Genomic DNA, 243,793 nt, shown 5'->3' with positions numbered 1-243,793 from the left:
ATGCCCTTTTTGTGAATCCTAGTTTAGCTATTTAATATTAGATTCAATTTACCGATTTTAAGGGGGGTAATGGAACCCTGACATAAAGCAAGGTAAGAAGATTATACTTTTTACTTTTCAGTGTCAAGAGAAAATGTCAAGTGTTATAGCGAATGGCTTGGCTCCACGGAATCTCGTTGTTCAAACCTTTCTTGTATGTGTCCAGAGAGAATATCCAATACACCTCTCTCCTCTTGCGGATCTCCATTCCTTGAGGTCCGCAAATATTGACGTTCTCTAAGATCAACCATCGGATATCCTCAATGGTATGATTGAAATCAATAAAGTGTTGCACTAGGGGCGCTTGTACTTTTCTTGTTTTGATTGCAGATCTGTGTTCTGTTAGGCGAGTTGCCATGGACCTGGACGTCTCGCCCACATAAGTTTTGTTGCAGGGACATAGCACTGCGTAAACTATATTGGTGGTTTTGCAGTTCGTCAAACTTTGCAGTTCTATCTTGACTCCATTTATGGAGTATTGTTTTACCTCTAATGCAGAATTACAAGCAAGGCACGACATACATCTAAAGTTCCCTTTGATGGCAGATAACCCTCCAATGGTGGTTTGAACGGAGGTGGGCCTACTCTTTTGCATTCGTGACCTTGTTATTAGATCTTTTAAGTTCTTATTTTTTCGATATGCAAACATAGGCTTTGATAAGGAATTTAATTCATTTCTTGTAGCATTGAGAATGTGCCTGTTTGAGTTAATGATCTGGCGTACCGACTCATTCATAGTTGAATGCCGCATGATCATAACCAGTCGATTTTGCTCCTTGGGTGCTTTTTTGTTCAGTAGACATTGGCGATCGTAATATCGCGCTCTTTTGAAGGAATCTCGCACTAATCTCTTAAGGTAGCCTCTTGCTATAAATTTAGCTTTCATGATTTCTGACTGCCTATCATAATCTATTAGGTTAGTGCAATTCCTTCGGAGGCGAAGGAACTGACCAAATGGGATGGTTGTTTTTTGTGTTCTGGGATGATAGCTAGAGAAGTGCAATAAAGTATTCCGTGCCGTGGGTTTAGTGAATAAATCCACCAAAAGTTGTTGCCCATTTGATTTAATACCCTTGTTGAATTGCAGTATATACATAGTTTGGTCCACACAGGTAGGAAAAATACTGGTCGCAATCTGAGACGTGATGTAATGCGATGTAATAGCACACCTGACCCTTAGTTAACTCAATGACTTTGTTCCTTTATCTTTTGATGAGAAGTTTGAGACAGGCTCACTACAAAATTTGAGTAGCAAGGGCAAGCACAGTTTTAAAATGAGGCATGTTTAGAATGTTATTTTTTATGGGTAAAAGGGAACTAATGGCAGGTAATGACTATCTGGTACACCATAGTCCCTGGATAATGAATCACCATGGGTATGAAAGTTCCCTTTCTGCATGGTTGCCCCCTAACTTTTTGCCAGCTACCTGATGCAATTTGACTGAGTGTGCCCTGGGTTCCTGCCAGTCAGGTTCCCAGGGCCTGTTTTATTTCCCTAACCTGTATCATTGTTTCCTCAATTGGCACAACTCTGGCCTTCCGGCAAATCCCTTGTAAGAGGTGGCTATGGTAGCCAAGGAAAGGCCACTAATGGCTGCAACATGTATTATGCCACCCCCGGAGACCTCTCACCACAAACAGGCACCAGTGCCATTGTAGCATGCAAGATGTGGTGCAGCTAAAAGTGAAGAGTCAACATGGCACACAACCTTGTGTGCCATGTCTGCCCAGCACTGCATGAGGCCTACATAAGTCACTCTTAACGCAGGGTACCCGATACCTCATGTGAGAACATATCTGCATGAGCAGACAGGTCCCTATAATATCTAGGGCCATTCTTAGATATTATAAGTGCCCAGTAAAGCCATCTTGAGTATATGTTCTAGAAACTGGTCATTATGAGTCCTGTTCCTAGCACCATAATGGCTTTTGTGAATCCTGGGATGTTAGGTATCAAACATCTCAGAATAATAAACCAGCACTGATTCCAGTATCAGATTTATTATTCCACGCTCTCAGAAGTCCCTTTGAGAGGGGACCCCTGAACCAAACCTATCGCTGGTGGGTTCCCGACTGGTGAACAACAGCCTGCCACCATAAGAAAGTTTCTGCACCCCTGGGGATGGAGCCTTCATTCCCTGAGCCCAGAAACAAAGTATTTCCTGGGCAGAGGTGTTCACACCTCCCTCAGTCAGGTAGAGCCATCTGTGGCAGGGGGGCTTCAAAGACCATGCCACCTTTGCAAGTTGACCCCCAGCCTCTCCCGCTATCAGGAGCAGGCCCCCTTTCTGTCTCACTCTCTTTTCAGTAGGAAGACAGGCGGGAAAAATCAGAACAGCCCAGAAGGTATGCCCACTTCTGTCAGCCCCACCCCAAAGGTGGGGGGGTGAGGTGAAACCCACACTTCGGTGCCCGCCATCTTGCAGGTGGCAGTCACCCTCCAATCAGGGTCAGGGATTGTGCCCATTCCCCCACGTGGGGTGGGCACACTAAGGGTGTAGTCACCCTAAGGATAGTAGCCCATTGGCTATTACCTTGAGACCCCTATAAATGATAGAAATGTGTCATGCAATTGCTCTTAAACAGGCAGAAAAATGTCAACAGCAGCATAAAAGAAGTGAATATGTTTACATCAGGGGCGTAACACAGGCCCCCGCATCCCCTGCAGTGCGTGGGGCCCCCAAGCTCCAGGAGGCCCCCTCAGCACTGCACTTCGGCCGGGGAGCTCCTGATAGGGTCCGGAGGGGGCCCCTCCACATACCTTGCAGGGGTGCCCCCTCAGTTATCGTTACGCCACTGGTTTACATTGGAAGGAAAATAGTTGAGTTCCTTATCCCAACTGGCCCCCACCTTGAGTATTGATGACACTCATAGTCAGTGTGAGTGAAATCTAATTAGGAGCCAGGTACACCCATCAGCCAGTCCAGTAGGTAAAAGAGCAAAAATACGAAATATTGACCACCACTTGGAAAAGAGCAAATCCAATGGTGAAAACAGCAACTATTTCTGTCAGCTGGAAAGAGGGTGATTTTAGCTATCAAACATTTTGCCAGTGGCCTTTTTTAAATAAAATACACACTCGTTCTTGCACAGCACTTTTCCCTCCATTTTCCGTTTTAAAAAATTGCAACGTTTTGTGTATCTGGGGCATACCACAAACACTGGGTTTCCTTAGATTTATTATTATTGTACCAAATGTAGAAATCACTGCTTAATGTCACACAGATGTCATGTTAAAATCACTTTACAGTTTTTAAAAAAAAACTGTTTGGTTAATACCGCAAGCCCTATTTAGGCCCTAGTCGTATGGCCGTGGTAATGCTGATTCGGTGGTACTGCACCCGCAATTACCACAGCCACAAGCTCTGTTCTACAGAGGGCAGTATTTGGTGTCATTCTCTTTTCTGGAATTCAGCGTGCGGAAGAATCCAGCACAATGCATCTTTTTGTCCTTTATGAGGTGTAGAACTAAGAAAAGTTGTTGCTTTTCCCCAAAATTTCCGCCACAAGTTACCTGATAAAAGCAAAAGGAACAAATGATAAACGGAATGTTGAACATTGCAAACATTCACACCCAGTCACAAAGATCTGGGTTTAATCCATCATTCTTTTGCTCACCATGCCAACCCACTTTGGACCCAGCCATATTCAAATCAGTCTTGACCCTGCTCTTCAGCCCGAACTGCCAATCCTGGTCCTCCCTGAACCGGGACAAAGCATCCTGGGACCGGTTTCGGTGCATCACCCCTCATCAGCCAGGCTAGCTTGAATCCAGTGGTGTAGTGAGCAGGGGACCCACGTCTGGGCATACCCTTCCCACTAAGGGTAACAAAAGCAACAGGAACAAATGATGAACGGTATGCTGAACAATGCAAAGATTCACCCTCAGTAACAAAGATCTGGGTTTAATCCATCCTTCTTTTGCTCACCATGACACACACCCCAGTTATTTTGGGAAAAAATACCAGGTGTAATAATTTTCACACAGTTTGTGATGTGCTGAAAGGCTGAATTGTACATGTCTAATTCACGTTCCCGCATTCACCACATCGCCAGTAACTGCATCTCTATGCACGAAAGCTGCACCTCGGTGGTCATCCTGCAGGGCCTGAAAATACTTTCTACATAGGGTCAACAACCTACTTCCAACCACACCGTACACGTGTAGCCGACTATCATGATGGGCATGCGGCGCTTCAGAAGCAATCTTGAAAGGTACGCGCTTCAGCATCCTCACGGCGTAGTAAACCCTTCACACGAATTCTGCAAAACACATGCAGGCTACACAATGATCTTTGCAAGCAAGAGCATTAACCCACTGAGCTATCACATCGCCTCAAGTACTCTTAAAGCAAAAGTGACGTGCATAGTTGTATTTTCAACCCGTCACGAGATAACACAGATAAGGCGGCTGTAAAACGAGTTCACTGGCTGCCAAGCTGAAGAGGGCAACGGCGCTTTCTCTCTCAATACTTTGATTTCACATAACTTTGCCAACTGTGCAAAACTGTGAATTCACCGAAGAAATCTGCAAACTTCTTTATTGGTGAAAAGTTTAAGATAACAGTTGTTATTATTTAAAGATATCCTACGCTAAATAGCTATACATAGACTAGAGGTAGCTATAAATCAATATTCACCTGCTCTGTTGCCCGGTCCATTCCAGTGCAGATATTCATTCATAGGTTCAGTGCCCCCACACCTCCCCTTCCCTCTCTGGCAGCCATATACAGTGCGAATGACGCGCTTCCATGGCTGGGGGCGAATGTAGGCGCGCTAGCGTGTTACTGGGACAGGCGTACTTCTCCCCTGGGGGCTGGGTGAGTGAGAGTGAATGAGTTTGCTTGCAGCGTCTTCTCTCCTCACTCCGCCTCCCACACGCCACGCTCACACGCCCCCCACCTCCCACCCAATCTCCCCGGCTGGAGGACGGGTCGGCCTCGGTCTGAGTATAAGTTAACTGAACTCCGAGAAGAAGGCACCAGTCCGAGACCCAAGCAGGCACTGACTACAGAGGAGGTATTGGACCGTGCGAGAAAGTGCCAGACTGCAGGCGTGGGCTGCTTCGCGAGGGGACAGTCATGTCGGGCACCGAGCTACCCTTACCCGAAGGCTGCGTCGCCCCCCAGTGCTACAGCATCTCCGTGGACGAAGAGAACGTGCTCCCGGGGGCTCTGCAGCTTATCCGCGAGCTGAGGCCGGAGTGGGACCTGCAGCGGATACAGACCAAGGTATGGGAACCACCTGCATAAATCAACCTCCCCCCCACCCCTATACACATTCCCCATTCGTCCTTCACCGTGTGGGCTCTACAACCCCTACCTCTAACTCCCCTCTAGACACATCTACGGAAAGGTTACTGCCTGCTGGTGACAATGGCGTATGCCCCGCAGGTCATAGATTCTAACAACGGGTCGACTCCACCCTTCCTCTTTCCGCGGTCGATACAATGAATACTAGTACAGGTGCAAATGCTATACAAAACCACACTCACTGTTTACATTTGGTGGCATTTACATTGCAGTCTGTGGTTATCTTTAATTTCAAATAGTTTTTATTGAAATTTTGGAAAACTGACACAAAAAGCGAAAACAATGTACATAAGTAACGCAAAGTACATAAGTAACACAACAGCCAAACAAAAAAGTGATTAAAGTAGTTTGTAAGAGAGGCAGACGGGTATTGGCGAAGTCCTTAGTCGTTCTGTAGTAATAGGATATCGAAATGTGTGTTAAGCATTCCTGATACAATAAAGACAATGATAAAGACAGTGATGTATTGAATAGCATGAATTTCAACACAATGGTTCAGACCCCTCTGAGGTTATCTTTGATTTACAAATTACACTGGGTGATGAGCAGACAATGGAGAAGCGTCTCCCTTCCAATACCACAAAACGAGGCGCTGTCATGGTGTCCAACGTCGAAAGTAGTCACTTCGTGAGACTGTCAGGGACTGAAAACCAGTGCTCGGTGACTACTCACCTCACAACTGGCCAGCAAAGCCGTACTGGCTATTCAGCCACTTTGCACTTTCCCTATGAAAGTAGGGTTAGGACTGCTTTCACGGCAGGAGTAGGGGGGCTGGGGGTGGGCGCCAGTAACCTGCTTTGGTATTCTTAAAAAGTTGCGAACATTCTTGGACCTACTCCCACTTGACGCCAAAAGAGCCATTGTACAGGCCCTTGTTACATCCCGCCTAGACTACTGTAACATCCTTTACCTAAGGGCTACTAAAGGAAATCTGAACATCTTGCAGAAGGTTCAGAATGCCGCAGCGCGGCTAACTCTCAATATCCCTGGACAGGCCTCGGTGGGGGCAGCCTTGACGGGATTACACTTGCTCCCTATGCAGGCCAGAATCACCTTCAAGGCCTTGTGTTTTGGCCATAGGATCCTTAACAAGAAAGGGCCAAGATTTTGCGCCCCCCCCTCTCACCGTTTATAGACCTGCTCGGAACCTGAGGTAACTGGGCACGGCGAAAATGATTGTGCCGAAGGTGCAGAAGGTACGGGCAGGAGGCAGCTCCTTTGGCTTCCTTGTGGCTAAGGCCTGGAATGACCTACCTGTGGACTTAAGGACTTGCCCATCAGAGACTTTGTTGTGGGAAAAACATAAAACCTGGCTTTCCCAGCACCCACTGGGGTGCTGAAAGTAGGCCTCTTACTGCTTAGGGCCTAAGGCTGGGGGATGCGGGGGTGGATCTGGGCCAGTTGGCTGTGGTCTTAATTGTGCGCTAGCGTGGGGACACTCCGTTGGAGTAACCAGGCACTTTACAAGCTTAATAATAATAATATTACATATTTACACGTTACAGAAACAAACGCAAAACAAGAAAAGGTAAAATCAAACAATAGACGGCAGTCACACAAAAAACACAATAGGATGAGGATTGAGCAGGCATAGATGACTCATTTATAATAATGAAAGAATATCCTTGAAGGACATGAAGTTCTGGAAGTGTGTTTGGAAGAGAAGAGATTTGAGAAGAGATTTGAGGTCACTTTTGAAGGCCTGGGTAGAGGTGGTGGTACGGAGTAGTGGAGGAAGCGAGTTCCAGATTCTCACCGCTTTGCCTGAGAAGGATTGAGCCATCGATCTTTCCCTTTTGAAGGGAAAGGGCACAAGCAGTACATTTTCTGCATTACGAGACGGTCTGGAGCCTCCAGAAATGTTCAGTTTATTCGCCAGGTATCGAGGGTAGGAATTGCGCAAGGCTTTGTGGGTGATACAGGCAGTCTTGTAGATTGATCTTGCCTCGGTGGGAAGCCATCGAAGAGAAGACAAAATGGGTGTGATGTGGTCACTTCTTTTGGCCCCAAATATAAAACGAGCCACTGAATGGAGAACGGATTTAAGAGGGGCAAGGTGGGATTTGTTGTGGGGGCGTTGCGGTGTGCTGACATGAGGGCAGGGGGTTGATAAAGTGCTAACACTTATGCTAAGGTACATTAAGGGCTGATTGCAAAGTCTTTAACGGGACACCATTGAGAGCAAGTGGGATCGACGAGCTGCTGTTTGCGTCACATTAAGTCGGGCAGCTCCCTTTATGGGTGCAAACTAGGAGACGGGCGTGTGTGCCGGGGCTGCGTGTCCGATGCAGTGACCCACTCTGGGCGCAGTGGAGATCTGTTCACCGGTGCTGGTGGCGGGGAGCTTTGTTTGTGACATATGTTTAGACCTTTAGACTCTAGAACGGTCTCCAGCTGGGATCCATTGAGCGAGGCCCCTCCCAAAGCCCAAGTTCACAGTTATTTCTGCGCCTACAGACCTGTAAGCTGTCAGAGCAGGGCTGTAAACGGAGGCTGCCCCGTGAAGGTCTCAGGCCTCCACGGGTATCGAGTAGCGCTAGCCAGGTGTACCTCCCTTTTTGATACCCCTGGCATCTTAATGCTTGCAGAGCAAGCATTAAGAAGGCATGGCGCCTTCGCTATGACTCGGAAGCTAGATTGGCCTATAGGTCAATGATTAAATCCTATCATCAGGATATTCTCCGGGAGAAAAAGGAGTATCTGGCCAGGAGGATTGAGACTGCCTCCAACTCCTGTAAAGAGATCTTTACTGTGGTGAGGGAGTTTATGGCGCCCAGAACCAACGTTGCCCACAGTGTTCCATCGGAGCGCTGGGTCTGTGATCTGGCCAAATTTTTTACGGATAAGATAAAATCTATCCAGGACTCTTTCCCAGGGAGGTCTGTGGAGGTGTCTTCCAGTCCGATGGCCGGATTGTCCCCCCCCGTCCGCGCAGGGCGCGGTTCTTGCTGAGTTTCCTCCTGTCTCGGCCGATGTTTCTTTTGCTCTTCTGGTCAACCTTAAATCGGGCTCACCATTGGATTCTTGTCCTGCCAAATTCTTGGCCAAGATGGCGGCCGTGGTTAACCCACTAATCAACCCTTTGGTGAATCTATCCCTGAGGGAGGGGAGGGTTCCGGTGCCCTGGAAAAGAGCTATGGTGATCCCCCTCCTCAAAAAGCCTGGGTTGGACTCTGAGGTCTTGGCCAATTATAGGCCGATTTCCCTTCTGCCGGCCTTGGCTAAGATTACAGAGAAAAGTGATTCTATCCTATCAAAAAGTGTAAAAACGTGATACTAAATAGTTAATTGATTACTTGATTTTATATATTTTTTGATTTTTACAATAATTAGTACAGTGAAATTGAAGTGATCCGTGGAGTGCCACGGGAAGCACTAAGTGTTTTTAAAATACCCCTCACACACTATGAGTCCCATAGTGTCATGCTTCATCATGGGGGTCTTCCCGTCCCTCTACGGGGCGGGGCGTGCTACTACCAACGGCTACGCGGGAGCACTGTTGTTGTGATAGTAAGGCTTATGTGTAGTGCAAGGGATGTGAGTGATTAGGGATACGTGAAAATAAAATTAAAAAGACCCTGGCTAGTAGAAAAAACAATTTTATTCTGTTCTCTAGCTGGGACCATTAAAAATGGGGAAAAGGAGTAGGAAATCTCAATTTAGTGGTTACCTACTGGGTCGACATGTTTCGTGAGCAGTCCCCACTGCTATACTCATCAGGACCAAAAAATAATAATCCCTTAAACACTAGAGAGAATTTCTAGATTCATATGCCTATTCGTCTCTATTGGCAGACTTGAATGAAAGCTGCGCCCTAGGGTACACTGACCCCAATCGGAAAATAGGACCAAATTGGTATCTGAAAAAAAGAAAGAGGATGAAGAGAACACCAGAAATACATGGCTTTTTCATCATTGTCGGGTATGAACACATCACCGTATTTATAGTATATCTTGCTGCAAATACAGTTGATATTGATCTGTGATATATTTTTCTAGATATATATATTTTTCATTCTATATCTAAACGGGTATGGTAAATTGCACTCAGCACCCGATTTTTAGAAAGGCTATAGGAGAAAAAGGGGGGAAGTTGGACATAGAAAACAGACTATACGAAACATTACCACAAAAAGGCACACAATGGTATATATATACTGAATACATAAAATAGACATGATGGTACACAGTCATACACTACATGCAAGAAGACGTAATGTACATACTTTGATTAGTTGTACTGTTCAGGCTTCATGAGCACGCACTGGAGGGGAGGACGCCTGGTAATAGTCACTACAGAATAGTAAGTATCGTAATAGTTAGTGAACCGGTAGCTGCTGGTGGTAGGCGAGTTTACCAAACTCCTGACCTGTTTTTAAGGACCTGGCCCGGTCACAACTTACAGTTTTCAGGATCATGCCTCGCTTCCGTATGCCTCCGTGCCGCTCCGTCGATGTAAACACTGAAGTGTACAGCAGTGTTTTTATTGGCCGGGAGCACGTAGGAAGCAAGCGCGCTACTAGAGCGTGAAAGGCTTAAAATGGCCGCCCAACATGGACTTTTGTGAAATACCAATCCCTCACTTCCTGGTTGTTGTAATGTAGTAACAACTTTATGCAGGACGTAGGAAGCAAGCGCGCTACTAGTGCGTGAAAAGCTTAAGATGGCCGCCCAACATGGACTTTTGTGAAACACCAATCCCTCACTTCCTGGTTGCGGCAGTAGAGTGGCGACTTTCTGCAGGACACCAAATGAAGTCACCAGCCGATCGCGTAGTTCATTGGTCGTTACTTAATGAAACATCCATTCATTGTCTGTGTTCATCAGATGTCTCTCCGTCATTATTGTGAAATAAAAACGAAAGACACAAAAAGCACACTGTTCATGGGCACGAGCTCATAGAAAGAAAACAGAATGGTCGTTTCATTCATTATTAATCATAGGTGGCGCTGCGTGCTGTAAAGATGAAATAACAGGACCATCTACTACATTATATTTAACCCAATGGGGGAATAGAAAGCGCTCCTCAAGATATGTCGATAGTTTCACAGTGTGCCAGAAGGTGGATCAGATAGATTGAACGCAGCAGGTGTTTGAGGAGTAAAGTTATGTTCATAAAGAAATAATCCTTGGTGGAATTATAACTGACTCCAAGGAATATCATCATTAAGACCTTTGATGTTGGTCTTAATGCGATGTACCCATCTTTGTTCTTTCTCAAACAGGTGTTTGTCATTAGGTACATGTTCTATGACTGTCCATGATATTTCTTCTGGTGAGTGTGCGAAGTCAATGAAATGTGCTGCCATTTTCGTTGCTCCTTTTTTGCACCTGATGTTGCTTTTGTGCTCGCCGATTCTCACTTTTACGCATCTCGTGGTCATCCCTATATATTCCAATTGGCAGGGGCATCTGATCAAGTACACAACGTTGTGGCTGTTGCAGGTGGTGAATCTTCTCTGTTCCCATTCAGTGCCATCAGAAAAGGTGATACTTGTAGTTTTTTTGGTAAGACTGCAGACTTTGCATCTTCCACATGGATGGTGTCCTTGGATTTTGGCCATGGCGGTTGATAAACCTGTGGGATCCTTGTTGCTGGGTCTAGTATGGACCAACATATCACGTATGCTTTTGCCTCTTCTGTGTGCGAAGATGGGTTTAGGGAGGTTGAGTCCACCACTGTTCAGAATGCGCCAATGTTTATTTACGATTTTCGTAATTTTGTTGGAGTTGGTGTTATAAGTGGTAATGCAAAAAGGACGTTCTTCCTTTGCTTTTGGTGTGGTTGGTTCAAGAAGGCTTTCTCTGCAATTGTTGCGTGCTCTTTTGTATGCTTTCTCAATAATTCGTTTGGGGTATTGTCTTTTTGCTAATTTCACTTTTAGTTCTTCTGATTGGTTTTTGAAATCATCAACCTCAGTACAATTGCGTCGTAGGCGCAAAAATTGTCCATAGGGAAGGTTATCACGTAAGTGTTTCGGGTGGAAACTCTGATACAATAAAAGGCAATTTTTCGCTGTGGTTTTGAAGTGAGTGGTAGTCACAAGTCTTCCATCTTTAGGTGATATGTTTAAGTCAAGAAAGGTCAGCTCCTTATTGGATATTGTGCTGGTGAACTTCAGAAACTCATCTTGATAGTTTAGCCAGGTCATGAAGTGATTGGCAGTGGTTTCATCGCCATTCCATATGATCAAAATGTCATCAATGTATCTTTTCCAGATACCAATATGGCCCTGGAAAGGATTATTGGGATGTAATATCCTCGTAGTCTCTAGATGGTGCACGTAGAGACCAGCTACACTAGGAGCGAAGGTGCTCCCCATGCTGGTCCCGTGCTTCTGAAGGTAGATGGTATCTTCGTATCTAAAGAAATTTTCCCTCAATGCTAAGCTACAGCATTCCATGATGACGTTTCTGGGGGTTTGGTACACCCAGTCAATGTTGAATAGAACCTCCTCAATTATGTTGAGAGTCTCTGTATGTGGTAAGCTGGTATAAAGGCTCTCAACATCACAGCTAATGAGCAGTTGATGTCTAGGGTCGAAAGGAAGGTCTTCTAGTAGTACGAGGACATCTTTGGTGTCTCGCAAGTACGTAGATGTTTTTTGAACCATGGGTTTTAAAAAGGCGTCTGCAAATTTTGAGATAGGTTCTAAAATGGAGCCTATACCAGACACAATCGGGCGACCTGGAGGATCTTTTAGTTTTTTATGTATTTTCGGGAGTGTGTATAGATACGGTGTTCTCGGTGAGTCTTGGATAAGAAAGTCTCCTTCTTTCTTTGTTATCCATCCATGTGTGAGTGCCTCTTCCACCATGCTCATAATCTTGATCATTACCTTTTCAGTTGGGTCATTCTCCAGAATTTCGTAGTTTCTAGGGTCTTGGAGTAGGCGCTTACATTCCTTGTCATACTGTTCTTTCGATTGTATGACGATGGCCCCTCCTTTATCGGCTGGTTTAATTACCAAGTTTTGATTGCTATTCAGTTCTTGTATTGCTTGTTTTTCGCTTCTCGTTAGATTTTGAAAGACATGGTTAGTAGTAGGATGGAGATTCTCCAGATCCTTCATCACAGCCTTCTCAAAGGTAAGTAGCTCTATGGGAAGGGTGATATCAGATGGAATAAAAGTGGATTTGGGTTTCAAACCGGAGTCTCCCTCTTGTGTTTCTCTAGGTTCTTTGTCTCTAAAAAAGACTTGTAGCTTCAGTCTCCTCATGAAGTCTTGAATTTCTTTGCATAACAAGAAACTGTCCATGTTTGCTGTAGGTACGAAACCTAGTCCTTTCTCCAGGACTGAAACCTGTGCAGTGGACAGTGGTTCATCAGTTAGGTTGACTACTAGACTCATTTCTTGCTGGTCGACGCCTTCGTCATGCTCCTGGTCGATATTCTCGCCTGTTCTTCTTCTCTCGGTGTCCAATGGACATTGGTGCCCCTTCGATTTCTTCCTCTGTTTCTTCCTTGGCGCGTCCCTAAAAAAGGAGTTTGGTCAAAATACGAGTATTCTTGAGGTGGGTACTGCCATGGTGGATATGCTCCTTGAGGGAGTGGGAATGGAGGTGGTCCGTAGAATTGTGGAGGATACATAGGGGGTCCCTGGAAATTGCCCCATCCTCTCGGTCTTTGTTGATTTGGGCGTCTGTAGTTGTTCCTCATGTTGGGATGTCTGGGACTTTTCCCATAGTTGGATCCCGAGCTGTTAGAACCAGTATCGGATGAATCATCGTCTGTTGTCGCTTCTTGTTGTGGTTTGTAATCCTCTCTGATATAAGGATACACCCTCTCATGGCTGAATTTGCTGGTGTCCTTTTTAAGTTTATTGTATTTACTCTGTTTAAGAGTGGCTTCAAAGTCATTCAGTGTCTTATTAAGTTCTTCTAGATGTTTCTTCAAACTACTGGTCGACTCATAACTTTTCAGTCGTATTTCAATAGTCTGGATTTCAGTTTTTAATTCAGATGCCAATCTACTTGCTGTTTTTATGATTAGAACAATCCAATCTCTCGTGCAATGCCACGATATCTGTGACCAATCTTTTTTGAACCTCATATCATGTAAGAAGATATATGGTTCGTTGCGAACGATCAAACCCTGTGGTGCAGCGTTTGCTTTCAGGTATTCTGACATGAGTAACCCATGAAGGGCCGTTCTTATTTGGGTGCGTCTTAGTTCCTCTAACTCATCCCAGTCATTATTTCCAATTGAGGGTTCTGTAGTGTTTAGTCCTTCAAAAGTGCCCAGTGACGACAGGATGTTCTCTATTTCTTCGTCAGTGAAAGTTAGGCCTGTATTTTCTGCCATTGTGTGTATATGGATAACCGAATGATGTTGAAAACGTATCGTCAAAAAACTACTCCAACTACCACGTAGAACTCAGAGAGGTGACTGAGAAAATTGGTAACCAAATAATGGTCAGATATAGGGAAAATAAACTCCCACAGCTGCACGCTGTCTAAATACAAAGAGATAATCAAAGAGAGGGAGTACAGAGGTATAAGGATAGAACCTACCTCCTATCTGATATTTAATAAACAAAAGTGATTCTATCCTATCAAAAAGTGTAAAAACGTGATACTAAATAGTTAATTGATTACTTGATTTTATATATTTTTTGATTTTTACAATAATTAGTACAGTGAAATTGAAGTGATCCGTGGAGTGCCACGGGAAGCACTAAGTGTTTTTAAAATACCCCTCACACACTATGAGTCCCATAGTGTCATGCTTCATCATGGGGGTCTTCCCGTCCCTCTACGGGGCGGGGCGTGCTACTACCAACGGCTACGCGGGAGCACTGTTGTTGTGATAGTAAGGCTTATGTGTAGTGCAAGGGATGTGAGTGATTAGGGATACGTGAAAATAAAATTAAAAAGACCCTGGCTAGTAGAAAAAACAATTTTATTCTGTTCTCTAGCTGGGACCATTAAAAATGGGGAAAAGGAGTAGGAAATCTCAATTTAGTGGTTACCTACTGGGTCGACATGTTTCGTGAGCAGTCCCCACTGCTATACTCATCAGGACCAAAAAATAATACCCGACAATGATGAAAAAGCCATGTATTTCTGGTGTTCTCTTCATCCTCTTTCTTGTTTTTCAGATACCAATTTGGTCCTATTTTCCGATTGGGGTCAGTGTACCCTAGGGCGCAGCTTTCATTCAAGTCTGCCAATAGAGACGAATAGGCATATGAATCTAGAAATTCTCTCTAGTGTTTAAGGGATTATTATTTTTTGGTCCTGATGAGTATAGCAGTGGGGACTGCTCACGAAACATGTCGACCCAGTAGGTAACCACTAAATTGAGATTTCCTACTCCTTTTCCCCATTTTTAATGGTCCCAGCTAGAGAACAGAATAAAATTGTTTTTTCTACTAGCCAGGGTCTTTTTAATTTTATTTTCACGTATCCCTAATCACTCACATCCCTTGCACTACACATAAGCCTTACTATCACAACAACAGTGCTCCCGCGTAGCCGTTGGTAGTAGCACGCCCCGCCCCGTAGCGGGACGGGAAGACCCCCATGATGAAGCATGACACTATGGGACTCATAGTGTGTTAGGGGTATTTTAAAAACACTTAGTGCTTCCCGTGGCACTCCACGGATCACTTCAATTTCACTGTACTAATTATTGTAAAAATCAAAAAATATATAAAATCAAGTAATCAATTAACTATTTAGTATCACGTTTTTACACTTTTTGATAGGATAGAATCACTTTTGTTTATTAAATATCAGATAGGAGGTAGGTTCTATCCTTATACCTCTGTACTCCCTCTCTTTGATTATCTCTTTGTATTTAGACAGCGTGCAGCTGTGGGAGTTTATTTTCCCTATATCTGACCATTATTTGGTTACCAATTTTCTCAGTCACCTCTCTGAGTTCTACGTGGTAGTTGGAGTAGTTTTTTGACGATACGTTTTCAACATCATTCGGTTATCCATATACACACAATGGCAGAAAATACAGGCCTAACTTTCACTGACGAAGAAATAGAGAACATCCTGTCGTCACTGGGCACTTTTGAAGGACTAAACACTACAGAACCCTCAATTGGAAATAATGACTGGGATGAGTTAGAGGAACTAAGACGCACCCAAATAAGAACGGCCCTTCATGGGTTACTCATGTCAGAATACCTGAAAGCAAACGCTGCACCACAGGGTTTGATCGTTCGCAACGAACCATATATCTTCTTACATGATATGAGGTTCAAAAAAGATTGGTCACAGATATCGTGGCATTGCACGAGAGATTGGATTGTTCTAATCATAAAAACAGCAAGTAGATTGGCATCTGAATTAAAAACTGAAATCCAGACTATTGAAATACGACTGAAAAGTTATGAGTCGACCAGTAGTTTGAAGAAACATCTAGAAGAACTTAATAAGACACTGAATGACTTTGAAGCCACTCTTAAACAGAGTAAATACAATAAACTTAAAAAGGACACCAGCAAATTCAGCCATGAGAGGGTGTATCCTTATATCAGAGAGGATTACAAACCACAACAAGAAGCGACAACAGACGATGATTCATCCGATACTGGTTCTAACAGCTCGGGATCCAACTATGGGAAAAGTCCCAGACATCCCAACATGAGGAACAACTACAGACGCCCAAATCAACAAAGACCGAGAGGATGGGGCAATTTCCAGGGACCCCCTATGTATCCTCCACAATTCTACGGACCACCTCCATTCCCACTCCCTCAAGGAGCATATCCACCATGGCAGTACCCACCTCAAGAATACTCGTATTTTGACCAAACTCCTTTTTTAGGGACGCGCCAAGGAAGAAACAGAGGAAGAAATCGAAGGGGCACCAATGTCCATTGGACACCGAGAGAAGAAGAACAGGCGAGAATATCGACCAGGAGCATGACGAAGGCGTCGACCAGCAAGAAATGAGTCTAGTAGTCAACCTAACTGATGAACCACTGTCCACTGCACAGGTTTCAGTCCTGGAGAAAGGACTAGGTTTCGTACCTACAGCAAACATGGACAGTTTCTTGTTATGCAAAGAAATTCAAGACTTCATGAGGAGACTGAAGCTACAAGTCTTTTTTAGAGACAAAGAACCTAGAGAAACACAAGAGGGAGACTCCGGTTTGAAACCCAAATCCACTTTTATTCCATCTGATATCACCCTTCCCATAGAGCTACTTACCTTTGAGAAGGCTGTGATGAAGGATCTGGAGAATCTCCATCCTACTACTAACCATGTCTTTCAAAATCTAACGAGAAGCGAAAAACAAGCAATACAAGAACTGAATAGCAATCAAAACTTGGTAATTAAACCAGCCGATAAAGGAGGGGCCATCGTCATACAATCGAAAGAACAGTATGACAAGGAATGTAAGCGCCTACTCCAAGACCCTAGAAACTACGAAATTCTGGAGAATGACCCAACTGAAAAGGTAATGATCAAGATTATGAGCATGGTGGAAGAGGCACTCACACATGGATGGATAACAAAGAAAGAAGGAGACTTTCTTATCCAAGACTCACCGAGAACACCGTATCTATACACACTCCCGAAAATACATAAAAAACTAAAAGATCCTCCAGGTCGCCCGATTGTGTCTGGTATAGGCTCCATTTTAGAACCTATCTCAAAATTTGCAGACGCCTTTTTAAAACCCATGGTTCAAAAAACATCTACGTACTTGCGAGACACCAAAGATGTCCTCGTACTACTAGAAGACCTTCCTTTCGACCCTAGACATCAACTGCTCATTAGCTGTGATGTTGAGAGCCTTTATACCAGCTTACCACATACAGAGACTCTCAACATAATTGAGGAGGTTCTATTCAACATTGACTGGGTGTACCAAACCCCCAGAAACGTCATCATGGAATGCTGTAGCTTAGCATTGAGGGAAAATTTCTTTAGATACGAAGATACCATCTACCTTCAGAAGCACGGGACCAGCATGGGGAGCACCTTCGCTCCTAGTGTAGCTGGTCTCTACGTGCACCATCTAGAGACTACGAGGATATTACATCCCAATAATCCTTTCCAGGGCCATATTGGTATCTGGAAAAGATACATTGATGACATTTTGATCATATGGAATGGCGATGAAACCACTGCCAATCACTTCATGACCTGGCTAAACTATCAAGATGAGTTTCTGAAGTTCACCAGCACAATATCCAATAAGGAGCTGACCTTTCTTGACTTAAACATATCACCTAAAGATGGAAGACTTGTGACTACCACTCACTTCAAAACCACAGCGAAAAATTGCCTTTTATTGTATCAGAGTTTCCACCCGAAACACTTACGTGATAACCTTCCCTATGGACAATTTTTGCGCCTACGACGCAATTGTACTGAGGTTGATGATTTCAAAAACCAATCAGAAGAACTAAAAGTGAAATTAGCAAAAAGACAATACCCCAAACGAATTATTGAGAAAGCATACAAAAGAGCACGCAACAATTGCAGAGAAAGCCTTCTTGAACCAACCACACCAAAAGCAAAGGAAGAACGTCCTTTTTGCATTACCACTTATAACACCAACTCCAACAAAATTATGAAAATCGTAAATAAACATTGGCGCATTCTGAACAGTGGTGGACTCAACCTCCCTAAACCCATCTTCGCACACAGAAGAGGCAAAAGCATACGTGATATGTTGGTCCATACTAGACCCAGCAACAAGGATCCCACAGGTTTATCAACCGCCATGGCCAAAATCCAAGGACACCATCCATGTGGAAGATGCAAAGTCTGCAGTCTTACCAAAAAAACTACAAGTATCACCTTTTCTGATGGCACTGAATGGGAACAGAGAAGATTCACCACCTGCAACAGCCACAACGTTGTGTACTTGATCAGATGCCCCTGCCAATTGGAATATATAGGGATGACCACGAGATGCGTAAAAGTGAGAATCGGCGAGCACAAAAGCAACATCAGGTGCAAAAAAAGGAGCAACGAAAATGGCAGCACATTTCATTGACTTCGCACACTCACCAGAAGAAATATCATGGACAGTCATAGAACATGTACCTAATGACAAACACCTGTTTGAGAAAGAACAAAGATGGGTACATCGCATTAAGACCAACATCAAAGGTCTTAATGATGATATTCCTTGGAGTCAGTTATAATTCCACCAAGGATTATTTCTTTATGAACATAACTTTACTCCTCAAACACCTGCTGCGTTCAATCTATCTGATCCACCTTCTGGCACACTGTGAAACTATCGACATATCTTGAGGAGCGCTTTCTATTCCCCCATTGGGTTAAATATAATGTAGTAGATGGTCCTGTTATTTCATCTTTACAGCACGCAGCGCCACCTATGATTAATAATGAATGAAACGACCATTCTGTTTTCTTTCTATGAGCTCGTGCCCATGAACAGTGTGCTTTTTGTGTCTTTCGTTTTTATTTCACAATAATGACGGAGAGACATCTGATGAACACAGACAATGAATGGATGTTTCATTAAGTAACGACCAATGAACTACGCGATCGGCTGGTGACTTCATTTGGTGTCCTGCAGAAAGTCGCCACTCTACTGCCGCAACCAGGAAGTGAGGGATTGGTGTTTCACAAAAGTCCATGTTGGGCGGCCATCTTAAGCTTTTCACGCACTAGTAGCGCGCTTGCTTCCTACGTCCTGCATAAAGTTGTTACTACATTACAACAACCAGGAAGTGAGGGATTGGTATTTCACAAAAGTCCATGTTGGGCGGCCATTTTAAGCCTTTCACGCTCTAGTAGCGCTCTTGCTTCCTACGTGCTCCCGGCCAATAAAAACACTGCTGTACACTTCAGTGTTTACATCGACGGAGCGGCACGGAGGCATACGGAAGCGAGGCATGATCCTGAAAACTGTAAGTTGTGACCGGGCCAGGTCCTTAAAAACAGGTCAGGAGTTTGGTAAACTCGCCTACCACCAGCAGCTACCGGTTCACTAACTATTACGATACTTACTATTCTGTAGTGACTATTACCAGGCGTCCTCCCCTCCAGTGCGTGCTCATGAAGCCTGAACAGTACAACTAATCAAAGTATGTACATTACGTCTTCTTGCATGTAGTGTATGACTGTGTACCATCATGTCTATTTTATGTATTCAGTATATATATACCATTGTGTGCCTTTTTGTGGTAATGTTTCGTATAGTCTGTTTTCTATGTCCAACTTCCCCCCTTTTTCTCCTATAGCCTTTCTAAAAATCGGGTGCTGAGTGCAATTTACCATACCCGTTTAGATATAGAATGAAAAATATATATATCTAGAAAAATATATCACAGATCAATATCAACTGTATTTGCAGCAAGATATACTATAAATACGGTGATGTGTTCATACCCGACAATGATGAAAAAGCCATGTATTTCTGGTGTTCTCTTCATCCTCTTTCTTTTTTTCAGATACCAATTTGGTCCTATTTTCCGATTGGGGTCAGTGTACCCTAGGGCGCAGCTTTCATTCAAGTCTGCCAATAGAGACGAATAGGCATATGAATCTAGAAATTCTCTCTAGTGTTTAAGGGATTATTATTTTTTGGTCCTGATGAGTATAGCAGTGGGGACTGCTCACGAAACATGTCGACCCAGTAGGTAACCACTAAATTGAGATTTCCTACTCCTTTTCCCCATTTTTAATGGTCCCAGCTAGAGAACAGAATAAAATTGTTTTTTCTACTAGCCAGGGTCTTTTTAATTTTATTTTCACGTATCCCTAATCACTCACATCCCTTGCACTACACATAAGCCTTACTATCACAACAACAGTGCTCCCGCGTAGCCGTTGGTAGTAGCACGCCCCGCCCCGTAGAGGGACGGGAAGACCCCCATGATGAAGCATGACACTATGGGACTCATAGTGTGTGAGGGGTATTTTAAAAACACTTAGTGCTTCCCGTGGCACTCCACGGATCACTTCAATTTCACTGTACTAATTATTGTAAAAATCAAAAAATATATAAAATCAAGTAATCAATTAACTATTTAGTATCACGTTTTTACACTTTTTGATAGGATAGAATCACTTTTGTTTATTAAATATCAGATAGGAGGTAGGTTCTATCCTTATACCTCTGTACTCCCTCTCTTTGATTATCTCTTTTTTTTAAGATTACAGAGAAGCATGTACATGGTGTTCTCTCTAGCTTTCTTGAGTCCAATGATTTGTTCCATCCATCGCAGTCCGGTTTCCGTCCTAATCTAAGCACGGAGACGGCACTTCTGGAAGTGTCGGAGATCATCAGGGAGACACTGGATTCTGGAGGAAGGGCCATGCTCGTCATGCTGGATTTGTCGGCGGCCTTTGACACCGTCCCCCATGAGGTCCTCCTCTCCAGACTTTATGACATCGGTCTGAGGGGGACGGTGTTCAATTGGTTTACATCTTTTCTCGAGGGCCGCCGACAAACGGTCTGGGCCTCTCCGAGCTCCGTCGAGATGCCGCCATTGGGAGTCGGTGTTCCACAGGGTTCTGTGTTGAGCCCGACTCTGTTTAACATCTTTATGACACCTTTGGCGGCACTGGTGGAGTCCTCTGGGGCCCGGATCGTATCCTACGCTGATGACACTCAACTGCTCTTCACGTGTGGGAAAGATCAGGCTTTTGATGGAGAGAACATCCGGGGTTGCTTGGAGATGGTCTTTGGCTGGTTCCAGCGGAACAGCCTTAAGGCAAACTCCAGTAAATCGGAGGTGTTGTTTTTCGGCTGCTCTCTGGACCCTGACTGGCAGGCTTTGTGGCCATTAGGTATGGATTCCCCTGTTCAGGCATCGCTCGTGGCTAAGAATCTGGGAGTGAAGGTTGACAATAATTTGTCACTGAGCTCACATATTTCTGGCCTGGTGGGTACCTGTTTTGGCATTCTTAAGATACTCCGGAAGTTCCTGCCTTTACTCACAGAAGAGCACAGAAAGATCACTGTGCAAGCCTTGATAGGCTCTAGACTGGACTATGCGAACGTCCTCTATGTAGGTCTTCAGGAATATCTGGTTCAGCGGCTGCAGGTTGTGCAGAACTCCGCGGCCCGGGCCATCTTTGGCCTTCATAGGCGAGCGAGAGCTTCGGGTCTGTTGCGATCGCTTCATTGGTTACCTATCCGGAAGCGGATTATGTTTAAAGCACTGACCCTGGCGCATAAAGCGCTTTTTGGCGCCGGAGCAAAGTATCTACAGCAGAGATTGTTTTTCTACCGCCCAGTTAGATCTCTGCGGTCGGAATCTTTGTTTCTCGCGGTGGTTCCTCGGGTGAGGAAGGCCCGCACTGGGGGTCGCTCTTTTAGTCTGAGGGCCCCTCAGTTGTGGAACTCTCTGCCTTTGGACCTACGGTCCTCCTCTTCTCTCCTTCTGTTTAGGAAGAGCCTCAAGACGTGGCTTTTTAATCTTTAGGGTGCCTCTGTCTGTTTCTTTTGTTTTGTTTTATGTTTTCTGTTTTACTGAGCTGCCTCGATAAAGCGCCGGGACACTCCACGGAGTAGCCGTGCGCTATAGAAATAACAGTTTAACATAACATAACATAACAGAGAGCTGCTGCCAGAGAAAGCGAACAAGGCTGGTTACCTGTGTTAACTTTCTGTTGTTCCCGTTGCTTGCCCTTTCTTTAGCCCATCAGTAGCCCTGGGCCCGAAGGGACTGCAGTCAGGTCGAAGGGCGGCACAAGGGTCAACCCACTGATGTCAGTGTGTGCGTGATGGCAGTTCCGCTACTCTGACAGTTTGGTTAATCAATGTTCATCCAGGCTTCAAACTTGGACACAGCCCAATCCATGCACGACAGAGATGCAGAGGCTCTAAGAAGGGGGGGGTGGGGGAGGAAGGGGGCGACAACAAAGCGTCCTTATCATGTAAATGGTCTTTTAAAGACCTGTGAAATACTCGGGTGCAGCTATCGATAAGACGGACGGCGGACCAGCCAGCCCACAGCTGCTCAAAAACTGTCTGTGTGTGCGCCTGGGAAGCTGTTTCAGCCCGGGCTGACCCACAACAGGAGGGGGGGAGAGGGGGGGGGGGGGGCGACAACAAAGCGTCCTTATCATGTAAATGGTCTTTTAAAGACCTGTGAAATACTCGGGTGCAGCTATCGATAAGACGGACGGCGGACCAGCCAGCCCACAGATGCTCAAAAACTGTCTGTGTGTGCGCCTGGGAAGCTGTTTCAGCCCGGGCTGACACACAACAGGAGGGGGGGGGAGGGTGCTGAAGCCCTTTGATCGTTGCATGCCTGGCTGCTGCGACACAGCTCGGCTTTTGATCAAAGACAGAGTGCAGCGATTGCACGTGGCTGGCACCGGCGCTCATCTTTTGGGACCGACATGTCATCAGAGTTTGGCACAGGGTAAGAGAGAGGAAAGCGGTAACCGGAGAAAGGAAGGGAAGATAGGAAAACAGTGACAATAGGAGAAAGCAAGGGAGAGCAAAGTACCTGCAAGAGTGAGATAAAGAGGAATGGAGAGTAGACTGGTGAAGGTGCCCCCAGGAATAGGCAGCCTGAGTGATCATCATCCTCTACGGCTTTCATTGGGCTGAGACAGAGACCAAATACAGCTAGACAGACTGCTCATCAGTGAGTGAGCTCTAACCCATTCACTTCCAGGCCTGTGTCTCATTTGAGAGAGCACCTGCAGTGAGGAAGACGTCTAAAAAAATGCACAATTGTTAACTATATGCCAAGGATTTTCCGTGCTAACATTTTATGCTGTTTATTGATTGATACATAAAGCTTGGTGCAAAACATCACATTTCCAAATAGATGCTCGAGTTATTATTGGGCAGCTTGAAGTTGTATGTCTCTCACAAGAGACCATCATTTGGATGGTTTAAGCAGCACACATCTAGGAGCCCACTGTGAATAAGATGGCGATGGGGGGGGGGGGGGGTTGTTTGAATTGTCTCATCTGTGAAAATGCTTTCTAGCCTGGTGAGGCCAAGAAGCTCTCTGATTGCATCGGTCCTGGGCACCTTTCTTTTCAGAGTGCATGGATGGAAGTTGGGTGAAGAAGGGTCTATGTGGGGGGGGGCGCTAGAGGGCGCCAGTCCGTAATGGCCGCACCTTTGTGAGGCTCTCGCCAGCCGGGCGCTTTGAAGCTCCATAAGTCCATCCTCCATCGAGGGATCGCCATTCTGCCCAGCTCGATCTGTGGGGCTCAGGCCAGTGAACGCCCCCACCGACTTGTGGCCCAATTTGTTCGGCGGTTCGGCTGCGGCAGCGGCCGGAACTTCCCGCGGCCGGAGTTGCTGTGCGGCTGGAGCGCAGGGGCCGGCTACATCGAGTACGCCACGGTGGGCATCCGGCGTGTGGGCCGGGCCGCGCGGCGAGGCCGCTGCGGGGTGAAGAGATCGGCACCGGGCGACCAAGCGGAACCCACACAGAACCGGTGAACGAAGGCAGACCGGAGTTATACAGGGAGCTGCTGGACAAGAGGCGGCCGCCTAATACCTGCCTTCAACTGAGGGGGCCATCGTGGAGAGATCCTTCGCGGCTCGGTCCGACTCCGTGGGCGGTGAGTGACGCGGGCTCCTGCTGCCCCCCCCGAGTTTGCTGACGGGACTTACCTGTCGTTTGGCTCCGATCTGGTCCCCGGGGCGGGGGTGGCTGAGCGGGATGTCCTAGCGGGGGTGCAGTGGTCGCTTGCTACCCGTGGCGCCTCGCGAAGGAGCATCGCAGCGGGGCCTGCGCTTGGCTCTCCCCCTGGCCTGGTGCCCCTGACGGAGGGTACAATGCAATGCTGAACGAGAGGCTGAATCATCGCCTGCCCTGACGGGAGCAGTTGGCTGGATAGCTTTATGGACGCTGCGTAGCTGGGGCGGCCCCCGGAAAGCGTGGTCTTGAGGCTGTAAGGTGCCCCTGCTTTCGAGGCATTGAATTGGTGGGCTCTCCCTGGCTCCATAAACCGCTGGACACATCGCTTTTCGGCCCTTGACTGCGCACCCTGGCGGGAGGAGTTTAAAGGACTGTTCTGGTTCCACAGGGTTCGATACGCCTAGGGGGTGCCTGTCAAAAGGAGACTGATCGGACTCGGGCTGAGCCCTTGGCGGCCATCATGGGGAAGGCGGACGCCAAGCAATCCCGGCTCCCGTTCGAATCCCACAAAAAAAAAGAAAAAACACCTCGGGCCCCGCCGCCGGGAGATGGCGATTCTGATGGCGGTGACAGCGAAGAGGTGGATTGGAAGGCACTCCTTCTGAACATGCAGACCAGCCTCACCTCAATTGATTCCAAGATCGATGGCATGTCCCGTCGCCTCGATTCCGTAGTACACAGACTTGATCAGCAGGAAGAGCGGTCTAAGAAGGCTGAACAGCGGATCTCGGAGCTAGAAGATGGGGCGTCGACCACCCAGTCCAAGGTCTCGCAAATGGAAAGGCTACTAAAAGTCATCGCCGACAAGAACGAGGATTTGGAGGCGAGATCACGCCGCAATAACGTACGCCTTCTTGGTCTGGCGGAGACTACCTCAGTGGGGCGAATGGAACTTTTCATTGAAAAACTCCTGTCTGACCTCTTTGGCGCAGATGCCTTCTCTACGCAGCTGGTGGTGGAGCGGGCTCATCGCACCTTGGGCCCCGGTCCGGTGCCCGGAGCACCCCCGCGGCCTGTGATCATCCGCTTCTTAAACTACAGAGATCGGGACACCCTACTCCGCCTCGCCAGGGAAAAGCAACCTGTCCTCTTTGAAAATACCACGCTCTCCTTTTTCCCAGATTTTACACAGGCAGTGCAGGATGCACGTCGCAAATTTGGACCGGTCAAGAAACGACTGCTTCAAACCGGACTTCAATACTCCATGCTATACCCGGCCCGGCTTCGGGTGGTCCATCATGGTAAGCCCCATATATTTCAGGATCCGGCTCAGGCTGAACTATTTTTGAAGGACTGCAAAAAGTCTCCTGAATCCACCCGATCCCACTCGGAGAGGGCGGGGTCCCGATCACCCACTTCTGCCCCTGACTGATATGGGATGTCTAGCTGTTACCGTGTTCCAATATTGCTATTGTTGTGGGTTGGCTTGCTACGCCTATGTCCTTCGTTCAAATTGCACTGCTGGTTACATAACTATCTATGAACATTGCTCCTGTATGGTTGAGCTACTACCTGTTAGGTCCTGATGGCTTCGATGGTCTCTCGATGTGTTTAAATTTGCTTGTGCCCTGGCTTTGACCCCCCCCCCTCCCGCACCGTCCGCTGGGCCCTCAATCCAGGGGATAGCGGGTGAGATATCGGGGGAGTGGGATGGCCGGACTGGACCCCTAGTGTCCCCCTCTTGGGTGTTCCCCAATAAGTACATGACAGGACATTGTAGGGTTGTATGGGGTGGGGGAGATGCCCGACATGATTGGGATGTCGGAGTGGGTGGGTGGGTGGGATTTCAAGGGAATGTTTTGAAGTTGTTATTGTTTTTCAGCATGAGCACTGCGCATATACTTGTCAAAGTAGCACAGCATGCCTCCTTCACTAGACAACTACATCCATGGCCTTGCTGCCAGATAGGCCTCTTAACCCATACTCTATCTATTAGCGAATATGACCCGCACCGCGAGCACTGAGCTGGGAGGGGGAGGGCAGCTCACTGCTATCACCTGGAATGTGAGGGGGCTGGGGAATCCGAGGAAGCGCCGGCAGATCTTGGGTGCATTAGACAGATTGAATGCTCAGGTGGTATTTCTTCAAGAGACCCACATGGATCCCCTCCGCACGGCTACCTTTGCTGCCAGATGGGCGGCCCACTCGCTTCATGCACCTTACTCGTCTTATGCGAGAGCCACTACCATCCTAATCAAAAGAGGTATTCCCTATGTTCCTCTGGGCACCACAGCAGATCGCGAGGGTCGATATTGTATAGCGTGGGGAAGGATAGGTATCGAGACTATCACCCTAGCCTGCTCTTATGGCCCCAACTGCGATAACCCGAGCAGTTTCATGGCTCTCTGGAACAAGATCAGAGACGTGGGCTCCACACACCTCATTTGGGGGGGAGACTTCAACGCTGTATTGGACCCCGCTTTGGATAGGTCAAACCCATCTATACACCATTACACTAATACACATAGATACCTGAGGGACATTTGCGACACTCAAGATGTCGTCGATGCCTGGCGTCACTTACACCCGACTTCCCTGGAAGGCACACACTGGAATACTGCACATGCAACATGGGCCAGACTAGACTACATTATGGTGAATAGGGCCTTAGCCCCCTCCCTGGTAGAGGTGCATCATGTAGGCCGTACATACTCCGACCACTCTCCGGTGCTAGCCAAGTTTCGCCTACCGGATATAATGGGTAGACCCCCGACGTGGCAACTCCAACCCAACATCTTACTGGATGAACTGTTTCGAGCCGAATTGTGTCAAGAACTAGAAGATTTCATATCCCGTTACAAGGGATCGGTGGAACGGGCGGCCACTTTCTGGGAAGCACTGAAGGTCACAATACGGGGGTTCTGCATCTCTAAGAGCTCCGGGGTGCTGAGGACCCTGCGAGATGCATTACGTAGACTGGAGTCCACACTCCACACCCTGGAAACCAGCCCTGACTACGCCGACAACACAGATGCACAGGCAAAGTACCGCGAAACACTATCAGACTACACTTCCACCGCTGAAAGAGAGGTAATTTTCCGGGGCAAGTACTTTAAGGCTCGTGTGTACGGAGAGGGGGAACGACCCGGTAAATCGCTGGCAGGAGCGATCCGCCCGCCGCGGGGCTCCAATTTTGTGCTGGAGCTGGAGGGAGAGGATGGGACCCCTATCCGTGATACACACTCGCTTTTGGCGGCCTTCACTACACACTACTCTACGCTATACTCTACTACTAGGGTCGGCGCACTGGACATGGGCGACTACCTTAAGGAGCTCACGCTGGGCTGGCTCTCTGACCGTCAACGGGAGTTTCTGGCGGAGCCGATAGGCCTGGACGAGGTTAGGGATGCGATCAATCAGATGGCACCGGGGAAGGCTCCGGGGCTGGACGGGCTGCCCATGGATTTCTACAAGGCGTTTATTGATATCCTAGCTCCGGTACTCCGAGAGGTATTCATGGAGGCACATGAGTCCGGCACGCTTCCTTCGTCTATGCAGGAGGCTCTGATTACCTCCTTATTAAAGCCTGGAAACCACCCCAATACTGCGACTCTTATCGTCCTCTCTCGTTAATTAACTGTGACGCCAAAATCCTGACTAAAATACTAGCTAATCGTTTGCAGTTATTACTGGGGGGCCTGGTGTTGTCTGATCAAGCGGGATTTGTCCCTGGTAGGGCCACCTCCAATAATCTCCGGACGCTATTTTCCATTATGCATAATGTAGACCCGGATTTGCCATTGGTGGCGGTTTTTTTAGACGCCACCAAGGCCTTTGACTCTCTGGAATGGGACTATCTTCACTGTATTTTACGCAATATGGGAATGCCTTTGGGTTTTACGCGCTGGATTGATATCCTATATGACCGGCCGTTCGCTAGGGTGGGGTTGAATGGGCGGATATCGGACCCCTTTGTGGTGTCGCGGGGTACTCGCCAGGGATGCCCCCTATCTCCGCTTCTGTTTGCGGTGGCGATGGAACCCCTGGCGGCCCGGCTCCGTCAGCATCACCGAGACAAGGCTCTGCGCTGTCTTCAGCGTGAGGTCCTCATATCCTTATACGCGGATGACATCACGCTATACATCCGTGATCCCGCTACCAACCTCAACCCTGTCCTCCGGGAGTTTATTCGCTTTGCGGGTATGTCTGGTATCCATATCAACTGGGGAAAATCCACTATATTTCAGCTGACTGCAGCCGCTCAACCGTTTCCTTTGGACTACCCCCTACGGTGGGACATGGATGAGGTTCGCTACCTAGGCATACTTCTCTCCCATGACCGCGAAGAGCTAATGCGGATGAACTATGGCCGTACGTTTGACCATATCCAGGCCTGCGTGTCCAGATGGATCACGCTGCCCCTCTCTTTTGCAGGCCGCGCATCCCTGATCAAGATGGTGGTTCTTCCGAAACTCCTGTACCTCTTCATGAATATTCCCTATTATCCAGGCAAGTCCTTCTTTCAACTTCTGAGGTCTGAGCTTATTCGTCTGGTGTGGGGTGGAAGGAGGCCGCGTCTACGTTGGGAGGTGTTGACTCGTCCGTTCGCGCAGGGAGGGTTCGACCTGCCGAACTTTGAGATGTACTTTCATAGTGCACAGGCCCACTACATTCATCACTGGATTCGCCCCACTCCTTTCATGCCACAGACGGCTGTGGAACACTGGCTGGTTGCGCCTATCCCACTGGAGGGAGCGATACTCAGTACACCAGAGACGCGTGCGGCGTACCGCACCACTATTTCGAGCTCCATTCTGGCGTGGCGATATATTGCGAGGATAACCCTCACACCGCTGCTTTATTCTCCTTTGCTTCCCCTGGCATACCATCCCCGTTTGCCCCTTTTACAGGAACAACTGTTCAAAAACTTTATGGCCAAATTCCACATTACAACATGGGGGGACCTCTATCATGACGGCCAATTCCGTTCCCAATCGCACATGTTCGCTGGCCTTGCACCCACTCTCATGGACACATTCCTCTATATTAGGCTTCGCAGTGGTATTCGTGCACTGACGGGGGAGTTTCCCAGTGAACCACCCACATTGGAACCCTTGCACCGGATACTTAAAGCTCCCACTCCGGCACACGCGGTCTCCACCCTATACCACTCTATACGCTCTACACCAGACCCCTTGCCTTGCAAGGCGCGTGCCAAATGGGAGGAAGAACTGGGACTGCCCATAGCTGACGAACTCTGGAGCTATTGCTGCTTACAAACAGAACAAATCTCCTCCAGCAGCAGGTTCAGGGTGATTCATTATAGGTTCCTACATAGGCTTTATTGTACTCCAAGGTACATGTGTAGGGTGGGCCTTCGGGAGGACGATCTTTGCTGGCGGTGCCGCGCTCCGGCGGCGGACTTTCTCCACATGGCGTGGGAATGCCGGGAAATAGCCAACTACTGGCAACAAGTATACTCCGGCATTTCAGAAATGATAGATGTCCCGTTGGCACCCTCTCCGGCGCAGGCGCTTCTGGGCTACACCAAAACTATAAAAAAAACGACACGCAGATTTGCCACTATTGCCCTCCTTATAGCAAAACGACTGATAGCCTGTAGATGGGGACGGGGCAGAGCTCCCAAATTTAAGGAATGGGTCAGAGACATGGTACACTGTCAAGATACTTTACTTCGATATGCAGAATTACTACCTTCCGCATCTAGGCCAACTGATGTCTGGGATCCCCTACGAACGTATCTGCTGTCGCACCCACAGACGTGACGGGCTTTCCTGCCCGCTTAGCCCCTACCCTTCCACGCCACTATTTTTACGATAAGGGACCCAACTGAATGGACGGAGACGGGGACTGCTTGTCATGGGCCGGGATGTGTGTCATCCCATACTTTAGCTGAGGCTGCGCGGTGGGTGGCTCTCCCTCTGTCCCTCGACCAGACAACACACTGGGATGTGGGGTGGAGCGGGCGGTGCGCGCAACTGTGGGGTTCCTCGCTACAACTGGTGCATACTACTGTGGAAGACTCATTTAATGCAAAATGTTCAGTGATTGATGGGTTGTGTTCGTACATGATGACATTCTGATCATCCTTCTCCCTTACGCCGCAGCCGGCCCCTGGTGGGTTGTAGGCAGGCAGCTGTGTTCAACATTCACTCACATTTTCCTATTAAGCCGCCGGCCACAAGATGGTTGTAGGCATGGGGCTGTGTATTCTGTGATCATGCTGAATAAAGGTTTTTGAAAAAAAAAAAAAAAAAAAAAAGGGTCTATGTGGGAGATGTTGGTTGAGGTGTGTGAGGTTCAGAGGCAAACTCCAAACATGGCTGATCGTTGCTTCATCAGTAGGGTTTAAGAGAAACCATGGCCATCGAAAAGTGGAGCGCGGTTTTGGTTGCTGGCAGGTTGTCTAGTGAGTGAGCTGGAATTCCTGACACCATCGTCACCGAGGGTAACTCGCCCAGCGAGGCCGGGACTGGACAGGTACAGGAGTGACACTATGTGCAGTGGGGAGTAGTGGTTGTCCAGGATCACCCACCCTGGGGTTGGATGTCTCACATTAGTAATCAGAGCTGCACAGGATGCCTGTACGGCTGGGCAGCACCTGCAGGAAAGAGCTGGAAGCAAAACTCGCAATACACTATGCCATAAACAGGGCTTATCACACTATACACTCTGCACCACCGAAACTCTATGAACTCTGGTGCAGATGATGACATCTTGGGAGGATGAACAAAGGTTGTGGTGCAAGAGGCACCTGCATTGAGAAGCAGAAAGAAAGGTGGTGACGATAAGCAGGATATAATCAAGCCCGGGTAAAGGACGGCCACCTGGAGAGCAGAGGGTCCATAGGTGGAATGGATGGGCAGACTGAAAATCACAAGTTGAATAAGTAAGGCTGGAGAGAGGATTCTTTCTGCAAGCAGGTATCTAACGTCCTGGAGTGACGTGGATAAGCATTCTCTGTGCTCGCCCTGGTGAAGTAGAAGTCAATCAGAAAGTTCTTCCAGTCTTTGTATGATCCGCTCTCGCTGCCGGCCGCATTTGCAGGTAGGCATATACAGCAGTACACGCTAAGAGCCAGAAAGGCCGGATTCTCAGTTTCCCAGCAGAAGAGGGCGGAGTGAATGTTGGGCCGTACCCTTGCATAGGAAAAACACTCTTTACTCTTTTGAGGAAATCTAGATTATGAGGGGGCTCCTTGTGTGAGGATCAAACAGACTAGAGGGTGGATAGATACAGAGGCATCATTTCTATTCTTCCTCATTAAACTATTCCCACTTGCACCAAGACTTGGGCCTGATTCAGATCTTCGCCTAATCGGTCCACTGCCGCTCTTTCGTCAGTCTCCTGCCCGCCGTCTTGGCAGTCGGCCCGCCCAAATTAGATGTTGTCGATTCCATACACGAGAGACGGCTGCAGTCCCCCTGACTCTGTCAGGATATCTGGACTATGCCAACAGCGGCAGAGGCTGGAACAGCTGGCGGCGGGACTCCAGGCAAGATTGCAGCCGAGCTGATTACGATGGGCCTTCCCGCTGCCCCAACGGGGGCAGAAAGACCTCCTGCTCTCAGGTGGTGGAATGGTAGGAAAGGAGGCAATAACTTATCTAGTTCCTGCTTCTCGCGTCTGTTTCCTGCTACTACGCATTCGTCCAGGCCCCCCCTTTGCTACACAGACACCACCATGACACCAAATGACTCCGGTGTCGCTGGGATCGAAGGTAAACCACTCATATATCACTCCTATGTATCGTAGGGGGGGTCATTCAGTGGTGTGTAAATGTTGTGCAAGCAGCATTATAAATGTGACACAAAGGGACATACCACTTTGCCTACATATGCATTGCATGCTAACATGACATATGTATTTACACCCATAAATAAGTTGTACTTACCAGTCTTAACTGCACCAGGACCTCCCTCCACTGAGAAACCGCCACCCGCAGACTGCAAGCCTAGCAGGACATATAAATAAGGTTGGCACAATACCACTGGCGTGACGATGACAGAGTACTGTGAGTCAGCAGGGAAGACCACCGCCGCAGCGCTATTCTGTCTCTCGCCACAACATCTAAATACGGCGGGCGGACCACTGTTAGCTCGACAGGTTACTGGGACCGCTGCAGGACAGCGGTAAGACTTAATAAGAAATAGTTCAACACCATCCTGCAAAATCATTTGTGGGGGAGATCTTGATACCACTTCTTATACATATTTAAAAAATAGGTTTATTTTGATGGCTTTGGAGTGCTTATCTTGATTTTCTTGTAGTATCATAGCCCGGTGTCAAGGACTACCCTGGCTGTTAAAGTCCCACTATCTAAGTAACAGGCTCAGCTGGCAGACGGGGACTATGAAAAGGGACAGGGCCTTTTTTGGGCTACTAAAGTCTGAGGCTTAAGGGCTATAAGGCTATTGGGACATTCCACCTACTGACAGTAGACTATTGTAAATGAAGCAGAGGAATACACAATGATCAGCATTAGAACAAAGGAGCAGATTGGGCCTCTGGCCATCCATTGCCTTTACCAGAGCTCACAACATTCCAATGTTCAAAAAATTCACATTGGTTATGCAAAATTTGTCTTTTTCCAGATAGCTAAAATATCCTGGTCACAGATCACATCTTTTCAAATGACAGACGATTTGTTTTCTCTTATGATTGATTTCTGCACAGATGAGGAAGATCCTGATTCCATATCGTCCCGAGTAGTCTAACTTTGAACATAAAATACTAGCATAATGAGATTACACCCCAGAGATTGAGAAATGATAAATGTAATGATATGCTGTTCACTAAATAGGTTAAATGGTCACCTAGGTCAACAGAAACGAGAACCTATGTTAGTGTTGTTCTTTTTAATGTCATTAAACTTGGCGAAAGCTTTCACCTTACACCTTACACCCCTCAGCAGACTCATTAAAAGATTGTAGTGAGTTGAGTGGTGACTCACGCCTCATCATTCTATATCACACCCTACAAAAGCGCACAATCCAGAACCACACAAGTCCGTACCACTGCACCACACCACACTTACCAGCATTATACAACACTTCTACTCACTACATTATAACACATTGCAACACACCATACAATATCTCCATTAACCACACCACATAACATAAAATCTCATCATGTCATGTTGTAGAACACCACATACCACATTACACATTTGAAAACAACTGCTCACCACTTCACATTATACCATGCCGTACATCATATCATCAAACACCATAAATATGATACACATATCCCCACGTCACACCACATTGCCTATAAAGGAGCTCATCCCATTACTCAAGATTCCACAAACAAACTGGCAAATCATTACACAACCAATGCAGACATTTCCAAACAACCCTCTAAAAGTAGGCTAACCCAGCCATTGCACTCCTTCCAACAAATATCACACAGCAAATGTATGGACCTGGTCAAAGCAAGCAGGCCTGACAGCAGCACTGCTGACCCAAGTCCACCACAAACCTAGAACATTTTTCCAACTACTGCCACACCAGTAAGAAGAATCATCAACAATTCCTTAACTACAGGAATATTTCTAGAAGACCTAAAAAATCCTACATACGCCCATTACTAAAGAAAACAAACATAGACCCATTTAACCCTGACAACTACAGACCAATTACAAACGCACCTTTCTGGGGAAAACAATAGAAAGAGCAGCATTCACTCAGATGTCACAATTCATTGAAAATAATTCTATACTTTCAGACTTCCAAACAGGATTCCCTCCAGGAAGAGGCACAGAATCATCCCTCATTGCCATCTGGGATGACCGTAAGAACATAGGTTACTAGAACAGGATTGCTGCACAACTTCTCTTGGACCTCTCAGCCACCATTGACACGGTTGACCATGACACTCTAATACAGCTGCGGCCCGTCCCGGTAAGAGCGGTGGGGCCGGGTTGGGGAGAGGGGAGATTCGAAAGACGACCATGACGGAAAATTAAATAAATAATTAATGTTCCCTCGAAAGTAATTTAGCAAAGTCGGGGATGTCCTGGCAAATGGGACAAAGTCTATGGGAATTGGGTGAAGTACAGAGGGCTGTAGACCTAAGGTATAAGACAAAGCTGCCGGGGAGATGAGAAAGACAGGGCTCGACTGCTCTCAAAGGACGTTGGGATTACTATCGGGACAAGAAATGAGACATGTACAACCCATGGAAGGAACAGAGGCTGAATAATTAGATAAGAGTGGGGGGGGGGAGAACATACTGATCTGTATTTGTGATGTTATGGTATGCATTAATATACATAATAAAATAAAACGATTAAAAAAACCAGAATAGGGCAAGCAGAGAGGTCTGTACCACTCTAGGGGCCCGATTCACAAAGGCAATCTGAGGCAAAAGTCTAACTTTACTACATTTTTTGGTATTCCCAAAGGTCATTTACGAGCCGTATCTTCACGTCTGCAGTTGGGCCGTACTCTCCAGCTCAGGCCAGATGAAGTGTAATCAATAGGCTGGAATGCAATTTTGACAAAACTGAACTTTAGGAACTTACTGCAGTCTTCTCAGTAGGAAATGCTTTCAGTTTTTTACTTTGATTCCATCAAGAAGGTATTCAGATATGTCACACATTTGCCATAAATTCTGCTGCTGGTATTAAAAGTGCATGTTTCAGTGTGCATATCAGAATTTTTTAATGAAATAGAAGAGGATTTGAGAAGTCACTCAAAATGTGCCCTAATTTTTCTTTCTGCAGCACTAATCATAATTTCTATGGCAAAATGAACCCCCTCATTTTGTTCCTTTGTAAATTAAATGTTTTAAGTGTTACCACTTTATTCCAATCAAGATGGCTTCAGGTGTGCCATACTTTTGTCATAAGTAAGACTGTTAGCGCTCTAGTTGTTCGTTAGAACACTCTGGGACATTCTGTCATTGGGCTATACTTGGGCTACATCTGGGTGATATTTGGGCTACATTTGGGCTCTTTTGTCTCTGGTGGCCATCTTGGGAGATTTATTTGTTATGAAGTTTCCTAATTTCCTCATTTACTGCAGTCTCCTCAGTAGGAAATGCTTTCAGTTTTTTACTTTGGTTCCATCAAGAAGACATTCAGATGTGTCACACATTTGCCATAAATTCTGAATGTTAGCACTCTAGTTGCTTATTAGATCACTGTAGTAAAAAGATACTGCTCAGCAGGGAAGTCTGCTGCTGGTATTCAAAGTGCATGTTTCAGACTGTATGTCAGAATTTTTTTATGAAATAGAAGAGGATTTGAGAAGTCAAAATGTGCCCTAATTTTTCTTTCTGTAGCCCTAATCATAATTTCTATGGCAAAATGAACCCCCTCATTTTGTTCCTTTGTAAATTAAATGTTTTAAGTGTTACCACTTTATTCCAATCAAGATGGCTTCAGGTGTTGTAGTGTCGCGGTCTAGTTGACGCGCACTACGTCAGGGTAGGAATGCGCGTAGCGGCCATATTGGACGCTACTGCGCATGCACGTTAGTAGCGCGGCGCGAGAGAAGCGAACGGAGCTTGTAGCCTGGCGCTCACTCGGTGAAGTGATTATAAGTTGTGAATAAGAGCAATTTACACAGTTATAACCTGTCTCCTGCACATCCTTGGGAAGTACCTGCACCATACAGAAAGCAGCAACTTTACAGTGGCGACGAGGCTCGGACAGAGCGGACCCGGTGATCCACAGTGAGGGAGGTGCCCCCAACCTGCACATAGGAGGAAGACCTACGCAGGGGGACGTCACAACACGCGGAGAGCAGATCCAGGAGGTCGAGGACAGACACCAACGCACCGAGAGAGCGCGGCAGTGGCAGACGGACGCCAGAGGGAGGCACGAGAGCAGTAAGTGTGCCGTACACGAGGTAGAAGAAAGTCAGGGGCGAACCGTAGTGCGGCAGCAGAGACCCTGGCGGAATCGGGTGGAGACGGCGCAGGCAGCTCCGACGAGATCCCAGTAACCCGAAGAAGGGGGGAGAGGACAGAAGCGCCAGGTAGCCCGAGGAAACAGGCGGACGTCAAGATGAGTGCGCAGGCATCAGCATTAACGACGCCGGTTCCGTTCCTCCCACGGCCAGGAGAACCCCAAATGAAATGGGAAGACTGGAGGGAGTACTTCAAAAATTACCTAGAAGCGCTGGAAGATGAGAACGAGGCGGCGTTCTCCAGCGCCAGGAGGAAGAGGATACTCTTGCACAACCTGGGACCAGAAGGCATACGGGTATTCCAAAACCTAACACCGGTCGCCAGACAGGCAGCGGACACCGACGTGTTCAAACACGCCCTTGAAGATTTGGACAACCACTATCGTCCCGCAGTATGCACCTCCATCGACCGCTACAACTTCCAGCAGAGGAAGCAAGAAGCGGGGGAAACGATAGACGATTACGTGGCGGCACTGAGGAAACTTGCGATAACATGCAAATATGGGGTATTACAAGACGAATTCATCAAAGACCAAATCGTAATGCATACGACAAGCAAATCAGTGCAAGATAAATTGTGGGCGAGTGGAGATGCGACGCTGAAAGACGTGATCGCCATAGTGAAGAGGGCAGAGCTGACCAAGCGCTGCGCAGAAGCAGCAAAGAGAGATCAAGCCCCGAGACTCACGATAAACAAGGTAGACGACGCGGACCAGTATGGAAGAGGAAAACCGGCGCCTGGAGAATACAGAGGATCATACAAGGCGAAAGGAAAACCGGGACAGCCGTGGAAGCAAGACAAGGGAGAAACGGCGAGGTGCTACAGATGTGGAAGCCCGAGCCACGCGGCACATGACAAACGGTGCCCCACCTTCAGAGCCAAATGTGCATTTTGCGGCCTGGTCGGCCACTATGAGAAGGTGTGCAGAAGGAAAGGGAAACAACGCGCGGTGAAATTCGTGGCGCAGGACATGGGTGAAGAAGAAGACGGCCAGGAGGAAGACGACGAAGTCCTGTGCGTGGACGACCAGGTACTGGGCGTCGAGGGGAGAAGAGCGCGCAAGCCCCAGTGCGACATGCTCATCGGAGGAGTAGGAATCACCATAGTGGCGGATTCGGGGTCCCCTTACACGATCGTCCAAAGATCGGTATGGAACGAGAGGTTCGAACCCACACTGGGCTCACGCCTAGAACCACCCGACATACGACCGGTCACCTACACAGGGGAACCCATTCCGATGGTAGGATTCAGGAGACTGCTGTTCCAGTTCAAAGAACGCAGCGCCCACTGTAAACTATATGTCGCGGAGAAGGGACCATCAGTCCTTGGGTGGATGGACCAAGGAGAGTTGGGCGTACAGCTGAATCCAGGAGGGGACATCCAAGTGCTGGTGACTTTGGACGGAGAAGAGTTGACAGCAGCGAAATGGCGGGGCGGACACCCGAAAGTGTTCGGCGGCAAGATCGGTAAACTTGAGAAGTTTACCCACAAGATCGTCCTCAAGGAGAACGTCAGCCCTGTGGCGCACAGAGTAAGGAACATACCGATCACAGTGAGAGAGGCAGTGCAACAGGAACTACACCGACTGGAGGACGGGGGAATCATCGAACCGATCGACAGCGCGGAGTGGTTGGCGCCACTGGTAGTGGCCATGAAACCGTCAGGCAAGGTGCGCTTATGTGTGGATCTCCGAGAATTAAACAAGTGCATCGTGGTAGAGAAATTCCCCTTACTGCGCATAGAGGAAATGTTGGCCCGCACGAAAGGCGTGAAAGGGTTCTCCACCATCGACCTGCAATCGGCATACCACCAGGTGGTGCTGCATCCCACGAGCAAGAAACTGACGTCATTTATAATGCCGTTTGGATGCTATCAGTTCTGTCGCATGCCCTTCGGACTAGCATCCGCAGCAGCAGTGTTCCAAAAGCTGATGGCCCGCCTATTCAAGGGTATAGAGGGAGTGCAATACTTCCAGGACGATATCCTAGTAATGGGGAAGGAGCTAGAAGACCACGACGAGAAGTTGGAAGCGGTGTTAAAGATCTTGGAGGAAAACGGTCTGACGGCGGAGTGGGAGAAGTGTCATTTCGGAATGACATCAGTCACATACCTGGGGCACGAGATAGGAGAACACGGGATAACACCGAAGAAAGGGAACGTGAAGGCCATCTGTGACGCGCCCCCGCCCACATCCAAGGAAGAAGTAAGGTCCTTTCTAGGGATGGCGGAATACTACAGCAAGTTTGTCCACCATTTCGCCACGAAAACACACAACAGGAGACAACTCACGAGGGACAAGACGGTGTTTGCATGGACGGAAGAGGCGCAAGAAGAGTTTGACACGGTGAAACGTGAAATCAGCCAGGCGATCCCGCTGCATGGGTACGACCCCCGGGGGAGATCCATATTGATGACGGACACAAGCGAAAAAGGGTTAGGAGCGGTGCTCATGCAAGAAAGACCAGAAGGCGGGACGGAGACGATCAGCTTCGCGTCCAGAACATTGACGTCTCCTGAACAAAAGTTCAGCGTAATCGAAAAAGAGATGCTAGCCGTGGTCTGGGCCATGGGAAAGTACCGCCAGTTCCTGTGGGGCACACGTTTTCAAGTGAAGACGGACCACAAACCCCTAGTGAAGGTTTTGACGTCCTGCGGCCATGCTAGCGCCACACCCCGGATTGCAAAAATGACGCTGAAACTCCTGGAGTACAGGTACGACGTGGAGTACATACCGGGCTCGAGAAACAAGATAGCGGATTACCTCAGCAGGGCGTCAGCAATGGAAAGCGCCACCAGCGGCACAGAGGAAGAAGACGAGATGGTGGCCCTGACGGACGATCCGGAAAAGACCATCAGTAGACAGGAGTGGAAAGACGCGTACGCTGCTGATGGAGATCTGGGCGACATCAAGGAGTACATCATACAAGGGTGGCCGGAGAGGAGACGACAGAGGCCCAAGGTCCGGCAGTTCTATGAGGTTCGAGAGGAGCTGTCGGTGGGGAACGACGGAGTGTTCGTATACAGAGGAAACAGAGTAGTACCACCGGAGAACATAATACCGGACCTGCTATCCATATTACACGAAGGACACCTGGGAATCGTGAAGACGAAGGCCAGGACCAAACAAACGTATTGGTGGCCGGGGATGGATATGCAAGTAGAAAGGCACGTGAGAGACTGCGCGCAGTGCCAAAGAGCGGACAAAATACTAAAGCCAATGAGGCCGGCACTAGGGAAATTCACGAACCCCAGCAACCCATGGGAAGAGGTGGCAGTGGACATCTTAGGACCTATACTGGACGATCAGGGGATACCCAAATACCTATGCGTATTAGTGGACAAGTACTCAAAGTGGCCAGAGGTACACATCAAAGAGGTCATGGACACAGACGCAATATTGCGCTTCCTCAAGGAGGTATTCCTCAGGGAAGGCATCCCCAGAACTATAATCAGTGACAATGGTCCCCAATTCACCTCGGACAAATGGTCCAAATTCGCAGAAAGGAATGGCATTCTACTCAGACACACGTCGATATATCATCCGGCCAGTAACGGACAAGTAGAAAGGTTTAATAGGGTGCTCATGGGCTCCATTCAGGCCGCCATCACGAGGGGCAAAGACTGGGAAAAGGAAGTACAAAGCACCATCTGGGCATACCGCATCACCCCCACCGGTACGGGGTACAGCCCCTTCCAAATCCTACGAGGAAGGCAACCATTCACCAGAGACAATGTTGCTTGGCAAGAGAAGACAATCACCAGCAAGTGGTCTCCAGCGGTGGTACAACACAACCTGGAGAAGGCACAACGCATTTACACGGAACACTACAACCGCAACAGAAAGGTGAAGGAGACAGTGTTGGAAAAAGGGGAGTGGGTCAGAGTGAAGCTGGCAATTCTAAAGCGAAAGGGAGAAAGCAAGTACTCCCCACCCCTAAGAGTGGAAGAAGTGTACGACCGAGCAGCGTTGCTCAGTGATGGAAACGTGTGGTCCCATGACCGCATGGCCAAGTGCAACAAAATCTTACAATGGCCCCGGGAGGACGCGGAAGGGGCGACACCACCAGAAGGGGCGACAAGGGAAGCAGGAGCTCCTAAGAGAGAATGCGGAGAGAACAGGAGTGAAGAACAAGACGGTGAGAGAGACATACTGGATGGATGGGCCCCAGAGGAAAGAGCCCGGGAAGACGATGAGGACGGAGTGAGAGAGAGCCAGGGCACTCCGGAAGGTAGAAGAGGGAGCCCGGTCGCAGAAGGAGGTCAAGAAGGACATACCACCCCGGTAAGACACACCCGGGTTGGGCGAGCAGTGGTGAGACCAGCCAAGTTCAGAGACTATGAAATGGACTGACCACCTGGTTAGGTACATTGTGTTGTATGGTATAAAAGGGGGAGATATGTAGTGTCGCGGTCTAGTTGACGCGCACTACGTCAGGGTAGGAATGCGCGTAGCGGCCATATTGGACGCTACTGCGCATGCGCGTTAGTAGCGCGGCGCGAGAGAAGCGAACGGAGCTTGTAGCCCGGCGCTCTCTCGGTGAAGTGATTATAAGTTGTGAATAAGGGCAATTTACACAGTTATAACCTGTCTCCTGCACATCCTTGGGAAGTACCTGCACCATACAGAAAGCAGCAACTTTACAGGTGTGCCATACTTTTGTCATAGGTAGCAAAACAAGCTTGGGTTTTGACTCAATGGCAGCAAGGCCAAGTCATGTAAACTAAACAAAACAGAGAGAGTGCCAGTGCTGCACTATACTCACAAAAGAGTTTTAACCATGAACTGAATTAAACAAGTTCACTTTTGACCATTTTTTGGTTGATTTTAATCAAAATTATTTTAATGCAATAAATTCTCTTATTATTTTGCACGGTTTCATTGAAGTGATTAAAGCATTTCACAAATAATCAAACAATACATCGTTGATATTTACATTACATTAACACATATGAATGACACCACCACTAGCGTACCTCAATCACTCGGACAACAACACTCAAAATTCACAAACATACTAACTATACACCATAAAACAAACGATTTACACTTGTATGTACAAAATACATCAGGCCATCAGCAAATAACACTTGCAGTACTTCTAATAGCTTATTTTTAGTTGTTTAGCAGATGATTGGCCAAAGGCGAAGATAGGTCTACGCGTTTCGAATCCCTTCACCGGGGATTCTCATCAGGACCAACACTCTCTACAACTTGAAAGTACGCAACCCAGGCTTTAAATATGGAACATGAGTCCTACAGGATCCTTGTCAGGAAAAAAGATGTCTCACAAGCACATTTAAATCCTCACTCCTCCTGGTAGGAGTTGATTGTGCTTCCGATTATCTTAAAGCGGCGTGCTGTTTGTATCAATCCCTCTACGGCTGTGTCCTAAGAGCGGATAACAAACGAAGGCATGAGACCTCGGGTGTTTGAACTATTTCAACAATCTCGGTTACTCTCAAACACCGGGGAGATGAGAAAGACAGGGCTCGACTGCTCTCAAAGGACGTTGGGATTACTATCGGGACAAGAAATGAGACATGTACAACCCATGGAAGGAACAGAGGCTGAATAATTAGATAAGAGTGGGGGGGGGGGGGGGAGAACATACTGATCTGTATTTGTGATGTTATGGTATGCATTAATATACATAATAAAATAAAACGATTAAAAAAAACAGAATAGGGCAAGCAGAGAGGTCTGTACCACTCTAGGGGCCCGATTCACAAAGGCAATCTGAGACAAAAGTCTAACTTTACTACATTTTTTGGTATTCCCAAAGGTCATTTACGAGCCGTATCTTCACGTCTGCAGTTGGGCCGTACTCTCCAGCTCAGGCCAGATGAAGTGTAATCAATAGGCTGGAATGCAATTTTGACAAAACTGAACTTTAGGAACTTACTGCAGTCTTCTCAGTAGGAAATGCTTTCAGTTTTTTACTTTGATTCCATCAAGAAGGTATTCAGATATGTCACACATTTGCCATAAATTCTGCTGCTGGTATTAAAAGTGCATGTTTCAGTGTGCATATCAGAATTTTTTAATGAAATAGAAGAGGATTTGAGAAGTCACTCAAAATGTGCCCTAATTTTTCTTTCTGCAGCACTAATCATAATTTCTATGGCAAAATGAACCCCCTCATTTTGTTCCTTTGTAAATTAAATGTTTTAAGTGTTACCACTTTATTCCAATCAAGATGGCTTCAGGTGTGCCATACTTTTGTCATAAGTAAGACTGTTAGCGCTCTAGTTGTTTGTTAGAACACTCTGGGACATTCTGTCATTGAGCTATACTTGGGCTACATCTGGGTGATATTTGGGCTACATTTGGGCTCTTTTGTCTCTGGTGGCCATTTTGGGAGACTTATTTGTTATGAAGTTTCCTAATTTCCTCATTTACTACAGTCTCCTCAATAGGAAATACTTTCAGTTTTTTACTTTGATTCCATCAAGGAGGCATTCAGATGTGTCACACATTTGCCATAAAGTCAGAATGTTAGCCCTCTAGTTGCTTATTAGATCACTGTAGTAAAGATACTGCTCACCAGGGAAGTTTGCTGCTGGTATTGAAAGTGCATGTTTCAGTCTGCATGTCAGAATTTTTTAATGAAATAGAAGAGGATTTGAGAAGTCACTCAAAATGTGCCCTAATTTTTCTTTCTGCAGCACTAATCATACTTTCTATGGCAAAATGAACCCCCTCATTTTGTTCCTTTTTAAATTAAATGTTTTAAGAGTTACCACTTTATTCCAATCAAGATGGCTTCAGGTGTGCCATACGTTTGTCATAAGTAGGACTGTTAGCGCTCTAGTTGTTCTTTAGAACACTCTGGGAAGCTAAGCTGCAGTAGAACACAAAGGAATCAACTGACAGTCTCTGCCCTTGTTGGATGTACATGTTTTACTGAGAATGTCAGAATTCATTCTCACATGACTGAGAAAGATAATATGAATTTACAGAAAATATGGTCTTAGTTTAGCTTATAGATCACCTTCCAAACCTCTGTGGGAAAACAGAGAAAATAGTTTTCTCTCAAACATGATTCATGATATCCCAGCAGAAGGCTTTTTCACATGGTAAAATCACCTTAGAACACACCACAATTCCTAAAATGAGTATGGTACCATCAACAAATGATTTATAATGTAACTAAAGTCTTAAAACCTTCTATTAACTGTAATGCTTTTAATGAGGTGCTATCATGTATATTGGTCCCAAGATGGCTGCCAACACTTCTTGGATGAAGTACTGACAGCCAATCAGATTTCACGATGAGATGTGTGGTTAGGCTCCGCCCAGATATCACTAACTATTTTACCCTAATTTTCTCAGGAACTACTGAACGGATTTACACCATTTAAGCAAAAGGCACGAGTCTGAACTGAGGACTTTCTCTTTGCCAAATCTGGTGTAATTCCGTTCAGCAGTTCGGGCTGTAGCTGCGTCAACAGGTCCTATGGGAAAATGCATGGGGAAAATGCGTTTTGGGACCCCCCTTTTTTCTCGGCCCCCGCTTGACGAATCACCAGGAAATTTTCAGGATAGGAGCGAAGCGGAGCTGGCCAAAAGTTTGGAAAATTTCACGAAGATTCGTCAACCGACGCCAAAGATATTCCCAATAGAATGTTGCGGATTTCCTATGGAAAATAGGTCCCAACTATAACTATCTACTGGCGACCGCCAGTAGATAATATATATATATATATATATATATATATATATATATATATATATATATATATATATATATATATATATATACTTGATTCTCGTCCGAGTGCTCTTCACATCAAAATGACGATCACAGACCCAATTTTGGTGCAGTTTCTTGATTTATTGAGTTAAGACGCCCTGCACCACCGCCATGACGCGTTTCGGGCAACTCCGTGTATATAATTAGAAAAGAAACTCAGTAGCCTCCCCCACCAAGATATCCACGGCAACAAGGAAGTCCAACAGCACAGCAAGGTCAGTCAATAACGTTTTATTTCATCTTCACCAGGTGCACAACAACAGGGACGGTCGACGCGTTTCGGCGAATGCCTTCAACTGGACCATAGAGTCCCAACATCTAGACAGTCTTTTTAAAGTGACAGAGTGCAAAAAACAAATAATTAACCTAGTGTTTATCTGTAGACTAGAATGTTAACCCACACTCAACGATGACATACATTAGGCGCCATTTTACATTTCCATTCTTATTTTTTTATATATTTTTATTTATTTATTATTTTATGTATGTCTGTTTATTTATTTATTCATTTTATTTTTTTATATATTATTCGTTATTTTTTATTTATTTTCTTATTTATTTATTTATGTGTCTTGTTGTATATATAGGAAACACCTCCTGTTTTGGGTCCTTAAACTGGTGAACAACCAGACAGTGTTGGCGGATTTATTGAGTGAAGTACTCACCGATTATGGAAAACTTATTTATGAGGGCCTTAGAATACCATGTATGCTATGATTATCAAGATCATGCATATGTTCACATTCCAAAGAGGAAAGGAGAGAGATCCTAAAAAGGTTCTAAAAAAGTCTTAAAAACAGCCTAAGGAATATGCAGGAAAAAAGACTGGATTTTGAGTTTTGACTAATTTTAGGAGGGGACCTCAGAATCCAAGGTAATTATCAATAATTCTTAAGATTTTCCCAAAATTATTAAAAATTATCAAAAATTATTTAAAAGCCATCAACTTAGGTTAATCATCTCCCGAGTTTAAAAGGAAGTTCTTAAAGTTTTTTAAGGGGGATGATAGAAAAGTGATTTGTGCAATGTGTGCAATGTGCAAATTGTATCAATGGAGTCAATAACCTGCTAAGGTGTTTAATAAAGTGCAAGTGTATCGTGCAATTTTGCAATTATTTTGGGCTTATGAGATCCAAGCTGCCATAACTGTAATACAGTGCATTATAGTAAAGTGCAAGTGTATCGTGCAAATTATGCAATTATTTAGGCTCATGAGATCCAACCTGCCATAGGTGTTATACAGTGCATTTCAGTAAAGTACAAATATGCAAGTATATTGTGCAAAATTGCAATTTTTTAGACGCATAAATACAAGGTGCCATAGCCAGCATCTGATACAAAAATATTGTGCAAACAAGCAGTTTCAGTCCTATAAGATATATCATTTGATGCTACTAGTAGCATGAGTTTATATGTAGTTCTGATGCATTGTGCAAGTTTGCATTTTCCAATCTACCATCAATGTTATTGTCTTGTTTAAAAACTCTTTTATTTTTTCAGGTAGCACATAGTTCATTTCTAGGTATTCCAGTTGTTTTCAGTCTCACTTCAATAGTTATGATTATGTAAAAACTCATCCTTTTGTTCTCCTGAATTTCTCCACTAAAAGCCACAGGTCAGGGTTAGGTCTTCCATGGTTTTTATAGATGAACATGTAATTCTGCATCCAAGTTATGGCCAAAGGGCTTTTCTGTTCCTAGCGCTAAAATGAATCTGGACTCAGCCCTTCTTAATTCCAGGGTTATGTCCCCACCTCTCTCGCTAGGTTGCATCATTTTGGCTCCGAAATAGCGTAGCCCTAATGGGTTCCCTTGATGTTTTTTTGAGAAATGTTTATCCATAGGGTACGCCAGGTCTCGATTTTTTATTGCTCGCAAATTTAATTTGATGGTGCTTCCAACATAAAGTTGTTTACACGGGCACTCTAGAACATATACCACGTATTTGGTTTCACACGTGATATGAGCAGTAATCCATTCCTTTTTGCCATTGGCCAATGTGTATGACAGTGTGTTTGTTTCCATGTTCACATGCTTTACATTTGGAGCATTTCCAAAAACCAGGTGTGGTTAACCATGTTAATCTATCCTTCTTAGGTGTTTTTAGATGGCTTTGTGTTAAAATGTCCCCTAATGATGAGGTCTTCCTATAGGTAATTTTAGGAGTAGGTGGTAAATTTTTCTTTAGTGAGTCATCCAGCAATAAGATATTCCAATTCTTTCTGATGATTTTCCTTAGGCACTTATTTTCAACATTAAAATCCATAATGATCCAAATTGTTTCGTCATTGTCAGTATCATCTCGTTCTCTCAGTAGTTCTGTTCTTGGTTTTTCCATGGTTTTGAGCTTTGAGTCATTTATAACCTTCAGGGGGTATTCTCTTGCCAGGAATCTAGCACTTGCATCTTCCAGATTTCTCTCTATGTCACAGGTCTCTGAGCAATTCCTCTTGATGCGGAGCATCTCGCCATACGGGATGCTCCATTTCAGATGTTGTGGGTGTCCACTGTTGGCATGGAGGATGCTGTTTGTCGATGTGGGTTTCCGATGGATTCTGGTGCAGATCTTTTGATTATGAATGAAAACTTCTACATCCAGGTAGGGTACTTGATTTTTGCTCCAGTTGGATGTGAAGGACAAATTATAATTGTTCTCATTCAGGCTTTGGACGAAGTCTTCCAGTGTCGATTCGTCTCCTTCCCACACTATAAACAAATCGTCTATGTACCTCATCCACGTTTTAATATTAGGCCTGTATCTGCTTCTCAGAATGCCATCTTCCCACACTGCCATAAATAAATTGGCATATGTCGGGGCAAAGGAAGTCCCCATTGCTGTGCCTTGTCTCTGAAGGAATATTTCCCCATTGAAAAGAAAAACATTATGTGTGTATATATATATATATATATATATATTGCAAGATTCGTCTCCAGCTTCCACGTCACCTCGGAAAGACGAACACAGACCCATATATCAGTGCAGAAGTTTCTGTTTTATTTCATTTCACCCAGCACTGCCGCCATTACGCGTTTCGGCCTGCAAAGAGGCCTTGATCACATGACATGTGAGGACGACATTCACATATTTAAAGTGCTAGTGCATGATCACGTGGTACACAATGATTAGGTCACCATAGACATAGAAACGGTCAAAATCGTTTTGGAACAGTTGTTCATGTTTAACGTAGTGTCGAAAAAGGCACAAAGCATCGAATCATTATTATTGGTCATCATAATGATTAATATCGTAAGAAACTTGTTTTGGTACTGTGTAGATAAATAGTAAAGTGAATACAATTCACCTACTACGAAGAAAACTGAAACAATGTTCAATTTTAAACACATCATATAAACATATATATAGATATACATAGATCAATAAATATAAATATTTAGATATATGATTAAATAAATAAATATATAAATAAATATATATGCGCGTTCTTATTTGTATAATAAATAAGATAAAAGAATAAAACCCCAGTGGGTATATTCTAAAATTTTCTAATCATAGGTTAAAATCCATGAATGATGATGGTTCAACAATATACACAAGTCCTTCACATAGTTTCAAAAACAGAATAACATAAAGTGCTGGTGCTTTAACCTGAGAATGATGTTAACATTTTTGAATCAAAGCCGTTTCTTTAAAACAAAGGTGCCTATGCTGAATAAAAAGGTGCTACCCAGTGTCTAAAATATACGTAAAAATTACAATGTATTGCTGTGTTTGTTAAAATAATAGAGGAAGGGATTATCAAAGGATACTACGATGTCTCGTCTATCATTTATCATGAGGGATATAGTAGGCTTAGGGACAGTACTAGTGCCTAATGTTGTTGTCATAGGCACGTATAGAAATCCTCATTGGCGTTAAGCCCGTTGGGTGACTTGGTGTCTAGTTCTAGAATGTATCGGGTTTCTAGTTTGCGTAACATGGCTTCACGGTTGCCACCTCGTCTGAGTGGCAATACACAATCTATTGCAAAATATTTCAAATGCTCAATGATATTGTTGTGACTTTCTTTGAAATGTCTCGCGACTGGATAAGCAGGGTCACTGTTAGTTATAGCTCTGATGTGCTGGAGTATCCTCTTGTGGACCTGCAACTTGGTACTGCCAACATATTGCAGGCCACAGGGACACCCCAGCACATAAACAGCGAACTCTGTTTTGCAAGTTAGAAATTTGCTTATCCTTCTTTCTTCCATATGGAATGGGGTTCTGTATGTAGTTGTGCTGACACCATGTTTACAAGCTTTGCAATTTGTGCAACGATAGAATCCCTTTCTAGAATTCAGCCAATTCTTGTTTGGAATAACCTCTGGACTGCTTTTAACCAAGTCACTCGACATGGAACGTGCTTTTCTGAAAGAAATGTTGGGGATTGGTGCAGTCTGTTTTCCTATCACTGGGTCATTACAAATGAGATTCCAATTATGTCGGATTATTTTGCGGATAGTATGATGTTGTCGATTGTACGTCAATATCAGTCTAGTTGGCTCTGTGGTCAAATTATCAACAGAAATGGGGGCCATCTGTTTGTTTTTCAGGGCATCAGTACTGGATGTAAGATTGGCTCTCCTGATTGCCTGATCAATTACCTTTGCCGAGTAACCCCTGGCTAGAAATCTCTGTCTACTTTCATTTTGTGCCATTAGACATTCCTCATGCTGACTACAGATTCGTCTGATGCGCAACATTTCCCCATAGGGAATGCTGCGAATCAGGTGGCCTGGGTGATTCCACAGGCAAAACCTCCAATTTGCAGAGGTAAAACGAGCCCACCAGCCGGTTGAGTAGCAAATCTTCTTTATTGATAGAAAGTTCTTAAGCATAACGCGTTTCAACTCTAACTGAGCCTTAATCATATGCGACACCTGATGTGAGCAGTTGCTTACTTTTTAAAGTTCAAATCTTTAAACATAGATGATGGACTACGGACATTTTCGCAATGTTTAAAGGGAATATTTACCCTTAAAGTAGTGATTAGCTTGGTTATCGTGATCATTAGTTGATTATATCAGTGCCAAATAACTTTCAGTACTCGCCATTAGTTGGCATCTCAAAAATAATATTCTTTTTTCTGCATCATTTCGTTCCGGACCACAATAACCACAATGCATTGCTCTTATCTTTTCGCATCCATAAACAGTCCGTTCAACATATCATTTCAATATTGATTTCAAATTATTGCTCCTTCTGTCTTCTCCACACATTCTCCCACTTAGTTAGCCTACAAGACATCAATTTCATTTCGGACCAGAATAGTGGTTAAATCCATCGGAAAACAGAAGGAGCTGCTACTGTCACATCAACTGTCAATGTTCGAAACTTTCATCCATATTCCAAACAATTTTCTACCAAAATAGTCTAAAACTTAGAGCTCCCGGCATGTGCAGAGGTACATTCCCCCGCAGATCCTGACTGCCATCAATAGTTTCCAGTGCAATTCAGCGTCGACCTTCATGTGTCTTTAATATATATATATATATATATATATATATATATATATATATATGTACATGGCCTAAGGATAGAGAACATTAGCATAACATAAACCGTTATTTAAGTGTTTGCTATCACGGCTATACAAAGGCAAAGGTAGATCCAGTATCCGGCTCCTGTCACGGTCCTACAGTTATGAGAGTTGGTTCGGTTTAGGAATGTATATTATTATGTGTGTAATGATCTATAACCACACCCTAATTTTTCCCCAACGTCTAACAGTGACTCACCATGTGCTGTGGAAAAATACTGAAGCCTAGGAACCTTGCCTGGAGAGGCAATTGCGAGCAATAATTAATATCGCTATTTTTTTAATTAATATGGCAAAAGCTTCTATGTTTTAAACTATGGACAAGGCCCCTGTCCACGAGGCTAGTGTTTCCGCTGCTGCATTTGAGTAATTGGAGCACCCAGAAGAGCAGACGGGGCCTAAGCCAGCTTTTCTTTTTTTAAAGAAATGCAAAATGTGGATTTTGGCCTTGAATGGAAACTGAACTGCCTGTGCAGGAATGTAGGAATGCATGCCTATATTCATGGCAACTTGGAAAGTTCTACACTTTAAAACAGATGTGCACTTGTTTAGTAATCTCTGTACCTCAGTAAATTAAGGTACATTAGGCGAATACCTGTCCTGTTCAGTAGGCCGCAGGTTCGAAACTTGGTAGGGCCGCCTCATCTCTTGAGTGCACTAAAAATGAGCCGTCTTATTTAAGAACTGGGCAACGTGTGCTTTATATTTATATTATTATATTCGCTGCAGCATTGCCAGCTGACAGGGGTTTCCGTACTCATTTACAGTGAAAACAAGCATTTGCAATGCAATAGGTCTCGCATTTGCGAGTTTAAGCTATTGGCATTGTAAATGACAATGCCTTTTAATTATCTGTTTTGATAATTAACATGTAAATAAAATACATTGTCATTTACAATGCCAATAGCTCAAACTCTTGGAAATGTGATATCTATTTCACTTTAAGTGAAAGCGAGCATGGTGCGCTGAATGTTGCAGGAAAGCATGTCGTGCCTGCAGTAGGAGAAACTCACTGAATAAAATAGTGCTTTCAGACTAAATAAGACATACTGTGCAATAACCGAAGTAAAAGGGCCAGACCTCATGGGAGGTTACAAATGAAGACAAGGTGGTACTAAGGAGGGACTAACAGGACTATTAACAAATCAGAAGCCAGCATTTACAAAGGACAATAACACAAGCCAATGAAAAATATATGAGGAGAGTGGGTGGCGCTTCAAGTCCATACTTAAATACACTATGCCTGGCAGAGCAGGGCATGCGTTACCCAGGCTCGACCTAAAAGGGAAACTATTGGAAAAGATATGACGTGGCTCGAGTGCCTATCGCGAACAAGGAGGCCCCTAGGAGCAGGTGGGTTGGAACTATCACGATTAGGATGTGCACTTGTTTCCCCAGTTCCCTATAGGCCAATAAGCTACATCAATGTATGCTCTCTCTGTGTGCCTCTGTTTTGTTGCTTAGCTTTGTTCTAAAAAAGAATAAATGGATGTTTAAAAAAGGGGGAAAATAGATCAAATACAATGTTCAACAACGAAATCCCTTGACTTAAGATGCCGACAGTTATGGTAACATTTGAAAGATGTAGTGGTCTGTAAGGGGCAGTACGCACCAGTAGCGGTTTGCATTATTATATTATGATCGCTCTCCCTTAGATGTTCACCGAGGGCATCAGCAACAAGCTACTGGCCTGCTACGTGGACCCGGGAATGGAGGACGTGGTCCTGGTGCGCGTGTACGGCAACATGACGGAGCTGTTCGTGGACCGGCACAACGAGGTGAAGAGTTTCCAGCTCCTTCGACAGCACGGCTGCGCCCCGGACCTGTACTGCACCTTCCAGAATGGTCTATGCTATGAGTTCATGCAAGGCCGGGCCTTGGGCCCCGAGGAGGTCCGAGAGCCCCGTATTTTCAGGTACGCAAGGGTCAGAGCTCACAGAATCACCAAGGTCAAGGCGCCAGCAGTGTGGGCGTGGTGCCTTGCAGTTTGGGGGACTCCAACTCAGTTACGGGGGTTATCACTGGGTCAAATAGACTGGGTTAGACAGTCAGAGAGGGTAAGTAGTAGGTGCCCCTTCACTACAGACCGCAGGAGCGATGGGCAGGGAGTTTCAAGAGCCAAGACTGGAGGTAATCTCCAGATCAAGAAGCCCAACGTTTCTGCTCTCAGAAACTCCCCACATTCAGAGGTCTGAAATTCCTAGGTCCAGAGTAATCCTCAGGTCATGGGGTCGACTGATCTATGCGGAGTGGACTGGTATAGCAAGAAAACTGTGAGAAGACCCATGTCTAAAGAACTGGGACGTGAGAGATAGGGGGTGGGAAATCAGTCCTTCATTGGGTTTCTTCTTCTCGATGTCTGGGCATCATCTCCATCTCGCTCTCTCAATTTCGACAGGCTCATAGCAGAAGAAATGGCAAAGTACCACAGCATCCCCATCCCCAATGGCAGTCACCTCAAATCCAACCTCTGCCACAAACTGCGTCTACTCTATGCCACCGTGAAAATGGATATACTGGGAGATGACAACGCAGCGAACTCAAGGTATGGACAAGCACAGACGGTCACTGGGAAGCCTGGTGCACACGTAAGCATGCATAAAACTCAGTCTGACACATAACCCCCTCCAGGCGGCGAGTCGTCCCGCCCTGCTCCCCTCCATTGTTACCAACCAACACTGCACGCTTTTACCTTAAAACACCACTGACAACATTCTCTGGTGCCTGAAAAGGTCGCAGTTTATTCATCACATAAAATGTTTACAATTTTTTTTATACATTTCCAATGCTCATGGTCATACCGTATTCAATGTCCATGCTCTACCTTTACATCTATTGCTCATTGCAATTCTTTTTCTTGCATTATGGACCCAGCCTCCTCAATTTCCTGCGAGGGGAGGGGCCCCCTTTTCGGGCCTCCGTATCACGGGTCTAGGCTTCAGCTTGCTACCGATTTTGGAGGGTGTCCGTCTAGACCTTTCCGGACTGCCAGTGCCGTCCTGCTCGCCCTGTACCCTTTCGTGGGCTCTCCCTTCTCCCAGGGGTCTCTGTTGTATGGCATCCCAAGGACCTTACGTGAGCATCTACTCTACCTTTCCTGAGGCTGAGTCCTTCCCATCTTCTCCCTCGGTACCCCTGCCATGAGGCATCCCAAGGGTCCTGCGGGAACATCACATCTATTTTCTTATGGCCGCACGCCGCCCCTTGGCTCCCTCAGTACCCCTGCCGTGAGGCATCCCAAGGACACTGTGAGAGCCTCTTTCTACTAGCTTCCTTGTGTTTGTTCCACCACGCTTCCTACTGTTTCTCGATCGTAGGGAGCTCCACCCTACTCCGGCCTCTCCCTTTTCTCCTAGTTGAAACCCCTTTGCTCCAGAATCCCCACAATGTTCAGCAAGAACATGTCCATTCCCACCCCGGTGAGCTGTACCCAGTCTTCCAGGTGGTACCATGGGGACCTAAAGTTTATAAAGCCGTGCCTCACGAAACCCCATCCATTGGCCTTACACACTTTGGCCATGGTGATAATCAGTTTCCTTCTGGATTTCTCCACTGACCCAGGTCAACCGCCCCCCCGCCTGGCCCTCCGCACTATGATCTAAGAGAAGATTACCTCTGCGGGACGGATCAGGCGTGCCAAAGCTGTTTGGCTTTTCTGCATGTCCTCTAGTAGCGCTCACCTTCCTAATTTTGCTAAGTCATTCCCCCCAGGTGGGCCACTACCGTGTCTGGCCTGCCACCTTGTCTCAATGCTTCCCGCTTCTGTGCCCGCGTCACGTAGGAGTGTCCCATGATCCACCCCCTCTTTTGCGGACCTCCGGGACCGAGATGAGGCGGGAGAAATTGGACTCAGTACGCTGTTGGGCGTATGTAGTGCTTGAATGTGCTGGATGTCCAGCGCCCTATTCCCTTCATCAGGCCATCCTCCAACCCTAGCCCCGCTGCCGTCGTGGCCGCCCCTATTCTGAAAGAGTGGGAGCCATATGCGCGCGCGGGGGAGACCCATTGTCTCCAGGGTTTTTCCCATTACTGCTATGAATTGGAAACGGCTGAGGAATGCCCCTTCCCTATGCCTGAACAGTGGCCCCTGGCTCGGTGCCCTGTGCCCTAGGTGCCTCTTTAGTAGGAACACCGGGCAGCAAGCCGCATCCTTGATGCAGTGTATCCTGGTCAACTTCCCCTTGCCTGCCTGGTCTGTCTTGGACCGCCAGAGCCGCACGGCCATGTGGCCTTCGCCTATTTCGACATCTTTTCTGTGGATGCAAGCTGCCCCAGGGTCCTTAACTGATGGGGCTACAAGCTCGCTTACCCAGTAAGCCCCAAAAAATGCCATCGCGAAAGCTGTGCGAAAAAGCGTTATCTCCTGCTTAGAGGAGGACACTTCTGCCAGTGCCCCAAGCATCCCTTGCAGCATGCTAAAGTGTATGGGTCACCTTGCGTCTTTCTTCGGCTGTTGCAACCTGCCCCATCCCTTCATTGCCATTCTGCATTTGAACGCCCTGGTTGGGTCTGCCTGATCCCCCAATTTTGAGTAATATGCTACTGCATTTAAGTGTGCCTGGGCCCAGGTTTTTGTCTTCCCTCATACAAATGCCCACTCAATGAAATCCATGATCTCCTCCTGAGAGGCCCACTGGTTCCCTTCTAGTCCTGTCCTGGCCCTGAATGTATCCCAGCACTTTCTGTATCGGGTGCTTGTTTTTGGGGCCAGTGCATTGTACAGCTGTGTCTTCAAACCCGGTCCACCCATGCCCACGCTTCCTCCAGCATGGGGGTCATCTTTTTGTCTGCTGTTGGGGAGAGCGTTCTGAATTCCTCCCACTGAAAACGAGAAATGGCATCCGTGACTGAGTTGTCTATTCCTGGGATGTGTCTCGCCCTAAGCGCGATGTTGCCTTTCAATTGATAGCCGACTAGTTTGCGGAACAGGGTTGCCACTGCTGGGCATTTTGCCACCCCTGTGTTGATAGCTTGTACCACAGCGTGGTTGTCTGACCACAGCGTAATCTGCCTATTTGCCAACCGCTGGGCCCAGATGTGGAAAGCCACCACTATGGGGACTTCTTCTCTACTCTTTGCGATGGGGGGGGGAGGAATGTGCACGTTCCTGGCTGTTGGCCCCTCATATCCCCCCACTCGCTATCCTGGTCGCCCCCCTGATTGGGTGGGGGGTCCCTTTGTTCCAGGGGCCAATCCTGAACCCCGCCGGCCTAGCAGGAATGTTAATAGGGGCGGGGGAGGAACCCTGCCTCCGGAGGGCGTTCTACCTGGGCCCCCATTTGATCCGGCTTTGCCTCCCCGGCCCGGGCCTCAAAAGGACTGTTGCACACACAGGGACAAACCAACTCAGCCTGACACTTAATGGACTGCTGCACACACAGGGACAAACCAACTCAGCCTGACACTAAAAGGACTGCTGCACACACAGGGACAAACCAACTCAGTCTGACACCGAGATGACTGCCGCACACATAGGTACAGACCAACTCAGGCTGACACTGAGAGGGAGAGCTGCACACACAGGGACAAACCAACTCTGCCTGACACCGAGAGAGAGGGCTTCTGCACACATAGGTACAAACCAACCCAGCCTGACACTGAAAGGACTGCTGCACACACAGGGACAAACCAACTCAGCCTGACACTGAAAGAGAGGGCTGCTTCACACATAGCGACAAACCAACTAAGCCTGGGCACTGAAGAGGGCTGCAGCACACACAGGGACAAACCAACTCAGCCTGACACTGAGAGGGCTGCTGCACACACAGGTACAAACCGACTCAGCCTGACACTGAGAGGGCTGCTGCACACACAGGTACAAACCGACTCAGCTTGACACTGAAAGGGCTGCTTCACTCACAGAGACAAACCAACTCAGCCTGACACTGAAAGGACTGCTGCACACACAGGGACAAACCGACTCAGCCTGAAACTGAGAGGGCTGCTGCACACACAGGTACAAACCAACTATGTTGACACAGAGAGAGGGCTGCTGTACACGTAGGTACAAACCAACTGAGCCTGACACTGAGAGGGCTGCTGCACACACAGTGACAAACCAACTCAGCCGGACAATGAAAGGACTGCTGCACACACAGATACAAACCAACTCAGCCTGACATTGAGATAGAGGGCTGCTGCACACACAGGTACAAACCAACTATGTTGACACAGAGAGAGGGCTGCTGCACACACAGGTACAAACCAACTCAGCCTGACACTGAGAGGGAGGGCTGCTGCGCACACTGGGACAAACCAACTTAGCCTGACACTGAAAGGACTGCTGCACACACAGGTACAAACCAACTAGCCTGAAACTGAAAGGACCATGGCACACACAGGGACAAACCAACTCAGACTGACATTGAAAGGGCTGCTGTACTCACAGGGACAAACCAACTCAGCGTGAGACTGAAAGGACTGCTGCACAAACAGGGACAAACCAACTCAGCCTGACACTGGAAGGGCTGCTGCACACACAGGTACAAACCAACTCAGTCTCACACTGAAAGGACTGGTGCACACACAGGTACAAAGCAACTCAGCCTGACATTGAGATAGAGGGCTGCTGCACACATAGGTACAAACCAACTCAGCCTGACACTGAAAGGACCGTGGCACACATAGGGACAAACGAACTCAGCCTGACACTGAGAGGGAGGGCTGTTGCACACATAGGGACAAACCAACTCAGCCTGACATTGTGAGAGAGGGCTGCTGCACACACTGGGACAAACCAACTGCCAACTCAGCCTGACACTGAGAGGGCTGCTGCACATGTAGGTACAAACCAACTACGCCTGACACTGAAAGTACTATTCCACATACAGGGATAAACCAACTCAGCCTGACACTGAAAGGGCTGCTGCACACACAGGGACAAACCAACTCAGCCTGACATTGAAAGGGCTGCTGAACACCCAGGTACAAACTAACTAGCCTGACACAGAGAGAGGGCTGCTTTACACACAGGTACAAACCAACTCAGCCTGACACTGAAGAGGGCTGCTGCACACACAGGGACAAACAGACTCAGCCTGACACTGAAAGGGCTGCTGCACACACAGGGACAAACAGACTCAGCCTGACACTGAAAGGGCTGCTGCACTCACAGAGACAAACCAACTCTGCCTGACACTGAAAGGACTGCTGCACACACAGGGACAAACCAACTAGGCTGACACTGAAAGAGAGAGCTGCTGCACATGTAGGTACAAACCAATTCAGTCTGACACTGAGAGGGCTGCTGCACACACAGGGACAAACCGACTCAGCCCGACATTGAAAGGACTGCTACACACACAGGTACAAACTAACTAGCTTGAAACAGAGAGAGGGCTGCTTCATACACAAGTATAAACCAACTCAGCCTGACACTGAGAGGGCTGCTGCACACACAGGGACATACCAACTCAGCCTGACATTGAGAGAGAGGGCTGCTGCACACACAGGTACAAACCGACTCAGCCTGACACTGATAGGGCTGCTGCACACACAGGTACAAACCGACTCAGTCTGACACTGAAAGGGCTGCTGCACTCACAGGTACAAACCAACTCAGCCTGACATTGAGATAGAGGGCTCCTGCACACAGAGGGACAAACCAACTCAGCCTGACACTGAAAGGACTGCTGCACACACAGAGACAAACCAACTCTGCCTGACACTGAGAGAGAGGGTTTCTGCACACATAGGTACAAACCAACTCAGCCTGACACTGAGAGGGAGGGCTGCTGCACACGTAGGTACAAACCAACTCAGCCTGACACTGAGAGAGATGCTGCACACACAGGGACAAACCAACTCAGCCTGACACTGTAAGGACTGCGGCACACACAGGTACAAACCAACTCAGCCTGACACTGAGAGAGATGCTGCACTCACAGGTACAAACCAACTCAGCCTGACATTGAGATAGAGGACTCCTGCACACAGAGGGACAAACCAACTCAGCCTGACACTGAAAGGACTGCTGCACACTTAGGTACAAATCAACTCAGCCTGACACTGAGAGGGAGGGCTGCTGCACACGTAGGAACAAACCAACTCAGCCTGACACTGGAAGGGCTGCTGCACTCACAGGGACAAACTAACTCAGCCTGGAACTGAAAGGATTGCTGCACACACAGGGACAAACCAACTTAGCCTGACACTGAAGAGGGCTGCTGCACACACAGGTACAAACCAACTCAGCTTGACACTGAGAGGGCTGCTGCACACACAGGTACAAACCAACTCAGCCCAACATTTAGATAGAGGGCTGCTGGACACACAGGGACAAACCAACTCAGCCTGACACTGAGAGGGCTGCTGCACACAGAGGTAGAAACCGAGATGTCCCAGGTGCTTGCTCCCCAAAGCCAATGATATACATACCTTTTATGAATGTTTTAAATTAGAAACATATTGGGAAGGGGTGTGCAGATATCTATGTAAGACCTTCGGAATCGATATTTTTTTTAATAGATCTTTGATTATTTTTGCCAATGATCAGGTGTCTACTGTTCATATGGAACAATCCCACAGAGGTCTGTTGTTATGTATGATTTTGCTGGCCCGAAGGGAAATATGTCTTAAATGGAAAGATCCCCTCCCCCCTAAAGTTGAAGACTGGCTAAAGTCTGCACTGGCAATGGCTCGGCTAGAAATCATAAGATCCAGTCCCAGCCCCCCCACACTCTGGGCACCTTTTATACGTCTGGGTCAGGAACTGAGACTTTGTTGATTCTATTTTGTTGATTTTAAGGGTCGATAAATATCATGGTCCTATGATTAACACCTAATTCCCGGATGATAAAAGGGGATTGGTTGGATAACCTAAACAAGTGCAGGCGGTCGGAGGGCGCCTCGTTATCAACGCAGACCGGATATGTCCTGCTAGCAGTTTATAGGTGAGATGAGGACAAAAATATATTTTTTTTTTTAAAAACCAAAAAAAACAAAACTCAGCCTGACACTGAGAGGACTGCTGCACACACAGGTGAAAACCAACTCAGCCTGGAACTGAAAGGACTGCTGCACACACAGGTACAAACCAACTCAGCCTGACATTGAGAGAGAGGGCTGCTGCACACACAGGGACAAACCAACTTAGCCTGACACTGAGAGGACTGCTGCACTCACAGAGACAAACCAACTCAGCCTGACACAGAGAGAGGGCTGCTGCACACACAGGTACAAACCAACTCAGCCTGACATTGTGAGAGAGGGCTGCTGGACACATAGGTACAAACCAACTCAGCCTCACACTGAGAGTGCTGCTGCACATACAGGTACAAACCAACTCAGCCTGACATTGAGAGAGAGGGCTGCTGCACACACAGGGACAACCCAACTCAGCCTGACACTGAGAGGGCTGCTGCACATAGAGGTACAAACCAACTCAGCCTGACATTGTGAGAGAGGGCTGCTGGACACATAGGTACAAACCAACTCAGCCTCACACTGAGAGGGCTGCTGCACACATAGATAGAAACCAACTCAGCCTCACACAGAGGGCTGCTGCACACATAGGTACAAACCAACTCAGCCTCACACTGAGAGTGCTGCTGCACACACAGGGACAAACCAACTCAGCCTGACATTGTGAGAGAGGGCTGCTGGACACATAGGTACAAACCAACTCAGCCTCACACTGAGAGGGCTGCTGCACACATAGGTAGAAACCAACTCAGCCTCACAGAGTGCTGCTGCACACACAGGGAAAAAACAACTAGCCTGACACTGAGAGAGAGGGCTGCTGCACACACAGGGAGAAACCAACTCAGCCTCACACTGAGAAGGCTGCTGCACACAGAGGTAGAAACCAACTCAGCCTGACACTGAGACTGCTGCTGCACACACAGGTAAAAACCAATTCAGGGGGCGTGGTTTCGCGGCAAACCAACATGGCCGCTTGCTAGGGCTGCTCCGAAGCCCTCCCTTCCTACCTCATTAATCTGCCGCATAAATCCGTACTAAAGGTGTGAATTCCGAAACCGGAGTGAGAGCGGTGCCCGACAACGCGGCCCTGGGCAAAATCGGAGGTGGTGGGCCAAAGTTATCCTTGTCGGTGTCTCGGGGCCTGTGACAGGGAAAGCTGGGGCCTCAGGTGATAGTGCCAGCCGTGGGAGACGTCGGGGGCGTTGGTGTGCCCCCCTCCCCCACCCTCGGGGGGCCAAAGATTGAAAACATGAGGCTCAGGAGACGCCTTTAAACACCCCCGGGGGCCGTAACGCTGCAGCCCCACGCTCTGGACTGAGGACTGCAGCCCCTGAGCGAGGTCTATCGCAACAGAGCCGGGCCTCAGGCATTTGCGCAGCGAGCCCTGGGCGGGCGCCAGCGACGCGGGGACGGACCCTTCAGCCCCACTGGTGCGGACTCACCGGTGACTGGAGCCATGATCTACACCGCTTGAGGTCCTTTATCAGCACGGATTACCTCCCCGAAAATGTGACGGACTGAGCGGTGTCCATGCGAACATGTCCCCATCTTCTCCTTGACTTTGAGCCACTGTTCATTTGGGGCAGTGCCTGGAGCCTTCTGGTGCAGTGCGCAGTGGCCGGATGCGGCTGCACCTACTGCAGTAAAGATCCCAAAGGGCCGGCGGGACTCCACTGTGCAGACTTCCAGGTGAGCCGCAAGAGTACAGCATCCAAGCGGGCCTGCCGAGGGCGCTGCCGGGAGCTTCTTTGACCTTTGCCAGATCGGGCCTTGTTATCTGTGAAGACCACCGAGACTGGCGGCGCCTAGAAGAGCTTTTCCTGGGTGGCGTCTGGGTGACTCAGGAGGGCCTGGAGGGGTGAGCGTGGAGCGGGCGCGTTTTTCGCGTCATGGATGCCAGCTGCCTGAGGAGCCGGTGTGAAACCCCCTGCTCCCCCCCCTTCCCTGGCACATCCTTAGCCCTTGCATCTGAACTGCCGCGGCTGGTACTCACTGCCTAGAGAGATACCAATCATTGCTACCAGGATCCGGGGAGAAAAGAAACAGCTAGACCTTGTGGAGGCTTGGTCTTCTGAGGATGGGACAACCCCAGCAGCTTCCAAAGTGCACGGGTGTCGCCGCAGTGACTGGCGGCAGTGCTTCCACGGCCAGCGGCGCCCTGGGCGCCCCCCCATTGCTCGAATCTGGTTCACGGTTCCTATCTAGCATCTGGATAAGACGGATTGGACCCGGCAAAAATTCACATTGGCACTCAGTTGGCCCGATACTTAGAAGAAGACCTCAGGGGTATTGGACCTGTGGCCCTCCCGATTGGCGTGCAGTCTGCGTATCCTTCCGGGGAAACAACAAAAGCCTCGACATGTCCAACGCTAAGGGCCCCTGGGCGTCCCAGCAAAGCAGGCTTGACCGGTACACCTGCCCGAAGGCGGACCTGACTGAGCGAAAGGTGGTCAGTGACAAGCCACAGAGCGAAGCTGAGCAGGATCCTACTGAACCCACAATGAAGGACTTAATGGCAGCTATCATAGGGGTCCGCACATCTCTTGACACCCTCTCCTCGGAAGTGACACTGATTAGGGCTGATCTTACAAAGTATAGAGAGAAGGTCAAACAGTTGGAGATAACCACCGCCAGCCTTGTGGAGGACACTTCGCAACTACAAATGGACATTGGGGAACTCCAAACATTCCGTAAGTTTACGGATAACAAGCTGGATGACTATGAAGGGTGCCTGAGACGCAATAACATCCGCGTTCTTGGCATGCCAGAGAAATCGGAGGGTCCCGCTGTTGACCTGTTCATTGAAGATCTGATCTCGACAAAGCTGCAGCCAAAGGGCCTTTCCAAATTGTTCGTAATCGAGAGAGCCCATAGAGTGCCCGGGGGTCGCCTGAAGCCGGGGCCCCCCCGTCCAATACTAGCTCGGCTGCTCAACTATAGAGATAGGGACACAATCCTACAAGCAGCGAGGGTCACTCCTCCGATCCACCTAGACAACACGGTAATTACTTTCTTCCCCGACTTCACCCGGGCAGTGCAAATGCGGCGATGCTCCTTCCTTGATGTTAAGTGCAGGTTGAGGGAAAAAGGTCTCAAATACGACATGCTCTTCCCTGCACGTTTGAGAGTTGAAATTGAAGGTAAAACCCGCTTCTTTGACCTACCAGAGGTGGCATCTGACTGGCTGGACAGCCTTAGAACCTCGCCGGAAAAGAACTCTACCGACCATTGAATAGTACGATGAACTCTCGTGGAAAGGCCTTTGATGACTTTGAACAATTTGCTTTATCCGTCTCTCCATCAATAGAACACAGGCCACCAATATTTTGCCCATGCTGGAATCGAACTTTATGCCGACGTATTGGAAACTTTCATACTTGGTGACCTGGATATCCAACATGTACTACACCGGTAACCTGTAATGGTAGGAAGGGGGTCCAACAGGGCTCTAAGGCCTCCCCCTTGTTCTTCTTTCAGTAGAATAGTTGGGCGACAGGCACTCTGCATTTAAGAATCATGGGCAGTTCTGAGCCCGGAGTGCAGGGAAGCAGGGTGGGGGGATGTTGGGAGGGATTGTTGTTTATTTTGTTTCTTGTTTTTTTTGCACTATCTCGACGGTACAATGCATAAACGTAACCCCACTAGTGGGGACCTGTCTAACTACCAATGGGAGTACAGTGTAACAAGGAAGTCAAAATCTTAAGTTGGAATGTTAACGGATTGGGGGACAAGATCAAGAGAAGTGTTGTATTGCAGTATATTAAGAGACTATCACCGGACATTGTACTACTCCAGGAAACCCACCTCATTGGCAACACGTGCAAAGCGATGCACAGATGGGGTTACTCGATGGTGGCACATGCGGGCTTTACTTCCTGCTCCAGGGGTGTAGGCATTATGCAGAAAAAGACATTTCCTCTTTCAATCACCTCCACATATGTAGATGACCGGGGCAGATATGTCGGGATCACGGGCTCTTGGGAGGGCCGAATTATTACTTTCATGTCAATATACGCACCTCCGGGGATGCAGGGCATAACATTCACTGACCTAAGTGCTGTACTGTTAACGTTGCCTGACAGACACCTGGTGCTCGGAGACGACTTTAATTCAATAGTATCGGGCTCACTAGACCGGAACCCCCTCACACAACCCCCCAAGCCGCACATACTTTTTCTAGTTTTTTGGAAGCAATGGGGCTGATAGATAGCTGGAGAGCATATAACAAGATACAGCACAGTTTCAATTCAGGGGCACACAACAGCCTATCCCGCCTTGACTACATAATTGTCCCAGCTCCACAAATCACAGATATTCATGAAATCCGTCACTTGGCCAGAGGTATTTCCGATCCTTCCCCACTGTGGGTCCACATAGTTCTAGACCACACACAAGTGGGACGAGTTGCTCCAATAAATCCTTGGCACCTCAAGATCCCAAAAATACGGAAAGACCTAAACAAAACTATTAATGATTACTTCCTGGAGAACGAACACACAGTTGAGTCCCCCCAAATATTATGTGAAGCTTTCAAAACAGTGGTCCGAGGGCATGCCCTCTCTCTAGTTGCGGGCTCCAAAAAGGGTAGGGTGAAAGACATCTCCGACATAGAACAGGAGCTTTATCGTCTAGAACAGGATGTTAACTCAGACGCCACACCTGAAGCCCTTCACTCCCTCCGTCTGCGCCAGGATGAATACCGGGCACTGGTCACTGACTGGGGTGACAAGGCTGGCAAATTGATCGCCTGGATGGATAAGAAGGAGCAGGCCAGCAGGCTCGTGCCAGAACTTAGAGGTACCGACGGGTCCCCTGTGACAGATCCCCAAGACATAGCTAACCACTTTGCAGCCCACTTCCAAACAGTATATAGTTCGGTGGCACCATACCATGAGGCAGATTTTACTGACCTTATTAAAGATATCTCTCTCCTGAAACTGTCAGGCTCAGACCAAACATTTTTGGACAGTGCCCTAACTGCTGATGAAATAGCAACAGCTATAAGATCATTACACTAGGGAAAAGCCCTAGGCCCAAACGGCATTCCAATCGAGCTTTACAAACTTCGACCAGATAAATTGGCCCCCTATCTGAAATCCATGTTCGAAGACAGCCTTAAGCAGGGCTCACTGCCATATGACCAGAGGATTGCCACTATTGTTACAATCCACAAGGAAGGGAAACCCAAAACGGAATGCACCTTCTATCGACCCATATCACTGCTAAACGCGGAACCCAAGATTCTAGCTAAAGTACTTGCCACGAGGCTGATCAAGGTGATAGGTGATCTAGTCCACCCAGATCAATCAGGATTCATGCCTAAAAGAAACACTGCTCTCAACCTGCGCAGACTGCACGGGGTCCTGGGCAGAGTACGATGATACGCGAGGATGCCATTATAGTCTCCCTTGATGCCACTATGGCCTTTGATACACTGGAGTGGCCTTATCTTTTTGCTGTACTTGCCAAACTAGGATTTGGGCCGAATTTCTGCCGCTGGGTACGACTGTTATACAGCGTGCCGATGGCTCAGATAGTTGTGAACAACAGGAAGTCAGAGCCCTTCATACTCAGCCGAGGGACCCGTCAGGGGTGCCCCCTTTCTCCCTTACTGTTCGCTATGGCCCTTGAACCACTCTCGGCGTGGACCAGTAAGGATGTTGTGATCCGCGGCATGCGTTGGTCGGCGGACTGGGAGAACCGGATATCCTTATACTCGGATGATATTCTTCTTTATCTCACGTCCCCGAAGAGATCCCTGATAGCAGTCTTTGACATATTGGATATTTTTGGCAGGTATTCTGGGTTTCGCGTCAATTAGCAAAAATCGCTTTTATATGTCCTCTGGGGGAATTCCCCCCCTTTACCCCCAAATTGCCCGATTCCAGTTGTCTCCGAAGGCTTCAAATACTTATATTATATATATCTATATCTATATCTATATATATTAGGCATATTTATTTCTCTTGACTTAGGATTTACTGAAATGAATGCGATGAATTTAGGGAATTCTACTTAGATACCTAAATAATTTTAAACATTTATCGATGTCGCAATCTGCCTATATTTGTTATCACAAATAGGAATAACATAATTGGTTATCACAAATAGGAATAACATAATTGGCAAACACAGGAAAATCTTTTTTACATACATTCAGGTTTTTATATATTTATATATTTTTATATGTATTTATATTATATATTTATGCATTGATAGATTTTTCTGCGTACTTTTTGATATAACAAACAATGTCTACATGACGATATATTTCAGTATTTCTTCTCTGTCTATGTAGTTGTCATAACACCTGAAGGCCATTTCCTGTATGCTACTTTAAATACCACTTCCTCCGTTAGCAATGTGTCATGTGATCAAGACCCGAGTGGGGGTCGAAACGCGTTATGACGGACTGGCTGGGCAACTAAATAAAGCACTTTGATTGGCACAATTCTTCTGGGTCCGCTCTTCGTTTCTGTGTCTGAGTAAGGCACTGGCAGCGGCGATTTGCATTCATATCTATATATATATACATATATATATATTAGGCATATTTATTTCTCTTGACTCCTCAGTCCGATACGCCCGTAATTTGATCCCCCCACTGCGAGGCTCAGATGCGACATGACAAACTGGAAGTCACTCCCGTTCTCACTATTGGGCAAGGCAGCATTATTTAAAATGATGTCTCTGCCCCGTTTCCTGTACGCCCTGCAGAACTCAGCCGATCCTGACCCAAACTCGTATTTTAAAGATCTCGAAGGGCTCTTGCGAGACCTCCTATGGGGAGGGAGACCGCGTATTGCTCTGAAAAAGCTGACACTTAGCTGGTATGATGGAGGAATCGGCTTACCTGACACTAAAAAATATTATTGGGCTGCGCATCTAACAGCTATCAATCATTGCACATATGGTCGCCCTGACAACCCGGGGTTCCTTATGGATCGTTGGCTTCTACCCCATGGGACCTTCTCCCGGGCGCTATCCTCAACACCAAGCAAATACCCACTCACCGGCACTACCGACCACACAGTTAAAATCTGGCATTGTGCAACTAAGTCACTCGGCTGGCAAAACAAGCTGACTCTCGCCACGCCTCTGTCGGACTCACAAAAACTTGGATACATGGGAAACTCAAAGGGGTTTGATAAATGGGACCTAATAGGCATCTCCCATGTCAAGGACCTTTGGCACGCAAAGGGTGGGAAGCCCTTTAACGCTCTCCAAACTCAGTATGCCGTGGCGGATTCTGAGCACTATCGGTACCTACAAATAAGACCCTCGCTACAAACAGCATTTCCCGGTGACTCTACTCCGCCAGATACCTCCCCACTATAGGATAGACTACTAGATGGCCACCTGCCTGACAAGGTCATTTCCCTGACATATCGAAAACTCATTAATAATATTGAAAACCCCCTTTTGAAACTACGAGACAAATGGACTGAGGACGGAATAGAATTAAATGATGAAACTTGGCAGGAAGCGGTCTCCTCTCCCAAAACAGTCGCTATCCCGGCGCGACAAAGACAGGTGCAACTAAAGATCTTCCACAGAATTTACATAACTGGTCCCCAACTGGTGCACATGGGTGGACAGACGGATGGCTCTTGTAGGAGGAGATGCACACAACTGGGTACATTCATACATATACTGTGGCACTGAGAGCAGATCCAGGAATATTGGCGCAACATACACACAATCATGAGTGGAGTGTTGGGGGTAGATATCAAACCGGAAGCGCCCAGGTGCCTCCTTAATATCTGGGAACCTACCGACCTCCACACTTACACTATGAAATGGGTCACGCTTGGCTGCATGATCGCCAAGAGAAATATTGCGCAGCTCTGGGGAGCCCCACACCCGCCCACGGTCACAGATTGGGAGCGAGATCTTGACTGGTGTATGCTAAGAGAAAAAACAGTTTATATGGCCCGTGGATGCCCCCGCAAATGGTCCAGGGTTTGGGCCCCCTGGAATGCATACCGTGGCGATATATGTACCCCTCCCCGCGATGCCGATGGTGATGATCCCCAATCCCCCTAATTTTCAATGAACTATGCTGCTGTATTTGTAAGTAACTTGATTTCACTGTAACCCTTTATTGATTTTGTGAATCTGTACCTTCAGTCGAGAATGTTTAATAAAAAAGATTTATCAAAAAACAAAAAAACAATTCAGCCTGGCACTGAAAGGACTGCTGCACACACAGGTACAAACCAACTCAGCTTGACATTGAGAGAGAGGACTGCTGCACACACAGGGAGAAACCAACTCAGCCTCACACTGAGAGGGCTGCTGCACACACAGGGAAAAACCAACTCAGCCTGGCACTGAAAGGACTGCTGCACACACAGATACAAACCAACTCAGCCTGATATTGAGAGAGAGAGCTGCTGCACACACATGGAGAAACCAACTCAGCCTCACACTGAGAGGGCTCCTGCACACACAGATACAAACCAACTAGCCTGACACAGAGAGAGGGCTGCTGCACACACTGGTACAAACCAACTCAGCCAGACACTGAAAGGACTGCTGCACACACAGGTACAAACCAACTCAGCCTGATATTGAGAGAGAGGGCTGCTGCACACACAGGGATAAACCAACTCAGCCTGACACTGAGAGAGAGGGCTGCTGCACACACAGGGACAAACCAACTCAGCCTAACACTGAAAGGGCTGCTGCACACACGGGTACAAACCAACTCAGCCTGACACTTGAAGGGCTGCTGCACTCACAGGGACAAACCAACTCTACCTGATTCTGAGAGAGAGGGCTGCTGCACACACAGGAACAAACCAACTAAGCCTGACACAGGGGAGGGCTGCTGCACACACAGGGACAAACCAACTCAGCCTTACACTGAGAGGGCTGCTGCACACACAGGGACAAACCAACTCAGCCTGACACTGAGTGGGCTGCTGCACACACAGGGATAAACCAACTCAGCCTGACACTGGAAGGGCTGCTGCACACACAGGTACAAACCAACTCAGATTGACACTGGAAGAGCTGCTGCACACACAGGTACAAACCAACTCAGCCTCACACTGAAAGGACTGGTGCACGCACAGGTACAAAGCAACTCAGCCTGATACAGAGAGAGGGCTGCTGCACACACAGGTACAAAGCAACTCAGCCTGACATTGGGAGAGAGAGGACTGCTGCACACATAGGTAGAAACCAACTCAGCCTGACACTGAAAGGACTGGTGCACTCACAGGTACAAAGCAACTCAGCCTGACATTGAGAGAGAGGACTGCTGCACACAGAGGGACAAACCAACTCAGCCTGACATTGAGAGAGAGGACTGCTGCACACATAGGTACAAACCAACTCAGCCTGACATTGAGAGAGAGGACTGCTGCACACATAGGTACAAACCAACTCAGCCTGACATTGAGAGAGAGAGGGCTGCTGCACACATAGGTACAAACCAACTCAGCCTGACACTGAGAGGGCTGCTGCACACACAGGGACAAACCAACTCAGCCTGACACAGAGACAGAGGGCTGCTGCTCACAGAGGGACAAACCAACTCGGCCTGACACTGAGAGAGAGTGCTGCTGCACACATAGGTACAAACCAACTCAGCCTGACACTGAGAGAGATGCTGCACACACGGGGACAAACCAACTCAGCCTGACACCGAGAGAGAGGGCTGCTGCACACAGAGGGACAAACCAACTCAGCCTGACACAGAGAGAGAGGGCTGCTGCACACACAGGTACAAACCAACTCAGCCTGAAACTGAAAGGACTGTGGCACACACAGGGACAAACCGACTCAGCCTGACACTGAGAGGGCTGCTGCACACACAGGTACAAACCAACTGGCCTGACACTGAGAGAGGGCTGCTGCACACACAGGGACACACCAACTCAGCCTGACACTGAAAGGACGGAGGCATACACAGGCATTTTCAAGAAATACATAAATAGAGAATAAAGTAAGACATGCATGTGACTTAGAGAAGGTTGTGATTAGAGAAAGAAGGCATGCAAAGGATGGAATGGAAGGGCTATTTGGAAGAATAAAGTAGTCAAAATATGGACCTGATGGACATGCCAGGTGCAGAACCACTACTACGGAGTTATAAAGTGGCTCTGATATACAACCCATGTACATACAGACCCCCGTGGCAGTCAGAGGATTGCTCTGCTGCTGGAGTGGAGCCCCAAACCCTTCTGTAGATTCCAGATGCAGACTTTTTGACTGTTTTGGGACGGTCCTTTGTCACACCACATGTGCTGATGACAAGAGAAGGGTGGCATTCTCAAGTGTGAGCGGTTTTCTAAACGTTCCTACAGACCAATGCTTTTGAAAGGCTGGTAGGGCAGCAGATAACTAAGTTAGATGTATGTCAAGCATGCCTTGCATGTGACTGGCTATAACACAGTTACACCCAGAACACCTACCTGAAAGACATGGGTATAAAGTTTTATTGAGAGCTCACTTGCCAAAGGCTGCCTCATCGTCTCTCTTCCTACTTCTACCTCTCAGTCTGTCTCGCTAGCGATACCTCGTACGCTCTACCTTTCTACTTGTTTGCTTTCCTCTATCTTACTTTTCACCTCATGTTCCTCTGCCTACTTTGCCTTTTTGGCTTATTCCTCTTTTTCTATTAATCTTTCTCAACATCGCCTCTCTTACTCTCGACCTTTCTATCATGTTGTACCTCATCTTCATCTACTTCACCAGAGTCTAAATCTCAACCCCTCTCTCTACATCATTTCTCTATCTACCCCCTCTTACTAACTTAATGTCACCTCTCTGCAGCACCCTCTACCTCTCTTTTTCTGACTCACCATCTTTATGTCTCATGTCTCTCTTTGCTTCAACTCAAGTCGACCTTGCCTCTATTTTCTCCTTTCTCTCTCTACATCTCCCTCTCACCTATCACTTTCTGTGCCAACTCATCATTCTCCCTACATTACCCCTCTCTTGGGACTTCACTGCTCTGTTTCCATCTCACCGCCCTTACCATCCCCCTATCGACCTCACATTACTTTCAACTGCATCTCTTATTTACCTTACCTCTCTATTTCTCTTTCCACCTCTCCATACATAACCTTCAACTATGTTTTCCTCCCTCAATAATTACCTCTTATGTCTCTACACTATCTCTCTCACTACCTAACTGCTCACGTTACCTCACCTACCATTCACTACCTCACCTCTACACCTCTTCTCACTTTCCTACTTCTGATACCCCTAGACCACACCTCCACTTTATTTCTTTACCTCACGTTTGTCTCTACTTCCGGTAGTGTTGGTTACCAATTGTATGTTGTGTTTGGATAGTTCCTTCAGGTTGACAACAAGTTTAACTGCGTCTTGAGCCTGTCCATGTGCATCTGGGATAATGCTGGACCAAGAGCTAGTGCAGGACCTTCAGGTCAACTGCACGGTTGAGACCTGCTCCTGGACCATCAGCATTCTTCAGAAGGTCTTTCCTTTCCTCCCTCTATTAGCATCAAAGAAGTAGCCCTAGTACTGACTTTGTCGAGACTAGACTACTGTAATGCGCTCTATCTTGACATTAACAAAACAGCAGAGACAAAGCTTCAACTGGTATTGAATGCAGCAGTGAGATTGAACTTAGACATCCCAAACATCAGTCAGACAAAAAAGGACTACTCCAACTCCACTGGCTTCTTGTAAAATGTGCATTATGTTTAAGGTGCTATGCATTGCCCACAAAGCCCTACACAACTCCGGGACGGAAGGAATAAGAACCATGTTTCAATGGCATTTCCCCATGAGGAAATTTCACTCAGCTGACCGGAACTTGGTCATTTTCCCCAGATTCTGTAAAACTAGATGGGAGGCAAAGCCATTTTCAGTTGCAGCGGCTAAGCTTTGGAACTCTCTCCTCCTTCACCTGACCTCGCGGAGCATCCTACACCCCCTTCAGAAAGGCGCTAAAAACCTGCCTCTTTACCCTATAATAAGGCTCCATAGTCTACCTAGAACACCATGCCAATCTCTTTGTCGGGTCCCTCTATCATGACTTCATTAGCATCTTGACACCCTTGGGCATATGTGCGCTCTATACATTGTATTAATTCATTCATTCATCTGTGAATGCTGGTCCCGCATGATCGCTGCCTTCTTGAATCTGACAGCCACCGACTGTGGAGACACTTAGTGAGATCCCTCATTGTCTTCAGTGCAGAATTTTGTCGTCGGGTGTTTTTTATGATAATTTATTTAAGTGCCACCACACTCCTACAATGGTCTTCAAGTGCTGCTGAAGCTGCAAGAAAGATATCACAAACTACACAACATCAATTCCAGAGAGAGAGTGGAGCTTCAGTTGTGACAGCACTACCTCAATCAGTGCGTGACCTCACTGGTGTAGTCTCACCACTCATAATGCTCCAACCAGTTTGATTAATCAGAATAAGATTTTACAGTTACACATACTTTGGCCTGTAACCCTACCTATAACCAGTGTTTAATTTGAGCCTGTGGTTTCCGTATTGCGGCACCGGCACTTACCTCTCAACACCGGCACTTAAGACAGTCCACCACATGGTGGCACTATCTGTCTGCTTTTGAGATGGGCTAAACAACAGAGCTTAATAGTTCCATATACATTAAAAATGAATACCCTATACTTATTTTAACCCTGTTGTTTTTAAGGCAATAGACATAGTCAGTGTTTTTCAAAGGAAACAAGGCATTGCCAAAACTGTTTGAGACTAGAAGAAAAACGATACTGGTGGTAACTGTGATAGCAGAACATGTAGGAACAGGAACATGGATAAAGCAAAAGACAAACACCCACGTCATTGTTGCTATAGATATGGCAGTGGAACTCACTTTGTGTATAGTAATAATTGTCCTACCATTAAACAACTTTGTGCAAGTTGTGAAATCGAAGGGCACTTTTCCAGTGTATGAAGACAGAAAGGCAGAAATGCTAAAGTTAATTAGGTTACTGCTAGATCAAATAAGGATGAGCTTACTATTTCGACATCAAACACTGAAGGTCCAGATAGGGGTGTACTGAGCTTAGTAAAAGAAGTTGTTGAGGCTGGCATCAGAACACAACAACAAACCTTTGTGTGAGATGACAGTAGGGGGATTAAGGCAAGAAGTAGAATATTCTAGATCCACATACACCACAGTGGGTCAAGAAACATGAAAAAGTAAATTTTGGTGAGTAGCTGGATCTCCAGTGATTCGCCAGTTCCGGAGATTCCCGGATTCCCGGGGCCTCCGGTGTTTACCCCAGGGGTCTTTCCGGCGACCATCTTGAGTCCCGAATCTTGCCACAGCGTCTACGGTCCTGAAGGCTGGGCACGTGGGGGACATATCCTCATGCTGGTGGCCGCTCCCCAGGGCCTTGTCTGCTGCCAGAGGAGACCCCGGCCTACATATACATTGAGGGTGCTTCTTGATTTCAATGTCAGCCACCCACATATGGTGGCTTTCCAACTTTTGGACAGTTTGGCCCTGATTCGAGTGCCCGGATCCAATAACCCAGGAGGCAGCGGATGGCTGCAAAGACCACAGTGAGTGGGGGAATAGCACTTTGCCTGCAAGGGCCCTGTGGGGAGGAGGAGAGACCTCACACTGCGCCAGGGCCCGACGCGCTGTCTCCCCTTTAAAGTGCAGCTGCATGCTGCCGGCCGGGGGTGCCTACGGTGTGCTGAACGCTACCTCTACCCACAGGAGGGTAGGTGGAATCTCTGTGAAACTTTTTGTCCTGCATCAAAACTGCCACAGGCTCTGACAGCTACCGGGGACGCTGTTGACATACTGCCACATACGGACCACATTTCCCAGCACTCTGTGCAGTGCGCAGGCTGCTGACAGGGGTAACAAGCGCCAGGAGGCGCATAAGAAGCGGCGGAAGTTACCGCGTTACTGCGACAGACCGAGGCAGGGCTGGGCCACCCCCTTCACATCTAGGGAACAGAAGAATCCAGCGGATAGTAGTGTGGACTCCAGGGTGGCTACAAAGGTACTGTGTGTTTGTATCCTCCACGAAAGTGAATCCAGTTTGCAGAATGAGCAGGCGTAAGGCAACGGGCTCTATGGTGGGGGGTGGGGTCAAGGGGACTCTTGACGCCTTTCTAACTAGAGCGGAATCATTATTAGTCCACGAAATTCAGCTAAGGGAGAAGAGACTTTCCCCGGACTCCATAGTGGCACAAAAACGATCTTCGATGGGCAGTATAGCCATGACTAAATCCCCCAACGTTGGAGCCCTTCCGCGTCAAGCAAAACTGGGAGGTGGTAACGATTCAGAAGGCCCAATTTCCGCTGTTATGCCCACACAGGTTACTTGCTTATCACCCCGATCTATTGAGTCGCAGTCTGTGAGCGGCCCTTCAGAGAATGCTGCAAAAGATATTGGAGAGGGCACTGACTCAGGCTTATTGTCAGGGCAGGTGGTTGGGGCGATCGCTTTGGCTGTACCAACTATAAGTGTGGAAACTACCCCTAGTGTAGGCGGGGAGGTCATCACCCGTTCAAAAAGGGCCTTTAAACCAAATAGCGCAACTAAGATATCAGAGAGCGACACGGCCTTAGTGAGGCGAACTAGGGGTGGGGGGTCGTCTAACTCCAAACAAAAAACCAAATAAAAGCCCAGATCAGTGTCTAAAGCCAGTAGGCCCACGGATATAGAAGGCACTGAAGATAACCTCCTGTGCTCCAAATGTGGAGAGGTTAATGTGGGACAGGGAGTGGATGTTGACTTATGGGCAAGGATGGAAATGATGTTAACCACTCTCCTAGGGCCTGTACTGGAGAAAATTAGATCAGTGGAAGGAAAATTGTCGCTGTTTTTGGTACCGAGTAGCGCTTCTACCATCATGGCCAATGGGCGCACAATTAATAGCCCAGATGCATTGGAGGGCCCCGACCTGCCAGATGTACCAACCATAACAGAGGGGAAGAAGGGGAGGAATAACATCAATGAACGACCACGGGGCATAAATGATGGGGCGAGTAGAGGACTAAGTCCTGGGCTCATAGAAGGAAAGGCACCTAGCATACATATTAGCCCTGGATGTAACAGGCAGGAGAGGGAAGGAATTTTAGGTCATAACACCAACCAAAAATTAATCCCCACTAACATAGGCGGAAGACCAACTAGAACAAAAGACCCTGAGCAAGTGTTAGCACATGGGTTCGAGATACCCCAGACTTGCCATCTTTAGACTTACCACCTGCATCATGCCCATATACAGTGGTCTTGACAGGGGTTCCGGCCTGTATTAGAGATGGAGAAGAAACCCCATTTATGCTGATAAATAAAGCAGCTCATTGGATGAGTAGAAATGCAGGATTTAACATCGCTAACTACAAGCATATCTTGATGGCTATAAGGGTGTCCTAGATTGGCAACACCAGGAAATGTTTTCCAGGTGATAGTGTGATCGTGAATCTAAGGCACCCTGAGCTTGTACGCAATTTACTCATGCAGAGCAAGGGGATTCACTTTGATGAGGGTAACTCCAGCATCAGAATGCTCCCCTTGGGCTTTTTTTACAGGCATATGATGACCCCACACAACTGTAATGAATATAGGGGACATCTGGCGGAAACAAATGGGGGGGGTCCATTAGTCCCAGTAACAAATCGGTATGCCCCCCTTAATAATGTAAGGGATCTTAATGATATTGATTGACTTGACCCGTTGTTAGAAACCAGGGGCGTTGAAGGGTTGGAGACTTACCCCCTTAACACAGACACAGGTGGGACAGCCATGGCAAATCTGAATGAGGATTTCATAAACCTATCGCACTCAGAGCTTTTGGGTCCCGGAATGCAGGAACATAGTCACTTACTTACAGTACCCCATGGCCCACAACCTGGCCTCACACAAGACAGTCTCGACAGACATAGCCAGAGAGATTTCAAGGTAATCTCTTGGAATATAGCAGGCTTATCTGCTAAATTTAAAAACGATGACTGGCTAGTCTATATTAAGAAATTTCAAGTCATCTGTCTACAGGAAACGTGGGAGGTGAAAAGTAGCAAACTTCATCTGGAAGGCTACAAAACTTATTTTGTGCCTGCACATAAGGCTGCATCGGGGAGAGCAAAGGGAGGTCTGATTATATATGTTGACCTTAATTTACAGGGCAGATGGACTGATCTGGGCTGGAACTCAGATTTAATGCAGAAGATTAGATTTTATAACAAGGGCCACAAGCTAAATTTTATTAATTTTTATAATGCGATCCTACCGGGTCAAAGTACTATAAGAGTGGATGAGCTGGAGAGTAGGCTGGCGTGTATCCAGGAGCTAGGGGCGTGGATGCCCCAGCTGGTATTAGCTGGCGATTTAAATTGTCACCTGTGTCCAGATTTGAAAGTTAATGGGGGGAATTGGTCATCGTGCACCATGGAAGAGGGCCCGCATATGGAGCACACCAAGGAGGGGAGGGTGTTAGGTAAGCTATTAAATACACACGCCCTCACGCACACTATGGATTTGGCTGAAGATGGGAAGGACAAAATGGTACATCCCACATTCAAAGGTAGAGGAAGCGATACTTTTATCGACTTTATCTTTGTTTCCAATACACTTAAAAAATGGAGCACATGCTTTAAAATGTGTCTAAGCATTTTTAGTGACCATAATCCTTTAGTCATGTCCCTTGCACTGTAAACGTTTTAGGGGCAGCTGTCAGACTTAGAAAACACAAGAGGTACTAGGTGAATAAACGTGGTACCTAGCGCGACTCTGTTAAAGGCCTTAAAATAAATTTGACGAGGGGAATGGATCGCTTAATCCAGGAGGGATTGAACATGCACTTTTTTTAGGCTGTTGAATTGTTTTGCATTTCTCCTATTATGTGATGTATCCCTTCTGAATTTTTGTGATTGGTGAGGCTAGTCCCGTATTGGCCCTAAATATGAATCTTATATGTTAAGGGGTTTTTTTTTATGGATGGACTGAGCATGTATTATTCTCACTTGCTATGTGGCTTGATTTTATTATGACCTATTTTATTTGCACTTTTATAGTATTTTTATATACCGATTAAAGTATTTTGAATTGAATTGAATTGAGTAGCTGGAGAGAGCTTAGGCCTCCTGACTTCCAACCTGAGAGCAACATAACATAAGTTTATCCCATGTTAGGATACTGTTCCTTTAGTTTGGAATTTAAAGGTAGGGGAACCATAGGCAAATTGTATATGGCCGAAAGAGGTCCACCAGTTCTTGGTTCGATCGACCAAAGAATCTTGGGTGTGGTTCTAAACCCGAATAGTCTGCAACAGGTTTTATTGTTTGATGAATGTGATGGCCTTTGTATAAATGTACACTCATAATCAATGTTCCCTCTAATTTTTTTTCTCTGTGTGCAGCAGTGTGAGGTCTCTGTGCGCTGCAGCCATGGCTCTGTGCGCCAAGAACCCGACCGCACGTGTGGGTGCAGCGAGAGGGGTTCCTGCTTGTTGTGCAGATAACTGACCTTGGTTTTGGAATGCAGGAGGCCTGCTTGAGGGGGCAGGCGGGGCCGGACTGGGAACCCAAAGCAGCCCTGGCAATTATTACGGAACGGGGAGGGGGGGGAATTGGGGCAGGGGAGTGTCAAGCACTACTTCTGAACAAATCCGGTCCCCTGCTGCTTTTGTTACTGGGGCCGATATTGGAGCATCGCTACAAAACTGCCCCCAGTAACAAAACCTGCCCCCACTGCTCCTAAACTGGCACCCACCCTTCCAATCTCCCGGGCAAACGCCCGATGCTTGCTACAGCCAGTCCGGCCCTGGGGAAGGCCTTCGTGTTGGTGACTGGCATACACTGGTTGTGTCATGTTGGAATTGAACAGGTGCAGTGTAGAGCATCTGCAACCATGACAAAATTACACTAATGTATATTAGGAAACCGGGGCAACCTGCCCCATTCCATAGCACCAGTGAACCTCTGCTTTCCTACCTACACAGGCGCGGGTGGGGGACATCTTAAGGATTTTAAGGGCCCTAGGCCAAACGTATTTAGGGGGCCCCTGTGCAGATCACCTTTGAATTTATGATTCCGTTTCAGCTCTCTCGTGATCTCTTTGGCCAGATCACAAACAGTGCACAGACACACAGGTTCACATTCTAAATGTGTTTATAGTTAATATTCAGGGATAGTGATGTATTTTCCAATATTGTAAAATAGTAGAAGCTCAATAATACTACTGCAAATAATCACTGTGACATCCTCTCATTTCTCATATCTGAGATCCTGTTTAGATCTAAAAAAAAAAAAATGTCATGGATGTTGCATGAAACAAAACCACATTTGTCATAAAATGTCTAACTAAGCGCGCGAAAGCAAAAGACACACAATTGATGGACGGAATGCAGAACAAATCAAAACATTCACCCCCAGTCAAGATCTGGGATAAATCCATCATTCTTTTGCTCACTCTGAAATCTGGGGATCACGGTTCGATCCCTGGCACCGGCAGCAGATTAGCCCAGCACCATGTGACTCTGGGCAATAGCTTGCTTAATCTTCCCGACGGCCCCCAGCGCCTAGAGACCCTTACGGGTGGTTGTTCGCGCTTTACAAATGTGGATTATTATTATTATTATTATCACAACACAAAAAAGCGAAGTTTGTATGCAGCTCTTTAATGGCAGTTCATAGGTCACTGTCCTATGTTAGGATAGTAACTTCTGAACTGCAAGTAATACAAGGATATCTGTGACAAAGGCAGTAACCCACTGAGCTATTCCCATAAAATTCAGTTTATCAGCATTTAAAAACTACCAACAGACAAATGGTTGCTCTGCAGCAGGATCATAAATCACCAGTTATCTGAGTTTTTTTTTTTATTGTTCTACATCGGTGGCAGATTCACTGCGAGGGCCAAGGCTCATGTTTGGGTGGGCCAGGCACATTTTTGGGTGGGCCTGACCCACCCGGCCCACCGTCTAGAACCGGGCCTGCCTGGGATGGTGAGCCACGCTCTATTAAGAAAGGGCACTCAGCAAGTCCAGAAGCACGATGTGCGCTTTCACTATCACTAACATATATTAGTGATTGTGAAGGCACACGTCGTACTTTAAGGCTTGCTGCAAGCCTTCTGTTAATAGAGCGCGGCAGGTTGCGTGTCTTTTTAAAAAAGTTTTCATGTTAATTGCAGCGCCCGACATACTAATATACGGGCTGCATTTAAGATGAAAACTTTCAAATAGGCACACAATCTGCCTGCAGCCGCGCTCTATAAACAAAAGGCATGCAGCAAGCCTAAAAGCATGACGTGTGGCTTTCACAATCACTAATATATGTTAGTAATTGTGAAAGCACATGGTACGTCGTGCCTATAGCATTACTGCGTGCCCTTTCTTCATAGAGATCGGCTGGGCAGATTGTCTGCTTTGTTTTTTAAGTATTCATGTTGATCGCAGCGCCCGTCGTGCTTCTACAGGGCGCTGCGATTAACATGAACACCTGCCTCAGGGGATGTGCAGTGTGTGTGCGCGCTCCAAAGAAGACACTGCGCGCTCGGAGTGTCATATGTGCGTGGGCACCCAAGCGCGCACCTTCCCGGGAACAGTGCTCATAATTATTTTTGTCTGCCCCCCTTTTTGAAAGTGTAACATATAATTAATTTTTTTGTGATCACTAGGGTTTGATTGAAATAAAATTGGGAAATAAATTAATTCAAAGTTGTTCTGAACAGGCATCCTCAAAATATGTCTTGCCCAGCACTGCAAAAATCCATAAGATCACAGTGGCTCCACCAACGCTTTAGAAGCAGTGGTATGTTAGGAATTTCCTCTTTCTTTTGGTAATCTGTTCTTCTGCAGCCTTTAAAACATGGAAGTGTACATAAGTCAATGGCTAAGTTTCAGGATTAAAAGGAACGAGCTTTGTCTTCCACTATCTTTTAAGGCTTCATTTATTAGGCCTGGGCGTAGTTCGCAGAGTTTTGCTAAGCGGAACTCCGCGAAGTTACAAAAAACGCTGCGAAGTTCCGCAAGTGGCGGAGTGCAGTGCGAACTGCAGTTTGTGCTGGTATTTCTGCCGCTCGGGTAGAAGTCCTACCTGAGCGGCAGCTCGCGCTCGCGAACTTACTGATCGCAAACTTACCGTTCGCGAGCGGAGAAAAAACTCCACTGCACATCGCGAAGCGGAGTTTCTGCACTCCATGAGCTCCGTGGGGTGTGGAGTGCAGAAAACTCTGCAAACTCCGCGAACTGAGCGAAGTTCACCGCCCAGGCCTACATTTATTCATATCAGGTTTCTATGTCGGTTTGTGTATGTGTGAAATTCCTTCTGTACTCAATGTTGACTTCCACTACTGAGTCAAACTGTGCTTTGGCACCGGATGGATTTAATTTTTCTGTTCTGCCCTAAGGGTCCAAGCCAACGTGCCAGCGATGGAGGTCCTGGAGCAAGAGCTGACCTGGATGGAGTCGTACCTGCCCACACTTGGTTCCCCCATCGTGCTCTGCCACAACGACCTCTTATGCAAGAATGTAATTTACAACGAGACCAAAGGTATGGCTTGTAACCATCTATAATTGAGTGCTCACTGAGGAGGTAGGCTTATTTTAAAAGTCTAAAGTACATGGGGATAACTCTGTGATTAGGATTTTTTCATCCCAGGGTGACTGGCAAGTTCTCTGACGTTAAAGGCAACCCTCTCTACATCAAGTGATTGACAGTGGGCTTCAAGGTTATTTAAAACCTTCTTTTCATACACAAGAGCAGCTGGATTAATTGAAGAGAGAAAGGTACGATCCTGTTCTAGAAAGAATTTACTCCCTAATACCTCTAGGTTATCCAAAGATATTGGAGTAGATGCCTCACTTACTATATCGTGACATGCTGTATCATTGGTGCCTATCCCCTGGTAAGGTGGTACCCCCAGGGTGCACTCAACCACAGAAATTGGAGCTCCTAAATAAAAACTGGCAGGATAAGCAGGGATCCATAAGAAAAGATGAAATTTAAAAATACCTACAGGTATACCCAAAGTGTTTCTATATTTGTAGTGTACCTGGGGTATGGATAAACATGTTTTTGAGGGTTGTATTGAATCTAGCTGTTCAATTAACCCTGCTACATACACACTAACATGTTTTGGCCCACAATAGGAGCCCGTCTGGGACCTTGGTCAGGGCTATTTAAAGTATTCCTGCCTTGCTACGCATGCTTACCATGCACCTTCGTGAGGCCTAAGTGTAGGAAAGTAGTATCTACTTCTTATGGTTACCCCCACTTTTTGCTGATGCCTCACTGTTTTAGGACTAGTCTGACTGGGATCCTGCTATCCAGGACCCCAGTCTATCTGCTTTCTCCCTTAAAATGCTATGTATGTACTTCAGGTACACTTCAGATTGGACACTGAGGCACCCTTAACTGTATATGGTACCCCAGAGGCCTCCCATGGGCTGAAGCATGTATTATGCCACCAACGAGTGGCCATTCAAAATGACACCACAGGCCTGCTACAGCAGCCTGTCTAAGCAGGTGCTAGCACCACTTACTTAGATATAGGTTCACTATATCTATCTAAATCACTGCACTTAAAAACCTATCAGTCACCCCTATGGCAGGCCTTATCAATCCTGAAGGCAGGGGGCTGGGTTTTACCTGAGAGGGTGCCCCTGCATGATCAGAGCCCCTCTGCAGCCTTCGGAGACCATTCCCGGGGGTTGTCTGTGATGCAGCCAGACATATAGGTTAAGTTGCATTATAACCTCGCAGTAAATGCTAACTTTAAAACGGCTGCTTAGAAACATGTCGTGTTTGGTGTCAAACACCTTGGAATCATACCTCCACACCAGTAACTGGTGAGGGAGGTATGATTCCACCCTTCCAAAGGGGACATGTGTGGGTCACCGGTCTACCCGGTACCAGTCTTCTCGACCCGGGCACAACAAAATGGACGCTGCCAGCCACAGACACGATTCTGCTCTCCTGCTGCTGAGCCAAGCTCGAGCAGAGGAAGGCATGACAATAGACATCCTGTCACAGGCAGGTGTGACCATCTCCCAGACAGGATTTAGTGTATTGGGGCTGGGTGGGTGCACTCTGAGAGTGCCAGAAAGCCTGCACTGGGGGGACATTTGGTGTCCCTGTGCATAGTCCAGCTCAAACCAGTTCTGGGAGCCATTGGTTCCTGCTCTGGTGCGAAATTGGACAGAGAACACGGGTGTAGCCACCCCTCTGTCCTGCCCCTCCCCTAGGAGGGTCCTATGAATCTGTCCAACCCTTTCCCGTGGGTATAAAGTGGGATACCTGGCTACAGGACTTTAGATTTTACCTGGACAAGATTCTGCTAAGAAGAAACCAAGTACTTCGACTGTCTGCATGACGCTGGACAGGCACCTAAGCACATCTGACTGGTTTGCTTCTCCCGAGCTCCTGAGAACTCCGTAGATTTTAGCAACACAGGGGGTGGGTTTCCGAAGGTCCCTGAGGTTGATCTGATCCCTCAGCAATTCTGAGACCAGTATCCCTCGTGGTGGCCGTGTAACCCGAACCCCTGTGCACTGCGTACATTTGCAAATGCATATGCTTGTTGGCGATTCCTGAGCTTGTGCATTGGACTCCGAGTAGTCCTGACCCCGAGTAGTAATTGCACCAAAGATATCCAGCCTCCTCGCACTGAGTGCTCCGTGGGCTGGTGCTTTGCAGACTTGCTTGAGGTCTCCTCACGATCCCTGGTCCGTTGGCCTGTGAGTCCTGGTGAGAGTCACCTTGTTTGTTCTTGGGCTTCCCTGGTTGCTCCAGATGTGCCCTGACTCCCCCTTGCTTGGAGAGTCTCCTGGACCTTGCTGGTCCACACCGCAACCTGTTTGTCCTTCCTGCATGGGTCGCATTTGCCAAGACTTGTTGGTGCTCCAGCCAGACATTGACCCCTCAGCACTCGACACCGTTAGTGGGACAGCTCAACTTCGGATCCTGGTCATCCTCGACATCTCCTGGTCCCCGTGGCTGCAGAGTCAAGCATCCCTTCGCACCTGAAGCACCCGTCATCGGTGGGCATTCGACTAACGACCCCTGGTCACCTGAAGTGACCCAGACTCTGTCCCCTCTGCTTTCAGGTTCCTCTCACCTAGAATCCAGGCTTGGATTCCACTGGACACTCTTTGCCTTCTCAGCAGCAGTATTTCTTAGCAGCTCTCCACTGAAATCGACGAAGGTTTCTGACACCACCTGACCCCAATGCACCTGGCTCCTCTGGGATAGGTTACACGGGTACCTCTGTACTCACTGGTGGGTTGGCTCTAGAACCTCCTATGTTCCAAAGGGTTTGCTTGAAGTCCTCGTAGAGGTGTCCTTAAACTGTAATTTTACAACCACGACTTTCCCATAGAGTTGTACGGAGCAAGCGGTCGTGTTTCCTCACTGCACCCGTACTCCGTGGGCTCCCTGTGTCACTACCTTGGGTGGTTCCTTGGGGTCCCGGCAATTCTACATGCTCTAGGCACTGTGTCTGGTCAAGTCGTGATTGTTATAAAACATTTTTAGTATATGGTTCGGTCTCTCCCTGAAGTCCGCTGTGTATTGTGCTACTTACGATTGTTCTATTGATTCAGTATTGTGTGCTTTATGTTCTAATCTCGTGTAGAGGTTAGTAGACAGTGTTACAGTAATAAATTTACATTTTAATATAACTATTGTGTGGTTCTCCTTTCATTTGGTCATTCAGGAGGTGATATTCTGGCAAAATAAGTTGCTTCACATTCCTTCAAGTTTAAGCCTGAAGGCTGCTCTCCATAGCTACCACTAGGATAGCTCTCTAAAGGTTATCTTTGACCTCATACAGCATAAGGGTCGTGTGAACTGGTACAGGGTGCCCACTTTAATTAGTGTACAGCATATACCAGCCTACCTTCTCACACTAAGATTCTCACTTGTCTTGGTCTTCTGTCTTGGGGAATACCTAAGAGACAAAAAGGGTGCGTCAGTGAGGTTGAAGATGGATCCAGAAGTATACTATATCTACTTTAGCCCAATCTGATGTACCAATCTGAATTCTGTTGGGACGTCTAGTGCTTCCAATGTCCATATCCGTATCAGGATTGTACTGCTCCTAATTCAGGATGACTTCCCTAGGTTAAAAACTCTGAACATACTATTATGAGGTGCTACATGAAGTTGTTGTCCCATAACAGTATAATTGGCCTCTATTCCTTGTTCTATTTGTGGTTGGTCAGAAAGGATTTAAAAAACTTTACAGATGCAATTTCTCATGAGAAATACATGCTTATTGGTCAAATGTAGTGTAAACTGATCACGCACACACTCTGCTTACCCTTATTTGGTGTCTTTCAAGGGTCATGTGTGTCTGGTGCGTGATGATGTCCTAGTGTCACACTCTTTTGGGGGAGGAAAAATAATTAGATATACATTTCAAAAGGACTTTTTCCAATTCTAATAAACATATAGGTGATGGTTCCCAATTGTGGTTGCCTATAGTGAATGAGATTCACATATGTAGATATTTTCCAATCTGGACTCGGAAAATAATTTCATAGTAAGGCTGTACAATACTACTGTCATTCACTTCATGCAGGTCATAAAACCTTTATTGGCCACATGTTCTTAGTGAAAGAATCCTGTTTGGTGATAGGGCTACACCCATCTGTCTGAGCTCAATTTCTTTAGCTGAATGTATAATTCAAAGCTCCCTCCAGCGTTCACAACTGGGGAGAGGATATGGCCTAACGGCTAGAGCGGTCGGCCGTGAAGCTAGGGAACCGGGTACGAGTCTCGGCAGGCACAATCAACATCCTATGATGAGCAAATCACTTAATCTCCTCGTGGCCAACAAAAATAAGAAAATGAAACTGTCTGTTTCAAACTTAACTGGTGCTCATGTAAAACACTCTGAAACCTTCGGGTCTAGTTTGAGCTATATAAAACTCCCCCCAAAAACTATTTTTGTAAAATTATTTTGTATGTTGCCATGCTTTAACGTGTAGTTTGAATTTGCTTAGGTGATGCACCCATCTAGCTGAGCTCCATGTCTTTAGCTGATTGTATAGATAAAATCTCCCGTCGGAGATCACAACAGGTTATTATTTCGTATACCCCCATGATTTAATGTTTAGTTTGAATTTGCTTGGGGCTAGCGGTATATTTGAAGCATTACCATCTCTCACGTACGCACTCATACTGAACCATATGTCTCGTGTCACAGTGCTTGGTTATGTTTATAGACACAATAATGCTCATCAGGCCCATTCTGGACCCACAGTACATTTTAAAGCTTCCGCCATTCCCAATATGTACTCTGTATTATGTCTACGTACATGTGAAGACAACCCTCCAGGGTATGTCATTCATTTGCTTAGCATCGCACAGCATCCATGTGGATCACATGGGTGTTATCATGAGAACCGCCGTGAAGGAATCACTCCATTCCATGTTTCCTCTTTCATTCCATTCCAGTCCAGTTTAACCAAGTTTCCGTTCTCAACTTACTTCGTCAAGGATCTGACACCGCCCGTACACCTACGAGTTACCGCCTTCCAGACCGCTTGCAAGCACTGGTATGGGCTCAGCATCCGGTTTTTACGAGTTCATCGCTGGTTGTGGGCGGTGTTGCTGATGATGCATTTGTGCTGCATGGCCGTTGGAATGCTGGGAGTTGGAGTTTGGTTTAAGTCCAGCGTGTCTTGCTGTGGGTAGGGTTAGTGGTGAAAGTAAAAACGTTCCTGTTTTTGGTGCTCCATCAGATGCCCAGATAGTATTTTAATATTTATCTGGTCTTCCCATTGGTTTTTGTTTAATTTGGGAAGGATGTTCTCACAAATTTTATAGTAGTTTCTTTCACCTTTTGTTTTTATTGCCTTTATTGTTTGGTAACCTCCTGGGATTCTATGTACATAGGTCTGTTGGCTCCTTTTTTATATATTTATATAGAGTCATGTGATTATGGTCAAAATTGAGACCATAGTTTGATGCCTTCTCAACTCATATTATTGTATACGTACTCTTACACTTGGATTTAGGTCTCCATATTCAATCTCAATGTGTGTTGGTTCTTATCTTCTAGGTGGTATGCCCCTGGCGGTTCTTCCAGGGTTTGGTGGTGATACCCCAATGTCCTATATTAGATGCAGTATAGTCTTAAGAGTATTGCTCATTTGTGTCTATTACAGTGGGTTGGCAGATACTCATTAACCCCTTAAAAAGAGGAGGATTTGGAGTACCCGACTTTTACTTGTACTATCTGGTGGCACAGACGCATTACACTTATTTTTGGTATCACCCGGATGCGCGCCTGCAATTCCTGAAGCCTGAGCACACACAGGCCTGCCCTTATCCTCTCTCTACTATCCTCCCGCTCAGGCTTAGGAGAACACCGGCTGAGATCCATACACTACCAACCACAAGTTGGGCTTGGGTGCGTTTGCGCAGATACCTGGGGGCTGACCATCTGTACTCCCCGCATTTGCCGGTTCTGAATAATCACTGGATACCTCCCACGACTGAAATACTGACACAGCATGCACTCACCCGTTGTCAGATAGAAAATATGAGGGGCATGTTCAGAGACGGTCACTTGTGCACAGTAGCGGACATGACAGGTGATCGGTACGTAACCACACTAGACCGTTTTCAAGTGCACAGAACTCAAATGGCACTGGTCACTGCACTACGCCCTGAGACAGAGGAACCTCCTGAGCTCCCCCCACTTACAACAATTATTACTACACCTGATGGTGCACAGTTCTCCAGAATATGTTGTCAAGCGCAGGCAGTCCGACCAATAATGGGAGGTGGCACGCGCGGCCTGGGAGGGTGACCTAGCGCAGCCTATGACATACAAGAAGTGGGCCTATTAGTTATGCGCAGACATGCTTAGTGTCAAATAATTATAAACATAAGCTTATGCACTTTAAGTACCTGCATGGAATCTATGTCACCCCCATGTTGCTCACAAAGATGGATTGTACGAGGTCGAATAGCTGCCAGAGATGTGCGATGGCGCATGCTGACTTTATTAACTTGGCATGGAACTGCCCTGCATCTAGAACAAATGGTCGAGACTGAGCTCCCCCACATATTCCCTAAATTGGGGAGGAGCCAACCGCCGCTGGTGAGACCCTGGCTGAGGGATGTGATGTACTGCAACACTACTAGTGATGTATATGCGTCTTTGCTGCCACTCGCTTCCCGCCCCAACAACATCTGGCAACCGCTCCGTTCCTATTTGCTACTACACCCTGAACTCACTGACTGGAATGTATTTCATGATGACATGATTGTTGGATTAGCCAACTGGTCCTGTGGATCAGTATTGCCAAAATATCTTGGTTGTATGAGCCTATATTGTTTGTTGATGATTATGGAGTTATTGCTGCTATGCATGACTTTCCTTTCTATCCGTCAACAATTGGTTCATATGCTCCGCATTGTCTGTGCAGTGAATTGTTTTGTATGATCTTTTGAAAAATTGCAATAAAAACAAGTGAAAAAAAAATCAATGTCTATTACAGTTGTGTCCATGGAATTTCTTCATTCAATCCCTGCGATGTACTCGATAATCTGTAAATCTATCTCTGTTCATTTCGCAGTAGCTGTTGTTCTGTCACGGAAGGAGACCGTTTCGCTATAATAAACCAAGTGAAATCGTTTTCTAAGTGGCCTATGGACAGGAAATGATGTATCAATTTTGTGGTTGATTTTTTGCACTGGGAAGTGCTCCTGTGCTCGTTGATGCGTGTTCTGACCTTTCTTGTGGTCATGCCTATGTATTTTAAACCCCACTTGCATATTAGTATCTATACCTCATTGGTACTGTTACAGTCCGTGTGTTTCTTGAGAATCCAGGGCATCCGTAAGTCTAGATCTATATCTTTAGTTGCTTTGGTGAGTGGGCAGATATTACACTGTCCAAAGGGGTAGTGCCAGTTACTTCGGGTAAGTTCCACATGAGATGGAGTGTATGACTGGTGGTCTCCTGTTTAGGCCTTGTGTGAATCAATAAGTGCTTTAACGAGCTCCCTCATCTAAAGGCAAACATGGGTCTTTCAAAATTCAGGGACGCTGAAGTCAAGATTTTCCACTGTAGTAAATTCTATCTTTTCATTTGATTTGAATGTGTTCCAGAAGTGGTGACACACACTAGTCAATCGTTGTCTGGTCTCTCGTAGGTTTGTAGCAAGGAATCCCTCTGATTGTTTCTTGCTCTCTTCTTTGCTTTTTTTTATAAAGTAACGTGGATATAGTTTGTCCTCCAGTTTCTTTGTTAGTAGAGCTCCATGGCCGTCGTAGGTGGATCTTTCTGTACAGTTTCTACGTAGGTTGAAGAAACTGGCCGACTGGCAAATTGTCTCTTAAGGCCTTGGGGTGGAAGCTGTCATACTGGAGCAGGTTGTTGGTATCCATCGGTTTATAGGAAACTTCAGTTTTCAGGTGGTTGTGATCTGCCCAGAGCCTGAGTTACAGGAAAGTGATTGGTTTCGTGCTCGTGGTCATACTGAATCTCAGGAAAATGTCTCTTGAGTCGAACCACTCCAAGAAGTCATGAGCATCCATCTCTCTCTCTCTGCAGATGACCAGATCATCATCGATGAATCTCTTCCATAGTTTTATCTTATTGATGAAGGGGTTTGTGTTGTTGTACATGTTCTTCTGTTCAAAATCATGGACATACAGACAGGCTAAACTTGGGGCTAATGTACTGCTCATTGATATTCCGTGTGTCTGTAGACTGAAGCTGTCTTCCAATTGGAAGTAGTTTCTTGTCAGTGCCATGTGTGTGCAGCCCAAGACGAAGCTCTTTGATGTTATAGAATTCCATTCTGTCTCTCCTATTAGGGCATCTAGCACCTCAAGTGAGGAATGCTTGTGCAGAGGGCCTCCATGTCCAGAGTGACAAATAAGTCTGTGTCTGAGTTGAACATGAGGTCCTGCAGCATAACCAGAATGTCCTTGGTGTCTTTTATGTAAGAAGGCATCTTGCCTGCTTGGGGTCTCCAAAAACAGACTGTGAATTTTGAAAGGGGCTCCAATATGGAGCCGATGCCTGAGACTATCGGTCGAGGTTAATCCCTTTATGAATTTGTGGGAATATGTAAAAGTGTGGGACTCTAGGTCTACCTTCAATCAGCAACTCCGCTTCCTTTGTAGTAATTCAGTAATTTTCTTTTGCTTCATTCACCATATATCGTATGTCATCTGCAATCTCTTTCGTGGGTCCCTCGTCAACGTTTTGTAGTTCCTTGGATCTCCGAGGGGCCTGAGGCATTCAGTGCGATACATCTATTTTGGGAGGACTACAATCGCTCCACCTTTGTCGGATGGTTTTATAACTATGGTGTGCATGCTGTCAAGTTCCCTGACTGCCTCAAGTTCTGTTTTACTCAGGTTGTTGAACATACATGTGTTCTGGTCTTTGAGTTTGTTGATGTTGAGGGCTACTGCTTTTTCAAATGCCAATACCACTAGGGGGATGGTGCGGCTTGTTGGGTTGAACTACGATTTCCTTCTTAGGCCTGTGTTTGTATTTTCATCTGCAGATAGTGAGGCTTGGTCTTTGAAATGGACAGATAGATGTATTCAGCAAAATAACTCAGCCAGTTCCACTCTCAAAGTGAAGAGGTCCAGTTGTGGTGTAGGGACGAAACACAGTCATTTGCTGAGTACTCTTCATTCGACATCCGAGAAAGTCACTGTGCTCTGGTTCACTATTCCCATATGGTTCTCCTGGTCCCGGGTTGGGGCTCGTGTTCCGAATCCCCTAGCGGGTGTACCTGCCACTGCACTTTCTGGCTTCGTCTTCTTCTCCGATTTTGGCCTCGCCCTAAAAAAGGAGCAGAGAAAGGTTGTCATGGGTATCCACATTTTGTTGGTTGGAAAGGAGCTTGGAAATATGGGTTCCACCCATATGATTGTGGTTGGAACTGTACAGGTTGAGGGTAAAAGCCTTCTATTTCCCTTCGTTTCCTCTCTGAAACTGTGCAGCGTTGACGTAGGGGAGGAGGAAGACACGGCAGTTTGATTGTTCGAAGTATTTAAGTTGCCCTTGAAGGTTCTATGGAGCACCTCGTTCCTACCCTGTTAAACCTGAACAATGGACCGGGAGCATCCCTGAACACCCCCTTCTGCTGATGCGAGGCACCCCAACCTCACCGGTCAGTGTGTATGACCCCGGACTCGTTACCCAGTGGGTCGGACCATTGCCGGATTCCTCAGCGGGTAGTGACGCCTTCGCTGTTGCTCTGTAGTACACGGGATAAACCGACGTCTTCCTCTCGCTTCTCCAAGTCCAGTAACTAGAATTTCCGACGTGGACGGAAGGTCCGTGATCGGTTTTGTAATTGCGTGAGGACGTCACGCGGTGCGCTAAGGATCATGGGAATAGTAGTTTTCCCCCCACTCGTCCCTAATGTTCGTGCGCCGCTTTATTGAGCGCGACTGTAGCCTATCGGCCTGACGCGCTCACGTGACCGCAACAGTACATCCCCGTCACTGAGAGCGCGGCAGGGGACCAGGTTTGGAAGGGTATTTCCTATGGAAGGAAGACACCAATCGTGGAGCATGAACCCCCGTCGCGGGTTCCCAAGAGTTCTCCTCAGGTCCGTACCCTTTCCACGAGATGAGGTACCACAGTCTGTTTCTTCGCATCTTGGCATCAAGGATCTGTTTAACCTCGTACTCGACTTCGTCGTTTATGATTACTGGAGTTGGTTGTTTCCGCGTAGGTGAGGTCGATGGTTTCAACAAGGATACGTGGAAAACAGGGTGAATGCGCATGTGAGAAGGCAGGGCCAGTTTCAAAGTCACAGGATTAATACGTTTGACCACTTTGTAGGGTCCAATGTAACGGGGGTTGAATACACTGTGTTTCCGGAATCGAATGTTTCTGGTGGATAACCATACTGCATCACCCACTTGATACAACGGTCCTTCTCTCCGGTGTCTGTCCGCAGATGTCTTAAAGTTCCGTTTTGATCGGTCCAATTGGTTCCGCACTTTCTTGAGGGTTCTCTGCATATGGGATATTCTTTGACCCACCTCTGGGAGGTCTGAATTAGCTCTGGGGTGGACAAAAGGCACGAAACGGGGATGGTATCCATAGGAGCTGTAGAAGGGAGAGACGTGCGTTGCACTATGAGTGGCGTTGTTGTATGCGATCTCCGCCAACCACAAATAGTCCACCCATGCATCGGTACTGTTGTCCACATAACAGCGAAGATACTGTTTGAGAGTCTGGTTAAGACGTTCTGTCTGTCCATCTGTCTGCGGATGGAAACTTGTAGAGACTGATGTTTTGATATGAAGAGACGCACACCAAGCCTTCCAGAACTAAGCGGTGATTTGAGCGCCTCGGTCTGACACGATAGTCTGCGGTAAGCCGTGCAACCGTACCACGTGAACCAGCAACAGGTTGGCCAGAACTCCTGCGGACGGGACCTGTCGACATGCTACGAAATGTTATGTTACTGTGTTTTGTAACGCGCTCAGCTACTCCTAGGAGTGTCCCAGCGCGAACCAAGAGGACAGTAAAACAATACACAGATTAAAACAGATGGGTTTTGAGGTGTTTCTTGAACACATTAGAGTCCTGAATCGCACGCAGAGATAGCGACAATGCATTCCAAAGCCTAGAGGCCCTGAAAGCAAGAGATCTACCCCCCATACGTTGAAGACGGAAACCGGGGGTAGAGGCATAAAGCTGCGATGAAGGTCTCAGAAGCCTGGTAGGTTGGTAAAACGAAAAACGCTTTTTGAGAAAGGAAGGGCCTCCATCATGGAGGGCGTGATGTGCAAGGACCAAAGCCTTGAATTCAACGCGTTTCCTGACAGGGAGCCAGTGCAGCAAACGAAGTGAAGGTGAGATACAATTTCTGATGGGGGAGATTGACCACCAGCCGGGCTGCAGCATTCTGGATCACTTGCAGTTTTCTCAGCAAGTAATCGGGCAAACCAATGTAAAGACCATTGGCGTAGTCGAGGCGGGAGAGGATCAGAGCCCGGACCACTGTCTCCTTCGCTGGTCTAGGCAACAGAGGCAGAAACTTTCTCAGAGATCTGAGTATACCGAAGCAGCAGCCTGTTAGTTTTTTTATCTGAGTCAGAAAGGACAGCTGCTCGTCGAACCAGATACCCAAGTTTTTGACTGGGAGACCCGTGCAGGATTGAGAAGGAAAAGCTGAGGGCCAGAGAGAATCCCTAAAATGAGGCGGAAATTTACCATAAAGTAAAATTTCAGTCTTTTCCTCATTGCATTTCAATTGGGCAACAGATAGCCAATGAAAGACGGCTGCCAAGCAGCTCTGCACTCTGGAGGTAGAATAGTCAGTCCTGTCCCATGTAAACAGGAGCTGAGTATCGTCGGCATATGCAACCACCTTGGCCCCCCCTTCCTCTGCCAGTTGGACTAAAGGCGTAACATATATATTAAAAAGCAGAGGGCTTAACGAAGAACCTTGAGGAACTCCAGTGGAAACAGGCTGAGGAGGAGACGCAAAAGGAGGAAGCCAGACCTGTTGTGACCGAAGAGTGAGAAAAGATTCCAGCCACTTCCAGGCCTGACCAGTTATGCCGATAGCGGCTAGCCGGGTCAGTAACAGAGCATGAGGAACGGTGTCGAATGCAGCCGACAAATCCAAAAGGATAAGGGCTGCACTCCCCCCCCCGAATCCAAGCATTCACGGATAGCCTCCGAAGCCTCAACTAGGGCAGACTCTGTGCTATAAGAAGCTCTAAAACCCGATTGCGCCGGATGAAGAAGCCTCGCATTCTCAACAAAAGCAGTCAGTTGTTTGTTAACTACCTTTTCACAGATTTTGGCCAAGCAAGGGAGTAAAGAAATCGGTCGGTAGTTGGCAGGATTGCCGGCATCAAGCGATGGCTTTTTTAGCAACGGGATAATTTTAGCTTGTTTCCATTCCTGTGGAACAACAGCCTCAGTGAGGGACAGATTAACAAGTGTATTTACCTCAAAATTAACTGTCTCGGCAATAGAGGCCAGGAGCCTAGCCGGACAGGGGTCAGACGGAGACCCTGACTTTAAGGATTGTAATAGTTTCAGGGAGTCAGATAGTGTCACCGGGGAAAAAGCAGAAAATGATACCACCGGGGTAGAGCTGCCGGCCGGAGGCCCACCATTAGAAGTAAATGTTGCCTGAATGGTCCGAATTTTAGCAATAAAGAAATCAGAGAGCTTTTCGCACCAAGAAGCAGAACCTGGAAGTTTCATGGCCATGGCTTCTGGGGCCATAAAACTCTGGACGATCGAGAAGATTTCTTTTGAATTGTTGCTAGCGCACTCAATCCGCTTAGTATAGTAAAGGCTTTTCGCTTCGCGGATAGCCTGATAGTAGATCTTCTGGGCATCTCTTAGCGTCTTCTTGGCTATTGGACAAAAGACAGTGCGCCAGCTGCGTTCAAGCTTTTTACAGGGCCGTTTGAGCAGCTTCAAATTAGGGGTAAACCAAGGTTGTGAGGGAGAATCCCTGTGGCGACGGCGACAAGACAGGGGAGACAGACTGTCCACAGCTCGTCCAATCCAACTCAAGAAACATGCAAGGGCCCCTTTAAGGTCAGTCGGAAGAGTAACCCTAGAGTTGTCTAGACAGAGCCGAAAGGCTAAGGGATCAATTTTTGCTGTTGGAGGACGGGAATTGAGCTGTTGGTCAATAGTTCCATCACTTACAGACCAAGTAAAACAAGAGAGGAAGTGGTTAGACCAAGAGACAGGCATAGGGTTATCCAAAGAGATAGGAAAGTTTGAACAAATAGGGTCCAGAATGTGCCCACCACCATGGGTAGGAGAGCTGACCCATTGAGTAAGCTGAGCGAGATCAATCGCCTCTAGAAAGGCTTTGGAATCGCTCAGATCCCGTTGGTCAAGGTGAATATTACAATCACCCAAGAAGAGGTATTGTGAAAAGCGTAGAGCATGGGAGACAAGCAGCTCTCCAAGACCACTGAGAAAAGGACCAGCGTAGCCAGGCGGTCTATATACTAGGGTGCCGGCTAGTGTGGAGTGGGCCGAAAATACAATGGTGAAGTCGAGAAGTTCGCACTGATCGAGCGAAGTATTGTTGCCCAATGTCACCTCCCAGATATTTCTATAAATAATTGCCACACCACCACCCTACCACACAGGCGGTCAGCTCGGCAAATCGAATAACCCGCCGGGATCGCCATCTGCACTATAGGATTCGATGAGTCATTCATCCAGGTCTCTGTGACAAATAAAAGATCGAGATGTAGGTCCAAGATCAGATCAAAAATATCCTGGTAGTGTTTGGCTAACGAGCGACTGTTAATCAGGCCCGCTTTTATAGTTGGGCGGGCTTTGAAACTCACCGTCCCTCTGACTTGAGGGTATATGCCTCTAGGGGCCTGGCTGAGGTGGAAATGGCACTTAGAACATGAAAAAGGACAATTACAACTCACATCCCAATTCATGTGGGGCGTGCAAATTGTGGGTCTAAGTGCCAATAAATCAAGCCGGCTGTATATCGGCGGGGTCCCCATGAAGCAAGGGGGGCGGACAGCATGGCTGGCGCTGGACGCTTCCAGGACGCGGACGGGCGCAGACGGGGTTGCCTTGTGCACGCCTTCGGCGCGCCCGCGGCGCGCCCGCTGCGCGCGTCCGCTGTGCGTCCGTCTGGCGTGCATTAAATGGTCGTCCCGTGTGCGCGAGGCTAGAACGCCTAAGACCCAAAATGGCGGCTCTCGGCGGCACAGCGAGGGACCAGGAAGTGAGTAAAATACACAAACCAATACCAAAACAGGTTAAAATTCAGAATGGGGGGCAGATTGTGGTTAAAAATATTCAATTTTTAAAATGCAAGTATGAGGGCTTTGTGCGATTCAGCTGTGCAAAAGTAAGCAAAATACATGTGCAAAGTAAGCAATGGTCAATTCGACAAGGAAACGCCAGACCAACGTGAGGCGTAATGTCTGCTGTACCTCGAAGCGCTGCGCGTCCGTCTGGCGCGCATTAAATGGTCGTCCCGTGTGCGCGAGGCTAGAACGCCTAAGACCCAAAATGGCGGCTCTCGGCGGCACAGCGAGGGACCAGGAAGTGAGTAAAATACACAAACCAATACCAAAACAGGTTAAAATTCAGAATGGGGGGCAGATTGTGGTTAAAAATATTCAGTTTGCCCCAAAATGCCCCATTTTCGTGAGGTAGTCGACTACTACCAAAATAGTCGTGTACCCCTTGTCATTTGGGAGACCAACGACAAAATCCAACGAAATATTTTCCCATGGTGAGTCAGGGGTAGGCATGGTTTGCAACAGACCTGCTGGTTTTTGATGACTCGATTTTGCCTTGGCACAAATGTTGCAGGCACGTGTCCACATCTTGATGTCCATAGATAGCGAGGGCCACCAGAAAGTTCTCTTAATACGATCCACGGTTTTGGCGAATCCATTGTGACCTGCGCTTGGTAACTCATGACACCACTGGTATACAGTTTTGCGCAATGGTACCGTGGGTACGAGGATGCGGTTGGCATGCATAGGAATACCTTAAGTCACCTTCCATTCCGCATGTCTCCTCAACCAGGCCCTCCATGTGAATGTATTTATGCCCTTCCGGACGTCTCTCAGGAATGTATCTGGTTGTATGATACATAGGACCTTTTTGGGATTGATAATGGATTGGTTTGGAGCAACGTCCGTTTCCTGGGGGGCAGATTGTCTAGTCAACGCATCCGCTTTCCTATTGTCGCTGCCTGGTCTGTAGGTGATAAGGAAGTGGCACTCCGAAAAGAACAGCATCCATCGGCGTTGTCGGGGAGTCAGGTGTCTGGCAGCGGTCATGAATTGTAAGTTTCTATGATCCGTGTACACCGTTACCACGTGAACGGCTCCCAGCAACAAATGTCTCCATTCCATGAAGGCGTCTTTAATGGCCAGTAGTTCTTTTTCTGAGATGTTATAATTTCTTTCGGCATCATTCAGTTTGCGGGACATATAGGCTACAGGATGAAGCTGACCTGTCACGGAATGTCGTTGAGACAATACCGCTCCGATGGCTATGTCGGATGCATCAGCTTCTACCACATATGGTTTTGTGGGATCCGGGTGAGTTAATATGGGGGCTGTCACGAAGGCTTTTTTCAATGCGCTGAAGGCCTCCTGTGCTTCGGGAGTCCATGCAAAGACGCTGCCTTTTTTCAGCAGTTTGGTTATTGGGGCCACAGTTTTAGAGAAGTGGTTGATAAAACGACGATAAAAGTTGGCAAATCCTAGAAAGCATTGCACTTCACGGACGTTCTGTGGAGTAGGCCATTCTTTCACCGCCAGGATCTTTCTCTCTGCCATCTCTTGTCCTGAAGGGGTAAGCATAACCCCCAGGAATTCCACCGTGTGGACGTGGAATTCGCATTTACTCAATTTGTAGAAAAGACTATTGTTCTGTAGGATGTTTAACACAGTCTTCACATGTTTTTCGTGGGATAGCTCCTCAACCGAGTACACCAGAATATCATCGATGTATACCACGACATAGTGATCCAGGATTTCTCGAAAGATGTCGTTCAGGAAGTATTGGAACGCGGCCGGGGCGTTGCATAACCCGTACGGCATCACTAGATATTCAAACAACCCGTACTGGGTTTTGAATGCCGTCTTCCACTCGTCACCGGTCCGGATTCGCACCAAGTGATATGTTCCCTTGAGGTCTAACTTTGTGAATATGGTTGCCTTTTTCACTTGTTCCAGTAGTACGGGAATCAACGGGAGCGGATAGCGGGTTTTTACGGTAACGTTGTTCAACGCTCGGAAGTCTATGCAAGCCCTGAGTTCGCCGTTAGCTTTCGGAATAAAAAATATCGGAGAAGCAGCCGGTGATTTGGATGGTCTGATAAATCCTGTTTCTAGGTGTTTGTCAAGATACGCACGAAGGTGTTGGTTCTCGGGCTCCGTTAATGTGTATACCCTACCACATGGTACCACTGCTCCAGGAATCAGGTCAATCTGACAATCGTATTGTCTGTGAGGAGGAGGCACCTCTGCTTGTACGTCATCAAATACTCGGGCATATGCCTGATATTGCGGGGGTAGTTGTGTGTCTTTTTCTGCTGCGGTAGCGACCCACAGTCCTGACGCAAGGGCCGTTGCCGGTCCTTCTGGTGTTTTGATACAATGCTCCTGGCAATAGGAGGATGTTAGGAGAACTTCTCTGGTAACCCAATTGATTTTGGGATTATGTATTTGCAGCCAAGGCAGTCCGAGTATCACCCCATACTGTGGGGCCTGTATTATACTGAAGGTAATTCTCTCCCAATGTGAGGGTCCAAGCATAACTTCCAACTCCTCTGACTGGCATCCTATGGGTCCGGTATTGAGTCTTCTTCCATCCACAGCGTATACCTCCTCTGGCGTTTCTTTGGGTATCAGCTTTATAACTTTGCGTTGGGCTTCTCCCAAATCCATGAAAAACCCTGTGGCTCCGGAGTCTATCATGGCTGATACAGGAACCCAGTCAGAATGAATCAGCATCTTTAGTTCCACAAATAAGTGGCATGGTTTCTGTGCGGCGTCTTTGTGTAACAAAGGGATAGACGTCTGGCTCCAAGAATCCCCTTCTTCTATCCTAGAGCGCGTCAGTTTTCCGACGGCTTGGTGATGAGGTTTTTCCCAAACCGGCTGCCTTTGGGTTTCGCTGGGCAGTCTTTCACAAAGTGTCCTCGTTTACCGCAATAAAGGCAAAGGCCTTGTTTCCTACGAGACTCTTTTTCTGCAAACGTGAGTGCAGCTCTTACCGTTCCGATTTCCATAGCTTCTGGGGCGGTCACGGCGGGGTTATCGGAGGTTTTTGGCCTATCACCTCGGTACCAGCTTCTTTCTTTTCTCCTGTACTCTCCCTTCCGCTCACTCAACCTGTGATCCAGCCATAATGCCAGGTTGATGAGGCCTTCACAAGAGGAGGGCTGCGGATCGATCTGTGCTATGACATCCTTGAGTTCTTCACGGAGTCCCTGGTGAAAGAGCGCGGCCTGTTTGGCCTCTGACCACTTGGTCTCGGCTACCAACCGCCGAAAGGAATTTAGGTACACCAGTAACTCCTTATTTCCCTGTCGTAGTTCCAGGAGTTCCCAGTCCGCAGTGAAGGATTCCGCTCTCCTATCAAACACTCTTATAAATTCTTCTTTGAACGCTTCCCAATCATAAAGCAGAGGGTCATCTCTGCTCACCATAGGCACGGCCCATTGTGCCGCGTCCCCCGCTAGATACGAAATGAAGAAAGCGACTTTCGCCTGATTTGTGGGAAAAGATTTGTGTTTACATGAAAAATGCAACAATATTTGAGTCAGGAAAATTTGTACTTTATCTGCTTCCCCATGATACCTTTCTGGTGTAGCCAATGGTATATTCACCGGCATTTCTACCACCACTGTGTTAGATGGCGCCACTGGTATGCTACCTACATCGAACGGGTTTCTTTGGAGGCGTTCAACACGCGCCCTCAATTCTGCGGTTTCTTGGCGGGATGCCGCTAACTCGGCCTGAATTCCTGTCAAAGCGGCTATCACGTCCTCAAGGGTGGCCATTCTTCAACAATTCGACCGGGAGGATATGTATTCGTGGGTCGGAAATTCTGTCACGGTTTCGTATCCTCAGGATCGGCTTGTTGCTAAGAGTGGTCCACCTCTAGATAGCCCCGAGCCAAAAAGCCAAATGGCACTGGTCAGCAAGGAGATCAAGTGGGGGAAGGAAAGGAAGGGAACAGCTGGGAGGGAGACCTGTGAAGACAAAGAAGGTAATCAAAACACTTCCCCTACGTTACCCGCCAGAAACGGTGTTGCCCTTTATCTATCTAAGAATGTACATGAGTAAACACAACTCTTATACCTGTAAAGAAAACAGAACGTAAACATAGCAAGGTTCCTACGGACTTCAAGCAATCCTAGGTCCTTGTTCAGAGGGGGTGTGCTGCAACAAGATACAGGATATTATTATTCCACAGGTACGGTCTCATCTAGAGTATCTACACCTTGCCACCTAGACTTGTCTCAACACCACGATACACGTACCCATCTAGAACTCTCAACCAGCCTCACAGGGGACCAAAGGTAGACCGTCTGTACCTCTCGCCAAATTCCCCTGTTAAGTGTAGTCAAAAACACAGGACACCCATAACTTAAATAAACAGCATACATATTGACACTGCCATTATAAAACAGGCAGGAATGTTCACTTTACCCTTCTAGTTGAATCACTAGGAGAGCACCCGGGACGGTGCCGGCACTATATCACGGATAAACCAGGGCTCAGTCTCTATGCCCCTTTTGTATAAGATCCCCTTCGCTTCCTCTCTGAAACTGTGCAGCGTTGACGTAGAGGAGGAGGAAGACACGGCAGTTTGATTGTTCGAAGTATTTAAGTTGCCCTTGAAGGATCTATGGAGCACCTCGTTCCTGCCCTGTTAAACCTGAACAACGGACCGGGAGCATCCCTGAGCACCCCCTTCTGCTGGTGCCAGGCACCCCTACCTCACCGGTCAGTGTGTATGACCCCGGACTCGTTACTCAGCGGGTCGGACCATCGCCGGATTCCTCAGCGGGTAGTGACGCCTTCGCTGTTGCTCTGTAGTACACGGGATAAACCGACGTCTTCCTCTCGCTTCTCCAAGTCCAGTAACCAGAATTTCTGACGTGGACAGAAGGTCCGTGATCGGTTTTGTAATTGCATGAGGACGTCACGCGGCACGCTAGGGATCATGGGATTAGTAGTTTTCCCCCCACTCGTCCCTAATGTTCGTGCGCTGCTTTATTGAGCGCGACTGTAGCCTATCGGCCTGACGCGCTCACGTGACCGCAACAGTGCCTAACTCAAAGGATACATACATGATGTGCTGGACGGGGGCTCCAAGGATGGGGAATGATGTGTAACAGATGTTGTGTTGGAAGGGGCCTGATGGAGATCCCCAGTGGATGTTGCACATGATCCGGGTGTTGTATTTCCTGCAGATGGAAGTCCACGCGGATAATATTGTTGTCTGCCTCTGCGTGCCAAGCCTTGCGTGTATGTACATGAGCCTGCAGTGCTAGAAAGTTGCAAGGGATTGCCTCCGCCTTGCAAGGGGGGGGGGCAGTCTTGTGGATTGGGAGCTAATGGCAGTGCACTCACAATGCTGAGGAGCTTCTTGATCTCCTGTATTTTTGTGCCTCGGCCCTATCAGAAGGATCTCTATTTGTCCTTGAAGCTGATATGGTGATGTCTGTGTGTGCCGTTTTACAGGCTTTGAATGCAAACAATGGTTCATTGTGTCACAAACTTGGCACAAGAGTCCGGCCACACCTGTATGAGTCCAGTAGGTCGGCCTTGTCACATTTGGATTAACTGTTGTTGTGCTTCACAGGAAAGTCCGTCAATGTGGCAACTTTGGTGGATCATTTGCTGATCCAGTGTGTGAGGTTGCAGGGTGTGGCGGTGGTGTTGGTTCCACTGTCCCACACAGCTTGTCTGGGGTGACTTCCATCAAGCATCTTTGGGGGATTGGTAGTGGGGTGTGTGTTAGTGTGTTGCCTGTCCGAGACGTGGATGTAAATGTTGATGGACCAATGATGGATGGTGGTGTTGCTCTCCACCAGCCAGAAATCACTGGCACACATCCACATGTAAACATCAATAAAGTAGTGAGATGCACACCAACGTATTCAAAACTTCAAGTCATGTACTCTTTTAAATCAATTTGGCGTGCAAACATGATTCGCGCTCCGTCCAATTGCGCGTGACAACAAAACAGAACACTTTAGCACCTCCTTTGGTGTTACTACACGATGCACAGCCATATTATGGAATGAATCCAATCAATCAAACATTGCTTCTGCTTTTCTTTTCAGTTTATCCATATTTTTACTCCATTTCTTTTTTACTATTTTACTTTTCATTCAATCCATTTTACTCATTTCAAAGAAACGTAGGAGGCATACTGGATTCCACATGCCACATGTTTATTAAAATCACCCAATGCATTTCGGGAACCAAATCACTTCGTCAGGGGTATCTAAAATGCAAAATGTATGTGTATAAGTGAAAATTAACTCCATCATTACTAATTTAGTCAATAAAACAGCATTATCGTCTACACCCCCATTACAGCTACCCATTGCATCTAACTATCTGACTTAATCATCATGACAATAAATAATTTCTCTGTTAAACATGACATTCCTTAGAAAAGTTTAAAATATCAACCATGTTATGCATTAATTATTTTTACACCTACACTTAAATAGGCCTTTCACTTTAACGCGTAAACATATGCTTAGCGTGGCACAAGGAAAATCCCATGTTTAAAATAATGCATGCTCGCTCCAACAAGCCATGCCTGCTGAAATCTCTCGAGGAAACGCCGCAACGTCAATCTCCTTTAGCATTGGCCCAAAAGAAAACTGCTAATGGCTCATGCAGTCTTAACCCCACCTATCTTGTTCTCCCCAGGTGCATGATCACGTGTAGACCAATCTAAAACACGGCCCGACACTAAAAACAGACTGCTGGTATTTAGCTTTTCAGACCCTCACTCATGGTGTGAGATTAAACTACACATCCCATAACCTCCCACCTAAGATCTTTTATTACATATTGCCAGCCTGTGTTTTACCAGCGAAAATCATTAGTGCTTGTCACAAGTGTCAAATAGTAAATTATGCTACCAATATCACAATTATATAAATTTTGTTAGCTGTTAATGCGCTAAACCCAAAATAATTTCGTTTGCGATCTAAATACAAGTTCTTTGGTGGCCGGAAGCCAGCTCCTACGTTCAATCACATCCACGTGTAGCCTGTGGATGTGAGAGCGTGCGTGAAGATGGACGTGTTGATTGCATTGCAAAATTGGAGATGTTGGCCTGGAGATCTGTCTAGGAGTGTTACCCTGAGGGTTTCCAGGGGGTTGGTGCCAAGCTGGATCTCTAACTTTGCGGGTGGACTTGTGAATAAATAGAAATTCATCCTATGGGATTCTTGTGGACGTCCCTGCGGGTGTTCTTGTATCCATCTGAGATGGCAATGAAGAAGATGTGTGCTTTGGGTGCATTTATCAAGCTCACTGCAAGGAGGGTGATCTGTCGCCCAGTTGTGTTGAGGAGCTAACAGACTCCAATGGCATTCTGATGGACGTAGACGCTGTGGAGTAGGAGGGACATGACCTGGTTGGTGTGACCGGGCCTGGAAGGCGGGGCATCGTTGTGTAGGCAGTTGGAGTTGCACACCCTGCATGCAAAGTGTTTGTGTGTGCGCTTAGGGGATGCCTGAGCGAATGCAGCAGAAATTGGTGTATATATTGCTTGGAGGGTGGCTGCAACATGAGCCTGTTGTGTGATGTGTGTCATTCAAGGACAAGAGGGCCGTGCACTGTGCACGTTGCATGTGCTGATGGTCATGCATTTGGCACGGCGTTGGCGCAACAGTGGCACAGACAAGCTGATGACAGCATGATAAATGGGTGGAGGGAGGAAGTGAGCAGCATCTTGGAGGCGTGTGGCTTTCAGAAACATGGAATTGGGTATGCCCCTGCGGCAGGGGCCGCAGCAGCAGGCGGCAGGCTCTTGAAAATATGCAAAAAATATCACACAAAGCCAAGGATGCCATAAAGGACAACTGCAACAGGCGTACGTAAATGAAGGAGTGTCAGGTAACTCATGTCTCACTCAGAGAAAATGGAGGAACAACCATCAAAGATGACTGACACAGGATCTGTGAACAGAAGGACGAGCAGCACACAGGAGACACATCCTCAGCATGGGGTGACAGCCCGTTGGGGGAGCAACCTGCACAAATACATACACAACCATGGACTTCATGCACAATAGAGATTATTAGCCATGAGGAACTGCATGCACGTTGCCAAAGTACACATACAATCATATGCACAATCTGTGACAACTATGCCATAGATGACGCCTGCAAAGTGGCAAGAGACGTGCAGTGACAGAGATGAGGCACTTTGGAGGCTAAGGAACATCTTTATTACACAAACTCAGCACCAGGGGGAATGCATCCATATAAACAGACTCACATGTCACTTGACTTAACATGTGGGACATACGCTGGACACCCCCTTCACAACACGGATGTTAGAAATCCAAATGAACTGGCACACAAGTCAAGGGGATGAGACAAACACCTCCTGCTGCACACAGAGCAGCTGCAATTCACCATTGGGCCTGTAATGGGGATGTACAACACTATGTCCACCCGTAGGATCACGTATGTTTCTGAGTGAAGGGTCACCCACACTGATGCCTTAATCAGAATCCAAAAACGTATACACGTGACTGTCGCGAAGGGTGACAATCAGTTCATGGGAGTGATGAAACATGTAAAGTGCCCCATGGTGAGTACAAATGTATGCATGGTAACACAACATGCACAGAAGCAGTCCCCACACATTCCCAACCCGTACCACCACCAAACCTTACCCAAACTGACATTTCCACATGTCCGTGCATGGAACGCTGATTCAGCACACGTTGCAATACACATGAGGGATAGTAGGAGGCCAAGGATGACACGAGCAGACAACAGGTGCAACAACCTGGGAATGACCGACAGACAAGAAGTCAGCACTAAGATTCTCCTCTGCACACATGGTCAGTCACTGAACATGAACAATGTTGTACCCTTGCAAATTGGTAAGAAAGTCTCTCAGGAAAAAGGTGTGTCTTTACATCATCACTCGAGTGACACATCAAAACACACATCTAAGTCACTTTTCCATAACTCAGCTGGACACAAACATTGCAACACATGCCACCCAAGGCTACAAGCGTGCACACTCAGACCCAGTGACTCACCATTATGAGAAGAAGTTGCGTATGAGCTGACTCCGGACATCCTCCTCTTCACTTGCCTCATGCCCAAGCTCTTCATCCTCCACGGGTGGATGTTCCTGCTCATCCGGATCCAGGATGAGTGGCACTGCCTCCTCCACCGCCATGTTGTGCAGCATGCAGCACACAATGAAGATTTTGCAGACCTTCTCCGGTGCATATGGGAGGGAGCCACCGGTTTTGTGAAGGCACCGGAATCGGCTCTTCAGGAGGCCAAACGTCCTCTCAATCACTCGCCTGGTCTGCCCGTGTGCATTGTTGTAGCTGTGATCTGCAGCTGATCTTGGGTTGCGGAGAAGTGTCATCAGCCATGGCATGTTGGGATATCCAGAGTCCCCTACATGGAAACATGCTGGAAATAAGTGGGTCAGGAGATGCCGTAAGAGCCAAAGATACCACGACACACAGGACAAACAGAGTATACCCACCAACAAGACATGCTCGTACGTTGTGCAGCCGCAGCATCATTTGTGGCACCCTGCTACGCCTCATGATGTAGGCATCGTGTGCTGACCCTGGAAAACGTGCACAGACATGGGAAATCAGCATGTTAGCAAGACACACCACAAGGGCATTTATGGAGTGGTAATGTTTACGGTTGCGATAGGCTACTTCCTGTGCCTGTGGTGGTACCAAAGACACGTGTGCCATCAATGGACCCAATGACATAGAATTCAGCTTTGACATCTCTCAACTCCCCAGGAGTAGGAAATTTTATGAATTCATTAAGGTGCGCCAACATGGCTGCCAAAACATCACGCAGGACACGGCTGAACATTGTCTGGGACATCCCCCTAACATCAGCTATGGTAAATTGAAACGTACCTGTGGCAAAAAAATGTAAGGATGCCATCACCTTCATCTTGGGGGTCAGCGCAGTAGGATACCTGTGTTGCGGTTGGAGGTGTGGTGCCAGTTTGTCCATCAAATCCTCAATCAACTGTTGAGTGAATCTGTACCACCTGATACAGTCACTTCCCTCATGGTAGTCAAGTCTGGCATCGGTCGGGGGACAGGCGGTGCCCTGCAGAAAATTGGATAGAATAACGAAGATTGAGAGTCTACAAACATCAATGTCAATGAACAGAGCACATGCTAAACTGCTCCTAAACATCATGTAACTATGGAGTCTGGTGTGTGCTATACATCCAGGACACATATGCCAGCTTGCTGGCACTCCTACGAAAAGCCAGATACACATGTTGCTCGTCATGTGTACCTGACAAGCCATGAAACAAGCTGGGGGCCAGTCGGAGTGAACAGCCAGAAACATCACAGGAGTGACATACATCCGACGAGCTGCAGTTACAGCAGGGCATCTCATACAGACACCTGACGGCAAGCGATACGCACAGGACACATGGAATGTCAAATGTACAGTGAACACACATTGCGATGAAGGGGTACACGTGTAAACAGAATACACAGACATTGCGACGACGGCGATATGTCTTCCGGTGAAAATATGATGGCCGATGCACACAGAGCCTGTCTCCGTGGAATTGCACATGGGGCATGGTGTGTAGGTATGTGCCAGGACCATCTCCACACAGATACATGTCAGATGCAGTAACTGCTGATGTAGTTGACGGAACACTAACAGCAAGCTAATGTGAACACAGGACACACACATGACATAGTTACATAGGGGCACGCTGGTCATGACATGTCAGTTGATAGAGTGTCCATGTCCCTGGTATCAGGGGACAGCTGAGGGTGGTGGTGACTGTGCCATACCAGTGAGGCTGGGCTTCACACATTTGTACTACAGGCAGACCTGTGCAAAGTGATAAGGGGAAGTGTGCCACATAGTGCACCATCACACATGTGAACACACCTCATCACACATCAATAGTGAACATAAATGAGGAGACATGTGCATCATCTCCGCCTGACACACCTAGGACCTGCACAGGTAATTCTGCAATGAGAATGAGTTGATGTTCAGCCTTGTGCGAGTCTGCGACATCCATTCCTGGCATGTGCGCCTCTATCACCAGTGTAAACGTATGAAACGCACAGTACACACGCTCTCCGAGCGTGTTTATGGTCCGTAGCACTATAGTGGTGTTGGCGTAGGAGTACGCCTGTTACGGACCATACACACGCTCTCCGTGAAACGCACCGTACATGTGTGTGTATTTTCAAATTTCATATTGTACAAGTATTAGGGCCAAAATGCATGCTGGTTGTCATGGATACAGAGCTTTTAGTTGCAATGTGTCCATCAGGTGGCCAGGAAGAGTCAGTTGGGCAAAAATTACAATGTTGCAAAGTGGTGGTTGCCTTGCAAGGATGCTCAAAATTTGAATCATGCAAATTCGTGTCATCGGTGTAGGTTTAAAGGGATTGGTGTGAACGTAGGATGCTAAGGAGTCTGACCAATCACCATGTATTCCTGTAAGTGAAAGCCCCTGAGCAAGACAGATATAAGGCAGCCAGCACCCCTGAGAGGGCACTTGCCTGCACAACTTTCCTGTCGACCACATTGCTGCAGCCTCGGAATCCTCTGGCACCATGTCAAGGACTGTGGAGAGGGCACAGCCATTCACCCAGGAGGAGAACGAGGCCCTACTGGATGTGCTCCTCCCACAGTACCCCAGCCTGTATGGGAGACCAGGGGAACAGGTGAGTGCTGACTCCACTACCTTTGACTGTGCACCTTTTTTGTGACTGACACTTCTGGGATTGTGTCCAAGAGGGACAGACATGCAATGTTGTTTAGAGTGGGTCCCGGGGGGGGGGGGGGGAGGCTTATGTCTCTCATGCAGAGCATGATGTAGTTCCTGTGTGCACTCCTCACTTGCATTGTGCTTACTGTGACATTCACTTCATAGTGCATGACACATTTGGTGGTCCCCCCGGTGTGACAGGTGACTGTACCTACAGATGTGTCTGAGTTGAGTGGACCTGTGGGGAGAGTGTCCAAGTGATGTGTACGGCCTCTGGGACATTGATGTGTGTGAATGTTCCTTCTCATGTGGGTGAGTGTGTATGTGAAGTGTTGCCCAACAGCTGCATGGATGAGGCAACAGCTCTACCCATGTGATGTGATAAGTAAGCTGTGCTGTGTGTCTGACTTGATGAGCTAGCACGACACCTGTGACACCCCACAGGCAAATGGCACATGTGCAGAGTGAGGGTTGTATCCGCTGTTGTGAAGGGCATGTGATTGCTCAGTGCCTGTGTGTGTCTGTGTACTCTGCTAGTGTTGCATCAGTGGACTGTGGCATGTGTCTGCTTGGAGGTGCTGTCCATCAGCCTGCTGTTGCATGTGAAGCACAGTGTGTGCCATGATCGTGGAGTGTGTCGCACCCCTTCTGCCACCTGTGTACTTTCAATGCCATGTAGTGCATTGGGGCTTCCACAGAGGACAATGTGTATTTGAGATTACAGCAATTCCTTGGCAGCATCCTCTGTCCTGTTCAACATAGCAAATATGTTAAAATGTGTGTCTATGGGACATGGAGCTGGTGTAGTGATGTTGTTTCACTTTGTCATCCTCACAGGTAACTGCCTACGAGAAGGGACAGATCTGGAAGCGGATCGTCAGGGCCGTGAGATCGGCGGGGGATCGCAGTCGGCGCCTTTCCCAAGTGAGGAAAAGATGGCAGGACATCTGGTGCTGGACCCGGCGGATCGCCCGGGTCCAGTTGCAACTATCACCTCCACGCCCACACGGAGGGCGCCGACGCCTGACCCCCCCACATGACACATGTCCTGGCAGTGGTCTTCCCAGACCTGGATAGGCAGTTACAGGAGAGACTGCAGCAAGGAGGGGGTAGGTACATGGCTGTTTGTTGTGTTGTGTGTCACCAGCTTTTGGAAGTGCTCTGTAGCCTGGATACACTGCCGTAGTTAATATGTGCATTGCATTTACAGTTCCCCAATGTCAACCGGTGCTCTGATTCATCCCTTCCCCTCCTTGACATATGTCCCCTGTCTGTGTGTAATCAGATTTGCACATGGTTATCTAGGCTGGCAGTTAATCCATTGCACATTGCTTTCTGCATCATGTGGGAGGGTGGTGTGTGACATGTGTTGGTACCTTTCCTGTGCCCTGACCTGTTCACTATGTTGGGTGTCCATATTCGTTTGCACTCATGATGAGTCTCAACATAGGAGTGTGAGGTTTCAACCAAACACCCTTGCAGCATGCATGACCAATGGTGTGGGCTCAGACATGATGTGCATGAGTGGGAGGTATGCATAGTGCTATGGCGGTTGCTCAGGTTACAGTCAGCTAATACCATGCCCACGGATCAGTGTGCCCACCACAGTCCCCTGAGACACCCTGGCCTCACAATCATGTGTGTCACCCAAAAATTAGACCATTCTCTGTGTGTTCAGCATATTTCTTCCTCTGTGGCATTGTTCCCCGGTCTCATTTGTACTTATCCAATGTGTGCTACATGTGTCCCCTGTACAGGGAGACACCATTTGTCTTGTGCATACTCACACTGGGCAGTGCCTGTGTGGCTATTCACAACAATCTGTTGCTGGTTGTATGTCACGAAAATGTAATGCAAGCCTCAGGAGGTGATGATGTGTACATTTGGGAATTGTTGCAGCACATTTTTGTTATCCCTGGTTAAGAGGTGTCACTTCTTGATCTGTCTCAATCACATTGTCTCAGGTATGGTGGGTTTGTGCGGTAGAGGCCTACATGAACTACCCTGATTTCTCCTTGCCAGGTCTGACCTATGTGTGCAAATTGGCTCGACACTGAATCACCGTGCAGTGACCCAGTGATGTTGGTGCAGGGGTTATTGTTTGTGTTTTGCAGCCTGTGTCATTTGTTTAAGAACATGATTAATGATCATGCATTTTTGGCACATGTGTGTGTTTCAGCTGCAAGGGAGTTTGTTCTTTGTGTGCTGACATCTGTGTGGACATTCTTGCTTGCCATGAGTGTGTCTCCACAGTACAGCTATGCTTTTTTACAACACAATTGCAGGCCCATTATCTTATGCATTGTCCGTGGTTTGGACATGTGTGCCACTCCACATGACAGGCATTGTGTCTTATGTGTAGACAACTGTGACATCAGGTAACGGATGCCCATGTGCCAACAGACATAATTGAAGTAGTTAGTCAGAAAGGATTGTCCCTTGCCAATCCCAACACTCGTCAACATCTCTTCATGTTTAAAATGCTTGACTTTGATGTTTTGTGGTTGTGCACAATAATGTGCCTGCATGACAGATGTCTCCAAAGGAGGTGCACACCAATCCACTTTTACACTTTCATGTAACACGCAGGCACATTTTTAGAGAAGCCACTGTCCTAAATAAACGGTTTAGCTGATTATAAATATTCATATTCCTACAGTGTTATTGATTTTGTGTACGTCCTTTTATGGTGGTGATACCAAAGTAACAGTGTCAAGTCATCCTGAGCTCAGTGGGCCCATGTATATGTACCTTCAGCAACACCATTTATTTGGAACAGTGGCTTCTTTACAAAAGCTGCCAGATCCTTCAATGACTGTGTAAATCTGTTTTTGTGTGCACCTCCTTGGGAGGCATCTTTCATGCAGGCACATGTGTGTTCTGTGTACAAAATGGCACATTCTAACATGCTAAACATGTCGATTGTGAAAAGTCTTGTGAGTCCCAAGGGATCAAAGTGTTTTTGAATTTGTGTTGCACAGTACTTACAGGTCGCAAGGTGTGGGGACACATGGAGTATTGAGGTGTGTCATTTGTGCTTGGGTGCACCACTACTGTTTGTTTCAGAGTAACCAAGAGGTGGCATGACTTCATTGTATTGCTGTGCTCGCCTGTTCACAGACACTAGCTTCTCAGTGCATTTGTCATGAAAGAATTGTCCTGGTATGTCATTTTTTTCCATGTGTCCAAGTGGCATACTGGGTCTACCAACTGGGGAGTACAGGGCTTAGATATGTGCATAGTAATGTAGCTGTTACTCATGATCCATTGCCTGATATGCAGTGTGGCCTATTGTTTTTGGAATCATGTGTCAGATGTATACAGGTGACTGATGGTTTGTGTTCCTTCTCCTTGCCCACAGCATCATCCACGGAAACCGAGGGAGACACCTGCACAGACCTGGAGGAGGGACCCAGCACCAGTGCCACCAGTGCTGAGGAGTCTGCTGGAGCCAGTGGCACAGAGGGCGTGGAGAGTCAGTCAGAGGACCTGACTGGTGGCGACGACAACTACAACGCAGACGGGGCCGAGGCTGACCTCATCGAGGAGGCGGAGGCTGCTCCAACAGCTAGCAGCAGCCCACCATCTGTCCCTGCCTCCTCCATTCCAATCAGTGCCCTCCCAGTAGCTCTGGTCCCTTCTGTCCGTGCAGAGCCACTGCATGTCTCCTTCGGGCCAGGCACCGCACCCCCTGCCCCTGTCACCCCTGCTGCCATCAGTGAAGAGTCTGTGGACATCCAGCGGCAGTTGCAGGTTGGGCAGGCATCGGTGCTGCAGGTCCTCCATGGCCACACCAGACTGCTGACCCAGATGGTGTCGTTCATGGAGGGCATGTCAGCAACGATGTCTGGCCAACAAAGGCTTCTGCATTCCATGAACTCCTCCCTGAATGCAGCAATGAGTCTCCTGCAGCGCTCCGTCCCGCCCCCTACCACGACACCATCCACAATTCCCTCTCCCATACCTGTCCCAAGCATACCCAGACATTCCCACACACGCACCCCACCAGACACAGGCAGCACACCAACAATGAAGGGCAAGCGCACACCTCCTGGCAAGCACACTCAGGGGGAGTTAGGCACACCCACAGGTTCGGGCACTAAAAGGCAGACACGCACCCACAGTCTTAGTCCGCAGGCCTCACAACCCTGTCCCTCCACAACAACTCCCCTTGGCTCCCCTGCAAAACGGTCCCCCCAGCAGCAGTTTCTGGCTGAGCTGGACCTCGCCCCTGCTGAGCCACCACCACACAAGCGGGCGAGGGAGTCCCCAGGCAGGGGACTTGAGTCCACCACCACCTCAACCACCTCCCCCATGAGCGCTGCGCCCCAACCCGTGCCCACCACACCCTCCCTTGACCCTGGACAATCCTGTGGTGCAGGGGCTCCCCTGGACGCACTGGCTGCGGTGTGTAGCGCAGAGCTGACTACCACCTTTGGCGCTGCCACCCCCCGTGTTGGATACGTCCACCCCTGCACCCACCACACCTACCCTTCCCCCTCCTGCCCCTGCAGTGCCTGTGCATTCCCCACGTGATGCCCCCCCACGGTCGATGAACCTGAGGGTTCCAGTGTGCAGGCAAGCTAGGGGGCAGGTCTCCCATGTTTTCCCCCCCCATGGACTACAGTGATGGACTTGCCATATGGCATTTGTACATAGTTTTATTTGAATCCACTTTATTTTTCTGCTGAATAAAGCTTTTTATTTTTGACACTATTGCATTGCAGGTAATTAATGTGGTGCTGAGGCTTCATGAATTGGGGTTGTGGTGATGTGTTATGGTTCTGAGACATGGTTTAGTCTGATGGTCATGAGGTGGACCATGGTATCTGCGTGCCATTACAATGTCTCTGCTAAGTATCATTGTTAGTGTGTGTTACTTTGGATTGGAGACATTGTCCCAAGGAGTATTCCTTCCTCTGTGGCACCGGACATCTTCCCTGCAAAGAGTTGCCCAATTGTTGTGCTGACCTGTGTCTACATTTCCTTTGCTGGATGACGGATCCCTTCAACTATGGCCAAGCCTGCTCACCGATGTCTCCGGCTGCATCGTCTGTGCCATCCTTGGTAGTCACTGTACTTGTGTATTGAGTATGTGTAAATGCATTCATTGTGAAATTCTCCATTTTCAGCACTATGCATGTGTGTAATCCCGGCCTAGCACACATATGTTACTTGTTCTGCAGGGTATTTGGGCACCTGACTGACAATTGTGGGCATTGTATCTGTGGGAATTCCACCCTATTCCTTCCATGAGAGACAAGATCTTGGTGGCTGGCCCAGAACTGTACATTCCTATCAGTCCTGGGATGTGCCTGACAGTGTGTGTTCCCTTTGGCTCTCTTATTTTTGTGTGCAGTTACATGACTATACAGTCTTGTGTTCTGATCTCAGGGTGTGTATTGTGCTGCATCTACCATGGGTGGGTATGCATGCGGTATTTGTCCTCACACCCACATGTGGTGTGTCATGCATTGGGGGAAAGACATCCATCTTCCTGGGAGTGGGACCTTGCTGTCAGTGATGTGTTGTTACGGCACTATCATCATAGTCCAAACTTAGGGATGCGTACATACACACATGTAGTTGTGTGCATCTGATAATGATGTACACCCACCCATGTCTCTGCCCACTGCTGGTATTCCTCTGCACCCACCCCCATGTCTCTGCCCACTGCTGGTATTCCTCTGCACCCACCCCATACCTCTGCCCACTGCTGGGAGTGATATGCACCCACCCCATGTCTCTGCCCACTGCTGGGAGTGATATGCACCCACCCCCATCTCTCTGCCCACTGCTGGTATTCCTCTGCAGCCACTACCAAGTCTCTGCCCACTGCTGGTATTCCTCTGCACTCACCCCCATGCCTCTACCCACTGCTGGGAGTGATATGCACCCACCCCCATGTCTCTGCAGACTGCTGGTATTCCTCTGCACCTACCCCCATGTCTCTGCCCACTGCTGGTATTCCTCTGCAGCCACCCCCATGTCTCTGCCCACTGCTGGTATTCCTCTGCACCCACCCCCATGTCTCTGGCCACTGCTGGTATTCCTCTGCAGCCACCCCCATGTATCTGCCCACTGCTGGTATTCCTCTGCACCCACCCCCATGCCTCTGCCCACCGCTGGTATTCCTCTGCAGCCACCCCCATGTCTCTGCCCACTGCTGGTATTCTTCTGCACCCACCCCCATGTCTCTGCCCACTGCTGGTATTCCTCTGCACCCACCCCCATGCCTCTGCCCACTGCTGGTATTCCTCTGCAGCCACCCCATGTCTCTGCCCACTGCTGGTATTCCTCTGCACCCACCCCCATGTCTCTGCCCACTGCTGGTATTCCTCTGCACCCACCCCCATGCCTCTGCCCACTGCTGGGAGTGATATGCACCCACTCCCATGTCTCTGCCCACTGCTGGGAGTGATATGCACCCACCCCCATGTCTCTGCCCACTGCTGGTATTCCTCTGCAGCCACCCCCATGTCTCTGCCCACTGCTGGTATTCCTCTGCACCCACCCCCATGTCTCTGCCCACTGCTGCTATTCCTCTGCACCCACCCCCATGCCTCTGCCCACTGCTGGGAGTGATATGCACCCACCCCCATGTCTCTGCCCACTGCTGGGAGTGATATGCACCCACCCCCATGTCTCTGCCCACTGCTGGTATTCCTCTGCAGCCACCCCCATGTCTCTGCCCACTGCTGGTATTCCTCTGCACCCACCCTCATGCCTCTGCCCACTGCTGGTATTCCTCTGCACCCACCCCCATGTCTCTGCCCACTGCTGGAATTCCTCTGCACCCACCCCCATATCTCTGGCCACTGCTGGTATTCCTCTGCAGCCACCCCCATGTCTCTGCCCACTGCTGGTATTCCTCTGCACCCACCCCCATGCCTCTGCCCACTGCTGGTATTCCTCTGCAGCCACCCCCATCTCTCTGCCCACTGCTGGTATTCCTCTGCACCCACCCCCATGTCTCTGCCCACTGCTGGTATTCCTCTGCACCCACCCCCATGCCTCTGCCCACTGCTGGTATTCCTCTGCAGCCACCCCATGTCTCTGCCCACTGCTGGTATTCCTCTGCACCCACCCCCATGTCTCTGCCCACTGCTGGTATTCCTCTGCACCCACCCCCATGCCTCTGTCCACTGCTGGGAGTGGTATGCACCCACCCCCATGTCTCTGCCCACTGCTGGGAGTGATATGCACCCACCCCCATGTCTCTGCCCACTGCTGGTATTCCTCTGCAGCCACCCCCATGTCTCTGCCCACTGCTGGTATTCCTCTGCACCCACCCCCATGTCTCTGCCCACTGCTGCTATTCCTCTGCACCCACCCCATGCCTCTGCCCACTGCTGGGAGTGATATGCATCCACCCCCATGTCTCTGCTCACTGCTGGGAGTGATATGCACCCACCCCCATGTCTCTGCCCACTGCTGGTATTCCTCTGCAGCCACCCGCATGTCTCTGCCCACTGCTGGTATTCCTCTGCACCCACTCCCATGCCTCTGCCCACTGCTGGTATTCCTCTGCAGCCACACACCCAACCAGCCACCCACCCCCTTGGTGCAGTACACTGCTGTCCTGGACATTAACACACCCCAATATGTGGGTAACATGCTGCACCAGGCCATAAGCCAACATTCGTGGCGTGTGTACGCATTGTACCCCAAACGTAGTGTTGGCGTAGGGGTACGCGTGTTACGGCACGTGCCCACGCCCTCAGAGTGTGGGTACGGTCCGTACAGGGGCCGTAGGGGGACGCCTGGTATGGACCGTAGACACGCTCTGTGTGCGTGGGTACGGTCCATACAGGGGCCATAGGAGTACGTGTGGTACGGACCGTACCCCTGCTCTGAGAGCCCGTACCAGGCGTACTCCTACGCCAACACTACTCCAGTGATACAGGCCGTACACACGCTCTCAGAGCGGAGATACGGTCCGTACCACGCGTCCCCCTACGGCCCCTGTACGGACCGTACCCACGCACACAGAGCGTGTGTACGGTCCATACCAGGCGTCCCCCTACGGCCCCTGTACGGACCGTACCCACGCCCTCAGAGCATGGGTACGGGCCGTTCCACGTGTTGCCCTACGGCCCCTGTACGGACCATACCCATGCTCTGCGGGCGTGGGTACGGGCCGTACCACGCGTCCACCTACGGCCCCTGTACGGCCCGTACACACGCTCTGAGGGCGTGGGTATGTGCCGTACCACACGTACCCCTACGGCCCCACTACATAAGTGATACGGACCGTACCCACGCCATGTATGCGTGGGTACGGGCCGTATGACGATTGTATTGGGGCCGTAGGGGTACGCGTACACGTCCACTTCCGTTGTTGCCGGATGCTGAGATTGGTGGCCACGCCCCCCGAAGTGACCAGACACTGGAGGTAATGTATGTCTACATTATTGTGGGTTTTGATGTGGGTATGGGGTATGTTTCCTGCCCCTCACCCCCCCTTGGCCCCTGGGTGTTGTTCTTACCTTCTGCAGAATCTGCGTCGGGCTCGTTGCACAAGGTCGTAGGCTATGAGGGCCGGGATGACACGTAGGATGGGGTCCATGGCTGTCCTTCGCGTACCGGGGCTCCCTTTTCACGTCGGACTCAGATTTCCGGGAGTTTTTGGATGCCGTAAAAATATAGCTGTACGGAGTGACGTAGGAACGGATCGTACTTGCTGGTCCGTAGAACGCTGCCTGACTCCGTCCGGACATCGCGTACGCGCTGTCCAGGATCAGACTTGTAGGTATTTTTTCACCGTACGGTCTTTTGTACGATTCGTACGGAAATGGTATTTCTGTACGAATCGTACTTGCTGGTTTGTACGGTTAATTTCCCGGGTACGAGTCGTACGGAGAATACGCTCCGTCGACGATTCGTACCCGGGTTTTACAGGATCGGAATCGGCACCCAAATGTTTGCTTAAAAAAGTGAAAGGACGGTGCATTTCCATACCTGTAGCACTACATGAAGAGTCTAAAGACAGGTGTTCAATTTAGATACACACGCCATGACATGAATTGGTTACACAGGCAAGTACACTTCGGGTTTAGAAAAGCCTGGGACTCCAACGATGGTACCTTAAGATTTTACTAAAGATCCTCAACTCGAGCACTGTTCATAGGGTGGGAAAATGTTGGGAGCCTATACAAGATCACATTTATACTATACACATGGATATGGCACTAGATGAATCTGCCCGTGGATGGCTTGGAGAAGCCTTTAAATACACAAAGTGCAAGCACTGGGTCTAGCCCCACAATGACCATGGCGCCTTATCTTATTTTCCGGCTCCTGAAACTACTGAGCTTAAACACAGAGGGGCCGATTCCGATTCCGGTCGCAAAACGAACCGACTGACACGGATCCAGAACGGAGACCGACCGACATGGACCGGCGCCGTACGACCCGTGCAGTACGATGCAACGCGTGTGAATTACAACCAACGGAATACAAGCCGTACGACCGAGCCGTAGGGAAAACAGCGAGTCACCCGGAAATCAGACGTGATTCACACCGACCGACACGTACCAGGAATGAACCCGACGGACACGTACCCGCGATGTCCGAACCGCGCAGTACGATGCAATGCGTGTAAAGCCAGACCGACTCGCATGGAGCCCAAGCCGCATGACCGACACGCACAGAAAACAGGGACCTCAAGCAATAGAGATCTTCGCGACCGACGCTTATGAAACACAGAATAAAGTCAGCGTGAACGAGCCGGAGAAGCCCGCACGAGCCAACATCAGCATCCGTCTCGGTCAGAAGAACGTCTCCTTCATGCCTAGAAAACCCAAAGGAAAAAAGACAAAAACAGGACCAAACAAGCAATGACAAATTCAATAAATATCAGAAAAAAAAACCTGGAACAAAGACACACCCACAACTCCACCTATATAAAGGACATCAATCACTACCATGATCCTTTGCAAATAGGAGACAACAGCCAGCAGAACACAGCCTTCACACAGCAACCACAGACACACTCACAACTCACCCATCACACAACTTTCACACCATTAGCACCTCACCAAAAGCACCCACACATACAGCTAGCACAACCAACACTAACCCACCCTCACTCGCACCCTCACACACACATCACTCACCACCACCACCCATCACCATGCCCCCAAAGAAGAATCCAAAGTTCACAGATGATGAGTTAGAAGTGCTGGTAGACAAGATTATCAGAGTAGAGCCACTTTTGTTTGGTACATTGGTCCAAAGGACCCACATGTTGCCAGAAAACCAAGATGTGGGTGAGGATTGTGGACAAGGTGAACGCACAAAGGACGATATCCAGAACAGGTGGTATGACGTGCACAGGAGGGTCAAGAAACTCATCGAGAAAGATCATGCCTTGAGTCCTCCTGCCAAACCCGTATACTTCAGGACCTGGGAGGAAAAGGTGCGGGACATCCTACCACCAGAGAGCGTCCATGGTCTAGCAGACATACCAGAGTCTGGTGAGTACACAAACAACATACTCAATATTGTGTGGCAAGGGGCAGTGAAACCATGCACCGTTAGCAAAGCCACAGTAACCAATAGATAATCATCCCCATTTGTGTATGCTAGTCAGACAAACACAATACCTGCCATCTCATAGTGACTTGGAACTGTGTCATGACATGTACCAACCTACAAACAAATAGAGCAAGGCAGTGGCACAAAGCCAAATAAACACTGCCAGACAGTTTGCCACCACAAACACACTACCTCATAGTGCAGCTGACTGACAGGAAGGAATATTGGGTATGCAGGTGAAGTGAGTGTATCCAAAAGCATGATGGGGTTTGTGGTCATAGATAATGCTCCCCCTCCAAATTGGCCCATCAAGACCTCTCTGAACCATGCCCACATCACAGGGAGTGGAAAATGACTGACAGGATGTCTGACACTGGGTCCTGCTGTGGGGAGCACAAGGCCCTGGTAGGGCTTGTGCACCAATCAGAAGCAGGACACCACTGACTGACATCCTGAAAGACAACGTGCACGCCCTCCAATGGAAGCACTTTTCATGGTGGGATGTCTGGTCGGGTGGGAAGGAGGACTGACCGCTCTGACCATACTTACCTGCATGTGGAGACACACACACCCCTCAACACAACTCCACACAACTCACCGGGTAGAATGCATTGACTCACCCCTTACACCGTACTGGGTGCTGCTGTGTGAAGCACAGGGGCTCTCTTTGGACTTGTAGCCTAACAAACACAAGGACTTCACAGTCAGCCATCTTGCCATTGCTGTCACACCCCCTCACAGGGAAGCAGAGTCAAAAGGAAAGAAGTATGGGCATGCTGGGAAGGAGGGTGTAGCCAAGAGCATGATGGGAGTTGCAGTCACAGACATTTCCCACCCACCCACATGGCCCAGCAAGCTCACACTGAACCATACTCGCCTCACAGGGAGTGTGAATGGACTGACAAGATGTCTGACGCTGGGCTCTGTTGTGGGGAGCACAAGGCCATGCTAGGAACTGGGCAACAACAAACACCAGGACTGCACTGACTGACATCCTGAAAGTTAACCTGCACCCACTGCAATGTTGCCACGGTTCATGATGGGTTAACTGGCTTGGGAGAGAAGGAGGTCCTGACTTGTAAACAAATAACACCGATGCTGGCCATACACACACCTTCTATACTAAAACACATTGCACACGTGGTACCAGTCACTCACAAAGATGATGCCTGGGCAAGATGTCTGACACGTGGGCCTGAGAAATGATGTGGCTGACAATCGCACATATGCACTGGCCAAACAAAACACGGTCGCACACACAGCCATTGCAACCAAAGGTACAAACTCATTGTCTGGGGATGCAGTGTCCAGGTGTGCCCCCTGGCCGGGCTGGGGATGTGTGTCTTGCATATGTCAAGTGTGGAGAGCCATATATGGTACACTGCACAAAACTCACAGGAACTCACATATACATCATTGACAGGGGTCATCTGACAGTGAGTGGAATGGACACACCAATATAGCCAACACCATAGCATGGTCTCATTCACACTCTGTGCTGTTGTGAGCTGCATTCCACTCCTACATCGTGCTGAAACATATGCATCCTTCACACAACACACCATTCACTGACATAGACACTGTAGACACAAGGTCCCACCTGGACTGCATTGGAGGAGACATGCTAATCACAGCAGCAAAAATGCAACACACACACCACCGGCCCTCACTGTCATGAGCATTGAAAAGGCAGAGTGCTACCTTGCCCAATCCATGTCACCATGGAGAACATTGACAAGTCAAATCACATATGCACGTACAAAACTCAGCACCAGACTCATTAACGATGGTGACATCATCACTTGTATGAAATGAGATGGGAACATGCAAAACTGTAAAAAAACACTTCCTCCAAAGAGATCACAGGCATACCGGACTGTGACCATGTCATACCAATACACCAATGTGGCACACAAAGACTAGCAAAATCTGCTAACACACATGCCCCAATCTTACAACATATCCTCAGTGGAATAGCACGTATGTCCTTGTTAAAGCTCATATGTGTACAGGGATGACACACCTGTGTCAGCAACGTGATGGCCCTTGAGTAGTAATGGTCATGTACAGGCAAATCTATACATGAGCTGGGCATGCACACACTTCGACATGCACATTGACATCTTTCATTTTGGCTGGGCAATGTGCAACAACAATATCAATATCTGTCTGTGACAACTCTGGACAAAGCAGTGTACAGGCAGGCATCAGGACGTACAGTAGAAAATTTCATGTGTGTGAACCATTGATGCCTGTAGAAACCTAACTTACATTGTGTGTCTCTTCCAAACACAGGTGGTGCTGGGGACACAGCGCCAAATGAAGAGGAGCCCCGGTCCCAGACCCTGGTGGACCCTCAGCTCTCTGGTTTGAATCTGTCTCTGTCCTCTTCGGATGACAACGACCTAGCACCTCCGGTGTGAGTCATCATGCAGCACCAGCAGCACCAACATCTGCACCCCCCGTACCCACGCCTCCAGCATCTGTAAACAGACAGGGCACCCCCGCCAACACGGACAGACCAAGGCCACAGAACACCGACAGCACAGGGACACAGGACCCCCAGGAAGCTATAGACAACACCAGCAGCAACACCACCCAAGGGGTCCCAGTGTAACCTATGCGTGCCGCCGCTGGTCCTGCCCGTGTGCTGGGAGGGGTGGGAGGCAGAGGGCGCGCCTTGCAGAGGGGTCTGGACTGCATGATGACCCCCAATTGGCACGCATCATAGATGCGTACCAGGATAGCACCGGAGGATTTGGCCAGGTAGTGGGGATCCTCAAGGACATGCAACAGAAGCAGGCTGCCCACCATGCCCGCATGGAAGCAAAGTGGGATGCACTTACTGCGGTGCATCGGGACATACTCCTATGCCTCCGTCAGATCTGCACAAACATGTCCACACCTCCCTGTGTGGCCACAACATCTGTTGTCACACCATCTGCCAGTGCCACAGGGAGGGAGGATTACTCTGGCGGAGAGTCCCCTGCACCGCAGACACCTGCACCGGAGGATCCCCCCCCCCCAAGAAGAAGAGGGGTCGTCCGAAGAAGGACATGTGAGACGCAGATGTCCCTGCACATCCCCCAGGGCCTCTAAACCTGTTCTGGACAATGTTCTTTGTGCGCAACCTGTTCACCTTGTTGTATCTGACACAACTCGCCTACATGACATGGAGGGTTCATGTTGGTCCAATGTAGCAGATGACTGTGGACATTTCAGCTACCAACACTTCCAACTCTACTGTGAACTTTGGATTCAAAACCCTATGTACAGCACCCACCATCCTGTGCATTATCCTCACACATGGTTGTAAATAAACTCACCAGTACACCATACTTGCCTTTGTTGTGATTCCAACTTGTCATGTGTCATGGAGATGTTGATCTGCTAAACAACACAGTGCATGCCAAATACTACAACAATGTGACCACCGTTATGTGAGTCATGCTGATGTGACACATGTGAGGGAGACACACCACAACACATACTCACCATGTCCATGTAACTCATCCCACACAATGATGTTGACCTGAAATACATTGGTATGCACAGATACAACACCTATCCACAGTCAGTGGTAACAAGACCACAGGTGAGGTAAGCAAATGTCACTCCGATGTGGGAAGACAGACAACGCACCTAACAAAGCATAGCACAGGTTCATTACACATCAGCAACATGTTTATTCCACAACAGTTGCAAGGTAATTGTACGTTACAGTGGACACACGGTCACAAAGTGTCGGAGAATTGAAGTCCAGGGGTGTGTGGCACATCACTTGATGGGAATTGACAACTCCCACACTGGTGTTGGATTCTGGGTGTTGGGGGTCAGTGTTGACCAAACAACAGGCAAAATACCCTGGGAAGGACAGACACAAGACACAGTCAAAAGCACAGCAGAACAGGAGAGAAATGCAATACACATGCACAAAACATGTCACAAGAAACCTACACAGAAACAAGTTAGCAGTTCTACACTATTGTGGAGTACAGACCACCTGAATGGACACATCACTGCACGCATCCAGTCAAGTAGCACACAGACACAGAGCAGCCACAACACATTGCAGGCTAACTCCATACATTGACATAACAACCCTGGATACTCACATTCAGGTGAAGAAGTTGTTGATGAGCTGTGAGCGGATGTCACCCTCATCATCATCATAACTGGCATCGTGGCCCAGGCCGTGATCCTCCACAGGTGGCGGAGGTCGGTCATCGTCATCCTGGATGAGAGGCAACTTCTTCCGCACTGCCATGTTGTGTAGCATGCAGCATACAAGGATAATTTTGCACACCTTTGCAGGCTCATATAGGAGGGCCCCTCCGGTCTTGTCCAGGCAGCGGAAGCGGCTTTTCAGGAGACCAAATGTTCGCTCAATCACCCTCCTGCTCCGACCATGTGCCTCAGTGTAGCACATCTCGGCTGGTGTCACAGGGTTCCTGAGGGGTGTCAGCAACCACGGTACGTTGGGGTATTCGGTGTCACCTACACACAAACAATTGAACAATTAGCAGAGTTTTGAAGGAGGGCGGAATACAACATTGCCAAACAAACACAATGGTAAACTGTCAGTACACACCGACAAGCCAGGCACGCTGTTCTGGCATATGTGACATCAGCTTTGCAATGCGACTACTCCTCATGATGTAGGCATCGTGTGCAGAACCGGGGAAACGTGCACACACATGTGTGATACACATATCTGCAAGGCATACCACCAGAGCATTGATGGAGTGGAAATGTTTCCTGTTCCGGTATGCCTGCTCATGTGCATGTGGTGGTATCAGGGCCACATGTGTACCATCAATAGATCCGATGACGTTCGGCATCCTCCCCAGTGTATAAAAGGCATTCTTTATTTCAGTGAGTTGACCTGGGCTAGGAAACTTGATGTACAGGTCAAGGAAATGCAACATCCCCTCCAAGACATCGCGTAGCACACGACTAAACATTGGTTGCGACATCACACCAGCAGTAGCCACAGTGTACTGGAAGGTACCAGTAGCAAAGAAGTGCAGGACTGCCATCACCTTCACCTCTGGGGTCAGTGCTGTAGGGTATGTCCTGCCAGGTAGCAGATGTGGCGCCAACTGCTCCGCCAACTCCTCAATCAGTGGCCTGGTGAAGCGGTACCGTCAGATGCAGTCGCGTTCCTGCATGGTTTCAAGGTCTGGGAACGGTCTACGGACAGCTGGTGCCCTGCATAACAGAGATGCACAAAGGAAGATTGTCGGTTCATCCACCCATGTGGCTAGGACCGAGCAAAATATCACATGATACATCATGACAATACACAATGTACTGAGGTGTGTGCTGTTGGGCATGGACACATGTGTCACCTACATGGCCTCACATGGCCTCACATCTCAAGTGCACATGTCCACATAAGTCCCATGTAGTTCAATGGCCAATCATTGGGCTGTGTCACCCTACCTATGTACTGCTGTGACGTTACAAACACACACCACAGTGACAAGTGAGGCCTGATGTCTCCCAGGCATCACAGATCTTTGCCATGCATATACCCAGGCTCCCTGTATTGCCACATGGACACTGGCATGACATGGCGTATCATGTACACCCCACAAGGCAACCGTGAGTCCCACAGATAGTGGCCACTGTTGTCTCTGCTGGCCCGACATGTACATCTCGTAGACACACACACAACATCAATGTTGATGCACAAACCACATGGATGTGGAGACTGTCTCCCATTGGGCACATTTGATCAGCCAAATCTGAGACACAACATGTACACAGACTGTGGGTGTACATCAGAATTGTGGCTACAGGTCTCACTGTGATGTACATGCCATCACCCCCAGGACTCAGGGTGTATGTGACATGTCCTAAACATATCCAACATGAAACTGTGTCCATGACTCACGCCTATAACTGTAGGGTTGCAAATCACAGTGATAATGTGCACAACACACAAAGGATTCTGTCCCCATGAACACGTACACAGCCTGGGAGTGGCTGCACAAAAGTGCCACACAACAAACCAAATGTTGCCCCCCCAAACACACAGGGAATGCAGCCTTACATGCCATGGGACACTGTGTGGCACATACTGTAGTGTGGTAGGTGTGTACCTGAGTCCCTGGCAAGTAATTGTGTGTTGAAGCCGTCACATAGTCACACCAATGAGGCCCGACGTGGGTGACAATGCGTACGCATTGCACAGTTCAGGACCGAGCCGTGCGTACGCTTAGCCATTGATTGCAATAAGGTCCGACGCGGGTGACTATACGTACGCATTGCACAGTTCAGGACCGAGCCGTGCGTATGCTTAGCCATTGACTGCAATGAGGTCTGACGCGGGTGACAATGCGTACGCATTGCACAGTTCAGGACCGAGCCGTGCGTACGCTTAGCCATTGACTGCAATGAGGTCCGACGCGGGTGACAATGCGTACGCATTGCACAATTCAGGAACGAGCCGTGCGTACGCTTAGCCATTGACTGCAATGAGGTCCGACGCGGGTGACTATGCGTACGCATAGCACAGTTCAGGACCGAGCCGTGCGTATGCTTTGCCATTGACTGCAATGAGGTACTACGTGGGTGACTATCATGCATACGCGTCGGGCAGGCATGGTCCGAGACCGGCGTATGCCTTGGCCATTGAATCTTATGGAGACGGGTGCATGTGTATTTTCAAACTACGCGTTGTACAGTCAGTTGACCGAGCCGGGCGCACCCATTGGCTCTGGACTGTCATGGAGACGGATGCAGATTCAAAACTTGTACGAGTCGTGCGCTGGAAATTCAGTTGGATGCCTACAACAATGTTGCAATTACTAGGGTTTCATGAAGGTGAAGATTTGAACGATGCGAAAGACGTACATTTCCATGGATTGGCCAGATTCATAGAATGCAACCGTGTTGGACCTATCACTTGGGACACATGGCACAGAGTCTGCCTCTGCAGCACATATATAAGGCTGGCTGGCCCCCAGGGAGCGCACTTGCCTGCACTACATGCTACTGGACCACATCCCTGCTACCACTGCTGCTGTCTCTGCATCCTCTGGCTACTGCTATGGCACGTACTCTGGAGGGCCCCAGCCTTCACTGAGGAGGAGAACCAGGCCCTGCTGGACGGGCTCCTTCCACAGTACAGCAAGCTGTATGGGAAACCAGGGGAGCAGGTGAGTGTGCAGTCCACTGCCTTCCTAATTGTGCATGTTGTCTGACTAGCAGTACTAGCAGTGTGTACACCAGTGTCAAACATACTCGCTGAGTACTTTCATCCCCCAAAGTGTGTAGGTACATGTAATGAACAGGTGTTCTGCAGCTAAAGTGCATTTGTGCAAGTTTCAACTTCCCAGGCATTGGTAACATGTCAGACATGCAGTGCATTTGTCCTTTTCCATTGGTGCACTACCTGTGTAACTCATTTTCCTTTGTGATGACTACATGTATATCCAACTGCGTGCAGCACAAATATGGGGCATGTGTGTTAATGGACTTTTAACTTTGTCATCCTCACAGGTTGATGCACACCAGAAGCAGGAGATATGGCTGACCATCGCCCGGGCAGTTCGATCGGTGGGGGTCTACAAGCGCAGGATCCGCAACTGCCAGAAGAGGTGGCAGGACCTTCGGGCTGGACCCGGAGGATCGCAAGGGTCCAGCTGAAGCTGTCGCCTCCTCGCAGGAGGGGCGGACACCGGACCCTGACCCCCCACATGCACAGGATCCTGGCAGTGGTCTTCCCGGACCTGGATGGGCAGCTGAAGGCCAGACAGCAGCAAGAAGGGGGTAAGTCCATGCCTAATCTGTGTACTATGTCTGACATGCTAATTGCAGCCCTTTGGCCTGGTCACACTTCCACATTACGTAGGTCTTGTAGTCCAATACTCATGTCCCTCAATTGTGTGATGCACCCTCCTCATCTGATCCACAGGTGTGGACCCTACAGTCTGTTGCTTGTGTAACTAGGGCACTGTGTCCCTGCAGTCAGCTATGCTTCAGCCCCCGGACAGCATCTGTTACCGTGACTCTATTGTGAGTTTCATGGGTGGGTCAATTGTTTACACAATGCCTCAGATCTGACATGTGAACTGTGTGTGCCCTTGGTATGTGTTACAATTGCTGGTCTGACTCGCCACATGTGGCTGGGGTATTTCAAACAAACACATGCAGCAGGGGATTCCAATTGGTGTGCTTCAGGAGTATGTATATCAAGTGTGTCACACTTGCTTAGCCACCTGACTACAGTCCAGGGCTAAACACTGTTTCACGTAGACCTGGGCAGTCATGCCTACTCAAGGGCATTTACAAACAGTCTATAATCCCAATCCTGTGCATCAATTTACAGGTTGTGCTTAGTGACATGTGCCTTCAGGTGTCTGCCTCTGTGTCATTGTGGTGTGGCTTCCTTTTCCGTACAACTAGGGTGTTCATGAGTTTGAGGGTCAGCAGGACATCTGAGATGTGACTATGAGAGACAAGACCTGTGTGACATATAGGTGTGTGATCACTTGACAGTGCACAATGGTGTATGCAACAGTGCACTTCAGGCAGCTGTGTTACATGCACAGCAGACTGTGATGTGCTAATGTACAGGGAGTTGTGTTCGCAGAGACTCATGTCTGTTTTGTATGATGTGGGGTCTTCTGGGTCCGGGATATGTTGTTTGCAGGGGATGGGCAAGTGCACTTGTCAGCTGCAGAGTTTGCTTTACCCATGAGCTATGATTGTGACACAGTGCATACTGTTGTTGTCTGGATGCCCTGCCCCTGTGACAGGAGACAGTGTTGACTGACTTTCCAGGCATGCCAGTGCCAAGGCATTTAACTTGCTATGAGTGATCCTGCATTGTGTTCAAATGTGCTCCATGCACCCCATTGTTGCATTGACTATCAGGACATAAGAACATCATAGTGTGTGTTGCTGGCATGCATCACAAGCATGTGAAATGAGACTCTGCCCATCCCTTCATCCTGACAACTGTACTGAGTCAGTGGCAAGAGATGTGATGTGTGTATAGTGACATACTCCTACATGTTCACTTGCATGTCCAACAAATGTGTAGGTGGTGCATGTCGGCACATTGGGGTATTAGCATCCAACATGCAACAGACATATGGGTGCAAGTCCAGGAGGGATATGAGTGCCATGGTTGATGGTGAGACTGACAATTGGCTTATTCTAAACAGTGTGAGCACTTTGAGCAGTTTTCAGCTGATTATGCCAGGGCTTGCCCTGTGATGTGATGTACTCACTGTGGTGTGTGCAGTCAGTGCAGGTGACTGATGTTGTTCTCTTTTTTCCTAATTTTATCCAGATACATCCACGGCCACAGGAGGGGACAGCTCCAAGGACCAGGAGGAGCCACAGAGCCTGACTGGGACAGAAGGCAAGGAGTCGGAGGGACTCAGTGGCACAGAGGGCGAGTGGAGCCACACCGAGGAGTCCTCAGCACCATCCACCCCAACTGAGGGCCACAGCAGCTCGGAGGATGACTCCCTTGTGGAGGCGGGTGTCAGGGGATGGTTTGCAGACACACACACAGTCATCCACAACCACTCCGCAGTCCTCCGATACCTCTCCCTCCCAGCCCCCTCCCTTGCCTCACCTGCAACCCCATCTCCACAGAAGCTCTTCCTCTGTGACCTTGGCCTCTTCCCCACCGACCTAGCAGATCCATCTTACAAGGGGAAGAGGAAGTCCCCACACACAGAGGGGAGTGCCCTTCACACCCGGACACCCTCCCCCAGGCGCAGTAAGACTGAGGCACCCACCCGCAAGTCCCCCCGGAGCCGTAAGAGCAAGACCCCACCCCCGCCTCGCAGCTCCACGACGAAGTCTCCGTCCTCCATCCCCCAGGCCACCACTCCAGAGGTTCCCCTGCCACACCCTGCCCCAGGTTCCCCCACCCACAGATACACCATCCCCAAAATGCTGAGGCCCTCCTCCCCTACCACTTTCTCTTCCACCCCCGGTCAGAGAGTTTGTGCCACTGATGTGGGGACCAGGGCCGGACTGGCCGTAGCGGGCACCGGGCAAGCCCCCGGTGCGCCGCACGGGTGGGTGCCGGTTTTGGGCCCCTGGGGGCCGTTTGTGTTACAGGGCCGTTTTTGCAGCATAGCTGCAAAATCGGCCCTGTAACAAAATCGGCCGAAAACCGGCCCTGGCAAAGAGCTCGGTGGCACCCCCAACCCCCCGCAGGGGGAGTGGGGGCGGCCGAGCACTTTGCCAGGGGCGGTTTTGGTTCCCAGTCCGGCCCTGGTGGGGACCGTGTCCCCCCCTCTGTCCTGCCGACCTCACCAGTACCCCATTCCGCTCCCATTGAGTTAGGCACTGCTGTGGAGTCCACGCCCCCCGTCTGACTTGGGCACAGCAGTGGGGACACAGTCCACTCCATTTGACCTGCCCACTGCAGTTGTGCCGGCACACACCCCTATCTGACTTGTGCCCCACAGTTGTGACTTCACCCACTACTTCAGTCAGCTCCACTGCAGTTGCCAGTGACTCTCCTGCATCCACCACCGCTTCACTGCCTCCTTCTGCTGCGCCCTGATCCTGTCCCTCCGGTGTCTGGCATGCCCCCATGTATGCCCCTCCGAGGGAATCTCCCCTGTCCTTACCAGTGCAGGCAAGCAACGTTTGACAGTTGTCACTCAAGTTAACTTTTTGTCATTTGGATATGGACTGGCCATTGGCCTTTGTTTTGGAAGGACTTTGCCTTTTCAAATTGCTGAATAAAGCTTTTTTCTTTCTCCTTGTGAATTTAATTTAGCTGTACATTATGTTGATGATGTTTAGCATGACCTTGCAGTTGTAATGCTGGATTTCAAATGTTGAATACTGAGGTGTTGATGTGAGGTACTCCATGTGGTCCATGAGATATGTATCCTATTCTGGTCATTATCCATATCATCCTTTGCAGCTAAATGGGTGTGTCATGATTCACAATTTGTGGGCATCTCTGTAAACATTTCATTTGCATGGTCACATCTGTGGCTTGCACACATGCACATGTGAGGTGCTTCCCATTGTCCAATTTGTCTATTTCCCTGACTGTGGGCGCATCTCCACTGGACATGTCAGTGTGGCCATCATTGGGGTAGGAGCAACTGGGTCCTCTATGCAACTTGCTGGACATATGTATTGAGTATGTGCAGGTGACTTAAGGGAGTCTCCCGTACCCAGGCTGTTGTGACCAGAGCCTTCATTGTGTGGTAACTGATGGCTGACAGACCAAGTGTTCTGCTGACATGACTGAGACCTGCTGTGACTGTTTGGCACAGCTGAGCTTCCACAGGAGTTGAGTCCCCTCAAGTAAGTGTGTTGTTCCGTGACATGGGCCCATGTTGTGTGTTGTGTGGGCATGTGTGTGTGTGTCCACATCCCTTTTCATACACAGGCAGTGTTCCCTTGAGATGTTCCTGTTGTTGATGCTTGCTGAGTGGTACTGTGTTCATCCCACAAAATCTAATAATAAAAGGATGTGATAAAGGAGGAGAAATAGTGGTCATCAATACTGACGACTACGAACATAAAATGACCATCATGCTCAATGATACCACGTTTTATTCTAAAATACAATCTAACCCCGCCATTAAAATATCCAAAATAACCCAGACTTTGTCCTACCAGGCATTAGTTGCAGGTGACATTACTACCAAAGAATATGACTCTTTAAACCACAATTCAGGCAAAACAGCCTGCAGTTATGGCATGCCCAAAATTCACAAGAATATTCATGATCCAACTTATAGACCTATAGTGTCCACAATTGGTACTATCACTGAACCAGTATCCAAATTTATTGATAACTGCTTACGTTCCCATATTCCCAAAATCACCTCCTACATTAAAGATACTATGGAGATGATAAAAAAGTAGAGAATATGAATTTTAACCCTGATCAGAGCATTTTGGTGACCTTAGACATAGAGTCCTTATATAGTAACATACCCTTGGAGGGAGCTATGTCAGCTACTGATGTGTACATTGACACATATAATATATCTTGTTCCAAACCATTTATTTTGGCGTGCCTCAATATAGTATTAACCGAAAACATCTTTGAATTCAATGAGACCCTGTATCGCCAAACCAAAGGCGTATGCGTGGGTGCATATGTGGCGTCCTCCATTGCGAATATTTATATGGCTGCCTTTGAAACCAAATTCATATACAACGAGATTGCCCCTTTTTTCGAATCTATCTCCCACTGGTCCAGATACATAGATGATATCTTTTTTGTCTGGACTGGTGGGAGAGATTCGCTCACAGAATTTTTGGAATGGCTCAATGTTACAGACTCAAATCTGAAATTTACTGCACACATAGATACTGAGAAAGTAGAGTTTCTTGATATCATAATTAGACATTCTTTGGGCCACTTGGAAGTAGATCTTTTTGTGAAACCCACTGCAAGGAATACGCTGTTGGATTTCAATAGTTATCACCCCCGCAAACAAAAACAAAGTATTCCGTTTTCCCAATTTCTAAGAGTGCGTAGAAACTGCACGAACTTGAGAGATTTTGATAAACAAGCCATTACAATGAGAAAGAAGTTTTTAGATAGAGGATACCCTCACCGGTTGGTGAGGGATTCCTATCAACGTGTTAGGTTTTACGACCGGGACCATTTACTGACCTCTAAAGTTAACAACAGTAATATTACGCTGGTATGTGTCACCAGACACTCCACGATGGATACTAAAGTTAAACAAATTATCAATAGTAATTGGCACATTCTTAACAGCAATCCAGATAGTTGTAAATTGACCAAACCTTTATTTGCACATCGGCGAAACAGAAATATCAAAGATTTCATTGTTCGCTCACGGTTCACCAATAAGACCAATAGACCTATGTACATTAAAAAATCCATTAATGGTAATTTACCCATTAAAGGTACTATGAAATGTTCCTCTTGTAAATCTTGTGAGTCCATTATTGAAGGTGAAATTCTGGTCCACAATGGGGTTTCTATTGAAGTCACCGAGAAGTGGAACTGTAAAACAAAGAATACTGTATATTTCATTCGCTGTCCCTGTAACCTGGGCTATGTAGGTGAGACTTCGAAAGCAATTCAAACTCGCATTACTGAACACCGCTCTGCAGTCAGAACAGCCAAAATGACAGCGCCCTTAGTTAAACATTTCATTGACATGAACCATAAACCAGAAGACATCCATTGGAGAATTTTGGAAAGAATCGGGACTCCAGACAATAAAGGGGGTCTCAAAATACGTAAAAAATGAGAATTTTTTGGATTTTTACTCTTAACACTTTTAGGAATGGCCTGAATAGTGAAATACCCTGGGAGAATGCCATAACCTGAGTGGGGATCGCATCTTATAATAGGATGTTGGATATACTGAATCTAATTCAAGTTGTTTAGGCCACTGCGTTTTTAATCAACATAAACATTTATGAAAATACCAGTCAAATCTGATACCTTCAAAACATCGTCCAACATTTGATAGTATTTTTTAATCTAACTTTCGTTTAGTTGTGTTGATTTTACGACTCAGACACATTTTTGGTTACTATCTTCATAATTCTCAACTTATCATATATCACTCATTGTTACATAATATATATCAGGCCAGTAGGTTTTTGAAATAATACAAGGTTATTATAGTAATTGATATCTATAATACCAAACAGTTTGATATATCTTTGAAATTTTGTCAGACAGAACAATAAAGTTTCCATGGTTTTCAATATAGTCTGTTTTCTCTGACCATCTTCACTCCAGTCTGTCTTCTCTGACCACCACCAACTCGGTCACATGACACTTTTTAGAATCACATGATTATCATGTGACTAGCCATAGAGTATATAATGTGTAGAATGGCACCAACACATTTGATACTCTTTTCCGAAGGCGTCACCGGCAGCCATCCTTAGCCTGGTCCTACCTGAAGCCTCCTTTTATCAGGTACTTACTAGTTTGTAGCTATAGGGACTTTGATTTACTCTGAAGCTGTAGTTTTACACGCTCATAGATATATATTGTTACATTCCTTCTTAGATAAGTCCTTTACTGTGTATGCTTATTGAGCTACATATTTGGAACACTATCACATATCCAGCGCTTGTTCCAGTTTCTTCGTTGAATTTCTTCTATTGCACGGTAATTACGGGGTTCATTGTTACTCCGATTTATAATGTATCCTTTTTTCTTTTATAAGGTCTCGTCATTGACAATAGACTGTGTATTGTTTTTTCAGAGGCTTTCCAGAATATCATTTTACTGATTTTAACATTTAGTAGGACCAGGCCGCTTTTCCAATATACCTATATGAAGCTTGTTTGACAACCAGGTATTGACCTTTAAAATTCTTTTTAGATCAAAAGATAATAGAAACCTACAGTTATTTAATGTTAAGGATATCTCTATCTCTTTGTAATCTAAGTACTATTAAAAATAGTCGTTTTTTATTCTTCTCTTTCGTAGACATCAGACCTTTTCGTGAAACCGTTGATTTTAAAATTAATAAGACATCGTTGCACATCCGGTGCATTATATTTTAATCCGGTTATCCCTTTCGTCATTGTGGTTTATCTGTTCTTAATGAACATGCATAATATCAGTGAATTAATACCAATTGTGAAAGATTAATGCTAGATACTTTGATTTTCATAACCAATCCCAGTTTTCCGGTCCGCTAATATCAGTCCGAATTTTGGAGCATGATGATTGCTCACACTGTTACCGAATAGAGTACAGTTCTTATTTCTTTGTGATCTTATTGAATTATTAACATTGACTTATTAGTTTCAATTGCATATCTTACGAGCATAAATCTCGTCAAATTTCTTTCCCAAAATGAAATCATATAGATAGCTTATACAAACAGCACCTACCATGTACATTAATGATTAGACCCCATCATACAGGTCTATATTAATGGTGATACATACATTTTTTCAGCCATTTATTAGAATTAAAGACATCCACCAACTATGGAGTTGCAGGTTTTAATCACTAGGAACTCATCACATTGAAACAGGATCTGTGAGTGATTGGCTACTTATTTTCTATCCTATTGTTTCTGGATTATAAAATGTTACAGGCCTTTACTATTTAATAGACTTCTTTCATTAAACTTAATTTTTGAGCACTCAGATATAGCACCGTAAATAAATACAAAATCGTAATGTGTGATACATAGGAAGACCGTCAGAGTATGTATATAGATTGTTGCTATTGATACATATTGTGCTTTATATGATATATTTAAAAAAAAAAGATATGTATTATTATTATTATTATTATTAGGAGCTTATAAAGTGCACTTATACCCAAGGGTGTCCTGGCGCTAAGAAACTGAGCATCCCTGGAGAACGAGTGTCTAATCCCTGAACAACCAAGTCTTCAAGCCCTTTCTGAAAGAGAGAAGTTCCTCCGTTTTCCTCACATGTGCTGGCAGACAGTTCCATGCGGTGGCTGCACCATATGAAAACAGCTTTCCTCCCCAGCTGGCCTTTTTTATCCTTGGCACCACCACTAGATTGCCCTCCATAGAGCGCAGTGCCTTCCCCGGCACATACTGCTTAAAACAAACCTTCAAAAACTCTGGGCCAGTGCCTTTTAGTGCCTTGAAAACCGTACACAAGGCCTTAAATTGGGAGCGTCTGTGAATTGGAAGCCAATGAAGTTTCCTCATACCTTCTCGGATTGAGACATGCTTAGGTGTACCTGTCAACAGTCTCGCTGCCGCGTTCTGCACCAACTGCAGTCTGTACAGATGTTTCTTTTGCAAGTTGAGGTACAGACTGTTACAGTAGTCAAGACGTGACAGGATGAGAGCCGACACTGCTAGCCGGAAGCCATCCGTGGGAATAAATGCTTTAACTTTCTTCAGTATCCTGAGGATATGAAAGCAGGACGAAACCACTCCACTGACCTGGCTTCCAAAGTCCAGTTTCTGGTCCATAATCACCCCTAGATTCCTAGCTTTGGGTGTAGGCACTGGTGGCTTCCCCAGCGCATCGGGCCACATAGCTGGGGTCCAGGTGTTGGGATTATTTCCAAATATCATTACCTCGGTCTTTCCAGCATTTAGTTTGAGGCAATTAGCGGCCATCCAACTCGCGATACCTTGAAGACAGTCATGACACCTTGCTGGCAGATCCACTTGGGACCCTCTTTGTACTGATAACACAATCTGCTTGTCATCTGCGTACGAGGTGAGTTGGAGTCCATACGATCTAATCAAGGCTCCCAAAGGACTCACATACACGTTAAAAAGAGTGGGGCTCAGGGATGAGCCTTGCGGGACCCCGCAGGGAAGGGCAAAAGGTTTAGATCCCTCTGCTCCCAATTCAACAGTCTGGGATCTGTCGGCCATAAAAGACTTAAGGAGGTTCCAGGCAGTGCCTTCCACCCCGGCCATAGCCAGTCGGTCCATCATAACTCCATGATGGACCGTATCAAAGGCCGCCGACAGATCTAGCAGAATCAGGACTGCCTCACCCCCTTGATCCACCGCCACTCTGATCTCCTCCGTCACCTTAATCAGGGCAAGTTCCGTGCTGTGCCCAGCACGAAACCCAAACTGTGTGGGATCGAGGGCCTTAGATCTTTCCAAGAAAGAGGTAAGTTGCTTGTTTATGGCCTTCTCTAATAATTTTGCTGGCAATGGAAGCCGCGAAATAGGCCTATAACTGTTCGGATCACTCTTATCCAGAGTGTTTTTTTTTATTAATGGTAAAATGGAAGCCGCCTTCCACCTCCTAGGATAGCTACCTGACTCTATGATAGAGTTAAACAGTGGAGTGAGTGTGGCGGCAATAACCTCTGGACAGCTCTGAAGAACCGCCACCGGGCATGGATCACTGGGGGCTCCTGAGCGGGCCACCATCAGTAAGCCCTTAACCTCCTCTGATTGTAGCGGGCTAAAGCCCCTTAGTTTATCCTGCGGCTCTGCTAACCCAGCCTTCGTCCTCAGAACTGCCTCTCCCGCCTCTTTGTAGACTTCGGAAAAGGAGGAAAAAATCCCCGCCACCTTGTTCTGAAAAAAAGTGGCCAAGGTCTCACAAAGGTCAGAACTGGTTGCAGAAATCGGTTCAATTGGGATCGTGAGCTTGGATAAAGTTTTGAACAGTTCTCTGGAAGATGAACTCGCCAACTCAATTTGCTCCGTAAAATATAATTTCTTTGCCTCATGTATTTGATTTTTGTAAATAGAGAGGCTGTTTTTATATTTTTCTTTATCGGTCGGACTGTAACCCTTCCGCCATATTCTCTCAAATTTTTTACAGTCCGATTTCATGGTCTGTAGCGAATCTGAAAACCACGGGGCCGAGGGTGAAGCCCTTCTGGGCGTGAAAGATTTAGCAGGTGCAAATGTATCGCAGGCCCTCTCAATCCATTCAGAATATGAGTCTGCAGCTTTATTTACATCCAGTGGGACACCAGGGGCGTTAGCCTTTAGGTAATTACCCAAATTTGTCCCATCTATCTTTTTCCAAGCTCGGGTCACAATCTCCTCCCTAGGCTTGGTCTTTGGTTGTGTCTGGGTCCCAGTTGAGAGTGTGAAAATTATTGCGGCATGATCAGACCAAGGGAGTGGCAGGACTTCCACCATATCCAGATCCGTTCGATTGGTAAAAATGCCATCAAGGGTATGGCCAGCAATATGCGAAGGTCCCACCACCCTTTGTTCCAACCCTCCTGCATCCATAAAGTGCTGTCCGGATCTAGTTTGTCATCCAGGTAGAAGTTAAAGTCGCACAAAACGGTGAACGAGTGGGCACAAAAACCATTCTCTACCAGGGTGCTGAGTGACTCCAAGAAAGTCGCTCTAGGGCCAGGGGGACGGTAGATCAAAAGTGCTTTGAACGTGTTGTTGGGGGAAAGGCGGATAGTGATAGAGAGTGCCTCACATGCTTGGTTGGACGCTATCGAGAATAAAGGCTCAAGACTATTGTGATAAATCACGGCAAGTCCGCCCCCCCTTCCTGAGGGACGGTCCAACGTAAAACAAATAAAGTTAGCAGGGAGGGCCTTCACAATGTCTGGGCCTGAAGCACTATTAGTCCATGTTTCCGTAATAAAAGCCATCTTAACCTGATGCTGTTCCATGAACAAACAGCATTCCAGGCTGTGCTTCACTAGTGATCTGACATTCATTAGCAAACACTTCCATGGTACGATTTTTATCCCTAGGGTTTGAGGGCCTGAGTCCAGTCTACCCCCACCTCTACCCTTGCCTGCAAGGATATCTTGCAATGGGGCCTTGCATGACCTGCAAGCAATACCAGAATCTCTAATAATCGTTTCAGGATGGTATTTGGGACAACCAGCCTTCCCCCCTTCTGGGTCAAGGATTCTCAGCTGGTATTGTTTAAATAGATGTTTTTCATGAGAATACATAACAAGATATGAACAACCACTGATGAAATCTGAGTATGTTTTTTCTTTTTTAGATAATTGTGTGACTTTCCTGAAGAAGGCGTTGTTTACGCCGAAACGCGCGTCGAGTTAATAAAGATATTGCCACTTTTTAACCTTTTATTTATACACATTGATTAAATGTAATGTGTTAAATATTGTGTTTCATTTTTTAAATGTTTTGTATAAATATCATTTGTTTAAATAATATGAGAAGAAATTATTAAAATAGTAACAACTTTGAACATATTTTTTCTGTCTTCCTTGGTCTTCTTATTGTCATAGATATTGTGTAATTTGTTTACTTTATTGACATTGCCTAGGAGTTTTTGTCATTACTAACATCCCACAACTTTGCCATGGGCTATCAGATGTGTGGGTGCATGACACACTACTGTTAATTGGTGTTTCATCATTGGGATTTGTCTGTTCTGAGTGGTGATGATGTGGTCGCATGCAGATGGGACACAGTCAGGGGTCCCCAAGGCACTTGTTTGTTCGCAATATCATGTAGTTGTCCCTAGGTGGTACCTTTCAGTGATTGAGACATGTGTATGTGTGTGTGAGTGATCCCACTTGTCCAGTTCAGGGCTGCAATGTTTGCAGGTGTCAGCATGTGTGCCTTGTGGTTCTCCTTGGCTTCTGCATTGTCCTGGGACTGTGGCAGGTATTCAGAAGGTTACGTGAGCTTTGACGTCATGGCTATGTACCGCATACTGTACAGTATGTCTGTCATTCACCAGGGTTGTAAACTGTCCTTGTGGGATGAGTTTGTGCACCTTAGTTGCTCCCAACATTACTGTGTTTGTCATGAGTGCATGTGCAATGTCACCTGTCCATGTGGGCTTCACAGATGCACATTGGTGCAGTTCAGGGTGTGTGGTGTTGAGGGTGGACTGTTATAAATGTTTGCATGGAAGGGCCCCTAGCTCCCATTTGTCCATGGATGAGGAGCCATGCTGAGTGATTTGTGTTTGTGTAGGTGTGATGTATGTTTGTGGCACATGACACGTCTGGCTTTCACAGTTTTTACGACATCTACCTTTGTCAGCACAGTGGACGTGTCATGCATGCTTGTGTCACCCCAATGTCTGGTCCCTGGGGGTAGTGCTGTTGTGTGTCAGTCTCTTGCTGTGTTAGTTGCTGTTCATTCCAGCTTGTGTCACATGTGTCTGTTGTGCTCCCTCTCATCTCACAATGCCTGATTGCCCACTAAGGGGGGTCCCATTGATGGTTAACTTTTGTATGGCACTGTGTCCACATCTGTCTCACTGTGGTTCATCACCCCCTCATGTGTTGTGTAGTTGCCTGGGGATACTGAGACACACACACACACACACACACATGTTGGGTCAGATGTGCAGTGTGAGGTTGCCTGTTTGTGTTTGTGCATCTGCACCAGTGCATTGGTATTGCTGTTGTGGGCCATTGTCCGGATGTTGTTTTTGTGATTTACCCTGCTGTCCCTGTGAGTCATATCACATCATTCTGCACATTCATCCTGGTTGTTAGGTCCCATTGCTGGGATGGAATGGGAGTTTGTGACCTGACACCTACAGACTACACAGGTTGTTTTGATTTGTGTGTCTATTTTCGAGATGTGTGTATGTTTTGTGATGGTCACTTCTGCTTTTGTGTCATTGTACACTGTATGTATTGTCAGCCCCCATGGGTGGTGCTTGTCTGCATATGGCCGAGAGTATGTTAGGTTTTCACAGCACTGTTAGCCTCACCACATCTCTGTGGGTATGGGACTGTTGTGCCAAGAATTACAGGAAGGACACTGGCATCGGATTGGTAACAGCGTGTATATTTATTATTAATAACCTCCACAAACACGTAATATACTGGGCCCACGAGGAGCGGCGATCTGCACTAGCCGGCCGCGCTCTCCTTGAATGTCCCGTCCCCATCCGCGTCACGGAGCCGCCAGTCCTGATAGGACGGGGCGTCACGTGACACAGATGGCAACGAGACATTCGTCTCTATGGTGCAGAAACACTAGAACGTACAACATCTCCCCCCTCAACAATATAAACAGCAAAACATTATTCATGTCATGACAAAATCTTCAAAACGCTTGGGCGCCCTAACAAGTCTGGTAGGCCTCCTCGGAGTCACAAACCGAGGTTGCCCCTCGGCGCATGGAGTGCTACTACATCTGGTATAGTCCTGGGCACCCTGGTTGCCTTCACACTCTTGCACAGACTTCGTTCCACCCCGCCCACCGGCACCACATGCCTCAAATCGCATCTCTTCACGACATGCAGATTCGCCTTTGCTAGCTCTATCAATAGGCGAGGTGTGCAAACATCCATTATCCTCCCTCTCACTCCTGTCCGCAACCTCATACCCTTGCCACTCTGGTACATTATCGTCATTCCTGGACCCACTCGCACGGCCTCTATTCATGATGATGTTTTCCTGGCCTGCTTTGAGCTTGACGATGTCATCTTTGCTTCTCCATCCTCCACCTTCCAAGCACACTGCCCCTTTCCTAACCTCCTGCACACGTACAGGAGTTTGAAAGGCTGACTCCCCCTTCTTCACCTTATGTGGCTTCTTTACTAGCACCCAATCTCCCTGTTCCACGTCCTTTGCTTTGGCTCTATTCACAGTATCAGCGTATCGCTTGGCACACTCCTGTTTGGCCATGATACGCTCCCTGACTCTTAGCGTCTCCTCTTGCACACCCTCCGTGTCTTCTCTTACATCATACCAATTGTTGTATTTGGGAGTAAGCTCGCTGGTGCACCTTCTCCCCCTCATCAGATAGAAAGGTGTGTGGCCTGTAACAGCATTCGGGGTGTTATGGTAAGTGTGCACCTTGTCCACAAGAAACATCTTGACATCCAAATTAGACGCAATGGCTAGCTGAATGCCCTCTTTAAGGAACCTGTTCATTCTTTCCACCTGCCCATTGCTCTTCGGGCTGTACAACGGGGTCTTCTCCTGCTTGATCCCTGAGTGGGCTAGAAAATCCGTCATCTTCCTGGATACGAGCTGTGTGCCATTATCAGAAACCATGACCTTCGGTTGCCCTTCTTGAGCGAAAATTTTTCGTAGCACTTGAATCACCCGGTCCGTGGTAACTTCTCGGACAAACTTGTACTGTATCCACTTGGAGTAGTAGTCGGTGATCACGATGAGAAATCTGCAATCCTCCGGCAGCAACGAGAACGGACCCGCGAAGTCGATGGCAACCTTGCTCAATGGGCCAACCGGAATGTCAACCCTCTGCAGTTCCCCTCTGCTGGTCTTCCAATGCTTGTCCGCCTTCAGACACTGCTCGCATCGGTCTATGAAGTCGCAGACATCGCTGGTCATCCCCGGCCACCAGTAGTACATTTTCAGCAGATTCTTGGTCGCGGTGCCGCCAGGGTGACCCTTGTGGGCAATTCTTATCAGTTTGCTCGTGAGGCCTTCCGGGGGAGCGAACAGCTCGTGCCGTTTCAAGAAACCATTCTCGAGAGTGAGCTCCGCACTCACCTGCTGGAAGCTTCGGAGCGAACCGTGTAAGTTCCGAACAGGAGGCCAATGGGATGTCATGTGACCCATCACGGTGTGGAGAACCACGTCCTTCTCCTGAGAAGCAAGCCACTCCTCCTCTGAGATGGAACCTTCGCACATCGTCGTGGCATCCACCAGAGCCACCACACACTCCGCATCATCGAGGGACACGTCATCGTCCCCTGCCACCGGCAAGCGGGACAAGCAATCCGCTCTGCAGTTGAGGCCACCCTTGATGTGCCGGATCGTGAAGTGGTATTCCTGCAGCTTGGACAGTAGGCGCAGCAGCCGTGAACTAGCCTTCCCATTACCACGGCCCTCGCCGGCCATCATGTAGATCAGGGGTTTGTGATCCGTGACGATTTCGAACACCTTGCCCCACAAGTAGTTCTTCAGTTTCTCCACCGCCCAGACACAGGCGAGCGTCTCGCGCTCGATGGTGCTGTAGTGCTTCTCGGCGTCGCTCAAAGAGCGGGATATGAAGGCGATGGTGTTTTCTTTCTGCCCGTGGAACTGGCAGAATACCGCCCCAATGCCCTTTGCACTGGCATCGACAGTGACCACATTCCGCAAGTCCTTGTTGTAAGGTTGCAGCACCGGAGCCAATGCGATACCCCTCTTGACGGCCTCGAACGCCGCGTCCTGCTCCGCTGCCCAGATGTACTTGACATTCTTCCTCAGCAAGGCCCTCAGTGGCTCCACCGTGGTCGCGTACCCCTGCAGGAACTTCGAATAGTACTCGCTGAGCCCCAGGAAAGACCGCAGGGCGTCCTTGTCGCCAGGGCACGGAGCTTCTCTGATCGCTTTCACCAGGTCATCCTTGGGAGCAATACCATTCGGGGTCAGGACATGCCCCAAGTATTCGATCTTGGTCTCCATAAATTTACATTTGTCTTTGGAGACTGTCATCCCTTTCTCACGCAAGACCTCCAACACCTTGCCTAACACCACCAGGTGCTCCGCTTCGTCCTTGGTGTGAATCAAGATATCGTCCTGGAACGCTTCGACCCCCTCCATGTCACAGAACAACAGATCCATCAACTTTTGGAACACCCCCGAAGCAGAGGCGAGTCCGAATGGCAGCCGGACATACCTGTACGCCCCGAACGGAGTGACGAACGTGGTCAGCTTCTTGGAGCCGTCGGTGAGGCAGACCTGGTGGTACGCAGACTTCAGATCAATCAGGGTAAAGAACCGGGACCCTGACGTTGACGCCAAAATGTCCTGAATGTTGGGCAGAGGGTGACAATTGACCAGGATATTGTTATTGAGGGAACGCGGATCCACGCATAGACGGATGTCTCCAGACCTTTTCTTCTTCGACACGACAATTGCGGACACCCATTCCGAAGCACCGGCACCTTCTATCACACCTTCATTTTCCAACTTGTCCAGCACAGCCTTGAGTTCCGCCCTGACCGAGAGAGGCACGGTCCTGACCTTGTGTTTGATCGGCATAGCCCCCTCCTTCAGCTGTATGTCGTGCACAAAGCCTTTCACACGTCCTACTTCATTGGCGAAGACTGAACTAAATTTTGCAAGAACTCCGGACAACCCACCCGGCTCATCGTCTGCCTGAATAGAGTTGACCCAGTCTGCCCTGAGGACTATGGGATCTGCTGCCCCTGGGATTAGCATCACTCCCAACTTCGCCAGATCCTTCCATCCCACAAGGCTCCTCCCTTTCTCGGCCACGTAAATCTTGGTAGTGATGGCCCTCCCTTTGAAAGTGAGGGTATCAGAAAAATACCCTTTCATCACTATGTCCTGCTCCCCAAACGCTTTCGGATTCACATCCGTCACACGCAACTGCACATCATGCCACTTCGCATCAAACGTTGTGTCGGAAATCAGAGTAATAGGGGAACCTGAATCAGCTGTAAACGGAAGTTCAACAGAGCCGATCATAACGGAGCCTATGGGCCCCTTCACTCGCCCATCCTCCGCATCAATAGAGAGTACTATATCCCCAAGCGCCTCGAGATCACCTTCGCTCACAGAACTCACTTTCACACTGCTAGCTGACTTCCTGGTCTTGCACACGGCAGCAAAGTGACCCACCCTTATGCACTTAGTACACTTCCTACCAAGCGCAGGGCAAGCCTTACTGTCCGCCAAGTGATCCAGCGCTCCGCACCTGAGGCAAGCGAGCGGCTTCCTACCCGCCCCCTTATCACTCGCCCCTCTTTCAGGAGGCCTCTGGGCGGACCTGCTTCTGTCCTGCACATAAAACACATTGGCAGCGTGGCTAGTATTAGCATGTTCCTTTGCGGACACCAGTGATCTCTCGATGGCCTTCGCAATCGCCACCACCTCCTGCAGCGTAGGATCACGGCATGTCAGTAATCGTTCCTGCACTTTCTTGGAATGGCAGTAGAACACCACCTGGTCCCTGATGTAAGTGTCCGTCATGCCCGCAAATTCACAGTCTTGGGCCAGAACGCGCAAGCAGGCAATATATTCCTCTATAGTCTCCCCTTCATCCTGCTTCCGAAGAGCAAATTTGTGGCGCCCCACCATGATGTTAGTCTCTTCAGCATATTGCAGCTCTAACCTCTTCACCGCCTCCTGGAACACATTGAGCTGAGTGGTAACACCAGGCGGATTCACGTACACGGGCAAACTGTCGAAGACCTCTTGCCCAGCCTTCCCCAGCAGTCCAAACAAAAGCGCCTTCTTCCGCTCCGCCGCGTACCCTGCGCCATCAATGGAGACAATATAGTTCTCGAAGGCCCTCAACCAGCTCTTCCACTTCATGCACGGCTTGCCGGGAACCTCCAGGAAGAGAGGCGGGACACAGATGTTTCCACCGTGCGCCATCGTGAACGACGCACACTCCCCACAGACGTGGCACGGAAGGCAGGCACCCCCACGCAGCGGCAGCACCCCAGGCCTGGCAGAACGTGAGCACAATGGAGAAGCACCAAGCAGGGCGCAAGCACCGCTAGGCGAGACCCCGCAGCAACAGAAAGTACCTGGCACTCAGGGCTGGAGACAGCAGCTTGCAGGTCAATCGAGGCCAGAGGGGGGGGGCGCCAGCACAGAAAGGCCCCGGGAACAGCACCAGCAGGCAGGAGCACGTGGCCAGAAGACGGCCGAGGCAGGCAGCAAAACGGGAACCAGAGGATGCAGGGAGGGGCTTCAGCAGCAGACACCCACGTGGGAGGGCTCCGCTTCAACCGGCGAAGGCAGCAGGTCATGGAGAGACACTCGTGGGCCCAGATCTCAGAACCCTCGTCGCCATTTGTTGTGCCAAGAATAACAGGAAGGACACTGGCATCGGATTGGTAACAGCGTGTAGATTTATTATTAATAACCTCCACAAACACGTAATATACTGGGCCCACGAGGAGCGGCGATCTGCACTAGCCGGCCGCGCTCTCCTTGAATGTCCCGTCCCCATCCGCGTCACGGAGCCGCCAGTCCTGCTAGGACGGGGCGTCACGTGACACAGATGGCAACGAGACATTCGTCTCTATGGTGCAGAAACACTAGAACGTACAACAGGGACACAACCACTACTTTGCCCCAAAAGTGTTTCATGTGTTGGGACAAGAAATCATACATGCTGTTTGGCATTTGCAGCTTTGACCATGATGACACTTACCTTTTGGTCACTGTGATGAGGGGGGTTTTGGACCCCATCACCACAATGCTCAACATTTGCTGCAGTTTGGAACCACACACTTAACTTTTGTTCTACACAGTGAGGGGGTGTTATTTGTACATTATCACAGTGCTAGTGATGCTTGCCTTGTGTAGGCCACACTCCATTTTTAGTCACACATGTGATGGTAGTTACATTGTATGTTCAAAGTCATAATCACTGTTGTGGACATTGGTTACAGACTACACACTGTTGTCATGATGTTAGGTGGGATGTATTTTGCTGACATACCTAATGTTGGTGTATGATGGATGTGTGGCGCATCACCTATCCTATGAGTGGGGGTGGCAGTAGTGATGGGCAAGAGGTCCCCTATGGGTGGGGGTGGTAGTAGTGATGGGCAACATGAGCCCTATGGGTGCGGGTGGCAGGAGTGCTGGGCAACAGGTCCCCTATGAGTGGGGGTGGCAGGAGTGCTGGGCAACAGGTCCCCTTTGGGTGGGGGTGGCAGTAGTGATGGGCAACATTAGCCCTATGAGTGGGGGTGGCAGGAGTGCTGGGCAATATAAGCCCTATGGGTGGGGGTGGCAGGAGTGCTGGGCAACCGGTCCCCTATGGGTGGGGGTGGCAGTAGTGATGGGCAACATTAGCCCTATGGGTGGGCGTGGCAGTAGTGATGGGCAACAGGTCCCCTATGGGTGGGGGTGGCAGTAATGATGGGCAACAGGTCCCCTATGGGTGGGGGTGGCAGGAGTGATGGGCAACAGGTCGCCTATGGGTGGGGGTGGCAGGAGTGATGGGCAACAGGTCCCCTATGGGTGGGGGTGGCAGTAGTGATGGGCAACAGGTACCCTATGGGTGGGGGTGGCAGTAGTGATGGGCAACATTGGCCCTATGAGTGGGGGTGGCAGTAGTGATGGGCAACATAAGCCCTATGAGTGGGGGTGGCAGGAGTGCTGGGCAACAGGTCCCCTATAGGTGGGTGTGGCAGGAGTGATGGGCTACATAAGCCCAATGAGTGGGGGTGGTAGTGGTGCTGGCCATGCAACCCCTATGGTGGCCTGTTGCTAGTGGCCAGGATATGAATCCCCTGTGTGTGTGTGCCATTTTGCGGGTATGTGTCGTTAGTTTGTGTGGTGGGTGTCTAACTTACCGTCTGCGCCGTCCGCGTCTGTTCCTGATCCGGTCATAGATGTACAGTACTGGTATGACCTGCGCGATGGGATTCATGCTGTGTTCGTCTCGTACACGTTGCTTGTTGCTCCGTCTCGTACCTGTTGCAAGCTGGTCCGTCTCTTAGCCGTGGATTGAGTTCTGGCACGAATCGTACCTGATATGCTTCTTTTCCAGATGCTGTGACGTGCCGTACGTGGCGACCCGTCTGGCGCGTATGATGTGCGCATCGTACTTGTCCGGCCGGAAACTGCTATGGATACTGCTTCTGGGCGACTCGGTTCGGCGTTCGGAGTTACGGCTCGGACGGAGAATGAAGCTTGAATCACAGCCTATGTGTCGGTCGGATTTTTGTCAGTTATACGGATGGTACTTCATCGCCAGGACGGACCAGCTCAGGGTACGAGTCGGTCACAAGGTAAGGCTACGAACAGCTCTCAGAGAGCTGTTCGACCCGGATCAGAATCGGCCCCAGAGTTGCATAAAACCATGTTCCAAAACTGCCCCGCGCATTGGCTTGCAATGCCAAAAGAGTGTGTGGTAATTACAAGGAGACTGACCCAGCATCACCCAGCTTGTCATTGAGGTGCCTTACACAGTGTTTGGTTAAAGTTAGAACACCCTTTCAAGCAATAATACAGTAAATTAACTTTGACACAATTCTGTCACTATCGGGAAAGTGTATTTGTTGTGCTTGATCCCATTAAAATGGAAAAGGTTGAAAGAGTGGCGGATTTCAGATAAAAAAGAGTCTATTGTGATTTAATGTAGTTCTCTGCTCATATTAGTTTGTTTTGCTTAATTTTGATTCTTCTTGACTCTGTACATTTGTGAGCTATAAAAGGTTCACACCTTTTAACTGCTGCCTAGTACCAGTGATCACTCATGTTCAAGTGTTAGTAGTTGAACAGTGGTTATTGAAGGTAGATGTGAAGACGTCTTTTTCAAAGAAAATCCTGCAACACCTTGTATTGCAAAGGAATTGGTCTCTATTCGATATGCTTGAAGTGTTATGTAGATGCCTTTTTTATTTCAGAACAACATGAAACATCATAAGATGCAATACAAGCTTTGTAAAGTATGCAAAGGCAACACACACTAAAATCAGATGTGAAATCACAAGTTCTACAGTTTAAGGTGCAGTGCTAATAGGGATTAAAGACTATGTTAATTAATTCGCTGTTATATAGGTTATGGATCAAAATGTTGTTGGGAAGCAAAATATTGAGACGCATCAGACATAAGAATAGAAATGTTACACAAACACAAGAAAAATATGAAAATGTCACATAAGGAAAATGAAACTTGCCAGCTATCTTTTGCTGGAACGAAAGCTTCACTCATAGTTATTGAAATGTCACTAATAATTACACTGAAATCATGAAAAGGTCACACAGAGCAATTTGAAACTTTGACAGCTATGCATGTAATTTCTACATACGTTTCCCTCCTTTTTATGGCTTGATTTTGCTAGCGAGAAAGTGTTACTCACAGCCCTGCCAAGAACCACGCATCAGGTGTTAGACTAACGCATTTCAGTGTGGTGGTCCGCACTGAAATGCAAATTCACGCCCAATAGGCATAGCACCCGCCTTGGCTGTCAAGTCATAATGCCTCTGCGCAGGCCTGTGCGAGAGTGCTGCACCTGGTAGGCTTTGCGGGCTGCTGGCTACAATGTATTAGTTAAAATAGGAAGTAATCCTCATGGCTGCGTGCGGCAGTACGCAGGACGTGGCAATGCCAGGGCAGTGCTTACACTGCAGCGCGGTAATTAAAGCATAATCATGAATGATCCCTGCCACCGCCAAGACCCAATCCCACGGACCCGTGGCAGCCGCTGGAGTCCAGAGCACGCACTGTGCAGCTGCTGAGTCTGAATGCAGCCCGGTGGCATGTTTGCCGAGGGAGTCATTCGTTGTGGCGAGGAGGACTCTGGTTTATATGATTCGAGAGAGGGCAAAGCTCTGGTAAAATAGGCGCGTCGGTGCTAGTTGGTAAGTGTGCTTGCTTTTAAAATGTATGCTTTTAATGAATATGCATACTTAAGCTCATGGTATTTAGAGAAAAAACGTGTCTTGGAGTTGAAAACATTCCTGACTTCAGTCTAATCTATATCTAATCATGAGTGTATGATTTTTATTGATCCAGCTAGCTCTTTAGTGGAGCGATAATTGCCCCAGTTGTACGCCGGCGGGGCCAGAGGTAAGGGCCGCCAGTCACAGTGCCACGCAAGGAGAGGCTAATTTTCCACCCTTGCACCAGGACTCTTGGCTTAATTGCTACAGTAGCCTCAGCATGGCTGTGTGTGTGGGCGGTGTGAGGGGGGTTGAGTTTGCGGGAGGAGGGGAATCTCAGTGTGGACTGAAGGTGGATGGTCCCAACTTCTCAATTCATCAGAAGGTGATCTTGAATTGAAGTCGGCTGTTTATGCCTAGCTCATCTATTTGTTGTAATGTATCATCGTTGACAACGATTGATAGGATTAAAGCTGTTTGGGAGTGGTTAGAAAATGGAGTGAAATGTAGATAATTTGGTGAGGTGGAGACTAAGCCTTTGAGGAACGCCATGGACCAGATTTATTGCACTCCCATCAAAAGATAGCCTAATTTTTCCACAGACAATAAACCAGGCAGGGTGTATGCAAATTGTAACACAGAAGCACATGTTGTGATGTGCTGGCTGCTGTAACTATATACCATACTGAATCTGACAATGCTAGACAAAATGCGGTTGTATTATGTTTGAAAACGTAATAAAAGCAAAATTAAAAACAAAAAAGGACCAGAAAAATCCAGCCTAACTTTGCCCCAGGGTTCCCGTGGAAATGGTACGGTATAGGATGAAGTGGTGTGTTCAAAGTCTTCCAACTTTTATCAGATAAAAGATATTCTGTGCAATCATCAATCATTACCCTTACTTGAGGTCCAAGTGGCAGCTACCAATAGTATTGCTTAAGATGTCTGCAGGTCTTAGTTACACCTATATATCCTTGATGTGCAGTCTGAATGATGACTTACCCAACCCTCTGGGGGAATGAACAGACCACGGCACATTACCATATCATCCAACTGACAGTTCAGTAACCACCTGAGCAAGACTCCTCAGTTCACCAGACAGTGTCCTGCTTGCTGGCCACCATCAATAATGAACTCTTAGACCTCACCAAGAATGCGATCCTTGGAGTATGCTTCCCACCAACAGTTCTCAGTAATGAGTACACACTCCAACACCGCATCCAAGGCTGCCACCACGCACTCAATCTCTTCAACCTCATCTTCTTCATCTTCCAGAGCTATCCTGGACAGGCAGTCTGTTCTGAAGTTCTTTCCTCCCAGGTAGATGCTTGATGACAAAGTGGTATTCTTGTGAATTGAACAATAAACAGACCAACCTGGCCCAACCTTTATTCGTCCCACCACCATTCAGGATGTGCATAAGTGGTTTGTGATGTGTACACGTCAAATTCTCGCCCCCAAATATAAGATCTGAATTTTTGTATAGCCCATACACATGCGAGAGCTTCATGCTTAATGGTTCTGTAACCTGTTTCAGCAGCTTGCAATGTCCTCTAGGTAAAGGCAACTGTATGTTCTTTGTTTGCAATCCACTGACCAAGAACTGCACCAAGCCCCAACACACTAACGTCAAAATTTACAAACCACTTTTTAGGTCTCGCTAGCGTAAGGCTGCGCGCAAGCGCAGTCTCGCTGGCGAGATTTAATGTTAATACATATTTAAGCCCCGCCCCTCTTTTCCATTGGCGGGCGTCACCGTTTATGCTAAACGGTGGCCAGCCATTGGAAAAGAGGTGTCGGTGACGTTTTTGCATGGCTTTCTGAGCCGTCCCATTTGGACGGACTCACTTGCTTTGCGTTGGTCGCAAAAGGTTTCTTATCTATATGGGGCCAAACACATGGCCCCATAAAGACAAGAAACCTTTTGGCAGGCGAGAGCCGTCCAAGTGGGACGGCTCAGAAAGCCGAGCAAATACGTCATGGGAGCGCTTGTTTTATTAAAGTAAAAGTCTGCTGCTGAACTACCCCGAGCAGTAGGTGCAGCGAGTGCACTTTAACATTTGGCTTTGCAGCGCTTCAGTGAAGTCTAATTCATATAGGAAAAGCAGTGATGCCTTTATTGGGGAAGCAGGAAGGAAGTAGTCAGAAGTCGTGATAGTGTCTCGAGCCCCTTCCCAAGTGTTACGTCGTTATAAGCCTCATAATTAGCCAGACGCATTCTAGGGCGAGGCAGGTGCTTACTGTGCAGCCTGCACACACTGCGCTTGTTTCACTTTTCTCTAACAAAGGGCTCTTCCTGAGCGAGAGAAGGCGAGATTCAAAAAGCCCAGACTGGGTGCGGGGTGCGGGCGGAAGGGCAGGCCGCGCTCGGGATCCGGCAGATGGGAGCAGGCTGCGCACTCAGCCTTCGCCGCCCATCCTGGTCGGGACAGGCCTTTGCAGTCACACACAGCTGCCGTCCCTCGATGGAGGGCCTGAGGCTTTACCCAGAAGGACTGAGGGTAAACACATAGTATTTACTTACACTAAGCCTTGTATAACATGAGCAGGAAGAGAAATGTTGACAGGTCTTGGAAAGGAGGAGTGTCGAAGGGGGGGGGCGGGTCGCTACACGGGTCTAGCATAGAAACACTGGTTGCATCATTAGGCCTCGCCTACGCAGCGCGCATGCGCTGCATAGGAGGAGACCTAATGCCATCGGCACAGCTTTGTGGGCAAAAACGTGCACGCGTTGCATTGCTTGCAATGGCAACGCGTGCACGTCTGGCGATTTCGTTGCGGGAGCGCGCAGCGCCATATGGTGGTGCCATATGGTCGCACGCTCCCGCAAGGGATACGCGCAGGCCCCCTCCCCTGCTGCCGCGCGAGTTCTCTTTCATTTCCGAATGAGCGTTAGGATGGACGTGGGTCTGCGTGGCCTGTCCGAAATCGGTATGTGGCAGCATGCAGTACCATCCTTCTGGTCCGTGTTCAGCCTCATGCACGAGTAAGTAGTGTTGTACGAAACCCTCAGCGGTCTGCCAGCTGTGCGTGTGGAACCGTTGGACGCGCTCATTTCCCCTCATGTTTCTGCGAGTGTAGCGTCATATTCTTTTATCATTGGGCACAACGTTTAAGTGAGAATTTGGGAAAAGTTGGGTGACTTTATTTATACTGTTGGCTTGAAATGAATTAAGTGGAAGGAAGTACAGTGTTTGCAGATCACAGTACTTTTTAAAATTTATTTACAGTGTTTTATATAGCTTGACACGAATCGGGTATCAGAGCGCTTTACATATCACCAGTTGCATTATATGAGAACACATTCATTTTTGTGAGGCACGGGGAGATGAAGCGATTTGCCCAGAATCACAGGATGTTCAGCGTCATTGCCGACTTTAACCCAGTTCCCCACATTCGAGGTCGAGGGCCCTAGCCGTTAAACCAACTCCTCTCCTATACTGTTTCCTAGTTCTGTCGGAAGTGTTGAGGAGGACGTGTAACATCGTAGAAAGGATAATTCTTTTTTATTTTATGTGACGTCCCTGGTTGAGCGTCCATGCTCACCATCGGGATATGCCTCCACGTTGCCCTGTAAGAACTGTAGTGGTTAAAGTTGTGATGTATGTGGCCCAACAATAGTAACCGGGAAAAGAATGAATGCAGAACATGTTTGAAGCTTGTTTATATTAATGCTTTAAATGTTGGCATGACAGACTCACTTGCCTGCAAAGCATTCAGAGTATGGTTGGTCGCTTGATTTATAATTTACCCAAAAGCCTATTCTGTACACCAGCCACTGGCTACGTGTTTGCAAGCAAGCTTTCCTTCAACTGCTCACTACGGGCATCTGGGTGTTTATGATGCAACCTCTCACTATCTGCATTCACAAGGTAAGAATATGTAACCACCTCTTAACTACATCGCGACCATCCGCTAAACATGAGACTCATGTCAAAGATCATTTTAAACGAGTTAGCTGTTTTTCTCTCTTCTACAATCTGTGCATGTTTTTCTATTGCTGCAAAGGTTTTGCATTCCCTGACTTGAGTTCAGCAACAGGGTATCCATTCGGGGATTATTGGGCGCTTTATACAATACAAATACAATAATGCCGGTTTTACCTGCTCTAAGGCACTCTTTGCTGCCTCTGACCCATGCAAGGGCCCTGGGTTGTCTTAATTTTGTTTTGCTTTGGGCACACTAGACCTGCAAATCAGTAAATCCACTGCGACCTTATCTCGCCATTTCAAAGTAAGCATATACGAGAGCAGGCTACTGGGTGAGGTAACTTGTAAATTACTTTTGTCTGCGGATGGTGCTCATCAGCAGAAATGTCATAACCTAGGTATCACACACGAGGCTATATTGTATTTTCTTTTAGAAGCCTTACATCCTTTGGCCAATTCAGTTAACAAAATGAGTAGTCTCCTCAGCGTTGTTCAGAATGGCAGATGCATTTAAAAAACAAGCATTTGCAATGCAATGGGTCTCGCATTTATGCGAGTTTGAGCTATTGACATTGCAAATTACAATGCCTTTTATTTATGTTTTAAAAACGAAAACAAAAATAAAAGGCACTGTCATTTGCAATGTCAATAGCTCAAACTCTCGTAAATGCGAGACCTATTGCATTGCAAATGCTTGTTGACCATCTTGGAAAGAATGTAGTGCAGGGGTCTCCTCAAAAAGGTTGTGTACTTTGACAAAAGTACTATGCAGTTCGTCTGTCCATATGAATTTGGTCCCCTATCTCAACAAAGCCCCCAACGGTTCCACAGTTTGAGCATAGCCAGGCACAAAACAAGCATAATACTCTGCTAAACCAAAGAATGAGCGCAAGGTATCTCTATTCTTGGACAGAGCAGTACCACGAATGACTTTGATCAAAGAAACTTTCAGTTTGCTCCCTTCAGGTGCTAAGGTGTGTCCCAAATAATCAAGCTCCTGTACCCACATTTACACTTCTCACGTCTAACAGTCATGCCAACAATGTTGAGTTTGGACAGAACCTTTTCCAAAGTTTTGTTGTGGTCCTTCCAAGTGCTAGCGAATACCAATATATCATCCTGGTAGGCTTGAACCATAGGTATGTCTTCCAAGAGACTGTCCATTAACTTCTGAAAAAAGCTAGCAGCGGAGGCCAACCTAAAAGGTACATTTAGGTACTTGAACGATCCACATGGAGTCACAAAAGTGGTTAGTTCCTGCGAATCAGCATGAGGGGATTTTGATGGTACGATAAACGCAGGTCAATAATGGAAAAAAAATCGGAACCCCCTAAGTGATCTAGCAATTCATGTATTTTAGGGAGAGGATGACAGTAACTAAGTATATTCCGATTCAGAGAGCATAAGTCAGCACAGAGCCTGACCTCCCCAGATCTCTTTCTGGCTACAACAATGGCAGAAACCCATTGCGAGGAATCACACTGCACGATGATCCCCCCAGAACACAGGCTCTTAAGAATACCTTTCAATTTGTCTCTGGCACGCAAGGGATGGACTTTGTGTACTACTGGTTGAGCCCCTGGTTTGAGACGGATGTGATGCTCAAAGCCTATGTCAGTCCCTTCCTTATCAGAAAACAAGGTGGGAAACTGGCTTAGGATGTTATCAACGTTTGTGAAAGGGGAAACATTTTCAACACTAACCACTTATTGGTTTCCATGAATAGCTTCTCTGGTTTATTGTTTCCAATTAAGTAGGGTTCCTACAACTAAGCAATCTTTCTTGTATTTTCTTTGAGAAGCATAAAAACACAAATTGGTTGCAAATGCAAATGTCAGTGGTCGTGCCAAACTCGCAAGTCGCAGTTAAAATCCTCAGTGCTGCAACATACTTCTCAACACATTCATCCACGCTTTGCTTCCTCTTAAAAAAATTATGGAGTTCAAGCATAATACTGGGTTCCTGAGTGCAATTCTTGCCAATGCCCGCTAGTGTTTCCTTACATTGATCCCAATTATCTCCTGATGCCCCTTCTGGTGCAAACACTGGTAATTTATCAAATACCTATTGTGCTGCCAAACCTATGCAACTTTGCTAAATTTCTGCTTTGCTTGCTGGTGGACACTTCAATGCATCGATAGCCACAAGGTAATTAAAAAAAATTCTTAGCCACTGCTGCTATTTGATATTAAGTTTGCCAAGTAATTGTAGAAAAGTTAGTTCCTGGGATATATGTTGCGCAATAGCCATAACTCCAAAAAGCTTTCAGTAACCAAGTCTTGTGCAGCACTGAAAATGGAAGAATGAAAACTAAGGGAGCATGTGAATCCTCCCCTCCCCCCCCAAAAAAAGAAAATGGAACAGATTGGAGAATCACTACAAGTCTTTATGAAGCACTTACTTGAATAGAAGACAAACTGCTAGCAATACCCAAGCAGTTGGCAGTACTGGAAGTCATTTGCCAGTATAGTAGGAGTTACTTTAATACCTGTAAACCTCCAATTTCAAAAATTGTGTGCAGTGTTTCACTATGCCAAACAAAAACCAAGAGGCAAAATGCTTCAATGCTTGCACACACAAAGTCATGCTTCAATAGAAACAGAATGCTTAATAAGGACGAAGATTGGCGGAGGATGCTGTGGTAACAATGGGCAAGGCGGGAGCATGCGCGTACATGCTTCGCGAAAGGCAAAGAGCCTAAAACCACAGTGGGGAACCACTAATACGTGTGGTTTGCCCAGAAAGCTCCAAATCAAAACAGGATTCTCCAGGAACAGCAATGAACCACACAGGTACGCAGCAATGTCGTTGCTCCTGTAAAGTGCTGCCTTCATGTGCGATATCCATGCAAAGAGCCGAGGGTAAAATCAGCAAACTTGTCAGTGGGTGTGTTTGAAATCCGATCGTCACCAAATATGTAACAATGAGGCTGCACACAACTGAGCTGGTTAAAGTGAATTTACTCCTCAGAAATGTACACGCACAACTAGGAGCGTCTGTCACTTGCGAGCCTCTACTGCAACTGATATATGTTGCCGAGAGCCTCGCAGATGACGTACCTCTCCATGAGAATGGAACACCATTTAAAACATAACAAAGCATAACAAAGGCATGCGCAGCCTCGAGAGGCAACGCTACTAACTAATACGTCTCGTGGCTACGCAAGACTAATCACTAGAATTCTCAGTAACCCTTCACATAGTGCCAATATCGGCAACACTCCCCATCCCTCCCACACCAATATCCTGGAGAAATAATCAGACAAGACACATTCTTAGTGGAGAAAATTGCTGCAGGTTTATTTGCATAACAAATATGCCAACATGGTAGGTTATCTTACGGGCGATCCAAGGGCAGGTAGCCCCTCGCCGCCTGCCCTCCTGATGAGCCAAATTACACCGTGGCCCTAGCCAACCGGTGTTTGTTAGATTTGGGGGAGGGGATAGCCTCTCCCACCGGTGGACCGTCAGTCCACCCCCTTACTCACGCTCCCCAGCGAAGGGGGGGGGGGGCGTTGCAGGCAACCCCCGGTTGCTCAGGTCCACAACCGCCCGTAGGACTTAAGGGGCGCCGTCGCTCCTCCAGGGTCCAACGCGACGACCTCCCTGGGAATATTTGGCTTTAGCACCCTTAATGTGCTCCTGCAGAAAGTATCCTTCTGTACCTTACAGCCTCTGGATCGCCCTGTAACTCCGCCACAGCACTGGGTGTGGCCACCGTCACCCCAGGGCCCCCCACCACGATAGGCCTAGTTACCTACACCCTGCTGATTCCAAGGCCTCCTCCAGATCAAGCAAGAACAGGTCCATTCCCACTCTGGTCAGGTGAACCCCCTCTTAAACAAAACCCTGTGGACTTGGCATGCTAAAAACCATGCCTGATAAAGCTAAACTCCCTCTGTTCAGTTAATTTATGCATGGCACTGTAAACTCTGCTGCACAAGGATTCCCGGCCTCCCCTGACCGGGCTCCTCGCCACACTATACGAGGGGTTATCCCCAATAAGTTGCTTATCTTACGCATAGAGGACTTCATTTCTTACAGCAGTGCCTTCCTACCCAGGAAAGTCAACTCATTGCCTCCCAAGTGTATGTCGCACTGTTAGGAGGGGAGACACCCCCCCCCCCGATCTGTGCTGCAGCTATCTTCAGCAAGCTGTTCCAGCGCAAGCCTAGCCCCCCAACCGAATTAACTTAGTGGTGGAAACAACCCATGCCTCCGTTTCCTGCATTCCGCCCCTCGTGCCACCCTCAAGACGCACAAAAGGCCATATACCCAGACCAATGATCCTGGCAAAGTAAAGAAATGCTGGGTTGCTTAACAACCTTTATTTGAGCACCTTTCTATACACCACTCTAGTTTGCACCGAAGCATCTTTACCTACAGCTTGCTGATTCCAGGGCCTCTCCTAGGTCCAGCAAAACACATCCATGCCCACACTGGACAAAGGTAGGCATCTTTTACCTACATCCAACTGATACCAGGGCCTCTTCCCGGTCCAGCAAACAAGTCCATGCCCACTTTTAAAAAAGGTGAAACCTCATCTTCTTCAAAAGGAACAAGGAGACATAAATTGACCCGGGACTTGACCTATTCTTCACCCCCTGTGCAGTGCACTGGACTGTTATGCTAAGTGCCAGTAAGGTCTTACACTCGCATGTATCAGATCCTCTTGAGATACACATCCGCTGAGTAGCTGGTATGCTCCCTATCTGTAGTACCTTGTAGTTATTCAAGGATGCCAACAGCGAGGCCATTGTAATCCCCTCCATCCTCCTGTGCATTGATCATTTGGCTAAGCCAAGGGACCCTGGACAGCTCTTTGAACCTCATGTCCTCTGCCCAAATAGAAAGCCCCACCCACTGTTTCCTCCAACATGCTCCCGTTAGAGAAGAGTGTGAAAATGTCTTGCTAGCTTCGCCGCCCCAGGCTGATATACCTTTGTGACCATCCTCCCCAAAGTTCGGGTCTGCTCAGCTACTGGAGCGTCTAAACAAGAGGCCTTAGAGAAATGCCTGTTGCAGTACACAGTATCAGGTGCAACAACATTACGTCTGAATCTAACCTGTGAAGCTTTATGTCCTGGTGCGGTCCCCCAATATGTAATTCCACTTGACACCTTAGCCTAATGTGCGTGACCTAGGTACTTGGTCCAGCTTGCTTGGCGGTCTGCCTGTAAGTCAATATCAGAGCCCCCAAATGGACATACTGCTGCTGGCCAAGTCTAACGCTAAGCGCCACATTGTCCTTACTGCGCCTGCCACCCTGGATAGCCTTGACCTTACGTCCTGCAGGTTTATAGGGGACCGTTTATCCGACCGGACAATAACTTTGTTGCAGTCTGAATGTAAAGTGCGGTCTTTCGCTAGGGGTGAATACGCAGGGGATCTACCCACCCAGGAATCAGCGGATGGCTTCGGGTGATAAATTCAAATAGCGCCTGACAAAACACTCAATGCGATGTAGCTGCCCCAAACTAATTGATCTAGATGACCTTGTGTAGTTTACGGCCCATCATGGAAAATTACAAAAGGAGCCTGGAAAGGATGGCCATCAGATCTTTCCTAGGCACAGACAACAAATGAGGAACTGTACGCCCCTCTGCCATTTGGAGGGGGAGGGGAGGCTAGCCGAGGTACCTAAAATTAGGTTCTGTGTCGCTATGTGGGCTATGTCACCCCGCGTTGCTTCCGGCTCCTGACTGGGGGAGAACCCATTCCCCTGAGAAAACCCCATGTCTGTGCAGCCCCCCCCCCCCCCACACAGCCTGCGTGTTCTAAGATGCCAGATACAGATTCTACTGGGTAGCATGCAAAGTTGAGACCACCCCGTGAAGTGGGTGCTGCTCAGTTCACCCTCTTCTGTCATCGCCTCCATGAATCTCATCCACCCCTAGCCTTTCCCCTACAGCAAGGCTAGAGGTTGGGCTGTATATTGCAGGTCCAGGTAGTGTTTTGTTTTCACTAAACCTGCCTTTAATTCACATGCTGATTACAGCACTGGGCCCTGCCAATGAAGCTTTACCTATTTAGAAGGCAAAAGGAATGTGCAACGTCCCATTGAATCTGTGGCCTTCAAACTTGCTAGAAGCTGACATTAAATCGCCAACCAAATCATTCCCCAGGTGAGCTCACATTATTGTGAAATTGGGTATCCCTAACAATTCAACAGCAGCCCCCAAAAGTCAGTCATGCTCCCTAGTGGTATCAGTGGCTAGCCAGTAGGGAGCTCTGCCCAGAAACTGCCCACCCATAGCAAACGATAAGTGAATAGCTTGTGGTGAACTGGATGCCAGGCGGCCTCGCCAGTTTGCACCACACCCTGCTCCTGCCGGTCATAGTAACATCCCAACATGACCCCCCAAGACCGTTGTTTCTAGGTGCCTGACCCCACTAATGTACATGTCTGCACCATACCGATGGGAAGGCCTTAAGTATGGATGCCCCTATACCATCTGGTATAATTACCAGAGCTATCAGATGCATCTGCCCAGTGTTTGCAACCCTTGTGGTTTACTGCCAATAGGCTTACTATTGAAAGACTTTGTGCTACTGGCTGTGATGGGCTTCAAAATGTCTGAGATGGGAGCATGGCTATGACTGCATGAGTGTCGCAAAGATATAATGCCCTTATTGAGTAGGAAGTAGATAGTGTGTACGGAATACTATTTGCATTGTTTTAAGGGAAGTTGACCCCTTCTACTGCGTAAAAGCCACATCATTGCTTTGTAAAACTGCTGTTTTTATATACTTCAAACACACTACTCCTATCCTTCCAATTCACACCCCACCATGCCCAACAATCCTGAATTCTAAGGTAAATGTTGGCTCTCTGTAATGGATATAAAAGATACATTTCCTTTGCCATGTGGTCTTATGGGAGGTGTGGGGACGTTTGCCCCAGCCTATAAACACCTCCATGCTGTCACTGTGCCTTATTACCAAACTTGGCGTGGCAATGATAGATGTTCTTTCTGTATGTAAAGGAGATGAGGTAAGCGATGTATGGGAAACTAACCCCTTGTACCGTTAGCCACATTTTTCTATATTGCTCATAAGTGAAAATAGCGTAATGTCCCTGGTCGAAGGGGAACTCTTGCAGCATCCCAAGTTGCTGGATTCCTTTACTGGTTTCGGTTGATAAGCTCTGCGCCAGCTTTGCTGTGACCCTATATCTAATGTTATGTTATGTTAAGTGGAATTTATAGAGCGCACTGACACCGTGGGTTTCCTGGCGCTGTAAGACAGAGGTGAGTCTGGGGTCAGAGGAGGCGGAATTTAGCCGAGTGGGGGAAAAAGGAAGGTTTTGAGCAGTTTTCTGAAATGAAGGAGGGAGCTACTGGATTTGATGGTCAGGGGAAGAGGATTCCAAAATTTGGGGGCAAGGTGGGCAAACCGACGGCCGCCAAATTTGTTGGTTTTGGTTTTGGGGACAGCAAGCAGGTTGAGGAGAGCTGAACGAAGATTGCGCGTTGGACGGTGTGGATTGATGAGTGTTGTCAGGAAGGCGGGGCTGGAACAGTGGTGGGATTTGAACGTGAGGCAGCCCAGCTTGAAGGCCGCCCTTTGTTCTATAGGTAGCCAGTGCAGTTTGTGTAGCAGAGGTTTGTCCGACTGCCATTTGGGAGTTTTGTAGATGAGACGGGCTGCTTGGTTCTGCACGACCTGAAGGCGATGCAGCAATGATTTTGGGAGTCCGTAGTACAGGGAAATCTAACACTATGCATGCCTAGTCCAACGAGCTGCCTAGTGTTATGACTGAATGCCAAATCTGGAAAGTGTGTATGCTTTATATTGGCTGGGGTGAAAATGATTGAGTCCCTCCCCCTGCAGTATACAAAACCAATTGTATATTACTTATACTGATCTGTAGATAAATGAATGAAATAGTCATCCTTGTACCTTCCCGTGTAAATCCAAATCAGGTGCAGGAAACCAAGGTTGCATTTACACCTTTACCTACCTACGGATTGTTGGGGCTTTCCTTCGTGTTTTTCTTCCCTACATACATTTGTATGGACACCCCCTGAGTGAGAAGCTCTGGATTTTTGACAGCCCCACAAGTTAACCAACAATCTATCACTAAATGATCTATGTGGTGTAGACATTCTCAAGAATTCTTATTGTTGTCTGCACACTAGAGCATTCTAAGTTGGGGTTACGCAGGGACCGCATGAGTTATTTTCCAGGATATTGGTATTGTTCCTAGTATCCTTATTTGTGCCCCAACAGTGAAAATAAATGTGGTCCACTAGCCTGTATTCGAGAAATAGAATATACACGACGTACACCCACTATGCCCCGGGCGGTTGCCAGAGTGGAGACCTCCCAGAGCCAACACTTCAACCTGTCTGTGAACCTTTACTGACAGTCATTATAAGGGTTGTGAGGTTCCAAGCCCAGAAAAGGCTGCCTGCCAGCCACTGTGCAAGTTCGATGAGACCATATTAAGGCTTCTGTGACTTACTTACAGCAGGGTTGCTGGGCATACATGCCGTCCCCCTGGTTCTGCTAAAGCGATATGTAAGCACTTTTGACAAAACTGCCAATTGTTTTGCGGAAAGTCCCTGGCTCTTTGCTACTATACTTTCAGTTGTGCAGGCGTGGCCCTTCTCAACAGTGCTGCTATATTTCCCATCGGCTGGTGTAGAGCTTTGAGCATGACACCATATATAGGTCAACTAGTGAAGGCTCTTACAGTAGAGCAGCAGCATTTACTACAAGGGTGCAAAAGTGATGGATGAAATGCTTGACATAATATCGGCCACTGGAGGTCTGATCCCAGTCCGTCCTGGTTTACGGACTGTGTCTACCCATGTGTGTTTGCACACGGTGTCCCCTCCTGTATACTTGCAAACCGTGACCCCCCCCCCCCCCCCCCGGGTATACTTGCCACCGGTGTCACCTCCTGAGTACTTGCACCCAGTGTCCCTTCTGTGTATATGAAGAAGCCCTGCCTTATAAGACGCCGGGAGATGGATGCGGATGCGCCCAAGTTCCCCTGCCATAGTGCACCTTCTACAGTCTTGACATGGTAAAACGTGCAGCATTCACAATCATGTATATTGACACCTCTGAGATGCAAAGGGACTTACCTAACTACACCTATGTTGGTGGGCACCAATTCCCACCCTCCTGGTCCTATGTACAGCGCAAGGCACAGCCCCAGTCTTCTGGTGCTGAGCGCTACGTTTGGATCAGTCGTATGGACTTAAACAGGGCTCGTGGTGGCTGTGCTGATGTCCCCGCACTGATAATAAAATATATGTACAGGGCACAACGTAACGTAACTGCTGTGCACCACTTATTACTGGCGGCCGAGACAGGCTGGTTCCGCCCCGCACCCGTCGTGGGATTTCAGAGAACACGGTAGAACTTAAATTCCGACGTCTCACGTAGGGTCCCAAGGGCACCCAGGACACAGAAACCATCAAATAAATAATTATCTGATAATATTGTGTCCAGAAAACTAGGCTGTTCATAGGCTGAGCGAGGCGCGCTACCCATAGCATCAGGTGAACAGGCAGCCCGACCTCTGTTACAGTCAGGGCGGGACCCGACCCCCAAGAGCTCCGGTGCTGTGCTCGGAAGCCACCCCCCCCCCACTATAAGCCCTAGAGAGGCCCATATATGTCCTTAGCCCTCCTCCCATCTGTCAGCTCACGGTCGTGGGGCAGCACTGTCCGCGCCTCAGGAATTACCGGAAGTCTAAACCCCGTGAAAACCCTGCAAGTGCGCAATTCCACAGTCAGAGGTTGTGGCCATGATCCCTCTTCATTTCAGTCACAGCCAGGGGGACATGTTGTGCGCGCAGGAATTGGCTCAATAGTAATAGACTCTCACATCAATCACATTAAAAAGAAATGAAAAAAAACTGGAGTTACAAGAATCTGGTTAGGAATTATTCCATGCCATCAGGGCAAAAACAGAGCTGTCTCTATCAAGGCCCCCCCCGGAAAGGCTGGGTTGCAGTGCATAGAAATGCGTACTTTTGTAATTTAGTACAGGGGTGCAACTAAACCCAAACTTAAGGGAGGGCTAACACTCCCAGCCAGGACTGGCGCTAGCACTGATGGCACACAGTGCAACAGTCTTTTTTGGCGCCCCTTTCCATTTCCTCTTTCTCCATGAATTCCCTCATACCACTCATCAACAATGCACCTCATCTCTCTACAGCACCTTTCTGACAAACATTTGATTTTTTATAGCGCTACTCATTGTTTACTCATACCCAGGGGGATATGTACAAGGAAGTGGAGGAGGCTTAACGCCTCTCTTCTCCACTTCTGAAACGCAAGGCTGCACCATGTTTACAAGAATGGGGTGCAGGCTTGCTTTTTCCTCTGCAATGGCGCCAAGTTAAGCAACTTAGCGCCAATGCAGGCACCCTTGCACCAGAGTGCAAGGGTGTGTGCGTGTAGGGGAGGATTGTTTATGTGTAGGAAAGTGTCCCTTCCTGCACATAAACAATCCTAGAAATGCTATTCTGTCACTTTCATGTTTGCTGCTTCATGCAGCACACATGGAAGTAACAAAATGGCATTTAAAGAAAAAGTTTGTTTATGTACAGAAAGGGACACCTTCAAGCACATAAACAAACAATGGCATTTTGCTTTTTCCATGTGTGTCACATGAGGGCAGGTTGAGTAGTGTGCTTGTGTGACTGCAGGGTGAGGTACAGGGTGAACAGCGCAAGTGCATTGTGAGTGCAGAGTGATCACTATGAGTACAGGGTGAATGGTGTGAGTGCATGGGGATCAGGGTGAGGGCATTGCGATCGCCATGAATGCAGGGTGAGCGTGAAAGTGAAGGGTGAGAATGAGGAGCGAGTTGTCTGAATGCAGGGTGCATTCCCAGATGCTTGAAGTAACTCAGCATGTTATAGACAGCGGCGTAGGGTTTCAGATACGAGTTAAGCTATTGCTATTATGGCATTAACCAGGGATCGTGGGTGGAGGAAATAAATAATGTTCTGATCTTGCAACAAACTTCCAGTTTTATGATTTGGGTTGCCAGCTCATTATTTTGATGTCCCAGGTGGTACAAAAATAACCAGTCACTAAAGCTGTATTTTCAGCGCTTACCTGTGCATACTTGGAACAGCAAAAATAAATAGAAAGCTCTTCAATTGAGTTCTAGGGCTGCCTGAATGATCAATGACTGATAATTAAAGGGAAAAAAGACAGAAAAGTCACATTACAAATAAATACATACTTCTTTATTTATAACCCGCATTTAGTGTCAAGACCAGGTCGTTGCAGGCTGTTTAAATAAAACATGGCTGGCATTTGTTTGTCAACGTGAAGCCCTTTTAGGCCTGTTGCGCGCCTGCCTGTGTAATTTTATAAGAAGCTGTCGCCTTTCTGGGAAGAGCAAACCCTCCCAGGACTAGGTTAAATTCCTAGATCTGAAATGCTTCAGCTGAGGTGGGAGGCAGGGAGTCTCCTCTGCTATGAAACCGAACGCGAAGGAACAGACAGTCCACAGTGTGTTAAAGATTAGTCCAGCTTGAAGCCACGGGGAAGGGAACCAGCACAGGCGTTGCTGGCAACTAGGACCTCAGTGAAGGCAGAAGCACTGGGATATGAAGTGTGTACCCCTGCCACTGTCTTGGATGAAAGACTGGGTCACAAATCAGAAAGGAGAAGTCGTGGATCCAGTTTTTGATGCCCAGCTGAGTCACAGACCGACCAGAACGGCAAGGAGGCTTTTGCTTGAGGTGACCCCCTTTGAAATAAGGGTTGCTTCAGGTACTTCAGCATTACGCCCCTAAATTCTGGCTGTAAAGTTTGCACCTTTGTTTGTTGATCAAGAGATACCTGGGCACACTGGATACAATCTGTGGCCCCAACGAAAGAGCAGTGTGCCAGAGGAGCAATACAGGAGTTAGGAAAGGACTTGAGTTCAGGGTACAGGTGCTGTGTCTTTGGTGCCTGTTAGATTAAAGTGAAGAAAACTGGTGCACTGCCTGAGACACTGGACAGGATCGTTGAAAGACTTTTTCTTCTCAAACTGAGCCGTGAATGTTTTCCTGAGTTGCGAGTTGTGCAGCTCCACCGTGGCCTTCAGCCACTGCGAGGTTGGACGATCGGAGGTTTATTTTGGGTGCGTGGAAGTTGATTCTGTCGTTGGGGTATTTGAGTCTGTTGTTGTGTAGGCATTTGTAGGTGTGAGTGAGAATTTTGAAGGTGACTCTTTTCACCACGGGGAGCCGATGGAGTCTTCGCAGGTGTTGGCTGATGTGTTCGTGCCGGGGGATGCAGAGGACGAGTCCGGCTGCCGTGTTCTGTATTGTCTGGAGTTTGCGGAGTAGGGACTTGTTGATGCCGGCATAGAGAGCGTTTCCATAGTCCAGTCTGCTGGTGATAAGTGCGTGGGCGACTATCTTCCTTGACTCAGGGGGGATCTATTTGAAGGTCTTGCGGAGGATGCGGAGGATGTTGAAGCAGCTGGATGTGATGGCGTTGACCTGTCGGTTCATGGCGAGGGATGAGTCAAGTATGATGCTGAGGTTTTTGGCGTGGTCTGTGGGGGTAGGTGGACTTCCGAGGGCGCCGGCCACCAGGTGTTGTCCCATGCTGAGGGGGTGGTTCCAAGGACGAGGACTTCTGTCTTCTCAGCGTTGAGTTTCAGGCAGCTGCTGGTCATCCAGGTTGCGACGTCTTGGATTCCTTTCTGGAAGTTGAATTTGGCGGTGGTGGGATTTTTGGTGAGAGAGAGGATGAGCTGGTTGTCGTCAGTGTAGGATACGATGTTGAGTCCTTGTTGTCATACAATGGTTGCGAAGGGGGCCATGAAGATGTTGAAGAGGGTCGGGCTCAGCGATGATCCCTGTAGGACTCCGCAGGTGAGTTTTGTAGGATCGGAGAGGAAGGGCGGTAGACTGATCCTTTGGCTTCTTCCGGTGAGGAATGATCGGATCCAGTCCAGGGCTGTTCCCTGTATGCTGGCGTCATGTAGCCTGGTGATTAGCGTGCGGTGGGAGATGGTGTTGAAGGCTGCTGATAGGTCAAGTAGGATGAGGGCTGCGGAGTGGCCTTGGTCCAGGAGGGTGCGGATGCCGTCTGTGGCAGCGAGCAGGGCGGTCTCGGTGCTGAGGTTGCTTCGGAATCCGGATTGGGTTGGGTTGAGGATGGCGTTCTCTTCGATGAATCGAGTCAGTTCCCTGTTGACTGTTTTTTCTGCGACTTTGGCTGTGAAGGGGACGAGAGAGATGGGTCGGCAGTTCTTGAGGTCGGTGGGGTAGGCTGTAGGCTTCTTGAGCAGGGGACTCACTTCTGCGCGTTTCCAGTCGTCTGGCAGGGGTCAGTAGGGGTAACCGAGTGTATGTCTTTCATGGTCGAGGCGGTGTCTTCGGTCGTGATCGGCGTCCAGTTGGAGATAGTGGGCTGGCTGGTGTGTCTGGAGGGCGGGGGTGGGTCGGCTGTGGCGTTTGGAGGGTGGCTGATGAAGTTGTCGTAGAGGTTTTTGATTCTGAGGTGGAAGTAGGTTCCGAGTTTGTCACAGAGGTCTGTGTGAGTGGTTTTTAAGGTAAACTTCAAACGTGCAGTCCTTCTCACAACCATCCGCCGAAAAACAATGAAGGATCTTCACGTGCCAAGTTATCGCGTATTGCGGCTCCATATGTTGACTCTCACGCTTCTTCACGTGCTGTGGCAGCTCTCCTGGCAACAAAAACAGCTCAGAGAACAGTGTCTGCTTAGGACAAGGCTGCCCAGCACAAGATAAGGCTAATATGCGCTCGGTAGGCCGAAATGAGAGCCATTTACAATACAATCACTTGGTCCGGGCAGCCTGAAATACATTCTCTCGGTCCCAAACTTCCATAAATCTTACAGATGCAGTAGTCACTCAGAGATTCAAAAAGGTTCAGCAGATCCAACAAACAAGCATAGTTAAGTGCTTGAGAAAATTGTAGTATAATCCACCAAGATAAGATGGATTCTCAGAGCTAAATCCGTTCCTGTGATGTTTCCTTATGACAGGATACCTCTGTAACTCATCGCCATTTGTTGAAAGTATGATCGATACTCTGGATGTGTGTTGAAAGATTTATTCATAGCAGCATAGCAAATCCATCCTCACAGGAAGACAAAGTTCAATTGGCCTGCACTCAACATTTCATGGATAATTATTCCAAAGAATGCAGAATGCAAACCAAACCATAACACTGTTATGTGCATGTTACTAAATAGCAGCAATCAGCTTTCAGAATGTTCTAAAGAGGTATTTAGCCTTTAGTAGATTTTGACTTAAACATGAAATTTTTCTTGTGAAATTAACTTCATGTATGGACTTGAAGAAATAGGCTGGCTATTCACTATCTCCTCTAGTCTTATTGCTTATGGAATGAATACATTAATGATGTGTATGCACTGTAATAGTTTCCACATGTAATCAAAAATGTTGATATTGAACCTTGTCCTGGAATTATCCATAGAACTGCAACATACAACATCAATCTGTGTTACTTTCTAAAAGTCTTTGTCGCAGGCTTGCACTCTTTTTTTGTGGAGCCAGTGCTCACGAATGTAGCAGTCTAGTCCCAAAGGCTCTAATGCATCACTGAAGCTAAAAGAGCTTGGCACTGATGCAAAGGAAGGAGAGGGGCTCAGCATAAAAACATTGGGTGCATTTCCTTTGTGTTATTAGAAGGTGGCACTCTACTCTTGTACATTTAAAAAAACATGAATTTGGTTCCTGTTTCTAATCTCTCTTCCACTTTGCTCCTTCCCACAGGACATGTACGGTTTATCGACTATGAATACGCTGGATACAATTATCAGGCATTTGACATCTCCAACCATTTCAATGAATTTGCAGGTGAATTTGCATTGGCCATGTTCTTCCACTTGCTTTGCATTACTCATAGATAAACTACAGCTTAAAAAGAACCAGTCTGATTTACTTAAGACTGATTGCCCACATGCAAACTGCACATCCCCCTCTTCCTTCCCCAGGCAGCTAGATACGAACTTAGATTGACATTCTGTGCATGGTTGTGCATCTTCATCCATTTTGGCCTTGCCTTGTGACTTTCATAACTTACTCTATTCCTAGGCGTGAATGAAATGGATTATAGGCTGTTGCCCAGCAGAGAGACCCAGCTCCAGTGGCTCAAACACTACCTGAAGGCCTACAAGAAACTACGAAAGGACACCAGTGGGGTGACTGAAAAAGAAGTGGAAGATCTCTACATGCAAGTCAATAACTTTAGTTTGGTAAGCTCTATTACTCTAGCACAGTTAATTTGGTATGTAGGCCTTGAATGTGGTCATAAGGAGAACTCCGGGTTCTCCATATCTGGTGCGCTAGAATTCATCATTGCACCATCCGGCCTGTAAGTAATATGATTTTCTATTCCTGTGCGGCTATTGGTCTGATGCTGGTGTTGGCAGGAGTTGACATGAGGCATTCGGGGCCCAACTGGCAAAGGTGTAGTGAAGTTACGACGGCGTAGTCTTCGTATTCGTGGTGGAATCTCTGTACTTGTGGTGAAATCTCTGCGCTCGGGGCAATTCTCAGCACAGCACGCACTCTGCAGTGCGCCATGCAGAGATTCCGCCCAGAGTGCAGAGATTCTGCCACAGATGTGGAGGCCCTTGTTATGTCATGTTATGTTACGGAGATTTTTATAGCTCAACTAATCACTTGAGGGGTATTCAGGCGCTGGAGCAGGTGTGAAGGTAGTCTGCAGGGTATTAGTTAAAGAGCAAGGTCATCAGCTTCTTATGCAATTCTGGAAGCGTGGAGGAGGCCCATAGGCACGCAGGGAGGTCATTCCATGTTTTGACTGCGAAGTATGAGAAGGCTAGCCCTCCTGTTCTGCCTCTGCAGACGCGGGGTGTGTGTGTGTGTGTGAGAGAGAGAGAGAGAGACAGAGTGAAGGTGTCTGGTGAAAGTGAAGGGAGAAGTTGAGATGTGCTAGTCTAATGTTATGCAGTGCCATGTATGCATGTATGAAGAGTTTGAATTCGCAGCGTTTGTGTATCAGCAGCCAGTGAAGATCTCTGTAATGAGGCATGATGTGGGTGTGGCCAGGGAAGGTCCAGGACGCGTCTTGCAGAGGCATTCAGGATAGTCTTAAGACGACGGAGAAGGTGGTTGGGGGTCCTGGCATAGAGTGCATTAGCGTAGTCAAGTCTGTTGATGATTAGGGCTTGAGTGACGGTACATCTGGTGTTCTTGGGAATTCATCTGAAGATTTTCTTGAGAATGCGTAGCATGTGGAGAGGAGAGGAGTTGGCCTAATGGCTAGGGCGTTTGACCTCGAATCTGGGAAACTGGGTTCGAGTCTCGGCAATAATGCTGAACATCCTGGGATTCTGGGCAAATCACTTAATCTCCCCCAGCCTAACAAAAATGAATGTGTCCTAATGTAACGCAACTGGTGCTATGTAAAGCGCCTATGTAAAGCGTTCTGATACCCGATTCGGGTCAAGTTTGCACTATATAAAACTCTATTAAAAAAAAGAAAAAAAGTGGTATCAGGAGAAGCTAAATGTGTTCACCTGAGAGGCTATGTTGAGTTTATCATCTAATATAGTCCCCAGTTTGCATGTATGGGTGGTGGGTGATGGAGTGGGGCCGAGCTCAGATGGTCACCAGTTGGAGTCTCAGGGAGAGATTTTGTTCCCGAAGATCAGCACTTCTATCTTATCCTTGTTGAGTTTCAAGCAGTTGGTCCTCATCCATTCTGCTACGTGGATCATGCATTCGGTGAAGTTGGATCTGGTCGTGGGGAATTTGTCTGACATAGAGACTAAGGGTTGTGTGCCATCGGCATAGGAGATGTTGGAGAAGCCATGCGATCTGATGATGTCTGCGAGTGGTGTCATGTAAATGTTCATTAGGGTGTGGCTGAAGGATGATCCTTGCGGGACTCTGCAGATCAGGTCCTTGGGCTCCAATGTATAGGTGGGGAGTCTGACTCACTGATTTCTCTTTGTGGAGAAGGGGCATATCCATTCAAGGTCTGGGCCTTGGATGCCTGTGCCATGTAATCTTTTGAAGAGTTTGGAGTGTGACACAGTGTTGAATGCTGCTGAGAGGTACAACTGTCCAATATAACATGAAAGGTAGTGATGGTTTTATAGTATTGCACATCAGTCATAAACAGTAGATTGGTCCAATTTGTCAGTACAATCCCATAGTATTGGTGCCACTCAGGGTAACCGAATAGAGACACCCCACTACCACAGATGTCACAACACAAGAGTTCCTAATAGCTCCCGTGTGACGCCTAAAAAAAACACTGTACCTCGGCACTCTCCAAATAACTTATAGTTGTCATATAGTGTTACACAATTACAATGAAATATCTGCGATGACTGCTCACAGGAAACCAATCCATACAATTAGATTGCTGTACAATGTCATTTAATGTCAAGTCTGACGTTTCATACAAGAATGTGTAACAAATAGCCAGGGTGTAGTCCAAAACAAAAGCAAATATTTCTTGATATGATTTCTGTTGTCATTAGTAAGTACACGGAGGTCAAGATCATGCGGCCTCACTGTTGGCAATGATGGAAAAACAGCCGACATGTGTTTCGTTACAAGGTAACTTCTTCAAGGCTTTGCGTATGGAAGATGAAACATCCAAGGAGAATTGGAAGCTAGTGTCTGATTTTTATGGAAACGGAAGATAAAGACGACCCTTTAAAAGGTCAATTTGAATCTTAGGCCATTCGTCTAGAGTGACTCCCAAAGCAGAGTAATAGTCTGGAGGGAATCGTTTAGTAATGTGTATCTCCATTAGTAACGTGAAGCACCTGTAGAAAGTCCCCACGATTAGGAGAATTCCCCAAAGGCAAAAATCGTTAGTGGCCAGTGTGTCTCCTAGCGTAGATGCGTACTCTATCTTATTAATATATAAATCGCCCGCTTCGATTATGCTGAAAAAAAGGTTGCAGTAGTATATATCTAGTGGACTTGCGTGTGAAGAAATCAAAGGCTATAGTAGTCCTCCCTGGAAACAGCATAAGCGCTGTATTTCGGCATTGTGTCCTCAGTGATGTAGAAAGAGGTACAACTGTATGAGGGTGGCAGTTTCTCCAAGGTCTAGGAGGATGCGAATCTTATACCTGTGATGGCAATAAGTGCTGTCTCGGTGCTTTTCTTGCTGCGGAATCCAGATTGGGAGTGGTTGAGAAGATTGAGGACTGCCAGGTGGTCGGTGAGTTGCTGGTTCATTGCTTTCTCTGTCACCTTTGCTGGACACGGTATTAGGGAGATAGGTCTGATGTTTGGTTCGTTGGGGTCAGATGATGTTTTTTTTTAGGAGGGCTGTGACTGCAGCATGCTTCCACTCCTCTGGGAAAGTTGCAGACGGGATGGAGGAGTTGATGATGTAGGTGAGGCATTTGCTGATCATGGGTGCTCCTAGATGTTAGATATGGTATGGATATGGGTCTGTGAGAGTCCCAGAGTGGACAGGCTTCATGATCGAGGTGGTGTCTCCCTCAGAGAGTGTTCTCCAGTTGGTTAGGTGTCTGTCCGAGTGGTGGGTGTGCAGTATTCTGATGATGTCCTCTGGGTTTGGCTGCTTTTCAAAGTTATTGTAAATCGTCTCAATTTTGTTGTTGAGGTAATTTGAAAGGTCGTCACAGCGTTCCTGTGAGTGGGTGATGAATTCCTTGATAATGGCAAATATCTCTTTGCGCTGTTGGATCTTGCCTCAATCCTATCCATGAGGGTGTTTCTTTTGGTAGCTCTCAGGAGGTTGTGGTAGTGCCTGACAGCAGCCTTGTAGGTTGATCTAGCACTGGTGTAATGGTTGGTTCTTCGCTTCTAGCTGCTTGCAGAATCTTTAGGAGTCCGGTGTTCTTCCATCTATCAAGAGACCCGGTTGTTGGTGCTGCGATGTTTGGGAGTTTTGATGGGTGCAGGAGGTTTGGGGCAGTTGTAGATCCATTGTTTGAAGTTGGAGATGTCCTTGTGTTGAACTTGGCCCTTTTTTCAGGTTTTTCCCTCCTATTTTTTCCTGACCTGTGTTTGTTGGTTTTAGGACTCTGGGCACTTTACCACTGATAATCAGTGCTAAAGTGCATATGCTCGCTGTGTAAATTGTGAACATGATTGGTTATCTGGGATTGGCATATTTTGATTTACTGGTCAGTCCCTAGTAAAGTGCACTGGGTGTGCCGGGGCTGATAAATCGAATACTACTAGTGGGCCTGCAGCACTGATTGTGCCACCCACTTGAGTAGCCCTGAAAAGATGTCTCAGGCCTGCCACTGCAATATCTGTGTGCAGTTTGCTAACTGCCATGTCGACTTGACAAGTGCACCCACTTGCCAGGCCCTAACCTTCCCTTTTCTTACATATAGGACACCCCTATGGTAGGCCCAAGATACCCCCCCTGGGCAGGGTACACTGTATGTGAAAGGTAGGACATGTACTGATGTGTGTATCATGTTCTGATAGTGAAATACTGGCAACTTTGTTTTTCACTATTGAAAGGCTATCTTGCCCCATAGGACAGAATGGAGAATGCTTTGTAACATTTTACAAGCATACCTTCCCATAGGGATAAGATCGAAAAATAAAGTTTAAGCTTACTGAACTCAGAATTTAATAACACATCTTTTACTAAAGATTGTTTTTAAATTGTTTGTTTGCAAATGCCACTTTTAGAACGTAGGCATTTTCTTGTTTAACCATTCTGTGTGCCTCTGACTATTTGTGTATCGACTGTCTGGTTTTTTAGTGACTGGGGCTGGGGAGGTGCATTCTCTCAGACAGCCACTGGGGGTGGGGGGGGGGGGGTTTGATGTGTGTCCTGCCTTTCCTGAATGAGTCAGGGCTGGGAAGAATAGACCTGGGCTGCATTCAGAGTAGAGGGAGGAGTTCTCACTAGCACCTGAATAGGCCCGGTCAGCATGTAAAGTGGTGGGAGTAGATTTCCGTTGTACCTGAATAGGGCCTGTCCTATTTTAACAAAGGTACCCACCTCGGACAAAGGTACCTACCTCTGCCAACTAGAGACCCCAATTTCTAACACCTTGGCTAGGTTGGGTTGTTGGCGGTGTTGGATTGACTACCTTCGAGAGTGTACAGCAAGTCTAATTCCATTTTTCTGCCCCATTTCTGGCTGGGTCGGCTGGTGTTGATGAGAGCTTTGGCTTGAGTTGTGAAAATATTGGAAAGGATAATGTAGTAGTCGGTCCATGTGATGGGCGAGACAGAGAGGTAGCTAATGTAGTTGCCAGAGCCGAAGATCATCTCTAAAGTGTGTCCTGCATTGTAGGATGGGTCTGTGTCGAGCTGGGAAATTCCTATGTTGTGTACACTCTCAAGGAGATTAGTGGAGCTGTGGTCAGAGGGGACTTCCAGGTGGAAGATGAAGTCATAGAGAAGAAGGAAATCCTTGAAATTGAAGGCAAGGTGGGCGCGATGAAGTCTTAGGTGAGGTTGCTGAAGTTGCCTCGTGGACCAGGTGATCTGTAGGTTACGGTGCCCTTTACGGTGGTGTTGTTGATTGCTTGCAGGTTGAAGTGCAGGTGTTCCATGAAAGGGGTGTCGGGTCAGTGGTGGTTGTGCATGTATGGGTGTCTTTATAGATAATGGCGAGACCTCCGCCACGTTTATGATGACAATCCTAACGTGCAGTTTTGTTATCATGCTGGAATGGCCACAGCAATGTCGGGAGCTCAGGTGGGGCTCATCCAGGCCTCTGTTAGGAACAGGAGGTCTGGTGTGCACTTGTTGAGGAGGTGCCAAATTTCAATGCCGTGTTTTTTGAAAGAGATGGTGTTTGGGAGAATGCATTTGGGTGTGTGCTGAAGGTCAGGTGTGGTGATGGGTGAGACTGTTAGCTGGTGACATGGGAGTCTGAGTGAGGGGGGTGAGTGGTACCAAGTTGCTGCAGGTGTATTAACAGTGCAAGCAAGAGAAAGGTCCTACCATGCTGTGAAGTGTGGGATGGCAACAGTGGGTAGAGGGGCGTCCGGGGTTGAGTGCATGGAGGGTTGCTGCAGAGTAGTAACGCTGGATAATCCAACCAGGGGTTATGGCCCCCAGTACGGTCCAGACACTGATAGGTGCAGTTGGGCTGGCCTTTGGTGCGCCTTCGGTTCCCTAGTACTGCACCACTTGCAACAGTCATGCAACCACTTCCATTAAGTAGGTTCTTGGAAAGGTGAGGAGTGCAGGGGCAGTGGGTGGGGTTAAGGGGAAGAAGACACAGGAAGAAGACACGAGAGGAAGATAAGTTAGAGCATGTAAGTAGCGGGGGAGGCGGGAGAAGGAAAAGCAGGGGATGGGTTGTGGGGCAGGGGGAGCCGTAATTGGCCCGGAAAGGGGGGCTGTGTTTCTATATTATCCGATGTGCAAAGGGTTAATTGCTGTTGAGCAAAGCTTCAAGCAAACATCTGTGTAAAAGAGAACAATGCACACCTTACTCACATGAAACCAGGGTAAGTATTATATAAACAGAAACAATGGTTCCTGTGAACAATGTAATTAATAGCAATGGAAATATGCACAATGGCAATAGGAAAGGGTTACGTAGATGTCCAAAAGAGATGAAAAGACCATATACCACACGATATTTGTAAATTAAACAGTTATTTACTGTTGAATTTACAAATATCGTGTGGTACCACCTATCTTTAACTGAGTTCTACTTCTGTGATTACAGTGTGTTTGTAAAGCATTTCGATGCTTGAAACACAAACACGTTTTTATATTACACAAATATAAAGATTACGAGAATGAATACCATGGACTCATCTGGGTTCTAAAGGCAAAGCAAACTTACAAATAATGGTAAACTTGGCACAGCCGTCTAAATAGTCAAAATGAGCCAGAGATGTGGCACATGGAGTGGGCCACTTGATAACTGTGCGTCCCGCAAATGTAAAAGTACCAGGGTCACACCTGAAATGAAGTGACATCTTTATTATTTGTAACCAATTAGACATTAGGGTCATAATATTTAGGCAGTCTGTAAAGTTGTTGGAATCATGAATCGGTGTTAGTAAACTTTTTCAAACCGTGGACCTCTTTATGCTGTTTTTATCTTTGTTGTTAAAGAAATACACTTTTTTTCAATTTTGAAGCGACTTTATCATATATTCATTAAATAGTGCGGAAGTTCATCCTTGGGTGTGTGTAGCTGTTAACCAATGGCAAGTGAAGTAACAGTAGATGATTTCAACACAAAATGAGAAAAGTTGCGCTAAGAATCAACATTTAATTGAGTCATTTGAGTAATGAATGTTCATTGGGAAGGTTTTTCATCCAAAAGTCTCATATATCAATCATCCCATCAAATTCTGTCCATCATCAAGCAAGGAGTCCAAGGAGCGACCCTTGACCCTTTTTAGGCAGGTCGCTCCCCACGCCGCACAGCACCACCTGTGTGCCCGTGCCCTTAGCCCAGCTGTCGCTGACGGAGTTCGACGCCCTCCTCCACCCGCAGGCTACCACCTGCGCCCCATCCCTGGTGGCCAGTGGTAGGCCAAAGGTTTGCTCTTGCTCGTGTTCTCTGTAATTTGCTTTATTTGTTTTATTGTCTTATTTTGTTATTTATCCTTCCCTCTTGTGCCATTACTGTGCCCTTCTGCCTTTTTTTGCCCTTTTTGCCTTCTGTACCCCTCGCCGTTCCTCACTCCTGTTTTTCCGCCGTCCCGTTTTCCCACCGCTGCGTTCCCTGCGGCCCCGCCCCCCAACTCTCCCATTCATCCGCACCCACCACCCAGCTGCTCCTCCCTCCCACCTCCCCTTCTTATGGCAGCCGCTGTGCGGCCGCGCCTAAGGCAAGCCCGTCTGCGCCCGTATGGGGCCGGGACTGCGCCCAGCGCCAGAACCCGTGGCCCCACAAATACCAGGACACCCTACGCCGCTACGACGCCCACACCCTCCACGCACTCAACACCAGACAACCGCACACCTGCCTCCTGGCCGCCCCAAAGCGCACCGAAGGACCCTTCTCGTGTCGGAACTGCAGCTTCACCAGCCTCTGAGCCTCCAACCCACCCACCAGGACAGGACGCAACCACCTCAGATGCATACTACTGAACACCCGCTCTGCATGCAAACACGCCGTCGAACTCTGGGACCTGCTCGACACATCCTCCCCGGACTTAGCCTTCCTGACAGAGACCTGGATGAACGACTTCTCGGCACCCGACATCGCCATAGCCTTACCAGACGGCTACAAGATCACCCGCAGAGACCGCACCAACGGAGTAGGAGGTGGACTCGCCATCATCGACAAGACCACCCTCAAGGTCTCGACCAACTCCGACAATACCTTCAGCACCACCGAACACCTGCACTTCCAGATCCACACTGATCCCAACACCACCCTCAGAGGAACGCTGATCGACAGACCCCCCGGTCCCCGACCTCAGTTCAGTGACTCCATCGCCGACTTCGTCAGCATGCACGCCCTCGCCTCCATGGACTATATCCTCCTCTGAGACATGAACTTCCTCCTCAAGAACAACAACGACGACACCAACTCCACCACCCTGACCGACAACCTCACCAACCTTGGACTCAGACAGCTCGTCACTGCACCCACCCACTCCGCAAGCCCCCACGTCTCCTTCAGCCACACCACCAAACACACCACGCACCACCGCACCCAACAGGTCCCCCGCCGCAGCTGGAGCAAAATCACCGAAGACCAGCTAAACACCGCCCTCGCCTGACGCCCACTCACCGACCCCACCGACCCCAACGCCAGCAACCTCAGGCATTGGATTGACGACTGCGCCAACACTCTCGCCCCGTTCAAGAAACCCTCCAACAGACACACCACCAAGAATGCCAGCTGGTTCTCTGCAGAACTCCACACCTCCAAACAAACCTGCCGAAAACTAGAGAAGAAATGGCATCGCGAACAGACACCGGAGAACCAAGAAGCCCACAAGAACGCCATGCGCCAACACCATTACCTCATCAGAGCCGCCAAGAGGACCTCCTTCAAGGACCGCCTCGACAACAACGTACACAACAGCAAAGAGCTCTTCAACATCGTGAAGTAACTCTCCAACCCCAGCTCCAACACTAACGACATCCCACCATCGCAAGACCTGTGCAACTCCCTTGCCACCTTCTTCCACCACAAGATCGCCGACATCCACGAGAACCTGACCTTCCCAACAACCAACGACACCTCAGACCCCATGGCCACCACCCACAGTGACCCCCTGCTCACCTGGACCCACATCAACGACGACGACACCATCAAGATCATGAACACCATCCACTCCAGCTCCCTGTCAGACCCATGCCCACACCACATCTTCAACAAAGCCAGCGCCACCATCGCACCCCATCTCCGCAAGGCCATCAACATATCCTTTGAGACCGCGACCTTCCCTGAGAGCTGGAAGCACGCCGAGATCAACGCCCTGCTCAAGAAACCCAAGGCGGACCCGAGAGACCTCAAGAACTTCCAGCCCATCTCTCTGCTCCCGTTACCGGCAAAGGTCATCAAGAAAGTCGTCAACAAACAGCTGACCCACTGCCTCAAGGAGAACAACATCCTGGACCCATCCCAGTCCAGATTCCGCAGCAACCACAGCACTGAAACCGCCCTCATCGCCGCCACTGACGACATCAGGGCCCTGCTGGACAAAGGCGAAACCGCGGCCCTCATCCTCCTGGACCTATCAGCCGCCTTCGACACTGTCTGCCACCGCACCCTACGCAAACGCCTCCACAACGCAGGGATCCGAGACAAAGCTCTGAAATGGACCACCTCCTTCCTCTCTGGCAACACCCAGAGCGTCCGCCTCCCCCCTTTCCAGTCCGAGGCCTCCAAGCTCATCTGCGGCGTACCCCAAGGATCATCCCCGAGCCCGACATTGTTCAACATCTACATGGCCCCGCTCGCCCACGTCGTCAGACTGCACGACCTCAACATCGTCTCCTACGCCGACGACACACAGCTGATCCTCTTCCTAACCAAGGACCCACTCACCGCCAAAACCAACCTCCACGAAGCAATGAAAGCCATCGCCGAATGGATGAAAAACAGCCATCTGAAGCTGAACTCGGACAAGACGGAGGTCCTCATCCTCGGCTCCACCCCCTCAGCCTGGGACGACTCCTGGTGGCCAACCACCCTGGGAGCAGCACCAACACCCACCGACCATGCACGCAACCTGGGGTTCATCCTCGACTCAACGCTCTCCATGACCAAGCAAGTCAATGCCGTCTCATCCTCCTGCTTCAACACCCTCCGCATGCTCCGGAAGATCTACAGGTGGATCCCAACCGACACAAGAAGAACGGTCACCCAGGCCCTCGTCAGCAGCAGGCTGGACTACGGAAACGCCCTCTACGCGGGAGCCCCGGCCAAACTGCTGAAACGACTGCAACGCATACAGAACGCCTCTGCCCGCCCGATCCTCGACATCCCTCGACACAGCCACATCACACCCCACCTGAGAGACCTGCACTGGCTGCCCGTCAACAAGAGGATCACCTTCAAACTCCTCACCCACGCACACAAGGCACTCCACAACACCGGGCCAGCTTACCTCAACAGACGACTCACCTTCTACACCCCAAACCGCCAGCTCCGCTCCGCCGACCGCACCCTTGCTACCGTCCCCCGCATCCGAAAAACGACCGCTGGCGGCAGATCGTTCTCCTACCTCACCGCCAAGACCTGGAACACACTTCCCATTCTCCTAAGGCAGACCCAAGACCTACTTACCTTCAGGAGACTACTCAAGACCTGGCTCTTCGAGCAGTAGCAGCACCCACCCCCTAGCACCTTGAGACCCTCACGGGTATGTAGTGCGCTTTACAAATTTCATGATTGATTGATTGATTTCCAAATCAAATTTTATTCATTTTTTTATCAAATGTCATTCTGACCAGCCAATGCGTTTCATCCCTAAGGACTTCATCAGGGCTATAGATTTAGAACATATACAAACATATAATATGTCTATATATACACTTTTACAGCAAACTCATGTTTAATAATAACACACAGTACATTTAAAAACTAATTGACATGGACTACACGACTCCCTACAACAGTACCACCTTATGCCCAGAGTGAAAATAATGTTGTTTAAAATCTCTACATTACAGAATTATATAGTCACGATAGCAAACCAAGTTTATTCCTGTTAGACAATGAGTTCAGGTCCCATATTTATTTAAATACATTGTTCTTTACATTGATTAATTTAACTATTATCTTATTACAATTCCTTACATATTGATGCTAGAAAAAACATGTCTTACTAACTCAATTGGTATGTCCATGTGCCTAGTATCACAGTATAATGTGCAATTCGTCTCATGGACAGACGTGTGAGGAAAATATCCTAATTCCAAGTAGTTCTATTTACCTTAAATGGGATCTAAAATTAAACAGGATAAGTTCACATACCCCCAGTTTATTAAGCAACCAACTTTTCATGAGAGATAAAGTTCCCTTCATAATCTTGAAATACCACTTCCATTCAAACCAAACTTTAACTAAACATATCCCCATATGTACCGTAACAGCTGTAGCGGATGTATGATACAATTTATAATACGTCCTGTTCCCTGTTATTAATGTATCATAAGTCCACTGCGGCTGGTTTCATTCAGATGCAAGATCACTTATATTTCAAAAATAAGCTTGGGGTTGGCATTTTAGTTTGGAACTATGACATTAGGGATTGTTAGGGCACATAATGAGATACGTGATTGAGGCGGACCAGAAAGTGAACTCCGACACAAAGTGAATGTGGCAATGCACTGTGGTCTGTGATTGGTGTATAGACATTTTAGAACTTGAAAATAAACACATCTCTAGCAGAGACACCCTAGTCTTAAACAAAAAATATGAGTATGATAGAATCATTAGCACTAGAGCTGGTATCTGGGTGAATAAAAGAAAAAGTATCAGACTGCGTGACTCCAAAAAAGCAGGCAAGTCCCTAGACTCCTATCTAAAATTCAAACACCTGAGACATACTATCAACCCAGTCAAAGTTAAAGACGATACCATTAATAGAAACCTGAGTAATATAACCGACATTTTCAATGAGTTCTATCAAGAACTATATGAAAATAACACCACTCTAGACCACACAGATTGCAAACGTTATCTAGACAAAGCCAATCTGCCCACCCTAACAGAACAAGAAAAATAATCAATTAATGGCCCATCAACACTGAGGAAATTGAAGAAACTATTACAAAGCTTAAAATGGCAAAGCACCGGGCCCTAACAGCTATAATGCCAGATTTTGTAAGACATTCTCCACATCCCTAGTTCCACCTCTCTTAAAACTTTACACTCACTTCTCTACAACAGGCCAGGTTACGGGAACCACAGCTGAAGCTATCATAACGGTAATACCAAAAGACAGTAAAGACCCCCTACTGCTGAAGAACTATTGGCAAATTTCAATAATCAATCTGGACTATAAAACGTATGCCATGATCTTTTCCACCCACCTACAAAAATATATTTTGAAACTCATTTACCCATCCCAGGTGGGTTTTCTAACACTAGGATATTATGCCATGCCATAAAGAAAACTAAATAATATTACTATCATCCACATTTGCTATTGCATTGGACACTGAAAAATTGCTCAACAAGGTGAACTGGACGTATCTTAATTCAGTCTTAGAGAAATTTAACATCAGCTAAATCTGACCCGTATGATTATGGTCCTTAATCACAAACTCAGTGCTAAGGTTAGAGGAGGAGGCACAAACTCCTCTTTGCTTGAATTGAAGCAAGGCACTAGACAAGCCTGCCCCATTACACCACCTCTATTTCTGTTAGCGATAAAACCTTTTCTACACCATCTGAGAAAAGGCCAAGGCATATCAGGTATCATATTTGATAACACTACAATCAAAGTTGCTGCATATGCGAATGATATCCTGATTGTCTCTGTAAAAGCACATTCGGCCATACCAGCACTAACGACATCTATCCAACACTTTTTTGAGATGTCCGGTTATACACTTAATGAAGATAAATCTGAAGTCAAGCTTCTCAATAACCAGGGCAACAAAGATATATTAGGGAATTCTGGATTAGCTTGGCAGCTTGGCTGCATTAAATATTTAGGATTATAATTCACCAATGATCTCATCACCACCTTACAGGCTGATAAAAAATCCTTACTTAAGAATATTAACTCCCTGCTAAAAGGATTGTCACCCAAATTCATTACTTGGTGGGGAAGATCAGAAACCTTAACAAGCATTTGCAATGCAATAGGTCTCGCATTTACGCACATTTGAGCTATTAGCATTGTAAATGACAATGCGTTTTATTTATGTTTTGGTGTTTAAAACATAAATAAAAGGCATTGTCATTTATAATGCCAAACTCGCGTAAATGCGAGACCTATTGTATTGCAAATGCTTGTTAAACCCGCCCTGAATTATATCGGCCACGCCCCTATGAGAGACCCGCCAGTTTTTTCATCCCACTTAAAGCCCTGATGTTAATGCAAAGTCTCTGACTGCAGTTCCTTTGGGCTGATTTACTGCTTCACCCTGAGAGCCGACTTCAAAGCAGGAACGTCGCTCTTCAGTTGAGCTGATTTTCTTTTCCCTTGGGAACTGCGAAGGCTGGCCTTGTATTGCCGATATAAATCAAGCACAGAGGGTGGAACGAAAAAAAAAAACGTGAAATGTAAAATTAACACAACACTGGAGCCCCCGGCACTGAAGGAACAGGACAGGAAGGATTTTTTTTCATAATTCAATATGTATGGAGTTAAATTAAGAGAAAAGGAAGAGTAAGAACGAAACTGAAAGGCAGAGGGAGGAAGTATTAAATATGCCAGAAGGAAGAACGACCGGCCCGTGCAGCGATTGAAGAAAAGCCAAGTGGGCCTGCTGGAGGAAATAAGGCTACGACAGCGTGCTGAGAGGAGGAGCGCGAGAGACCTCAGGCAGATGCTGTCCTTATAGTGTGAAGATAGGAGACGCGCTGTGGAAATAGGAGATCAGCTTGGATGCTGGTGCATTTTTGATTGAAAAAAATTTAACAAACAAACAAAAAATTATCATGTGCCCAGAAAAGGGAGAGAGGAGGGACGAAGGAGAGAGGAGGGACGGAGGAGAGAGGAGGGACGGGGGAGGGGGAGGGAGCAAAGGTAAGACGGACGGGTACTGCTCGCGCACGGAGCACATTAATGATATTTATAAAGGGAATGAGCAACAGCGGCTAAGCGAGAAACTAGTTTTATATAGCGCAAACTACACCTGAAGGTATTTGTGTGCTTATATGAGCACTAGTTGCGTTATCGACATGTTGGACGGCCCCGGCAGCGCCTGAGGGAGATGGCGACAGGAGGACGCGGCACCGCACATGGGGTACGTAAACAAGCTGTCGCAATTGTGAAACAAGCAGGAAGTGGGATAAGGGAGGGGGTGGCAAATGGTGTGCACTTTCGCGGCCGCTTTGATGTTCTCAGTGGCCGCGCGGCTCACTGAGAACATCAAAGCGGCCGCGAAATGATCACGCAGGCTGCCAAATGGTGCGCGTGCCCGGCGCACATGCACTGTAGTTGGCGGCCTGAAAGCACTAGTTTGCACTTTCAAATCCCCCGTTTACAAAAGCTCTCGCGAGAGCAGCGCTAAAGCGCTGGCTCAGGCGAGACCTAAAAATGAATGATTCTTATCCTCTGCACACGCTCAATTTGCAAGTTAAGTAACATCAAGTAGAAAAGAATTGTATCAATAAAGAGTAAAAGTTCTTGTGTTTGTCTTGTGTTTTCTTTAATCCAAAGCCCGCCCAGCTAACACGTGTTTTGTTGAACGGGGAAGACCCCACGACTACTTAAGGGCTGTATGGCTGTAAATTCTAGTTTCAGAATCCTCTCTGCCGGTTATAATTCCGACACAGCTGGTCAATGTATTTCACCACAATAGCCACCAAAATATTCTTAGCGCCTGGTGATACGGCTTGGTGAATCCTCCCAAGTGCGGGGGCTGTCTAAGAGTACAAGTCCCATTACCACCACGGGATAATCATGCCAGAACGAGTGCGCTCATACAGAGTAACACGTCCCGGGTCCACGTTCTGAACCACCGTTATCCCGTGGTGGTAACGGGACGTGTACTCTGATACAGCTCCCGCACTCGGGAGGATTCACCGAGCTGTATTGAAGGTGGGATCTATCACCAGGCGTTAAGAATATTTTGGTGGATATCGTGTTGAAATACATTGACCAGCCGGGTTGGAATTAGAACCGGCAGAGAGGATTCGGAACATAGAATTTACAGCCATACAGCCCTGAAGAAGTTGTGGGGTCTTTCCCGTTTGATGAAACACGTGTTGGCTGGGCGTGCTTTGGATTAAAGACAAATCAAGACAAACACAAGAACTTTTACTCTTTATTGATACAAATATTTTCTACCTGATGTTACTTAACTTGTAAATTGAGCGTGTGCAGAGGATAAGAATCAATTGCTGTATTGGCCCTAGTGACCAAATATTTGAGGGTATAGGGTGTTTTCCCTCACCATGTTGCACCGCAGAATTCATATCATCACAGACTATTGCAAACTCGATAGGCGCCATTTCTCCTGATTAAAAGACACCCCTTATGGTTGAACCTTAAAAATGAAGATTATACCTTTGGTTAATTATCTCATCAGTATGCTTCACATGACGCTGTCAGAAGACTTTTTAAGAAAGATAGCTCATGCTTTTAATAACTTTCTCTGGCAAGGGAAGAAACTGATAATCTTTCTTAAAAAACTCAGATTGGCCAAAGATAGAGGAGGAGTAGGCCTCCCTATTTTCAGAAACTACTAAACAGCCTATCTCTGTAAACAGGGCGCCAACTGGTTTGTTAATAGCTCAGAATACCAACCGCTTTGGGTAGCAATTGAAAACTCACTCATAAACAATATACCCTTCCCACCAATCTTAACAATGCACACCTACCAACTCCCACACTCTAAGTACATCATACAAAATACCACAAAACTCTTATCCAATTCAACTATTGATCTCAGGTCAAAATAGGTAACTCTAACATGGCATCCATATGGCATAACTCCAAATTCAAAGTTGATGGCCAATTGACATACTGACAAGAATTGTCTGACAAGGGCATCAATCTAATCAGTGACATTTTCAAAGGCAATCTAGCGCTGCTCTTTTCTTCCCTACAAATTTGGTACACTCTAGATAATCTGGATTTTTATAAATTCCTGAAACTGAGAGAGAAGATTACAAGACACCTATTAATGCATGTTAACCCCTTCCTACCCGCTCTGATTGGACAGATACTTAAAGTCAGTCATTTTGTTTCTAGAATACATAAACTTCTTATTTCAAACCTCATTAGGGTCCACACCCGTAACAAACTAAGATGGAAAAAGGAGCTGAACTCCAGCAATATTCATTTTGATTGGAGACACATACATAAGACTCCTTTTATAAGCAAGATCTCACCTTCAATTTGCCAAACAAAATATATGATCATCAACAGAGCCTACTGGACCCCTCCAGACGCCATAAGGATAATCTTAGTCAAAACCGGAAGTGCTGGAATTGCAACCTTCAGGAGGGAAATCTGGCTCGTAAGTTTTTTGACTGCCCCATCCTGCAAACTTCCTTGGACAAGTTTTTCGCGTGCACAAAGCACACCTTCAACATTGAACCCACCAAAGAATTCACTTATGTAATCCTGGGCTGCCTGGATCCTAAACTAAAGAATGAAAATGAGCGGTATGTTAGACCTGAAACTCACACTTGCCTGCAAGCTGGTTCTTAACAATTGGAAACATTCTAGTGTCATCTCGCGGCTCGCGCCGGATGTGGCGGGAGCGGCTCACCTTTCAGAGGCGTCGATAACATCTCACTACAGCGCTCGCCATGGCGCCCGGCTCTCAGACTGGTGTGGGGCTCACTTGATGCCACCCCCTCAGTCTGAGCCTCCTTTAACTCAGTACCGCACATAATACGGTGTGGTCCTCCTGCCATTATAACCGCTTTATCATGACTCCACCCCGTTATGGGCCTCTCCATTGGCGTGAATCTTCCCTGACATCTATTTCATTGGCTTCTTACCTCTCATATCTAAGTGCTGACAGCTGTTTTCCCTGTGTACTCAGAGCAGATAAATATGCTATCCGATATCCCGCTCGATTTTAATATTCAATACACAAATGTGTTTTATTTTGCAGTGATATGCCTAAATGCTAATCTCTGAACAACTATCTACGAAACCAACAGATAATAGAATTGTTGTTGATGTAGAAATGTGCACAGCTCCCCCCCCCCCCCCCCATTCTTTCTCTTCTGTAACTCCCATATACTGGTGCAAATGGTATATTGCACCTCTTTTGATTAACTTATTTCAGCCAATATCTTTACGTTTGTTACTCTTTCTGCAAAATTCAATAAAAACTATTTGAACAAAAGAAAAAAAAAATATATATATATATATATTTTATCTACTGGCGGTCGCCAGTAGAGAGTTATAGTTAGGACCGTGTTTCCATGGGAAATCTCAAAATTCTATTTTGAATAACTTTGGCGCCGGTTGACGAATCTTCGCGAAATTTTCAAAACTAATGGGGCGCTCCACTCAGCTCCTACCCTGAAAGTCTCGGGGGGATTCGTCAAGCGGGGGCCGAGAAAAAAGTGGGGTCCCAAAACGCGTTTTCCCCATGCATTTTCCCATAGGACCTTTAGTCAAAGGTACAGCCCGAACGGCTGAACAGAATTACTTGAAATTTGGCAGAGAGGTAGTGCTCAGGTCAGGGATGTGCCTTTTGCATATATGGAGTCAATCTGTTCAGTAGTTCCTGAGAAAATTGCAGTTAAAAGCACATACATATCTATAGCCGCGCACCGTGCGCGGACCCTAACGTGCGCGAGCGTAATTCTGATTGGTTGTTACATGTCAGTCAATGTTCGAATCGGTCGAAATCAGGAAGTGTCGGCCGCCATTTTGTTTGTTTTCAGTGCGAGAGTGGAAAAGGAAGGTGGCGAACGTGAAAAGGGGGCAGGGTAGAGAGTTCCAGACCCCCTAGCCTTTGTCAGGGGGTTCCTGAAGGACCCCGAAGGCAGAAAAAAACATCAACATTTTTTTCTTTATAAATCGCGAGGGTGCGCGCACCGTGCGCGCACGGTGAAAAACCATAAAAAAAAAAAAAAAAAAATTTAATACGTAGTTTATTGAAAAACAAAAATAATACATACATAACTTAGCATTTAAAAAAACATACAAATTCACTGAAAAAACCATAGGTTTCACACACGTTATAGTTAGGAATTAGCATTTAAAAAACCTTGCAAATCCACTTAAAAAAACCATAGGTTGCACACGTTATAGTTAGGTGGATATTTCACTCGTAAAAAAACAATGAAATTCCACCGTTATAGTTAGTTCAGATAACTATAACTCGCGCGACCGCCACTCTATCACAAGGATGATGCCATCAGTGATGTCAAGAGTGATGCCACTGACCATGTCATGAGTGATGTAATATGTGACGTCATGAGCAGAGAATTGCGGGCACATGGTCGTCCTAACTTGCACAGAATCCGCGTGCTTCATATGGATGCACAATAAACATGGGCGTCCGTTGAATTTTTTTCGGGGAGGGGCATCATTCTAACGTCATTCCCTTGACATCCTCTCGCAAAATAATTGTTGCATTAGCCGCTTTGATATAAGTGGAAGGGGATCAGAAATTGACTAACTGAGCGCTTTTTCAGACGTGGCTCAATATGTTTCCACGAATCCAGAATTACAATCCTTTCCTTGCTTCTGTGGTTCGAGGCAGGGTTTCAAAAGTCGAAATGTGTCGCTTTTTTCCAGTCCAGGCTTCTTCCCAGTATTAAAAAAAAACATAAAGCAGGTCCAGTAGTTTATGTTATCCACTTGCTAATTATGCAAGGGAGTTAGGCAAATATTGACTTATTTTTGCAAGCAATTATTAAAGAAAGTCAATATTTGATTTCTCTGTGGCTCTCATGCCGAAGGAGTTGTTTGATACGCCGAAATGAATAGGCTAGCACGAGGGCTCCCAAGAACAGCCCCACACTCTCTTATGTGTATGGGCTTCTCTCTTTCTCTCTCTTTGTAAACAAATATTAATTTGCACAGCTTGAAATGTTATTAAAGGGCAAATGAAAAATAGAGGTGGCCTCTCCTGCAGACGCCCATGATTGTAAAGGTAGTGTCACAAGTACAAGGTTTACCTGAATCGTGTGAGTAGGTTCTGCACTGACTAAAACCAATCCTTGTTATACCGCCCCCTGCAGGATGTGGGAGGCACCGCAGATGCCATTGTGGTGTTTCGATGGGTAGGTGGAATATCTGGCAACCCCAAACAGAACATGCTGGCTTTGCCTAGGCTAGGGAAGGTCTTGGAGATGGGGATTGCACCTCGGACGCCTGTTGCCAGGGTGGGATTGCAGTTAGGCCCGGGAAGTCCCAAAAAAGTGGCCCACATTCACGGATTGTGCGCTTTCATGAAACATCATTTGGTTAGTCTCATTGGACTCATTTTTCGAGAAATGCTTGGTAACCTAAGCGTTTTAAAGCTTATAGAATCAGTAAGATTGGTGAAAACGAGAAGCACAGCCTTTTGGCCAGGTGGGTGAGGTGAAATAAAATGACCCAAGGGCCACAACACCTGATCTGGCTAGGGTTACCACCTGGCCTTTTTTTTATTTTATTTTTTTTACGTTTTTTTACACTAATGTGACCTATATTTTAATATTCTGGCCAGTGCAAAAATTAAGAAAATCACCGGAAGTCTGTATTTTTTCCTCTAATCAGTCAGTAAGGTGAAAGCACTTTAAAATTAGTTCTAAAGCTGCTTTACTCATCCGTGAAAAATAGCTAAACTGAACAAAGACAGAAAAGCCATGTTAAAAAAGAATATGGATATTTTTATATAAATTGTGCTCTCTAAATATCATGCTCTGGCCCTTGTAAAATGTTATAACATGAATAAATTGCATTTTTTTCGAATTGCTTTTTTATACTATTACATAGGGTGAACTCGGCGCTAGGGCATTAGAGCGACTTACATGAGCACCAGTTACACTACACAAATCAAATTCATTTTTACTTCAGGCGCTGGGAGATTAAGTGTTTGCCCAGAATCACAGGATGTTGAGCCAACGCCGGGACTGGAACCTGGTTTCTCACTTCCAAAGTCAGCAGGTTTGGCTGTAACTCCACTTCCTCTCTAGTTTGATAAAAGCTTAATAAAGGTTGCCTCACAGCAAGGCCTATGCAAATATACACACACCCTCCAGGCTTGTCTTACTTCACTCCCTTCCCAGCCCTCCATAGCCTCAGGGTGATGGCCTTGCAGTGAATGGGTCAAGCAAAAGGACACAGCTACTGCTGCTCCAGTGGGAGCTGAGGTGTAGATGGCCCATAGTCAAAAAATCCCTCCCCCCCCCAAGTGAGGCCTCTGCATACTCCCACCCACTATTGCCCGAATGTGATGGCCTGGCGGGGAGGGGTTGGGGCAAGAAAATGCTTCTGGGCCAAGCCGCCTGCTCGCAGGGTGGGGCGGCGGGTGTGCCGTGGTAAGAATGGCCCAACACCTGTTCCCCAGTAAGGCTGATTGTCACACTTACCACCCTCGCCCGCCCACGTCAACCTGAAGTGCGATGGCCTGGCAGGGCCGTAATGAAGCAGAGGCCCTTAAAGAAACTGGTCCACATGTCACCCTTAGGCAGCAGACTATCGCCCAATGCCCGACTGCCCACCTTCCCAATCCGACCCTTCCCCGTGCCTGAGAATTTTCAGTACCAGGGACAGTCATTTTGCTGTGCACAGTGTGCCCTAACAACTGCAATGCTCACTGCTGCCCTACGCCGGTGACACCCCAAAGTCCCCAATCCTCTACACCTACCCATACCTCACCAGAGGGTACATGCAGGGTTTTAAGTGGGATGAAAAAACTAGGGGGTCTCTTAACCCCTTCGACGCGCATGACGGAATGGTTCCGTCATGCACGTCGGTTGCGCTGTGCGCATGACGGAACCATTCCGTCATGGCCCCGCCCGCGCACGGAACCTTCAGCGTGGCGCGGAAATCCGCGCCGCGCTGAAGGGGTTAAAGGGGCTGGTCTGATGTAAATAATGGTGTGGCTAAAAAAAACACTTAAATTAAAAATCTCTGCTTAATGCAAAAAGAACAATTGATGGACAGAATGCAGAACAATGTCATACATTCACCCCAGTACAGAGATCTGGGCCTAATTACCTTAATTTTTTGCTACCTATGCCATTCCAGTTTGAACTCAGCCATATGCAAATCAGTCTTGACCCTGCGCCCAATGAGAACAGTCCAGCCCGAACTGCCAGGCCAGGTCCTCCCTGGACTGGAAACAAGCGTCCTAGGACCGGTTCCAGGGGCTCACCCCTCATCAGCCAGGACAGCTGGACTCCAGTGGCATGGAGAGCATGGGACCCACGTCTGGGCATACCCGTACCACTCGGGATGACAAAAGCAAAAAGAACAAGTGATGGACAGAATGCAGAACAATGTCATGCATTCACGCCGGTACAGAGATCTGGGACTAAATCCATCGTTAAAAATCCATCGTTTTTTTGCTCCCCATGCCGTTCCAGTTTGAACCCAGCCATATGCAAATCAGTCTCGACCCTGCGCCCAATGGGTACAGTCCAGCCCGAACTGCCAAGCCAGTTCCTCCCTGGAATGGAAACAAGCATCCTAGGACCAGTTTCGTGATAGCATAGTGTACCATCCGACTGGTATTTTGGTGCTTCTGTCATTGAATCCAGATATATAATACAGCAAGTAACAAATACACCTACAACAAGCCAGGTCGATTAGCTTTGTCAATGGTTGTTAGTTGTGTAAAATAAATAAGCAACAACTATATATTCGCTATGTATAATATTGAAAATACTTCCTTTCTGAAATGATAAAACTGTTAAAGAACTATAAAGAGTCTCTTCGAAGTTACATCAAAGGCAGTGAAGGGTGGGACTGCTGCAGAGGTAAGATTTTTTTTTCACCCTGAGGGTGAGGGCAAAAATGGAGAGCCCGATAGGAACCCGTCTCAGCACTGGCTTTTTAGAACTGCTGGTGCTGAGCACCGGCAGTTCCCGGCCCACTTAAAGCCCTGGGTAAGTGGCAAAGAGTTCCGCTCACACCACCGTTCAATATGGAGTAAAATATTAAAAATAGAATTAGGAGATACGCCGAGGACAAAGGTAAGGAGGCAAGGAGCTCAGCAGTCGGTAAGAATGCTAAATGTACGTGTGCATCAGGGCTGGGTCGAGGGCAGTACGACCGGTGCGGCTGCACAGGGTGCTGAACTGTGAAGTGGGGTGCTGACCTGGGGGGGCGCTCTGTTTATCAATCTTATGATTGGAGAGATGAGGGGCACTTTTGCCCAGTGGTAGTGAGACCATCCGAGGACGCAGTCATGGAGCGTGGGGGGTGCCAAAAGTTAATGTCGCACTGGGCGCCACTAGCACTAAAGCCAGCCCTGGTGTGCATCACAAGGATAATGCATAGTATCGTCATTGGCACCCTCTGTACCCCCTCCAACCATATATACATTTCCCAATAATAAACACACAACACAGATTGTTAGATTGGGTACAAATGCTGCAGGTTTATTACATACACCGTTATGTAATGGTGGGTTATCTTACGGGCGATCCAAGGACAGGCAACCAACTGGGCCGCCTGCCCGCCTGATGAGCCGGGCAGCACTGGAGCGAACCCCGCCTTTGCTGCCCTACCAGTGATTCTCTTACAGGATCACGTGACCGTTGGTAACTTCTTACTCACGCCCCTTCCAGGGCGGAGCATCGCATAGCAAACCCCCGGTTGTTCAGGCCCACAACCGCCCGAAGGACTAGCGGGGCGCCGACACGGCTTCCAGGACCCTCCCATGAGGCTCTGCGGATTTGGCTCTGGCACCCCCTATGGTGCCGCGCAGAGGTACCCTTCGTACAGGCCTGCTTCCAGATCGCCCTGTAACTCCGCCTGCAACGAAAAAGGAAAACATTACAATACTCTCTACCCCCCCACCTGCCACCACCACGCCGGGTAAGCGGTTGGGAGGGATGCGGCGAGGGTGGCACAAAGAGGACGCCCTCATGGTGGGGGAGGGCTATATAGCCTCCCCTCCTGGCCACAATGCCCCCGGAAGTGACGCCCATTGTGTCACGCCCGGGGGAAGAGGGGGGACTCTACCTGAGTCCCTGCCCCCAAGGGGGGCGGGGAGGGGTCTCTGGTGCCCAGACGACACTAGAGCGCTGACCGCTCTAGTGGCCCCCTGCGGGTACCGCGGTCAGCGGCATAGTATCGTCATTGGCACCCTCTGTACCCCCTCCAACCATATATACATTTCCCAATAATAAACACACAACACAGATTGTTAGATTGGGTACAAATGCCGCAGGTTTATTACATACACCGTTATGTAATGGTGGGTTATCTTACGGGCGATCCAAGGGCAGGCAACCAACCGCCTGATGAGCCGGGCAGTACTGGAGCGAACCCCGCCTTTGCTGCCCTACCAGTGATTCTCTTACAGGATCACGTGACCGTTGGTAACTTCTTACTCACGCCCCTTCCAGGGCGGAGCGTTGCATAGCAAACCCCCGGTTGTTCAGGCCCACAATCGCCCGAAGGACTAGCGGGGAGCCGACACGGCTTCCAGGACTCTCTAATGAGGCTCCGCGGATTTGGTTCTGGCACCCCCTATGGTGCCGCGCAGAGGTACCCTTTGTACCGGCCTGCTTCCAGATCGCCCTGTAACTCCGCCACAGCTCTGGAGGTGGCCCCCGTCACCACCAGGGCCCCCCACCACAGCTGTAGTCTACTTGCAACCTCTCATCTCTAGCACCTCACTCGGGTCTAAAAGAAAAAGGTCCATGCCTACTGGCGATAAGTGAACTCCCATCATTGTCGAAGTAACCCTTCACATTCTCTTTGATCATCTCGTGTCTGATGAAACCTAGGCCCCTCTGGTCGGTGAGCTTGCGCATTGCCCCATTGAGACGCTTGCGGGAATGCACCACCGCCTCAACTGATTTTGCCCCTCGCCACATTCTGCGTGGAATAATCTCAGACCAGAGGACATCGCACTGCCCTACGCGCTTTCCAAACTCACCTAGGACCCTTTTCGAGGCCTGCAGGAGAAGCCTTCTACCCATAGCAATGAGGTCATTCCCGACCAGGTGAATCGCTAAGATTTTAGGGGGGGGGCCCTGCGCAACCGGTCTCTCCTCGTTTGTTCCGGAGCCAGCTCCATCTCATGCCAGGGAAACCCATCCACTCAAACTGTGTCTGTGGGAGGGCCGCATCCAGTTCCGGTGCGATGCCCATTGAGCCATCCTGGAGATAAACGAACGCCTGATCACCCAAACCAGTAGCCCTAGTAAAACAGGAGCCGCCAGTGCCCCCTGCCAAAACAGCTATAGTCTTACCCGCAACCTCTCCTGTCTAGAGCCTCCTGCAAGTCTAGATGAAAGGGAAAAATCCCTACTGGTCATAGATGTCCCCATCTATATCCCTATAGCCCTTGACGTTAGCCTGGGTCAGCTAGTGTCTGATGAAACAAAAGGCCCTTTTGGCCTGTGAAGTATTCACCCCACACGGGAAAGTTCCACTGCGTCACATGACTCAGGGCGGGACAGTTTCAGACACCCTAGCTCACAATACCCCACCAATTTGCTGATCACACCAGCTGCCGCCCTTCTAGCACCGCGTGTGTCTGGACACCTGTGTCTCCCATCTCTGGGACAGCAGCTCACTTGTTAGGAGACCGCTCATACCCCCGCTTGCTCACTTATGCTATTATGGCGAGAAGGATTATACTTAACCTTGGCACAGTCCCTTTACTTGCTACATCAAGGCGCACAGGAATGTCCATGACTAGGCGTATGAGACAATGCGCAAGGCTGCCCTCCAGCACTTGCCCTGCATCCCTTATTCCTTCTGGGAATTTCGCCCGCTCAGCTCCCTCTGGTGAAGCCCCCTAGGCATACCCACTTCGAGAATCTGTCTGATCAGATACAGGGCGCACTGTCTGTAATACGGTGCCTAACATTTGATGTGGGAGATGTCACACACTGCTTAGGTCATGGGAACCTTAAGGCATACACCATTTTCCCCCGGGCGTACCTCTAAATGGGACTGAGCGATACCAAAGGGGGTTGTTGGATGGAGCATTTGAGCAATTCAAGCCCTCGCCCCGTCAACTGATCTGGGTTTAAACCATCATCATTCTTTAGCTCACTCCGCCACCCCAGTTCGGACATAGCCATATGCAAATCAGTCTGACCATGTGCCTCTTTTTGCATCTAATTGGGACTGGCTCCACCCAGCTGTAACGCCAGAGACACCTATCTTAAACCTCTTAACTGGTTTTCCCACTTGGCACCCTTCTGGTTGCAGCTGTGTGTTTGTGAAGCGCGCGTGCCCCCGGGGCACGATGTCGCTGAATAGCCACGGTATGTTACCCACTCGCTGATACTTATCTATCGCTAACTGCCCTCATTTGGATTGGAAGGTTGCTGGGTGTTACCAAAGTACTGAAGACTCAATGCTCCAACCCAGTTTGACCCCAGAACTTGGGGCTAACCAAAGTAGTGACCATGCCTTTCATGGTACATCTACCCCAGCGCTTGACTACCTATGTGTTAGGGACCCCAGTCCGAAAAGATGCCCCTTCTATTGTCTGGATCTAGCCCGCAGGAGGATAACCCAGGGGGGCAGACAAGTCCGTGGAACCAGAGGGGAAAGTTGTGTGCAAATACCTGCCCTTTCCTGAATATTGGGAATGCCCACTGGTCTATAATCCTTGTCGCCATTTGCTCTAACACAGGGTTTTACCCAATTTTTATGGACTGCAGCACACTTGTTATATGACAACTACCACAACCCGCCTGCTGCCCTGGCCAAAGCGCGGGTAAATATGTCTTTATCTGAAGCGACTTGTAACCTGCCCCTGTTTGCAGAGAGCACATTTAGCTGCCTAGACCAAACCTAGCCCGACGCGACTAGCTTACGAGCCCCACTCCCCCACAACTTAAAATTAAACCTAGGCCCATCAAAGGTCACGCCCCTCAGTGGCGTGACCTGGACTGCTACGACAGGGCGTCATGAGCTCACACTTTCACGTGTAACTGTTTCCCTCGTGCTCCACCCGCTGGGGGATTAGTGTGCTCCACGCCTACTTGCTCGGAGTTGGTGATGGTCCCTCGAGGGGTGAAAGGTCAGACCCTTATCCCTGCAGCTCGTCCATCCAGAAATCTACCGAAAATCTACAGCTTTGCTTTCTAACGCTGTTCCTGGTTCCCTATTAATCATGGTCGAAATGGACATGTCGCCAGCCCAGGCCAATGCCTTATCCATATTTGTTAGCTGCATGATTTGACTAGACATGAACTCTGGCTTCCCAGAAGAATGTTAGAATCCTCCTGTTCTGCCCTGATGGAACTGCAAGATCTATGAGGAGTTTCCGTTAAGGTACAACCTAGTTCAACACTCCACCATAAAATTATAACTTTATCCCCGTGTTGCATGAGTAAGGGCAATCTGTCAAAGTATCCAAACGCAACTAAGGATTCGCTTTACCCTGAAAAGTAACTATCCCTGGCCCCGAAACGAGCAAACAATGCTGGGCTACTCTGCAGCCTCCCTCAAACTTTCATGCTGGTTATTTGCTCAAAAGACTGGCAGCTAATAGCTTGTTACCCCATGTGACCCCTGCTTGCCATCCTTGCAAGGGGTGGGCCTTAGGGACTACTTCTCATGCACTATTTTTACCTGTGCTCCTAAAAGACCTTTGTCGTGCTGCAGTCGCCTAATGATTCTGGCCCTGCACTAGAAGCTCTCACTTCAGCGTTGGACCAAAACAATTCACCCTGAACCTCCTGAGTCATCGCATCCAGTTATGTCATAAACACGCATTATACCACCTACCGCAAGCAGGACTATGGACTCCAAACTTCAAATCAGGAGTCACAGCCACTACGCCGGAAAACGGACGAGCTCATACCAAACCTATTGCTTGCTTAACGTTCGGTTTTTAATCAAATACAACGTTCCGAAAACTTTGGCTGCAATCCCATAGGTCGCTACTCTTGAAAGCTGAAGGTGATGCCAGACTTGCTCACCCACACATGCTTCAGCCAATTCGTGCAATCCCAAGGTGTGAAATGCGGCAGAGGATAGCGTTCCTCCAACCGTCGCTCACCCTCCTACAATGACAAAACTTCCCGCGACCTCCGCTCCACGCTGGCATCTGCGAGTTTAGGGCAGAAGGCACTGCGGCCTGCGCGACCCTCTGTGCAGCGATAAACTGGACGCGGCAGGCCTGCTGCACCGTACTTGGAGCCCTTGGGAGAGCTGGGGCAGCCCATTTGGGTGAGAGGACCTGTCACTGAGTGCCCTAATCAGCACGCTGTGGCCTCACCACATGCGAACCCCAGACCAGCGTCCTTGCCTCTCAATGTACAAGCCAAGAAGCAGGGATAGTGAAGCGCAACCCCTAAGCATTAGCGCATGAGACAATTAGAATTTTTTTCTTTTAAATCCCTTTAAACGGGGGCGTGGCCAAGATGGCGGGGTGAGCGGACGCTTCCTCCCGTAGCTCCTCCGGCCCGGCCAAGCTAAAGCCTTTTTGTTATGCTTTTCTCCCCCCGCTGAGGCTCAGCGCGGGAGAGGAGCGTGGCGGAACATCAGGGGCACACATTGGTGCTGTTTTGGTCCGGATCGCCCCGGGGGAACCCCCCCAAAAGTTCGTCTGAGATCAGGGGACGACGGCGGTGAGCCCGAGGGGCGGAGCGTATTGGAGAGCTGTCCGGGCGCCTCGGTTGGGCCTGGTGCTGAAAGCTGCGGTCTGGAGGGGATCTGGCCCGCCGCTCGACGGTGACTGAAGGAGCCTGGCGGGAAGGGGCCCGACGGTGTGGAGGGCTTGGGACGGGTGCCCCGGCACTCGGACTGGTGACGGCGACACCTGGCACTGCGGAGGCCCTGACCCCTAGCCGAGGTACGGCGGACTCCTTGTTGGGGCCGGATCATCTGGCCCCCTGTGCGTGACTAACGGGGGCCGGTGGTGGAACTTATTTCACGGCGGGGCACCTCGGAGGCCCCGGGGGTGTCGCCGGGCCTAGTCGGTGTGGCTTGCTCCGCCCGGCCGCCATTTTGTCCCCGAAGGAGCAGTGGTGGCGACCTCCGCTGAGCCCTGGATGCTGGCTGCACACGACCTCCCGATATTGCTGTCTTGACTACCGGAGGGATGAGCTGTTGGGACCCCCTCGCTGCGGCCCCCTTGGTTGTCTCACGCTAGCTCTTGCGGCTGACGGTGACCGGGCTCGGCCGCCATTTTGTCACCTGTGACGCAGCGACCTCACTTGTGGGGGATCCCCCGGCCCGAGTGCTTGCCGGCGGCTGAGCATCTCTGGGGCGCCTGGATCGGGGCCCGACTGCGGAGCTGACGATGGCTGGGAAAGGAGGCCCGAAGAAAGGGGACCGTACTCTGCCGGACATGCTTGGCAGGGCCCAGCACTTGCGGGACAGGACACAGCCCTCGCCGGGGCCCTCCCGGGCTCCGGCGGATGTGACTGGAGGGGAGCCACCCGTCACGAGGGCCTTCATGGAGGAACTGTTTAGCTCCCTCAGGGAGGACTTCCAGACACTGAAGCGGGAGGTGGCCAGCGAGGTCCGAGAAGTGCGCAGAGAGGTGGAGGGCCTAGGTGAGCGTGTGGAGGCGGTGGAGACGGAGGGCCAACAGCGAGCGGAGGAGATAGTCCACCTCCAGCAGGACGTTCTTCGCCTCCGGGAACAGTGTGTGGAGCTCCAGGCCCACTCTGAGGACCTCGAGAACAGATCTCGGAGGAACAACATCCGAGTGCGTGGCGTGCCGACTGCGGATGAGGGGTCCGATCTGGGGGGCTATCTGCAGGCCCTGTTCCGAGAAATCCTGGGGGAGGCCGCGGACTTTCCCATCAGCATCGACAGGGCGCATAGGGTTGGCCGCCAGCGCCAGCCATCGGCACCCCCACCGGACATTCTGGCCTTCCTGCCCGACTTTCCACTAAAGGAGCGTATCATGGCTGAAGCCCGCAGGAAACAGCCCCTGACCTTTCGGGATCGGCCGGTGGCGCTGTACCAGGACCTCTCTGCCATCACTCTACAGAAACGCAGGTCCTTTAGGATTGCCACTGACTTTTTGCGCGAGCATGAGACGCCGTACTCTTGGGGTCACCCCTTCCGCTTGATTTTTCGGTGGAACGGGGTATTGCATCAGCTACGCTCCTTGCAAGACATTTGTGGTGTCCTGGGGCTCACGGCAGCGGAGGAAGAGGGAGCTACGCCGTCGTGGAGGTCCTCGGAGGGACGGAATCGGCGGAGGTCACCGAGGCGGCGCTCAGCGACCAGTGCAGGGCGCCCGGACTCCCCTACCATTAGGGCGGACATGGCAGACGCCCTGAGGGCGGCGGCCGGGGACTCGATCGGCTCCTCTAGCGTGGCCTTGACGGCCTAACATACACTCCGGGGGGAGATGTCTTTAGCTTCTTAACATGCTTGGCACGGGGCGGGGGGGTTGGGGGGGAGCGGGCGGAGGTGAGTGGCTGGACGTCCACTTTGCTATTTTCTACGGACTTGCCCGTTTTGGGGCTTGACTGAGACTATGGGGTGTTTGAGTTTGGGGATGGCTAGTTGCCAAGGTTGTGTTTTGGGTGGGGGAGGGGGTTGTTTTGGGGTTGGGAAGGTCCCGTCCGATGTTGTCTTTGCCCGCTTTGTCTTGGCTTGTCCCGCGCTGCGGCCCCGCGCGCCCCACCCGCTGATTCCCTACCCATTGCATGGCGCTCCCGATCCCTGCGAGGAATGCCGGGCCTAAAGGTAGTGACCCTTAATGTTCAGGGTCTGAATAACCCGGTGAAGCGCAGGGCGATCCTGTCGTTGCTGGAGGGGACGCAGGCGGACATTTGCCTTTTGCAGGAGACACACTTATTGCCCCGAGACTGCCACAGGATGCGCTCTGCTAAGTTCCCCACCCAGTTCTTTTCCTCGGCAGCGAACAAGACGGCAGGGGTAGCCATTCTCCTAGCGAGCTCCTTTCGGGGGGAGGTGTTGCATAAGTGTGCTGAACAGAAGGGGAGGCTCCTTGCGTATCGCATGAGCCTGGGAGGCATAGCATTTACGGTTGGCTCCGTTTATAGCCCAAACGAGCACCAGGAGCGCTTCCTAGACTCCGCGCTGGTGGATGTCACTGCTTCCCCGGACCGACACGTTATCTTGGGCGGAGACCTCAACATTGTCTTTGACTCTGGGATGGACAGATCGGCGCAGCGCTTCCCGCAGACGGGGGAACTGTCCCAGGCTGGGAAGGCCCGAATTGCGGACATGGACTTGCATGATCTCTGGCGCTCCCTGCACCCCACGGATAGGGACTACTCTTTCTTCTCGCACGCACACCGCACTTACTCACGGCTGGACTACCTCCTGGTGAGTGGACCGATGCGTGCCGCTGCCACGGCGGCGGACATCGGGGTCCTGACCCTGTCTGACCACTCTCCAGTTATCGGCGTTTTCCAGTGGCCGGCGGCCTCCCCCTCTCGGGGGGTGTGGCGCCTCCGGGACACACTTCTACACAAAAAATCGGTGGTGCAACGCATCGGGGAGGTCATACAGGACTATCTCACTCACAATAGCAACACTGACACCTCGCAGGCGACACAGTGGGCGGCATTGAAGGCCGTCCTACGGGGGGAATTCATCTCTATCTCTGCAGCCGAGAATAAGGAGCGACAACTGAAGAGGGATGAGTTGACGGCTCAAGTTCGGGAGCTTGAGCAGGTCCACCGCCGTACGGGAGCGCCGAGGGTCTGGAGGCAGTTGAAGGCAGCGAGGAAGCTCCTCTCGGCTCTGGATCTTGATAGGGCGGAGTACGCCGCCTTACGTTTGAAACATGCCTACTACACTGGGGGGGACAGATGTGGCAAGCTCCTAGCACACCGGCTCCGGGTCGCGCAACAGCGCAGCGTCGTGAAAGAATTGGTGGGCGCGGACGGGGGGGTTGTCTCCGGGGACGCGGAAGTAGCGGAGTCTTTCCGCGGCTTCTACGAGGCGCTGTATGCTGAGGAGCCCTCCCCGCCACGGGAGACCGATAGCTATTTGGAGTCGGTGACCCTCCCGGTACTGGACCCGGCTCAGGCTGACCACCTGGAGCGGGACATCCATGTGGAGGAAGTGATTTCAGCTATTGCGCGGCTGAAACATGGCAAGGCCCCGGGCCCGGACGGGTTCACGTCGCTATTCTACAAGACTTTCTGCACGGCCGTGGCCCCTGTCCTTACGCGGCTGTTTAACTCTTTCTCCGCACCGGGAGCCATCCCTCCGGATCTCCTGAGGGCGACGGTCGCGGTAATCCCGAAGCCTGGGAAGGACCGGGCCCTTTGCGGCTCATACCGGCCCATCTCTCTCCTAAATGTCGACCTCAAGTTGTACACGGGGATTCTCGCAGCCAGGCTGGGTCCACACCTCCCCGACCTGGTGGAGGCGGACCAGGCTGGTTTTGTGCCCGGTAGACAGACGGTTGACAACACCAAGAGGGTGACACATGTTCTGGAGAAGGCCTCAAGGATCTCGGGGGAGCGGATGTTGTTGTCCGTTGATGCAGAGAAGGCCTTCGACAGAGTTCACTGGCCGTATCTTGAGCGGGTCCTTAAGAAACTGGGAATCGGCGATAAGTTCCGCACCATGGTATTTAATTGCTATAAGCATCCTTCAGCGTCGGTGCGGGTAAACGGGTGTAGCTCTGGTAGCTTTGCCATCGAGCGCGGCACGCGGCAGGGCTGCCCTCTCTCGCCGCTCCTGTTTGCCCTCTACATGGAGCCGTTTGCTCAGAGGATTCGTGACAATCCGGATGCTGTCGGGGTCCGGATGGGCCAGTACGTCCACACCGTCAGTCTCTATGCGGACGATGTCCTGCTGACTTTGGACGACCCTAGGAGGTCGCTGCCTACTTGCCTCCGAGAGTTGGACGCCTTCGCGGGGGTGGCCGGCTTCAAAATGAATATGAGCAAGTCGATGGCACTGGACGTGTCCCTGGCTGCGGAAACCAGGAGGGATCTTCAACGGCTCTTCCCCATGCAGTGGTCCTCGTCCACGGTGCCGTATCTGGGGATTCTGCTGGCGCCTACACTGTCGGAGATGGTTACGGCCAATTATGCCTCCCTCAGCAGGAAGATCAAGGACGAGCTTGGCCGCTGGAACAAGGGCCTGCTGTCCTGGCTGGGGCGAATCGCGGCGGTCAAAATGACGGTGCTGCCCCAGATACTATATCTTTTCCGGGCCCTTCCACTCCAACCCCCGGTGGGCTGGATACGACAAATGCAGGCTGACATCTCCCGCTTTGTCTGGCAGGGCCGCAGGCCACGCATGAAGAGGGTCCTCTCCACGCTTGCTCCGGAAGCGGGGGGTCTCGGCATTCCGGACCTCCGTAAGTACTTTCAGGCGGCACAGCTCCGCTATCTGGTGGAGTGGAGCAGGTGGGAGTCCGACAAACATTGGCTCTTCCAAGACCAGGCAGTGGCGGGCCGCACCTTACAAGAGGTTCCATTCCTGCGCGCGCGCACCGCCCCGCTAATCTTTACGCTTCCTTTGTTACGCGGGTCCCCCTGCGTGTGTGGGACGCGGTCTGTGAGGCCCGGGGCCTTACCACCTTCCCTTCGCCGCTCACGCCCATTGCGGGCAACCCGGACTTCTCCCCTGGGATGGAGCCGGGGGTTTTCTCCCACTGGGTGCAGGCGGGCTGCAGGGCACTCTTCCAGATCTATGGCCCGGAAGGAGTGGTTCCTTTTCAGCAACTCCGCCAGGAGTTCGGCCTGACGGAGCTGGACAGATTGCGCTACATGCAAGTTCGGCATTGGGCCCTCCAGCCTCAGGTGCGTGCCGCCGCTGCCCGTCCAATTACACCGTATGAGCGGTGGTTGGCTACTCGGACCTCCGACGCTAAACTGATCACTGATCTGTACAAACACCTACAACCCCCGCCGTTTCACTACTACAATCCGGGGAGGGAGCGTTGGCACAGGGAATTGGGTAGGACACTCAGCCACAAGGAATGGGACAAAATTGCGTATCGGGCGCGGCACTCTGCATACCACGCGGGCCTTACGGAAACCTTCACTAAAGTGTCCACATACTGGTACTACACCCCGGAGAGACTGTATGAAATGCATAGACACACTGACAAGGGGTGCTGGCGGAGCTGCGGGCAGGAAGGTACCCTTACACACATCCTATGGGATTGCCCAGTGCTGACCGCCTACTGGAAGGAAGTTCTGGACGAGGTGGATGAGCACTTTGGCATAGAGCTGCCGCGCCTCCCGGCGTATGTCCTGCTGGGCCTCCCCAATGACCTAATGTACCCATTGAAGTCCCGCAGGGGTAGGCAGATTGCGATAGCGCTGGGGTCTGCGGTTCAGAACATTCTGATCCACTGGCGCACATCCACCGCCCCCTCCATCACCGGTTGGTTGCACAGACTCTGGCATGTGCTGGGGATGGAGAAGCTGTCGCTTACGGTTGCGGGGGAGATAGACCAATTTGAGGAGCTATGGCAACCCTTTCTAGCGCTGCTGTCCACTGAATTCCGGGAGCTCACCTGCCCGAGGTATCTTAGGCTTCTCAGGCTGCGGCCGCCGGTGACCCCGGCGGACTAGCTTACATGTGAGATGGGGACCCCCGGCGGGGGGGGGGGGGGCTGTGCGGGGCTTCCTGGTTAGGGCTACTTTGCTGCGGGACCATAGGACGGGGGGAGGGGGGAGTGTTGTTGTTTTTGTACTGGGAGGATGGGGGATGGGAGGGGGGGGACTGTGTTCTGTTGAGGGGTTGATTGGGGGGGGTTTTATTGCTCTGCTTTTGGGTGTCGGATACGCGCGTGGGATTCCACAGCTTGTAATTCTAGCGTTCATTTACTGTGTTCTTCCCTCTGAGCCAACGCTTCACCTATTGCCAACCCTCTGGAGATGCATCCCTTCTTCTTTGACTGTATTCCACGTATCCTGCCTCCTGTCCCCCTCCCCCATGGTTTGTTTTGTCTCAATAAAAACGTTTTAAACATAAATCCCTTTAAACATGCATGCATCATCCTCTTGCGGAACACCCACCCCGAGGTTTTCAATGATGCCGCTGCAGGCAGAGTGTCCCCCTGTGGCGCTGGCGCCCTTGTCTGGAGGAACAACTTCCCTGCGCCCCCTGCATGTGGTGATAAATCCATGCGGTCTCAGCTGACTGCGCCACCCTTTGGCACAGTCCAGCATGAGCAGCATTCCCCTTCCAGGGGATACCCATTAGACAGTGCTCGCATCTGCCTCAAGAAAAGTAGCATATGAAATGACAAGAACCCGCAGGCTGCAGTAACTCGAAGCCACCCGTGCCCGTTATCCGCTCGGACAGGCAGACATGCCACCAATACGCCCAGTGCCACCACCCCGCGGGCACAGAGGCAGGCCCACGGCCCCTTCCGACGGCGCCGAAATGACACGAGCGCGAGAGGAGAAATACCACAAACCGCGGGACACCTCATTGGCACTGAGATATACATGTATACATGGACTACAATAGATGTATTCCGTACGTAAGCCTCCCATGTTGTCGTGATCGTTCACAGGCTCCGGCACTGTTAGCAGAGGCAGACCCTAGTCACATCTTCCTGCCCCTCATATGCACAGCCACCAGCCACGCCATCCATACAAAACACAATTCAAAATCCACCGAGCACACACGCCTATGTTACCCAGTGACGGCCGTCACTGACAATGCACAACATAGGTGCAGGACCCCGAAACAGCATTACTGCCCACTTATCTAACACAATGATTGCCAGGGTGAACCTGCACACTTATCCTGCCCACCGCATTACATAGCACCTAGGCATGGGAGATAAGTGATTTGCCCAGAAGCACCGACGGTATTGGGGCGCTAACGTGCGTGACCACATTACAATGCACAATCGGGCACGGGAGTCAGTATGCCCAACAGCACAGTACGGCACAAAAGGGGGTGGTGATGGACGGAGCATCAGAACCAATCAAACAGTCACACCCAGTCAACAGATCTGGGTTTGATCCATCTCCGTTCTTTAGCCCACTCTGCTGCCACCCCAGTTCAGACATGGCCATATGCAAATCAGTCTGACCTTGTGCCTCATGGGAACAGTCCAGCCCGAACTGCCAAGCCATGCCTTCCCTGGACCGGAAACAAGCTTCCTAGGACCAGTTTCTGGCATTTCAGCCGTCTTCAGCCAGGCTTGCCTGAATCCAGTGGCAAGGTGAGCAAGGGACTCACGTCTGAGCATACCCTGCCAACTTGTGGCGAACAAAGCGGTACAAAAGGGGGTGGTGATGGACGGAGCATCAGAACCAATCAAACACTCACACCCAGTCAACAGATCTGGGTTTGATCCATCACCGTTCTTTAGCCCACTCTGCCATCACCACCCCCTTTTGTACCGCAACAGCACAGTACAGCATGTTACATTAAATACTGCCCTATATTCCTTATTAAATCCTGGTATGTTTGATGTGCCCAAATTTAATAAAAGGTGAGATTATGAACACTCAGTAATTAACAAGATGTGATAAATACTGCATAACCCTGAATGTCAACCCCTGCGCAAAAGAAACAGTTTGTACAGGAGTCGAAAAGTACCAACCCACTCATAATGTCCCGGTTTTCCACCCTTCTCAGATACACTGGCAGGTTGTACATCACTGTTGATAGCAGGTGTGCAGTGTCAGCAGACATAATATTAAACGGGAACGAATGCTAAATCAAAAGGCCACGTGTGCCATGAAAAGTTGCATTTGAGGGCTTCCTGTAATGTGAACGTACCATCCCCTTTAATGATTTTACCGTTATCATGGCTGAGGGAATAAAGTTGCCAATTATTTCATCCTGTTTACCTACAGCCTACAGCAAGGAGACTCTTTTGTTCACTCTAGTGGTCAGGCTGTGCCGTACTGCACTTCTGCCTTTAATCTCAGCACGAAAATTATGTAATACATTTTTAAATGCTTATTTCAAGCTGCATGAAAACACTCAGAGACTCAATGGGTGTTTACTCAAAGGAAGGGAACGGTCCTAACAGGGCTAAAATAGAGTCGTTGGCTTTCCTGCCTTTCAGAAAGGAGCTAAGGAAATTTGGTCCAGAGCTGCAAAACACAGAAATGGGGATTGTAATATCTGCTGTGTCAGCTGGGCCCTCCAGGGAGCCCTTCAGACCGTTTGTTATTCTTGCCAGAAATACCTGGGCTTCTCTTGAGAATTGTGCACATCATCTTCTTCCACATGATGTTCAGAGTAATCACCGAGGCTCGAACCCAGTTGCCCAGGTCCGAGGTCGAGCAGCAGCTGCGCCAAACGTCAACCCGAAGATCCATCAACCCTCACCCAGAACCCTAGCAATCCGTGCCAGCCTGCACCACCAACCCGCTTTGCGGCGCAATTGGTGGCGCCAAAGCACCAGCGAGACCTGCCGCAATGGCCCGCCGTGGCACCCGCAGCGGCATCCGGTGGACTCTGGGGCGCCAATGAACTGCCCGAAGGCACTGCATCACTCCCAGGATCGACCGCCACCCAGAGCCAAAAACCGGCCACACGCCCTCCCCCACCCTGGGAGGCGGCGAACACCACACATTTACCCCTGCCATCACGGCCGACGTGGCGATGAGCCCTCCCTCGACAGCGGCAACAAAGGCGCAAAACCAGCCCCGCACGGGGACCACAGGCAATAGCGAGCACCGCAAGGCCCCTGTGCGGACAAATGCCACCCCCGACTCACAAGCAAAACACAGCCCCCTCGACCTCCGGAATCTCCGCAGAGGGGAGGGTTGGAATGTCAGGAGAAGCGCCTACTGATTGCAAAATAAACACATTTGCTGGAATCAACAAAAGTGCTTCACAGTATGCCATATCTACATCTACCTTTCCCTTCAAAGCAACAGTGCCTGCCAGTACAAAGCACCGTGAGAAGCATTATGCCAAAACAATCCCTCCAGCGCATTGATAGAGAAACCAACCCGGTCTAGCTTGTGGCGCGTAAACCAGGGCCTGGCCTAGCTGAGCGTGGCAATGGGGCATCAGTCAGAGAGTGTCCCTAGAGGCTTCAGGCCCGCTGTAGCCTCGTCGCAGTCGCAGGGCACACTGGAGTTGGCTAGCCCCCATACTCCGATCGCGATACATATGCTGCCTTGCTGCTGCCTCAGCACCCTTGCTACTGGCCACTAGCAATGCTCGCATAACACAACTCCCCAAAATGCGGTGCCCAAAAATTGTCAGCACTTGACTCATACGCCCGTTTTGATTCTCACCCCTTTCTCAAAGCGGTGGGAATCGCTGAAACAAATATTAAGGGGCAGGAAATGATCAGGGAATCCGCCTGGCTGACTACGACTAGGGCCGTGCGGAGCTACACGTCTCCATTCCAGCCAGGCATGTCGCATTAACCAATCTGGCCGAAATCTTTCAAGGCCCATGTGACCACAGCACCCGCCGCTGCTCCCTGTCAGCCTCTAAGCCCCCGTCATGCCTACTACCGCCGGGGTATCAAAACACTGCTCATAAACAGACCTCCCTACAGCATGAGGCAAGGGCTGGGGGAGGGGAGAACCCCGATGGCCGCCCACATCGCCACAAAACTGAAAGCTCAAAGAACTTACTCAATGCGCCCTGACTCACTGCTCAAGACACCGACTCCACCTGTGACCCGTTGCTAGACCAGAGACAAGACGGGAACCGCGTGTCCAGACGAGAACAAAACGGCCGCAACTCGGTGCGACCAGAATGCGGCGAGGGTGGCACAAAGAGGACGCCCTCCGTGTGTCTTGCTTTCACCTGTCAGATTCCATCTGACAGTGGTGAGTTTTTGGATACCGAGGCGAAAGCCTCATTACTTCACATTCATTTTGAGTTTTTTTTAGTCGCTGTTAAGGTTGTCTTATTGATGTGTGACGCTTTGTCACAGTTGAGGTTGGATCACAAGGTCAGCGCTGTGATAGGCCGCGGGTTGCGGTCAATTTGGTTTGCGGGAGTGTTAGCAAGTTTTATCGCAGAGTCTTGTATTCGTCTGCCAAATGTCTTCTGGCGGTGATGAGCTTTTGATGGCTGCCGCGGCGGTTGCCTTCTGACAGTGATGAGTTTGGGTACCTGCCGGGGCGATTTGCCCTCAGGCAGTGATGAGTTTTTGGATGCTGTGTTGCTGTTTCAGTTTTACAAGTTTAGCGCTTCGATAGGCCTCCGGTAGCGGTCAAATGGGTTTGTAGAAATGTCTGCAAGTTTCCTGATCAATGGGTTATCTTTTTGATCCAGTCCTTTGTAGAATGTCCTGTTGAGTTTGCGGAGATGGTCGTCCAACATCTCAATACCTAGGTCTCTGTGGAGGTCTGCTGTTCTTGTGAAGATTGGAGCACCTGCTGCAATCCGTAAGGCCCTGCTCTGTAGTCTCTGCAGGTCTTTCCAATGCTGCGGGCGGCAGCCGCTCCAAACTGGTGAAGCGTACGTCATGGTTGGTCGAATTATTGCGGTGATTACTCGCACCTTGCTCTGCAAGGGCATCGACTTGGTCTTCAGGAGTGGGTATAATGCAGACAGTTTTGTTGCTGCTTTCTGGCAGGTCTTCTCTATGTGGTTTCTCCATGTGAGTTTAGAGTCCAGAGTCACCCCCAGGTAGGAGCTGCTGTTTTCCCATTTGATCTCATCCCCATTGAGGAGGATCGCTGGGTGTTTTCTGTTCAGCTTCCTGGTGAATAGTGTTGCTATGGCTTGGTTGGCTATTCTGTCCTTTCCTGGTGCCTTGCCGTTTTTTAGTGTCTTTACCAGGGCCAGAAACTCGCCTGTGGAGCATTCCTCAATGTTTGCAGCTTCTGTTTCTGGTGGGTGCTCCCGGTGGTGCTTAGCGACCTCTTGCTCGACTTCTGCTGCCAGTTTGCTTGCCTGGTTAGGCCTGTAGGATGCCTCCAACGTGTCAGCGAAGACCTCAGCCTTGTCCCTTTTGTTGCATGCCAAGTGAGTCTTCCCTTGTATCGGTGGGTTTGGTTCTTTCTTCCCAGTCAAGCGTCGGGTCATTCTCCAGAGAGAGTTGTCCGAGTCCTTTAAGTTAGCCGTAGCTGCTTCCCACTTTTCACCTCTGTGCTGGCTTATTTGCATCTTCAGCTGTCTTGTCAGCTCGTTGTACTTCTTCAGCAGGTCGGGGGTGCGATTCCTTTGCCACTCTCTCCGGGCTCTGTTCTTGTCAGCAATCGACTGCTTGATGCCCTTCGGGAGGTCGTAGATAGAGCAGCGTTGGAGTTTCTGCTCGGGAACGCTGCGCTCAATGGCAGTGTGGACTGCAGCTGTGAAGTGGTGAACCGCCTGGTCAATGTCAGCAATGCAGCATAGGGGGCCAGGGACCAGTGTCCTCCAGGCTTCTCTTGTATAGGCTCCAGTCTGCCTTCTTGTAGTTATGTCTGGTGTCCTGTTGCTGGTCTTCAAGCACGTCACCAACTGTCATCAACACTGGGTTGTGGTCGGACGTCAGTGCAGTTAAGGTTTCCAGCTCCATAGACTGGGAGGGATTCTTCATGACGACGATGTCCAGAACGTCCAGTTTATGCAGTGCAGAGCCTGGATAGTGTGTAGGTTGAGTCGGGCCAGCCACTACAAAGTCCTCCTTCTTTGAGTGGGCAAGTAGAGCGTGACCTTTGCTGTTTACCGTGCGAGAGTTCCAGCACTGGTGCTTGGCATTTAGGTCTCCGCCAATTAATGTTGGGATGCGGGGGTCCAATAAAGCATCCAAGTCCTTTGGGCTTAGCTTGCCTGGGGGTGAGTAGGCGGCAATCAGCCGTAGGCGGCCTGCAGATGTCTAGATCTGTATGCCAGTTGCTTCAATACTCCCCACTGGTGGTAGTGAGATCTCGTGGTGCTTCACTTTTGTGCTGACAATCACCGCTGTTCCTCCGACCTTGGCTCCGGTGGTGCGATCTGTGCGGTACACCCTGTAGTTTGCTAGGTTGAGCTTCTGGCTTCCTTGGAGATGGGTCTCGGAGATAAGCGCTACACTCACATCCATTTTTTCCATCAGGTGCAGGAGTGCTGCAGTTTTCTTCTGAATGCTGTTAGCATTCCACATCAAGAAGAGGGAGTTTCCTTTAGATTTTGCTGCCATTGCAGGTGTTTTCTTCACCGTGGGAAAGTCCGGCGATGAGATTCGCCACCATTGTCACCAAAGGGTGGATGTTCATGTCTGCGACTGTTTTCGCAATCTTCATGATGAGTTCCTGCCAATTGATGGCTGAGCCTATTTCACAGGATGGTGCTGGGGCAGTTGGTGGTGGTGGTGGTCTGTCCTGTTTGGGTCCTGTTACTTCTGCGTATGTTCTTCCATCCACACGCGCGTCGCTTTGGCTGTTGGTTGGATTGCCAGTTGGGATCCTGTGTGCCAATGCGGGTTTGTAAGTCTTCCTTTGTCCCTGGTCTGTTGCAGTTGAGTGTGGGGAAGTCCTTTGTGGTGAGGACGCCCTCATGGTGGGGGAGGGCTATATAGCCTCCCCTCCTGGCCACAATGCCCCCGGAAATGACGCTAATTGCGTCACGCCCGGGAAGGAAGAGAGGGGACTCTACCTGAGTCCCTGCCCCCAAGGGGGGTGGGGAGGGGTCTCTGGTGCCCAGACGACACTAGAGCGCTGACCGCTCTAGTGGCCCCCTGCGGGTGCCGCGGTCAGCGGCAGAGATGAGAGCTAGGTGTAGGTGTTGTTCACGAGACGGCGGTCCATACCTGCCAGGTTTACCGGGTCCATACGTGACTAGATAGGCTAGTGCTGTGTTTTTTCCCTCAGAATTCTGGTGTTAGTAGTCCTCGTTATAGTCTTGATTAACTAGAACTACAAGTCCCTGCATTCTAATGCAAAAACCATGGCAGGCCAACGTAGTGACGCATGTACCTGGACAATTCGGTAGCTATGAGAGGTGGTGCACAGCTAAGTCAAACGGACGTCTTGCTACTCACCAATATTGTGGGCGCTCGTCAGTTTACTGGGTCAGAACAGTACTGGCTCGGAATAACTTGCAGGGATGGAAAAGTGTTTAGGAACAACCATGACTTACCTTCTAAATTCGAGGTATAGGTAAGCAGACTATGTGAGTGTGGCCTCTTACCTACTTTGAAGCAGGCATAGCTGCTGAATGAGCCAGTGCTACCTGTGTGACACGTTTAGCAAGTCCTGGCTATTCAGGAAACAGCACTTTATTGTACTTCGGGGCTCGCAGTTTCGCTGCTAACAAAAACCCCAGCATGCAGAGTATTTGTGGGCTAAAAAGCCAGGACTGCCTAAAGGAGTCACATATGAATTGGAGCCACCCGGCGGCTATGGGTAGGGAGGGGCAAGGGATTGGGTTTATCTCTTGGGTGAAAAGCGGGGTGAGATGTACTGGAGTTTGCACCAGACTTGAACTTCACTCAGCTGATGTTGTGAGGCTCCTGCTGATGCTGTATATTCGAGGAAGCCCACATTTCACTCCACCCCCACGCGCCCCTGTGTTACTGAGTGCCGTATCCCGGAAGTGTGGGTCAGTGATCTGTAGGTGATTCCACGAGTGCTTTCCAAGTCTGGAGGGACTTTGAATTATTCGGTAGAAAAGTGTTAATGAACAACTCCAGTGTGCACCCTTGGAGCAAAGGGCTCGGTGATACGACCATACCGTGTTCTTGTGAATAATGAATGGCACGGCCCTGTAGGTACCCTGGGCAGGTTCAGGCGGCCCTTTAGTGGCCTAATAGAGGGTGGGCATCTTTAAGTGTCTTTTATGGTCCCTGGCAGCTGTGGTGACCGCTCTACAATAGCGCTGTTCCAGTGCTGAGCCTTCATGTGAAAACCAAATGCATTCTGGGAAACAAAGGTTGTAGTCATGATCAGCTGCATTTGGATTAATTAGACGAGCACACGCATGATTAGTAGGTTCAAAGCCCAGAGCTATAAACAGTGCTGCTGATGGCATGGAGTGAGATGGCCACGCTGCTGATGACCGAAGGAACACTCACCACGTCACCCATGCCATGCTTGATGCTGCAGGCACTTCTGGCTTTTCGTCCGTGGTATCTTACATTATAGAACTTGTAGTTTAACTCTGCAACTCATATGTATGGGCCATGAAGTTAAGGAGGGCAGCTGGCACACAAGATGACTCTTATCACCTGGGGCCAGTTGTCATCTGCCACCAGGGATTGGGATTTCCTTTGTGATCTCTGAGCGGGATGGTACAGGGTGACTCCATGGGGCACGTGACACCTTCAGCTAGTCCTGGCTTGTTTCACAATGGCATTAATTCAACAGCATGCTGTACTTTGGACCTTAACATTGCAAGCTTGCACTCTTCTATCCCAACACGAAAAGTGCTAATGAATAACCAGCATTGGCAAAGCCAGTTGGTCTCAGCTATGCGAGAGCTATTTGCTTTGACAATGTGTTTTAGCCATTATATACACCAGTGTGGTGGCTGTTTAGCATGGCTAAAAGCTAGTAAATTGGGGTGTATTAGGGTGGGGTATACTGAGTGGGGTAGATGGGAGTAGGGTAGATTGGGGTAGAGTGTAGTGGGGTATATTGGGGTAGATTAGAGTGAGGTAGTTCGGGGGAAAGTGGGTGGATTGGGGTAAACTTGAGTGGAGTGGGGTAGACTGGAGTCGGGTATTTTGGGTGTATTCTAGTAGGGTAGGATGGAATAGTGTGGGATAGAAGGGGGTTGATTGGGGAAGTGGAGTAGAATGAAGCGGTGTGGGGTAGATTGGGATGGGGTGGGGAAGATTGGAGCAGGGTAGATTGAAGTAGATTGGATTGGAGTAGACTGGGGTAGATTGGAGTGGGAGCTGGGGTAGATTAAATTGTGGTTGATTGTGGTGAACTTGGGTAGTTCAGGCTGGAGAGGGGTTGATTGTAGTGGGGTAGATATCAGGGTAGAGAGGAGTAGGATATATTGGGGTAGATTGGAATGAGTGGGGTAGTTCAGGGAAACATGGAGTGCTGTGGATATGGGTAGATTGGAGTGGAATGGAGAGGGGTAGATAGGAGTGGTGCGGGTTAGATTAGGGTGGAGTGGAGTAGAGTGTAGTGGGATAGATTGGGTGGATTATGGTAGGGTAGGTTGGAGTGGGGTAGATTGGAGTGGGGTGGGGTAGATTGGAGTGGAGTCGTTTGGAGTACGATTGAAAACAGTGGTGTGTGGTAGATTGAGATGGTGGGGTAGATTGGGCTGGGTGGTGTAGATTAGAGTGGAGTAGATTGGGGTAGATTGAAGTGAAGTAGATTGAAGTGCAGCAGATTTGATGGGGTAAATTGGACTAGGTTAGTCAATCAATCAAGGGTTTTTCAGTGCAGTTACTCACCCGGAAGAGACTCAAGGCTCGGGGGGAGGGGGGTGCGCAGCCCCTAGGCACTCGCAGAGTATCGTCGAAGGCAGAGTAGGTTCAGAGGTCTCCCATGGCCCATCAGGGTATGTGCGGTGCTGGACGCTTATGGTGATTCATTGAAGAGCCAGGTGTTGAGGTCCTTCAGGAACTTGGAGAGAGTTGGTGTCTGGCGGAAGTGGAGAGGGAGGGTGTTCCATGCCTTGGCTGCGAGGAAGGAGAAGGAACAACTTCCTGTTCTCGTCTTCTTGATGCGCGGTACCATGGCAAGGGAAAGTGTTGTGGAGGGCTTTGTGTGTGTGGGTGAGAAGCTTGAAGGTGATTCAGGAAGAGGTGACGGCGTTGCTCTGTCGGTCCATTTTGAGTTCGGAGTCCAGGATGATTCCGAGGTTGCGTGCGTGGTCCGTTGGTGGGGGTGGGTCTCCGAGGGCGGGGGGGCCACCAGGTGTCATTCCAGGCATCAGGATGTGGGTCTATACTGAGTGTTTTGTTTCTGTCTGTGTTCAGTTGTAGGCAGCTGTTCTTCATCCACTTTGCAACTGTTTCTATTCCTTCTTGCAAGTTGTGTTTCGAGATGTTGGGTTTGTTGGATAGTGAGAGGACCAGTTGTGTGTCGTCTGCGTATGATACAATGTTGAGTCCGAGTGCTCTGACGATGGAAACAAGAGGGGCCATGTGGACGTTGATCAGGGTGGGGCTGATGGAGGATCCTTGGGGACTCCACAGGTGGTTGGCGTGGGCTCCGAGATTAAGGGAGGGAGTCTGACCCTCAGCGTTCTGCCAGAGAGGAATGAGCGGATCCAGTCAAAGGCTTTGTTCCGGATTCCTGCATTGTGGAGTCTGCGGGGTAGGGTGTAGTGTGAGACTGTGTCGAAGGCCACGGAGAGGTCCAGGAGGATGAGGGCCACAGTCTCTCCTCTGTCAAGGAGGGAGTGGATGTCGTCTGTCGCGGCGATGAGGGCGGTCTCTATGCTGTGGTTTGTCCTGAAGCCTGATTGGGAGGAGTCAAGGATGTTGTTCTTGTCGAAGGAGGCGAGTTGGCTGTTGACAGCTTTTTTAATGACTTTTGACAGCTTTTTTAATGACTTTCGCCAGATAGGGAAGTAGGGAGATTGGTCTGAAGTTCTAAAGGTTGCTGGGGTCCGCCGAGGGTTTCTTTAGGAGAAGGTTGATCTCGGAGTATTTCCAGTCATCGGGGAAGGAGGCGGTCTCGAAGGATCGGTTGATGATTCTTTGTAGCTTGGGGCGATGATGTCTGCGGCTCTGTGGTAGATGTGGTGGGGGCAGGGGTCCGTGGGGGCCCCAGAGTGGGTGGTCCTCATGGTCTTTAGGGTGTCTTCGATGCGGAGGGCGGTCCAGCTGTCCAGAGTCGACTGTGTGATGCAGGAAGCAGCGGGTCTAGGTTCCTCGTGGATGTTGTTGTTGTCATAGATGGTCTTGATTTTGTGATAGAAGAAGGCGCTGAGTTTGTCGCAAAGGTCCTGGGAGGGTGGGATGTCGGTGGACTCGCTGTTGGGTTGGGCGAATTCTTTGATGATCCCGAAGAGTTCCTTGCTGTTGTGTGCGTGGGCGGAGATTCTGTCCTGGAGTGCTTTCTTCCTTCAGTGTCTGATGAGTTTTTGGTGGGCAGTGGTGGCTGTTTTGTAGTTGTCAGGGTTCGCTGGGGTTTTGGAGTTACTCGATAGTTTTTTGAGACGTCTGCAGGTTTGTTTGGATTCCCGTAGTTCGGTGGAGAACCATCTGGCTTTCTTGGCGTGAGGGTTGGAGGATTTCTAGAGGTTGTTGACGGTGTTGGCGCAGTCGGTGATCCATTTGTGTAGGGTAAGGGCGGCGGTTGTGGGTCGTTGTCTGAGGTGGTGAGAGCAGAGCCGCTGAGGGTGGCGGTGAGCTGCTCGTCGGAGATCTTGTTTCAGGTACTGCGTTGGAGCTGAGGTGGGTGTCTGCGGGGAATGTTCGCTCTGTAGGTGAAGTGGACGCGGCGGTGGTCCATACATAGGAGTTCGGAGTGGAGTGGGGTAGATTTGGGTGGCATGTGGTAGTTTGGAGTGAAGTCAAGTAGGGTAGATTGGGTGGAGTGGAATTGAGTGTAGTAGATTGAGGCACGGGGAGTGGGAAAGCATGGAGTACAGTGGATTTGGGTAGCTTGGAGTGTGGTGGGGAACGCAGACTCTATCCTATGGAGATGATCAGATAGGAGTGGAGCAGGATAGAGTGATAGATGCGGGTGAAGCGAGGTAGAGTGGAATGGGGTAGAGTGGAGTGGGTCATATTGGGTGGTTTATGGTAGAGTAGATTGGTGTGGGGTATATTGGGATGGGTGGGGTAGATTGGAGTGGGGTAGATTGGGTTAGGATGGGGTAGAATAGTCACTGGAGTAGATTGGGGTAGATTGAAGTGGGGTACATTGGAGTGGGGTGGCTTGGATGTGGTAGATTGGAGTGGAGTAGGGTAGATTGGAGTAGGGTAGATTGTGGTAGATTGGAGTGGGGTAGGTTGGAGTGGAGGGGGGTTCGATTAGAGTGGAGAGGAGTTGGATAGATTGCAGTGGTGTTTAAAGTGGAGTGGGGTAAATTGGACTGGTGTAGATTGGAGTGTAGTGGGCTTGGGTAGATTGGAATGGAGTGGGTTGGATGAGGGTACATTGCAGCGGGGTGGATTGGGGTAGATTGGAGTTGGGTAGACTGGGGCAGATTGGAGTGAGTGGGGTAGATTTGAGTGGAGCATGTTAAATTGGGGTGGAGTGGGCTAGACTGGAGTAGGGTTGGGGGGTGGTGTTTGGGTTAGTTGAGTGGAGTGGGGTGGATTGGAGTTGATTGGGGTAGGTATGGGTAGAGTGGAGTGGGGTAGATTGTAGGGGAGTTGGGTAGATTGGATTGTAGTGGAGTCGATTTTGGTAGATTAGAGTGTACTGGGGCAGTTTGAAGTGGGTTAAATTGGGATGGGGTATAATGGGTGGAGTGGGGTAGCTTGAGTGGGGTAGGGTAGTGTGGAGTAGATTGTAGCAGAGTGGGGTGGGATAGATTGGGATACATTGGAGAGGAGTGGAATAGACCGGAGTGGCGTAGAGCAGAGTGCGGTAGAGCAGATTGGAGTAAGTGGCGTGGAGGGACGTGGAGTGGCATGTTGTGCCATGGAGTGAGTGGCATAGATTGGAGTGTCGTGTAGTAGAGTGTCTTAGAGTGGAAGGGGATAGAGTGGAGTGCTATGTCATAGAGTGGAGGGGACTCTCAAATAATAGAGTGGCATGGCATAGAGTGGAAGTGTCAGGACTCAGTCCGGGACATTGTCATGTGTCAGGGACTCTGGCAGCGACTGGTGCCAGGGAAGAAAAGGTAGGCAGAATACTGAGAACAGAGCTGCTCAAGATCACACAGCGAGTCAAAGGAGAAAGGGAATCCTAAGAGGAAGCTCTTTACAAGAGAATAAGAGAGTTAAGGCTCAGAAAGGACAGGCCCTCAGAGGTGATTAGCATTCAGAAAAACTACACACAGGACAGGTATGCAAGATATATACAAAACAACATTAACAATAAAGGGAATGTGGGGTAAAGCACTCGGGAGCTCCACACGGTAAGACTGAAGCTGATGTAAGTACCTCACCCACAATTGCTGTTACAGATACTGACTGCAAATACCCACATATAGGATATGCATGCAAAGGCAGGGTCTGTGGAGCTGATACCTATGGTGATGTTATAAATGTAACTCAAAGACAATACTCACAGTGAACAAGAAACACCACCTAGGTTCTCAGCTGTGGCCACGGATCCTGGCGATCAAACAGGAACACACAAGGCAGTAATAGCAAGGGGGTAGAACTAAACACAAGCACGATAGACAAGGAGCTAGCAGGGAGGAGTGCTTATTAGGAAAGGAAGGAAATATCACAGGACACACTTGGCAGAAAGCAAGTAACAAACATACATGGTAATTAGAAGCAAGACAGCAGGAATAGAAAGACAGCAAACTAGAACTGGAACCAAGGAAATAGGAAGAAAGGCAGTGACTGGAAAAGGATATACAGAAGGGGAGGCTACAAGGGTATACTAGAATACTGCAGGTTCAGGAATCAAGTAGCATTAAAGGCAGTGCTGGAGCAGGAACAAGAATTGAACTAAAGCTCAGGAGTCAAGGTAGCACTGCAGGCAGTGCTAGTTTAGGAACAGGGAAATTACTAAAGCTCAGGAGTCAAGGAACAAGGATAGGTACAGTTCAGGAATAAAGAAATAACTAAAGCTCAGCAAACACTGGAAACAAGGATATCAAAAGCTCAAGAAACACTGGAAACACGGGTCGGTCTCACCGGTACACAGCTACAATGACCAATCTTGAGCTGAAGAGAGTTGGGGCTTAACCCCTTCAGTGCCCATGACGAGCTGGACTCGTCATGGGCCGCGGTAGCGCTGTGCCCATGACGAGTCCAGCTCGTCATAGACCCCGCCCGCTAATGCAACGGCCGGCACTGGGCGGGGAAAGGGGCGGGCACTGAAGGGGTTAAAAGAGCTCACAGTAATGACATGCATCAGGTGTGAGCAGGCTAGCAGCAGCCAGCCACAGGTGAGCTGAATTCCTCCACCCATCCTTGGCCTGCAGGGGTGGAGAGGAAGCAGTGAGCAGGGAATTCTAAGTAATGGAGTTTCAGGCATGAGTAGGCTGGCTTCCACAAAACCCGGCATGGATTGGGAAGGATGGGAATTTGCAAGTTGCATCCAAATGACTGGAAGTCAGTATATGCATGAAGGGGAGGGTCTGGAAGCTTATTAGCACACTGGAGAGCCCCACAATTCATCCCCCTGGTGGTGGACACAAGAATGCAGGGAACAAGTCGTGACAGGATGGGCATGGAGTGGTGTAGTGTGGAGTATGCATGGTGTGGTTGCGCACTGCCATTACAGAGAACTCATTTTCAATTGAAATGAACATTACACTTACACCAAAATATGGTTTTACTGCACAGAAATGATGTGTGTAAATGTCATCACCTACTGTATTGATCTGTTTGGACCGTATTCAAATATTTGTTTCTACCACAGTACAGAATTACAAAAACATGTGCTTCATTTGAACTAATTCTGACATATTCTGAAACATCAGCACAGTTCATTTTTATTTGTTGAGTGCTAGAAAAAAAAACATCTTACACCCTCTCGTCTTACATGGACACTCAGCAGGATTATCACATAAATGCTCTCACTTTAAAGTCAGAAAAAGAAAAGTAAACCCCAAACTCTCTCAGAATAGGGAGCATGATATTTGATGTCTGTCTTTGAATGCTCAACACAAGTGATAAGATAAGAACAAGATTGAAAGACCTGTTTACAGAAAGCGAGTTTGTGGAAGAAATCAGTAAACAAGGTTTGGGCAACGGGAGGGACGAACTCAAGCTGGCAAGCCTAAAGTGAATAAAGCCAGTAAATAGAAAGCTAGAAATTGTGAGTTGCAACTAAGGGTGGGCAGTTAACTCCGCTCCGCCAGTTGAGTTTGCAGAGTTTTAGAACTCCGCATTATGTTTGGAGTGCGAAGTTTTCAAAAACTCCGCACTCGCAGTGGAGCGGAGTTTACCTGTGCCGAGGAGGACAGGAGTTTAGGACTTACCTACTCCTCCTGCTGGCTGCACCCCGCTTCCGCTGCTCCGGGTGGCTCGTAGAATTCAATTAACAGGAAGAACTGCAGTGCGCATGTGTGAAGGCAGGCCTGACCCTATCATGGGATTTTATCGGGTCAGGAATGCCTTCACGCATGCACACTTGAGTTTTGCCTCTTAATTGAATTCTACAAACCAGCTGGAGCAGCGGAAGCCGAGTGCAGCCAGCAGCAGGAGAAGGAAGGAAGGAACCAGGAAGGAAGCCGGCGCCGCCATACCCAACCAACAAACACAGGAGGAGGCCCAGGACGGTCAGGCCTTACTACGTAGTGGAGTATGTGGGGTGTGCAGGGGAGGAAGGGGGCAGGGGGTGCAGATGTAACTCTGCAAGGCCACGGAACTCTGCAGAATTTCATGGAGTTTTCCACTAACTCCGTGAAATTCCGCAGAGTACAACTCAGCACGCTCCGCCCAGGGTTAGTTACAACCCTGAAAGCCAAAGGAAAGCAACTGGCAGAATATATTCCTAGGTCAGCTTTCTGAATGTCCCCAAGATGTTTTTAACAAACCAGACAGCTGCGCTGTCTGGTGAGCTTCAACCTAAAAGGGAGCCGGGGTTTTAAGGTGTAAGACATGACATTGGGCCCCTTGGCAGCTCTGACTTATTTTTCCTGAGCTGTCAAGCTTCCTGATTCAATGCAATTCTCAGCCAGCTCATGTTTTTTCTTTGCAGTCTAGTTGTTGTGTTAATGTTTAATTTATTTTAAATAGAAGTGATCAGGGACCAGAATGCAAAGTGAAAAACTCAGTCTGAATGAGGTGCTCACGCATGGAACTGAGACCATTGAAAGCTCTGTGGCTATTACTGTTTTTTGGTAACATGGTCCCACTTTTCTGGTACATTAGTTGCAAATGTTAACCACAACAAGAGCTGCTCCTAGTGTAGTGACCACTATGAATTTATGATTGAAATGTGAGTTTAGGCATCTCACAAAATGTGACGGACTGGTCTCACACACCACCAGGTGTCATGCTTCATCATTGACCAGTCCTCACCCTCTAAAAACTAGGCCTGGGCGGTAAATTCCGTTCCGCTCGCGGAATTTGCGGAATTTGGGTAATTTCGCGTTCCGCGGAGAACGCGAAATTGCCCAAAAATCTGCCTTCCGCGACTTCGCGAAATTTTTGCTTGTTCGCGTTCTCAATATGCGTGTTCGCGAGATATTTCACCCTGAGCACGCAAACAGCGATCGCGAACAAGAAAAAAGTATCGCGAACAAGCAATTCCGCGTGTTCGCAAAATTTCTGCGTGTTCGCGGAGATTTTTTACCATTTCGCGGAGATTTGCGTAATGCGATTACGCGAATTCCGCCCACCCCTACTAAAAACTCGGTTTGATAGAGGGCGGGCATGCACCTGACAACAGGGATGCACTTCTAAACTAAGTGGGGGCCCGTGAAAAAGTCTGTTTTGGGACCGGAACTCATGCACCAGGCAGTAGTTTTTAAACTTTCGACTCCCTTTCCACCTATTAACCAATTAGTGGGCACTATATATACCACAGTCCTGGATCCTTCAGGACTGTGGTATATATACCACATTCACATTTTGTGAGATGCCTACACTCACATTTCAATCATAAATTCATAGTGGTCACTACACTAGGAGCAGCTCTTGTTGTGGTTAACATTTGTTGTTGGAGGCTGGTAGCTCCTAGAACTTCGTGCCTCTAGTTCCCCTCCCCACGCATCAATGTGGGGTTTTCTTGTGTTTAACATTAGTTGCAAATACATCACTTTAAGAGATATTGTTTTTCAGAGTGTGAAACAGGATGAGCTTGATACTTGTACTTACCTGAGTAACACTGGTGTATCTATTCCCCTGCAGGCAACTCATTTCTTCTGGGGATTCTGGGCACTAATCCAAGCACGGTATTCCACAATTGCTTTCAACTTCTCCCGGTAAGTGTAATGGGTAGGGCAGACACCAATGTCTAGGGGCATCGAGTGAGTGAGCCCATCAGAGTGGGGTCGAGGGAAGAACCCATAAACTTTCTGATTCTATGCTCAAGGAGCTCACTCAGTCAACTTCATTTCTTTGCATTCTGGTACCTGTTTATCTCATAACTCCAGCTAAGATCCCCTGAACCCAATGTGAGTGTAGGTTGTATTGCACAACACCACAACCTGTAGCGCGTCATGGAGCAGCATTGGGTCAAACACAGTATATTGCTTTTTAGTAGAACAGGAAAATGAGAGTACAGAAAACAATTATTTGTGATAAAATAGCCCTGCTGGCAGTATTACTTTGCTTTTCCTTCAAACTAGTGCTTGTGTATTCAGATGCTCCAACTGAAAGAATCAATGAATCTATCTTTAGTTATACATTGACATCTTATTGTATTGCATCTTTTGGAGTCAGTGATAAGGACACATTGAGGAGCACACCGTATCAGGATTTTACAGTGTTATTGGTTCCGTCAGCTTTCACACGTTTTACTCGCAGTAGACGTAGTAGTATTGCACGAGGGCTTTATTAAGGCTACAAATAAAAGATAGATCAATTATGCTGTATAGTTTTTGAGCAAGTATATCCCTAGAATCAGTAGGGGGGTCAGGCTCATACACTTGTGCCCTCCTGTGAAACCATGTGTGAAAGGTTAAAAGTGTCCGAAAGAGTCAAAATGAAATATTGCCTGTGCTCACCACCTTCCATATTGTTTACACAAGAATACCTAACATTCTTGGGTTATTTATAACACTATTAAAATCTGGAACAGAATTCCAACCTATGGCTTGTAACTATGGTGTCTGAAATATTATGCCTCCCCCATTTTTCTCGGCCCGCGTTTGACCCATCACCCCAAATATTTTCTAGAAGGAAAACCCATCACCTAACATTCTTGGGTTATTTATAACACTCTTAAAATCTGGAACAGAATTTCAACGTATGGCTTGTAACTCCGGTGTCTGAAATATTAGGGCACACACTGGGGGTGTAAAGGGACATAGCCCAATATTCATTGGTTGGTTACGTAAATGTATTCTATTAGACAATATAAATAATGGAGCATTTCAAAGAACAAGTATTATTGTACACATAAAGCTACACACAATTCATTACAAATAATTGGATATTTTGAACCGAAAGTTAAATCATACACATGATACATTTAAGAGTCAAATGTCAAATTTGTGGGTCGATTACTGAATATGATGGGCGTATATGTTACTCTATTGAATAAACGTTGTTTGAAACAAGAAATAAAAACGGTTGTCTATCTTCATAAAACACCAATAAGGAGGCAAGAAAGCAAAATTAACTTATTTGAAGTAGTTCTTTCCGTGAGACCGGCACATCCCTCTTGCTCATCACCAACACGGCTTCCTTACTACTATCAGTTTGGTACTGTCCAGTCAGTGTTTGATGTCGTGACACTAAAAGTAGCTTCAAAAATAGTGCCTGAACATCAGTGTTGTCAGAGCAGGTCTGGGATGCTGGATCTAAGTATCTCTGCCATACTGGGGGAGAGGAGGCCTCATTAGATAGTATTGAGTCCTGGGCATTGGTCTTCTTGCATGTAAAATATCAGTCCACAGGATGATTAGAACATAGCTTTATAAAATCAGTCTGTAGGCTATATCAGAGGGAGGGATATTAAGTAACACAGAAAATATGCAAGCATGTGGGTATTGCACTCTGTATGCTGGACCATGCAGAGTACTTTGAGCATCTAGTGATTCTACGCCGAAAAAATAATTAAACATTTTACCAACAATAAAGCATTGGGGGAACAAATGGAACAGAGAAACAGGCAAATTGACAGAAAATGGCACCTGGAGCTGTAACATAAGTACTGATTAGTAATCAGCAATGATTTTCAGTCATAATACGCATGGATTAGTAACTAAGTCTGGGCAGTGAACTCCGCTTCGTTTGCGGAGTTTGCGGAGATTTCCGTACTCTGCATCACATGGAGCTCGCGGAGGTCCAAAAAACTATGGGTTTTTTCCTCGCTCGCTTTCATCAACATCAAGTTGGCATGCGAGGAAAATCCACCTTCTGGCGAGAATTTTCCTCATTCGTGATCGTCAACATCAAGTTGGCGAGCGCAAGCGTAGAAAATTAACCTCCTGGTGAGATTGCTCAATGCGGGTAGTCAGATTTCTCAATGCGAGTGGTCGCGTATGCCCGCGACCGCTCGCATTGAGGAACCGTCCGTTTACCTTGAGAATGCTGCAGCTCGCGTAAAAATCTACTCGAACAGCAGAAAGGAAGCAGCACCCTCTTGCGCTATGCGCTGGTGCCGTTCGCGATGATTGCACAGTACGGACAAGCACCTGGCACTGAAAATCACTGTGAACGGCATTTAACTAATGCACTCCTCTGCTCGCAGAGCTCCACGTAGCGCGGCAGAGTTCTTTTGCACATCGATAAGTTCCGCGAGCTATGACCAGGCTTATTAGTAACCACTAAGGCAGAAAGTTGCATTTAAGTTAACAACATCATTCAGCTTCAGTGGTTCCTGAGTATTGAGACTGGAAATAGATTTTGTTGGTGATCTCCAAGGATGAGTGGGTGTGCTGGGCGTGCAAGTCACTGGGTATGAGGGAGTGGAACTCAATAGTCGATGTGAATATCTCTTAGTGTTTCTGATCAAGACTCTTGAGGCATGGATAATGCTCTTGGTCGATATTTTTTCTTTACATTGTTGTTTGCGAAATAAAAAGCATTCCAAAAAAAAGATAATATTTTTTTAATCTTAGTTTAAGTGCTTTGATAGTATTTCTGATGTGGATCTGACTGCAAAACGAATGCTAATCAATAGGTAAAGCACAGGAGAATTCTTGCAATTAAGCCAGCGAGCAATTTCTTGATGGAAAGTGTAGGTGAATCCCTCCACTTAAACAATTTCTTTATGTTGTTTCACAGTTTGCATCTAGAGAAATCATGACACGTCAAAGCCTTTCTGTTTAGCAAAGGCGTTGATTATGGTGCTAACTTGCTTGTGCTCTGGACCCAACTTCTTCTTAAGATACTGTTGTTTTCTGAGTTATCGCTAGTCAATCTTGTAAACTACTGAATTACCCTTGTTCATTTCCTAACATGTGACTGTACTTTGGAGAGACTTGCAGATATGATGTCCCTCACTGTCAATCAAGCAATCAAACTTTAGTCTATAAGTTATACTAGCATGTATGGGTACACACACAGAGTACACATATACATGTTTCTTTTGCCTGGCGACACAAACAGCATAATGCATCTTCCGGTTGGGCCTCCTTCTTCCACTTAGGGACGCAGTCAAGTGTGGGAAGGCGTCCAAATCGCATCTTTACCAGTTCCCTCTTGATAGTCAATGAGAGAGGTGCCTCGAAGTAGGGCTTTTCCTTGTTTGAGCGATATGAGTTTATTACTAACTACCCATGTGATTGTTTTGTCAGTGTAGCTTTATCTTCCAACCTACGTTTCTGCTTTATGCATTTTGTTCACAAGTTTCTTAAAAGTATAGCAACTCATGTTCAGTTGCCATAAGTCTTCCTGCAGGTATTTGGCAAATTGACCTTTCCCCCTTGTTGGATGTATCCCTGCGCAGATGAGTTTAGCCAGCGATCCCTCTGGGGCACTCTGCAGTCGATGGCAGCACTTCATGAAGGCCCCTTGCCTGGCTAGTGATTGGTTTACCAGGGCAAATTCTAACCTTGATTTGGCGGGAGAGGCTGACCTTGGCATCTGGAATGCTCGTTTTTAGGTCTCGCTGGCGTTGCAGCGCAAAGCGCTGCCGCCAACAAGACTTTTTGTTGCCGTGTGTGCTCCCAAGGGAGACAGACCAGGGCACGCGCAGCCATCGGGGTCTGTGGACGCGCTTCTGGGACGCGCTTGCGCAGACGCACACGCACAGACACACGCGCGTGCACACACTCCGCCGCTGCCGACCCCCCTCACCGCATCCCCAGCTGCCTAACGCGCGCGCACACACCTCGTTTACAGTTCCTGGTGATGTCATTTGGGCATCCGCTTAAGCTGGCATTTTGGTCAATTAACACCCATGTTCTGACATACCGACTTTACAATGCTTATTCACTACTTTCTCCATCACCCACTTCGTCCCAAATCCTGCCCTTCCCATAACCACCCTCATTGGGAGAGTATGGTTTTAGCCAAGTGTATTCAAAGTGAAGCAGTTACTACTAATTACGACTGTCACCACAGCCATGGCAGTGAATCCATACATACTCACTAAGGACCCATTTACCCACCCACTACCCTTACACAGTCCACGTCACCATCCATAGATTTCACAACTGATTACAACCTACAGTATCCCCCCACCCCCGTAAACACTGTCACTGAACACCTAAGAAGTATAGCTGCTTACGTGTTAGTAGCACTCCGAATGAAACCCTATCGTCACTGCTTCAGATGTTACAAACATGTCACGCACAGTCCCCCTATAACTGTCAGCCCACGCCCTTCTAGAAGCATGTGACCAACAGCACACCAAATAATGTTACCGTGCAACAGGTCTACATGTGACAAGCTCTTGCCACCGACCTTCCAAAGATGGTTTCCTCCAGCGTCCACCCCTCTTCTTCCTTCCTCTATATTGATTGGTTAAGTCGTCAAGTCTGCCGCTGCTATTGGTGGAGCAGGGGATTCGGCCACCCTGCTGCCGGTGTGGATTTGGCTGTTTGGGGGATGTTGAGAACCACTATAGTAAATTATCTCTAAAAGAGTGGGGGTCCAAGGGATGTAGTTTAACGACTCAAACAGTTCTCAATCCCTAATCCAGCACATGTATACAAAAAAGAAGAACTGAGAGTCCAAAAAAAGTATAGTAACAATAACGTAACCACTCTAAAAATATCGATCAAGGTGTTTGCTAGTGTCAACTAAGTACACAGTGTGTCCATAAGTGTATGTATGCGTACACAAAGTTCCCATCACCCACAACAAGTGGCTCGCTTCATCATTTGGGAACCGGGGAACTTGACCAAGGAACCATCTTCTACCAGATGATGTAGATATTGGTTCGGTGGATGTCCCAAATGTGTATCTGAGTCGAGGGGGCCACAATCGTGAAAGTGGTGGGTGATGTATGCAGTGCAAATGATAAAGAAATTAGTGATTTAAAATTGGTTGTCAAGGTACAAATGTATGTTTATTCTGGTGCTACCTTGATACCAAATTAAAACTAAACAGTGCTATACAGTTTTAACAAATAACTGTGTTCTTAAAGACTGGTCTACATGTTTCAGCTCTTGGATATACTCTATCCCAGCTTTCGTCAGGACCTGAAAGCTACTGCATATTAACGGTGTAGTGAATACAAAAAAACTCAAAAACATACAACCTGGACCATGATCTTGGTACAGGTGGATACCTGTAAAGGCAACAGCAGTGATCAATACAAACAGAGTGGTGACATGTTACAGTAAATCGCGAACACATTAGAAATGTCGATTTTAGTTCAAAGTTACCAAATAGTGTACTAGATAATTCTACGTCCATCACCGCAAGTGAAACGTTAGAATTATAACTCACCCGAATTAAACTGGGTATGTGCCTCACCCCACCCGGCAACTGCTCAGGTATAGGAGGCACCGCTCTAAGGAAAAAGTACAAGCGTAAAACATCACATAACAAATGCTTTTGAAACGTTTAAACATTTGTACATTGCGCGCAACCATTAAAAACAAGCAAGGCAGAAAGTTCACGGTCGACTGAGCGTCGAAAAAAGATTGTCAACCATCGTGTCTCTATTATGAACAAACGGAGTGCCTGTGCAGTTGGCTAAAGCAATATCATTTCTCTCCCCAAAGTCTACTGCTATACTGCGTGATTGAAAGCCAGTGACTGATGTAAATAATGCCGGAGAGTGAGTAATCCTAAAACGGCGTTTCCTTCGTTAGAAGTAGCCGATTCGGTATTCTGCAAAAGAACCTCAGAAACAGAACCAGTAACCTAAGTCTCATGACACCGTTAACATTTTAACAGATGCAAATTGATAGTGTTACGGATACTGCACCGAGTTCAGTTAGTTTCTGCCTGTCCACCTTACCTCTCCGTCGGTACCTCTCGCGGTGTATGAGCGAGAAGGGTAGGTGTACTACAGCGATAGGGAATCCTATTTGAGGAGTCACCGCGCGTCACTGCTGACAAGCGCGGTCTGCGGCTCCAAACGGTCCCTCGCTGATGACGACGCGGCATTTAGGCATAAACGCAATGCGCATCGGGAAATGTAGTTTATTTGTAAATTACCTTTCAAAACATTGATAACTTTATGCCATATGCCCAAGGACAGTTGTGCTTTCTAGTCTATCTACAGAGACTATGTTGTTAGCGTATATTGCATCTAGATGATATGCGGTAAATTTTGTCATATTCCGCAAATAAATCTCGCAGTCAGATTGCAAATGATGGCATTCTTAGTGTGTAACTCAGGATCTCATACCTGGTATTGAAGCAAAATCTTACAAACGACCCGTCATATCAAAGCGAGGTCCATGGTATTTGGTCATTCAGACCTACACAGTCGCTATGCATTTTGAACACCCATTTTTGTTCCTTCATGAAGAGGAACTTGTGAATATCTGTGACATGAGGTGGAATAAAGGGTTGTTCTAAAACTACCCAGCGCAGATCTTCTGGTCTGTGATTGTGGGACAGGAAATGGATGTTGAGAACCGTCATGTCCGAAGAGGCAGCAGCGGCGCTTAGAGCACGTAAGGAGCAGGGTACAAGCGGCGGAGGCCCGAAGATATTGAGGTGACCGAGGGCCGGGGATATGGGTAAAATGGTGTTTTGAAATATCAGGCGTTATACGTAGTAAGAGTTCAGGAGTAGCGGGGGCAGTGAGATCTGAGAGTTATAAGCAGCGGCCGCGGTGAGACCAAGGAGAACGTTAGTAAAGTGTTAAATGACTTAAGATACTGGAGGATGAATAAAGACCTAAGGTATGGCTGTCGAAAAGCTTTAGAGACATTGAGGCGTAGCCAGCATGTTTTGTACTTTGGAATACCCGCCACCTTCCTGCCAGGAGCCGAGGATATTCCGGTGAAGAAGGCGGGGTGATGGGTGCTTCCAAACTGACAAGCATTTGCAATGCAATAGGTCTCGCCAATTACGCAAATTTAAGCTATTGGCATTGTAAATGACAATACCTTTTATTTATGTTTTAAAAACGAAAACAAAAATGAAAGGCATTGTTATTTGCAATGTGAATAGCTCAAACTCGCGTAAATGCGAGACCTATTGCATTGTAAATGCTTGTTATGTTCATATTGTGCAAGTTTCTCCAGCAGGTCCTGATCTTCACCCAGCATTATCTTGCCTCTATATGATTAGGTTGGAATCAGTATTGATTTGATCATTGTTATCAACGCATTTAGATGATGGCCCCACAGACTTTTCCTCTTGGTTTGAGAAGGCCAAGTTTAAGGCCTCCGTTTTTTGCAATGATAGCCTTTTTAGATCCATCTATGTTGTAACTTCATCATGTTGGACCCATTGAAGCGCCATTTCTCATCTTTTGCTATGCATCGTTTCAGCGGCATAACTTTAAGTTTCTTCAGGTTGATTTCCAACTGGTTATTTACTGCGTACTCAGCGAGCCTGTTGGTCTGCCTTTGTAGACTCACATGATTATTGCTCAACAATAGTAGATTGTCTCTGTACAGGATGTTGCTAAACTGTTGAGACCCGAGGCTTGGTGCGTGAGACACCACTTCTGCCAGGGAAGCTGACAGATCCCCGATGAACCAATTAAACAACAGCGGCGCCAATACACATCCCTGTTCCAATTCAATGGAGGTATTAACCTCTCTTGATAAATGGCACCTGTCCCCCACCTTGATCTTTACACAGGTTTTTGTGTATATTCGCTGGATGGTCCTTAAATGGTTTTGTGGAATTCCCCAACGGAATAGTTTTTCCCAGAGCAGGCCTCGAGGGACGTAGTCAAAGGCCATTTTGAAGTCCACAAAACACATGAAAAGTGACGTCCCACTGTTGCACGCTTTTTTCATTAAGTTGGTGGTGGTTCCTTGCTTTTTGGTGAACCCTGTTTGCTTCATTGTCAACCTTTTTGCCTCCGTCGCTCACTCCTGTAGATTTTCAGTAGTATTGTTGAAAAACATTTGAGGTCCTGTAATTGCTAGGGGAAATAGCTACCCCAACCCTTGAAGATGGGGTCTATCACTGGGCCTCTCCAGCTTTATGGAATGCTTCCCATCAGCAGTATTTGCTTGAACATCGAGTTCAGGAAACCAGCTCAGGTTGTGGGGTTGTGCTTTTGAAGTGCAGTCAGTATGCCATTAGGGGCAGATGCGCAGTTGGAGTGCAAGTTCTCAATTATTTGTTACCAAGGCCTCCATTGAAAAGTTCCATTTAGTGGTCTAGGGTGTCAGTAGCACCACTGATATTGGTTTTCAGGGTCACCCACTCGTCTGGACTTGAGCTGTGATCTTTTACATGTGGGGTCAGACCTGGGCCCGGGACAGAATGGTACTCTGTGCTTCCCTTATAATGTGTTGTTAGGTATTTAACCCATTCTACCTTGCTATTATTAGCATTGTTTGTCACCCTGGGGCCCTTATCAAGCTCAGTAATTAGTTTCCAGAAGCTTCTGTGGTCGTTTTGTTTGGAGGAGTAAAGTAGCTTTGCCCACAATGCTTCAGATCTCTCTTTCTTTAGCAGCCATACCACCTTTTTTAGGCTCTTATGCTCCATTCGTAGGCATTTTAGCAATTCTAAATCCTATGGTGAGCTCCACAGTTCACGGAGCACTTTGTTGATCCTTGACCTGATAAGGTGAACCGGTTTTGGCTAGATGATAAAAAGCTTGAGGAAATATTTGTACCTTTCTCCAAATTTTTGGCTGGGTCTCTTGCTGCTTCTATGCCTTTATCGAGTTCTCCTTGCTGGATGATATTTCCTTCAGGATTCCCTTGGCCTCGCTTGCCATGCCTCCAATGTTGTCTAGGCTCCATTTAAGGTGTTTTACATTTTCAATGTGAGCTTAAATCTGCACTATCTGCACCTGATCTAAAACGGTCATATCGGTGCTTAGACTGAAGTTTTGCGGGTGATGCTCACTCTCTGATCAGTGCTTCATTTTAAAGTAGACTACTCCACTATACATTCTAATGCTCCCCATTGTGTAGTCAAGGTAGTAGATGGTATCTTGTCCAGGCTGGTATCCCCAGGAGGCGTCCATTGAGTATTACCAGATCAGCTGATTCGTAGGACTTCAGGAGCCTGTTCCCAAGATTGTCATGGGGTCGATGCAGAGAGTGACTTTGTGCTGGCAGCATCTGTAACACCTCATCGCATGCCTTGTGTGTGTCTTGGAAAAGATTCAGATTAAAATCTCCAGTAATTCCCTGGTTTGCCAACTGTTTATCTCCTTTCCACTCCAGGAACAGCTTGATCAGCTTTGCCACTATTTTTTATTTTTCTCTCGGGTTAATGTAAATATTAACCAGAACCGGTGGAGTTGTCTACTGCTTGTCCCATCGCTCCAGACATAGAGCTAGTAACCAGGGTTCTTCTGTATCCTGCGGTGTTATCTTTGCGGATAGTTTTGAGTTCACATAAGTCGCTAACCCACCTTTTGCCCTTCTGTGGGTGGTGGTTTTGCGAACCCATCTGTTGAATTTAATGACCCTATTTTTTTGCCCCCAAGAGTCATGCACTGTCATTTTCTCAAACTTCTCGAAGTATTCCTTCGTTGTAGAATCTTCAGTTTTTGTAGCAGGAACTCCTAGATTCCTGGCACAGATGTTTAGCTTGTCTTGTTTTTTTTGCATGATGCCTCAGAAGATGGTCATTCAAGGCTTCACGTTTCAGGATAAATCGCTGATATTTCTAGAGGGTGATTCTTAAACTTCACAGGGATGGTCCACAGGACATCCCTTTTCCACTTGTAGGCTTTCAATTGACAATTTAACATCCTCTATGAGATGCAATGTTGATTTGCTTCAATTAAAGAAATCATTTATGAAAGTAAAGATGATTGGCAAAGCAGTGCCCTGTTAAGCAGTCTGGCAGCCATATACCCCCAGCAGGAGTATAGAGCCTATCTGTGTCACAGAAAGGATATCTGCATCTGGTTTGGAATGGGCTATCATTTCACAAGAGGGAGGCCTGGGCCCAAAGTCCACTCCACCCTCTCACATGTAGGGACTAGGATTAGATGGTGAGGCGTGCCTTCATGTCCTTAACGGCTGTGACTTAAGGTTTACATTTAAATCGCGAATTTAAATCACTGTGTCTGCAACTCCACTCTAACCTCAATTCCAGTAGCTGTGACTCTTTGTGGCCAGAAGCCTGTGCCACATTTTAAAGAAGAAAGGCAGGGCATGGTTATTCTCACTCTCTTTCGTCTTTTGTCCCAAAAAAACATTTCTGCGTGTGTGCAAATAAAAATAAAAGGGATAAGGTGTCCTGTACATATACAAGTTACTGTCTTGTACTGTACGCTACCACAGCCTTTACCCACATGCCTTCACTTTAACAAAACCAGTGGTCCCTTCTGTAGGAACTAATCACACAATTTGAGCACTCAGCTGAATAGGACACAAGAGGTACTAATATGGATAGTAGAGCAAATAGACCATCACTCCTTCTCCCGTTTTTACATAGGTTTCAGGTCCTCCTGAGGGTTTGCACCAAATGTTTATTAACAAAAAATATATAAACCATTAAAACAACATGCACCATCAAGCTGTGGTACAACCTGGGGCATAAAACTGTAATGAAGCTAGGACACTATAGTGGTCCTCTAGTATGTGAATGGTCTTCTTGGAGTCAGGACTGACATCTCGAATTATGTGACTAACCTTTTGTTCTCTTCTTGCAGGTATGCAGAATTAAGATTCAAGCAGTATTTTAAGGTGAAGCCCGAGGTGACTTCTTTGAAGATCTCAGAGTGACTGTTCATAGCACCACTAGGCACCAGTGGCAGCCTGAGGCCCTTCAACAACCATCTGGACCATGGTGCACTGATAACGGTTTGACGACTGCAGCCTACTGCAGGAGAAGAACGGCAGCTCACATCTACTGCAAGGATGCCATGTGGGAGGCAGACGCCCCAGATTGAAAGGGGGGGGTCCTCTGCACCTGTCAGCACAGCGCTCCTTCTATACCACAGTGTAGGGCGGGGCTTGTCTCATTGCTGCCCCACCCTTGAGGCTGTGGTCTCCATGCTCTCACCCAGAGTTAGCCACAGAGTTCCTCCAGTGCCACAGTGAAGAAGGCTGCCTTCACTCCTCTCCCACCCTCGGAGTGACTGTCACCACCTCTCACCGAAAGCCTCTTCTAATCCATTCTAGAAGGCATGTCACTACCTCCTGATCCAGAGCTTCCATCTCCAGCACTTGAGAAGACTGTCTTTGGGCCGAAACCCTGAACATCCGCTGTCCCACCAAGGGGGGGGGAGCCGTCTTGCCCCTCTCACTAGAGTTCCCAACCCACTGCCCTATCCAAAGATAACTTATACCTAAGACCTTGATTATCCTCTGTAGGAGGAAGCAGAGGCAGCCCCTATACTGTGGGCTAGAGCTTCTTCAATCCCACACAAGAGAGGACTGTTGGGCCCTCACCCAGAGCCAACTCTAAACCACACTGAAAGCCTGGCTTACTGCCCTCTTACGCCCGACTCCGAGCACCCAGAGATCCCGTAGTCACAAAGGAGATTATGTCTTACCAAATCACCCACAGCAAACCCTAACCCACATTAAAGGTCTGGCCAACCCGGCACCCAGAACTTCTCCTGTCTCACACTGGAAGGCCCAATCTTAACCCATTCAGCAACAGCACTCCTGGCTTGTCTCATACTGTAGGGTGGCATTTTACACCCCTCAGGGATACGTCCCTGGACCCAGTCCCAAAGTGCAGGTGGCCATCTTACTCCCCACAAACCCCCACGCAGAGCTGCCTTTAAAACACATTGGAGGCCTGCCTTACTAGCATGGGCGTCCGCAGAAATTTTTCCAGGGGGGGGGGGGGGGAAATTTTAACTTCATCACCTTCCTCCGACATGATGTGTGCCAGGTGGGGCACAAGAAACAATGGGGTGCAGGAGGAACCATTGGGGGCAGAAATTTCAGAAATGAAACAATACCGGGCAGGCAGCAAACCAAAATATATAGGTTGTCAAAAAGCCCTAAATCTTCATATTTTAATCTATTCTGAATTCTGAACACGAAGTAAAAAAGTAAATAATTGATCTCATTCTCTTCTCAAACTAAGCGCAGGACAGAGAGAGGCTGCTTCTCTCTCTGAACTCTCTCTCCGTCTGGCTGGAGAGGAGCCTGCCAGTGTTGCCAGATTTTCAGCCCAAAGACGCTCAAATATAAGTCCAAATTCAGCCCAGCGCAGACCGGTGTAAGCCCAAAAACCAGCCCAAAGTCGAAAGTCTGCTTTCTTTAGAAGCTAAAGCTATGAGTTACAATTTTGGATGTGATGCATCAATGTACCTTTCAAATTTACACTTCCTAATATATTGCAAAGCATGCATCCCCTAGGAGACAGACTGATCCACCAAACAGACAATAGCATCAGGTGAGAAAGCTCTACTCATCTAGGCACAGCCGACGCATACTTTAAATAATTGTTAATAAGTAAGCAAATAGCTGCACTGTACAGCCAGAGCTAAAAATTATAACCACTTAATTGGGTAGTGGCTTAAGGAGCACACAGCCATGCAAAGAAACTATTCATACACCAGCTATGACTGCCAAAAATCGCCCTGGGTAGGTAAAATAAAGCTTGATGCCTAGCACATTCTGATAAAGACAACTTGAATTCATGGTAATCACACACATTTTCAGAGCAATCTTTCATTTTAACGTAGAGAATTCGGCCACATATGTAAATGTTTACCAAATCCACAACATGTCAAGCCAAAGCAGCAACATGCAGCATCTGCTAACCTTTGGAGCATTTCTACAGGGTGACCCTTATCTGATTTTCAGAGGTATGATATAAAGAGGGAGGCCAGCTTTAGGTACAAGTGAAGATGGTGAAACATTAAAGGAAAACGGGGTTCTCCATCCAAATAAAGCATTACAAACTGAGAATGTTGTGGTCCTTTCTTTTTTAAACATAGTAAGCATAAGGTTACAAACCTAGCTACAGACCAGCTGTTGGTTATATAAAACAGGGGTGATACAAAGTTTTTTGGGGAGGAAGGGTTGATGTAGGAAAGTAGGATCTGCTTCACATGGGTATCCCCACTTTTTGCTGGTGTTTCACTGTTTTTCGACCTTAGTCTGGCGGTGGCCCTGCTAATCAAGACCCCAGCCTAGCTGCTTCCTCTCTAAAATGGTTTCCATGTACATTAGGTACATTTCTAATTGGATTCTGGAGTGCCTTATAAGCTCCTAGTATATGGTATACTATGTACCTTGGGCATAGGTGCCTCATAGGCCTACCAGAGTCTGAAGCATGTATTATGCTACCCCTGAGAAGCACTCCAAAATGACACCACAGGTCTGCTACTGCAGCATGGGTAAAGTGGTGCTTGCACCCCTTACAGTGGTATAGGCTACCTATATCACTACCATTGCACACACATATAAAACCTATAAGTCACTCCTATGGCAGGCCTTAACAATCCTGAAGGCAGAGTTCTTGGTTTTTATGTGAGAGGGTGCCCCTGCATGAGCAGGGCCCCTCTGCAGCATTCGGAGTACCTCCTCTGATGCTGTTTGTGGTGCAGCCTGACCATATACTCTTAAGTGCATTATAACCTCACGTTAAATGCTAACTTTGGACTGGCTGCACGGAAACATGTGTTTGGTGTCAAACACTATGAAATACTACACCCCCCCCGCCAGTTCTGGCGGCGGGGGTAGCATTCCACCCTTCTAGAGGGAGAGACATGTTCACACTGGTTTAACCCGGTAAAGACTTTCTACAGCCCTGCCATCACAAAATGGATGCGATTGCCACAGACACGGGTCTGGCCTCCTGCTGCTGGCCAAAACTCTGGCAGGGGAGGCCTGGACAATAGGTTTCCTGTCCCAGGGAGGTGTAACCACCTCCCCAGACAGGCAGATGTGTATTGGGGCTGGGCGGGAGCACTCTCTGGTGCTTTGAAGTCCTGCACTGGGGGCACACTTGGTGTCCCTGTGCATAGTCCAGTTCAAACCGGTTGCAGGGGCTACCTGCCCCTGCTCTGGCACGAAAGTGGACAAAGGAAATGGGTGTATCCACCCGTCTTTCCAAACCCTCCCATAAGGTGGGTCCCTAGAGTATGTCCAACCCCCAAACTTTGTATATGTATGGGAGCCCAGTCCTTGCGACTTTAGATTACCCTGGACGAAACTCTGCAACATATATCCTGGACCTTCGACGTTCTACTTTAACTAGAAGACTGAAGAAATCTCCCTTGGGGTCAAGGAGTGACTCCCCTGCTTGGCAGGCAACAAAGAAGCAACTGTCTGGTCTGCAATTCTGAAGCCCCCGCCGGACGCCGAAGTCTCTGCATCCCCAGAGGTGGATTTCTAGACTTCCCCGAGGCTACCCTGAGTCCACAGCAAAGCTGAGGCCCGCTGCTATCGTGGGTGACGTGTAACTGTGACCCTTGGACACCGTGATCTTTAGCTGATCCATCATCTTCCTGGTCTTCCTTGAAGTTGTGCTTTGAGCTGCGAGTAGCCCCAGCCTTGAGCACCTCCTGCACCGAAGATATCTGGCCTCCACTCCACGAGTGACCCTGGGCTAGTTTCCAGTGCGACCGCTCGAGGCTCCTTCGCAATCGCTAGCCCGTTGGCTAGTAGGTCCCCACGAAGGCAACTCCTCTTCTGATTGGGCTTTTCTGGTTGCTCCAGACGTGCCCCAACTTACCCTCGCTGGGTGAGTCCCCCAGACCTTGCTGGTCTGCACCAACGTCCTTCCTCTGTTTCCAAGTGACTTGCCGTTGCCAAGGCTTGTTGGGTCCAATCTGGTCGTCGACACCGCAACACTCGACAGACTTCGTGGGACAGCTCGAATCCAGCTCCTGGTCATCGTCGACACCCGTCAACTCACCTGAAGCCCCCGACATCTGTGGGCATTGGACTATTGTGCCCTTGGTCACTGGTAAGTGTCCCAGACTCTGTCCCCTCTGTTTTCAGGTTCGTTCCATCCTAGGTTCAGGCTTGGATCTCTACGGACACTTCTCTTCACGGCAGCAGCACTTCCTGAGCAGCTTCCATTGAAAACAGCGACGCGACGTAACACCATTTGAAACCTATGCACCCGGCTTCCCTGGGTGAGGTAACTCGAGTACTCCGGTGCTCCCGTGGGTGTTGGCCCTAGACACCTCTAAGTCCAAAAGGGTTCGCTCGTAGTCATCCCCTAAGTGTCATTAAACTCTTAATTTCCGACCGCGACTTTCCCCGTAGAAGTTAACGGCGATTCGCGGCTGTGTTCTCACACTGCACGAGTCCCCCGTGGGTCCCCTGTATCACTACCTTGGGTGGTTCCTTGTGGTCCAAGCACTTCTACAGGCTCTAGGCCTTGTGTCTAGCTCAGTCATGGTTCTTATACCACTTTATTGGTATATGGTTTGGTACGCCCCTAGGGCCCAAACATGTATTTGTGTTTTACTGTTGAATACTGACTTGTAACTTAAGTACTTTAAACTCCAGTCTCATAAAGAGACTAGAGGGGTGTGTTTTATCTTAAATACATATATTTTAAATATATACCTGGTGTGGTTGTCCTTTCATTTGATCATTCAAGAGATTATAGACTGGTAAAACAAGCTGCTTTACATTCCTTCAAGACTTAGCCTGAAGGCTGCTCTCCATAGCTACCACTAGGATAGCTTTCAATAAAGGTTGTCTTTAACCTATTACCATAAGGGGTTGTTTGGACTGATACAAGGTGCCTACTATAACTAGTGGACAGCATATATCAGGCCAACTTCTCACAGAAAATGTCAGACATATAGCCGGGACCCAATTCTTCGTGAATGACAAAAGAAGCAGAACTGTGCAGCCAAGATAATAGGCATCTGAAGAACCGATGTTCTTCAAGTTGCACAGAAAACTACCAGCATAACCCCAAATCTCACAGCCATATGAGGCCATGGCAAGACACTTTGGCTGATACATTTTGAGCTTTTGGCATGTCTGGACTTGTAAGCCAACCTGGAAAAAAAGTCAAAACCTGCTGAAACGTCTCTGGAATTTAGATGTCTTTTTGATATAGAAATCTCTTACTGATGCCTACTACCCCCCTTATTTAGGACTTCCCAGCCATCTCTGTCCTGGTGTTTTCTATCAATCTGACTCCAGGTATAACCCGACTTCTTGCGGTCAGCCTCGAGGCCTCAGCACCAGGTGTTTCTGGGCCTTCCTCTTTTACTTTTCCCTTGAGGGTTCCAGGTCAGAGCTTGCCTGGTGGTGTTTGATGCAGGCTTGCGGAGGGTGTGACCTATCCAGGCCCAGTATCTTTTCATGTTTTCTTCATGAGCAAGGAGTTGGAAAGTCTGCTGCCATGGGTGTTGTTGCTGATGGTTTTTGGCCCGCCGATTTGGAGGATTTTCCTCATACAGGTGTTGATGAAAGTCTGGCCTTTGTTGGTGGGAGCCACTGTTCTCCTTCAAGTTTCTGCTCCAGACAGAAGGACCGATTTTACATTGGTGTTAAAAAGCGTGATGTTGGTTTGCAGCGTTAGGTCCTTGGAGCTCCAAATCTTCTCTCCCTGAATGAAGGCGGCCTTTCATTTGCCGATTCTTGCCTTGACGTCGGCGTCTGTGCTGCCCTTCTAGTCTATGACACTGCCCAGGAAGGTGAAGCCCTCAACCTCTTCCAGTGCATCGCCTGCAAGAGTGACTGTAGTTGTGCTGGCCGTGCTAGCCTTCAGGATCTTGGTTTGATGTTGAGGCCAAGTTGTGCTAATGTGGCTGCTATATTATGTCAACCCACATTCATCTATTATTATACACGCACTCACATCAGCATGTTGATCTAAATTAATTCATAACAATGATTCAATCGCATTGAAAGTGTTATATTAAAAAATAATTGTTTTACAATCAACAATGCCTTCCATCATAGAAAACTCATTGCACATGTCTCCACCCGGGCCCTGGGGATCTCACATACATATTTACCTCAATACCTCACATGCCACTGTGACTTCTCATCCATCAATGTACCTGTGTGCTCATCATAGCTTAAACCAGAACCAATATTCATGCTCACCATTGACAACTTCAAGACCCATGTTAATCCAATCTATGGATTGTGGTTTGAGAACCACACCCGTGTCCACACTTCAACAGGATAAAATATCCCACAGACCCCACCCGCGTCCCCCCACCACTGCCTGAACATGTGGCCAAGGACTGGATACTCATGGGGCAGGTTTGCACTGAGCGCCAAAACAGCACAGTCAGGCCCTTTTCTGCCTCCTTGTGCAGGAGAACAGAGGGAGCTGCACAAGGCAGAGGGAGGCTGGGCAAGGAACCAGATCCGTTGGCACTGGAAACATGTTTGTGTGTCGTTTCATGAAGTGTTTATTATCACCCAACGGAATCTCATGTATAAACCTCAGAAAAATTAAAGATTGAATAAAACCCTTCCAGGATCCAGTGTATGCCCTGCTTGCAGGGGGTGCATAACAAGAAGGCGTTTCACCAGGACTGTAACTTGTAATCCACAGATTACACAAGGAGATCTGCAACAAAATCATAACCCACTGAGGTATCTTCCTTGGTATTCAAGTCTATGGCGTAACATTGCAAGCATTGCCCATGAGCAGGCCAAATTAATCCTCCGAGGTACTTTATGAGCATACAATTATTATTTGACCTCATGTTACAGAGAACTCTGCCTGCAGCGAGTGTGTTGACCACCTGAGCTGTCGAGCACCAAGAACCCCTTTATTTACAGCCCTTCAGAATGACTCAGCATAAAGCATGACTACAAACACCATCATTCATCTAGTGGCTTTGGAATGAAAGCGCACCTGCCTCTAGGTGAGATCAGTTTCTTCTGGGTCTTACCTGATATTATAGACCTGGCTGGGATTACTACACAGGCCCCGTCACTCACACAAGTACAGGGCGTATGAGTGACATCGGAGGCGAACCATGCACTATTGTGCTTCAGGAGCTGAGCTGAGATTATAGACCTGACTGGGATTACCACACAGGCCCCTTCACTCGCACAAGTACAGGGCGAATGAGTGACACCGGAGGCGAACCATGCACTATTGTACTTCAGGGACTAATCTGAGATTATAGACCTGGCTGGGATTACCACACAGGCCCCTTCACTCGCACAAGTACAGGACCGAAGGGTGACACTGGAGGTGAACCATGCACTATTGTGCTTCAGGGGCTGAGGTGAGATTATAGACCTGGCTGGGATTACCACACAGGCCCCGTCACTCACACAAGTACAGGGCGTATGAGTGACACCGGAGGCGAACCATGCACTATTGTGCTTCAGGAGCTGAGCTGAGATTATAGACCTGGCTGGGATTACCACACAGGTCCCTTCACTCGCACAAGTACAGGAAGGAAGGGTGACACCGGAGGTGAACCATGCACTATTGTGCTTCAGGGGCTGAGGTGAGATTATAGACCTGGCTGGGATTACTACACAGGTCCCATCACTCGCACAAGTACAGGAAGGATGGGTGACACCACGGGCGAACCATGCACTATTGTGCTTCAGGGACTGAGCTGATATTATAGATCTGGCTGGGATTACCACACAGGCCCCTACGCTCGCACAAGTACAGGACAGAAGGGTGACACTGTAGGTGAACCATGCACTATTGTGCTTCAGGGTCTGCGCTGATATTATAGACCTGGCTGGGATTACTACACAGGCCCCTTCACTCGCACAAGTACAGGACAGAAGGGTGACACTGGAGGTGAACCATGCACTATAGTGCTTCAGGGACTGAGCTGAGATTATAGACCTGGCTGGGATTACCACACAGGTCCCTTCACTCGCACAAGTACAGGAAGGATGGGTGACACCACAGGCGAACCATGCACTATAGTTCTTCAGGGACTGAGCTGATATTATAGACCTGGCTGGGATTACTACACAGGCCCCTTCACTCGCACAAGTACAGGACAGAAGGGTGACACTGGAGGTGAACCATGCACTATTGTGCTTCAGGAGCTGAGCTGAGATTATAGACCTGGCTGGGATTACCACACAGGTCCCATCACTCGCACAAGTACAGGAAGGATGGGTGACACCACAGGCGAACCATGCACTATTGTGCTTCAGGGACTGAGCTGATATTATAGACCTGGCTGGGATTACCACACAGGCCCCTTCACTCGCACAAGTACAGGACAGAAGGGTGACACTGGAGATGAACCATGCACTATTGTGCTTCAGGAGCTGAGCTGAGATTATAGACCTGGCTGGGATTACCACACAGGTCTCATCACTCACACAAGTACAGGAAGGATGGGTGACACTGGAGGTGAACCATGCACTATTGTGCTTCAGGAGCTGAGCTGATATTATAGACCTGGCTGGGATTACCACACAGGCCCCTTCACTCGCACAAGTACAGGACAGATGGGTGACACCGGTGGTGAACCATGCACTATAGTGCTCCAGGGAATGAACCAAGATTATAGACCTGGCTGGGATTACCACACAGGCCCCTTCACTCGCACAAGTACAGGACAGAAGGGTGACACTGGAGGTGAACTATGCACTATTGTGCTTCAGGGACTGACCTGAGATTATAGACCTGGCTGGGATTACCACACAGGCCCCTTCACTCGCACAAGTACAGGACAGAAGGGTGACACTGGAGGTGAACCATGCACGATTGTGCTTCAGGGACTGAGCTGAGATTATAGACCTGGCTGGGAGTACCACACAGGCCCCTTCACTCACACAAGTACAGGACAGAAGGGTGACACTGGAGGTGAACCATGCACTATTGTGCTTCAGGAGCTGAGGTGAGATTACAGACCTGGCTGGGATTACCACACAGGTCCCTTCACACACACAAGTACAGGAAGGATGGGTGACACCACAGGCGAACCATGCACTATTGTGCTTCAGGGACTGAGCTGAGATTATAGACCTGGCTGGGATTACCACACAGGCCCCTTCACTCGCACAAGTACAGGACAGATGGGTGACACCGGTGGTGAACCATGCACTATAGTGCTCCAGGGGATGAACCAAGATTATAGACCTGGCTGGGATTACCACACAGATCCCTTCACTCACACAAGTACAGGAAGGATGGGTGACACTGGAGGTGAACCATGCCCTATAGTGCTTCAGGGACTGAGCTGAGATTATAGACCTGGCTGGGATTACCACACAGGCCCCTTCACTCACACAAGTGCAGGGCAGAAGGTTGACACTGGAGGTGAACCATGCACTATTGTGCTTCAGGGACTGAGCTGATATTATAGACCTGGCTGGGATTACCACACAGGCCCCTTCACTCGCACAATTACAGGACAGGAGATTGACACTGGAGGTGAACCATGCACTATTGTGCTTCAGGGACTGATCTGAGATTATAGACCTGGCTGGGATTACCACACAGGCCCCTTCACTCGCACAAGTACAGGACAGAAGGGTGACACTGGAGGTGAACCATGCACTATTGTGCTTCAGGGACTGAGCTGAGATTATAGACCTGGCTGGGATTACCACACAGGCCCCTTCACTCGCACAAGTACAGGGCGGAAGGGTGACACTGGAGGTGAACCATGCACTATTGTGCTTCAGGGACTGAGCTGAGATTATAGACCTGGCAGAACTCTCAGTCATGTCCCCTCATAAACACCCTCAACCTGAACTCACCAGTGGGGCTCTGGTCCCAGTGTCACTATACAAGAGTCTTATGTCACCTGAACTCACCAGAGGGGACTTGGTCACACTATACAAGAGTCATGTGTCACCTGAACTCACCAGAGAGGACTGAGGTCCCATTATGCACTATACAAGAGTCATGTGTCACCTGAACTCACCAGAGAGGACTCGGGTCCCACTATACAAGAGTCATGTGTCACCTGAACCCACCAGAGAGGCCTGAAGTCCCACTATACTCTATACAAGATTCATGTGTCACCTGAACTCACCAGAGAGGACTCAGGTCCCAGTGTGCTCTTTACAAGAATCGTGTGTTACCTGAACTCACGTGAGGGGACTCAGGTCCCAGTGTGCTGTTTACAAGACTTGTGTGTTACCTGAACTCTCGGAGGGTCCTTGGGTCCCATTGTGCTCTTTGCAAGAGTCGTGTGTTCCCTGAACTCACCAGGGGGGTCCTCGGGTCCCAGTGTGCACTTTACAAGAGTTTTGTGTTCCCTGAACTCACCAGAGGGGACTCGGTCCCAGTGTGCACTATACAAGAGTCGTGTGTCACCTGAAATCACCAGAGGGTCCTCGTGGGCCAGTGTGCACTATCTGTCACCTGAACTCACCGGAGGGGACTGGGTCCCAGTGTGCACTATACAAGAGTTGTGTGTCACCTGAACTCACCGGAGGGTCCTCGAGGGCCAGTGTGCTCTATACAATAGTCTTGTGTTCCCTGAACTCACCAGGGGGTTCCTCGGGTCCCAGTGTGCACTTTACAAGAGTTTTGTGTTCCCTGAACTCACCGAGGGGACTCGGGTCCCAGTGTGCACTATACAAGAGTTGTGTGTCACCTGAACTCACCGGAGGGTCATGAAGTCCCAGTGTGCACTATCTGTCACCTGAACTCACCGGAGGGGACTGGGTCCCAGTGTGCACTATGCAAGAGTCGTGTGTCACCTGAACTCACCGGAGGGTCCTCAGGTCCCAGTGTGCACTATCTGTCACCTGAAGTCACCGGAGGGGACTGTGTCCCAGTGTGCCCTATACAAGAGTCGTGTGTCACCTAAACTCACCGGAGGGTCGTGAAGTCCCAGTGTGCACTATCTGTCACCTGAACTCACCGGAGGGGACTGGGTCCCAGTGTGCACTATGCAAGAGTCGTGTGTCACCTGAACTCACCGGAAGGTCCACGGGGGCCAATGTGCACTATACAATAGTCTTGTGTTCCCTGAACTCACCAGAGGGGACTCGGTCCCAGTGTGCACTATACAAGAATCGTGTGTCACCTGAAATCACCGGAGGGTCCTCGTGGGCCAGTGTGCACTATCTGTCACCTGAACTCACCGGAGGGGACTGGGTCCCAGTGTGCACTATACAAGAGTTGTGTGTCACCTGAACTCACCGGAGGGTCCTCGGGGGCCAGTGTGCTCTATACAATAGTCTTGTGTTCCCTGAACTCACCAGGGGGGTCCTCGGGACCCAGTGTGCACTTTACAAGAGTTTTGTGTTCCCTGAACTCACCGAGGGGACTCGGGTCCCATTGTGCTCTATACAATAGTCTTGTGTTCCCTGAACTCACCGAGGGTCCTCGGGGGCCAGTGTGCACTTTACAAGTGTTTTGAGTTCTCTGAACTCACCAGAGGGTCCTCCGGTCCCAGTGTGCATTATACAATACTCTTGTGTTAAATGAAAAAACTACTGAAACACACCTTCTGGAAAAAGTCAATAATCTCAGGGAATACCAAATGCAGTATATCATGTGAGGTGTCAACAGAGACGCCACTGCTGACCTGCATTACATCAAGGGTTTTTACAATCATTGTTAGAAACTAATTTGGGTGTTTGCCGGTAAAGTGAAGGATATGAATATAAGGCCCAGTTCCAGAGTTGGTTTATAGCCAATCAAAACTCATGTAAATGCACCCTTGGGTGTGACTTTGCCTGTGTTAGCGCATTCAAGTTGGACATATTGGAAGGGCCACTAGAATCATGTGATTCTGCCGCCGTGGCGTTTTCGGCATAGTTTTGAATTTTCCGCATTTGCCACATAATCCATTATCTGCTTCATAATCTGAAGATTTTAATAATAGGAAAATAGTTTTAGATCAAACAGATCAAAAGTCCCTGATAACGTAACAACACTTTTTGCCGCAGTGCAAAGCCGTTCGCAAATGTTGGCAGGTCACCTTTCAGTTGCTTACTGCAGAGTTAAACTAGTATTAATGAGGTAAACCTTTGCTCATATAGTGCGTATGTGTTCAAATGACAAATTAATGATGTAATACTATTGAAAAATGTGGCGCATTATGCCTCATAGTTTGCCTTTTCTTGCCGCATAATTTTGCTAACCGTGCGTTATAATATGGTTCTCCCCTGCCGCATAATTTTATTGGCCCTGTCTATTGGTTTTGCCAATGCTTGCCTTAACTTTCTCCAACTCTCTCATACTTCTCTCTTCTAATCTACTCCTGTCCTTCTCTCACCACTGATTTGTCTGCATTTCGGTTTACAGACTAAGCCAGATGCAAATTCTAATTTTGCATTTCCTGAACGTTCATTTTGCATTTAGGAAATGCTTTGGACATTTGCTTAGGAAATCACAAATAAGAAATCCCAATTTGTGATTTCCTATTTAGAAATCGCAAAATCAGATTTCTACTGGGTAGGATTCGCTTTTTGTGATTCCCAAAGGCCCTTGTAAATTTGGAAAGGCCACTTAGCATTTCTTAACGACCGGAAAGAGCGATTCCTGGTCCGTTAAGAAATGCTGAATGCTTTCGTACATCCGGCCCCATCGGTTCGTTTCCTCCCCTCATCTCGTAGTTTCACTCTTTCTTCTCCTCCTCGGTTCTCAACTCTTTATTCTCTTCCCATCTCTTGTCGTCCTTCTCCTCTTGTTTCTTCTCGCCCTCCCTCTTCCTGCCCCCTCTTGTTATCTCTCACTCTCGCCTCTCCCGGTCTTCTCTACGCTGTCCTCACCCCTCTCTACATCTCTCCCTCATGCCTCATGTTCACTCTTCCTTCCTCACTCTTCCCTCTCATCTCCCCGCACTTCTCTTCCTCCCCCCGTCCATCTTCCTCGTCACTCCTCCTCTCCCTTTCTTTTATTCATCATCATCAAAAAGCTTTATTCGACAGTAAATCTTAAAAGCACATAAAACATATTAGACACAAACAAACAAAATCAATATCACATGACAATCCTCTTTGTAATATAAAAAAACATTAAATCCAGTTAATTACTGTCAATAAAAGAATTAATATACATTTTCAGTTACCATATTTACATAGAATTTCTTTCCCTCTTTAAAAAGGATTAAAACTGCATAGCGAATTCAAGAAGTTTGCTAGCAGCTAGTAGGTTGGATAGAAGTCCGGATACGTATTATCCAAGCCCAGCTTAAAAATTTGGCTACAGCCACCGCCAAACATGGCGAGCAGTCAGACCCCAATATCCTTAATGCTTCTATATTTCTACTTGGAGCTAATTTTAGACAGATAGGTCTAAGCCACTTGCAACGCGGGGCTGCATAGAGGGGACAAGCAAAGAATACATGTGCTACAGATTCAGTCATATCGGGACAATTATGACATTTCTCATCCGTTGCAGAGGACCATTTATTTGTAAATGTTTTGACCGTAAGAGGACCTATCCTAAATTGAAAATATAACTTGCGGTCTAATGGCCTCTCGATAATATCCCAATAAGCTTCACACAATGGGCGAAGTTTAAAGTCTAAAAAACGACCGGTTAGATTCGTATGCATGTTGGCTCTGTGGGATTCTGTCTGAACCATTTCCCAATATTTTTCTTTCATTAGTTTTTTAGATGGGAAAATTGAAGAATCTGGTTTGTCCCATAGGATGCTCAGGTCCAGCTTTAATAAGTGAGAGCTGAGCTCTTTGAGCCACTTGATTTTATGAAATTGGTCGGCCAAAATCACGTCCTTCAGTCCCTGAGCATAATTATTTTACCCCTTTTATTCACGTTCACCCCTGGGTCACGATCCGAGGTGGTGATTTTCCCGCCATGACAGGAGTTGTCGAGCCGCAGATAGAGCGGGGTCTCCACCTAAGGAGAGGGGGTCTGAGGGAGGGAGAGAGCTGCAGACAGGAGGCGGGAGAGAGACGGGAGGAGTCAGATGAGTGAGAAACAGAAGGAGGGAAACAGAGTGAAGGGAAAGAAAGTACGCTGTAAATAAGAGAAAGGAAACAAGAAAGAAACAAAAAAGAAATTAAACACAAGGAGAGAGTGAAGGAAAGTAAGTGGTGAGAGAAAAACACGTGCAGAGAAAAAGTCAGATGGAAAAGAAGGGACGAGTGTGAGGAAACGGGGAGAGTGAAGAAAACCACAGGAGAGTGAAGAAAAGCACGAGAAAGTGAAGAAAACCACAGGAGAGTGATGAAAAGCACGAGAAAGTGCGGGAGGGAAGCAGAGGAGCGCGACAGCGGAGGGAGTCAAACATGAGAGGGGGATAAATCCGAGGAAACAGAATAAGGGAGGAGGGAGGGAGACGGAGACAGGAGACGTCCATCAGGAAGAAAGAACTGAGCACACAAGAGACAGCATCGCAGAGCTGCAGTCCCGTGAGTAATCCGTTGTCTGGTGTCCTGTACAGCCTTCGCCTGTGTTACCCTCCCGCCGCCGCTTCCAGGACCATCGCGGCCGCAGTGAGGAGGGAAGGGACCAACTCCAACTACAACTCCCAGCTTCCCCGCCAGGCCAACCCCTGAAGCAGCCTCAGCAACACTCGCGCCAGGAGGAGCTTTAAAAGCGGCTACACTCCCGGTGGAGCGGGTGTCAGCCTGTTGGTCTATACTTATTCAGCGCCTACCTGTAATCCGTTGTCTGGTGTCCTGTGCAGCCTTCGCCTGTGTTACCCTCCCGCCGCCGCTTCCAGGACCATCGCGGCCGCAGTGAGGAGGGAAGGGACCAACTCCAACTACAACTCCCAGCTTCCCCGCCAGGCCAACCCCGGAAGCAGCCTCAGCAACACTCGCGCCAGGAGGAGCTTTAAAAGCGGCTACACTCCCCGCATCGCGGGACCGCGCACGGGACGCGCCGGGCTAAGCCCGGGCAAAGGGCTGGCCGTCTGTGGCCGTCCGGGAGAGGCAGGGCTGGGCCACCCCCATTACCCTTTAATGCACTGGTAGCACCCGTGGTGGAGGTAAGAGTTGCTACTGACTAGAGCTGATACTGTTTGTCACGCTTTGTTGAAATGGGTAAAAATGATGCTGCCCAACCTCGACCCAATACTAGACATAACAAATCTACTACCAACCCTCTTCCAAGCTTAACAGCAATTGATAGGATGTTGCAAAAGACTATAGGGGTCGTTGCTTCAGCAATAGAGACCACGGAAAGACGTCTCTCACTTCCCATTGGATTAGCTCCGCCTATTTTACCTGATAATCCATCTGTAACTTTGGGTAATTCTTATGACTCCATGTTAATGATTTCTTATGCTGGTTTACCTGAACTGCCAGGAGCAAATATCAACCCGGAGGTACTTAATCCCAATCATTCTTTTTTGGATCACACACCCCCGGCAAGCAGACTGTCCATCACTCCTGTACTCCAGAAGCAGGTTCCGAGCGGAGAAGCGCAATTCGTCAATGATATTATTAATGTTGATGGTAATAGTGCCATCGGGTCACCTACCACTATTGCACAATCCCATGTTATTATCTCACCAGTTAAAACAAGAGGACAAAAGGCTAAAATTAAGCAAAAACACAATAACAAAGAGCAGAAGGCATCTAAACCTAGGGGTAAAGGTAGTGGATGCCACCTCAAAGCGGTACAAAATCTGCCTGTAGTAGAGTTATGCGAAGAACAGTTAGATGTTATTAATGCCCAGCCAAATGGAAACAACAATGAGGCCAGTACAGACGGCTTCTGGGAAAGACTGGAGGCACTCGTATCAACTTTTCTAGGGCCAATTTACGAGAATATCCGGGCCCTTGAAGCTAGGGTTAGCTCTATCGATCAACATGTAAAGTCAATTCTTTGTTCAACTAAGTTGAATCCAGCTCAATTAGTTGTCCCTTTACTTGACCCCAATCAGAATAGGGTTACGCCTGCACCTGTTCCTGTTCCTGTCCCGCATGCATCCGAGGGTGCCAAGGCTAGGTCAAGGGGGGTAGACATACAACTAAGTGCCCCAAGTACTTTACCTGAAAGTTCAGGCAATAGCAACAGTCGTCCTTTTGATGTGGGGACTAGCGAAGGTAAAGATAAAGCTTCGATGGAAAAAGCTGTAACTTTAAGGGAAGGCACTGGGATATATGGGCTTCAAAAATTAAGCCAACCCAAGAGTACATCCCATCTTGCAGATTATAAAAGTGAAAATGTACCCCCTGTAATGAACCTACCACCAGAATGTGGAGCGTATGTTGCGGTCCTCTGTAATGTTCCCAGGCTACGGGAAGGGCAATTTGAGACCAATGAAACCCTGAAAAACAAAATTCTTCATTGGTTAACCAATAATTGTGGCTTCCCAATCATAGATGCAGAACAGATTTTACTCACACAAAGAGTAGGATGGATAGGCCCCACAACTAAAATCTTCAATGGGGACTGTATAATTATTAATTTTAGGTCGCCAGTTTGGGCACATAAAGTCCTACTCAGAGCCCCCCCCCCCCCTCTCACTGGGAATTTAACACAACTCTACTGCCACTTGCCTACTTTTATAGACATTTATTAGTCAATAATCACGCCATAAAACCTATCACTCATTATGTGAGTAATAATTGGCTGCCAATGGCTCCGGTAACCCACCAGATGTTACCTCCTCTACCATTATACAATAGGTTCCAATGCCTGACCTCAATGGAGGATAACGACTGACACATAAAACCTGCGGAGACTACCGATGGGGGGAGGAGGGGGTCACCGAATGTAACTTGTATGCAAAAGGAGACAAGTAAAGTACACCCTCTGTGCATGGATTCCTTTTTGACAAATAAGTTACCGGGGACTAATGGTATTGATGAGCCTGTTATTCCAATAGCTGGTACTTCTGTAAAGTCTATTTTGTGTACGGACGCATCTATAAAATTGACTAATGATGATGGGACATTCTCTCAAAAGGGGTATACATTGACAACTTGGAATATTGCAGGCCTTAGAAATAAATTAGGGACGCCCTTCTGGCAAGATTTTATTACTTGTGGCAGTGACATAATGTGCTTACAAGAAACATGGAGTACAGAACCTATCTCAGTAGAGGGCTATACCTCATACTGTGTAAATGCGACCCCCTCTTTAATGGGTAGAGCTAAGGGTGGTCTTTTGTTGCTAATTTCCACAAAACTGATTGGCTGCAAAGTTTTAACTTATTTACCTATTGGCAACCATAGTCAAGTTTTGCGATTATCCTTTCCGCAAGGTAAAGATCTGGTGCTAATAAACTTCTACAATAATAATTTCCAGAAAGATAGAGGAGTTTGTTTAGAACCATTGGAAAAGGAGTTGGACAGGTTACTAAACACATTTAATAAATTGGCGGTAGTCTTGTGGGCTGGCGATTTTAATATTCAAGCATGCCCCGCCACATTTACTAACTCTTGTGGTTACTTGAAAACTTATCCGACCACTGATGGGACAAAGGATGACATGTTGCATTTCCCACACTGTGAATATGGTTTGACCCTTAACACTTTAATGGCCAAATTCGATCTTGAGCTGTTAGACTGTACGATAAACGAGGGCCATATTAAATGTCCCACATTCACTGGCAGGGAAGCTAATAGCAACATAGACCACATCTTATTTTCTAAGAATTGCCCTTATATGAACCTTTGGATATCTGAACAGGTGGTTAGAGATCACAATAGTATTTCCATAGTTTTGTTAGCTTGGGGAAATAGAATTACTAACACTGCCCACACAATCACTAATATCCTCCCTATTAGACCGAATGGCAGGAGATTAAAGTGGGTTGGCTTGGATCCACAAAAGATCCAACGGGATGTGATCATTAAATGCAGAGACTGTTTTAATTATTGCCTCAGCGAAGAAGTCGTCCCTGGAAAGTTATGTATGGAATTTGCCAACATTAATAATGTGATAAGAAACATCCTAACCAGGAACACCAAAGGCTCCAGACAGGATGGTAAGAAGTGGTTTGATTCCAAATGCTCCAAGATTTTATCTAATTTAAAATTAGCATTAAGGTCTAAACCCCGCAATCAATTTCTTGTCTGTAAATTACGCAAAGATTACAAACAAGCGGTTCTAGCACAAAAAAAGGTGTTGAGATTAGACGCCTGGGATAAATTAACCATGGCAAGTGAATTGAATAATATCAAACTCTTTTGGGAAATTGTAAATAGCCCTTTCTTAAAGGAGGATCATATTCCTGAGCTGACGTCCCATGTTAATTGCTCTGAATGGATTGAACACTTTTCAAAAATTTTTAACCCAGAAAAGGTCGTTTTAACTTCTCCTCTCTTATCAAATAATTTTACATGGCCCACATTACCACTAATAATTAGTGTCGAGGAGGTGCGTGAAGGACTGTTAAATAGCAAAGGGGGAAAGGCTCCGGGCCCGGATGGTGTTCCGATTGATCTATATAAGGATGAAATGGATCTTTGGGCACCAATCCTTGCAAGAATTTTTAATGCTGCTGCTATAGGAAATTTTCCATTATCTTGGGCTGAATCCTTAATTGTTCCACGTTATAAAAAGGGTTCGCGCTCTGAAGCATGCAACTATCGCCCTATTTCATTACTTGATTCCTCAATAAAAGTGTTGAGTAGGGTGCTTTTAAAAAGATTGGAAATATGGGCCGAAGAATCCAATATATTGACCCCAGTTCAACATGGTTTTAGGAAGGGCATTGGGACCATTGAACAATGTGTTAATCTGGAATTACTTATTAATAAATACACAGTGGTAAAAGGGGGAAATTTGTTTTTATGTTTCGCTGATTTGAGTAGCGCGTTCGACCTAGTGGACCATTCGCTCCTTTGGTCAGTATTACTTGAACTAGGGGCTCCAAAGGAGATTGTGTTTTTTCTAGCCAGGATATATGAGAAACTTTCATGCAGTGTACGCTACGGACCCATGGGAGAGCGAACCCCTTTTTTCACAGTGCGAAGAGGTATCAGACAGGGGTGTGTATTGGCTCCCCTTTCATTTTCCCTTTTTATAAATCAAATTGCCGAGGTTTTAAATAAAACCCCTGCTGATGCCCCCAAAATAGATAATACTGTCGTGTCTGTATTGTTATATGCGGACGATGCCGTCCTAATTTCACGCACCCCTCTGGGTTTACAACGTTTAATTGATGTTTTTATTGATTTTATTAATGACAGGAAATTGCTGATTAATAAATTAAAAACATTTACCATGACATGTGGGAAAAAACCTAAATCATCACGTCCTTTTTTCTAGAAGGTTCGAAGATT

The 243,793-nt window shown here is 48.1% G+C and overlaps 1 protein-coding gene across 2 annotated transcripts; it reads left to right on the top strand.

Moving 5' to 3' along the window:
• Window positions 1–4,698: 4,698 nt before the first annotated feature.
• LOC146802299 (ethanolamine kinase 2-like) lies at window positions 4,699–226,654 on the top strand. 2 transcript variants are annotated; one of them, XM_085621874.1, is made up of 8 exons: window positions 4,699–5,270; window positions 50,751–51,010; window positions 51,494–51,640; window positions 78,356–78,498; window positions 162,351–162,434; window positions 162,672–162,832; window positions 213,459–213,532; window positions 224,434–226,654. In XM_085621874.1, exons 1-8 carry the CDS (start codon window positions 5,121–5,123, stop codon window positions 224,504–224,506), a joined length of 1,092 nt encoding a protein of 363 aa, XP_085478000.1. In that variant the 5' UTR covers window positions 4,699–5,120; the 3' UTR covers window positions 224,507–226,654. The 2 variants fall into 2 exon arrangements, with proteins under 2 accessions (XP_085478000.1, XP_085478001.1); XM_085621875.1 differs by having other exon boundaries at window positions 4,767–4,859.
• The last annotated feature ends 17,139 nt before the right edge of the window (window positions 226,655–243,793 follow it).

Source organism: Triturus cristatus, chromosome 8 (assembly GCF_964204655.1).
Source record: "Triturus cristatus chromosome 8, aTriCri1.1, whole genome shotgun sequence".
Classification (NCBI taxonomy): domain Eukaryota; kingdom Metazoa; phylum Chordata; class Amphibia; order Caudata; family Salamandridae; genus Triturus; species Triturus cristatus.
Note: the sequence above shows the minus strand (reverse complement) of the source record. Positions and strands in the feature narration are given on the sequence as shown.

Bases quoted from the DNA above. Each gene is read 5' to 3' on its own strand.
- LOC146802299 (XM_085621874.1), top strand. From the start codon at position 5,121: ATGTCGGGCACCGAGCTACCCTTACCCGAAGGCTGCGTCGCCCCCCAG. The intron at 51,011-51,493 runs GTACGCAAGGGT...CAATTTCGACAG, and splicing joins CGAGAGCCCCGTATTTTCAG to GCTCATAGCAGAAGAAATGG. The intron at 213,533-224,433 runs GTAAGTGTAATG...CTCTTCTTGCAG, and splicing joins ATTGCTTTCAACTTCTCCCG to GTATGCAGAATTAAGATTCA.